This window comes from Myotis nattereri (genome assembly GCF_964212035.1).
Source record: "Myotis nattereri genome assembly, chromosome: 9".
NCBI classification, from domain to species: domain Eukaryota; kingdom Metazoa; phylum Chordata; class Mammalia; order Chiroptera; family Vespertilionidae; genus Myotis; species Myotis nattereri.
The window spans coordinates 73,768,303-74,056,660 of NC_138084.1; the positions used below are offsets into that span (position 1 = coordinate 73,768,303).

Genomic DNA, 288,358 nt, shown 5'->3' on the forward strand with positions numbered 1-288,358 from the left:
CAAAATATTCCTGAAACAATACTTAACAGTATTACCAGTGAACCCTGCTAAATAAATCTCTAAGCTATTGCTTCCATACTATTTATTTAAAGAATAATTCTGGAGCACAGAGGATTTTTAGAGCAGTGAAAACACTGTGTATAACATAATGATGAATATGTATGGCTATATATTTGTCCAAGCCCATGAAATGTAAAACACCAAGGGTGAACCAGTATGTAACCTTTATGTATACCATATGGAACCAAGAGTGTACCAGCAGGTAAATTTGGGAGTCTTTGTTTTGTAGGTTCATAAATTGTAACAAAAGTACCACTCTGGTGGTGATGTTGATTATGGGAGAGGCTACACAGAGGGTATATGGGAAATCTACATATTCCACTCAATTTTGCTGTGGACATAAAACTGCTCTGAAACCTAAAGTATTAACAAAAAAAGAATAATAACGCTGGTCTTGAAATTGATTTCACAACCCACAAACCTGCAGTTTGTAAAACACTGTTTTAGACAAAAATGACAAGAGATGAACCACATTAATCTTTGCGTTTGTGGAAGGAACATGTGTGTCCTATTAAGCATCAGATAGTGTAATTGCCAGGTCCATCTTTTCCTGAACTTTCCACCCTTCCCAGCCACTTCCAGCTCTCTATGTGGATATCACTGACCTTTCACACCCCTGACTTTCAGAAGCCAGGAGGCCTGAAAGAAAATGAAAAGTATCCCTTCTAGGTCTCATGGTGAGCAGCTGAGAAATTATGTAAATATGGACTTGGATTCAGCTACAAACAAAGTAATATACAAAAATTATTTCATATAATTCTCACCACAATCATACAAACCAAGAATTGCTACTCTCCTTTTATAAGTTAAAAAAATTGAGGCCCAAGAGGTCAGATGACTCAAGGAGACCAAGTGAGTGAGCAGCAGGGTCTAGATCTACTCCTGTTGCCAATAGAGTCTCCCTATGGGAGAGACAGATGCCTGGTGAGGAAGTTCCTGGAATCCAGAGGCAGTTCTCCTGGAGTTCAGAGCACCCAGATACTCAGAGTAGGAAGGCCCAGAGGCCTGCATGTTCCGGGCCTCTTCCTATGGACCATGAAGATAAAGAATACCATGTTCTCTCAAACTTCACCTTGCCAGTCTGTACCCTCCTCAACCCCACCCTGATCGCTAGCCCCTTGCACTGTGCATCTAAAAGCACCCTTGGTAATTCGTTACACACTTCAACACATGGACTTGGCCCATGACTACGAGAGCCCTGTGAGCTAGGGAGAAAGGACTGCTGTCCCCCTGAGAAATTAACCTTGACTTAGCTAAGGTCATATCCACTGAAGCTCAAAGGAAAGCACAGAATTGGGCTCCTCTGCAATTGCATGTTTCCATTTTTCTCCCAGAGGCAAATCTTCACTAAGTAGAACTAGTCAAGATTTATTGCAAACTAAACACTTCCAACTCCAGTCCCTTTCCCCACCCGACTATCACCAAGGCACCCGCTCTGCCTTGCAGGGGAATGAGCCAGTCACCTTTGGAGAAGTACCTGGGTTCTACCTTCCCCCACTTCCTCCTGGCCACCTTGTTTGTTCTCTGCTCCCTTCCTGGTCTAATGTCGAGGGTTAAACGCAGGGGGGTGGCAAGAGTCCTGGCCCTCGGTCAAGCCGGGCATGGGCATGCTCAGTGGGGGAGCGGGTGCTGGCCAGGCCCGGGGAGCTGGGCTGCTCCTGCCGCCGCCGGAGCCTGAGTGCGCGCAGCTCCGGGGCCGCAGCCTCCGGGCAGAGGCCACGCCGCGCCGCTCGCCGCCCCGGAACGCGCGGCGCCCGCCCCCTGCAGCCTGTGCTGCAGCTGCCGGCCGCCGGAGGGGGCGACCAAACATCAACCTGTTGTTCGTCCCGTCACCATTTATCAGCTCTCAGCACCACAAGGAAGTGCGGCACCCACACGCGCTCGGAAAGTTCAGCATGCAGGAAGTTTGGGGAGAGCTTGGCGACTAGCGCGGCGGCCGGCCATCGCGGGGGAGCGCGGGCGGCAGTAGCGCGGTGCGGCGGCGGCCGTCCCGGGAGATCGCCCGGGTTTTTCTGAGAGCAAGGCTGTCCCCTCCGTCTCCGGTCCCAATGCCCCGGCTCATCCTTGTCTACACTCTAATCTGCGCAAACTTTTGCAGCTACCGGGACACTTCTGCAGCCCCGCAGAGCGCATCCATCAAAGCTTTGCGCAACGCCAACCTCAGGCGAGATGGTAAGAGGCTCGGATTTTATTTACTTATTTTATTAAAAACAATCACTTTTTCTTGTCCTCTCTTTGTCTCTCCCCAATGCGAACCCTGGTGAATGCATTGTGGTGTGGGGGGTTTCGTGTCCGTCCCCAGATCCCCAGTCCTGAGAGAGCCCCCTTTTTTTCTGGAATAGGATGGACATGTGTGGGATGCGTGCAGGAGGGAATGGGATGGGTGAGGTGGCTCTCTCCCCACACCCTGGAGACATCGATTTGATGCCCAAGGGGTACTGATTCCAGATCCCCGGAGTTGCAGAAAGTTGCAGGCTGCGCCGCCCATTGGTGAAGCTCTTAACCTTTTGAACTTGAAACTCAGATAGCTGAGACACTTAAAGTAGAAGGAGGCACTCAAGAGTGACTTTCTCGGGTGACTTCTTTTAATTTTTATTGTTTTAGTGGAGAAAGAGGAAACGAGGCATTTCAGTATCTCAGTCACACCTGGGACAGACTGACAGCTTTTCTATAAATTGCTTAGTTTTAGGAGGTGGATGTGTGCCCATTCTGTCCCCAGAGTGACTTTCCCACTGGGGTTCAGAGTGGCTCAGAAGTTCAGAGTCTTGGAGAAGAGGGATTTTGGGGTTCCATCTGTACCATAGGGGGACCGGTTTCTGCTATTAATTTCCTGGCACAGAAGGCTTTTCAACTGTTTGCAAAAAAAGTAAAGCTCTTTAAACAGCTATCCTAAGCAAGCTTGTTTGTTTTCCTTTATTCCAGAGGACACCTGGGTCATTGGGTCCCAGAGACTTTTAATTCAGTTTATTTATGTTCTGGGCCTCCACCAAGTTCTGAAGTTGATTTATTTCTCAATTCTCAACTACAGCTGATGTTGCCAGTGTTTTGCAGCTGTTTCTGCCATCTACCTGAAGTGACTCATAGGTTTTCCTTCATCAATGACATCTTCCTCTGCTTCTGTACAGTTCTAACACATCCCCTCAGATCACCAAGTTAAATTTGTTGGCTTCACTGTTTGAGCTGGCAACATTTGACTGTTCTCTGGTAAATTCATATTAGCCACCTTGTTCTCTCATTGTATGTCCTTAACTTGGACTTTGCTAAAAAGCTTCTGAACTTTGAAACAAAGAAACTTCATTATATTTTCTGATGATAAGTAAACTGCAGATTTCAGTACATTCAAATCATCTGAAGTGTGTGTGTGTGTGTGTGTGTGTGTGTGTGTGTGTGGAAGGTACAGGGAACTATGGAGTCAACTCCTGGCCAGAGATGCCCCTATATGTATAGAATTACTTCATTATAATGTTTTATGTAAAATGCGCCATTATTACCTTTCTGATAACTTTACAACTTAATTACAGCATAACATTTTCTTACTAAACTTAAAAAGTTTAGGCTTAAGATCAATCTTTTATAGTTTTGTTTTACTCATTAATATTTCCATCAAGAAGTCTTCTTCTAGTTGAGTTTTTGGATTTGTTAATGCTTGCACTTTATATGCCCTTTCAGCTGCAGAGAGTAAAATGCCATTTCTAATTTGCATGACTTCATACCCATAATTGTGTAATCCTTGGCCTCCCAGTATCAGTAACAAGAAGTCAAGGACAGAATCTGAAAGTCTGTAAGCATTGCCCATTAGCCCACGATTCTGACTAAAACCAAGTCATGCAGCTCATAATATTTTTTTGAAAATAATAATCTCATTTTATTTTTCTGTGTGAAAACTCTATACATCTGTCAAGTCTATATAACAAATGATATACTTTATCAGCATTTCAAAAACTTCCCTGGATTTAGTTCTCCATATTTTAGCTAAAGCTGTTTTGCAATTATTCTAATAGTAGACACACAAATACACACACATGCATTTTGATTGGTTTATATTGTCCAATACTTTTCTCAATGTCAGTAAATAAGACTAGGACAGGGGAAAGGAGATTTAGGATAAAAGAAAATTGTCACATACAGAGTAAATAAATTAACTCATAATGTTTGGTTAGTTTGGAGAATTTTCAAAACATAGCTTTTCTTATAGAGCATGCATTCTCAAAAAGAAAAAAACATATTGCTCCAAAAGGTCAAAATTGGATATTAGGAGGTGAAAAATCTTTGGTATTACAATAGTGTGTGGTCCTTGAAAGGACCAGTGCATATAAACAGATTAACAATCTATCTCTAGTGTTAATATTTCATAGGGAGGGGATGTGATTAGGAAAAAAAAAAAGTCTAAAAGGGGAACCTTAAGTGGGGATTGAAAATAATTTAAAAAAGGTTGAGAAACATTGCCAGAGAGTTTTGGAGAGACAGTAGAATAAAGAATCTTTGAAGAAGTCTAGACGTTGTCTGAAAAATCTTAATGGCAACAGTTGAGCTGACAAGAGAAACTAATAATTTACTAAATTAAACCCTTGTTCTGATTCCAGACATTTTCCACTTGCTGTCCCAATGTTTCCTAATGCTTCCTTGAAGAAGACAGTAGTATTCTTGATCTTTTGACTATCAGATTAAGACAGGGAATAAGCTTGGGAAGGGGATGGACCTGGAATATAAGGGGGAATACAGAAGATAAAAGCTCCCAACCATTAATTTAGAGTCTCTGGAAGATCTGGCGCTCAGATTACAAATGGTAAGAAATCACAACAAAGAAATTAGCCATGACCCTTGAATAGGGTTTTGGAAACTATTATCTCATGATGAAACTGTCATTACGCTGAGTGCCATCGATTTCTCCCTGCTGACCCTGTTAGCTGCTACCTAATTTTGGGTTTAAGAAAGGAATAAAGAAGGCAGGCATCCTGTGCTGGACATGAGGTGTGTTGGAGACTGTCCAGCCTGATTAACACTAGATTGCCCAAGGAAGTCATTTTGACTGCTTTTTTATTTCAATTAGAAAAACAATTATGTATATAAGGACATAATGTCTTAGAATTTTGTGACTTTTTGTACAACATATAAATGCATTTATTAATAATTGTAGTTACCTCCCCCCTCCTTCATTTCTGGTATATATATATGTGTTATACCTATATTGCCCAAAAGCAGTCATTTTGACTGCTTGGGAAATTTTAAATAATCAAATGACTCTTATTATTGAATTGAGTAAATTTCTTATATGACCAGCTCGGCTCTGTATTGAAATAACAGTTTTCATTTTTTTCAATTACCGTCACATGATAACATACAAGTACATGATACATTGTTGATACTTGATAAGTTGCAGTTGCTCAATAAGCTAAACTAGTACTTGTTATTCGAATCTTTATGCAGTGATACTTGTTCTAATAAGTTGTTTATTTTATTTCTTTTGCGCCCTAAATTCATGAAAGAAATGTTGAATAGAAGTGAGTCATTGGAAAAGCTAAGGAACATAAGTGCAGAGTGCTCCGATATTATTCTTTCACAATGCAGTCAGTTTGACTGCTTTTGGGCAATATAGGTATATACTAAATTTCAGTCTTTCTAGTGTTAAAAAAAAACAAAAACCAACAACTTGTTTTTTATCAACCTGTACTTAATAGCTCCAGATAACCAGAGTAGTTAAGAAATGATACAGAAGTGAAGTGTAAGGGTTGATTAATAATATAGTTTTCTGCTATCCAGTATAGCAGACTGGTCTGCTGCTGTCTACTGGCTTTCCAGAACTCGTCATTATATTATACAGTTGACTCTTGGGGGTTAGGGTTGTCACCCCTTTGTCAGTCAAATATCCAAATATAACTTTTGACTCCCCAAAACCTTAACTACTAACAGCCTACTGTTGACTGGAAGCCTTACCAATAACATAAACAATCAATTAACACATATTTTGTATTAGATGTGTTATACACTGTATTCTTACAATAAAGTAAGCTACAAAAAATAAAATTTTATTGATAATTTCAAGGAAAAGAAAATATTTATAGTATTTATTGAAAAAAAAAATTATGTATAAGTGGACCTATGCAGTTCAAAGCTGTGTTGTTCAAGGGTCAACTATATTATTGTCCTAAAAGGACTATCTGTAGAGCCTTTCCCAGCACCTGCAGGATGGCTGAAGGTGACGGAATGGAGGACAGTGGTTGGATTTGGTCTCTGTATCCAAGAAGAAAAAGGTTCTACATCTAAGAAGGAGTAAAATTAGATTGCAGTACTTAATTGAATATTTATACTTCCTTATATTTATTACTTTTTCTCAAACTGATTCACCTCTTGGGGCAGAAAAAACTCATTTGGCAATAGCATCCACGTATTCTTATTTTAGTGCCTATGTACTTGTTGATTTTTAATAATAACTGGCCACAACTGGTATTGCTTAGAGTGTGGATCAAGAAGGGTAAAGATAGCAATTAACTGGCAGCATTATGTACTCATTTTCCCATCAAACTAGATAGAACTTCCTGCTGAGGGGATTAAGAGTACAGAGTCCCTCTTCACTTTGTTGACTTATTGTTGCATTCAGAAACTACAGGTGTTTGTGGTAAGTGGTTTGAATTTGGTCTTGTTGTGTTATTTAGTATTCTTGTTCTTGAATCATCTATTACATTATCATAATCTAGAGATAGGCCTGCAATTTTAGTAATTGTGGTCTTAGGTTTTTAAGTACTCAAGCTGGATGTTTAAATAACATGGGTTCCTATTATCCCAGCGGAAGACAGTACATTGACTTTGGTGCAGAGATCAAAGCTTAAAGGGAAGGCAATACAATAGAGGACAATATAAACAAAGTGTCTGAATGCTAAGAGTCAGATTTGTGTCTAATTCATACATTCTTCAGTGTTTATATTTCTGTTCAACTCTAGAGATATTAAAACCTCATAATATTATAGAGCATGGTTGTGAGTTTTAAATTTATCCTTGTTGTTGAAAGTATTACAGATATCTCCTTCCTCCCCCCCATTGATCTCCCCCACCCCAGTCCCACCCCCTTCTCATGCCTTCACTGAACTATTGTCTGTGTCCATGGGTTTTGCATATAAGTTCTATGGTTAATTTCTTCCCACTTTCCCCTTCCCTCTGAAATATGCCAGTCTGTTGCATGCTTCAATGTCTCTGGTTCTATTTTGTTCATCAGTTTGTTCATTAGATTGCACATTTAAATAGATCATGTGATACTTGTCTTACTCTGTCTCGCTTATTTCACTTAGCATAATGCTCTCCAGGTCCCTCCATGCTGTCTCCAAGGGTAAGAAATCCTTTTTCTTTTCTTTCTTTTTTACAGCTCATAGAATTCCATTGTTCTTTTTAAAAGGCTGGTTCAGCCATGTGTTTATATACTTTGTAACAGAAGAGACCACTAGGTTGTGAGTTACAGGAATGACCATATTGTGTTTATTAAATGACAGTGATTTTTGTCTACAAGATTTCCCCTTTAAGTGAGTGAAAGCAAAATATTGTTTCAGAACCACAAGTTCAAATAATGTCCCCAAGAGTCACTGACAAGCCATATGCGTGGTGTCACACAGGACTCTCCAGCACAAGTGGCTCAGATAATCCCATCATTCTAAAAGTCTGGAAGGATGTGCATCGTTATGTAACTGTCCTGGAGAGTTGAGTCATAATGCAAATCATTTTTCTTCTAGAACTTACTCTTGAACTTTCTTTGCTGAAATGATCTGATTAGCATAAAAACGCACTTCCTGAAGACCTTAATAAAATTCTTTCTCATAGTAAAATAGGAACAGCTTTTAAGCAAATCAGGTGTAGGATGTTTCTAACTCTTCTGTGCCATGCCATTTCTGTAATGCATTGGCTTTTATAAAAGATCAAGATGACTTTAGAGAAGAATGGGTTACTCTTTGCACTATCTGATCTCCTTTACGGTTATCTCTTCTCAGGTCATACTTTACTTGATCTGGACTGTCAAGAGAAGAAGGAACAAATCATTGTTAACTCTGAGCTCTGCTGCTCACCCTAATAGAACTATTATTCATTTATTCAAAAATCATTTATTGTATCTCTAATAACTTCCAGTTTCTGTGCCAGATGCTCAGTTATCAGACACATTTTGAATGAAACAAATACGGTTCCTGCCTTCTTGGAGCCTATGGTCTCGTGGGCAATATAGAAAAATAAGTGCTTAGTTCCAGTGTGTTGTCGTTGTGTTTGGATGCACCCTGGAGAGTCCCTCGATTCTCAAGAAGTACCTTAGAGGCCAGCACAGAATGCCTCAGAGGCTGAACATGTATAGCTTCAGATTCTCCACTCCTGTTTCAATAGAACAATTCCATGTATCTCCGCATTTCTGTTTCACATATTTGAATTCTTTCTAAGATTTTTATTTGGAAAAAATGTGTTTTCCAGTTTAAAAACCATGAAGCCACTATGTTGTGCGATAGGTGCTTTAATCGAGGGGATGCGCAGGAGTATGGCAATTCACAAGGAGGACCTAATATAGATTAGGGGTTGGAGAAGCTTCCTGGGGGAAGGGATGTCTACACTGGGGAATGAAGAATGCATAGGAGGAGTTAAGAAGTTGGCAGCAGTGAGGAAGGAGGGTGGGTTTTCCAGTGCAGAGAATAGCACTTGCCAAGATTTAGAGATGAGAACATTGGTAAGCAAGTGTCCACTAGTGAAAGGTCTGGGAAGTAATGTTAGGGAGTTGGGCAGTCCTGCTGAGGGCAATGGGAAGCCAGTGAAAGATTTAATTTAGGGAAAGATATGCCCTGTTCTGTGTTTCAATGCCGAGTCCTGTAGTGTTTCTGAGAAGTCAGCCAGACCAGTGCTGTGATCAAGACCAGCCTTTTGCCTGGCTGCTGTGACTCAGTGGTTCAGTGGTTCATTGACCTATGAATCAGGAAGTCACAGTTCGATTCCTGGTCAGGGCACATGCCTGGGTTGCAGGCTCTATCCCCAGTAGGGGGCATGCAGGAGGCAGCCGATCAATGATTCTCTCTCATCATTGATGTTTCTATCTCTCCTCCCTTCCTCTCTCTGAAATCAATAATAATAAAAAAGGCCAGTCTTTCTATACCTCCCTGCCTGTGGGACAGAGACACAGAATATCTTCTCAATATGCTAGAGGAGGCCATGCCTGAGTTTTCTCGGGACAGCACTGAGGTCCCCTCACCCTGGATACCCCTCTGCAGCTCAGAACCCCAGATATTAGAAACTGTTGACTCTATCTGAAGTCTCATAGGGTAATATAAATCATGAAAGTGACCTGTCTAGTGGTTTAAGTTATTCCACTTGTATATTTCAGAATTAATGCAATTTAAATGGGAGCACTTTTACATTAACTCTTATGAGGACAATTTTGGCAAAAAATTGCAAGGGGATCTATATATATAAAAGGCTAAGTTGACTCACGCATGCACAATACATAGAAAGCTCTCGCTGGCTCCATTCGCACTTGTGTGTTTCAATCTGTCACTGTCGATCGATCGTGAATTTCTCTATTAGAGAAAGGGTGAAGAGCGATATTACAATATTTCTTCTAATTAATTTCCTTTCAATGTGCACGAATCTGTGCACTGGGTCACTAGTAATATAAAGAGCTAAAAAGAAAGAACCCAAGACAAATACTGCAGCAGAAATGTACTGTCTCCCCACACAGTATTTCAGGACCCTCTGTAAGTCATAAATAAAGGAATAAGCCCACGAGACACTAACATGTATAGTGCACAGACAGGAGGAAATATTATCTTCCGAGAATGTTTCTCAGAACAGGAATGAAGCAAAACTTGTTTCTTACAAGAGTTGATGATGCTTTAATACTATATCTTTGCTCTCACCTTGACATGCAGACATTAGTATATTAACTTTAATACTGGTAGATTAATACTGTGTTTTCTTATGTTTTGTGCCGTGTGCAAATTAGTGGTTTTTGTATAATTGGGAGACAGAGAGATCGGTGACAGGACCATAGGCATGCGAGCTGTCTTTCATAAAGAAGAGTGATCTTTTCTCAGATATTAGGTTTTTCACTTGAGCACCTTTTTGTGCAGTGTTTATAAAGACATAATTGTGGATGCAGTACTTTATCTATAAAAGCGAGCCAAACATTATGGAAAGCCTGTGTGATAGGATTCTTGATTTCTGAAATTTGAAATCCAGCATGCCTTCTTTGGTCTGAGGGAGTGTAGTGACAATTGCTGGGGTGAGTTATGAGCATGGGTTGAATATTCTGTGTTAATTTTTAACAAGTCATTTCAGACCCAATGGTGAGAAGCTGCTGACAAGTTTCCTATTTTACTGAAACGCTTAATAAGCAATATAGCAATAGGCTAATTTTCTAGAATTTAGCTATTCAGCAACCTCAACTATGTAAAACACAACCAAATGAACTAATAAATATGCAACAAATTCGCTTAAAAGCCAAAATTAGTGTCACAAAGTGTATGAATGAGTTCATAGCGTTCATGTGGTAGACATTAAAGGACCATTTGCCTTTACTCTCCATGCAATTCCATCCCACTTGCTTGTGTGGTCCCCAGACCCACAGCAGACTGGGAGCGTGCTGTGACGTCAGTGAACCAGACTGGTTCCAGTTATCGCACTGTTAGCGTTGAGAAGTGACAGCTAGTAGTTTTCCTGCCTCCTCTTATATTTTCAAGCTTTGAAAATCATTTTTAAGACCAAAGAAAGCACAGCCGGCTTAGGCTCCTTATTGAATACAGTGAAAAATGCAACTGAATGTTTGTGCTGCCCTCTAAATTCATACCCTGAAATTTGTAACTCCCAATGTGATGATAATAGAAAGTGGAATTTGGGGGAACTGATTAGATTATGAGGACAGAGTCCTCATGAATGGAATTAGTACTCTTGTGAAAGAGACACCTGAGAGTGCATCCCTCCGTCTGCCATGTGAGTGAGGATACAGCGAAAAGACATTGAACCTACGGGCACCGCAATCTTGGGCTCTAGAACAGTAAGAAATACTTTTCTGCTGTTTCTAAGCCACAGTCTATGGTATTTGGTTTTAGCGGCCCAAATGGACTGTTACAACTATTTCCCAATGCACCAGGGAATCATGATATTGCAGCCTAGTAAACTTGCTGATGTTTTTATTGATGCTTTTGAGTCAAAAAGGAAAGTTTAGATTACACATTTGATAGGTTTACCAGTATCATCAGTTGGAAATGGTAGCAACTTAAGCATATATGGATTTCACCACAAGATTTACAATGCTCACTTTTACAGCTTTGTGGAAACAAGCGATTGTAGCCGGGATGGTAATAAGCTGTTGTTATCATTCTTTTAGTGGTAACTGGCAGATCTGTGTTAGTTAGTCAAGAAGGAGGTGAGCAGGGATTTCTATCAGTATTTTGGATTAGATCCTATTGGGATTAGAGTCCTAAATAATTTGAATGAAGACATGGAAAATGTATCTTCCAAACTTGCATATTTTAGCTGGAAAGAATAGTTGTTAGGTTGGATTACATGCCAAGGTTGGCTGACTTTTTCTGTATAGGGCCAAATAGCAAATATTTTAGGCTTTTTAGGCCATCAGTTCTCTGTTTCATGTTACATGAAAGCAGCCACAGAAATTACATAAATGAATGGGTGTGGCTGTGTTCCAATAAAGTGTTATTTACAAAATAGGTAGTGTGCCTGTAACTATAGTTTAGTGATTGTTGAATTATAAAATCCACATGTTCTTAGGTTGAAATGATGGGCTTATCCTATTAAAACGAAATTCAACAGAGATAAATGAAAAATCTAGCTCTTTGGCTAGAAAATAAGAGCAACTCTATAATTATAAAATAAAATAACTTGAATTAGCACCAGTTTATGTAATGGTAGATTAGAGAGATAGATGATAGATAGACAGATAGATATAGTCTATACCTATATCACTCTTTATCTTCTAACTGGTTTAGTTGAACACAGTTTATGTTTCAACAAATGATGTAGTTGCTAACCAACAATAACATCAAGTATAAACCCAATATTCGCATTAATAAGTTATCTCAGGATCAGAGTCAGCAATGCTCTTCTAAGTCAGTCCTGTATGTGAGTATTGTGCTTTTATATCCCCTCCTATGCATGATTCTACCTCCTTTTTTGTTGTTTGTTAATCTCTAGGATGTTTTTCCACTGATTTTTAGAGAGAGTGAAAGAGAGGGGGAGAGACAGAGAGAGAAACATCAATGTGAGAAAGACATGTGGTCCCAGTGGGCCAGCAGGGAATCAAACCTGCCACTGAGATATGTGCCCTTGACTGGAATCGAACCTGTGACTCTTTAGTCCATGGGCCAATGCTCAATCTGTTGAGCCAAACTGGCTAGGGCCGATTCTCCCTCTTTCTGATTGATTCTGAGGGATTGAATCCCTCAATCCCAAGACCTAAACCCACAGAGTTTACTTCTGCTCCTCTATTTAAACTTTCTCTTCTTATTGGCTCCATCCTCTCACCAACTCCCATCTACAAGTTTCTTTGCACCCTCCCATAACATATACAAGGTGTTTTACTGATTCTCTTCATTTTATCGCCGTATTAACTTCTTCTGTCTCACTGTAGCTCACTGTCTCCATTCCTCTCTACTTTACCCTTTGCAATTTCATCATCTTTGCTGCTCCACTGAACTGTGCTGGGTGAGGTCACTATAATTTGTAGCCGCCTTGTGATTGGCAGGTCTTTTCTTGAAATGTTCTCTTCCCTTGGCTTGACACTGCCCCTTCTTTGCCTTAACTGCTTCTAAATGATATGTTTTAAATGGTGATATAAACAAAGGCAGAACCAACTGAATACTTATTTTAGGTTATTTGGAGTAGCAGAGTATATTTTATGTTTTGTTCTGTGCCCGCAACCATTATGAATAGTGACAGATCTTATGTATGCAGCATTTTGTTATATAAAAAGAAAGAGCATTCAAAGGTAACAAATAATGCCATATTTTAACCTATCAGGTTCTACAACTGCAACATTTTGGGATAGATACGTATAAATTCATATATAAACTTACACTATTTAAAATAATAGAAGGATATTTATAACAATGGAAAATTTATAACAATTGAACACACATAGATTTTCTTATATCATTCACCCTTTTGCTTATTTATTATTTTTCTCTCCTTGGCTGGGTTTTCTCTTCCTGCCTGTGCTATAATTATCGGTATGTTTTTCTTTTGTGTGTGTTTTTTTTAAAATATATTTTATTGATTTTTCACAGAGAGGAAGGGAGAGTGATAGAAAGTTAGAAACATCGATGAGAGAGAAACATCGATCAGCTGCCTCCTGCACATCTCCCACTGGGGATGTGCCCGCAACCCAGGTACATGCCCTTGACTGAAATCGAACCTGGGACCTTTCAGTCCGCAGGCCGACGCTCTATCCACTGAGCCAAACCGGTTTCGGCATATCGGTATGTTTTTTAAGGCTCTAACTTTAGCCTTATCTTTCCATTTTATCCCTGGGAGTCTCTGGAAGATCTTAGTTTTGTCCAAAGGGTCAACTGCTATTTATGTGCCAATGTCCTGTAAACCTACATTTACAGCTTCTACTTCCTTACTGTGCTCTCCACCTCTTTTTACTTCACTAATTGAGTTCTACAAGGGTGATCTCACTGGGATTTAAAGTAAACACTTCGATTCAGTAGGCCTCAGAGTAAAATAATTAGTTTTATATTGTTTTTAACTTTTTAATTTTTAAATATTAGAATATTCATCCAGTGGTGCATTCCTAAACTGTATTAATATTTTTGTTGTCATTGTTCTTCCAGACACATCATAATTGTTTTTTAATGGACTGTTGAGTACATGTACTGAGCAGGTGTGACATTTTAGGGTCTAAAATTTAGACAGAGGAATTGCACCACTTTACGTGGCCTTTCCTGACGCCCAACCCTCCCAATCAACTACTCCTTTATTTTTCCCACATTCCCATCATAAAGCCTATACTGATATTTATCTACCTGGCTTCTGTTGGAGTAAGCAGTCTCTGTACTTAATAAAGTTAAGCATCCTCATTGTCCATGTCATTGCCTGGCAGGTAGGAGTAGCTCGATAAGATTTGAAGAACCAGGAAATCAGCCAATCACTGTCTTTTTTCTTACGGCTGATCATTTGGGCCACATGAGCCCTCCCATGACCATAATGAATGGGAGAAAGGATGTTTAACTCCTAACCTGGGGTGACTCTAAGGTTTCTGAGAATTGTCTGATGTCTATTAATATCAGTGAATAGGATAGGGACTAGAAGAGGAAGAGCAGATAAGGGAAGGTGATAGAAATATAAAAGTAACTTGTGGACACTTCCAGCTCAGGAACTTGTGCAGTATTGGTGTAGATGAACTCGAGGCAGGGGGCAAAGGGAAGCACTTATTTGCATAAATTATATGTAAAGTAAAATAGAGTAATTAACGATCATGTCTTTACAGTAAGTGGTGTTTCTGATTGTGGGTGTACATGCTAATACCTGATATTTCTTGCGTACTTATAACATGCAAAAGTGCTTTCTTAGCTGTTATAAACATTAGCTTGGTGGAGAGAGTTGGTTATGTTTCCGAATGACTTTCTGGGAGTGCCAACATCACACATACTTTTAGATGCTGCCTAGGCATAAGCATGCCATTTTGTGGTTAATTTTGGACTTATATCAATGAAATGTGGAGAGTTTTTAACTGTTTTTTCCCACCTCATCCTAAAATAATCCCACACATGCTCTGACTAGAATGAATTCTTCTTGGTATACCTTTCCCTTCCAGTGTTAGTATTTGAGAACTTTCATGTGAAGCTTCCACTACTTAATAATAGAAGTTCAAAGAAAGAAGTAAATAAAGTAAGGGTCAGTAAACAATTTGTTAGGTTGAATCTCAGTGGTTAAGTATAGAAAGCTAAGGTAAGATGAATTCATCTCCATTCCATTTAAAGATTTATTCATATAAAGTGAACACGTTCACACTTTAAGTTATTATACTGAGGATTAAAGAAGAGAATCGCTACTGAGTGGGACAAAAAGTATACATTTGCTATAAAACAAGAAGCTCACTGATGGAGTTGCTAAACATGGAAATAAATAATTTTAGACAGTAGTTAATTAAAAAAAAAAGAATAGAGTGAGAGCTATTTGGAATTTAGTTTAATTAAGTATGGGGTAAGGGGAGATTATTTAAATAACTCTGGGAGAGCCCCTCTGGCTTGCACTACTTTGATTTGGTTCTTTAGTTCACTGAAGGTTAGTTTACTAAAGTATTTTTCACCAAACCCAACTGCAAAAAGCATAAACAAACACATTTGTTCAATAAATATTGATTGAGTACTGACTACATGCAGAGCACTGGATGAAGCACTAAGGCAAACAGTTAAGCATAAGGCACAGCCTCAACTCCATTATAACTTACACTAAAGGGATAAAATATGTATATAAATAATTATAGGGCAGCTTATGTTACCTAGTTTTGTTTTTTTATTTTAAAAAATTTTGTTTATTCAATTCCACATACTATGTGATTCTTGTCTTTCTCTGACTGGCTCATTTCACTTGGCCAAGTCCATCCATGCTGTCAGAAATGGTAAGATTTCCTTCTTTTATATGGTCCAGCAGTATTCCATTATGCAAATATGCCACAGCTCTTTTTTATCCACTCATCAACTGATGGACACTTAAGCTGCTCCCAAATTTTGGCTGTTGTAGGTAATACTGCAATGAACATAGGGGTGCATATATTCTTTACAATTAGTTTTTTGGGTTTCTTCAAACATATTCCCTGAAGTGGAGCTCCTGGGTCAAAAAGAAGTCCCATTTTTAATTTTTTGAGCTAACTTCGTTCTGCTTTTTACAGTGGTTTCACCAATCTGAATTCCCACCAACAGTGCCAGGGTTCCCTTTTCTCTACATCCTCACCAACCCTTGTTGTTTGTTTATTTATTGATTAGAGGCCCCATGCACGAATTTGTGAATGGGTGGGGCCTGGCTGGTCCACCCAGATGGGGGTCGGCCAGGAGGAGGGGCAGCAGGAGGGCTCCAGGGCCTGTCCAGCCCGTCTTGCTCAGTCCCGATCGGCCGGACCCCAGCATCAAGCTAAACTACTGGTCAGAGTGTTTGCCCCCGGGTGGTCAGTGCACCTCATAGGGAGCGGTTGAGTGGACTTAGCATATCATTAGCATATTCACTTTGATTGGTTGAACGGATGACTGGACAACCAGACACTTAGCATATTAGGTTTTTATTATATTGGATGATAGCCATTCTGAGAGATGTGAGGTGATACCTCATTGTGGTTTTAATTTGGATTTCTCTGATGATTAGTGATGTTGACCATCTTTTCATATATCTTTGGACATCTGTATGTCTTCTTCAAAGAAGTGTCTATTCAGGCCCTTTGCCCATTTTTAAATTGGATTATCTGGTTATTGCTATTGAGTGTGTATATTCTTTATAGATTCTGGATATTAAACCCTTATGAGATGTATCATTGATGAATATGCTCTCCAATTCAGGGGGCTGTATTTTTATTTTGTTGATCCTTTGCTGTGCAGAAACTTTTTAGTTTGCTGTAGTCCCATTTGTTCATTTTTTCTTTTGTTTCTCTTGCCTGAGGCAATATGTCAGAAAAAAATGTCCATGATTTTACTGCTTATGTGTTCATTTAGGATTTTTATAGTTTCTAGTTTCACATTTAAGTATTTAATCCATTTTTAGTATATGGTATAAAAACTGGCCTTAGTTTCATTTTTTTTCACATATGTATCCAATTTTCTCAACAGCAGTTATTGAATAGACTATCTTTATTGCATTATATGTTTTTGCCTCTTTTGTTAAATATTAATTGACCATAAAGTTGTAGGTATATTTCTGGGTCCTCTATTTTGTACCATTGAACTATATGTCTGTTTTTATGTCAGTACCATGCTCTTTTGATAACTATGGCATTATAGTGTAGTTTGCTATCAGGTAGCATAATTCCTCTGACTTTGTTCTCCTTTCTTAAGATTGCTGTGGCTATCTGAGGCCTCCTGTGGTTCCATATAAATTTTTGGAATATTTGATCAAGTTCTGTGAATGTGTTGAATCTGTGGATCACTTTGAGTAGTATGGACATTTTAAGATGTTAATTATTTTGATCCATGAACATGGTATATGCTTTCATTTATTTGTATCTTCTTCATTTTCTTCATTGTCTTATAATTTTCCACAGGCCTTTTATATACTTGATTAAATTTAATATTTTTAACTGATTTTAGAGAGAGGAACAGAAAGGGAGAGAGAGATAGAAACATCAGTGATGAGAGAAAATCATTGATCAGCTGCCTCCTGCACACATACACTCCCACATTGGGGATCAATCCTGCAGCCCAGGCACGTGCCCTGACTGGGAATCAAACCTATGACCTCTTGGTTCATGGATTGATGCTCAACCCCTGAGTCACACTCACTGGGCAAAATATATTTCTAGGCATTTTATTTTTTGATGCAATTGTAAATGGCATTGTTTTCTTAGTTTTCCTTTCTGATAGTTCATTATTGGCATATAAAATGCTACTGATTTCTGGTTATTTCTTTTGTATCCTGCTACTTTACTAAATATATTTACTAGTAGTAGTTTTTTTTTTTTTTTCATGGAATCTTTAGGTTTCTTTACACACAGGATCATTTCATCTACAAATAATGACAGTTTTACTTACTTCTTCCATTCCAATTTGATGCATTTTATTGTCTTTCTTCTACTCACTTTGGAACTTGTTTGTTTTACTTTGTCTAGTTCCTTTAAGTATAAACTTAGATTGTTAGGTAGGCCTATAATGCTAATGAAATTTCCTCTCAGGACTACTTTCGCTGTGTCCCATAAATTTGAGGTTGTATTCTCATTTTCATTTGTTTTAAGGTATCTTTTTCTTCCTTGATCTTATTGTTAACCCAGTTATTGTTTAGTAACATGTTATTTAGCCTCCATGTTTTTGTGTGTTTTTTACTTGTGATTGATTTCCAGTTTCATACAATTATGGTTAGAGAAGATACTTGAAATGATTTAAATTTTCCTAAATTAATTGGGACTTGACTTGTGGTCTAAAATGTGGTCTAACCAAGATAATGTCTCATGTGCACTTGAAAAGAATGGATATTTTGCTGCTTTGGAGTGAAATGCTCTGAAGATATTAATTAAATCTATCTGATCTAGTGTGTTACTTAAGACTGCCGTTTCCTTGTTGATTTTTGGCCTAGAAGATCTATTCATTGATATCAATAGGGTGTTAAAATACCCTATTTTGACTGCATTTCTGTCCATCTCTCCCTTCATGCCCATCAAGGTTTGCTTTACGTAATTAGGTGCTCTTATGTTGGGCGCATACATTTTGGCAAGGGTTACATCCTCTTATTGGATTGTTCCTTTCATCATTAAGTAGTATCCTTCTATGTCTCTTACTATAGCCTTGGTTTTAAAGTCTATTTTGTCAGATATAAGTATTGTTACTCCAGCTTTTTTTTTCCTTTCCATTTTCATGAAATATCTTTTTCTATCCCTTTACTTTTATTCTGTGTGTATCATTTATTCTGAGGTGTGTCTTTTGTAGACAACATTTATATGTGTCTTGTTTCCTTATCTATTCAGTAACCTATGTCTTTCGATTGGATCATTTAAGCTTTTTACAGTTAAAGTGATTATTGATAGGTGCATATTTATTGTCATTTTATTCTTTTAATGCTGTTCCTTTGTTGTTGTTGTTCTCCTTCTTCTCCTTCTCCTTCTCCTCCTCCTCCTCCTCCTCCTCCTCCTCCTCCTCCTCCTCCTCTCCCCCTTCTTCATCCTCCCCTCTTCTCCTCCTCCTCCTTCTTCTCCTTCTTCTCCTCTTCCTCCTTTTTTCTTCTTCATCTCCTTCTCCTTCTTTTCCTCCTTCATCAGGAAGACCATTTAACATTTATTTTACTACTAGTTTGGTGGTAACAAATGCCTTTACCTTTTGCTTATCTGGAAAGCTCTTTATCTCTCTTTCAATTTTAAATGATAAGCTTGCTGGATAGAGTAATCTTGTTTTCAGGCCCATGTTTTTCATTACTTTGAATACTTCATGCCAGTCCCTTCAGGACTGAAATGCTTCTGTTGAGAAATCAGCTAACAATCTTCTGGGTGTTCCCTTGTAGCTAACTGCCTTTCTCTTGCTGCTTTTAAGATTTTATCTTTGTCTTTAACCTCTGTCATTTTAATTATGATGTATATTGGTGTGGGCCATCTTTTTGAGTACTCTCTGTGCTTTCTGGACCTATGTGTCTTTTTCCTTCACCTGCTTAGCGAAATTTTCAGTCATTATTTCTTCAAATACGTTCTTGATCCCCTGCTCTCTCTCTTCTCCATCTGGTTACCCCTGTAATGTTGATGTTGTTATACTTCATGTTGTCCCACAGGTCCCTTAAACTATCCTCATTTTTTTCAATTCCTTTTTTTTCCCCTGCTCTAATTGGGTATTTTTCTACCTTGTCTTCCAAATTGCTGATTTGATTCTATACAACCTACTGTTTAGTCCATCCAGTGTATTATTTTTAAAAAAATATCTTTATTGTTGAAAGTATTATATATGCACCCCATTTTTCCCCATTGACCCCTTCCAGTGTGCTTATCCAAAGTGATATACAAAAAGGACCAATTTTAGTGAGTGCTTTAGTGCAGATTGTAAATCTGTGTATTGGGGTATGTTCTAGGCTGAGTAATGGCCCTCAAAGATTTTATGTCCCACTTCTGGCACCTCTAAATGCTTTCTTATATAGTAAAGACTTTGCAGGTGTGATTTAACTAAGGATCCAGGGATGGAGGGATTATCTTGTATTACATGGGTATCCTTATAGGAGACAGACTAAGGGAGACTTGACACAGGCAGAAGAAGAGAAGGCATTGTGACCATAGAAACAGAGATTTAAGTGATGTGGCCACAAGCCAAGGAATGCCAGCAGCCACCAGAAACTAGAAGAAGCAGGGAACAGAGTCTCCCCTAGGGCACTCAGAGGGAGCATGACCCTGCCAACACTTTGATTTTTGCTCACTGAATTGATTTCAGACTTCTGGCCTCCGAATTATAAGAGTATAAATATGTGTTGTTTTAAGCCAATAAATGTGTGGTAATGTGTTATGTTACAGCACTGACATAAATATAAAAAAGCATTTGTTATGAAAGATGGAACTGCTTAGTTTGATGAACTCAATTTTCTAGCCACTTACAAAATTTCGCTGTCCAGTAATTCTATATTGATAGCTTAGTATTACATTTAGGCCTCTGCTTTTGAGAAATTTCTAGCCTTACTTTGGCCCTCATTCTATATCAGAATATTTAGAAAATTCAAGTCCTGACATGATGAAAAGGGCAATGATACTATTTCATTATATTTCATAGATTTTTAAAAAATTTCTCTTAACCAAAATATATCATTTATGCATTTCTTGGCTCATACATTCACTTATTTGTTTATTCACAAATTTTTGTTGTGATTCCACTATATGCCAGTTTCTATACTAGGTTCTGGAGCACAATGTCAAAAGTGATATGATAATAATTACTTTGTTAATTGAGCATGGGGTAATTATGTGATAATCACTAGCATCCAAAAGGTACTTATTAGTGTGGAGAGTATGCTGATGTAATATATATTGTCAGTGCAATGATGATTTATATATTAGGTGATGGAATAGAAGAGATATATTTAGAAAAAATATTTTCAAATATTAGGATTATTGGAAATTTGGAGTTTAGGGCAGTATCAGTGAATTCCAGTTGATTACTGTTTTTAAATCTTGGCAGTGAGCTACAGGTTTCATTTTCTTGTAGTTTTACATGCTCACCACTCTGCCCTATGTCTCCTAAAAATCACAAAAGCATCAACCTTCTCACTTCTGATATCATAATGATACTTTTTTTTCCAAAGAAGTAACTTATTTTTTATAATCTCATTCACCTGACAAGTAAGGAGTCTCCAGGGACTTTCTGCAGGTTTAGAGTGGCCAATTGGCTGGTCCTGGGTTCAGAGGAAATTTGCAACTAGTGGCTATGCATAAGGACCTGTTGTTCAGGAAATGATTTTCAACTAACCAATGTATCTAAATTGGATTTTCATAAATTTTACACATACACACAAACTGGATGTGTATAGGGTACAGAGCAATAAACAGTCATGTAAATTTTTCAACATATTTTAATTATATCTAAAATTTGTTGAAATCATATAGACAACAATAGTTGTATATTAATGGCAGATTACTGTTATTCTTAAATTTTTATTATATTTGGGATATACAACATTTCCTTAGTTTAATTTACATTCCCAACCAAGAGAGGGAATAAAATAATATGACACACAAAGCTGTCTTTTTTCTACTGCCATCCAGTGATCAAATAATCATATTGCATATCACAGAAAAGTTAAGTCATATTGGGTTGGTAAGTGAGCCTACATATTTATTTCTATGGTTCAGGAATAATTAGCCTAATATCTGAACTCACAAAAGAGAAAAATCAAGAAAATCAAAGCCCCATAATTAGAAAGTTACTTTTCTGCTAAAGTTTTAATTAATATTTTAATCGTAATAACTAATAAGAGATTTGTCTTTCAATCTTGAAATGATATTGTGCTCAACAACAGTCTAACCAATATCATTTTTTTGGGAGGAACTTGGAGAGTAGCAGAGATGGTGTAGATCTAATTAGAATGCAATAGCCCTACATTATAAAGTGATTGTGAAGATTAAATAGCTACTATATGTCAAGGTCTTAGCCCCTAATAAACCATAAGGCACTTAGATGTCTGTATTAAATTGTTTGTCAGGTTTGTTTTTAATGTCTCAACATTTTTTCCAAGTATGATAAAAATTGCACCTTACTGCAAGTAGTAGTAACGGCTGTGCCTACAGGATGTTTATGTGATGATTTTGTGGACGCATTACGTTTTATCACTGGAAAGCTTCTTTGAGGCCATCCTCTTGCTCTATGATTGATGACACCAAGACACAGAGAAGTGCAGTTACTTGCCTGAAGTCACACAGTGGATCATGACAAGGTCAAAATTCAAGTGCAGGTTTTTTTGACTACTCATCTGTTGCTCTTTCCACGGTATCACAGAGGCCTCCTGCCTATTGTTGGGAACAGCAATCACCAGTCTCAGTAAGGACAGTGATAAGAATGAGAGAAAGTGGCTTCTCCAATACTTTATTAGGTTGGGTCATCAATATGTCTACCTTTTCCCTCCAAAGCTGTGTTGATTTGGGGCTTTTTTATGGTAAATACACCAGCTATATATATATTTTTTAGCATTTTGAAGTAAAAAGTAGTGATAAAAATTGGGAATTTATGGTTCTCCCATTTTATGTTGTCTTTTTATATTTTATTTATAATCCTAACTTTCAGCGTTCAGCTTACTGGTGTATAGTCAAGCCGAAGTTGTAGATCAAGCCAGTTTGCAGCCTATTCGGGAGAGGCTGTTTTCTGTATATAAAATCTTGCATTTCACCACAAGCTTGGAAGTCAGGATGAAATCTGTTTCTGAGTTGCCACTCAGAGTTTTCTTCAAAGTCAAAAAGCAATGTATGTAAACACAAACTGGTTTTAAGAAAAAGGATAGAAACTTAAGCTGCTTTAAATAATCTTAACAGGATTTGAAAAGTAGACAAATCAGTTAATGTAACCAAAGGGGAAAAAAAATGCCAATCCTTTTCTGGTTTTAAAGCAGCACGTTGGGAGTGAGTTTTGCTTGATTCATCAGTCCTTTACTGAATACCTACTATGTGCCAGATACTTGAGCTGCAAGAGATATGGTGATGAGAGAGACATGATTCTCCATCTAGTGGGGAGACTCTTGAGGCCAGTAGGTTATATGCACCAGAGTAATGGCTGGGAGCTGGACATGCCCCAGAAGCACTGCGGAGGGTCCTCCATCCAGAACCACCACAGGGATGGTTCCCCAGCACCTCTTCCCCAAAGAGCTTTGAGTTGCTAACCAGTGTAAATAACATCTCCAAGGATAGGAATCGATAGGTTAAACCCGTGGTCAGCAAACTGCGGCTCGCGAGCCACATGCAGCTCTTTGGCCCCTTGAGTGTGGCTCTTCCTAAGCCTTAGGAGTACCCTAATGAAGTTAATAACAATGTACCTACCTATATAGTTCAAGTTTAAAAAATTTGGCTCTCAAAAGAAATTTCAATCGTTGTACTGTTGATATTTGGCTCTGTTGACTAATAAGTTTGCCGACCACTGGGTTAAACCAAACGTTTAAGTCCAATCAGCTGCCAGATTTTGTATTTTCACAGAGGCCCAAACCAAGTCATTCCAAGGACGGTTTCCGCTGTATTCTGCAAGCATTGACTGAAAACCTTTCTATTCACGTGTGCTCCCCTCCAGCATGATCAGAAATGTGTAGCCTAAACACAGGTACTGGTTTTAGTGGAAAGCTTGCTCTATAATGGGCTCTTTTCTAAAATAGCCCCAGCAAACAATTCCTGATCTGGAGGTGTTCCTTATACCAAACAGGAAGTTGCAGTTTCCTATATAAAAAAAAAGTCACATATAAAAATACAGCCTTTTAAAACAGCATGAGAATGCTATTTATTTTCCTTAGAAAATATTAATGATGACAAAACCTATTATTGAAGTAATCACTATAAGGAAAACTGTGGGAGCACACTGTGGTCTCGGCACCAGGCAGGAAGCTGAGGCGCATTGGTTACAATGAGCAACTCTTCCCTGGGCATCCCCGTGGCAACAAGGTTTTTCCGACTTCACTTAGGACGCCTGAGAGCAGGTTCTGAAACCCAGGTGGAGGTGCAGTACCAAGACCTCTGTTGATACTCCCTGATGCATCATAACGGTGAATCTCACAGACGGCATTGGCCATGCTGGGGTGACTTATGAGCAGTCTGCATTTTCTGGAGTAATTTGGAAGAATGGCCATCACTCTATGGAACCCTCTCCTTTATTCTAGTCACAAAGAATGTCTTAGGGCCTTAGCTTTTTCTAAAGTAAGATCAATCACATCTCAGATTCTCATTTAACTACACCAAGAATTTGGGGACGCGGTGATAAGAGAAATCACAGGAGACTTGAATACAATTTTATTTATTTGAAAAATCCTGAACATCTTTTGTTAGTAAGGCACTGTGATAGATTAATAGATAAGATGGAGATTTAACAAACCAATTAGATAATGTATGGATGGAAATATTATGCATATATTCACACATACACACATATTCCCTGAGGCATGATAATATTTTACACATATATGTATAGGCATGCTTATTTATATGTTCAGATGTATCATGTTACATATATTATAAATATATCCATGCAAGATATACATAGATGTGGTGACATTAATGTGGTAGTGTTAATTAATACAATAAATGTTAAAACATGATGACTGAATAGATCTAACTAGGGAGAGTCACCAAACCCAGAGAGTTAGGAATCCTTTTGGAACAGAAAGTGGCATTTGAACCAGACTACACAAATGTTGTATTAGCGTCCTTGGGCTGCTGTACCAAATTGCCACAACCTTCGTGGCTTAGAACAACAGAAATGTATTCTGTCACAGTTACGGAAGGCAGAAGTCCCAAGTCAAGGTGTCCTCAGGGCCACACACCCTGCAGAGGCCAGGGAGAGTCTGTGCCACACCTTCTGTTTGCCGTTGGATCTCCTTGGCTTTGGCTCCATCACTCCAATTCTGTCCCCACGGTCATGTTGCTTCCCCCTTTTCTGTGTGAACCACCCCTTGGCTTCCTTTGATAAGACACTTGACATTGTGTGGAGGACATGATGAGTAACCCAGGATTAGTTTCTTTTCTCAAGAGCCCGAACTTAATCACATTTTTGGCTATAGAAGGTAATATTCACACATCTCAGTGTGGACATAACTTTTGGGGGCCACCATTTAACCTACTATAAGTGAGAACCTTTTTAAAAGCTTAATTTGGGGAGAGCATTACAGGCTGAGAAACTGGATTAACACAGGTGCCGAGGCATCTCTTCTCTAGGAAACAGAAAGCGTGTGGGCACCAGGGAGGAGCATCAGGGAGCAGCATGTGCGGAGAAGGAGAGAGAGAAGCACAAGGGTCAGGTGGGCCAGGCCATGGAGGCAGCTCTTTTACAATGAATTGAGAGTGAGTGACATGGGAAGCTGTTAACACAGCCCAAGTGAGGCATCACTAAAGCCTATATACAACCATCAGCCATGAGAACAGGAAGAAAGGGAGAGCTTCCACTGAAGACATTTCTAACTCCCTGGATCACTGGGAAAGAGTCAGGGCATTACAACAATAGGGGAATTAGAAGGTATAAGTTATGATTGGATTTGGATATTCAGTGGCCAGTACGATGTGCAGCGGGGGTGCAGTTAGAAATGTAGAGTTGGTCTCCAGGAGAGTTTGGCATTAGAGGCATCTACATTGAGGGGTGAGGCTCCTCCGAAAGGAAGGAAGGGAAGGGGAGGAAGAGAATGTCCCCAAAATTACAATCTTAGAGGACTCCTTCCTTTAGGGGTTAAGGGAAAGAAAATCACTAATCTTTCTATGTATGTTTCTTCATGTTTCAAAATGTATACTTTTCGACACAGAATTATTTAATTTACGGGATTTTTTCACACAGTAACTGTACATAAGCTCAGTCTCTTTATGTCGTCTCTATTGGAATACCAGTATGTGAATCTTGAGCTGAATCTGCATTTTGTGCTCAAGTAATTTGCTCTAACGAAGACCTCATTAAAATAACATGGCTACACTTGCACTTTGCTTTATGGTAATACCTGATAAACAAAATGCTAACCAGTATTACAATTTTGTGCTATATTTGTTCTGATATTCAAATGGTTTAATTAGGATTTAATTTGCACACCAGGCAGAGTAATTGTCTGATATTTCTTCTTCTTTTTTTTATTGAGAGAAAGTTACCTATTAAAACATGGCAGCCCCAAGTTTTATCACTGTGTGCTGTTTACACTGGTTTTCAGGGAAGAGCGTTTTCTTTATTAACCAAGAAAATAGGCAGTTGATTGCAATTCTGTCATTTTACCTGTTGTTTCAGGTGAAAAATCACTAGATTGTCTTTGTCCAACTGAAAGAGTAACTTCTGCACATCACTTGGGTGTCAGTCTTTAGCCTTTGTGATTGGATCGCTGCCCCAGAGCTTTTTTCTAGTTCAGTTCAGATCCATCTAAACCTATTCTTTCTCCACTTACCAGACAGTAATTTCTGTGGGGGCACGTGGTGCTCACCTTTTCCTATTCATTACCTGTCACTTTTATTCATTTTACTTTTCAACTATTTCTGTTATAAATTATATCCCCTCTCCCCCACCATAGATTATACTCAGAGGATGCGGTGTAGCACATCAGCTTCCTGCATTCGGAATTAGCTGTCCTAGTCTTTGTTCCCAGCTCTCTCACCAACTATACAACCCCCCTGGGTCACATGCCAATTGGAAAGAAAACAATTCTGTTGTATCATTAGAGCAGATAGTGAAAGAGTGAATGGGGATCATGTGTATTGACAAGTACTCTGAAAAATTCAAAGTCCCATACAATGCACAGCATAACTGTATTTGCTGCATGTTTAATACTAGATATTGAGTTACTTTATTGTGAAGTGACACATTTTGACCACAAAGAAGGAAAGGCACATGGACTAAAATTGTGCACCCCAAAATTTATTATGCATGCAAACCACCTGGGGGTCATGTTGAAATGCAGGTTCTGCACATTCAGGAGGTCTGTGGTGGCTTGAGATGCCACATCTAACAGGGTTCTACGTGATGTCCATGCGGCTCATTTGCCAACCGCATATTAAGTGGCAAGAAACTAAAGAGCCCATGCTTTACAACTTCAGGTTTTTCTCTAATCACATAATTGATGCATTTGAAAGTACACATATGTGTAAGCTTACATCATCCATGGACGTAGACCTGTCTTTGAAAATGCACATGAAGCTGGGAGGAAACTTGTGAACTTATTTAACCCAAGAATCAGAGTATTTTAAAAACTGGGAGCAAAATTAATCTAAACAGAGAGTTTGCTGTTTAAAAGAGCTACTTAGTGATACGTTTTGTCACGCAGATTTCTGTCTGAAATAAGTGCTTTGTAAATGTGGATTTCCTCATTGGGTTTTCTTAAAGGTGTGTTTTTTAAATGAAAAGTTATGTGTAAATTAGAATCTATTGCCTATTTTTTTTCTCTATTCAATAAATATGATATCTTGGGAAGTCATAAACATTATTTCATTCTTTCCTTAACATAAAATTAGTACAGTACATTAGCTATTACAATGTGTGGATTGATATCACTTGCCCTTAATAAAATATTCAGAAAATATTTACCCCCAGAACATAAGTCCTGGGAGGCCTTACAGTCTAGCAAGTGTTTGTAAATGTGGAGGATAAAGCCGAGAGGGCTTGCTTTCTGCTTTCAGGAGCTCATTTTCTTCTGGGGAGACAGACTTGTGCATAAGCAGGGGCACACCCCTGGGGTTACTCTGCACAGGGGGGAGGGGAAAGGGGGCAGGAGTACTGTGCTCTGAACCAGGGTGATATCAGGGGCATGTGGAGGGCAGCAAAGGTGGCAGAAGGCAGCTTGAACTGGGTGTTCAGTGGGCCTGTTGGGAAAGGCAGGGATGACGGAGTTCCAGGCAGTGAATTCAGACATTAAATAAGGAAGAAGGGACAACAAGGACATGCACAGCACGTGCAGGGTGATGTTAGGTGCAATGGAAGACCACAGTCAGTCACAACAGAATTTGTTGTGGGTGACCTGGCAACGTCAATCAGTAATCCAGTCAACATGTCAAGATGGTCTATGGCAATAGAGTGAGATTTATCTAATTGCCTGTGGCTCATAGAATAGTTAAGGGGCTCCGTGCACTTGGGAGCACTGTCCCTTTTCTTGTATCAATGGCCAAATTGAACACGCTTTACTCTTTTATTCTAGAAACGACACTGCAAATTTTGTGTCTGTAGACATATTTGCAATTGTTCTAGTTCCCATGAAGTATTTTTAGTTCTAGTCATCCCACTTTACTACATTTTGTGTTTCATTCCCCCTTTCTCCTGTATGTTGACAAGCTATAGAAGGGCAAGGATTGAACCTCTCCTACAACTATATCATAAGGAGCATTTTATTTATTTAGGATGCAATTCTGTGATGGCCCAATGCTTAAAGATCCTAGTTTGTTACCAAAATTGTAAACAACAGACAAACTAAAAATGTACTTACCATCGACAATAGTGTTAATATTTTGTGCAGGAAGGGCATGGTATAATGAACCTAGTTTTCAGTGGATATGGGAACCCTAATCAGAGTACACCGGATGTTCAAGGCCAATTTGCCATACGCAGGTACAAAAGCAAGGACACAGCGGTTGTACTGTATGCAATGCGCAGGCATACTTTTCTATAACCCAAATACTGATGTCTTTGGCAAGAAGCCTCTTTTGTCTAAATTAGTATATTGTCTAATAAAGGTATGTTGTTAACCAGCCAGTGCGAGGCTGCTTTTATGTAGGGCTGGGCTGCTGTGTGTGCAATGGCTCCTATGTTTACTGTGGCTGCTTTGTGGGGTGACTTGGAAGAACTGCTTTGTCTGATGGCTCCTGGTTAACCATGGCTATTTGATCTTCAATAAAGTTTCTCCTATACACCTACGACTCCTTATGTCTTTTCTGTCTAATACCCAACATCCATGAAGGTCCAGTTCCTGGCAGAGGACCTGTGCACCCAACAGTTGGCGTAGTCGAACAGGATCAAGGAGTAAATAGTCCGACAGTGGGCCAGAGCTGGAGAAATGCAGGTTTAGTGGAACAAAGACTGGAAAGAAGCAACTACGATTGTTGTCAGAGCACAACCACTGCCGAGCTGTTTGGCCTCCAGCAAATTCTCTAGTCTGGTACTTATTTTTTTCCAAATGCAAAAGGAGGACACTGATCTAGATAGACCCTAAGTCTCTCTAGTTCTAACATTTCATGATGTATGTAAGGAAAATATCAAAATCTTTTAGGATGCTGACCCAAATGTTTGAGTGTTTTTTAAAAGTACTCAGTCTGGCAGGCAGGACAATTCTTTGTATTTCAACTGCAGTAAAGCATGAAATTGTCCACAGATTGGGACTGGGGCAGGGTGAACACACCCGACAGAGCAAGTGTTGACGTAGAGTTAGTGTAGCACCGCCATGCTTCCCATGCCATTTATTACTGAGGAATGTGCGTTTGTGAAAGGTCACGTGCAAGCTGAATTTCATTCTCACATGATTGATGTCATCATTCATAATTTTGTTTTATTTTCTCCAAATTAATGCAGGTATGTCCTTAAAAATCAAATGGAAGCCTCTCTGGGTTTATAAAAGTGAACCATGTTCCTAACCATCCCTTTTCGTACACAAAGCCCCAATTCTCAGATCACTCTGTTTTTTTTTCCCTTTAATTGGCAATTGTTTTATTATTTCTTCTTATCTACTGCTGTTTCCAGGTTTGTCAGTCTTGGACATCCCTTGTGGGCTTTGTATAGCGGGAGGTGAGGATCTGTGGCTTTTGCGAGGAAGGGAAGGGAAGCACGCTTGTTCTGTCTGTGGTGCTTTACTGGGAGTCTGCAAATGCCATTTCAGAAATGTTTTATTTTCGTTTCTGAGGAACCATTATAAGACAGGAACGAGATCATTAAGTCATATATAGCCTTGGCTCACTGGGCTGCCCAGCCTCCAAGGACAGAATCGTGGAGAAAATTGTAGGTCTCAAGTACAAGAGAATTGGGTGTCACCCATACCCTCAGACTCACAGAGTTGCCCTGCATTCTCACTTCGCCTCTTGGGGGCATACCCTGCCCTGCCTCCCCATCTCATTGCACCTTCTGCTTGGTGGTCCCTTTTCCTCCTTCCCACTCAGAGCCAATGCTGCCTTCTCTGAGGACCCTTCCCTGGCCTTCCCACCAGTTATGGCCTCACTTTTCCATCCCTGCAGCTTGTTGGTGCATATGTTTTATATACAGAAACAGGTATACAGTTATTCATATGGAAAATAATACAATAATTAATAAATAATATGATAAGAATAAACTCTGTGTTTCAAATACTCACAATTATAAACCCCCTGTGTTTTCTCATTAGCCCTCCACCCACTTCTTAGGCCTCTCTCTCTATTGAGGGCAGACCCCTACCTTCGATTCCCTTGTAGACCCCTCATGGCTGTCTTTCAGGCATCTCAGACTCATTACACACAGAACTAAACTCATCCCGGCCTTTTCAAAAGTGGCTTTCCCTTTGGTGACCTGCGTATCAGTGAGTGACACTCCTATGAACAGAGACTCCCCACCCCTCTCCCTGTTGTCATCTCATCTACAGCCCTCCACACTGCAGGGAGCAGGTGGAAATCAGATCAAGTTCTTCTCTAATTAAACCTTTTCAGAGTCACCGAGTTCTGACTTCTGAGTAAGGTCCCTGTTCTGACTTCGGTAGATTCTTAAGCCTCATCTTGCCCAGCCTTTGCACGACATCCACCTGGGTTTCTGGCATACTAAACCAATTGCAATTTCTGGAAGATAGCCTGTTTTCTCTCACCTCTGTGGTTTCATATATGCTGCATCATTTTGGAGTACTCCCTCTCTTCCATCTCGCACACAAACTCCCATCATTACCTGAAAAATTCCTCATCTCTCACCAGCTCATCTCGCAAGCCTTTCTGAATTCTCTCAAAATTGAGACTAGTACCCCTGCATTGGGCTGCCCCAGATCTGTGGGCTTACTTCTCCCATAACACCGAACACTGTGTGATGTAATAGACATTAAAAGGTATAGACAACATTGATTTAGAACTGATTTCATTCCAGAGATTGCACTATGTGTTTTATGGATGTTGTGCTGTCTGAATGTGGTTGGCTAATGTAACAGACACAGTGATCGGTTTCCCTGCTTTGCCCAGGGCCCTTCTCTGAGAGACTAACCACGGTCCCTGCAGAGAGAGCAGTGGACTGCCTGCGCTACCCCACTGGCCTCAGGACGTTGAACAAGTACAAGCACCTGACTCAGCCTAGGCCAACCAGAGTCCCGCTCATAGAACACTTGAATGGGGGCCCAGAAACGCTAATGAGATAAGGAGTTCACTGAAAGCTAAGCTGAGAGGAATAACTGCTGTCCATGCTGTGCACACAGAAGGAAAGAAAGCCAGCCAGAAAGAGGAAGGAGACGGGCAATACACAGTGCATGGGGACTGGGCAGGGGTGGGGGTGGGGGGTAGCAGAGGGGTGGCTTCTGTTGTTGACTTTTAGTTATTACTTTCAGCCCCTTAGGAAGCCTGAGTAAATATATTGCCTTGGGCTCCAGGTGACCTCTCTGTGTCAGCCCTTAAGCTTCCCTTTTTACTTAAGCGTAATGTGTGGGTCCTCCTTCCTGCTTTAAACTAAATGATCCTTAATTAAAATATTGGTTTTAACAAAGTACTGACTGTGAGCTTCTTAAGGACATGGAGTGTGGGTTCACATAGGTTAGCATATGGCCTGATACTTCGGAGGTGCTTAATAAATGGACGGATGAACGAATGACTCAGTCGATCCTTTGGACTGGATAGCTTCAGCTGGTCAGAGTCGGAGTGTGACTCTATATCCAGTGTTCCTGGATTGCACCACTTGAATTAATTGGGCTTGTTATGGGGCTTATGCTTATTATACCAGTTTGGAATTCCATTTGTATATGTAATAAAATTTCTAATCCAACACAATCATTTATTTTAATAGTATACTTAGGATGTTCTAACTATGATTAATGGAATGTATTTCCTTAGAGACATCTGAAAAAAATTAAGGGTAACATTTAATGTGTATAATCCAATGATTACAAAATCAATAAAATTAATTACTGATTTTGCAGCAGTTACCTGGTATGTAATACTCCAAAAATGGTATTGTATGTGTGAGTATATGTGTGTGTTTATGTGTGTGTAACCCCTAAACACCCATTCATTTATACACAGCTGGGTTTATACTTGCAAAGGACAGTGCAAACAGAACTCTTAACAATGTAATTGCTACTTTCATGCTTCTTGTATATTTCATTAGTGGGTGATATAAATGATTGATGTTACAGAAATGCATGTGGTTGTCGGAGATTCATTAGGAGTGTGACCCCCACAGCTGTCTATGCTGGCATGGGGTCACATTAATAGTTAGGAGTTATTCATCCTGATGGTTGCTGGGTGTCTTCAGTTTCACCAGATCATGTCTTTGGTAAATGATATGCACAGACCTTGGATGCAGGATACACCAGGGCTCAGGGAGCATATAGTAGGTTATGCAACCTCTTTGAGCCTCCTTTTTTTTTTTTTTAACTTTTTTTAAATCTATAGAATGGATTCCATAATACCGATCTTGCATTCATGCATTACATAACTAGCCCATATAATGAAGTCTAGTGTGTTATGTGACATAGTAGCATCTCAATAAATATTACGATTATTATTACTGTTTAACTCAAGGAAAAATTGGTTAATATTTATAAGTACTTCTACAGTATTTTTTCCTGTTAGTTGTAGTTCTCTAAAAAAGTAAAGCTGAAGAAGTTATATGTTTATTCAAGTAAGATGTATTGTTGATTTTAAGAAATTTTATCCATATGACTCAAATGTTTATTACTTATGGAAATAATACTAAAAATGACCAGGAATCAAAATCAATTCATAAAGCTGAACTGTTAAGTATAATAATATTGATATAATGAAATGATAATATTTATATATTATATTACTATACTAATGAATTAAATGGTAATATTTAAAATAATATTAATATAAATAAACATCATTGAATGTTACTGTAGGCTGTGCATTATTTATAAGTTATTGTTTATTTGTTTTATCCTCATAACTAATTTTAGCGAGTGGACAGTAGTTGAAGTGACATTTGTCAGTTCTGAGCTGAGTCAGTTAAGAGTCAATGCATCTCTTCCATAAGGTTCTTGTCCTAGTTCACTTACCTTGGAGTTCCAAATGGTGAAGTTGCAAGAGGGTCACCCAGACTGATTAGAAAAGCCGTGGGCAAACTACGGCCTGCGGGCCGGATCCAGCCAGTTTGAAATGAATAAAACTAAAAAAAAAAAAAGACCGTACCCTTTTATGTAATGATGTTTACTTTGAATTTATATTAGTTCACACAAACACTCCATCCATGCTTTTGTTCCGGCCCTCCGGTCCAGTTTAAGAACCCATTGTGGCCCTCGAGTCAAAAAGTTTGCCCACCCCTGGATTAGATCTTATGTGAGTGAGAAGCAAACTTTCAGTTAAGCTACTGAGATGTCAAGGTTAGTTTGTTGCTGTGACAAAATAAATAATACAAATAAATAATAATAAAAATATTTTGCTACTATTCTGGCTAATATAATGGCTGGGTAATATATTGTGCAATCACATTGCACATTTGTTATATTCTCAGAACATCATGGAAAAGTAGGTTTACTATTAAGGATATATTTTATTTTGACAAATCAGCTAATTGTACATAATACCCATGTAATATTAATCATTGTTTACACGAGGAAAAGGTAATGGTCTCAGTGAAAGCATAAGTATTCAGCATTTTACAGAGTATAAAGAGGAGAAGTAAGAAGATAATTCAGATAGGAGACACCAGGAAAAAAATCCCTATGAAAGAAGAGCCCCCAGGTAAAGAGACTGCACAAGAGGTTACAGGGAACCAGACTGAGTTCATTGAGCATTATCTGTCTGTCTGTTTGTAGGAGAGTAGGTAAGTATATTGTTGCAGCTCTGTACAAAGCGGGGAGTGGGGGAAGCTAGGGGAGAGGAAAGGGGTTTGAAGGGGGAAGAAAACAAGTTCTTAGAGTAATATCTTAAATTAATCTGAGTATGTATGTATATGTCAAGATTATGTTACTTGTACAGAAAATTTGAAAAAAGGATGTATGGTTTTTATTGACTTTTATCAAAACTCTTGTCTATCTACTCAGTATCCTGTATAATAAAAGCCTAATATGCTAAGTGTCTGGTCATCTGTTCAACCAATCAAAACGTAATATGCTAAGGATATGCTAAGGCCGCTCAACCGCTCACTATGACATGCACTGACCATCAGGGGGAAGATGCTCAATGCAGGAGCTGCCCCCTGGTGGTCAGTGTGCTCCCACAGGGGTAGCACTGCTCATCCAGAAGCCAGGCTCACAGCTGGTGAGCGCAGTGGCGGTAGCAGAGCCTCTCCGCCTCTGTGGCAGCACTAAGGATGTCTGACTCATGGCTGAGGCCTGCTCCATGGGCCTAAGCCTGTGGTCGGCAGACTGCGGCTTGCGAGCCACATGCAGCTCTTTGGCCCCTTGAGTGTGGCTCTTCCACAAAATACCACATGCAGGCGCGCATACAGTGCGATTGAAACTAAATGGCCCATGCGCAGAAGTCAGTTTCCGGCCTAGGCGAGTCTCTTTTGAAGAAGTACTGTTGATATTTGCTCTGTTGACTAATGAGTTTTCCGCCCACTGGCCTAAGCCATCAGTCGGACATCCCCTGAGGGCTCCCAGACTGCTCGAGGGTGCAGGCATGAATTCCATGCACCAGGCCTCTAGTACTAACTCTAATGCAGGAACTACAAAGAAAGAACTTCAAAGAAAACAATGACAAGTTGACCTAAGAATAAGTAATGTGAACTAAATCATCTAATTGGATAAAAGGAGAAGAGTTGTATTTAATACCACCTGCATTTCTGATACTTTCCTCTGTTGGCATGCTTGCCATTTAAGGGGGGGGGGGGTGTTTGGGAATGGGAGGTGTTTAAATCCCTAGATTCCTTGAACCTGAATGGAGCTCATATGTTTCTAATAGCTCCTCTGTGGTATGTACATCCAGAAATTCGTCCTGGTGCCACTTGTCAGTTTTATCTCCACTTTACCAGGCTGCTGCAAATGAGAATTTCAGCCTAGAGGTTATCTCATCAAGAGAGTAGATCACCAGGCGGCTCACTTTTTTTTTTCTTTTTTGCAATTCATTGCCTTCTAGGATACTTAAAGGAAAAAACTAGACAGTGTCTCTGTCTAAGATTAGATGGCATGTCTTCTCATTGGTGGCAGAAAACCTTTAAGGCACAATTACTAGACCAGAAATGCCAGTTGTTGTTATGTTGTATTTTTAGCTGTTACTCCAGCATCCATCTCTCTGAATGGTAAAGCATCAGCTTTAAGAGAAAACACACCTCATTCTTTGAATACATATGTTTTTAGTACCTACTATATTCTATAGAAATATATATAATCAGTTAGCTTATTTGCTGATTCTAAGATACAGATTTTAGCACATTTAAGTTAGATGCAGCTTACAGTTGTAGGTGTCTTTCCTTCCATTATTCAGGAAGCCATCTGATGTAGCTGTCATTTCCAAACTTTTTAAAAGATGGGCATTTGTTGGCTAATTTAGTTGTGATACATGTACACAAATTGAATTTAATTGCCATTAAAAATGTCTTTGAGAAAATTACTCTATCGTTTGATGTTAAAACAAAAGGTTATTATTGCAGCAGAAAGGTCAGAGAGGATTTAACTTTGATATTAATGAAGCTAATATTCATTTTTGAAAGATTGCATCTTAGCATTCTACTGCAAGACAATTAATGACATATCCCATTTATGTAAAGAGCAATATATGATAAATTCAGTGTCTAAATAAGAGACTCTTAAGTATACAATCAGAACTCAAAATGGTAAGAAAATATTCTCAGTTTAATTGGTAGCATTTTGCTTTGTTAGTAATATACAAAATAATAGTACTTAGAATTGATCACCTCTTAGATTCAATGAACTATTATTAATAAGCCAAAAAAAGTCAGGTGTTTATAAGGTCTATGAAAATAGTAAACCAGGATGAGGTTATAGAAAATAGCTGGAGGGGAGAGGAGGGGCTTTAGAGAGGTGGCTTGAGCAGTTTCACTGAGATGTTTAAGCCCAAGCTGGGAGGGACAGAACTTCGCCATGCTCCACGGGGAGCATTTCAGGGAGGGGGACAGCAGGGTCAGAGGCCCTGAGGGAGAGCGCACGTGGCTCATTCAACCAGAAGAGAAGGGTAGTACAGTTGAGTGTAGGGAAGGCTGATGCAAGGATTTTTGGTTGTCTTTTGCACATGTCAGCAGCCAAAGATAACGTATGCAACTCAGGTGTTGCTCTGCTTCTAATCTCAATCCACCTCCAGTCAGTGCTGCTGCTTTGTGGTGCTACTCCCAGAACTGCTGTGGCCATTGTTCATCCCTGTGGCAGGTCACCACCTAGAGACCCAAACAGCCACTGTCATCAACAGCTGCAAGATTCCTGTTCCTGCTATTTCTTAACAACACTTGTGCCTTGCTTCACAGGCTTGGCTCACATGGATGGAAGGTTGCATTAGAAACGAACATAGAATGTAGAGTATCTTCTTTCTGCCTCCTCGTCCACCCTTACTAAGCCTCCATCTACCTGAATTTCTGTGGACTGCACTTCCTGTTATACCATTCAGCTTTCACCTGTCTCTTCTCTCCCCCCTCTCTTTTCCATAGTGTTTCCTCTCCGACAGCCCCTCCTTTAATTTCCTGTGCTGAATGGTTTAGCGATTTCTCTTTTATTATCTCCTTTAAACTCTTGCCTTCATATTTCACTTCCCCCTCAGAGAAAATTATCAAGGAATTTAACTTGAAGTTTCTTCTTCGGGAGAAACTCAGTGCTAGCTATTAAGAGGACAAATTCTGCAGCCTGATGCTTCAGGAAGCATCTGATGTTGGTGCACCAGGCTTCCTGCCGTCTTCCTTCTCACCTATGTTATAAGTAAAAAATAAAAAGAACATGTTCCTAGGGACATGCCAGAAAAGGCATGTTCTTACGTTTATGTGTCTTCTCATGATTCCATATGATCACAGGAGAAAACATTGCAGGTTAAGGGGATAGTTGTCGAGGAATGCTATAAAAATCTTCATGGTGTGCTATTTTTCAGAAGATGGAAGGGGCTATGTCAGGGCTTCCTCATCATTAAACCACTCTTCATGGGGTCTGAACAGCTGCCACCCAATGCCACCTGGAAAGATAAAAACATTATTTTGAAGTTGCCAAAAGAAAAAAAAAAAGAAAGGGAAAACAAACAAAAGGATGACAGTGACAGGGTGAGGCCTTAATTATTGGGAAAATACAGAGCTCCTATTGGAGTTAGCTTTCTGCATGGGCCCTTCCAGACTCCTTGGAATTTTTTGTGTCTCTAATAGATTTATGCAGGTTTCCAGTGTATTCCAAACCTTTCAAGCTACACCTGAAAAATATTTGCCATACTAAATATAAAATTGGTGATCACAGTATTTATTTGGAAATGCTGCTTAATCACTGAATGTTTACTTTGCATTTTTAGGTCATCATAGGATAATTTAATTTCTGAATGCAGCATTGTAAGGAATTATAAAGTACGATAGGAGAAAATCAAGAATGATAATCAACACCATTTACTGAGCATTCTTTAATGTGGTATGACAATATCAAGAAATTCATGTGCATTATCTCATTTAATACTCACTGTGAATCTTCCAGGTATGGATGATTTTTGCCCTCTTTTTAGAATTCAATAATTTAAATTTCCCAAGAGAAGAGAGAATTCCAAAACAGATTTTTTCTCATCCCCAAACAATTCTACGTGGCCTCTTCTGACTCAGTATTTTTTAATGATAAATATCTCTTATCTGTTGTTTTTATGGCAGGCCTGTGAAAGACAGGAGGACTACATTCATAACCATGCTCATCTATTTATGCCAGCCTCTGAGTGTACCCAGAGGGCCTCATCTGAGGGTGACACTGCTAGATTTTCTGGAGAGGAAAACCGTTACTTCTGTAGAGCCTTTAAGAAAGGGAATGGTGTGAACTAAGCCAATACTGAGAAGATTCATTAGTTCATTAAAACAATTACAGTTGCCTGTCAAAACTTTGCTTCACTCTAAAATAGTAAAAAAAAAAAAAAAAAAAAAAACCTAAACTTTTTCTAGCCATTTTGATAATATAATGGATTTTATGATAAATGAGAACAAATGATCATGAACATAGCTGATTTAGTGAACATGAACATTTATAATAATTATGCGTAGTGAAGATGAGGACTTTAAAGACTATCTGTGAATTTTCTACTTATGAACATCTCTGTGGCCACTCTACTGGCTGCTGATACAGGACTTTAGTGAAGTGCACTCACCACTGTATCATGCAACCCTTTTTAGAGCTGTTGGCTTAATAGTCAGAAAGTTCTTTCAAGCCTTCAAGTAGAATTTACCTTCTGGAATTGCCTACAAATTGCTCCAACTTAACAGCTGGATGTGCAAGATGACTCTTTCCTCCCTCCTGAAAACTCTTAAAATATATTGGTATTTATTTTGTCCTTGGCCCTTTTTACTTCTTATATTTGTGCTGGAGGAGACTAGCACAGAGGTTCTCTCTTGCTGAGATGGAAATGGAGGAGGAAGGTAAGGACTTTAGTTGGCTTGAGCTGCAAACAAAACACCTAGGAAAACACCGCATTTGGGTCTGGTATGGCCCACCTGAAAGCACTATTAACATAATACAGTAGAGAAATGTGTGATACATGTAAGGTCACTGTTCTCCAGGGTTCTTTCAAGCCCTCTTCTTTTTCCACTCTGCACACTTTCTTTAGGGATAATCTTACTAATGCTCATCCCTGCATTACCATCTACTTACTATTGGTGCCTAGGTGGTCCTGTTCAGCGCAACTTTTATGTCTTACTGCTTACTGGACGTCTCTCTGTTGATTTCACCATTACCGCATAAATGTCAGCATGTCATGTATATTCAGCATGACAAAAAAAAAAATCTTTTTTTTCCTGCCAAATGTTTTTCTCTATGTTTGTATCTTACTGAGCAGCTCTACCCTTCGCCAACCACTCGGGTTTGATATTTCCGAGGCCTCCTCAATTCTTCCCTCTCCATATTTTATCCATCAATAAACTCTATTTCATCTTCCAACTAGCTCCCAAAGCTTTCCCTCTCCATTCCCAGTGAAGCCACAGTAGTTTAAGCTGCTAGTACCTCTAGCCTGCATCGCTGTGGGTTCCGCATTATCCAGCCCCATGTGTTCCCTCCACACGGGCTTCAGATGAGGCCTTTCAGTTCCTTTAATATTCCCTGTCCATTGCTAATGGAGAACCTTGTCTTGGCTGTCCTTAAGGACCTCGAACCCTTTTCCATCATTGCAGTTGCAGCTCACTGTCTGCTTTCTTAGTTATGAATTGTCAACTCTGTGAGGACCTCTTCACCACTGTTTCTCCAGCATCAGTGACTGTGAATAAATCAGTGATCAGTCTTTGAACCTAGCCTTGGTGAACTGGTTTGGCTTTTCCCAGGCAAAGAGGAGAGAAGACCACAGTCTAACACAGTGAATATCTGCACTAGTGGGCCTTGCCAATTAGAAGCAAATGTTTTATTACATTTCTTAATTTTTTTTTTGTAGTGAGCACCCAATGTCTACAGTAGGTATTAAAACAGATAAAAGGAAAGGAAAAAGTAGTGTTTTAGAGAAATAACAAATCCCAGAAGGAATATGACAGAGAAATACAGGTGTGTACAAAATAAAGGATGTTTGAAATACCTTTCAAAGTCTGCATTAAAATTGCAAGCTTTGCTAACAAGTTATTTATTTTAACTTTGAATTCATGAATTAAAAAATAAAGATAAATTCCACTTTAAACATATCTTATTAGTTGAATTCATGGCCTCAGGATATTATTGATTCATAGTTTACTCGCTTTAAAATTGATAGGACACTTATTAATAATAGATGTTTGCACTCATTATTTAATATACGCTAAGCAACCACAGTTTTTGTCTCTGTAGACAAATAAAGCATTGGTTTGAGGCAATTAACTAGACATTTCAAAAACTTTTTACTTAAATTGTCTAGATAAAATCCTTGGTGCCCTGTTTGATTTTTATCTGCAGACGAAGAGAATGTAAAATAATGTAAACTTTTCTTTCTTCTTTAAAGACCATTTTATTGGTGACAGACTCTTGTTGAAAAAACAGCACCTGGGCTAATAATTAGGACCTGAGCATTAGTTCCCAGGTATCAACTATCACTGTAAGGTCAGAAGTTTTCAAATGCTATGCTACTAGTCTTTTACTTGTTTCATGTTTGTAGTAATTGATTATGACTTTTATTAGACACAAGTGAATTATTTCTCTACTAGGATACCATAGTTAATAAATATGCACTAGCACGAACATTCCCAAGTAAACATTCTTTTTAAAAAGGAGATAAATAACAAAATTCCCCAAACTCCCCAATGGTTTAAATAGTTGGGATTAACATTAGTAGAAAAAAAACATAAACACAGCTGTGTGGAGTGTATAGGAGATGCAGGGTAAACAACTGCTGTCAGTTTGTGCCCCGGCTTGGATTTATAGTAATGTTTCCTTTTCTATTACTTTTTCTCCATCTTATGTTTGTTCCATGTTTCTCTTATATACAAAATCATAGTGAATAAGGTACAATTCCAAATTGTACAAATTCCAAGATTGGTAGTATACAAACTGAAATTAAGGGCAAGTTTTCTTTTTCATAAGCCTTTTGATTAGCTGGAAGAAAGAGCAAGTTTTATTTATTGAAGGCTGTCTTTTAAGTATCATGTAGGAGCAGAATAAAGATACTTGGATACCCCAGGTTTGCTGCTGTGTTATCAGACGTGTCACTTTATGGACATCAGTTTCTTCAATTGTAAAGTGAGGCCATTGTTTACCTAAAAAAAAAAAAAATTTAGAGGACTAAATAAAATAATCTATGTGATGAATGAGAGAGAGAGAGAGAGAGAGAGAGAGAGAGAGAGAGAGAGAGAGAGGGATCAGTTCCATTGCAAGTCTGGTTTAGTAACCAGTAAAGACCAATGAACTAATTCATCTATGATGAAATAAGTACAGAAATGTGTTATAAATTTTACAGAAATTTGTCTGTTGAATCTAATAATTAAAAATTAGAACATACATATTTAGCTTTTCATTATTGCATTTATTAGTAATCCATTTTACAGATTTTTGGTCAGTGGCATTATTGAAAAGTGAAACCTAGTCCTTCACCAGCGTTTGTTTGGGTAGCCCTGGACCAGATGATCTCTGAGGTATATTTTCCTAGTCCTAAGTTCTATAATTCTGGTTAAACTATACACGTTTATTCAGAGAAATGTACTCACAACAGATACAGATGGTTTAGTGAAAATGGCTCCTCTTATTTAAAATTCCAAAAATGGTTCCCTTAATATTTATTCACATAGTCACCTGCATTAAAAGGGATGTTAAGGTGCCTAAGGGGGAAAAAAATGAATGTGTCTGCATTGTCCACAACCAAATTAAACAATTTGTTCTTTAAAATCTGATCTACTTGGGCTGAAATGCTTTTTATTAATGGAAAGCAGCAGGAGATTACAAAACGATGGTGATGTACACTTGCCGGGGTCCTGCCCCAGCATGTCCAGGGGTCCCCAAAGGTGTAGACGGAGTCGGCGAAGAAGGAATGACACGGAGACAGCGTTCAGTTGATCAGCAGCCTAGGCAGGATCTCCAGCCAGGATCTCCAGCCAAGTTCTGGTCTGGTTCTCCAGAGAGGTTCTGCTCTGGATCTCCAGCGAAGTTCTGGTTAGGATCTCCAGCCAGGTTCTGTGGCCATGTTCCCTCGCTAGGTTCTCCAGCCAGGTTCAGTCACCAGGTTCTAGTCAGGTTCTCTTGCCAATTTCTGTAGTCAGGTTCAGTCCAGGATCTTTTGCCATGTTCTCTCGCTAGGTTCTGTCTCTAGGTTCTGTTGCCAGTTTCTGTCCAGGATCTTTTGCCATGTTCTCTCCAGCGAAGTTCTTCTGTCTCTAGAGAACGTTCTGTGTAGGTTCTGTGTCTAGGTTCTGTCTCTCTTCTGTCTCCGTTCTGTCTTCTTACATCTGTATTTATACCAGTTGATTCCAATCCTATCAATCTCTATTTCAAAGGTTAGGGCGTTTCTTATCTCCATTCCAGGGAGTAAAGATTATGTAGCTTAAGCATGATTGTTCGTAGTTAAAGTGATTAATTACCCACCTGGCACTTAGTTAAGAGGTTTTATTCCCTCCCTAACTTCAGGGGAAAATCCCTACCTGGGGAAACAACCTTTCTCAGATACCTTGGTTAAAACACATAGTGCCAAGAAGGTGAGCAAACATATTAAGAACAGTATGCCATATATCCCAGGTCCCTTGAAACAGCGAGCATGGACCAGCTCCCGGCATACACTGTCACTGTGTCATCGATTGCTTTTGATAGATTAAGAAGGAAGTCATTCCCTTTTCAAAAACACCACCTCCCATCATTTAAACACCCGGTTCTGGGTGGGTTAATGGTTTGGAGTTAGAGCTGCTCAGCAGCTGGCTTTGAGGTAGCAGTGACCTATCTGAGCAGCCCAGTGTAGGCAAGAGCGTCCTTGTAAGTGGAAGAAGGAGCCTGGAGATTGAGAACCAGAGAGCGGGCAGCATGAGAAGAGCAGGGCCGCACACCGCCGCCTTTGAGGTGAGGTGAAGAGGGTCTGGAGCCAGGGAAGGTGTGTTTGCATCAGCTGCCTCCTGCATGCTCCCCACTGGGGATGAGCCTGAAACCTGAGCATATGTCCTGACCAGGAGTTGAGCTAGTGACCTCTTGGTGCATGGGATGATGCTCAATCAACTGAGCCACACCAGCCAGGCTTTTCAGCAAGATTTGAAAACAGAAGGAATGGATCAGAGAGTTCATTTAGCCATGGATGGAAGGTTTCACTGAACTGATGACTCTCAGCTGTGTGGTACTTTACAGACTATCAGGAGTATTGGCTCCTACACTTCACTGCTAAGAACGATAAGGCCCAGAGAAAGGAAATGTTCCATTATTTCTGAATAAGTGTTTTCCCACTGGACTGATAGAGTTTTATTTGGTATTTTCAAATGTTCTTACATGTATGTGTTCATGGCATGTATAAGCAATTGACTGAGTTAACTTGGATTTTTAATTCTTACAGACAGAATTCCCTAAGTATGGTGAGAAACTTGGGAAAGGTTTTCGTTGGTGAAAGAGTGATGTGGGCGTGGAGAAATTGCAGGAACATAGAGCACGTTTTTGCCTGACATTGTAATGGGCACGAAGGATACAGTCATGTACAAGCCATAGCTCCCCAGGAAGCCATCCCTTCCATCGCATGACTTACAGGCCAGTTTTCAAAAACAGTGTATGGACCAAATGACTTCATGGGCCTTACATGGCCCTCAGGCCGGACATTCCCCACCCCTGTAAACAATGCTGTCAAACATCCAGCGCTGGGTGATCTCAGGGCACAACATGCTGGAAACCTCTAAGTGAGAGCAAGTTGTGGAGTCATCACTTAGAAATAACTCTTCTAGACTAAGTGTTGTAATTTAATGCAAAAACAGATTTTTTTTTTCATATCAAGTATGCACCTTCCCTCTCTTAGTTTGGAAATACACTTTGTGAGAAACCCATCTTAAATATGCATGTGATGCTACTTTGAAATGGGAACTTACTCTGTCTTGGTAAACTTCTGAGGATCATGGCGCATGTCTGGTTTAGAATTCTCTTCAATCTCAGATTACCCCGGGAAGCACTGAAGGATCTTCCAGCACATTCCCCTCCCCTCATGCCTAATACTTGTCAATCAGAGCTGACTACTTGCTCCTACCTGAAAGAGTCTGGCTCTTTCTTTTATCTGTCCTTTTAAACATCTGCTGTTTTGCCTGTTATTTCTGTCAAAGGAAAAAAAAATGGGCAGGGGGAGTAATGACATATCCTCTGTCATTCCCAAACTCTTCAATTCCACAGTCTATGTAATGTTACCTCCTTCTTAAAGTCATTCTTGATTTTCCTTGTTGGAATCAATCAATAGACGTCCTTTCCTCTTCCCTCTGTCTCAGCACACTTGCCAAGTGTCTTCCTTATTGTAGTCTGCCATGTTTTATTCACTGTTTTATTCACTTAGTTATGGATCTTATATTTTAAGATCCATACTAGATAGATATATTTGAAGAAGTCACCTATTTTTTATACTGCTCCCTATAACTCCTAGAATGGATATTTTATCTAAACTATAGAATGAGCATATGCCTAAACTTTTCCCTTTTCTCATCATCAGTGGTTTTTCATTATTTTTTTCCAGGCTGAGTTTATTTCAGCGGAAAATTGTTTAATTTGTCCAGAATCTGCAGTGGTGGAAATGAGATTTAATTGTTTATGGAAAAATGATAAATAACCAGATCTTAGCAGGATGGATTTGTTACTGATACTGTTCATGTGTAGAATTTTAGTTCCTTCCTCTTACATGGGAACTTCAAGAATTGGAGAAAAGTAGGAAATAAACATAGAGTCTACTAGGAATCATGCTGTTTGTGCGGTTATAGTCATTGTTATGTTAACAAATAGCTAGAATTCTTATACTTTTAAATAATAACCTCCACAGGGAAAGTTTCCTCCTGTAGGGTTTTAGTCAATAAAAAGAAAGAATATATTGCTTGAGTTGAAACTATTTTCACTAAGATAAAAAAGCATTTTTGGCAATGCATGTAATAGTTAAGGATTTTTTATTTTTATACCTTCTTTCATGATGGTTGCTGTAAAAAATGTTATCCTGAGATTCTAGTTATTCCTGGAATGTTTCCTAAGAATCTCATAATATTCTTACCATGGAGAAGGAGAACAAAAAAATGCAAAGAGACTAAAAATTATAGGTGCTGCCATCCCCAAGCCATGATCAGAGTTCTGCAACATCAGTTCAGTAAATTTTATTGTTTTATTTAGCATTATCCTTTATAATAAAAGCCTAATATGCTAAGTATCCAGTCAGCCATTCAACCAATCAAAGTGTAATATGATAATGATATGCTAAGGCCACTCAACTGCTCACTATGACGTGCACTGACCACCAGGGGACAGATGCTCCTACTGATAGGTTAGCTTGCTGCTGGGGTCCGGCTGACCGGAACTGAGTGAGACAGGCTGGACACACCCCGGAGCCCTTCCATGGTTCCTCCCCGGCTGGCCAACCTCCTGCATCCCTCCCTGTCCCTGATCATGCACTGGGGGGGGGGGGGGGGGTCCCTCGGCCTGGCCTGTGCCCTCTCACAATCTGGGCTGAGGGACCTCCCCCACCCCCAAGTGCACGAATTTCATGCACCGGGCCTCTAGTTGAGATATAATTGACATATAACATTATGTATGTGTAAAGTATACAGTGTGTTTATTTGATAAACATATATTGCAAAATGATTGCCACCATAACATTTGTTAACACCTCCATCGTATCACATAATTGTCATTTCTTTTTTGTGGTGAGAACATTTAAACTTTACTCTTTAAGTGTCTTTCAGGTATATAATGCATATTATGAACAATAATCGCCATGCATTATATAGCCCCCGACATTTATTCATTTTATAGCTAGAAGTTATACTCTTTGACCAACATCTCCCTATGTCTCTCACCCACCAACCCCTAGCAACCACCATTCTAGTCTGTTTCTATGAGTTCATTTTTTTCCAGATTAGCATATAAGTGATGTCATGCAGTATTTGTCTTTCTCTGTCTGATTTATTTCATTTAGCATAATGTCCTCAAGGACTATGTTTTCTCAAAGGGCATGCTTTTCTTCTTTCTTATGGTTGAATAATATTTCATAATCTATTTATATATGCATCTTTTTTATTCATTCATCTCTTGGTGGACACTTAGATTGTTTCCATGTCTTCATGGCTATGGTAAATAATGCTGCAGTGGACATGGGAGTGCAGATCTCTTCAATATCTTATTTTCATTTCCTTTGGATATATACTCAGAAGTGGGATTGTTGGATCATATGGTAGTTCTATTTTTAATTTTTTGAGGAACCAACCACCACACTTTTTCCCATAGTATTTAACCAATGTGCAGTCTCACCAACAGCGAACAAGGATTCTTTTTTCTCTACATGCTTGCCAACACTCATTACCGCTGGTCTTTTTTACTTGTACAAAGGAAGATCTGCTGGTATGGAGGTTTCCTTGTACATAAGTTGTTTGTCTCTTGCTGCTTTTAAGATTCTCTCCCTGTCTTGAACTTTTTACAATTTAATTATAATGTGTCTCTTTGGATTCATCTTATTTGAAACTCTCTGAGTGTCCTGGATTTAAATATCTGTTTTATATCCAAGTTAGGGAAGTTTTCAGCCATTATTTCTTTGAATAATCTCTCACCCATTCCCTCTTCTCCTTCCATGACCTTTATAATGTGTATATTGGTCCACTTTATTGTATCATATAATGCCCTTAAACCACCTTTACATTTTTTCAGTCTTTTTTCTTTTTGCTCCTCATTGGATGAATTCCACTGTCCTGTCTCTGAGTTCATGATCCTTTCTTCTACTTGATCTAGTCTGTTGTGGAACCCTTTTATTGGATTTTTTTTTTCTTTTTAGCTCAGTGATTGTATTTTTGGCTCTCTGTATTGTTTGGTAATTTTAAAATATTTTCTATCTCTTTGTTGAAACTCTCAGTTTGTTCATGCATTGTTCTCCTGACTTTGATGAGCAGCTTTATGAGTGTTATGTTGAACTTTCTATCAGATAAATCACTTACCTTGTTTTTAGGTCTGGGTCTGGAGTTTTATCCTGTTCTCTTGTTTGGCACATATTCCTTTGTCCTCATGTTCCTTAACTCTCTGTGTTAATTTCTGTGCAGTAGGTAAAATAATAATCTCACTCAGTCTTGACAGAGTTGCCTGGTGTAGAAGGTGGATCTTGTCAGTCAGCCCATGCAGTGCTCCTGGTTATCTCTCAAACCTCTGTGATTGTTCAAATTGTCTTCTTCGTTCATAGTAGCTCCAGCCATTGAGGGTGTGACAAGACCCATCACTGTCCCAACGAGGGGGATTGCAGTTAGCACACAGATGCAGCCTGGTTGAAAGCTGGACCCTTAGGCAGCAGCTGGAAAATATGTGGTTAGGCCTTCCAGGGAGATGGGCATTTCCCTCGGCTCATCTGTGCTGGAACCAGGTGGATGGCTGTGCAGTGTACCCTCGAGCCCATTAAGAACTTCTTTTTCATTTGTTACGGTGCTGCGGGACTCCTGAATGCAAGCACTGCTGGCAGAGCCAGGCAAGGAGAGGTTTCCATCCCTCAGGTGGCAGCTGCAAAGGCTGGGTCACCAGATGGGTTACAAGCTCCTTCCGGGACGATACTGGTGACTTGGAACAGGGTAGGGAGAGGGGCAGGGAGAGGCGCTCTATCTTCCCCGGTCTCTTGGGAGTATCACAGTCACCTCCTAGATGCATGATAAATTAGAAGCCCGTGAAGTGACTGCAGTGGGTTTTAGCAGCAGGAAAGGGCGTGGGGGAAAGACAGCATGGAGGGCCTGGTTCATGGTTTCTTATGTCCATCAAAACCACGAAACTGTTGTTTGATCCTTACAAATCTTTGAAGCTTTGCTAGGCTTTGTATCTCAATCCAGTACTAGTTACATTGTGACATGTAAATTTTATCTCAAGAGCTCTCAGTAGTACCTGCCCTGGGCATTGTAATGAAAAGGATTCTGAGGGGCTAAATATTTTGTTTTAATGAGTAAATGATTAAAAACTATTGCCGACTGCCAAAATCACAGTCATCTGTAATTGCCATGAATCCATTAAAAAATCCTGTCCTATTCATTCATTTATTTGTTTATATTTTTCAGCAAAGACTAGAGAGCTTATTCTGTGACAGGAGCTGGTCTGAGCACAGGAAATGTGTTTCCTTACTCATCCCCCACAGGCTACATATTATCTCCATTTGTTGGTAAAGAAATTCAGGTAAAAAGAGGTTACATGACTTGCCAACATTCACAGCTATTAAATGACCCCGGAGTGCTTTCCTCTCACAGCAGCGAATTTTGTGATTGGAGTGGCACAAGTCTTAATCTCTCTGAAATCCCCAGGCCTTCATCTTTTCTGGGGGCATTTTTAATTTACACTGACATGTATTCATTTACTATCTTTTGCAAAATAATCTCCAACTTAGCAGCTTACTCAACATGTATATATTATCTCACAGCACTGGTGGCGCAGGCTCTGTTCATGGTTTAGCTGGATCCTCTGCTCAAATGCAGATTGAGGTATGCCCCAGAGTACAGTCTCACCTGAGGCTTGGGTCCTCTTCCAGGCTCACTGGTTGCTGGCAGAACTTGGTTCTTTGTGGTTGTAGGATTAAGGTCTTGTCAACTGATAAGGGACCTTAATTATATCTGCAAACTTCTTTTACCTTTATTACATTTTGTAACCTAAGTGTGGGAGTGATATCCTCTCATCTTCATGGGCCCTGCCCACACTCAGGGAAGGGGTTTATGTGAAGAGAAAAGTCATGGGAGGCCACCTTGGAATTCTGGCTACCACAACTTATAATAAGGAAGACTTGCTTACACTGATGAAAGGCCTAGAAATAAGAGTCTTAGCTTTGCCCATACAACAAAATGCCTTCACAGAACAGGTGGTCAATATTACCTGAGTGATTGAATAAGTGTAATTTTTATCCCTTTTTGTCAATCCTTGTTTCTCACCCATCATCTATCTGTACTGGCATGTGATCTGTATGAATATAAATTATGCCTATTTCTAGAAACAGAAATAGGGTCTCTGCCATCACTAACTGGAAGTTATGCTAATGTAAAGAGACCCGAAAAAAAGCGGGGGGGCGGGAGGGGACAACAACTGGCATATGTTAAAAGCCTGGCTCTGTTTCTCAGTGGTATGCTGGCAATCTTCAGAGCTGAAAACCCTAAGCATATGCTATTAATTAATGGGCTCACGAGAAACTTTGCAAACGAGTAGTGCCAAATGTTGAAAATTGAAGTTACCTCATCTTGTTTACAGTTGGACTGCGTGGAAGTTTGAGATTACACAGCTTGCTTAGCCACATTGTCTGCATTCTTTTAGGTCATCTACCCAGGATTTGTTCTGGTCCCCAGCACAAAAATGTGTGCTTCTAATATGTGTATGATTTTAAAAACCCAGTGATGCCAAGTTTGATTTTTTAATGAGGATTTAACAAGACTTCTAAATTAATTTCTATAGACATTACCCCCCCCCTCTTTTTTTTTTCTTTTGCAATCATTGTATTAGGAATTTCTGACAACCATATATATCGTTCTGGCCTTCTTTGTAGTAAGGTATAAATTTAAATTCATTTATCCAATTCATGATATACAAACATCTTATTATGGTTAACACATTTTGAGGAACTTACTTTTTCTTTGAAGAATTTTGAATTCTCCCTCAAAACCCTACGAGAATTTCTAGGAATCCTTTATGTGATCATTGTGCACTTTACTCACTGTTATTTCCCTCTCCTTTATCTTCTTGTGCCATTATCTCTTCACTGTCATTTTGGAATTTGTGGGCTTACGCAGCTGAGTTAATGAGTCATCATCCCCTGCGCAGAATATCCCTGGATCCCATAGAGAAAGTGGCAGGTAAGGCAGAATAAGCCTTTAGAAAATATTTAAAACTTCCCCACAAGCCAGTTTGAATAATTGGAGATACAAACATCATTTTTCACAACAATAATTTGTGTGTCTCAGAGACATAACTGACCCAGGACTTCCCATTACTCACGTAGACATGGTTTATTTTGTTAATCCCCGCAGTTTGTTCTCAACTCTGGCCTCAGGCTCAGTGGGGTAACTTTACCCAGCAGGCACGGTATCAGGACAACACATAATGGAAGGAACAGGGACTTGTAATGAGAACTCAAATGCAGAGGTATATCTTCAGGGCTCCCCCCTTGCTGTGGCTGTGGATGGGGATGCACGGGCTCCAAATAGAGACCTAGGCTCACATGCCAGCAAGCTGTCAGCATCCTGTGCGATCTCAGACAAGTAGCCATATGGGTGATCTTATCTCCACTTCCTCAGCCTATAACATGGTCATCAGGCTTCCCCTTGGGAGGCTTATAAAGTGCTTAACACAGTGACTGGCACATAAGTTGTTTCACTTCACTGTTAACTGTTATTATCGTTATGTTTTATTTTGTATGATATTGATTTATGTGACATGTATGGCAAGCAGCAAGAAGGAAGTCGTTATTAGTGAAAAATAAGAGTTCTCCTGTGTGTTCCTGTATCAATGTAAATTTGCATATAGAGTCAGAGTTTGCGGTAACAAGCAGCTGTTTTACAAGATACTTTTGAATATTACCACCTGTTACCAGTGATGCGTAGCTCTTAGAGTCTTGGAGCAGTTCCTTGTAGAAGGGTCGAAGTAGATAGATGTGTGATACATCATTAATGGACTATTTTCAAAATATTGGGTAGATTTTTCATACACACATTTTTTTTTATTTTTATTGGTATATTTTGCTCATTGAGAAAGGAGAAAAAATCTGTTCAGGTAAAAAATACAGATACAGATGAATGCTTGCAAATAGGAATTTAACAGACCTATTTAGCAGACTGGGGAGAAAAAAGAGACTTGTTATATTTATAAAGAAAAAAAAGGTGATCCATGGTCTCACTCATTTATGGAATATAATGAACATAAACTGATGAACAAAAACAGATCCAGACACAGAGAAACATCGATCAGACCGTCAAACCTTAGAGAGAAGGTAAGGTAGGGTGGGGGTAAGGGTTAGGGTTAGGGTTAGATCAACCAAAGGACTTGTATGCATGCATATAAGCCTAACCAATGGACACAGACAACAGGGGGTGAGGGCATGAGTGGGGGAGATGGGGGGGTGAGGATATAATGACACATATGTAATACCTTAATCAGTAAAAAAATTTTTAAAAAGGTGATATTTATGTAGTCATTACAACATGCCAATATTCGTCTAAGCACTTCACATGTTAGTTCATTTAATCATTATAAAAACAACCCTGTGAGATGGACACTATTATTTATATTGCCATTTTACAAATGAGGAAACTGAGGCACAGAAAAGGTGAGTGACTCGTTTGTAGCCATCTAACAACTAACTATATGGGTAACATGACTATGAAACCTTATAGAGTAACTCCAGAGACTTTGCTATTAGTTAATATGTTAGTTTTTCAAAAAGCTCATTTCATATATTTCCAAATACTACCCACCCTTAGAACAAGTTTTAGTGGGCCCAGCCAGTCACACACACACACACATAGAAAAAAACATGTAAAACATCGCAAGAGTGCCTGGTCTGTGGTGGGGAGGTGTGGCCTGTAGGGCAGCCCTGTGCCTGACTGTCCTCTGGAGCTGTGCGGGCGGCCCCTGCAGAGGGACCCTGCCTCTGCACATTCAAGTGGAGGAAGTGCTGCAGCAAGGAAAAAGGCTAATTAGCCCGTCACACCCTTGTTCTCCGGTGGCATGCATGCAGTATATCATTGCACTGAAAAAAGGCTTATTCTCAGTTATGAGCATCCAGTTTCTTCTTTCTCTTCACGTTCCAATATGAGGTCTGAGAGCTATCAATGCAATGATCTAGTGTGGTATTCAGAACATGCTAATTAGCATTTTGCAAAATAAAACAATCCATGTTATTCCTAGAAATATACATACATATAAGCTTAGACATAATGGACTCGAGGCATGACACCGACATTGGGGACTAGATAGACATGAAGCACTAATTTGCAAATAGGTGGGTTTTTTTTTTAAGTTTTAGGGTTTTTTTTAAATTTCTTTTTCAATTGCTTGCATTCAACATTACTTTGTGTTAGTTTCAGGTACATAGCGTAGGGGTTAGACACGCATATACTTTACCAAGTGTCCCACCCAATATTCCCAGCACCCAACTGGCACCATATGCAGTTAGTACAGTATTGTTGACTATATTCCCTATGCTGCACTTTACATCCCTGCGATTATTTCCTAACTGCCAGTTTGTACTTCTCAATCCCTTCACCTTTTTTACCCAGCTCCTCAAACCCCCTCCCCTCTGACATCATCAGTCTGTTCTCTGTATCTGTATGTCTGTTTCTATTTTGCTTGTTTATATTGTTCTTTAGATTCCACATATAAGTGAAATTATATGGTATTTGTCTTTCTCTATCTGACTTATTTCACTTAGCATAATATCCGCTAGGTCTTATTCATACTGACAGACGGGTGTGTGTGTGTGTGTGTGTGTGTGTGTGTGTGTGTGTGTGTTCGTTTTTGCCTGGTGTGCAAATGGCTTTGTTCTGAAACCATCTGAGTTATCATCTAAGCACTGAATCAACAGTTCGATTGATCGTGCTGCTGTTGCTGAGTGTGGGGCAAGCCTCTTGACCTCGTTTACCCTCTCTTTCAAAAGTAGAGGACTGATGGTTTCCAGAAGCACCATAAGGCTTGACTTGTTGAAGATCAAACTATTTAGTATGAAAAGTTGTTAAGATAAAAGAAAATAAATAGTGCTCTCACTTAAGTCAACATGTGATTAAGTCCTAATCATATCATTCATCTTCTTTCAGCAGTCTGGTCACATTACTCCTTAGCACAACTCCTTGGAGAAGGGGTTTAAAATTGTACTACGGATATTTTCTTCCATAATTACATTCTATGCCAGGCCCATATACAAATGTATGCCTAGTTACGAATGATCACTTGAATCATCCAGCTTATTAGAGACTGATCAATCTTGAATGAGGCAACTTAATCAGTGATCCCAGAAACCTCTACAGAAAAGGACACGTGTAAGATATGCATTTTTAATGACTACATGAATGATATATATTGAATGAAGGGACATGTGAATCTCCTATGCATTCTCTCTCACTGCAAGATGAGTGCTTTGTGTTTAGTAGAGCCTAAATATATTTGCTGAATGAAGAAATGGAATTTGGGAAATTATTAGTAACTGCAATTTGTTCGTTACTTCTTTTTCCTCATTTTAGCATGAAATCAAGAGTTGAATAAATACACTATTCCCATTTCTTATTTTTCATTAACTTGCCTTTAAATCCCACAATAAACATAAAGCTTTCCATTCACATGTTTTCCATCATTATTGATATTTTGAGCAGTACCCATGTTATGGTAGCTTTAAATAACAGAGCTTCATTTGTTCATTCATTTGTTTGTTTTGGCAAGTGTGTAGCTTATTATTTTTTTTTTTTGCAAGAAAAATAATACAGTTACTGGACATTTGGATTTGGAAAAGGTCCTTAGAGAAAACTCAAATTGTGGGTCATTTCATAAATGGCAATTAGTAATTTTAGATAGAAATTATTATATTTTCAAGGAACACATTGCAGGAAACTTAACTGTAACAATAATAGAAGTTAATGCCAGATTCTCCAAGTGCTTAACAAATCCTCTTAGGGATGTATTTGGCACCTCTTTGGATTGTATTAGTTCTTTCATTCCACTGGGATAGAATTATTGTTTCAAAGTCTAGGCTGTGAAATAATCTCCAGAATTGATAGAGCTAACTTGTATTTTTTATCTCCTCATATACCAACCAGTAAGAGGGATTTTATTTCTAGTATGAAGTATCTAAAGAGATAACTATGATATTAGAGTTTGTAGGATGATTTCTTCTAAAGATTAGAGCTGTATATCTGGCCTTTCCAAACATTAACAGTAATGGAGATTGCCTATGCAAGTATCATTACAGAGATGATAGGCTTTTCGATGGAGCGTGTTTTAGATACTAAATCTTAAAAGGGGAAGACTAAGAATTTCTTACATATCAAATGTGCTTCCATTGCAGAAATTAATTATTTTTCTCCTTCTTCTTCCCCTCTTGCCTCTCCTTTGCCTCTCATTTTCTTTTGGTCTTTTTTTAATCTCTATGGCAGTCAGTGCCACTGTGATGAAAAATAGATTTTATAATGGGAGTTTTAGGCATGGATGAGTCTTATTATGAGTGAAGGCAGGAGTTTGTAAATCTCTCTCCAACCTTCTACTTACAGGATGGAGATAAGAGTTAAGTGGTTGATTCTCACGTCAATGGAAATATTAGTTTTCAATAGTCAAAGTCTTTTTTTATTTATTAATTTACACATAATTCTTGAGTACCTCCTGTATACACAGTGCTAGGTGCTGGGTATAAACTATTGAAATAAAGATCTAATTCTTGTGTGGAGATTATAATTTAGTGAGGTAACATAAAACAAATAAAAATAAATAAATACCTTGGAATAAGAGAATACTGGATTAATTTAGATTAGGTGGGTGGTTAGAAAAGGCATCTGAGGTCTGAAGAGTAAGGAGAGGTGAGTGAGGTTGAGTAGAGGGAAGACATTTCTAGAATCTACCAGAAAAAGAAACATTAGTCAGGAAAGATCCTGATGTGTTTGAATAACTGGCAGGAAACAAGTCTGGTTGGTGTGCTGTGGTCTGGGAGGAGGATTGCAACCCTAAGCAAAAATCAGGTCATGCAAAATTTTATGGGCATTCATAGTTCTAATTTTGTTTTCAAATTAGTAGAAAGTCATTAAAGGGCTTTAAAAAGAAGCTTGTCGTGACCCTATGTATAGTTTTAAGAATATCACTTGGCAATATGGATTGGAGGGAGAAAAGTGCATGAGAGATGCCAGGTAGGAGACTATTACATTTGTCCATGTAACACGTCATGGCAAAAGTTTGCCCAGTACTGTTGGAGAAAAAAAAAACACACTTACGTATAAGTGGATATAGTAATAGATAATAGATTGGACAGGACATGCCAATAATTAGATGAGGATAGTGATGGAGAGGGATATCTCAAGGTTGAACCTTGGATTTTTGACCTGAGCAACTGGTACTTAATGATGAACTGGAAGATAAGCTTTGAGGGAGAAGGTAAAGAATTTGATTTTTTAAAATTAGGTCCTGAATGCTTGTATCTCACATAGGTTTTGGATATATTATTCTGGCCATCACGTATAAAATTTGGCAATAGAAATTATATTGTATGAATGAAACAACCTAAGGAGACTGTATGTAGAGAGAAAAGAGTAGAGGGCTAAGATTGAATAGCAGGGAATTCTAACATTTAGAGTTGGCATAGAGGAGGAAGGACCAGCAGATGCTACTGAAAGATGGCAGGGGGAAGCCGGGAAAGACTAGAGGAAAATCAAGAAGTTATGCTGATTTGGTGACCCAGAAAGAGATGAAAGAGGCAGTAAATAAAGTGCCCAATGCTGCTGAGAAGCTGGTAACCTAAGGACCAAAGCACGTCCAATAAAATTGAACAGCATGAAGATCATTTGGCATGTAAGATAGGAAGAGTTGATGGAGTAGTTGACTGAAAGTGGTTGACTGGCCTGAAGTGAGGAATGAATCAAGGGCATGGAAGTGTTGACAGTAGACAACTGTTTACAGATTTTCTTTGAAACAAGTGGAGAAACTTAAAATCAGGCAATAGCTGGAGGAGATTGTGAGGTTAAGAGGAATTTGTTTTAAAATAGGAGAGATGTCTGAATGGAAAGAGAGGGCATAACCCAAAGGGCAAAGACCTTGCAAAGAGAATTGAACAATGGGTGACAGAGGCATGTGAGAAAGGAAATGGGTGAAGAACCATTATAGTTTGTAGTTTGGTGATATAATTAGATGAGGGAGGTGAACCCTCATGGATTCTACTTTCTCAGTTAAAAGGGAAGCAAAGTAGAGGGGTGAAAGGGTTTGGGAGGCTTGAGAGAAAAAAGAGTAAGCTTAGTACAAGAATATTATAGGATGTGTACCCACTGGAGAACCATTCCAATATTTGAAATATTGATATGATAAAAGAAGAGATGTTTTGTTTCAAGCAGAGAAGGGGGAACAGAGTGTTGTCCCTTCAGGTTTTTTACACATTATTGGGGCAGCCCCAGAAAAACTCCCAGGCTCTGACACAATCCATTTAAAACACCTGTCCTAGGGTAAATGCTCCTGGCTTCTCAACAGAGACTAAGCCATAATAAATTGCTATGATTCTATGTGTATGTGTATAATCATGCCAACCCCTCCCAGGGCCGACTTGTGTAACGTAACTGAAATCTCCCATCACCCCACATCACTTTTAACTAAAATTGTATTACTACTGTTTATCTTCTCATCTTGAAGACATATAGAATTCCCAGTGGAAAAATAAATCAGCTTCTAGAAGAGCTATTAACTTGTGAAACTTAGAAGCATTTAGGTTTTAGGTAACTTAAAGCAGGATGAATTCACACATGGGACCAAGGAGGTGGCAGTGCAGAAGAGAATCACTCAGAAAGCAAGTGGGAGAAGAACCATGACCAAGTCCATCTACTTTGAGCCTTTGTAGTAGATTGAACTTGCTTTTTCTAAGCTATGGTCTACAGTCACAGGCCATGGCATGTTCTCAACCTACCTGTGCAGTGGCTCCTTCTCTTCTTGGGTCAACCTTATACACATGAGTGGGAATGAGAGTGCAGGGCAAATTTTTAAAAAACAAAGATGATTGTGGGGATTGCATTAAATCTTTATATTGTTTTGGGTAAAAGTTTAACTATGTTGATTCTTCCAATCCAGGGATATTTTTCCATTTCATTGTGTCTTTTTCAATCTCTTTTAATAATGTTTTGTAATTTTCAGTATATAGGTCTTTCACATTCGTTGTTAAATTTATTCCTCAGTATTTTGTTCTTTTGGTTGTAATTGCAAAAGGAATTATTTTCTCCATTTCTTTTTCTGAAGTTTTGTTGTTGATATACAGGAAGGCAATAGATTTTTGCACATTGATTTTAAAGAAATAGAATGAGAAATCATCAGGTTTATATGGAACCACAAAAGACCCAGAATAGCCAAAGTAATCCTGAAAAAAAAAAAAAGAGCGATGCTCGAGGTATCATGCTACCTGACTTCAAAATATACCGTACTTCAGAGCTTCGATAATCAAAACAGCATGGTATTGGCAGAGAAACAGATACACAGATCAATGGAACAGAATAGAGAGCTCAGCTATAAAACCACACATATACGGACAGGTAATTTTCGACAAAGGAGCCAGAAATGTACATTGAGTAAAGATAGTCTCTTCAATAAATGGTGCTGGGAAAACTGGAAGGCCACATGCAAGTGAATGAAACTGGAGTGCAGTTTGTCACCATGTACAAAAATCAATTCAAAATGGATCAAAGACTTAAACATAAGACCTGGAACTATAAGTCACATAGAAAAATACATAGGTGCCAAACTTAGGGACCTGGGTGGTAGAGAACACTTTATGGACTTGACCCCAAAGTCAAGGAAGGTAATGGCAAAAATAAATGAATGGGACTATATCAAACTGAAGAGCTTCTGCACAGCAAAAGGAATGGACAACAAAACAAACAGGCAGCCAACTGGATGGGAGATGATATTTGCAAACAGTAGCTCTGACAAAGGTTTAATTTCCAAAATATATAAAGAATTTGTAAAACTCAACACCAAACAAACAAACAATCCAACCAAAAAGTGGGCAGAGGACCTGAAAATACACCTCTTCCAAGAAGACATACAAACAGCCAGCAGGTGTATGAAAAGATGTTCAACCTCACAGGCAATCAGGGAAATGCAAATCAAAACTACAATAAGATACCACCTTACACCAGCAAGTGTTGGAGAGATTGTGGAAAAACGGGAACCCTCATTCACTGCTGGTGGGAATGTAGGCTGGTACAATCACTATGGAAAGCAGTCTGGTGATTCCTCAAAAAATTAAAAATAGAGCTACCATATGACCCAATAACCCCACTCCAAAAAACACAAAATCATTTATTCATGGTGTTCATGGTAGCCAAGAGTTGGAAACAGCCAAAGTGTCCTACAATAGAGGAAGGGGTAAAGAAGATGTGGTATATATACACAATGGGTAATAAACAGCCATAAGAAAGGATGAAATAGCATCATTGACAACAATATGGATGGACCTTGAGAACATTATGCGAAGTGAAATAAGTCAGACAGAAAAAGCTAAGAACTATATGATTTCACTCATGTGGGATATAAAACTGAAACTTAGGTACACAAACAGCAGTGTGGTGGTTGCCAGAGGGAGGGGGCTGGGGGGAGAAAGGGGTCCTAATATGAGGTGACAGGAGAAGATTTGACTTTGAGTGGTGGGCACATGGTCCTATATACAGATTTTGTAAACTAGTAATCCACCCATGAAACCTATATGTCCATGATGACTAATGTCACCCCAATAAAATTTAATTTTAAAAAAGATGATTGTGTTCTGCTTTTCCCTCCATAATCACGATTGATTTTCCACTTTTAATATAACTCAGCACATTTACTTGTGTCAGAAAAAGCCTAGAACATGGTGTTCTCAAAATTTTGGAATTACGTTTCTCAAAATTTTTATGCTAATTACTTATGCATGTGCCTGTGACACAACTCTACATGCTATGTAATTGTTGCTTTCAACAAAATCAGAATTAATGTATTTTTTCTGGAGATATGTTTTAATTATAAAAACATGGCCTTTCACAGTGACATTTCCTAATCTGTGAGAAAACCTATTATTTCTCAGAATTCATTCTAAATGAATTTAACATGTTCAAGTAAAGGGTCAGATTTGCAGTCTCCGCTGTCTTTGTACATAGTGGCTCGAATAGTGTGGAGGCTAAGGGAATGGGCTCTGGGGAACTCCCATGGGTGTGCGCACAGGCATTTCACTCTTCTGAAAAATGTGAATAATAAAATCACCTCTCTCACCGGGCTGTTGTGAAGATTTAATGAGTTAATATACCCCAGAAGCCTCAGCTGTTGCCTGGTAAGCAGTAGTCATGAGCTAGTTTAAACATATGAAGAAAGTACAGACCCTACTAGGAGGCCACTGTTTCTGAGTCAGGCTTCCAGAGATTAAAATCTTGGTGCTGAAAAGTCTTCCCTGTAATTGGAGGAATGCCTTGCTCTCTGAGCCTTGGCTGACTTAATCTTATTGGCTCAGAGGCCCTACTTTTTCTCTAAGCTTTAGTTTCTTCCTCTTTGCAGTAGAAACAGTCATCCTTCCCTCACAGGTCTGATGTGACAAGTCCATGGGATAATGTATGGAAACTCTGCCAGGCATCATAGATAAGGCTTGTTTAACAGTTGCCTTGGGTGCTTATATAATGTGAGTCCCTCCTTATTGCCAGCCAGATTCGTTCCCATCCTGACAGAGATGACTATACTAGTAGTTATTTCTGACAGTTTGCTCAGTCCTCACGGTCTGGTGCTCATACAAGTCCCTGAATATTAGATCATTTTTGCAAAGAGGTGCAGATTTTGGAACAAGTGAAAAATCAAGATCATGAAGCCATTATTTATATTATGATAATTATTATCATTAATTATATCAACAGTGAGGCTCTGTTCTAAGTACATAAAATTTAACTCCTTAGGAGTAAGCCTTAGCTTATTCTTCGTTGGATGGCATAGTCGGGGAACCTGTTCAGCAAGCTGTGAAAACTTACTTATTAATGACAGCTTGTCAGCCTCTCTCCTGCAAGTGCATAGAGCCACATCTCAGAGTACTGGAGTGAATAAACGTGAATCGGGTTTATAACATACACAGAGGCACTTGGCTCACTCACACAGGGGTAGTGTTTCCTGGGACCAGCTTGGTCTGGGTCATGCAGAAGTAGAGGAGAGTTGAAATATAGGAATGTATTGAATGGAGGCATCTTCATTAAATACAAAATAAGGATCCAATAGTATCAACCCTTTAAAATAAAAGAAAGTGTTTCATAGTTGATTCTGCAGTATTAAGCATGCTTTTGTGACAAAGCAAAAATGAATTAACATGATTTTAATTTTTAAATATGTTCAATTGAAAACCCACTTATAAAACTCCAGCGTGCTGATACACCTATAAGTAAGCATGGTCTTGGCCAAAGACTGTCAGACTCTGTTTTAATGTACAATGAATGCTTCTTTCTCTCGCACCTACGGCACCAGCTGTGTGTCTGTATAAATCACTGTTGCTTTAACCAGTTAGGGGCCTAGGGAACATTTTAGAATTTCAGTATAAGCCCTGGTGGTTTGCCTAAGGGGCTTCTGAGAGATTAGTTGCAGTCCAAGTTAGTGCATCTGTTTTACGTCATAACATAAAGTGCATCCCAGGCTCAGTGGCAGCTGCAGCTTCTGAGGGGACTGCTCCCGGGAGAGACCCTGTGGATCTGTAACTGCACGTGCCAGCAGACTTAAGGGAAAGTGCTTTCTTACCTCCCTGGCCTGCCTGGGACATGGGACACTCCAATCAATCATCTAGAAATTATAGATTTGATTGATGGGGATACTAATAGTCCTTCATTGTTCGTCTTAATTAATTTGGGGATCCGAGGTTGTATGTTCTATTCTCTACTGTTCGGATCTAGGGCAGGTGAGCTGACTTTTACTTTTAAATCTCTGTATTTAGCATAAGTGGGCAACTCCAATAGACCCTATATAATTTGTGCTTTCTTTGCTGTATTCTGATAGGTGTATGTTACTGGTAAGCGGTATTTTGTTATAACAAATAGATTATACTTCACGTGTATCAGGGAGGCTTTTATTTAAATCATTCTTTGGTCAATTCTTAAAGTTAAAAGGATGCAACCTGTGAGAGAAAATGAATGCACTTAAAAGCCCGGGTACTCTCATTGGCTCACAAACCATAGATACATCTTACCTGGGCCAAGACTCATTTCCTCAGCTACAAAGTGGGGATGGTAATTTCCCATGAGGTTTGGTGAATATCAGTTGATGTGATTCTTGCAACAGCACTTGGTAAACTCTCAATTTTGAGCTTTATGATTAAAGTTCTGATTCAGATCTTACCATTGAATTTTTATTTTGTATAAACTTGATATTTCTAACATCAAACTTTATCAGCATTAAAACTCTTCTCTTTCTTAATTCCCGTGGTTCCAAATCCAGTGTAAATTAATCCCCTGAACCTTAATTGAACTCCCTTTTTATTGCCTATTCAGATTGCCCTATATTACAAGGTTCTCTTAAAAATCTAGTCTCTTCATGAAATTTTCTGGTGACTCCAAAGTACATTGTCTGCTGCATGTGTGAACAGTCTTTGTCTGAAAAGGCACCATTTGCCGCTATGGATTACTATGTGTATTCTGCTCCAATTATCTGATTTGTCTTTCCTCCCTAACTTTAGCTTTTCAAGTTCCTTAAAGATAGCAGTATTTTCTAATTATTTGGTTTAACTTAATGAATTTTTTCTGTAGTTCTTTATCCCTTTGATGCACATGTTTACTTAAAGGTGCTAATGAACTTTTCTGGATGTGGAGGGGAGAACTTTGGATCAATGAGTTCTCCAAGTGCTTACCCAGCTGAGTAATCATGCTGTTTGGACACCTCTTAGCCTCACTCATCCTCAAGGCTGGTGTGGCAGCCCTGGCTATTGGTCTGAGACTGTCCCACCTCTTCCCATCACTATTCCCTGTAAGTCCTTCCCAAAGCTGCCTTCTTTGTTGGAGTGGTTTGTCTGCCTTCCCTTCTCTCAGAGTAAAAGCAGCTGTTACTTAGGCATAGCTTCTCTCAAGTTGTAATATCTAGACAAGGAGTCCAAACTCAAGAATTTTAATTTTGGAATGCCATATTTAAAAAAGCATGCTATCCCTTATACTTCAGAAATCTCTCAGGTACTGCTTCTATGTATCTATGTTTTTTCCCTTTGTGGTAATAAAGATCCTCAGTATGAAGAGATGAATTGAGTCCTGAGAAATATATTGTTAAACACTCAAAAAATAAGTGACATATTGAACCTCAGGGGGTATGTCTAGACACTTAGTTTATATAACTATCAACTATGAAGAACTTTCAGTATAAGGCAGAATAAACAGACAAAATTGTAATTGTTCATTTAGCTGTAATATGAGTTTGTAAAATTTCATATATATGTGTATATATATATGTGTGTATATATGTGTATATGTGTGTGTGTGTATATATATATGTGTGTGTGTGTGTGTGTGTGTGTGTGTTAACTAAAAATGTACTGATCATCTGCCGTGCACAAGAGCTTGTATCAGCTGCAGATAACACAGAGATAAACCCAGACTCAGGCCCTGCCAAAGGCCCTCACTCTATTCTCTATACTCATTTGAGGATAGTTGAGGCAGTTATTAGCATAGAAACACAGTAAATTGATTAATTCTATGGAGGACAGAAATGTCTTTCCCCAAAATGTGAAGCTTTGGTTTCCTTTAGATGGAAAATTAAGATTTCACCAAGCAGGTGTAAGATGTGAAAGGCCGTAGTATATTCAGGGAATAAGTGATTCGGCATGCCTGGGACATCAAGTAGGGAAGAAACCACATCATGGGTCATTATCATAAGTTATTCTAGGACTCCCTGCCTATTATTCCAAATGCAAATATTTTAGTTGTTTTTTAAATACCTAATCAATACCTACATGTTGGGTACAGCATCAGGGCATGAACCAAGCCCCCAAATAGAAGCAAAGTTTCTTTGTGTTGGGGCTAAAATATTCGAAAAGTTCCCAGTGGGCATCTTGAATCTATACCTTACTGACTCATTTTTCAGGAGAAGATAAGGCAGTGGTAAGGAAACACTAATCTGCGAGCAAATGGCTGCTTTTTGGATTCTGTGTGATCACAATAAGATAATTTAGGAATAAATTTTGTTCTTTCATGCTATGTGTAGGTACACTGAAAAGATGAAGGAAAAAAGGATGCTTAATTACTGAGATACAAGAGAGGAACTGCTATTGCGCTTTCTTTCTCTCTCTAAATCAACTGCATGATGGATGCTGCATTATAAGCCAACCACCACTAATTCTAACTCTGTGTTTATAATTTGTCCTTGCAGGATTTAGACACGATTTCTCCCATGACTTGGAGTCTGTTATAAGACCATTACTTGGCACATTACAGGGGACATTCTAATGATCTGTTGCTGATACTGAGGCATCTCTGTTTACATGTGGATCCAAACATAGGCCTTACTTTCCACTTCAGCAAAGTATTTTGTTTATGTGATATCCTTTAAGCCTTCTGCGCATGGGCCACGAAGTTTCAATCACACTGTACGTGCGCGCCCGCACGTGGTATTTTGTGGAAGAGCCACACTCAAGGGGCCAAAGAGCCACATGTGGTTCGCGAGCCGCAGTTTGCCGACCACTGCTTTAAGGAATTGAGCAAGACCAGTATCTGAAAAAAGTTACTATTATTACAGTGTTTGGGTGATATGTTTACATACAGTTAATATTCTTTGGTCTGAATTCTACTATGTTTATTTCTAACTAAGGTTCCAGCAACATGGAGAGGAAAATGGAATCATTGAACATCTGTGCATTCCTAGTTATAAAACTTGTTATAAAACTGCCTTTCACATATATACTTAGTTCTAATCTATGTATAACAGTAGAATAGAGAAGAAGAATGGTCTCTTAAATATAAGCTGTCATTGATTTTAAGATGTACCATCAATTTAATAGCAGCTTTGAAAGAAACAAAAAAAATCCAAAACATCTATGCCCCATGACATGTACAACACTTTGCTCTTTTGCCAAATGCACCCTAAAACTTGATGCTCTTCCAGGCTTTATGCATACACAGGTGTAAATGTAAAGTATGCAAGTGATCACTGTTTCCTCTCTTTCCATCATGTCTGTCACCAAGACCTGTGGATTCTACTTACCAAAGATGCCCTACATCAGTGTTATCTTCACTACCACTTCTGTGTATGAACTACCACAGTATCTGGCAGGGAAAGCATCAGGAGCTCCTAGTCTATCCCTCACTGCCACTTGGACCCTCTTGCCACATCTGTCACCAACCATACCAGACATTCATTATACACATGGAAGCCAGAGGAGTGATCATTCAAAAAGTGACCTCTTATAAATCAAATCATGTCATTCGCAACTTAAAACTCTACAGTGAACTTTCTTTTCCATAAAATTCAACCTCTTTATCATCTAAGACACACTAACTCAGTGGTTCTCAGTGGCTCAGGAAATCCTGTGAGCCCTTGACATCTTTCCAGGGGGTCCACAGGTCCAAATGCTTTTCATCATCATACTAAGATACTGGTTACCTGTCCTCCCTCATTCTCTCAAAGTGTGTCCAGAGGAGGTTTCAGATGGCATGTGACCTGTGATATCCCAACACCTTGACTACAAAAGCAGATGTGAGAATCCAGCAGTCTCCCATTAAGCAGGACAACAAATAGATTTGCAAACATATAAAACATTGTTCCTCTTCTACAGGATTTTTGTTTTGTTTTGAAAAATAGAGTTATTTCTCATATAATAAGTTATTTCTACGAGCAGATATGGGTTTTTATTGCTATTTTAAGGGAATTAATAATAATTTTTTAAATGCAACCAATTATTAATTTCTCAAATAGTACATTCCCATAGATATAATACATATAAATAAAAGCTACATTGAGTCTTCAGTAAGAGTATAAAAGCAACACAAATATCCGTCAGTGAGTAAATGGGTAAACAAACAGGGGTACATCTATACATGAGCTTCTTTAGCAATTAAAAGGAATAGCTAATGACACATGCTGCAGCTTGGAGAGGTGTCAAGGACATTGTGCTGAGAGAAACAGAAAGGAAATTTATATGACACATTAACATTCTGAAGGTGAGAGAATTATAGGAAACATATCAGTGGTTGTTAGAGATCAAATTAAAGGGGGGAAGGAGCACATTTGGTGACGGAAGAGTTGTGTATGATAGTGACTGTGGTTACACAAATCTACACGTTATAAAACTTGATAGAAATATATAAAAAAGTTCAAACTTGCAAAACCTGAATAAGACCCGTATCTGAGTTAATAGTATTCTATTAACATTAATTTCCTTGTTTTAAAATGTACTATGGTTATATAAGGTATTATCATAGCAGAAAACTGGGGAAGGGTACTATATTTATATGCCATAGTGTGTGTGTGTGTATATATATGTGTATATATATATATATATATATATATATATATTATATATAATATGTAATATTGTTATGTAAATTCTATATTACTAATATGTATATATATACATATATATATATTAATTTTCTTTATAGGGTTCAAAGGAACTTGTAGAACAAAATGTTTTTGAGGCATTGTCATAAATAAATCTGCAACCTAGCTGGTTTGGCTCAGTGGATAGAGCGTTGGCCAGCAGACTGAAGGGTCCCAGGTTCGATTCCAGTCAAGGGCACGTGCCCAGGTTACAGGCTCAATCCCCAATAGGGGGCATGCAGGAGGCAGCCGATCAATGATTCTCTCTCATCATTGATGTTTCTACCTCTCCCTCCCTTTATTTTCCTCTCTGAAATCAATAAAAATATATTTTAAATAAATCTGCCACCTGCCTGCCTTGCAGAACTTTCCTCTCTCTGCATATTACACTGCAACTGTACTCCTCTTCTTTTCCTTCATTGTACTAGCTGAGGGCCTTTGTACCAGCCCTTAACTTTCCCCTGAAAATAAGTTCCCCAGATCTCTTCCAGGCTGACTTGGTCCCATTATTCAACCTCAGCTTAAGCATCATTTCCTTACAGCTTCCCTGACCATGCAATGGGAAGCAGTTTTTTGGCCATGCTCTATATTCTCTACTCTTTGATTCCACACCAACAATTCCCACCACCCAGCATTTCTTGTGTCTGTATCTGTTTGTTGTCCATGAGCTAGGCTGTGAGCTCTATGAGTACAGGCATCTTCTCTGAACATTCACTGATGTCCCCCAGTGCAGAGAAGAGTATGAAATATCATTGGAATTAAATACATTTTGGTTGAATGAATGCACTAATGCATACATATTCTTCACTTCACATCAAAGCTTGAGGCCCAACTTTCTTCACTTGCAGCATTTTCTATTGCTTTCAATGGACTCCTATTTCATTGCAGTGCTAGATTAGCGAGTGATTATTGTGTAATTAAAGATATTAATTTAAGTTATCTGACACTCCTAACAAGAAAATTTAACAGCTTCTATGCAACAATAAATTCACACAGCTAAGTTCACGCTTGCCTGGTTAGTCTTACCGTAGGTGAGTCACAACTCACACATCTGGTGTCAGGCAAGTTTCTCTTGATGTCGGCTATAAAGAACACAACCTTGGACACATTAAACTTTGAGACATAGTGCATCTCAAATTGATTCACTGTCGTCATTGTTAGTTGAGCTTCAGTGAATTAGAAGACACTGACCTGCTGTTTCTTATGATATTCCCTGACACATGCTCTTCTTTTATTTAACATTTTCACCCAGGGAAGGATTATGGAAGTTACCTTCTCCCACACCAGTTAATTTCCTGAGAACGCTTAGATTTGAGTAGCAGGAAGGCCTACCATTTCTAACTCTTATGACTACATTTTCTTTTACCTTCTATAATAAGTATACCTGAACTTGTAGCTTCCTATAATGAAGTCCCTACAGCAAAATATGTTGCCCAGTTGTAGATGGATATATGATTGGTTTCTGAGAAAGACAGAAAGAAAAATGATTTTAAGTTTATCATTAATAGAAGTATCAGTGTTATTAGTATTATTTCAAATCTTAACACTATTGAAGAGAATGCAAACCCAGAAGTAGGGTTATGAGATTAAGCCAATAAAAATCCAGGACACCCAGAATATGTTAGTCAGGGTTCTCCAGAAAAACAGAACCAATAGATTGTTTGTACAAATATCATGAGATTCATTATAAGGAATTGGCACACATGATTGTGAAAGCTGAGAAGCCCCAAGATCCGCAGTCAGCAAGCTGGAGACAGGAATGCCAATGGTGGAGTTCTTTATAATGAATCTAATTATATTTGTACTAGGGGCCCGGTGCACGAAATTCGTGCACTGGGTGTGTGTGTGTGGGGGGGGGGGGAGTGTCCCTCAGCCCAGCCTGCCCCCTCTCACATACTGGGAGCCCTCAGGCGTTGACCCCCATCACCCTCCGATCGCCTGATCGGCCCCTTGCCCAGGCCTGACGCCTCCGCCAGAGGTGTCAGGCTTGGACAGGGGACCCCCATCTCCCCCCAATCACTGGCTCTGGCCCCCGCCCAGGCCTGAGGCCTCTGGCCCAGGAATCATGCCTGGGCAGGGGACTCCCATCTCCCTCTGATCACTTGCTCCACCCCCCGCCCAAGCCTGACGCCTCTGACCCAGGCTTCAAGCCTGGGCAAGGGGACCATCATATCCCCCCAATCCCCGGCTCCGCCCCCCGCCCAGGCCTGATGCCTCGGCCAGAGGAGTTGACCCTCATCACCCTCCGATCACCAATCACCGGATCGGCCCCTTGACCAGGCCTGAGGCCTCCGGCAGAGGTGTCAGGCCTGGGCAGGGGACCCCCAGCTCCCCGCGGTTGCAGGCTTCGCCCCTGCCCAGGCCTAACACCTCTGGCCTAGGCGTCCGGCCCAGGCAGTGGGGACCTGCAGTGGCAGCGGGGGGCGCCACGATCGTGGGTTTCGCTTTAGGCCCAGGCAAGGGACCCCTAGCTCCTGGGACTGCCAGCTTCGACCGTGCCCAGCTCCCATCGCTGGCTCCACCCCTACTTCCTGCTATCACTGGCCAGGGCAGCAAAGGCACCTGATTCTCCGATCATGGCTGGGGGGCAGGGCAAAGGAGGCCCCCCCAGCTCTTAGCTCCCCCCTGGGTTTCCAATCACTGTCAGTGGCAGGGGGCTTCTTCCTGCTTTCCCTTTCGCCTCCCTGCATTGTGCCTACATATGCAAATTAGCCGCCATCTTGTTGGCAGTTAACTGACAATCTTAGTTGGCAGTTAATTTGCATATAGCCTTGATTAGCCAATGAAAACGGTATCGCCGTACGCCAATTACCATTTTTCTCTTTTATTAGTGTAGATATGCAATCTATTGTTTCTGTAGGAATGCCAATGGTGGAGTTCCAGGCTGAGTCCAAAGGCCTGACATCCAAGAAGGACCTACTTTTCAGTTGGAGTCTGAAGGCAGGAAAATACCCGTGCTTTCAGCTGGAAGACAAGTGAAGACCAAATGCCTTCAGCTCAAAATCAATCAAGCAAGAGGAACTCCTGCTTAGAATGTCAGCCTTTTTGTCCTATTCAGGCCTTCAACTGACTGGCTGAGGGCTACCCACATGAGGGAGGACATTCTGCTTTGCTTAGTCTACAGACTCAATTGTAATCTCTTCTAAAAACAGCTTCACAGATATACCCACCATAATATTTGACCAAATAAGTGGGTACCCCAGAGCCTAGTGAAGTTGATACATGAAATGAGCAATCACACAGACTAATTTAAATTTCAGATAAACAACGAGTACTTGTTAGTATAACTATGTCACATGTAATATTTGGGACATACTTGAAGTAAATAATTACTTATTGCTTACCTGAAATTCAAATTTAACTGTCTTGTGTTTTATATAGCAATATTGCCCAGAGGATACAGATTACCTGATGCTCATTCTCAAAGTGAGGTGGACTGACTTATCTGACTAGCAGCATCTCAGGAAATAAATGAAGCTCGGAACAATGTGATGGAACCGCTTCACAGTCAATGTTTTGCTAGAAGTGTGAGGATATGTTTTAAGATTTTAAATTCTTCCAAGATTTTGACATATACATGCTCTAATTAAATCAACATGATCCAGTTTTTCTGTCCTGGGACAATGACATATTTTGTTTGGTTTCCAGGTTGTTTGAAAGCATAGAGGACAAATTGTCTGTGCAATTAGCAATTGGATAATTTGATACTTTTGTGATATCAGGAAATATAGTGGTATTAAAGTGAGCTGTGGAGTAGAAGTAAGTGATCAGGGATCAGGAGAATGAAAGATAATGGCACTTCTGCCTATTGTGGAATGTGTCATTTCTTAGAGTCTCCCCAAAAATCTTCACAGCCCTGGCTGGTGTGCAGTGTGGCTCAGTGGGTTGCACATAGTCCTGTGCACTGGAAAGTTTCAATTTCCCGTCTGAGTAGGGCACATGGCTGGGTTTCAGGCTCCATCCTGGGTACAGGGCGAGCAGGAGGCAGCCAATCAATGTTTCACCCTCACATCAAGGTTTCTTTCACTCCCTTTCTCTCCCACCCCCTTGTCTCTCTAAAAATCACGAAGAAGAAGATGATGATGGTTAAAACTTACTCAGCTTCTTAGCAGAGTTTCTCCTCTCTAAATAGAAGGGAAAAAAAGAACCTTCACAGACAATTTTTGAATAATGCTTTTGTCTCTGATAAACCAGATACTTTAAACTGTATTTAAAATGCTGCTCCTCCACATTATTGTAGCTTTTCAACACTTTGGCTGAGGTCAAATATTTTGTCTTCAAACCACTATCTATTGTTTGTTCCACTTCTCCTTGCAGTTCATTAAAAAATGACCAAGAAGCTGAAATCCTTTTTGAAAACTTTATATCATTCTTTATTATTAAACTTTTAAAATTTTCATGGATTTTATTTTCTATTAGCAATATAAATATAAAGTACTATAAAACCAATACTTTATGTGGACAAGTTATAGCAACCTGAAATACACAGGATGATGACTAACAAAAAGAAAATGTTTACAGTCAACCACAACTAGTATATTTGTATTAAAATACATTGGTAGGATGTTTTTAAAACCCTTTTGTGTTTTAATTAGCCACAATGGTACAAATAAGCTTAAAACTTAGTGTTTTGAACTGATCTTTAAAATAGATGAACCAAAATTCAACCATGCAAATTCTGAACAAAAGTCACTGGTATTTTGGTAACTAAAAGTAGAAAGAAAGAAAGGGAGGAAGGAAGGAAGGAAGGAAGGAAGGAAGGAAGGAAGGAAGGAAGGAAGGAAGGAAGGAAGGAAGGAAGGAAAATCATGACTATAACCTAGAATCTGGATGGTAAAAAATACAACCAAATTCAGAAACTAATAAACTACTTTTATTGGAACTTCCTTCAAGGCCAATTTCAGAATGACCTTTGAAAGTAAAATTCACATAATGGGAGATTTTTGAAAGCTTGGAAAAGGTTGAAACTCTTCCAGGTCAAAAGAGGTAGTCACTCAGAAAACCACCCTTATCTAACTTCATCAGAGAATGTGCCTAAAAATTAGTTGAGAGTTTGAGGTTTTTGCCCTTGTAAATATATGATTTTAGAGCAGTGAAAGTTAACCCTTTAATGGACTTTGCAAATGTTCCATTTAAATTTTATATTGCCCTATAGACAAGCACACGGGAAAAAGTTTAGCAATAATTGACATCTCCGTAAAAAGCAAAACTTTATGAATTCAATAGACTGCATCAAGGTCATTGCTGTCTCTATTAAGAATTAACTACCATAGCCCTGGCCTGTGTGACTCAGTTGGTTAGAGCATTATACTGTACACAGGCAGGTTGCAGGTTCAATTCCCCATTGGGGCACACACCCAGGTTGTGGGTTCCATCCCCAGTCGGGACAGATATTGGAGGGACACATATTGGAGGCAATCAATCGATGTTTCTTTCTTTCTTTCTTTCTTTCTTTCTTTCTTTCTTTCTTTCTTTCTTTCTTTCTTTCTTTCTTTCTCTCTCTCTCTCTCTCTCTCTCTCTCTCTCTCTCTCTCTCTCTCTCTTCTCTCTCTTCTCTCTCCTCTCTCCTCTCTCCTCTCTCCTCTCTCCTTCCTTTCTATAAAAATCAGTAAACATATCCTCCAGTGAGGATTTTTTTTAAAAAAAGAAGAAAGAATTAACAGCCTTAAAAACTGTGGCCCATGGTTCTCTCATTGTTTGCAATGGGATGGTTTAAAAAAAAGTATTTTTACAAAATCAAATGCTTTAGATACCTATTATTTTAGACAAATTTGTGATGAATTGCAAGATAAATTCAAAAGCATATTCTATGAATATATATATATATATATATATATATATATATATATATGAGGAAGGTAGCTAAAATTCTCAAATTGGGTTTGAATTGTGGCTTTTTTATAGCAATATTCGTATCAACAGTTGTAGTTCCAAAACCAAACTGGTTTGTTTTGTTTTGTACTGTTTCTATCAACATTACTGTAATAAAAATAAAATTCTGTTTGGGTGAAAAGACTTTTCATATGGACCATGTATTCTTTGTGACTCTCAATATGTTTGGATCTAACAGAGATTATACGTTTCCTGGTGAAAGCAAAATAGCTTTTGATGACTGTTTTTCCAAGACATTAAAAAGCAAGCTGAATAGTGATTCATCCGTCACATAAAACAAGAAGAATGAATTTTCTCTTAATAGTAGCTTGAAAATATAACTCCACCAGCTTATTATTAGGACTGCACGGGGTGGGGAAAAGTAGGTTTACAGTTATTTGTGTAGAAAGTAATACAATAATTAATAAATAATAATACAAGAGTAGCATCTGTGTTTCACATACTCACAACTGTAAACCTACTTTTGCCCTTCCCGTATATACCTCTTTTCAGGTATTACTTTGACCTACTTCATGAAGAAGTAAAAAATATTTTCCATCTGTATCCACTTGTATATTATTAATATATTGTACATATCAAAACAATTCAAAATTTAGTGGTTTGAATATACGGAAATTGATATCTATTTTTGTAGTTCGGGGTGGTTTAGCTGGACAATTTTTACTCTAATTCCTTTATGAAAGTGCAGTTAGGATACGAGCTAGGGCTACAGTGACCTGCAGCTACCTGAGGCTGGGATCTGTTTCCACACTGACTCACTCTCATTGCTGGCACGTTGGTGCAGCCATTGACTGGAAGCCTCAGCGTTCCCCATATGGGCTTCTGCACAGGCTTGCTGACCTGTCCCCGCGACATGGCAGCTGGTTTCCCCTACAGTGAGCCATCCAAGAGGCCGGCATGGATGCTGCAATGCCATTAATGGCACATTTTCGGAAGTCACTCACCATCACGTCCTCAATATCTGTTTGTCATACAGATCACCTTTATTTGATGGGTGAGGGTGCTACACAGAGGAGTAAACAGGATCATGGTGGAGGGGCATTGTGGAGACTGACTGCTCCAACACGTCAGAGTGTATTCATGAAATTAGTCTGATACCAACATGGAGACAAGACATTTCTAGGCGCTAGAACTGATATGCAGCCAATGTCAAATCTTTTCTATTCAGCTCAATTTCCAGACATTTTAGACTTAGTGCAAGTATATCTTCTTGCACAGTAACCAATATGATGCCATAATTTCCATTTGTTTTCCAGAAGGTATTTAACCCATCATTTTAATATTAAGACATAATTGATCTATTATGGAGTCAAATTCAAATGTTAAATGAGATTTCAATGAGACTTCAAAAAGAGATCAGATTTAGGTCATGCTGCCCTAGACATTTACTGTCCTAACACTTTAAAAATTGCTTGGTATGGAAGTTTGAAAGGCACTTTCTGCTAGGAAAGTATTTCTTTCAGCCAACTTGGCTGCATAACTAATTCTAAATATCTGAGATTAAAAGGAACAGTGTCAGCCCAACCTGTGCGACTCAGTTAGTTGATTATCCTCCCATGGACCAGGAGGTCACGGTTTGATTCCTGGTCAGGGCATATGCCCAGGGCTGAATCCCAGTCAGTGGTGGTGGTGGTGTGTGTGTGGGGGGGGGGGAGGGGGGGATGCAGGAAATGGCCAACCCATGTTTCTCTCTCAGTACTGATGTTTCGTCTCTCTCTTCATCTCCCCTTCTCTCTCTGAAATCAATAAAACATATTTTTAAAAAGTGCAATATCACACTAAAGTATCCTTTATTAGTGTTTAAGTCTTGAATATGTTCCTTATAAATCTTGTCTTTTTTAATCTGTTATTCTATATCAAGTAGCTTAAGGTTTTCTTATTCACCTCCCATCTACATATGTCTAAATTTTTTCCATATTTTAAAACCAAGATTATTTATCTTCAACAGTCTTTCATACTACCTTCATAGCCTCTCTTGCCTACCAGTTCCTGGCCAGCCTGGTGGGGTGAGCACCATGGAATGGATGGGTAGTGGAGAGAGAGAGAGGTTAGTGCTAAGTTAAAAGTAGCAACAGTCTTGTCTGAAATCTCTCCATAGAGGTTATTCTACTACTTTCCTGTCAGTTACTGACATCCATCAAATGCCATGGTCACACATGAAAGAATCTGTCATGATTTGTTGAATGAATGTGAATGAAATAAATGTGTGCTCAATCAGTAACTTACTCGTAATTGTTATCTTACTGTGTAAGCCGTCATGATAGGAAGGCCAGGCATTTCGTGCCCATGCTTTTCTGAGGAAGAGAAAACTCACAAATTAAGAAACTCAACTCTGCAGTTTGTCATTCATGGATCTTAGTTTAGCATGTAATTGGTTTTAATACATTGAAGATTTGCTACTTTGGTTGTTTATTTTCATATAACCTTCAACATCATTGCTTTATTGACTGAAATATTAGCCATATCATTATATTTTTGAAGATCACTCACAGTTATTTTTTATAGAACTTGTTGCTTGTACCACCCATTTATCTGTTACATTGAATACTTCCTTGAATAACTTTTTGTTTCACAATTAAACCGTAAGATTTTATAAGACAATGCTATTCCTCAGACTCCCTGCAGCACCAAATTCAGTATGTTTGTATTGATTAAATTGTGCATTTTATGAACTACCAAACTAGTTTATTTTGTAGACTCACTAGTCTATAAGCTTCTTTGGGGCTCAACATTATATTCTTGGCTTCTAATACAGTGCCTGAATAGAGAAGATATTTATAAATATGTATTAAATTAACAAATGAATTCAATGGATCATACATAATAACTGAAGTACTGAATGAATGCCATCTATGCTTTTAAAGTAACAATGTATGGACTGCAAATCTGTAAGGCATCTTTTTTTGGCTTATTTATTGTTGATAAGCACATACATCATAACTTACTATCTTCTTGGTAACATCAAACGACTGGAGTGGTAAAAGGCCAAGGAGATAATGGACTGCATTCTTTGGAAATTCTGCCTTCAGGTCAGAGCAGTGCTAAAATGGACTTTAATGATTTTGATTTTAGAAGTCCCCTGCGTGCCCATCATAGAGCACACAATGCCAATCCTCCTTTCATTTCATTGAATTCGTTACTAGAATGAGCAACTCATCGGGCTTTCTACCCACTTTGTATGCATAGGCAGTAATACTGCCAGCATCATTATCTTTTAATTCAAAGACTAGGACATGTACTTCAGAGCATGTAGGAAATGTACACATTTATAGAGGCTTATCATTCTGCTCAGAAATGAAAGCTTATAATATGCATTTATGCCATAAATCATGTTTTCAGCCCTCTTTTTTATATCCTTGCCATTAGTAATTCATTAAGGAATGTGGTAATGTGTATTTGGGCAAAGATTAATTTTTCAGATTTCAACTACCTTATTGCTATTCATTTGCTGGGAAAACTAGAAAGAGAATTCAGGAAAGAAATTGTAGATAGAAATTGAAAGTTCCCCTTAGTCTGTAATGAGCATATCGGTTGAAGAATTCAGGATAATTTTAGAGGGAGAGTGAGGTGCCAAATAGGCTTATTACGTTCCATAGATCCTTCTTGAGTAAATGCTGTCACTTACACATTTTACAAAGGTTGCTAAAGATAGGAAGATACTAAGACATTCTACTTATTTTACTTGTTGAGTAGTGGAGCATGCTTTATTCAGCTATGCAGTGGTTTGAATTCACTGAGTTTTTGTTTTAGATTTTCAGATCTGTGTTTAACATTGTCAGAAGTGAGAAAAATTAAATTATGCTATCTACTAATATGAAAATGCAACTTAACCAATTATTTTTAAGCAATATTCAAAGTAGACCTTGAAAAGCATCAAATGAAAAAAATATTTCATTTGCCAAATTGCTAACTAAAAGCTTTCTTAAGCTACAAGTAAACCTAGATAATGTTAAATCTTACATTTACTTGGGAAACATATATAAAGTATACAAAATGAATAAATAATATGACTTTTCATAATATTTCTGCCCTCATTGGTAAGCAGTTGACTGCCTAAACAATAAATACTAATACTAGGGAAATAATCATTTATATTTAAGGCCATTTTTATCAAAATACAATCAACTTGTTAAAATGAAATAATATTTTATTGGACCACTTCCAAAATAAACATGAATACATATTGATAAGTCCCTATCCACATACTCAGAAACATTTTGGATGAAATCTTACTAGAGTTTCAGGTTGAGGAGCTAAACCACACATAATACAGAAAAAAAAAAGAAATTCAAGTTAAATCCACAATGAGATATCACCTGACACCTGTTAGAATATCATCAATAAATCAATAAACAAGTGTTGGCGAGGAGAAAAGGGAATCCTCATGCACTGTTGGTGGGAATACAGATTGGTTCAGCCACTGTGAAGAACAGTATGGAGGCTCTTCAAAAAATTAAAAATAGAACTACCTTATGACCCAGAAATACTACTTCTGGGTATTTATCAAAAGAAAATCCAAAACACTAATTCAGAAAGCTATATGCACCCCCATAGTCATTGTAGCCAAAATATGAAAGCAACCTAAGTGCCCATCAATAGATAAAGGGATAAAGATTTGATACATATATTGGTTAAAGATTTGGTACCTATACACAATGGAATAATACTCAGCCATAAGAAAGAATGAAATCTTACCATTTGTAACACCATGGATGAACCTAGAGGTCATTATGCTTAGGTCAATAAGTCAGACAGGGAAAAACAAATACCATATGATTCCATTTATATGTGGAATTTAAAGAGCAAAATAAATGAACATAAAAAATGGAAACAGACTGATAGATACAGAAAACAAACTGATGTTTGCCAAAGGGGGTTGGGGAACAGAGTAAAAAGGGGGAAAGGATTGAGAAGTACAAATTGGTAGTTACAACATAGTCACAAGGATATAAGTCCAGCATAGAGAATACAGTCCATAATATTGTAATAACTATGTTTAATGCCTGGAGGATGCTAGAATTATTCGGGGGAGGGGGGGGGCTTTGTAAATTATATAAATGTCTAACCACTCTGCCATTAAAATATCAAATAATATTGAGTGTCAACTGAAATTTAAGTAAATAAATCTGCAAACAAGCAAAAAGGAAACACACACACACTCTTTATTAAAATAGATGGTAATATTCCAAAGAGAGAGCAGACGTTCACTAAAATGCTAGGGCCATGAAGGCATAGTACATCTTTACTTTGTATGCTCAACAAGTGGTCATATAAGAGGGATGGTGGCGAGTGCTGTAATAAAGTCCTTTGGAAGTTGTGATGGTTCTATCTGTGTGTGGTTAGGTGGTAGAACCAATCATATCCTACCTCAGTGGTCCGCCAAACGGCATGAGGCTGTGGAAATAAATCACCTTGAAAATCTACTATGCCTACTCTATCTGTAAAATGATTAAAATACCTTTAAAGTTCTTGTGAGGATGGTAAGGATATATTCACACTTTGAAATACCTCCCAGGCTATCTCTCTTAATGGGTAGGTTTGGATTTCACTCCTATATCTTTGAAATCATATGACCCCAGAGAGAGAGGAGGGAAAACACTCCTTTGGGAAGGAGGCATACAGGAGAGAGCTCCTGTAAGACATTGTATGACTCAGGGAGAGTGGGAGAAAGTGATGGGGTAAGGGAGTGAGAAAGAAAGAGAAGCTTGGCTGGGTGGCTTACTGGTTGACTATTGGTTGACCTATGAAACAGGAGGTCATGGTTTGATTCCCAGTCATGGCACATACCTGGGTTGTGGCTTGATCCCTAGTAAGTGGTGTTCAGGAGGCAGCCGAATAATGATTCTCTCCATCATTAATGTTTCTATCTCTCTCTCTCTCCCTCTCTCTTCCTCTATGAAATCAATAAAAATATATTTACAAAAAAAAAAAAAAACAGAAAGAAAGAGGAGGTGGGAAACCATCAGATTAGAGACAGCCTTCAAAGAAAAGGAGAAAGCTGAGAACTTGGTACTAGTGGCTTGTTTCCCAGGTCACAATGTTCATAGATATGCTACCCTTTTAGAGAGATGCTGTCCAGCAGGTCTCAAAACAATAGTGAAGCACTAATGGAATAATGTCCATTTTTAGCCTGAGTCTATGCTTTTGGTTAGGTGATTCACATGTTTTGTGCCCTTGATGGAAAAGTTTCCCATTACACAGCCACAAGTCGTTCCTTTGGCCACGGATAGAAGGTCCTGTGTAGTGTATTGGCCAACTAGTGCAAACCTGTGGTCAGAGGAGGAGGTCACCCAGACTTAGAGACTAGAAGACAATGCCAGTTTCCAAAGTCCCCAGCAGCACACGCAAACCTGTGTGAAATAGGCCACAGAGAACCAATGGCATCACCAGCATGTGCCCCGTGACCAAGGCTCAAAGACAAGAGGGGCCAGGCGGCATGTCTATAGAGACCATGGGACAGCACGGAGCTTCCCCCAACTTGCCCTTGAAGGAGAGGGCGTGGAGAGGACACCAAAACATTGTTAGGCATCTAACCTTTGAATTAATTGAACATTTACCTATGATAGGTTGATTAGAACAAAATGATGCTCTTACAAACACTGAAATACGTTTATCTAACAGAAGTATTTCCCCCTGCTATCCTTGGGATGGGGAATCATAAGAAAATCTGGAACAGTTACAGAGAAGGAGAGAAACTACATTAGTTTGCAAAGTCACGCACACTGGAAGTAAGTTTTATTTCTCTGTACATTTCAGTGCTAATCTCTGGACTTCCGCACTTGGGCATCCCCCAGGCATGTCAAAAACCCTACATTTAGCAGTGAACTCATTAGTTCTCACTTACCTCTCCAATCCCCACTTACTCTGCTGTGTTCTTTTGGGGAAAATGATACCTAGTTACCCAAACCAGAGTTTTTATAAAACTATTTTTTTTAATTCCTTCCCATCTCCCTTTCTTAATTTATTCCCTGCCCTCACTTACACAGCCTTATATCCGGCCCACGTCATCTCTTACCCGGTTGTCCTCAGGACCCTCTTCTTGGCTCGTCGCCTCCCTGAGATCCATCACCCACAGAGCTGTAGAGTGTTACAAATAGCTTTTCAAGTGTAGATCTATTTTGTTTGCTCCTTCTTTAAAAATCTCTCTACAACAGCCCTAGAGAATCGCTGTATTCCTAAGTGGTGCTACATTGGGCCTTTGAGAGCAAATACATCAGAGTACCGAGGAGTGCACCGCCTTGGATTGATAGTTTTTAAAGCCTCCTTGAAGATTTCAGTGTGATGCCACCTTAAGAAAAATGAACTAGGTCATCCAAAATAAGTTTGTATTTTTCAAAGATGAACCTGACATGAAAAACACAACATTTAAAAATTCTTATAGGAAACTGCAGAGCCCTGGGACTTGTTTTTGCAAGAAGCTGGAGAAACAATTGCATCCTCTGATGGGAAATAACACACAGCATCCTAAGTAGCAGCAGCATAAATAAAAATAGTCCAGGAATATTTTACTGGTGGGTGCAGAGAGCACAGAGCTATTAGGGGAAGTCCTGTGAAGAGGCCTTTGCAATAATCTAGGTGTTCAGTGCTACTGGGTCAGCTAGAGGAGGCACAGAGAAACCATCCTGGAGCTAGTCTAGAAGAGAAAGCATCACAGCACCTGTCAGTCAGTGTGGCAGAGGCACCTACAGATATAAAGGCTGCACAACAGAGAGGGGCAGGTGGTAGGCAACTTGACTTGGGGCCATATACCACGGTGTTTAAAGTATTGAAATTATTGTACCACATAAGTACAGTCTCATATTATGGTAACCACTGGAAGAAAATGAAGGAGTATTCCTCAGACTTAGTATGATTTTTTTTTAAAAAAGTGAACATTTTAATGGTTAATTCTAATAGTATATTTGCCAAAGTATATTCTGCTTATAAAGCCAACTACAGCTAGTGGTTCATTAGAGTGATGAAGTTTTGCAAATTCATCAGTAGCATAGTTCACTTAATTATGTGTGTGTGAGAAGAAATGGCCGAGGTGTGAGGATTATTTAAGAGCAAATTATAGGAGCCTCTGTGACCAGGGACATTTTATCTCAGCCATATTTGCAAGCTGCATTTTCATTTTACCACATCACAAATCATCGCCCTGGGCCATGAAGAGAAAGTTAGATGGTGATTAATATATATTACACTAGAGGCCCAGTGCATGAACTCATGCACAGGTGGGTCCCATGGCCTCACTGGTGATTGGGGGAGGGGCAGCCAACTTGGGTGAGGGGCCTCAGGAGGTTGGCCAGGGAGGGACTGTGGTAGGTTGGCCAGCTAGGGGAAGAGACAGCAGCAGGCTGGCCACCCATGGGAGGTTGGCTGTGGGAGCGCACTGACCACCAGGGGGCAGCTCCAGCTTTGAGCTTCTGCCCCCTGGAGGTCAGTGTGTGTCATAGCAACTGGTCATTTGGTCACTTAGGCTTTCATATATATAGATATTGTAGTCCATATATAGACTGTTTTTACTTTAAAATCATTTATTTTTTTAAATAATGGAATAGGAACTTATGAATCCATCACACAAAACAAGAGGTAGAAGTTTTATAATGACCTACACTGAATTATACAATTTCCTCATCCACCTACTTATTCCAACCCAAGATAAACAGCATTTTCAACCTCCTGCTCATTATTGCCTTGCTTTCCTTTTTTATATAATTTTGGTTCAAGTTTCTAATTATATAATACAGATATGGCACTGTGTATAATCTTTTTCACCATATTGTTGCCTGCTCCTTTAGAAATTTATTCTACTCTTCTGGATTGGTTGCATGCCACAGGTGTATCACACTTCTTCATAATCAGCCTTGATACCTGCTTTGCTTCACAAGTATATTTATGGTTCCTTACTTGATATGTAAATTTATAATCACTTTATCAAGGTCCATGTAAAGAGCTCTGTTGGACATAGCAGAGCATTTCAAGATCTTGACACCAAGAAACATTTTAAAATATGTCCTTAAAGGAAATTATAGGTACTTTGTATCAATTGTCTATTGCTATAATAAAATAAATTACCTTAAAATTTAAATTCTCACAAGATCACAGGTCGCCTGGATGCTTCCTCTTATTAGAGCTGAATTGACTGTTTTCAGCTGGGCTCAGGCTGGTATCTGTGGCCAGATGATGGGTTGCCTGGAACTGGTTGGTCTAGGTCTAGGACAGGGGTGGGCAAACTTTTTTACTTGAGGGCCACAATGGGTTCTTAAACTGGACCGGAGGGCCGGAACAAAAGCATGGATGGAGTGTTTGTGTGAACTAATATAAATTCCAAGTAAACATCATTAGATAAAAGGGTACAGTCTTTTTTTTCAATAGCTTTATTCATTTCAAACGGGCCGGATCCGGCCCGCGGGCCGTAGTTTGCCCAGGGCTGGTCTAGGACCAACTTAGCTGGGCCCACAGAACTCATCATTATGCAAAATACCCCAGGCTCGTCAGGGTAGTAATAGAAGTCCAAAAGAGGAAATTGAAATGTGCAATTATTTTTCATGCCTTTGCTATGTCAAGTTTGGTATTGGCCCCTTGGCCAAAACAAGAGCCACTGGGAGTGGGGTGCACTAAGGAAAAGTGTGGATAAGATTAATGCAGTCTGCCACAGGTGTTTTTTCTTAATCAAATGTTAAGTCTAAAACTACTTTCTATTCATGCTATGATTGAGCAAATAAGGAAGTATCATGGCTATGGGAGCCAGGTTTCTCACTTGTGAAGAAAGAAGTTACCAACATAGAAAAAAGAAAGGACAGAAAAAATCCCATGGTTTTGTATCTGTGTTTGAGGAATCAGTGTGAACTAATGGCTTGTAATATAGATAGCTGGATACATATTTTTCCTTGCTCTTCTTTCTGAAAAAGCCTAGAATTCATGACACTGTAATAGGCATAAACATATGTCTACATATCATTCTCTGCTAAAAGGACCAGGTCTCCTTGGAGAAATGGCTGATTCCAGAGCTGGGGCAGAGAAGTCTAAAATAAGCCTGGAAAACCTTATATGTCAAAAGGTAAGGAAGTGTTCAGAGAATGATGGGTACATGTCAAAAGGACACAGGGGTTCCCACTGCCCAAATCTGGGATTATATCAATGTCAAAATTATGATATTGGAGGAATTACTATTAAATGAAATTATAATTTGTGAGCCTATTTGAAAAAGCTCCCATTTCAGTAGAAAGCCATCTGATAAGTGTTGAAGGAATGATGGAGTTAGAAAACCACCATTTGTCAGCCCTTATCATAATAACTGATTCAGACAAAAAAATAAAAATAAGCGGATGCTGAAAGAAATGAGTGAATGTTTAACAATACTTAGTTTTAAAATATATTTTAATGAGCTATATACTAATTGTCAAAGGTAAAGTGATCATTTTAAAGTGGAAAAACAAGGCAGACATCACTTAAACCAAATACTAAAAAGTAAGGTTGTCAGTTGTGGGTCTAATTGACAGTGTAGGCTTCCTGATAATGATGCATCCGAAAGGACACAGCACTTCTTCAGATTCCTGCCAAAGTTCACGGACTGAAACTAATCATGGGAAACATCAGACAAACCCAAACTGATGCTTCTTCTGAAAATTAATTGGCCTGTGCTCTTCAAAGATGTGTCAGTGTCATGAAAGAAAGGGCTTGGAAACTATTTCAGATTTAAAGGAGCTAAACAGACATGACAACTAAATGCAATGCACAGTTTTGGATTTTCATTTGCTCTTAGGGACATCACTGGGACATCTTAGGAACTGAATAAAGTTTGTAACATTTGTAGATTAGGTAGCTCTATGATATCAATGTCCATTTCCTGATTTTAACAATTGTACTATCTATCATAATAAAAGCATAATATGCTAATTAGATTGGATGTCCTTCCTTCTGGACAAAGCCTCAGCGGGCGGGGCCGAGTCAGGGTGACAGAGCCCCCCCCCCCCCCCTGCTGTGGCTGTGGCGGGTGGGGGTCGCGGCCAAGTCCCTTGCACGAATTTCGTGCTTCGGACTTCTAGTGATTATATAAGATAATTCCTTGCTTTTAGAAAATACACAGTGAAATAGAAGTAAAAGCACATTGCATCTGCAATGTATTCTGAAAGAGTTTAGGGAAAAAATATATAAATACGCATAAAGAAAAAAAAGGAAAAGAGAAGGATAAAGCAAATATCATAAAATGTCAAAATATCTGTGAAGGGTATTCATAAATTCTTTGTACTATTTCTGTAATTTTCAAATTATATCCAAACATCTGAAAAAGCTATAGATCCACAGATATATAAATACTAGAGCCCGATGCATGAAATTCATGCAAGGGGCTGAGCCCTTGCAGCCCTGGCTGCCTCGTGCCTCCCCAGCCCTGCCCCCTGCCCACTGGTCATTCCAGAAGGTTGTTCTGCCATCCTGTCTCATTAGCGTATTAGCTCTTTATTATATAGGATGTATTTTTTTATTGCTCATCAATATACGTAGTGAACTAATCAATATTGGTGAAACCCAATTTAACACCAATTTGAAATGAGGAAAGTATATAATAGCTTCGATATTTATTTACTGACTAGAGGCCTGGTGCATGAAATTCATGCATGGGTACAGTCCCTAGGCCTGGCCGGTGATCAGGGCTGATCAGGTTCCCCGCCTCTCCACCTCCTCCTTCCCTCACTCCCTTGGCACCCTACCACTGTTACTGGTCGCTCGCCATGTTCCATGCTGACCCCTGATGGTCAGCACATGTCATAGCAAGCAATCTAACTCCCATTGACCTGGTCGAACTCCCGAGGGGACACTTTGCATACTAGAGCCACCAATACTAAACTGAAGAGTGGGGTTTGGGTTGGGCCCAATTTAGGTAGCACCCCAGATCTTGGCCTTTGTCTACTTTCGGAGTGAAGGGACTTTGTATAAGTGTGTAGCTTTGGTCATTCCCCAGAAACCCTTCCTGATACAGCCCCCCCCTTTTTTTTTTTTTTTTTGCCAGAGGTATCCACTGGTCCTTAGCTGCTGTCTGCCTCTAGTCATTGCTAGAATTGCAGAGAAACACAGGTTTTTGAAGGTCAAACACTTTAGTAAATTATAATCTGGGTATGCCTTCTCTATTAATAAGCCCAGGCATCTGTTATTGTTGTGTTGGAAACTTAAGAGAGATATTTAAATTGTGCTCAGGACTCAGCTCCACTTTGGAAACAAAGTATGGCTATACACAATAAAATCTTGAGACTTTTTAAAATCCCCAAATTACAAAAGCTTCATGAGGAGAGGTAGTCACAGGGAAAGAAGAAAAAAAAATTGGCTTTTGATTATACAGTAATGAAAAGGTATCTCTTACTTGGGGTAAAGCATGTGTCCACTGCCTGCAGAGAGTAATCAGAAACAAAGCCATTTGGTGGTTTATTACAAACGCTCTGGAATCAGACAGATTTGGGTTCCAACATTGATTCTGTGCATAATCTCTGAAATGGAGACTTTGAAATCTAGGGCATGGTGGTGTGGTTCAGCCAGATAACCCAGAGAATCAGTGTTACCTTTACTGTTGTTGCTTCAGTTTTCTAAACAGAGAAGAGATGCAGTCAAACCAGATGCTTTCTGATCTCAGATGTTAAAAACAATTCATGCAAAAGGAACATACTCTTTAGCATATGAACATTTGTGTATGAAAACACACGATTCTCTTTCACTTAACTAAATTTTCGTGGCAGTTTCAAACACATAATTCTCTCTCCTCTGCTATCTTATTAGCATTATTCTCGTGAAGCAACCAAAGAACTAAAGCAAAAGCATTTTAATTAACTCAGGTTTAATACATTTTCCTTATCTGCCATTGCTGCAGATACCGGATGATCAGACTGCACTTTTGGTTGATCAAAGAAAGGAGACTGCAGGAAATTCAAGGCTCAAGATTCATTTTATTCTGCTGAAGCTACAGGAATGAGCAGAGGCCATTTTTCTTTCAAATACCTTAAAATTTCTGTTTTCTCCCTAAATCTAATATTGCCCTGGTTTGCTAACGGAGCTAGTGCACCTGGCTGACCTCCTTGTTCCCCAGCCTTATATCTCACTAATGGGAAATCAAGAGGTTTCTTATGATGCATTTGGTAATATTTTGAATAGAATTTGAAGGTGTGTGTGTTTGTCTCTGTGTGTGTTTAAGTCTGTGTTTATTGAATCCCAATAAAAATATTTTTAATATTTAACTTTGCTTACTTAGTATATATGAAACAAGACAAATTGCTTAATATACTTTTCACCTGGCTATTTTATATTGTCAGAACAATTATTTAATTCATTAAGAAATATTTAGAGGTATCTTTTACCAAAAAATAAATGGTTTTCAAAGTGTAATTACAAACATGCCCACATACAGAAACATCTTCTTTAGTTTAAGATATTCTCTGTTTGAATGTGTGTATATAATCATGCAGCTACATTGCACTGATGCATTTAAATCCTCTTACAATACCTGTATTAACTCAGCATGTACTCTGTAGAGAAGACGTAATAAATGATAGGATCTTTGCATTCAAAGTCTTGGAATGAGACCATTTTTTATTCCATTCACCCTTGCCTGCCAGCACCTAGCATGATGCCTGGTCCTTACTTTGTCCTCAATAGCTGTGGGATGAATTAGAATAAACATCTTAGGGTGGAAGAATACATATTTGGAGGTGCACAAACCAGGTTCTCCTTTAAGAAAGGGGAATATTGCAGATAACGTTACAGGACAGAGTTCATCCACCCAGCACTAGCAGAGCCAAACACTGAAGACCAAGAATTACAGTGGAGAAAGAATGACAATTTTATTATGAACTAAATGCCCAGTGCACGAAATCTGTGCACAGCTAGGGTCCCTAGCTCTGGTGAGCGATCAGGGGTGACCAGGCCTCCCTTCTCCAGTCGCCGGCTGGGGCCTTCCTTCATTCTGTGCTACGCCTTGGTGGTCAGCACAGGCCATAGCAAGCGATAGAACTCCTGTGGGAACACTTTGCATATTAACCTTTTATATATAGAGATGGTGCCACCCAGGAAAACAGGAAGCTAATGCTAGAAAATTCAAACTCCGAGATCCAGGGTTTGGTGAAGAAGTAAAACTGCCATTATTCGCAGATGACATGATATTGTACATAGAAAACACGAAAGACTCAGTCAAAAAAATAAATACTAGACTTAATAAATTAATTCAGCAATGTAGCAGGATACAAAATTAACACCCAGAAATCTATGGCTGTTTTATACACCAATAATAAAATCACAGAAAAAGAACCAAAAAAACAACAATAAAAAACAACAACAACACAATCCCTTTTACCATTGCACCAAAAAAATTAAGATACTTAGGAATAAACTTAACTAAGGAGTAAAAGACCTGTACTTGGAAAACTACAAGACATTGAAAAAAGAGATAGAGGAAGACATAAGCAAATAGAAGAATATACCATGTCCATGGATTGGTAGAATCAACATCATTAAAATGTCCATACTACCCAAAGCAATCTATAGATTTAATGCAATCCCCATTAAAATACCAAAGGCATATTTTACAGACCTAGAAAAAACTCTCTAAAAATTCATATGCAACAAAAAAAGACCCTGAATAGCTGCAGCAATCCTGAGAAAGAAGAACAAAGTTGGAGGGATCACAATATCAGATATCAAGCTATATTACAGAGCCACTGTTCTCAGAACTGCCTGGTACTGGCACAAGAACAGACATATAGACCAATGAAACAGAACAGAGATCCCAGAAATTGACCCAAGCCTTTATGCTCAATTAATATTTGACAAAGGAGGCAAGAGCATACAATGGAGTCAAAACAGAGCAGGGTCAATCAGGGGGTTGGGGAGCTCCCCCCTGTCATGCACAGAGCAGGGCCCATCAGGGGGTTGAGGGGCTCCCACCTGTCACTCACAGAGTAGGGCTGATAGGGGAATTGGGGCACCGGCCCCTGTCACACTCAGGGCAGGGCAGATCAGGGGGTTGGGGCACCGCCCTCTATCACCCACAGAGCAGGGCTGAACAGGTGGTTGGGGCGCCGCCACTCTCACACTCAGGGCAGGGCTGATGAGGAGGTTATGGCTCTACCCCGTCACACACAGGGCAGGGCCCGTGGGGGGCAGGAGGGTTGGGGCGCCGCACCCTGTCACACACAGAGCTGCAGGGCAATCAGGGGGTTGGGGAGCTCCCCCCTATCAGGCACAGAGCAGGGCTGATCAGGGGGTTGGGGTGCCTTCCCCTATCACGAACAGAGCAGGGCGGATAGGGAGGTTGTGGCCCCGGCCCCTGTCACACACAGAGCTGGAGGGCGTTCAGGGGGTTTGGGCGCTGCCCCTTGTCACGCTGATCCCGGTGCCTGGAGGCCTCTCGGCTCCGCTGATCTCGGTGCTGGGAGGCATATTACCCTTTTACTATATAGGATAGAGGCCTGGTGCATGGGTGGGGCTGGCTGGTTTGCCCTGAAGGGTGTTCTGGATCAGGGTGGGGGTCCCCACTGGGGTGCCTGGCCAGCCTGGGTGAGGGGATGATGGCTGTTTGCAGCTGGTCACACACCCTTCAGGGTGGGGTTCCCCACTGGGGTGCCTGGCCAGTCTGGGTGAGGGGCTGAGGGGTGTTTTCAGGCTGACTGAAGCTCCCAACTGCTCCTTTTTTTCTTTTTTCTTTTTTATTCTGGGCCAGCTTTAGCTCTGGCTCCAGCTCTGACACCTCTGCTGCTGAAAGAAGGTATCTAGTTTGTTTTGGTTCTATAATCGAAACAATGTATAACTCCAGTTCTGATATCCCGGGCTCGCTGAAAGCAGGTTTCTGGGGTTTTGTTTAGCTTCTATATTTGTTACAATGTTTCTTAAACTGCAAGCTCAGAAGTCGGCAAGGCAGGCGGGGAACGTTGGAGTCCTCCATCTATGAAGCAAGCAAGCCTCATGTTAGTTTCAAGCTACCTGGCTGCCGGCCGCCATCTTGGCTGGCAGTTAATTTGCATATCTCACTGATTAGTCAGTGGGAAGGGTAGCGGTCGTACGCCAATTACCATGTTTCTCTTTTATTAGATAGGATAACTAATGGACACAGACTGTACGGGGGGGGATGAGAGCATGTGCAGGGGGACAGGGGGTGGCCAGGGAGAGGTCAATGGGGGGAAAAGGAGACATATGTAATACTATATGTAATACTTTAAACAATAAAGAATTTTTTTTAAAAAAAGAAGAATTATATGGGAATAGGAATGCTGACAGTTATTATTTAGTCTACTTTTTAGTAAAAGATACATCGATTCTATTTGTTTAGGGACGTTGAGGATTTGTATTTGCTCGGGAATGTCAGACATTTTCAAGAATACACCTGGGTTATTAAAACTTCAGAAGGACAAATACTATTTTACAGCTACTCTAAAATCACTAGCTCAAATCCTTTTTGCCATTGAAATGTTTTTAGGCATACTTATCAATGTATAATTTACACATAGCAAAATATACTACTTTTAGGTGTACAGGTTAAGTTTTCACAAAGGTAAAGTAAGTGGTTATATAGCCATCACCACAATCAAGATGGAACATTTTTGTTGCCTGAAAATTTTGTGGGGAGGTTCTCTGTAGTCAATCCGATCCCCAGCCCCATATGCTGACAATTATCATGTTTTCTCTTTATAGTTTTGCCTTTTTACGAATGTCATATAAATGAAATGATTCAGTGTACAACATATACTAAAGAATCCTTGTCAGAATTCTTTCATTTAGTATATGCTTTGCAGATTCATCCATGTTGCTGTACATACCTGTGGTTCATTCATTTTTATTGCTGAGTGGTTTTTCATTATACAGAGATTCTATATTTGTTCATCCATGCAAATGCCCATGTGCATTTGGGTGTTTCCAGCTTTTGGCTACTATGGATAAAACTTCTATGAACTGGGAACCTTTGTGTATAGGTCTGTGATGTCATTTCTTGGGCATAAATCCCTACTAGTGTGGTAGGTATAAGTTTAACTTCATATGAAACAACCACACTGTTTTCTGAAGTGTCTGCTCCTTTGTACATGCCCACATCTTTGCCAGCACTCAGTGTTGTCAGTTTTTGTTGTATAATTTTAGCCTCTCTAGTAGGTATGCCCTGATATATCACTGTGGTTTTATTGCATTTCCCTACGGACTAATGATGTTGAGGATCTTTTTATGTGCATATATACCATTCATATCTCTTCTTTGGTGAACTGTCTCTTCCAATATTTTGGCTTTCTAGCAATGAGTTGTTTTTCTTGCCATTAAATTATTAAAATTTTTTTAAAATACATATATTTTGATATTTACCAAATGCATTTTTCCATTTTACCTTTTTATGTCATTTTAATTGGATTTATTGAGGTGACATTGGTTAAAATTATATAGGTTTCAAGTATACAATTCATCATCTGTATATGGTATTGTGTGTTTAACACCCCAAATCAAGTCTCCATCCATCACCATTTATGCCCTCTTTACCCTCCTCTACCTCCCCCTAATCACTATACTATTGTCTGTGTTCATGGATTTTTTTTCAATCTTTGCTTAATCCCTGGAATAATTGTTTTAAATTTTTTATTAAAATATAAATATGGAAAGAAATGATTGTTTTAAAATGAAATTTTTGATGTTTTCTTAGAAGCAACTAGCATGCTGTTGAGGAAGAGTGTGTTTATTAAAGCATGTAACAGTCATAATACCACTCAAGCAAAAATATTTCTCACTTTAATCCAACTAGTGTTCTGTTGGAACCTAAGAATGGTGATACTATTATAGAAAGCCTCTTCTCTGATTCTGAAATGTCTCCTCTATAAAATCAGGCAATTTCCCCTTGTGGTTTTGTGAGATTAAATAAAGTGAAATGCAAAGCACGTAGTGTGTTTTTGATGTGTAGTCAGTACTCAACAAAGGTCACTCCTTCACTCCCCCATCCATCAGTTCCCTAGTTCTGCTGGGCCAACTTACCACAAACTTGTTGACTTAAAACAACAGAAATCTATCCCCTCCCAGTTCTGGAGGCCAGAGGCCCCAAAGTCAAAGTGTCCAATGGTTGGGTGCTATCAGAGGCTCCAAGGAAGACTTACATCCCATGCCCCCTTCCCAGCCTCTGGCAGCTTCCACACCCTTGGCGTTCCGAAGCTTGTAGTTATGTTGCTCTGATATATGCTTCTGTCTTCCAATGGCCTTTCTCTCTGGGTCCCAAATTGTCCTCTCCTTTCCCTTCTAAGGACACCAGTCATTGGATTTAGGGCCCACCCTAAATCGTTAAGTATATCTGCACAGGGCCTATTTCCAAATAAGGCCACATTTGTAGCTCCCCGGGCTTAGGACTTACACCCATCTCCTGAACACTGTTCAACCTACTACAAATGTCCAAAGATATGCTTGAATAGAGGCATGTCATGTACACACATGTAAAGAATATAGAAAAGACACAACTTGGACACGTAGTGGATTTATATTTGTAGAGCATCTTACATGCATGTGGATTACTCTGTCCCACTTTTCCATTCTACATTTATAAAATCTTTTTTGTTTAAAAAATGATATCTAGGTAAACTTAATTTTGGAGTAATTGGATTTTTGCTAATTTTGTGTCCATAGTTATATTAATCTTTTAACTTTGAGGTGGGGGTGTATATTCTGACTCTGCTTGTTGATTCTTCCTTTTTTTTAGGATATATATATATAATTTAAATGAGAAATAGAAATTACCCTGAAGTGTTTGTATTTTTGTACTTGGTCTTCTTTACTCTCATATTGAAACCAGAAAAATTGGCATTCATGCCGCCTGTCACTACCAGAACCAATAAGTAGAGACAAGGATTGCATCTTTATGGGCGCTTTATTCAGATGGCCAGTGATCTGCGAAGAGAAGACTGCGGGTTATGTACCCTAAAAGAACATCTTACTAGGACATCTCATCTCAAGCTGACCGTTTTTATAAGGAGAATAAAGGTGTAGATAAAGGGTTTGGAATTTAGGGGAAAAGTTAATCATTTAAAAGCTGCAGTACAGTGACTTTCCCAGCATCCCCTCATCTGCTGGCCGGTGATTCTTTATCTGCATCCTGCGGGGTGGACATTCTCTCCCTGGAGCACAATGGCTCAGACACCACCTGGGTGGCTTACAGTCCTCCTGGGGCATAAATTCTAATTGATTGCTGGTCTCCTGGAGTCAGGGTGGGTCCAGTCATACATCTCAGTCCCTGGAACAATAGCCTTCTATATGCATCAGTGACCAAGTCTAGTAACTATACAACTAAAGCTAAACATTTTTATTTTTTAAAATATATTTTGTTGATTTCAGAGAGGAAGGGAGAGGGAGAAAGAGACAGAAGCATCGATGATGAGAGAATCATTGATCGTCTGCCTCATGCAGGATCCCCACTGGGGATCAAGCCCACAACCCCAGGTTTGTGCCCTGACCTGGAATCAAACCATGACCTCCTGGTTCATAAGTCAAAGTTTAACCATTGATCCATGCCAGCTGGGCTAAAGCTAAACATTTTTAACTTCTTTTTTAAGAAAATATATTTTATTGTTTTTTTACAGAGAGGAAGAGAGAGGGATAGAAAGTTAGAAACATGGATCAGCTGCCTCCTGCACACCTCCCACTGGGGATGTGCCCGCAACCACGGTATGTGCCCTTGACCAAACTTGAACCTGGGACCTTTCAGTCCGCAGGCCGATGCTCTGTCCACCGAGCCAAACCGGTCAAGGCCATTTTTAACTTCTTGAGCTCCCCATCAATCTAAAGGAAGTACATCCAAATGAAGAGAGCAAAACGGAGAAATACTATTTCTATGGCAACAGTTCTATTATACCTGTGTTTCAGCAGTAATTTCTATAGCCCATTGGATCCCTGTAGCAGGCACCTCCAAGGGGCTCAAATTGGGCAATAACACATCAATATCTATTTTGTCACTTTCTCTAAAATTCTAGAAATCTTTCTCCGAGTAAAAATTATTTTAAACTCATCACATTAAAATACACGTTAATAGTGTATTACAAGTATATTTCAAATATTAAAAATAATAAAGTGCCACTTTATTTAACCTATCTCTTAATTCTTTGAATAATTGTTTTTTACTATCACTACTAACAACTGATATTTAGCACATAACTTCAACCAAGCACCAGACGCTGTATTACAATTTTAATGTTATTTCTGTTTCTCATAATACACTTGAATTAGATGTATCATTAAGTTTCATTTACAGGTAAGGAAGCTAAAGCTCAAGAACTCAAGGAAAATTATTCCTACAACAAATATTTATTAAGCCAGCCACTGTGCTGAATGTCAAACATACAGCAATGAATTAGAATGAGCTAAAAACTGATGTGCAGGATGCATACCAATGTCTGTGTAACTTTAAGATCCACATTCCTCCTGAAAAATACCTGCTGCTGAATCTCTGGTGTGTGTAGTATATACAAGTGTGTTATTTCTATATTAAATAGCATGTAGTTTATATGTTATATATGTTCATGTTATGTTAATTTCTTATGATAATTCTTTTAAACGAATTGTTATTTTGTGTTGCAATGGCGTAGCACTTCCTTTTTCCTGCTTTTCGGGAAATTTTAAGAATTTGCTTTTCAACATATATGACATTTGCATAAAAGCCACTGGGAGTAAGAGTTTGTATTAAGAATTTTAAATTAAAATAAACATTGATATGCCCGATGCTATTTGCATCGTGTTTTCTAAGTGATAGGTATCATTGTTCTTGGTTTAAAGGTGAGCAGTTTGGCTTAGCAACCTTAAGGTACTTGGCGCATCTGAGGTTTGGCACCTTCTCTTGCCTAAGACACATCCCCTGCCTGCGCCTTCTGTGTCATGTGCTCCCCGGGATGCTTGCCTGGTACCATTCCTTCTTCCTACCTCTAAACTTCACTAGGGGCTTCTGTTTTGCATTTCAACTTACTCAAGTATCTTCCATTGGTCCTTCTCTCCTCTGTTCCCCTTGCTCTGAAACTAAACGCTGAAAACATCCTCTGCATTTGCTGTGATTTGTTTCTCCTCTCCGAGTTCCGCACCATCTTGATGTTGTTTTCCCTTTTTACTCTAATGGCTTGCCCGGAAAGACTGTGCCAATCTGATGTTACCAATGAAACCTCATTGCCCCTGCGTTCATTTTATTTCTAACATAATTAAACAACAACAGTTCAAGTTTCTTACCCATTTCCCATATATGTATTTGTGTTGTCTACTCAAGACTTTTGCCTGTTTCCTTATTATGATTGTACCATTTCCTTTAAATTATCATGTGTAAGGAGGAACATAGATTATTTCATCACTCTTTGACCAACACTCTCCCCGGTAAAGGCCAAGTGTGTGTGTGTGGGTGGGTGGAAAAATTGAACAACCGAACTGTGAACGACACTGTGCAACTATGCAGCTCTCATTTTACCAGAGCTTTCCTTTCCAGAAGCATAAAGCTTTCCTCCTCCTTTTCAGAAATCATCTCCCAACGGTCAAAATCTGATCTGTGCATGGCAGTTTGCTGCTACAGCACTCGATGCAGAGACCACTGCCTGTCTCCTGGTGTGGTCTTGGGAGGATGGATGTCGTGGGCTTCCAGCCAGTTGATCTTGTGAAAAGCCTCCTGCCTCCTTTCTTGCTGGCCTCTTTGGCTTCTGTCATTCACAAATCTTCTAGCTTCATAGACGCCTCTGTTCTACACTGTAAATCTCTTTTGTCTCTGTTAGGTGACACAGCACTATCAGAGCCAAGGCAGCCCTGGAATTTGGAAGCCTCAGGGGGTTGGGACGTTGTTCCATCCAGTTTTATAAATTCATCTAATTTTACACTGAGCATGGATTGTTTTGTGTCTCAGCATCATATGTGGGTTGATTTCTCTGAATTACACAAGTATTTATAAGGTCCTGTTCTGTTGAATATATGTGCTTTTTGTTCTGTGCCTGGTATCACAGAGTATGTTCTAAATAACTGATTTGGCCCCCAGAAGTTTATTTTTATGTGGATGTAAATTGTTGTTCATAGATGACCGCAATTACATTAAAGAATATAAATAATTTATCTTTAACTTATAGCCATTTCAGCTACTTAACACATTTTCATAGGGATAATATATACAGATCTGGATCATTTTTGTAATAAGCTAATTATTTCCTAGAAGCTCTTTGGGCAGATATTAATTTCTGCAGGAATGAATTGCCATCTCACTTAAAGTGAGTATATAAAATGATCACAGCCCAGCCGGGTGTAGCTCAGCAGTTGAGCGTTGACCCAGGGACCAAGAGGTCACTGGTTCGATTCTCGGTCAGGGCATATGCCCAGGTTGTGGGCTCAATCCCCAGTGGGGGGCGTGCAGGAGGCAGCCAATCAATGATTCTCTCTCATCATTGATGTGTCTATCTCTCTCTCCCTCTCCCTTCCTCTCTGAAACCAATAAAAATATATTTAAAAAATAAATAAAATGAGCGAAATTTTTAATATACACATTTATAACAAAAACAGGCACAAGCAAAGAGTTAAATTTCAGTTAATTTGCATAGTTGTTTTTGTGTCTGTTTGTTTTTTGTCCAACTATCGATAATGCATGAAAGAACAAACAATGTGTCCTTGGAGAAAAATTTATACATTGTAAATGGTCTCTTGGCTTCTTAGTATTCTTTCCGAAAATTCCTGCACTATATGAAGAGCCTATTCTTTTCCTCAAAGGTATCATTACAAAATCAAGTTAGATTGCTATTCTGCTTCAGTTCAATGGACTGGGGTTTTAAAAGGAGTTCATCATTTCAGTTTCATAATAAGGAAGTATTTGTTCAATTAAATCATAAGAATATAAACCAAATAATAGGAAAAGCGTGACTTAAAATCATAGCATGACAGATCATAATGAAGACCAATATTCTATCTTATAAATTATTTCATTGTGTCTCTGAGAGTAAATAAAAACATAAAAATTCCGTTCAAGATGTAATTAGAATAAAGATCCCGGAGGATGGGGAGGTAGATTAAAGAGCTTCACTGACTTTTCCTACAGCCTACTCGGGATATCTCGTAGAAAACCAGCCTATCCCACCAGCCCCAGTGTGATCTGGCCACCGGTTTAGAAGCAGGTTCATGATAACTTTGAGAATCAATGTAATTTACACTGGAAACAGAAACAGCTCCCGCTGCTCTTGTCAAGCATATTGCATTAGCAGCCTAGTTGGACAGAAAAGGATAAATAAACAAACTGAAAAAAAACAAAAAACACACATATTTTTTATTCCTATTGCAGCTCACTCAAATAGGCATTTTCTGAGCACTGTCTACATCGTAGGTAAGGAGTTCCAAAGCTTCCAGCTCATCAATAATTAATGCCTGTTTATTATATCACATTGGTAAAGATCTAAATGTCTTAAGAAGTAAAGAAAGGACTTTTTAACAGTAACATTTTCCATTTTGTGAATGATTCCTGCTGCTAAAGTGAATTAGAATAAACCATTTTTTTTTTTTTACTTTTCTTAAGAGTTGTATTAATCAGGATAGGCTAGGTCAGGGGTGGGCAACCTTTTTGTGAGTGCGTGCCAAAACCAGCAAAATCTCTGACTCAAAATTCTTCTGCGTGCCAACCCTAATTTTTTCAGAACATGTTACGCCTGCTTGATATCTCTTAAGGTGTATGTGTGTGAAGAACCTTGAAGAAATAATAAAATTCATTCGAGCGACAAAAACACAGTATATGATGATGAAAAATACATTTAGGAAGGCAGGGAGAGTTAAGGCAGAGGCATAGAAATTGGTCTTCCCCTCTCTCGTCAATCCATGTCTATGGTCTTTAAGATAACTTGTTATGTAAAATTATTTATTTATCTAAGATGCACCTACACTGAATTTATCTGAAAAATAAAAAAGTTGATATTAAGAAAAAAAATTGTAAATGGAAGATTATAAGAGAGGGTTTTGCGTGCCAGCAAAAGTTACTGGCGTGCCATGTTTGGCACACGTGCCAGGGGTTGCCCACCCCTGGGCTAGGTTTTGCTGAATTTCTACTGGGTTATCCTACTATTGTCATTCAGAACTGGGAGGTAGGTGCATGCCATGCTTTGGAATTAACATTGTGATTCAAAAGCACATAGGCTTCAGCTATCAGCTTTTTATTCAGAAATAAAAAGGAAGGAGGCACTGATATATGGTTCAAGGGGATGAGCCTGGGCCTCAGAAACATGAGGCTAACTGGATGAAACCAGACACAAAAGGTCACATATTACAGAAGTGTATTTAAATTAAATATCCAGACACAAAACAGTCCATGGAGACAAAAACAGATTGACGGTTGCCAGAGGCTAGGAGGAATGGGAAGGCTAAGCAGCTGCTTGCTGGGTCCAGGCTCCCTCTGGGAGTGATGAAAATATTTGAAACTAGATAGATCAGGTGGTTGCATCAGGTTGTGACGGTATTAATTCCAGTGAATTTTTCCACTAAACATTGAATAAGTTGAGTTTCAACTAAAAAAAACGACCAAAATGTTTAATTTTTTTGAAATGTAAAAGAAAAAGTACATTGGTTATTTGTGTTTTTATCATATTTAATTATATTCTCTAGATGAAACTGTACTATATAGTAATATCTGTGGGCATTTTTATTTAATAAATGCCCGTAATGAAACTACTTGAGAATGGTGTAATTACTGATTTTTTTTTAAGGAGTCATCATTCTACTACTTAGGATTTTTACCTACAAATGTTCCCATCTGTCTGTGTAATTCCCTGCCTTGAATTTTAAATCTTCCCAGGAACTCTGTATTTTTTTTCTACTTAAGTTATTACTGTGATGTTGGGAGTTTGCACATGGAATGCCTCCCACAGTAGAATCATTTTTGAAAATCCATTCACATGGGGTTTTCCTCTTACACGCCATTAATGAAGGTGTCAAGTAGAAAGGTCGTTAAGAGCAATGCCAGCAGTGCCCCGCTGATTATTCGAGTAGAATTTGATATACTGCCTTTAATAACTGCCCTGTCTTTGTCAAGTAATTCTCAGTTCATGTTGGGGTCCTCATGGTCAATACAATTAAAATTAATTTTGTCATTGTATGGTAGTGCGATGTTTTCCAGTGCTCTCCTGGCAATGCCCGAGTACCAAACTTTCTTTGCTACGATCAGGCGCTATTGGGGCAGCATTCCTATTTAATTATTATGAGAGTTAATAACAACGGCTTCCATAATAATGGAGGGCTGATTTTTCATTTCTGGCTCTTTCTTTTCCTGGCTGTAATCTGTGGACTGTTTCACTCTACCTGTGTTCATTTTGCCTGGCTAGCCGCCTATTTCCAGTCTAGGGATGAGGGTAAGGATTGATAGCTCTGGGATTAAATGAAGGTGCACTTAATCCCTCAGTATAAGCTAGCTTCCCCAGACGGCAACACTAAAGGGCCAATTAGAGTCCTGACTATGAGGGCGCCTGTTGTGATCCTCTGTCCAGTGTTTCCCCCCAGGGGTGGGCACTGCTGGAGGGATTATTCCATACACCGAAGGGTGCAGAGCACCCCACACCTGTAGTTCTAAATGCCAGTGGTCTCCAGGAGAACCCAAAGCACCCCGCACATTTGTGGGTGCCTCCACGCAGTGCAGATCCACACCTTCTCACTTTACGTGATGAGCAAGCTGAGGCCCAGGGAGGTGTGCCTGAAGGCACCAGTTCAGCAAGTGGCAAGATTGGTTCTAGAATCAAAATGTCCACTTCCCTTGTCTACTTTCTACCATAGCTAGTTTCATGTAAAACATTTAAACTTGAATCTTAGTGGACTCTCAATACTGGTCTGAAATAATTCAATTAATTTTTCTACATTATTTACTCTCTTATGGTCTACGGTGCCAGTTTCATACCTTCTCCTTACTCCTCAATCCTTCAACACTCCCTGTCCTCATCTCACTCAAAGCTGGTGTTTTTGCATCTTATTTCACTGTGAAAACAGAAGATGGAGGAAAACTAACACACCTTCCCACCATCAGCTATGCCAGCCTGCCTGTGTTTACACCCATATGCTCTGCCTACCTTCCTGCTGCAAGCAATGAACTCCTCCTGCTCCTAAGGCCCCTACCTCCCTCGTCTGCAAATCTGTGCTACTTCAGTTCTCTCTGTTCTCTCTTGTTCTCACCCTGGTTCGTCCTCATCTGCCTTCAGAGTAAAAGAAATGCTCTCATGGCCCCTTCCTTCATCTACTAAGGTGTTTTTCCACTTTCCTGAAAGCATTATTTCCTGAGAGAGCTGTTAGTACCTGCTTTCTCCACCTCTTTCACTCTAATCAACTCCTCAACCTCCTCAGACAAAGCTCATATTCCCCACCCCACCCACAAGGCCACTCTTACCAACGACCTCCACCTTGCAAATCCAGCCCTGGCTTCTCGGCTTCCTTCCTAGCCCTCCCAGTAGTACTGGACACTGACCACACTGTTCTCCAGGAAACATTTTCTTCATTTGGCTTCTTGGAAATGTTTTTGTTTTTCTTTCTATTTCCATCCTCTCTCTCTCTCTGGCTTTTCTTTCTAGGGCTCCTTTGCTGGCTCCCTCTGCCCTGTTCAACCTGTAAATACTACACCTAGTAAGGTCCCAGCCCTCAGCTCTTCTATTTTTAACAAAGCAACCAGAGAAAACTTTAAAAAATAAATCTAACATCTCTCCCTTCTTTAAAACCCTTCAAATGATTTCTCATAACTCTTAGAATAAAATATAAACCCTCTCTTTAGAACTACAAGGCCTTGCATAATCTAACTCCTTCTATATTACTCCTTCTTCCCACCCTAACCACTGGCCTTCTTCCTGTTCCTCGACACTTTTAGTTTGTTTCTCCTCAGGGTTTGCATAGGGTGTGCCTTCTGAAATGCTCTTTCCCCACATCTTCTCAAGGATTTCTCTCACTCACCATCCAGGTTTCTCCTCAAATATCACCTCCTCTGAGAGACCTTCCCTGAGTATTTAAAGAAGTACCCTCTCTTCCTCCATCATTTTCTATTCCCTTACAGCCTTTATTCATAGATGTGTCGCTATTTGATATATGGGTATTCATTTGCTGTTATTGAGAGGTAATGTGGTAAAATGATTAAACACATAAAGTCTGGATCCCAAATTGCTGGATGCAAGCACTTACTAGCTCAGATTTACCACCTTGAACTACTCACTTAATCTCTCTGTTCCTGTGTCCTAACCTTTAAAATGGGGGAATTTTTTAATCCTGATGGATTGTTACAGAGATAAAATGAGTTAAAATGTATAATAGGCTTAGAATAAATGACTCTCTTAGTAAGTGCTATGTAAGTGATTAGGTGTTTTACCAGTGTTTGAAACTTCCACTCTAAAATATACTTCAAGAGAACAACTGCCTTGACGTTATTGTGTACCACTATTTTTCTAACTACTAAAGCCATAACAGTGCCTGGTGCATCCCTGGCTCTCAATAGGTAGTTACTGAATGAATAATTTGCTACTAATTGGACTGATGTCTCAGCAGACTCTCAAATTATATATTTGTGGCTTGAAAACATTAGCTTTGAAAATGACTTTTATCAGTATAAAAGTTTGACTTAGAATACCTGTAAAATAAGACACTCATATCTGCCTACCCATCAGTAGGATTTTGCTAAGACCCTTCGACTTATGGGATCCATGAAGAGCACAAAAAGGTATAAAATATTTAGGGTGAACTAGGAGACAGAGCAGCGGTAAGTTAAAGATATGCCTTTGTTCATTCAATGAAAAAATATAGCATAAAAATGAAAGAATGACAATTAGAATTGAGGTTCTAATGTTTAGCTTTACCCCTAAAGTTTTTTAATGTTTCTGAGAAATGTGTCCCTTAACATTTTCTGTTTAGAGTTGTATATTTATTTCTGCTCAATTGGCCACTTTCCTCTGGGTCAGTATGTTACCCTCAAGCTGAGGACACTTTCCCTTAGAAATAGAGCTTGTGAATGCCTGTATTTTTTTCGGGTATCAAGTTATTAAAATATAGCCAAACATGATACAGAAAATGTTCCTATGAAAGAAATATAGACTTTTATTAATGAGATATTACATATGGTATCCAGAAATCTCTAGGTTTGTTTTTTTTGTTGTTAATATTTTGTATTTATTTGTATCTGGGTAGACTGAGATAAGTCAGCTTCTTAGTATAAAATGTATGGCAGATTTACCTTAGCAATGTGCTAGATCATTTTGGGCAACTATAAATGAACATAATTCATTTAATCTGATCAGTCAGCTTCACCATTCTTTATAGCATCTCAAGTGAAAAATCCTGAATCGCTAACCCATTCTCTGAACTTTCTGTAGGACATAAACTCACCCCTTTAGTTGGCTGCCAAGTTTTTAGTCCTTCACAAAAGTATAGAAAGTTACAGTGCAAATGCAAATTTACAACTTCCACATGTGCTTCTATAACTCTTAGCTACAACCTGAAATATGTTTGGAATGTTTTTTTAATTCTTTATTGTTTAAAGTATTGCATAAGTCTCCTTCCCCCCCCCCAGCCCCCACACTGACCTCTCCCCAGCAGCTCCCACCCCCCAGCATATGCCCTCATTTAAAAGTATAGTCTCATTGTTCTTTGAATTTTTGCTAAATTACTTGAAGTAAAAGGCAATTTAACCTGAATCACTGAGAACAGTTGGATAGCATGGAAAGGTTTTTGCATTTTTCATAAAACTTGCACCAATTCCTTAATTATTGAACACTTAATTAGAGCAAGCACACTTTCCATTTCTCGTATTAATGAAGACACTTTCAGACCAGACTTAAGAGTCATTATATAATGAAGCTCTAACAGTGGCAACCTTGCCATATGGGACATGAACTCCTATTCCTTACAGCATATCAATGAGATTGTTTCCTGTCAGTTCCTGTTTTGGAGACCAAGTGATGACAGTTGGAAGTGTTTGAACAGAGAATATCTTTGTTTCTGTTTTACTTGAACTGCCCATCTGTTGCTTTAACTTTATGCAGTTATTTCTGATAGAATGAAACTTACACCATTGGCTCCAGTATATTTATGTAGAAGTTTTATTAATATCATTTAATTATACATTCTTAATGAGATAGGCTACAAGTGAAGTTATTAAACAGTGAATCGACAAATTGGCTTAACTGGTAACCAAAGTTGCCTTGCATATGTTTCTGATAGTCCACTGATTTCACAAACTTCTCTGTCCTACCCTTCCTCAAGTCTATGAACGTTAACTCCTTGTCCCAGGTTTTACTGTCCTTCTAGTGGCAAAGGCAAAGGTCTCACCTTGCCATTTTGCTTTCCATCAAAATATTTGGCACACTGGACATTAGTGACTGGCCCACTTCCCCTTAGAACCTTCTCGGGCCTCTGCTTCCATCATAGTCTGGCTATAGACCCCTCTTTTATCTCCCAGCCCCCTGACGCTATAAGGCTTTCTACCGGATTCCTGGGCTCTCCATGTTTCCCCCACCGCTCTCCCCCCCCCCCCCCAGCTATCTCTTCATCAGAGCTGCTTCTTCAGGGCATCATTTGCAGCCCATCACCACAACTATCCAAAAACGCGCCCCTTGCTTGGTCCTGCCTCACATTCATTTCATTGCATCTTGACCTTCTGATTGCTCCAAGGCAACATGAAATAAATGTGAAAGTAGCATCATTATTTACATGTGTTTCTTTCTGAAATTTCTGCTTTGTTTTGTTCCAATATTCCCTTAAAAACTCAAAACCTGACATTTACTTGGAGCTGTAAATTAAGTCTATCACTATAAGTGTAAAAACTGGTATAAATTTGTTTTATTCGTGCTTTTTCAGGATAATCCAAGCTCATAGATAATAGAAATAATTCTTTTTAGTACCCTGTGGCCCCATTTTCTACTGTCAATTTCTATGCCATCTTTTAATTGCATAGAGATATATATACCACTTCCAAGGAGTCTTGAAAATTAAAGTTTCATCAAATTCAGTTATCCTGAAATTATACTGTTCTTTCATTAAATTATTTTAGCATTTCTTTTATGTGGGTACTCACAGCATATCTGTGTGCTTTACATTAAAAATCCACTTTGAACATTTATGGCGTGGCTTTCTTATAATTTTTTAAATGATTAACTTTCCAGCCCAGAAACATTTGATGAATGAGTTTAGATGAGGCTTTTTCTCCTACACAAAACAGATTAGGACATTCTACCTTTAACATTGGACATATACAGATAACATGGATCATTGATCATGTAGGCCTAGTTACAGCTTGCTTGGAGGTGCCCACAGCACACCCAGGGGCCTTCAATTAAAAACCCACTTCTAACACTTACAGGGCGGCCAGATGTTCTGGGTTTCCTGGAACTGATGGAGAAGCTGCCAGGACACTGGGACATCAGTTTTGAAACCAGGTCAGTCCCAGACAAACTGGGATAATTCGGCCACTGCTAGGACCATTTAAACGGCCCTAACAGTGGGAGAGTGAACAACTTAAAAGTACAGGAAGAGTTTATTTCTTGGATCACTTACATTTAAATCTATACATGTAAATATCAGTCATGTTGTTAATCCGAAACATATTTATCCTAATTAGACAAAGGTAATCTTACCTCACATATTTTTACATAAAAATAAGTTAAATAAAAAGTCACACTTTCATTGCATCAACTTGTTAATGTGGAACTTTGTCCATTATTCATTCACATAATCTTATTTATTAAGCAGGTTCTGTTGGCCTCCAATAAAATAGTAAGAAAGAAAGAAAGATATTATGAACAAGATTATGATCTTTCCAGAAAATCTCATCACTTATTATATTTTTGTTAGTAATTTTGGGCCCCTTTCTAGGTTTTCCAGATGCCCAAACATTTTCATCATTGCTATCTGATTGGTATTTCATTGTTCAAGAGAACCCTCGTTCTTTTATCTCCTGCAGTTCAAGTATATGACGAAGGTCCCATCAAATTGATTCATCACCTGTAGTTAATTCATTCTGCCCTGTATTTCTGGTTGTTTATCCATAGTACAGGCCTCAAATCCTTTCCATTAACTTTGTGGGGGAAGTATTTTTCTACAACTGCTGAGTCATGCTCCAAGGTTAAGCCCATGATAGAAACAAGGTGAGCACAGTGCCACTGTGGGTCAAGGCAGAAACAGACCACAACTTTACCCTGAAGTTTAGCTTGAGAATATGCCATACGCTAATTCTTATTTGGTTAGCTAAGTCATCTCAAAGTGACCTCATCTTTGAGAAGGTGACAGAGTCTCCTGTACCTGGCTGCAGCTCAAAGTGCCAGTTGAGCACCAAAAAAGATGTTGCTGCATTGAAGAAATTCAGCCCCTGGAACAGTGCCTGACATACTGTAGGTGCTCAATGAAATTTTGTCCATGTATCCTGCAGTGTAGTACTGTAGTGTAGTACATCTCAAATGGGAAGCAGTTCATTCAAACCCTGAACTCATATTCTGTAGTATTTCATGAAGTAAATATTATTTCTGAATTATTTATTTTGTAATTTTTTCTAACTTGACTTTTGCATTTTTTAAAGGCAAACACTATAACTTATATTCCCTCATCTCTCTGGATGGCATAGTGCAATTACAAGGCTCTAGGAAAAATATATTGAATGTTATTGAGATGGATGAATGCAAAACACAGGTTTGGGTGTGTGTGTGTGTGTGTGTGTGTGTGTGTGTGTGTGTTTGTTAACAGATAGAGGAATTGAATCCCTAGATATGACATGAATTTGAAAGGGAGCATATATTAATTAATATAATTTTAAATTAATTTTTCTTTTCATCTCAAGGGGTCCTTTTAGTAAAGTGCTGATAGGGTAAGATTTATAGAATGGTGATTGATGCCATAGGGTGAAAATTTGATAGAGGTGATGGTATCTTCTTATGATGTTAATCATCTATTTTATTTTCAACAACGTCAATATTTAAATTAACAGAAGGAAAATGTACACTTCATCATCACCTGGAACAGGCCCATGTTGCCTCCTCTGAACTTTACCACAGGAGAAAATTATCTTGTTATCCTTCAAATGATGTTCTTAAAGTAAGCCTTACTGCTTAGAAATATAGAAATCCTGACTTTTACATTTCTCAAAGAGAGAGAGATATATAATCATCAGAACATATATAGTGTAGTAATAGGACACAAAGCTGCCCCAAGGTGTGCCCATCTCCACGCAGAATTCACAGCGGGACTGCAAACCTCAAATTTCTAACAAGTGACCCTTAGAAATTCTGAGATTCTAGCAGGTGAACCCAAAAAAACAAAAGTTCAAAAGCAAGTTTGACTTAGGCTCTAATGTGAAAATATTTTTATTTTTTGATAACTTGCCATGATGAAAAAATATTGTGGAATGGTAGTTAATCCTTAATCTCAGCCCAGTCCCCACCCGCTTTATAAAACAGCACCTAAACCAAGAGATGATTAGTTAAAAAACCAGATTTCTGGGCTTCCCCCCCCCCCTCCCCGCTTTCTCCTCTATTTCTCTTTACCATTGTTGTTCCTCTTTGGTTTTCCTCAAAGAATGTCAGCATCAATTAATGTCCTCACCAGTGGTTTCCTGGTGTGAATCCCAGAGTACTCCCTAGCTATTCACTCAGGTATTCTCTGTGGAATGTTGGCTGTCAGTGAATGGCCCTCTGAGGGAAGTGCAGTGTTCTCTTTCAGAGGCAACATGATGTACCTGCAGTGAAGATGACTTCTTGCAGACATTCGTTGGTCTTTTTCTTTTGGGGAATGTGGATTTATCCCATAGAAACAAGATAAACTGTATGACCCAGATTTTAAGAAAGGTGTTCAGATCAGATGCTCTACTAATCAAACGATATCAGTCACATTTAACTGTAGAAGAAGGCATTACTGTAGTTTTGAAATCCATGCTATCAACAATAGTGACTTTTAGGTAAGGTGGGTACTAGGTTGAATCAAGTGTTTAATGGATCTTTTAAATGGCTAATGATTTTAAACAGATTAGGCCTATTTCATCATGTGGTTTGCTTTATCCTGATTTCTAATGGGAAGAAAGGGAATGAAGGCTTGTTCATTATTTTCTAGGTAGTTAATTTCCAAAAGTGGATACTTAGAGATTATATTTCAGCGACCTGAACTGTAAGAGGAGAGTATGTTTCTTTGTTTTTTCCAGCATCATTTGCACATATTACTAATTTCATGTTCACTCTTTTTGTTCTTAATTGTTTACAAATTTTCTCCCTACTCCTACCAGGTTGCAATCACCTTGAGGTGTAGAATTGGAACTTACTCATTTCTATGTGTATAAAAACTTGGCTCAATGCTTCTGGGTGTTCAGTAAGTAATTGTTGAGTGTATTCTGATTACTGCTACTCATTGTCGCTTTTACTGGTAGTGTCTTGGTAGTTTCCATAAAATAAAATTTTGTAACAATTTTGCACCAATCTCCGGATTCCAAACGTGTCTGCTAAAGAAGGTTACAGAGTGAAAAGATCTTGGCATTTGAAATCAGAAAGACTTCAACTGAGCAACCTGGTAGGTGAGTTGGTTTTTTTCAACTGAGGGTCAGGATACCTTGGTGGGATACAAGTGGGACATGTCTAACATATTTTAGACAGGTAGTAAAGTATAATAAAGTATTCAAAGAAATATACCAGAAAAGGATAAAAAATTACATATTATTTCATCTTATTTCTGTTTCAGAAATAGACCGATGTGTGTGTGCATTTGTATATGTGTGTATGTATGTATGCGTGTGTATGTATGTATGTGTGTGTATGTGTTGTGGAACTGGGTCACAATCTAAAATGTGGATTGTTGTTGGAAAAAGTAAAAAAAAATAAAAACACTATGCTAGTGGATATTTCAGTATTTCATAATAATTCTGAGCCTTGAATATCCTCTGTAAAATGAGGCTAATAATAACTATTTTGAACATATATTCTGAGGATTAATAAGTACTAACATATGTGAAGTACATTACAGCATGCTGAGTCCAGTAGGATATGAAAGGGGTTTGCATATTTGTATTTGTAAAGGAATCCATACATTTATCAAATCAGTTCCAGTTATATTTCACAAGCATTTAATTGTTTATTCCTGACCACACTCTGAATTTCTTTCTTCATTTTAATTATACTTGTCCTGAGTACTTAATTAGAAACAAAAGTAGAACAAAGTCTCTGTTGGTCATTTTCAGTAGTTCTTTTGGGTGTGAGCCTTGATGCAAATGTAGACAGGGTTGGAGATATAAGCATAGGGAAAGCTCTAAGGAAGAAGAAACCTGGGAGACGAACTGACAGTAGCCTCATGGGAAAAAGTGACTCTTCCAGAAGAAGGTGATTAATCTCATCAAGAAGCAGATCAAGAAAAGGATATGAAGGAATATGAGGATTATAGGGGAAGTTGTTTTGTTTCCTGTAGCCTTTGAGAATATTTTGAGTGGTTGTCAATCTTTTTGAGACAATAGAAAGTTTAAAAGGTACCGTGGTTGGTAATATAACTAGAGGCCCAGTTGTGCACTGGGGCCGGGGGGGGGGGCGGGGTGGTCCCTCAGTCCGGCCTGCGCCCTCTCACAGTCCGGGAGCCCTTGGGGGATGCCCAACTGCCTTGGAGGCAGGAGAGGCTTCTGCCACCACTGCTGCGCTTACAAGCCATGAGCCTGGCTCAGGGCTTCTGGCTGAGCCGTGCTCCCGCTGTGGGAGCACACTGACCACCAGGGGGCAGCTCCTGTGTTGAGAGTCTGCCCCCTAGTGGTCAGTGTGCATCATAGCAATCGATCACTCTGCCATAGGGTCTATTTGCATATTAGCCTTTTATTATATAGGATCTTTGTGCTTGAAAATGGCTCTCCCCTCAAACAGTTTATAGATGAGAAATCTGAGTTATATAACATGTGATCTGATTTGCCTAAATAGCTGGAATCATAACATCTTTCTTGACTTTGAATCTGCTACTCTTTCTAATACCAGTCTTGATGGAGTCTTATCCTGAAACATTGTCTCTGAGTCTGATGGTCTCAGGCAGCTGAGCTGTTTCTCTCACACCTATTAGCCACGGGTTGTATTCAAATCTAGGATCTTCCCTTTCTCACTATCGTTGGACGGCAGCTTTGTCAGATGGGTCATAGACCTGAATGAAGCCTTAAAGACTTCTCATTGAGAACTTTTCACATGTTATTTTAACAGAGAAAACATTTTTGCAGACAAGACTTAAGGTGGCAGCTTAATATATAAAGCATATTTTTTAAACGTTCTAGTCAAAATTAGTTTTAAGGGATCTGGAGCACTGCCTGCCCCTGTCTCTCACCCCCACCACAAGGAAACCACTAGCCTTGAAGAAGCACCACAATTTTTTAAAAAATCTCATTGATTGCCTGTGTTTTATAACCAGGATTTCTTTGACTTCAGGGGAAAGAGAAAAGTATTTTAGGCTATTCTAGGAGAAAAATCTACTCTCTCAAATATGGCAGAAATAGCTTTGAGGGGTGAATTGCAGGGAGCATGACTGCAGAGGAAGCCAGGGGAAGAGGCAGTATGTGAGGAAACGGGTCCGTATGCTGTTCAGAGCAGGCATTTGTAAGTATTCATCAACTGGAGTAGAGCTGACCCACTTTTCTAAGAACTTCCCCAAAGAAAACAGAATCTGTGAAAATAGACATTTTTCTCTGACTATAAATAATGTTAGTGCTGCTTTGAACTACTTTTGTGCAGATGCCTTGTTGGGGGGTCTGCAGCGGTGGCTTCTTTCAGCAGATTCTGCAAAATAGCCACTGGTTTGGACAAGCTGCCCTTACCCTGATAGGACAGTGTCTCTAAAAGAAGGGGCTGCCTTTCCTTAATCGATTATTTGCAAACCAGCTAGAGCCCCCTGAGCCTCCCCAGGATGAGGTTCAATGAACTGTGATAAGGGAAGTGCAAGCGGGGCCCAAACCAGGCCATCCCACTTCACATGTCTAAGAACTTGACCCAAGGCCAGGGTTAGTCGTTTCTGATGTTTTTAATGATCACATTGTCGAGGAGCCCATGTCTCATAATTCCCGGGAACCTGAGATTCCCTCCCGTTGCTGGCTGATTTCTGAACTGTGTCAATGCTTTTTTCGTCCGGGTCCCTTGACCGAATGTTTAATCGCATTCGCTACTTCCTTGTCTGTAGACTCGTCTTGCCCATGACCACTCACCAGCTTGGCACACGGGGGTAACTCTCCCTCAGGGAGAAAGGGGGTCTGGGTGCCCGTGGTGCCGATCACCAGCACGTTTCTCTTCAGATCGATGGAGCACTGATGTCTCCTGAGCATATCCAGGCCCAGGAGCATGTCCATGGGCTGCTCCTCGAGGATAGCGAAAGAGCATTGCAAGAAGTCCCCCTCGATTTGGATCTGGGCGAGGTGGACGCGGCCGATGATCCTCTGCGTGCCCACCCCCTTGGCGATGCCCGCCCACCGCCGGTCCACCAACCGGATGATGTTGCACCGCTCGGCGCAGGCTTGGCTCATGATGGTCATCTGCGCGCCCGAGTCCACGAACGCCTTCATGGGGTGGCCGTTCACCCTGCAGTTGATGTAGAGCATGGCCACCTGCCCGAAGCTCTCGGGCGCCTCTTCCATGGCGATGTTCATGTTCTCCTCGATGTTCCGCTGCCGGATTTCTTCTTCGATTCGGACCTGAGCTTCCAGATCAAACGGGTCAGCGGAGTAGAGGCGAAGCTTCTCCTGCTCCCGCCGGGCCCTCTCCTGGCGCTGCTCCGTCAGGACCTGAGCAAAGGTCTCCAGGTCTCCGCTGAGCAGGGCCTCCGCCAGCGGGGGGTTGCGCTCCTTCAGCAGCGACAGGTCGTGGGGGTTGGAGAGCAGCAGGCTGCGGATCAGGGCGGGGCTCTCCACGCCGTGGGTGGATGGCATCTCCCCAGAGGCCAGGCCTCGGAGCTGCTGCTGCTGCCGGGCGCTGGATGTCCCGGGCATGGCTGTCCCAGCGGAATCCACCCCGGGCCAGCTTGATGTCCGTCTCCCAGTCCGGGGCCCCACGCTGTCCTTCTGGAGTAAAACCACCATGTCGCCGTCTCGGAGGCCGTAGGAGCCCAGGGAGCAGTGGTCGTCGGCGAGGAGCCGCTCCATGTAGATGATCTGCGTCTCCTCGGCGGGGATGCCGGACTCCAGCGCGCAGAGGGCACGGAAATTGTGGAGGTCAAAGTCAGGGCTGACCTGGAGGGAGAAGGTCACCTCGGAGAGGTCCCTGCGCACACAGTACACGGTGACCAGCATGGCATGCGCCCAGGAAGGCCATGTGGGCAGGGGGCATCGGTTCGCTGGCGGGCTGGCGGCAGCTGGTCTCCTTGCTGGCTCAGCTGCTCCTGGGACCCGGTGCCTTCGTGGAGGGCCAGCCACTCACCAGCCGGGGGCTGCCTGCCAGCCTCAGTGCCGGCTGCCTGGCCCCATGGAACCCGGAGGTGGGCGCTGTGTTCCAACCTTCATTTGAACCTGTGCTGTTTGGAACTAAGAACGTCTGTTCACATGGAAACCAAGTTACTCAGGCCAACTAGGTTCCAAGGCTCGCCCTTCAAAGCCTGTTTAACCCAAGACTTTTTCAACTTTGCCTGAACAACATACTAAGAATCACTGTGTTCATCTGATAATTGTATTCCTCATACTTTTATGTAGCCCCCGAACAGTGAGTCCTAGTTTCCTAATGGCAAGACTCATGCTGTGTGCTTGGTAGAAGAGCTGGGTCAGGCTCCGTGTCTGCCCTGGAGAGTCTCACATTCTAGGTAGGGACTGACGGTAAATGGAGAACCGTAATGGGGGGAGTACCCTTACAAAGACACATGCAGCTTACTCATGAGCAGAATAGAGATGTGTCTCCAAAGAGGAGATAGATGTTCAAGGCTATTGAAGGATGAACATTTGCCATGTGAAAAATGGTGAGAGTCGCTCCAGACAAAAAGAATTGCATGAACAAAAGTAAAAATTCATGACAAGGCCTATTCTTGTGAAAAGTAGAATATTTAACTAAGAAGCGAATGGATGACCCTTTAACCCCAAATATATATATATATATATGATTTTGAATGGCAGACTATATGAAGCTGGAAAAAAATTATTCAAACCGATTCATGGTCACATATGAATCCAAGGAATTTAAATATTATCAATAAGCAAGATTCTCCCCTTAAAAATATAAAAAAGGAGGGAATAAAAAGAAAATAAAGAGACAGGAAATAGAAATGGAAAAGATTAGAAGCAGGTATTTGTGACTTTTTATTTAATTGATTTAAGGACCAGTATTTTTGCAACGTATAGAGGACATGGTGGCAGCGGGGACAACTAGAGGCCCAAAGAGGGAGCTCTTACTAGAACATGAAAATATAAGGAAGACGAACACCGACACTCTGAGGAATAAACGTGTTTCCTGAGTAGGATGAGCCGGGTGTGTTTGCCCACTGGATGTGGGGAGTGTGAAAGGAGAGTGTGTGTGGATAACGGAGAGGGTCTCCAGAGTGGGAGACTGGCTGGAAATAGGCCATTCATTTCCTGGGATGGATGAGTGAGATGAAACTTTGAGGAGCCCAATTTGACATCAGTTCTGTGTAAAGTGCATCAGAATGCCATACTGGAGGCCAGAGATGCCTAGCTCCTGATGCTAGGGCCCGGCGCCCCCAACGCCTACGCACCCCAGAGTACAGGCTGGCAGAGTAAGGGTACAGATGTCCTCGGGGACAAATGGTGGCTGGGTAAAAATCCTTGTGTGTCATTTTTTGTTGTTGTTTTTATTGTTTTTGTTTGTTTTTTCCTCTATATTTCACAAAGCATTTTGCCATAAAGAGCTCAGGCTTCCTGGGCTTAGTCTTCCCAGGTATATCTATTTCAGAACCAAAAGATGGTATCTTCTGCCTGGTCTCCCAACCCCCTGATTTCAAGTTTTGTCAGAAGTCCTGCACCCTGGCTTAGAGGAGGATTTTGCATCCGCTTAAGTAATTTTATTTTTGTGGAACCTGTTTGTCATGTGTTTGTCTTCTCATGAAAACTATATCTCACTCATTGCTCTAACAATCATACTATTTTCATATTCTTATTCATTTATTTTGGGAATGTTGACTGAATACCCACTGTATATGAAGCATGTGCTAAGTTTTAGGAATGCACACTTGAGTAATGTTAATTTTAGGCTATTTTTCTTCTATAATAATCACAGAATTGTATCGTCTTTATATCCCTTAATATCATCTCATCCAGCATCTATGAGATGAACCTAGTTACATAAATCCCCCAGGTAGTGATTAGCAGACTGGTGATTAGAACTAAGTTGTAATGATGACAGTAAAGCAATCCATCATGAATTAGGCTGTTCTTAACGGGATTCACAGTCTGAAAGGATACGTGCACGAGCACACATACAAATTGGGGGGGTGGTAAAAAACACTACCGCAGAAGCTGGCACACCGTGGAGAAAACAATTATAGCTGGAGAAGAAATGAAGAAGGTGGGGAGGATTCTTGGTCAGGGAAGGCTTCCTTCGAGACTCAGGCTTGCGGGGGTGACAGGAAGTTCCCAGGTGGGAGTGGGCCAGGGTGAAGAGACAAAAGCTGAGGGGGGGAGGCCTGAGAGTCTCTAACTGGAAGGGCAGCCCTTCATGAGATGGAGCACTTGACAAAGTTTTAGGGAGGAAATCTAGGATTGCAATTTCTCTATAGAAAGTTATGAATTATTTAGATCCATTTTCCATTATCTATGGAAATGGATGGCCCTTTAACCCCCAAAATATTAAGTGAATAAATTTCTCCTTGTAGTTCTTACCATCCTAATTAGTTCATCAGAGGTCAACCATGGTTTCTGCTGAGTTTGGAAAAACCTATATGTGGGACAGGCCACGTGCAAATTACTCTGCTGCAGAACAGATGAGACGCCAGGGAGGCTTACATTCCGCGGGCCTTTTTTCCCCAACAACCAGCATTGGACAGTTTGTTTGTTTTTAAATCTTAATAAATTAGGCAGATAATGCTAGGTGGGTTTTTTTAAGTGGATGAAATCATTATTTTTATGTTTTAAAAATGTTTTCAATTACAGTTTACATTTAATATTGTTTTGTATTAGATTCAGATGTATAGCATCATGATTACACAATCATATACTTTACAAAGTGTTTCTCACAATATTTCCAGTTCCCAACTGGCATCATATTATATAGTCATTACAGTATTGTTACCTATATTCCCATGCTGTACTCTACATCCCCATGACTAGTTTATACATACTAGTCTGTAGTTCTCAAACATTTTACCTTTTTCACCTAGTCCCCTAACCCCCTCTACTCTGGCAACCATCAGTCTGTTCTCTGCATCTACGAATCTGTTTCTATTTTGTTCATTCATTTATATTGTCCTTTACATTCCATAAAAAGGTGAAATCATATGGTATTTGATTTTCCCTGACTGACTTATTTCACTTAGCATAAACCATGCTATCATAAATAGTACATTTTGTTCTTTTTTATAGCCAAGCAATATTCCATTGCATATATGTACCACCACTTTTTCATCCACTTGTCTATTGGTGGACATTTGGGTTGCTTCCATAGCTTGGCTACTATAAATAATGCTGCAATGAGCATACGGGTTCATCTATTCTTTCGTGTTAGTGTTTTGGGTTTCTTTGGATATATACACAGAAATAAAATCACTGGGTCATAAGGCTGTTCCATTTTAAATACCATGCTGTTTTCCACAGTGGTTGCACCAATCTGAATTCCCACCAACAGTACATGAGGGTTCCCTTTGGATGAAATTATTTTTAAAGAATTTTTTTTTTGGCTAAGTAAAAGCAAAAATGCAGGGTTCACATCCAAAGAAGCTAAGATATCTATATATCTATATCTATATCTAATCTATATCTATAGGTAGATATATATATATATATATATATATATATATATATATACACACACATATATATGTGTCTGTGTGTGTATATCTTGTTGTAATTATTTAATTTTGTTGGCATTTTATACTTGTGTTTTTTTACCAATTTACCCTTTATTGAGAACACACCAAAGAAATCCAAGTGCCTCAAGGTTTGGCCCATTAACTGTCATCACTCTATAGACCACACAATGTCAGGATTGGCAAAGATCCTTTGGATGCTCTAGCTCAGCCACCCATCCAGGCTTTTAATCTCTATTGCAAAACAGCCTGGAATCTGAAAAGGTAAACACAGCCTCCTGGGATGTTTAATACTTCTATTTATATATTGTTTGAATCTTTCATTTCACTCAGCACTATTGGTGATTCTACTACTATATACAGGGTTCGGCAAAAGTAGGTTTATAGTTGATTGCATGGAAAATAATACAATAGTTAATAAATAATAATACAAGAATAAATTCTGTTTCATGTATTCACAACTAGAAATCTGCTTTTGCCCTACCCTGTATATAATTCTCCTTCAACAAAATTTTAATTAAAAACCTGTTCTGATTATGTAACAATTGGAGGGTCATTGGGAATATACTGGTATATAGATACTGCTAAAAGTAAAATGTTCTTATACTATAAATCCATATTGCATGGGCCACTGAGAAATGGGCAGTCAGAATTATCTAGATTTGTTAATCTAGGTAACTGAAAGTTATTGCAACTTTTCTTGAGGAGCCTTTTGTGAAATATGTTCCCTGACTTTCTTCCTTGATAACTACAATATAACAACATAATTGAATCTTTCTTTGATAAGTGAAACTCCTGCAAGTTCTCGGGGCTATCACTTAGAAAATCAATTCTCATTGTATAGCCTAAATACACAGAAAATAGAAGAGATGACACTGATTTCATACTGGCCAAGTAAATAACTCCAAAGTTATTTTTGGAATAAATCCACAATAATACCTTTTATAATTTTTCTCTTTATAAAAACTTAATACAGCAAAAAATCCAGATAATTGATGGTTCTACTGACATTTAAAGTACCATCACTTGATGTTTAAAGCACCATTGCTTGCTTTACAGAGCAAAATAAATGCCTTTCTTAAAAAAAATAGAGTAGCTGCATAAATGTCTTTATGCAGCATATACAATAATTAAAACCTGTTAAGCAAGTATATTAGCTCTCTGTGTTTGGATTTCTGTCTTAAGCGACAGGTATTATTTTTAAAATAAAGTATAATCAAGACTTATTAAGACAGTTAAATCGTCACTTGAGATTTTCAATGCAGCTTAGGAAAGCTGCCAACATTTTAAAGCAGCATACTTCAGTAATCTCCAAGAACAATCCTGTGCATTAGGACTAAAAATATAAAACTAGAGCTTTGAAAGTCAGCACCTTTATTGCATCTTTTTATACTTTTATTTTACAGATTATATCTTCACTTCATTAAAAGTATTTGCAGGAGATGTTTGCAACATTGGTTATTTTTAATGTTAAATACCTTATCTTATCCAACCTTGAAACTCCGAAGTTCCTAACAGAGGGAATTCATCATGATGTATAACCAGAAATGCTTGAATGATTAGCAAATTAACAGTAGTCCTACCCAGTGAGTAAGAGTGGCAATGAAAACGCGGCAATCAGATCCTAGGTTTTCATGAGTCCTTTCTCTCTGCTGCCAGGAGGATGCTGCTAAGGTCTGAAACCAGTTTGTATTTATTTTCTATTTAGGTCTACTTTTGTGTGTGGTTTCCATGCTTTGATGCTGTTTGTCCTTCCAGTATAGCCATTCCTGGTGGGAATTCAGTGGAGGGCAACACCATTCTCTGGAAGTGTCTTGCTTTGGTTTTATTAATGGCCCAGAAGTCCTAGTATATATATTTGGAAAGTTACAGAATTATATACATTGTTACTTTTCTGCTCTTTGGCTATGAGCTCAGAAACATGTTAATAATTCCTCACAGTAAATATTTCATGACCACTTTCTACGAGCAAGTCACTGGACTAGGAGCTTTAAGGGCAGAAGGATGAATAGGAGTCACTTTCCTCCTTCAAAGGACAAGCTATCTACTAGGAGAGATCAGGCTCATGCCTTTTGGATTATTTTACATAATAGAAATTAATATGAAATTGATTTACACGGTAGATATGTGAATAAAATACTGTGCTTATGTAGAAGAGAAAGTGGTTGTTTGTTTGGGTGGGGGAGTGCAGGGAGTGGGTAGGACTATGTACAATGCTCATTGAGTTGTGCCTGGAAGAATGATTTGATCAAACCATAGTAAAATTTTACTTACCTGGGTTTGGAGAAATAATCCTTTCCTTGAGCTATCATACCACTCCCTCACCTCCCTTCTCCTCACACAAACATGCATTTTACTGTTTATTTCTGTCTTGTAGGTGCTATGACCAAATGGATGCTGTAGGGTGGTAGGATTGGTGTAGGGAAGGAATAGTAGAGTAGCCTTCGTAAAAAGTAATCTTTGCAACCCCAACATTCACACAGGCACCCACACAGATGCCAGCAGAATGGATGCTCATGTTTCTTTCTGGCACAGAGCCTGACTAGTTGAGTTGAGAGTCAGTCTCCTGGATTGAACTCTGTGTGGGCCTTTTTCTCAGTACACCTGCATCTGCCTTAGACTTACTGAAGATTCCTCAAGACTTGGGCCTACACTGCCCGTTCGTCTTAGCCTATGGTACCCTCCAACCTGTGGAGATAGAAAGCAAGAGGGGCTGCATCAGGAATGTCAGAAACTCCTTGTGGAGCTGTTCATATAAATGTGTAAAATTTGTGGATCTCATTTTAATTTTGAAGAAGGTGCTGATGGAGCTGCACACATATCTATGGTATAAAGCAGAACATTAGGAAGGTGACTAGTTTTCATATTACCCACACATTCACCTCTGACACATGAGACTGCTAACTGTAGGGTACAGAGTGGTAGTATGCAGTCTACCCAAACAGGAAGGGGCCGATGCCTCCAGCCACTGGCCCTGCCACCCCCAAAGCGAGGTACATGGCAAGTCACTTTCCTTATGGTGACACTTGGGGTTAACTGTCTTTGCAACAGGCATGCATTTCAGTTTCCTGACAGGGCAAAGATATAGTAAAACAATCTCATTTTTTTTACAAAAAGCCCATTTTATCACAACAATGTGGTCAATTGGATATTTCCTGAATTATATGCATGATAGGTGATGTTTCTACAACTGTCCTATAAAAGATAAATTTTCCAGAATGTTGTTTATATAGCTTTCCCCATTCTAAACAGCAGCTGAGTTAATTGATCATGATGGTAATTAGCATGGCTAAAACCCATCTGTCTATAAAATGTAATTGTGTTCCAGCCATGAAAATGAAAAACAAAGCCTGATAAACAAAAGCTTCATTTAAAAAAAGAAAGAGAGAAATCAATTCATCTTTTACTTTCTTTTTTCAGAAACATTAAATTTAGCAGCCTAGATGCAATGAGAATTTTTTATAGACCATCAAATTGACGTTAGGCCCAGAGCATTTTCCTTTGTATCATTGGAATGGTTTGGGAGCGTTATTGTCTCAGTGGGCTGTCTCTCTGTTCTGAGAGACATGAGTGTTATTGTCTCCTGTGCCTGTCACTGTTCCATTATTATTTCCATTACACTGTATCTATTCTATTTTACTCATCTCATAAAATGTGCTTAACTGCTCCTCTGTCCCTACGCACTCACATATTGGTCAATTATTTCAGTGCGCTTATTCACAGAACATAAGTAGTCCCTCTTTGGAGGCCTCCAGAGGACAAGAACTATTCAGGGTAAACATACACTATGCCTCTCAAAATCAGAGACCCACCTTCTGATGTATCATTTATCCTTTTTCTTTACAAACTGTAATGAAATGGAACAGAAATACTTGGGCAATGCTAACAAAACTGTTTTTGAGTCTTTTTGTATTTCCTTATTTTTCTTTAAAACAAACAACTTAAAACACTTAATTTTAAACCAAGGCTTGGTTTTATTTTGTTTTGTGTTCTTACTAGAACATAGAGTTGAGGTGGGCTCTTTGTGCCTGTGACTAAGAGGCATTAGACCAAATGTTCTAAGGGTAACTTGTAAATTACTGCTTATGCAACATGAAAATCTACTGGCATTGGATTGACATGAAGAAGGGGAGCCCCACTCCAGTCATGGTTTCTGATATTAAAACTGAGCTCTCAGACTATTTCTTTATAGAAAAGTTTAAAGCAAACAGGATCATCAGCTCTGGAATTTGCAGCAAGCCAACTTGGGAAAAAATGTAAACAAACAGTAACAACTTCAAGTAGGAGATGTAATTTTTGTTTCCTGGGATGAATATTTAGCAACTTTATCTAGTGGTTAGTCTCAGGTGTCCAACTTCCCTTTTATAGCCATAAGTAAGATCAATCCTTTATGGTATTGAATTTTTCATCTAAAATACTTAGGAACATCCTAGATAGAAATATACCTCAATTTGAGAAAAAAAAAATTATGCTGTGCTTTTAATAAAACAGACTCTAAATGAATGACATCACTTCTTACAAAGAAGACTGTGTGTTCTGTTCCTTGAAACTATTCATTCAAGCTGCCTCTGTGGCTGAAAAAAAGAATGTCAACAAATACAGACATCTTCAAAAACTAATATCAAACATTTAATCAAGATATGTTATTCTATCCTTATGTAAAACAACAATATTCTATATCTTCAGTTCTGGATAAAGTCACACATACACACACACACACACACACACAAGAACTGGATACTATATAAAGATCAGTAAAATAGAAAGCCTGCTGTATCTCTGAAGTCATGAAAGTAGGGTTTTACTTCCATGAATTTGTTATTTATTATCTAAATGTCCTTGGACAAAGCATTAGTTTTGTTTAGTCACATTATCTTTTACTTAAAATGGGGTTGACAGCAATCTCTTTTCCATAGGGTTTTAGTGGTGATGGATAATTTAATTTTTTCTTATGAATGGAAAAGCACTGTATAGAAGTAAATTATTTTTTTCCTCATATAAATGCAAAAAATAATTAACAACCTGGGGAAGTAAGAAGAAAGGAAATAAATTATAAATTCTGAAGGAAATATGTAGATTAATTTTAATCCCTTATTAATTTTAATTGGGTGCTGTTGTACTTTTGAACTGTTCCTACTGCCTTCAAGCTTGTATTCTGGGTTGCCAAGAACTATAGCAAAACTTGATCATCAAATCTGTTTCAAAATCAGGAAGTATCCTTCAAAACTGGAATCCCTTAATAGTGCATTATGTCAACAATTTATTCATGTCATGTTTTAAATGTATTGATTTTAGAGAGAGACAGAGAGAGAAACATCAATTTGTTGTTCCATTTATTTATGAGTTCATTGGTTGCTTCTTGTTGATCTTACTTAGGGCTATAAAAGGGAAGGTGGACACCTGAGGCTAGCCACCAGATAAAGTTGCTAAATATTCATCCCAGCAAACACAAATTACATCTCCTAATTGAAGTTGTTATTGCTTGTATGTTCCTTGACCGGGGATCAAACCCACAACCTTGAGACGATGCTCTAGCCAATTGAGTTACCTGGCCAGGGCTCATGTCATTTTTAACTGTAAGAGTCTGCAAGGTGTTTTTGTTGATTAAAGAAAGTAGACAACAAGGTCCCTGCTCAGTAGGTAGTTATGGAATTGTTGAGCAAAGAGAACATAGTGAAAAGTAAACCTATTCACCATAATTAAAACTGAAAAAGTGTTGCATAGTAAATCAAAATAGTATTGCTGCCCTAACTGGTTTGGCTCAATGGATAGAGTGTCAGCCTGTGGACTGAAGGGTCCCAGGTTCAATTCTGGTCAAGGGCATGTACCTCGGTTGCAGGCTTGAGTGTGGGAGGCAACCAATTGATATGAGAGACACATTGATGTTTCTCTTTCTCTATCTCTTGCCCCTTCCTTTTACTCTCTCTAGAAATATCCTGAAATGAGGATTAACAAAAAAAAAATAGTATTGCTTATATTGTGTTCAACCATACTGTTGAGTTTGACACCAATGATATAAATATCATCTTTCCCATAAATTATTATTTAGAATCACCCCTGTAGACAATTATGTCTTAGATGGAACAATGAGAGTGCTTCATTTTACGGGACTCTTTCTTCAAAGGTCTTTTTGTTTATTAACCAAACCCTGAAAGCAAACTACAGGGCTGAGGAAATGAAACACTCAGAGTAGATGCCCAGAGTCATTTGGACTGGACAGTGTAACCATGAGGCCCTGAGGTTCGCCAATGGAGGGGACTTCTTAGCACATCCAATAGTGGCCATCTAAAAGTCCCTTTGAACATCTGCTATTTTGCCAGAGGTCATTGATCCACGTGGCCAGGGGACAATAGATGCAATCTTTTAGAGAAGGACTTTAAGAGATCTTGATGGTGCACCTTATTAGTTTAAAAAAAAAAAGCCAACTTTGATCTCACTCTTAATATGTGTGTATTTTACAAACTATACATAGTACTGTATAACATTATAAAATATGAAAAGGATAGATGTTTTAAACTCATCAGTTAAAATAAATACAAATAGAATTTCTACTATTTTATCCCTGCCCTCACCAATGGATCTTGAGGTGCCAGAACGTCACTTTTGAGACTATTAGAAAATCTCTGATGCTTTGAATGCATGGCCACAAGGCCGGCTTCCTTTCAATGATTGGGATTAAAATAGGGCAAGAGTCTAAACACAGCATGGCCCTCAGACACATTGCAGAAAACCGCACGTGTAATGGCACATGCTTGGCTGACGCCAGCCTCTCCTCACACAGTGTCAGCTGGGTGGAGGTCAGGAGAAGATAGTGTGATAACCACAACCAGAGTGTCTGCACAAAAGCAGTAAAAGCAGGAGCAGCAGGAACACAGCTCCCCCTGCCCTAGGCTCCCACGTAGTGTACTGACCTATGGGGCAGAAATGCACAGGACATCTTCAGCCTCTGTAGGGAGTCCATGTGGGACCTGACAGGCAGATGAAGAGGGCGGGTCCAAGAGAAAAGGGGAAATAAGAAAGCAGGTTCAGATACTCTCTACCTTCGCTTTCCAGTGGCCGGGATACTCTATCAGTTCTTTAGAAAGAGCCTACTGCGGAATCCAGAAAGCTGAGGTTTTGTGATGCTGGTAGTTTTGAAGCAGATACTGTTGATGCCCTGACTCATTCCCCTTGAGCCCAGGTTTGTGTTCCTGGAAATGCTGACAGCTGCCCATCTCAGTGCCGATGTGTTTTGGTTTCTCTACCTCCTGGAAGCCTGCTCAGACCTCCTCCGCTTGGGAGTGCTGGGGCTGTGATGTCCCCAGGAACAACTCTCAACAGTGACACGGGGAACTCAGGGGATAAATACCACCAACTTCTCTGTCTTTCTGGGGGGGGAAGTTCTTAAGTATGTTTCATGTGATTCCTCAGAGGGGTTGAACTGAAGTTGCTCATTGCAATAATGTGTTCCTTAGAGTTTCTTCCTGTCCTGTTTCAGTTTATCCACCTTCTCACTTGTGCTTCCAGGAGTAGCCTCCCAAAGAAAGGCTACCTGCACATACATCCTTGTCTCAGTGTTAGCGTCTGAGCAGAAACAAATCATACATAAATTGTGGGGGTTATATATTTATCTATTGTGGTGTGTGCCTGTGTATGTTTCCAAAATATTGCTTCTAGAGTCCCAAACTATTTATGTAGATTTTACAAAAATATAAATACAATGGATTTACACCTCAAACCATCTGGCCAAAATCTTGGTGCCTGGGTCAGGGATCAAAGTGACTTTTATTAATTCTACATGTCCTGTAACAGTGTGCTCAATTGTTGCTCTGCATTAGCTGACTCACATTCAGAAGTGCTCTGTCAGTAAATCTCCTGCTTTTCTATAATTGGTATTTGCAATCTATAATAAAATGTATCAGGCGGACAGGTTGACATGAATATTAAGGGCATGGACTTAGGGTATATTGACATTCAGTTCCCTGTTTTGACACTTTGAGTTCTGCGCATAAATTTCTTTACATTTCAAAGACTCTCATGTTGACATCCTGTGGACTCCTGAGAAATCCACCTGACATTGATTCAGGGCTTATTTTCAAATGTTGATCATGTTGTGATACTTGGTTAAGGCTGTATTCTATATTCTGCCCGTGACTTCCTGGGATCACTTCTTCAGTAGAGCTTATACAGCCTTGACACTTATGTGTGCAAATAGGTCATTTGTATGCACACTTTTGACAGCAGCCTTATGAGTCTCTGTCATTGTTTTCACATTATTAGCAAACATTACAGAGACAGTGACTTAGGTCTCAGTTATTTGTATGCAGTTCAGTCAATTTATGGTGATTCTTTTCAGAAAAGTCATATTCTCTGACCAATTTGTTTTACATGTGAAATGTGGGCAGACTAGCAGCATGATAAATAATGAGTAAGTGTTGCTTAATTTCTTTTTTTTTCCCACCATATCATCATGTTCAAATGTATTCTTAAGCTTATACTTGGAGAGTGTAATCCTTTTGATTTACCTATTTTTTTTATCAACACTTTTAGTCCAAGATGAAACCACATTGACACTAAATGTCAACGGATGTATCTTTTGAGACATTTTTGTTCCTGGGGGTCCCAACAGAAAGCACCCCTTCACGCCTGTGGTTTTTCTCTCAGTGTCTTAGTTAATGCTGTACTATGACACCTATGGTTACGTTTATAAGAGGCTGTCGAAAGCAACGGTGTTGTAATAGCGCTTGACATCATATTAACACGAGTCAAAGTGTCCCAAGTTTATACACCTTTTTTCTTAGGTTAGCAATTGAGATATATATAAAAGGCTAATATGCTAAGTGTCCCTCCCACCATCTGACAAGTTGCTATGATGCGTACTGACCACCAGGGGGCAGATGCTCAATGCTGGAGCTGCCAAGCTGTAGTGACTTGGCAGCTGTGGTTCTCAAGTGATGTACCCTGAAACCAGAGAGGAGGGAGCCCAGTCCTCATGGGGCCGAACAATTCCACCTTCGGCCATGGGTTATATTATTGCTGGGGCACTATGGGCCCCGAATCTGATTTGCATTCTACATCCTGTACAACAGCAACATTGCAGAGTGCCCTCTAGCACTCTGGGACCCTTCGGGGGGTGCTGGAGAGCCAGTTTTGGCCTGATCCCCACAGGCCAGGCTGAGAGACCCACCTGCCGAAGGGACCCTGCCCACTCTGCAGAGGCCAGGGAGGGACTGCAGAAGATTGGCTCTCACCCAGTCCTGCCCTGCTGGCCACCTTCTAATTAATTTCCATCAATATACACGAATTTGTGCACTGGAACACCAGTGTTCATATATTAAAACATGGCTAATGTTAGAGACACAGATTGTGGTTATTTCACCCTAAATTTGACTTTTAGGTGTAAGAGGTAAATCATTTCTAGGAAAATGTCTGCAGTAAATATGTAGATTGTAATAGGCATTTTGCCAATCTATGAACGTCCATTTGAAAGTTTATAGCAGCTATAATATTAGTTAATTGTTGGAAGAGAAATGCTGAGCACCTCTGTTTGCTTAATGTTTATTGAGATTGTATTTACTTAATCTCTATTCTCTGGCTACTTAATATTTTTCATAAGATATGTGACATTTCTTAACAGTGGATTGTCTTTACATGATATTAAGATTAGACATTAGGAGAAATTATGAAATTTACTAAGAAATTTCTATTTTGAACATTATCCTGATGGTGTCCATTAAGTTAGAACTTGACAGGAAAATACAAAATTATGAAATTTACAATAGCATGTCTTTATATGAAAAACGTTTTTTATCTGAACTATTGATAACATAATAGTCAATGCCATATTTTATTCCTTGTACTCAAAATCAACACTTCTTAAATGCTGCCAAATAGTTAGGTGCATTTCTAGAATGATTATATAAGTATGCTTTCGGTGAATTGTGTGAGATGAAAGTAGCTTTGCCTTATTAATTTCAAAAGAATGATTGAATCATTTGAGATCAAAAGCTCCCTGAAAAGCCAGGATGGCTGACACTCTATTTGAAATGCATTGGAGCAAAGAAGTTTATAGTTTAGAAAGATATAAATACACCACCACTTAGAAGACATTTTTTGTTGCTTATCTTGCAGCTGTTATTGACTAGAGATTCTGGTTATTTAATTATAACTTATTCCAGAATATATTCAAGGTCATAGTTGAGATAGATTTTTAATTACATACAAAGCTATACAAAGTGGAACATTTTACCCTGGGGAGCCCCCCAGTATGCCTGTAGCTTCTTTATTAAGTGAGCTGCTGCCTGTTTTATATGGTTAATAAATCAAAGGTTTATGTATCTGTTTTGTTCCTTTGGGCAATCATTGTTCCATAGTTTTCATTTTCTACTAACTGGAAGTACAAACCAATAAACCTTTGAGCAAATAAAAATAGTTTTGCATTTTATATAGTTATTATTATTATTCAAATCTAGGAAACTTTTACATCTATAAAAATGGCCTGTAAGTTTAGTGTGTGTGAACATACCTTAACTAAATATTTGTTAAGGTTCAGATATATACACTACATTTTGGCCATTTTAAAACCATAAACCAAGATAAAATATTGTCTCACTTTTATTTCTGTGAAGTTTGAGGTCGGATTTTTTCTTCCTCATAGTGTGTTTGGCACCAATTATTTTGGAAATTGGCCTAAGAAATTGGAGGAGTAAAAGCTGTTCTTTATTAGTGCTACTCAAAGTGCATATTGCTGTACCATCACACTCTGAATAATAATCAGGCAAACATCCTATCAAATAAAAGACAAAAAGGGCAATTGACCGTACCTTCGCTACACTTCCCATTGGCTAATCAGGGCGATATGCAAATTAACAGCCAACAAAGATGGCGGTTAATTTGCATACTAGGCTCCAAGTGGCGGAGCGAAGCCAAACCTACCCAAAGCCAGCCGAGCAACGAGGCCTCATGGCCCCGGGATCAGCAGAGCCGGGAGGCCTCACACCCCTGGGGTCAGCAGAGCCGGGAGGCCTCACGGCCCCGGTGCCAAGTGGAGCTGTGAGGCCTCACGGCCCCGGGATCAGCGGAGCAGGGAAGCCTGATGGCTGGGGGTGTGTGGGGGGAGCTCTGGCCAGACCCGAGCCAGAGCGAAGGTCTGGGTCCCGGGTGCCAGAGGAAAACCGGTGCCGGCAGGCAAGGGAAGGGAAGGCCTATTGCGTGAATCTCTTCGTGCAACAGGCCTCTAGTTACTCTATAAGCAGTCCTATTGGTCCAGTCTACTCACCAAAGCTGCATAAATTAATGCAGCTCTTGCTCTATGCTCGTAAGTCCAAATATCAATCTTGAACATATTATCCTGATGGTATCCATTAAGTTAGAACCTGAAAGGAAAATACAAGAGTAGTATGAAATCAGTTGAGTCCACACTGTAGATCAAGAACTCAGTTTTTACTTTAGCATAATTATTTTAAGACAGCAAACTGAAGAGTGTAGCTTTGTGTATGTCAGCATGCGTGTATTCTAATATTAGCTTAAAATGCCTCCTCTGTAGGAAATGGTTAAAGTCTCTCATATCCCACTTTAAAACATTCTTCTTTCATTGACAAATTTATGGTATTTGTGCATCACATTCTGTTTTTGTTCTTTGTTATACTAAATGGAAAATTTCTCTCCCAGAAATTATATTAAAATATAATGAATTTGATACCTTGATTAAATTAGCATTAGTGTTCCCATCCATTTGAAATGATTCCATTAGTATTACAGACTCATGCAGGGAATCTATGCTAATAAAAGGGTAATATGCTAATTAGACCAGATAGACTGGACGCCTTCCAGGCATCCTTCTGGACAAAGCCGCAGCGGACCGAGGGCAGGGCAGCTGCGAGGGCCGAGGGCAGGCAGCAGCAGCGGCCGGCTGTGGCAGCAGCAGTGGGGCGATGGTGGTGGCACCTTCCCCTGATTGGCCCAGTTGCCTCCCTAAGCCATCAGTAGGAAATCCCCTGAGGGCTCCCAGACTGTGAGAGGGGGCAAGCCAGGCTGAGGGAACCCCCCCCCCCACCAGTGCACAAATTTTTGTGCACCAGACCTCTAGTAATATAATATTAGAACATATATGAAACTTGGCATTTATGTTTGGGCATGCGAAAAATGGACTACGAAGTATGACTGTATTCTAAGCCCAATACTCTTAAAATATAGCCATTTCCCTAGACCTAAATAGAAAAATATGTTTTCCATTGCCTTTTTCAACATATTCTAGAAACTTTTATTGTGTCCCTAATGTATACAAGGTACCTATCAAAACATAGCTGTGATCTAATAAAATAATTATTGCATTTATTAATACTTATCCACCTTGTCTAACATACTTTCTTATCTTGTTAGATTGAAACATTTTTTCATTTTTATTTTCATTTAGTAGCTATCAATAAATTATTTGTAATATCTTTGGGAGATTAAATCAATAAAGTCAGATCAGATATTATGGGTTTACTAGTGGCCTGGTGCATGGATTCATGCATATTGAAAAGAATTAATTAGAAGAAATATTTTAATATTGCTATTTGCCCTTTCCCTATAATAGAAGTGTCAGAGATGAAAGAAAATTAGTAAAATGTATATGAACATAATATATAAATTGATTAATAAATAATAACATGATATAACAACAACAAAGACATAATATAAAAACAACAAAAACATGATATAAAAACAACAAAAACTGATATAAAAACAACATTGATAAAAACAATGACTGCCCTAGCTGGTTTGGCTCAGTGGATAGAGCATCATCCTGTGGACTGAAGGGTGCCAGGTTTGATTCCAGTCAAGGGCACATGCCAGGTTGTGGGTTTGATCCCCAGTGGGGAGCATGCAGGAGGCAGCCAATCAACGATTCTCTCTCATCATTGATGTTTCTCTCTCTCTTTCCCTGTCCCTTCCTCTCTGAAATAAATAAATATATATTAAAAACAACAACAACAACAATGACTTATAAATTGATTAAACTTATTCTAATATCTCCCTGTATACCAGGTTAAGAGTAGCACAGACACCAGGGGGGTGAGGGCATGAGTCGGGGAGGGGGAGGAGGAGGAGGAGTGGTAGGACAATGGGGAGATAAGGACACATATGTAATACCTTAATCAATAAAGAAAAAAATTATAAAAATAGGCCGAAACCGGTTTGGCTCAGTGGATAGAGCGTCGGCCTGCGGACTGAAAGTTCCCAGGTTCGATTCCGGTCAAGGGCATGTACCTGGGTTGCGGGCATATCCCCAGTGGGAGATGTGCAGGAGGCAGCTGATCGATGTTTCTCTCTCATCGATGTTTCTGACTCTCTATCTCTCTCCCTTCCTCTCTGTAAAAAATCAATAAAATATATTTAAAAATATATATATATAAAAATAGGAAAAAAAAAAGCAAAAATACTTTCAGAGTGCTTGACTAATTTCCCTTGTGATGAAGTATTTACAACTTTAACTTTAATGTCACACACTCTTTGAACTGGAGAGAAAGCAACATGTAACTGACCATGTCCAAAAATGGGTTCAGGTAGGAATATTCCTACTCTGTCTAGAGTTTGTCCTTGAGATTTATTAATAGTCATTGCAAATGCTGGCATCACGGGAAACTGTCTTCGAATTAATTTAAATGGGGGGCCAGTGTCAGACGGGACAAATATCACATATGTGTGAGTCAATGTTTATTTTTAAATTGCCAGTGCACATCATATATACCAGCTGGCCAGTCGGTCAGACTGTCGGACAGACAGACGGTCGGTTACTTAGCCTTTTAAATCTATGCTAGTGGCCTAGTGCACAAAATTCATGCTCATTAAAAAGGAATTAATTAGAGGAAATATTTTATTATTGCTATTTGCCCTTTCTCTATAATAGAAGTGTCAGAGATGAAAGAAAATTAGTAAAATGTATATGAAAATCTTCCTCCTGTCAGAGTCTGGGGCATACCACAGGACCCAGAGTCAAGTCCCCGCCCATCCTTGTGCACCTCAAAATCACATGAGACCCAGACCCTGCTGGCCCCACCATTACTGGGCGAGATCCAGTCCTGTCCGGCCCCACCCCCATCAAGCCCCGCAAGGTGGGGTCGCAGCCTCAAGTCCCCTGGCCTGGCACTGGGCAGGGGGCGCAGCCTCAGGTCCCGCGTCAAGCCCTGCTGGGTTGGGGGTGTAGCCTCAGGTCCCCTGGCGCATGCTGGGTGGTGGGGGGGCAGCCTCAGGTCCCCAGCACATGTAGGGTGGGGGGCACAGCCTCAGGTCCCCCGTAGCACCCTCAGATCCCCACAGCCCAGCACTGGAGCATGGGGCACAGCTTGAGGTCCCCCAGCCTGGGGCAAAGGACATGGCCTGAGGTCCCCCCTGAGGCTACACCCCCAACCCAGCAGGGCTTGACGCGGGACCTGGGGCAAGGGTCACACCTTATGGTCCCCCATCAAGCTCCACTGGGCAGGGGACGTGGCCTGAGGTCCCCTAACCCAGCACCAGGGTGGGGGGCGCAGCCTGACATCCCCCGTCAAGCACCGCTAGGTGGGGGCGCAGTCTAAGGTCCCCTGGCCCGAGCCAGGGTCGGGGGCTCACCTTGATATGTAAAACCCTAATATGCAAATAGACCGAACAGCAGAACAACCGAACAACTGGTCGCTATGACGTGTGCTGACCACCAGGGGGTGTACCCATAACATGGCAGGCATTGGCCGTGGTGGGATGGTGGAGCAGGTGTGCAGGGTCACCAGACCAAGGCGGGGCTCCAGTTGCTGCCATTGGGGCAAGCCTCTGTTGGTTAATGAAAATTCTTTGCTCCTATGTGCCACAGTCCCGCCCAGTGCTCGCACCTGCTGCTGGCACCCGGTGCTGGCCCCGATTGCTTGGAGCCATCAGTGGGTGTGAGCTGCACGGAGCAATTGGGGTTGGTGCCAGCAGCAGGTGAGAGTGGGGCCAGTGTCATCAGTGCATGGGAGAGATGGCGGGATGGGGGCTGCCGGCAGTCAGGGGACCGGGGGTCACGGCAGGCAGGGGCACGAAGAATGGGCCGGGACCCTCCCCTGTGCCCACCGCAGCCTCTTGGCCCACAGTTTCTTTCAAGGTGCACAAATTCTTGCACTGGGCCCCTAGTATATAGATAATTTCAGTTTATTATGTCGACAGTCCCAGTCACCTCAAACTTATTAGAAAAAAATTAATGAAATAGCTCCAGAATATAACATTTCTAGAAATAGTGTCAAGGAAAGCCAAATTTAAAATATTAAGTATATGTCTCCATCTCTACCTTTTTTATTACACGTTACTTCTACTTTCTGAAATGATAAATTGTGCTAAGAAACTACCTCGCCACCCCCCTGAACTCTTAAAACATTTGCTGCCTAGAATTCATTTCTTGTTTACTTCTTTGTATTATTTTTCTGGGTGTCTGCTTAACTAAATGACATTTCTCTCATTTCCGCTTTAGATTTTGTAAAGAATTTTCACATTTTCTTTGTCCTCATATCAGTTCCACAGAGAAGTTAATGTTATCACAATTTAGCAGAGGAACAAACTGCCACCAAGAGTGGGAGGTATTGTTTCCCAAAGAAACAAAGCTAGAAAGTAGTACAGAACACTCCATTTAAACATAGCTTTTTTTAAGGAAAAAAAGTTATTCATAGTAATCCTTTTATAATAGGAGTGGCAAATATAACATGTGTGCATGACCACTTACCCACCTTTCATTCTCGAGGTAAATATTAATAATTATACATGATATTCTTTCCCCTCAGAGCATATCTGCAATCTTAGACACATATAATAGTGTCAGAGAGGAAGGGGTTTGGGAGCTGGGTGAAAAAAGGTGAAGAGATTAAGAATAGGTAGATGAAATATGATTAGACAGATAGATAGATGATAGATAGATAGATAGATAGATAGACAGACAGAAAGACAGAAAGACAGACATGGACAACAGTATGGTGATAGCCAGAGGGAAAAGGAGGTAGGGGGATGTAGAAGTGGGCAAAGGGGGAATAAATGGGGACAGAAAGAGTCTTGACTTTGGGTGATGAACATACAATGCGGTACGCAGATGATGTTTTATAGAGTTGTACACTTGAAAGCTGTGTGGTTTTATTATCCATTGTCACCCCAATAAATTTAACTTCTAAAAATAAATCTCAATGCATTACTCTGGAAACGTCAATTTTTTTTTAGAGTTGGGACTCAGGATTAAATGCGTGTGATTTTCCCTCTCTGTATAATATTTTTTAGGATTATGTTTTTTGTATTTGTGCCCTGTAACATCTACCATTGTGCCTTGTATGAACTAATAAATACTGAATACATGTATTAATAGTTACGGTTAACTGGGTCCAATCCATAATGTGGTAGAATTTTACTATAAGAAAGAGGCTTTTAAATGTTATCAGCCTCAGATAATTTATTTCTCAGATATTCCTGGGCCACATCTTGTGCCAGGCGCTGTGTCATGCCTTTGAGACTCAAGGATGAATTCATTCATTGAGGCATGAAAGGCAAACAGAAAAGGGCATACATGGCAGACAAAATGTGCAAGGGCCAGGGCCCCAATGATGAGGCAGAAACATTAGTGGCTGTGGTTCATCCCTGAGGAATGGTGTCACCTGAGAACAATACCTTGGATTACTATTCACAGAGAAGAGGCTATCACATGAGTTGGACAGAATTCCCAAAAGACATCTTAGCGTACAGAAGCAGTCTACAGGGTTTGTGAATTTTGGCTTCAAAACTGCCAGTGAACCTGCATATTCAACAAATGGGCTGATTGATTAATTCCTCCTGTATAAATGCACATAAGTATCTTGCTCACAGAATATTCTGAATTTCATTCACTCAACAATTAGTTATTGAATGCCTCATATTGTCTCCCATTAGGTCATATACAAGAGTGAATGATGGTCTTGTTTTTCAGAAGCTTCCAGACTGGGAAGTGGAAGACAGTAAAAGAATGAGTGACTCAGGCAAAGTCAATAACATAGCACATGTTTTCTGTTACAATGCTGACCCCAGGAATGTTATTTCTCTTCCCCACAGCCCACTTACTCTATCATAATAAGGTACACTGTTAATTATTTTAATATAGATTACCTCTGTCCCATAATTGCTTACCAATGAGAACAGCAAGTCATTCTACTAGTTTTCAAATCTCTCTAGAGGTATAAATGCAATGACACATTTACAAAAGTTAGCATCATGATATAAGTAAGAGGATAAAGAGGTACAGTGCCAGCTGAGTAAGTCTTTGTAAGACCTCTATCAGACACCCACAAAGACTCTCCCAGATGAGGGAAAAGTTCAAGACTTCCACATTTCAGTTACCGTTTACCGATTACTTTCATGTTCTAGCACTTGGGGTTTATGAAGATCACTCATCGGATGGACTATTGTTTTTGTAACAGAGGTGGGTGAGGGTGGACAGGATAGTGGTGAAGACTATGTTGAGTGCCAGACTGGACGCTTGAACTGGAGGAAGAAGGAGATGAGGAGTGAAGCTTGACTAAGGCGGGTGACACTCAGCCTCCAACGGATCGACGTCCAGTCTTCCTATCTGATAACTGTGGTACTCACGTCTATGTCCTGGTTAATAAAATAGACATGAAAAACGCCCACAGAATACTAACAAATAGTGCTGAGGAGAGAGAGATTTCTGAAGGTTGAAAATGTCAGAGATTTCTTCACAAAATTCACTTTACTACGACCAATATTTCTCAAGTGGTGCTACATGCCAAGTGTGGAAGGGCAGATTTTCTGCCAACCTCCCTTCACACCAAACATATTATCATAAACACTCCTTTCAGAGCAAGAGCTAGGTCATATTCATTTTTTCATTTCCAAGGTCGGTAACGGTGCTGCTCTGTCCCTACTGAAGTAGCGTGCATACAGGAAATATTGGTTTAATATATAGTTCGTGTAGACTTTTAAAACGTGATAAAAACACAGTCTGTGCCATCGGTGGCCACGCCGGCTGCTTTCCTCCTCTTTTTCATGCACAGAGCCCTGATGGGTAGACATGGGCCTCAGAGGAGGCTCAGGCAGTCTTCACGCCCTTCACCCAGGAAAAGCACTGTGTGAGCCAGTCATGGCCGTTCTGTTCCCCTCTGGAGACTGGCACATGCCTGAGAGTGTTTCCAGATTCCGTCCAGTGAGATGGAGGGAAACCCCTCTTGGGGAGGGCATGGGGGTTCCAGGAAGGCTTCTGATTTCCTAAAAAGAGATGCATGTGGGGAAAGGCCCTTTCTTGGCCTCTGAACCCAACCCTGTGCGGGCGAACCAGCTGGAGCTGCTGGAGCCATCTGTCCCATCGTGAACAGAACTGCCCACACACCCAGGACAGCCGAATAGAAAGCTGGAAGCCAAGGCTACATCGCAAAGCCTTGAGTTTATCACCCCTGAGTAAGTTCTACCTGCGGACTTCCTATGTGAGGTGACACGTGTTCCTTAAGTCATTTTTAGTTTGATCATCTGTTACCTGCAGCCTGAATCAGCCTATGAGCTCAGTGGATGATTGAACATAAGGTGCTATGCAAATAAAGTAAAAGGCCTCTCCTTTGCAGAATTTCAGGCGGATTCATTCAGCAACTAATTCTTGAGCACTTACTATGCTCCCAAAATTGATAAATAAAGAGAGAATGCATTGACATTGAAGTTTCAGACTCTGTAGCATAGATATGAAATAGACAGTAAAAACCTGCTGGTGTTCCATCCAGTTTCCCTGTGAGCTCTTTACATGCATAACAGGAGTGGGTCTTTAGCCAGAGTGAAAATAGAAATGGAAAATGTGTGAATAGCTAAATGGGACAGCCATGCAAAACCCTCACACAGAATCATAATTTGGTGAAACATGCCATTCTGAGGAGTATAATGCATACTAGTCCGCTGGTGCTTTGTAATTTATGCAGTTTTCACACTTCCCAAAGCCCTATTTTATTCTGTTTATATCTCTAGTCTAATGTAAGCACATACACTAGTTAGAAAATCATGCTTTTATATGTACTATTTTCTTCAAGGAAAATGTTAAACAGGTATTTTCGATGTGCACAGGTGCTTTTAAATGCTTTTTTCTATTCCATATGCTAAGTCAAAGATGTCTGTACTTTTTTATTTTGAAGTACGAAAAGTTTTTCATGACTTGTAGTTCTTTGTGCTTCTGCAGTGGGAGCTTTTCTAAGATTAACTTGAAAATGTAGCTTTGTTCTCACCTGAGATCCCTTGAGAATAAAGTAAATCGGCATTTCTTTGTTAAGCAGTAGGCTGTTAATCTAAGAAGAAAATAGAGCCCTGTTTCAGTCCCAGGCTTCCGGTAGCATAGCATCTGGAAGAGTCTCACAGAAGATTAGGACCTCTAGCTCAATTTAAAAGTTAGAATTTTGTTGAGGGTGTTCCAGGGAAAAAAAAAATCAGTCAGGTTTAAAAACAATTACTCAGAGTTTATGAATAAGATAAAAATATCAGAAAATAACAGTTCAGAGCAACAGATCCCCTGGAAATATTCTAGAAGCCTTAAGATGATGGAAATAGAAAGTTACATTTTTCCTTTGCAAGAACAAGAATAACAGAAGAACCCAAAACTTGCCCGGTCGATCTGCCTGGTGACATCATGCTAAGGATGAAACATGAACCTATTCTCTCCAAATTTAGTTCCTGATTCCCATCAGGCCTCTGTACCTCTCAGTAAATGCTTAGAGGGATGGGTCACTCTGGGGCCTGTCCCAGAAAATAGCTTCACATTTCTTTTCTGCTAGTCATGTTAGAGATTATCTGTTTATTATTAATACAGAGGTGGGCAAAAGTAGGTTTACAGTAGTGAGTACTCAAAACAGAGTTTATTCTGGTATTATTTATTTGTATTTTAGCTGTAAACTGACTTTTGCCACCTCTGTATATGGGTTCCCAGGGAGCCAGACAGATGCTGGTATATCATTAGTCATTTTTTCCATGTAGCCTTCCCATTTGGTAGCAAAAACCATAGTAGCCTCTGAATTTTCCTATGGGTACAAATAGATTCCTTTTAGCAATTTTTGTACACACAATTATGTCATTCTCGTTATTTATTAAATGATAATATGAATGATCCTTCATTAAAGACCAGATCTTTTTTCTATTGAATCTTAAATAAAATGATTTTAGATTACAGTGATTCAACAAGGTATTAAGCTTGACTTATATTGACATGTATTTCAAGGGTATATTGCAAGCATTTTTAAATCTCTAAAGGATAATATGTATTAGAAGTTCCTAATTTGACAGTCTGACTCTATCATGTACATATATTTCAAACATATGACCATGTGTTAGTCATTTAACTTAATTTTCCCTATCACAGATAATATTATTTGCTGTTAAATTTTTGCTTTAAACTTATGGTTATAGAGGGTAAGCAGGCTAATCTTGAGATGGAAAACAATTTCATCTGCAGTTATCATGTATCAACTCCTATAGTTCCTTTATTTGTTCACTTATTTACTCCTGCAGTAAACACTTAAATTCGCATCTGCTAGATGCGAGGGAATGTGCACAATGCCAGGACCATAGACAAGCTTGTCTGTGTGTGGTGACCAGCACCAAAAGTATTGAGATGAGGAGAACAATAGAATCCAGTGAATATTAACCTCATTTGTTCAGTTCTTCCCTCTTGATCTGCTTGTCTGATTGTCTACACTTGAAGTTAGAGTTGGTGATGTGATTAAGATAAGTCATGATGTCAATAAATAAAGACCAAAATAAAATTTGTCTCTGTTACACACAAGCAAGTGACTCCCTGCTTCTGAATAAGTGCACTAATGAGGACTAACGTGTAATTTTCCTTTGCACTTCAAATAGGCTAATAAACATTCAGCACTGATTGTAAAACCTGAACATATTTAGTAAATATTAGCTTTTGTGAAAATCATTCTTTTAACTTAACATTTGCATGTATTCTGAAGAATATGCAAAGGATGTTCTACATACATTTAATTTACCCAGAGATTCCTTTGCTGCTAGACATGTAAACCACCCACTTTTTCTTTGTTATTTCCAAGCAAATATTCATTCAGCAAGTATTTATTAGGTACCCCTGTGAACAAGAATGCTATCTAGACATGCATAATCTTGTAACAGGCAAGAGGAAAGTTAAGTGTAGAGCAACAAGGAGAGGCAGAATATGATTCGGTATTTAAATGAGGGATATACACAAGGAATGGCAAAAACATACTTCTGTCTCTGCTGCTGGGCCTATGCCAGACATTGTTAATCATTTCCATTTTTCCCACTTAACGTAGGCCTGGGCTCAGAATCCCTTTCACGCAGTGCTGCGGGCAGCCTTTGCCATTTGCGTGTACCTACCCGGTAAACTATTTGCCATCTCCAGCAAGACAGCAAGTTCTAAAAAACGATCAAGATTACTTCCTCAATATATTTTTCTGGCACCTTAGCACTGCTTTTCTTCCTCCATAGTCATCAAGTTTTCATTCATGAATCCTCTGCCCTTATCCATTTCTCTCCTGACCATCTCTCCCAGCACCATTGCCATGATTTATAGTAAAATAATGAGATGTTATTTGGGGTCTGCATAGATCATGCTGCCAATTAGAAAACAAAAGAACAAGTCTTCAGCGTGTGGGAAGCAGGTGAGGATGCAGCAGTTGCAAGAACTGTTCATCAGTTTCCAGTTCTCCTTTCCTTCCAGGCACCCATCTTGCTAATAGTTGGGTCTGGCCATGTGATTAGCTTTGGCTGGTGAAATGTAAACATAAGTACTTAAAACGCCAATAAGCAATTATTAACCTCCTGGTTTCCCCCGGCCTTGACTCTTAATATTACCAGGATAATGCCTCCTTAGTTTAGGTCCCAGAGTGAGAAAACATGAAGCAGAGCCTCACCAATCCAACATGAACATGTGGCATTAAAACCACTGAAATTTGGGCTAGCATAATCTAACCTCTCCTGACTAATACCACTCCATGCCTATTCTTAGTACAAGGGAAGAATCCATAGAGGATGCTAATGATAAATAGTATAAATGATAATAGTATAAATTTATCCAAAAAAGTATAATAATTCTTATTTCATTGCTCCAGTGAAAGTCCAAGTTCATATATTCATAGACTTCATAAAGGAAGGGAGAGGGAGAAAGAGATAGAAACACCAATGATGAGAGAGAATCATTGATTGGCTGCCTCTTGCATGCCCCACAAGAGTGATGGAGCCCGCAACCCAGGCGTATGTCCTGACCAGGAATCAAACCATGACCTCCTGGTTCATAGGTCGCTGCTCAGCCACTGAGCCATGCCGGATGTGGTCAAGACTTTTTTAATTGACATTAAAAAGTCTTCAAAATTACTTCTTCCTCCAGTATTGGTGCACAACTTCAAAGTAATATGACCTTTTTTGTGACAAGTGAGTGTGTGATCTTGATTTGCTTAGTTTAGTACTTTTAAGGGCTCGGAATTTTAAAGAATACTGAAGAATACTAGGAATTCATCTGCATTTTCTATAATTATCATGTCCTTTTTAGCTTACATGAGTTACATATTATTAGAGTTAAACAATTCTCTTGAAAATTACCAACTTTTGATAGGTCAATATTTAGCACCATCTCAATGCACGGATTATTTGCATTCATATCTTACAGTGTTGACGTTTATTTGACCTATTCTGAGATATATGGTAATTCCCGCTGCTTTTAATTTTATTGTCTTAGATGGGAAAAAAATGTATTTTGAACCTCAAAGACAAATAAAAATTCAGCTTTATTTACTTGTATTCATTACCTCAGCTTTGGTGCTATAAAGCACTTGGTTATTTCTTTACAAGAGAATATACATGAGATAGCTTTTATCTACTTTTTATTATGTTTGCATTATCAATCTATTTTTTCATACTTTTTTATTTTAGTGCAACCTTTATAAAGGCATTTTAAGTGACACTTCCATATCCAAATATGTTAAAATTCATCCATATCTGATGCTATCAATGCAAATACCTGAGGTTGAAATTAGATTCATAGTCATCTCCTAAGCATGACTAGATTTACACACACAAAAGTTAAGACAACTATGTCCCAACTTGCTCCACTTCCTAACAACTGGAGAGTTGCCTTTAACAATAATCATAGTTCCCTAAAAAATGTTCTGAAACTTGGTAGAAAAATGGCTGAATCTGTAAATAGCACTAAAGACATATAGTGAAATAAACATTTAAATATAATATATTTAAGTATTCATCGATATTATATGAGATATAACTAATATACATAATTATGTATATATACATGTAGGTATATACAAACCATAAATAATGAGCCATGTGATTCTTATATTAACTCTTAGTTTTCTCTTAGGAACTGGTGGGCCTTTAGTCAGATATGGACTAAGAAATGCTTTTGTCTTGCCACGTGAATCAATTCCTTAATTTTTAAAAAGATTTTTTTATTGATTTTCAGAGAAAGAGGAAGGGAGATGGAGAGAGAGAAAGAGAAACAGCGATATGAGAGCAAAACATCCATCGGCTGCCTCCTGCACATCCCCTCCCTGGGATGGAGCCCACAACCAGGGCATGTGCCCTCGGTGCCCAGGGTGGCACCCAACCAACAGAGCCACACCAACCAGGACCGAATCAAGTTTTTAATCATTAGGATATTTTAAGATCATCTTCTCTGTTCCACACTGTTCAATCTCATGTCAGCCTTTTTGGATTTATTACTGCCTCCTAAAACTTAACCTATTAAATAATTTCAGAAAACTCTCACCCTCTGTCACACTTCAGTCTTCCAAGATGATGTTTGTAAGAATACGAGGGGCCCAGTGCATGAATTGGTGCACCTTGAAAGGCTCTGTGGCCTGCGAGGCTGCAGTAGGCACAGGGGTGGGTCTCAGCACATCCTTTACACCCCTGCCCGGCCCCTCCCACTGTGGCCCCCTGGTCTCCTGTCTGCCAGCAACCCCACTCCCACTGCTGCCACTCCCATGTGCTGAAGGTGCCAGCTCCACTCATACCCACTGATGGCACAGAGCGATTAGGGCCGGCACCAGTAGCGGTTATGAGTGGGGCTGGCACCGTCAGCGGGTGTGAGCAGAGGCTGCTGCCCTGATTGCCCCTCAGGAGCTGGGGGAGGTGGAAAAGCCCTCAGGGGCGATCAGGGCTGGCAGCTGCTGCTCTCACCTGCTGATGGCGCCTAGCAATCAGGACTGGCACCGGCACCAGCAGCGGTTGTTAGCAGCAGCTCTGGTGCCAGCTGCAGGTGCAAGCAGGGCCAGTGCCGGCAATAGGTGAGAGCAGTGGCTCTGGTGCCAGCAGTGGTTGCAAAAAGTGGCTACCAGCCCCTATCCCTCCTGAGGAGTAGAAGGGGGGTGGAGAAGCATCCGAGGGACGATTGGGACCAACAGCTGCCACTCACACCCGCTGATGATGCTGAGCGACTGGGGCTGGCACTGGGCATTGGCAGTGGTTACGAGTGCCAGGAGGAACCATGGTGCGCAGGAGCAAAGAGTTTTCAGTAACCACCAGAGGCTCGCCCCGATGACGGTGAACAGCCCCACCTTGGTCTGGCGCCCCCGCTCACCTGCTCCACATCCTGCTGCGGCAGACGCCCGCCATATTCCGCACTCTGCTACCTGCTGCCAATGCCCACCATGTGTTGCGTGCGCCCCTGGTGGTCAGCACACATCATAGCAACCGATTGTGCAGTTGTTCAGTTGTTCCAGCATTCAGTCTATTTGCATATTAGCCTTTTATTATATAGGACTGGTTTTTCTATAATAAATGTTTTCTGCTAACTGTAGTACTTCCTGGCTATTACTTTTCTTTTTATTTTACTGGTTATCATTCTATATCTCTGAGCTAAGTTGGGAGTGGTCGAAGCAGATATTTTTGTCATTATGGTTGTTCTGTTTCGTGGATGTTAAGTTCATATTGAAAAGATCCCTCTCTTCAGCAGCCTTTGATTTTGTAATACTTTCAGTCATGCCATTCAACATCACCTACCTCCATTTGCAACATTTTAGAATGCCATTGTTTCATTTTTTCACATCCTTTACAGGTAAACATCACAGCACAAAATCTACAATATAAGGAAAGATATTTAGCAGAGAGTTAACTAATATAAATTATAGTGTGACTATTTTAGGGCAATCTTTATTTTCACTGATTTTAATTTTCAAAAATGAAACCAAAAATCATTTCCATTTTAATATAATTTTATATCACTTCTGTAATCTATATATAAAATAAAAGCTGTTTCGAAGGAAAGACTATGATTTCTCAGTGTTGTGCAATATGAAACAAACTCTTGCACATTAAAAGTTATAGTGAAGCCTGGAATAATACCTATGGATGTGGTACTTTGGACAATTACTACACTCCTGATGAGTATTTCTTAGCAAATCGTCAAAAAGACTTTATAGTTCTTCCCCCTCCCCTCTTTTGATGGACTCAGAATATTAAAGAAAAATAATTTGAGCTCAGGGAATTATCAAGTGATTACTCTTTAAAACATTGTCTCCAAATTGTTATTATGAGAAAGGTTGCTTGTGAAACATTAACACATCGGTTTGTACCAAAAGAAGCTGTAGGTTTTTTTTTAAAAAAAGATATATAACTGCCAACCAATTCCCTCTTCTCAAATTTTCATAAACAGAAAGGCTTTCTCTACTGCTGAGTTCTGAGAAAAGTCTGATGGAGAATTTTAAATAAAAATCAGCTTTGCTCTCGAGTTGCTTAAAAGCCAGCCGAGGGAGCATAGCTGGCTGTGTAGAAGCTGACACGGGCTTTTGGAAGACCAGTTCCCGCTGGGAACACGTGCCAGGTGCCAGCCCTAAATTCTTGATGATGATTGTCCCATCAGCAGTCCGGGAGGAGGAGTGCATGGATGTCAGCCGAAATGCCTTAGGAAACACTGAGAGAAAAGATGTCAAAAATACCTTCAGGCTGATTTTCAAACGAACTGTGTTCACAGAGTCTAATTTTTACCTTTAGCAGCTCACCCGTGGAGACTCCAACCCTGTGCCTTTCAAGTTAGGAGATAATTTGTGGAAAGTTACCTAATTACATTTACTTTAATCCCGATTCTTATTTTAGGGTCTCTTCTACAAAATGACCTCTTCATTTTAAACTTAGGGACACCCTGCCCTTCTCTCCTTCATATTCTCTCTCTCTCCCTTTGTTTCTTTTTCCCTCTTCAATAATACACCATACTACTTCTCACCAGTAAAGGTGCTGTATTGTAACCAAGGACATGTTTCTATACCATGTTGTTATTGGTTGAGGCAGGGTGCAAAGTTTGCCCAAGGTAGTTTAGTAGTTAGTAGGAGGAGGAGGAGGAGGAGGAGCAGTAATACATTATGCAAGGCACAGACCTGACTCTTGATATTCTTGCTGAGCTTGCTATATTCCAAATTAGATAATTGGATACGATGAGAAGCTGTGAGATCTAGTCAGTCACCTGGTTTCATACATTGCTCAACAGATATGAGACTAGTTCCTATGCAGGTATAGGAAAACAGATAGTATGTATAGGCTTTAGTACTATCTGGTTTCAGGCATCCACTGTGGGTCTGGAACTGGTAAGTGGGACTGCTGGGTACTTTGAGTGTCTCCATATGCCCAGACTGGCAAGGCACTGGGGTCAGGTTAGGGAGCAAGACTGGTTCTTTCCCTCAAGGAATTTAATATTCTGCATGTAATTTTCTTTCTTTTCTTTTTTTTTTCTTTCCTATTAAACTTTCAAAAAAATTTTAAAGCACGTTGAAAATCATCAGTTTTTCTCTCTTGTACCTAACCAGCCTCTCAGAAAGAAACCTCTACTTAGATTTAAAAAGAGCAAATGATAGAATATACTGTTTCTACACCAAAGGATTGATTTGAATTGCTCTGTAATGTGCTCAAATTGATGTGCCATTATGTGCCCAGGACACTTTTCTGGTTGACAAGTAATAGTTTATTAAATAGTATGTGTTGAACATTTGTTAAAGTCTTATTTTAGCACTCTTATTTTAGGTAATAGCATACAACCATATATAATATCAGTGTTAGATAGCTCATTGAAGACTGTGGATTTCAGATCCCACGTCCTATCGTTGCCTCACTGGTGTCTGTTAGTCACCGTCCAGCCATGGCGATTGTATCCCCTGAAAAGAAAATTGTGGAGGTGTTATGTCATTTGAACCTGAAAAGAGCATAAATGCCACATTACCCGAAGCAGAAGCCGGAAAGCTGACATGGTGTGTCTAAGGCTGCTGTCTCCTTTAGTGAGAAAATCACCTGGGACTAGAACAGGACGGAGCTGAGTTCAAGATTCCACTCCGACAGTACCAGCCTTTCTTTCTCTTGACCTAAAATAAGCACTTTAACTTCTCTGTGTTGATTTCATTACCTGTTAAAGTAACAAAACAAGGTTTAACTTAAAAGAAAAGACAGAATGAAAGCAATGATATTTACTGCCTACTTTTTTTGTCAACTTATATTTCTGATAGACTTACAAAAATGGATGCTTCTGAAATATACTGCACCCTAAAAAAGTAAGTGGTCGCATTGTGGTTGCTGTTTTGCTGCTGAAGTGAGAAGGGTTTATATATCATTCAACTACCTTCTGGGTAAACATTGTTTCTATTGTCAATGTCAGAAAGGTCAAAATCTCTAGACAATTTCTATGAGAGTTTATTTGATCCAAACTGACAACAAATGCCAGGGTGCACGGTCTCAAATGCTCCGCAGAATAACAGTTTTGCAGATTCTTTTATGCAGTAAAGAAGGGATGTAAGGAAAAAAATGCAGAAAGGTAGGCAGAGACTGGATTACAAGGTAGTTAACAGGATCAGGTGCTCTCTTGAGGGCTAACACCCAGTTGGAGGGGAATTACTTCTGGAATTTCAAAGGCGTCTTAACTTAGATGCACAAGAACAAAGGACAGGGTTGACTTAAAACCTTTCACTAAACCTTTCACTAAAGAAGTTATAGGCCTGCCCTGGCCGGTATCGCTCAGTTGGTTGGGTGTGGTCCGATAAACCAAATGTTTGCAGGTTCAATTCCCAGTGAGGGAAAAATGCCCTGGTTGCTGGCTGGATCCCAGGGAGGGGGCATGCAGGAAGCAGCCCATTCATATTCCACTCTCACATCAATGTTTCTCTCTCTCTTTCCTTCCTCTCCCTCTAAAAATTAATTAGAATATATGATCAGATCACCCTGTGAAGTTCATTTCCATCCACACTGTGATATATTGCATGATCAGAGAACAGCCATCTTACAAGTGAAATTTTGTCATAAATCCCTTTGCAAGTTGGGAATTTCCTGACTCAATGACCATTCTTTGCTTTGGGTCTGTAGCTACAGAACATAGGGCTTGTGACTAAGTTGGCCCCTGGATGTCACATGGGGACAGTGGTGCAGAAGAGTACGTCTTCACTGTTCCACTGAATTGGTGTGAGATGGCACAGATGCAACTATATCATTGCTTATTCCTATAGAGTCTTGGATGAAATAGTTTAATCTTTATGTCAGCAACTCAGTATCTGCCCTTTGCATCTTATGTTGTCATAGATGATATAACTTGAGAAGAAATAAAAATATCACCTGTCTGTGTAATTTCATTTCTCCTTAAATATACTTTCTATGACTTTTCCGTGAAATGGGGAAAGCTACCTAAGGGGTGAGAGCCAAGTGTCCAGTGTCAAAGGCGCCGAGGTTGCTGGCCTCTGACCCTAGGTCATTGTTTGCCAGAATTGAAGTCCTGGAAGAGGGTCTAAGGTCAAAGAAAGGAGAGCGAGCCCATGACAAGCCATCAGTTAAGAGTTAAGGTTGAAAATCACACATGAGTTACAGGTTCAAAGCATAGGGGTGGAGGAACTGGGGAAGTCTAGAATAAGAAGCAAAATAGCAGAAAGTATGACATGGTCAGTGAGTCACAAACTTTAGGGAGCGTCGCAAGCACCTGGCAGGCTAATAAAACAAGTAGCTCTGGACTCCACCTGTAGCATCCTTGCTTCTATAGGTCTTGGTAGAGCCTGAAAATTTGCATTTCTAACGAGCTCCCAGGTGATGCTAAGGATGCTGGCCTGGGGACCACATTTTGAGAAGGGTGGTTCTAGATGAATCCCGGAGACAAGTGACAGTGCTGGCGGTGGCTCTTCACGAGCTCCTGGAATACTCTGCTGGGTGAGCTTAGTTTGCTTAAATGTTGGAGACAGGACAGATAGATATAGCATCTTGACTTTTTTTTTCATTTTAATTGCTTTTTTTAAATTAAAAACAAATCAAATGAACAACTCAGTTTTTGAGGATACAAACCTCCTTCTGTATTAAAATGCAAAATAACTTACATTTTTGCCATGTAAACATAGAAACTCTATGAAAAATGATATATATCGTGTTTTTGTAGTTATACAGACAGTACAGTGCTCTGTTTAGAAGTGTACGTTCTGGCCCTAGCCAGCTTGGCTCAGTGGACAGAGCGTCAGTCTGCAGACCAAAGGGTCCTGGTTTGATTCCAGTGAAGGGCACATACCTCAATTGCAGGCTCCTCCCTGGCCCGGGCCCTGGTCAGAGTGCTTGCAGGAGGCAACCAATTGATGTGTTTCTCTCACATGGATATTTCTCTCTGTCTTTCCCTCACTCTTCCACTCTCTCTAAAAAACCAATGGAAAAATATTCTTGGGTAAGGATTAAAAAAAGTGTGTGTTCTGAAGATAAACTTCCTAGGGTCAAATCTTTTTTTTTTCTCCCTGCTTTAATTTAAAATATTATCCCTGATATATTTATTAATTTTTATAAAAATCTTTATTGTTGAAAGTATTATATATGTCCCCCTTTTTCCCCTTTTGACCTCTTCTAGCCTGCCCCACCCCCTGCCACAGGCCTTCACCACCCTATTGTGGGTGTCCTTGGGTTATGCATATATGCATACAAGTTCTTTGATTGACCCCTTCCCCTCCATCCCCCCCACCCTCTTTCTCCCCGCCTTCCCTCTGAGGTTCCTCAGTCTGTTCCATGCTTCTATGTCTCTGGATCTGTTTGATTCTACTACTAGCTTTGTGCCCTAAGGTCACAAGTTTCTTAAACTGCTGGAGATTCCTTTGTAAAATTCGGATATTATGGATCACATGGGTTGTTGTGAGGATTAAATAAAGTAAGGTATTTAAACATTTTATGGTGTGCCTGGCACGTAATAATTGCTCCATAAATGTTTGCTATTATTGGAACACCAGAGTAAATACCTTCATTCAGAAATGAAACTTTGTGTATAATACTTGGTAGTGATCTCAGGTTTAATTTGTAGGTTTCTCTGTGTTTCTATATTTCGTTATAACCCTCAGCTAAGAATAGCACTAAGTTGACATGAAGTTATCAATTATATTTAAACAATGTGACTCAAAAGTCGAAGTGGATTACAGAGAGCAAAGAATCTAAAAGTCTCTAGCAAATTTCAGACTAAGAAGGAAGGACACCTTCTATATATAGTAGTTCAGAGCATCAGCTCTGGGACCAATTGCCCGGATTTGTATTCTGACTCCACACTTCACTGACTCTATGACCGTGAGTAAACTACTTGACATCTCTCTGCCTCAGGCTCTTCATCTGTCAAATGGTGATAATAAACTCAGCAAGTTCATTTATTTTATTGTTGACAGTATTACAGGTGTCTCCTATCTTTCCCCGCTTGGTCCCCCTCCACCCAGCCCTGCCCTACCATAGCCCTTCACCACACTATTCTCTGTGTCCGTGGGCTACCCATAGATATATGTAACTTCTTTAATTAATCTCTCCCAGTCCCTCTCATGCCCCTCCCCTCTAGATCTGAAGTATATATGGTCTCTCTCTCTCTTTCTCTCTCTCTCTCTCTCTCTCTCTCTCTCTCTCTCTCTCTCTCTCTCTCTTTCTCACACACACACACATACACACACACACACACACACACACACAAGGTCATGTTTAATAGAGTTTAGATGCTGTAACTGAAATATGCAAAGTGCTTAGAAAAATGCCTTTCACAAAATAAGCAATATAAAAGTGTTTACTGTTGATCCCTAGCTTGTATATATGTAGATTTTGGGATTGTTTTGTTTTGAAGGGAAAATAAATCAGAAATTAGATTTTTTAATTTTTTTGACCTCAAGTTCAATATACTGCAATATAGGTCTATGGTAACTTCAAGTTTTTCTTAATAAAACTACAGCTTTCTTGAAAATATAATTGGTGTTTCATTTAAAAGCAGAGTTAGTACTCTTACGATAGTCTATTCTTTCATAATGTTCTAGAAAAAAAGAAGTCCCTTTTCTACTGGCAGAAATCTCTATGCCAGCACATATGAAGGATACTCACTGTGTCATTGACAAGCTCTGTGGTCTTCTGTGTGTTGATACCATTGACCTCTCTGTCCTTGAAATGGCCTCTTTCTGGGCAACTTGACATAGACATGGCACTGCTGTGGGTCCCCTGCCTGCCTCCCAGACATTGCTTCTCTGATTTTCCAGGCAATTCTTTTGTTGTCTGACCCCCCCCCCCCCGACCTCGACATGTGTGCCAGCACCCACGCCTTAGCCTCCTTTCTGCAGACACTTCCTCGGGACCCCCCGCCCCAAAGGCTTCCCCTTTCCTCTCTAAGCAGAGACCTCATCTGTTCTATTCTCCCACATTAAGTCCAGCGTTATAGTCCCAGAAGCCTGCTAAAGCTTCCACTTGAATTTCTCACTGCCACACTGAAACCAGACTTCCATTTCTTCAAAAATGTTTACCCTACCCATTCTGCTGTGTGTTAGGGTTACCATGCTGGGTGTAGGCCTTTGCATTAGCATGTTGCTCCTGTCTCTTGACTTTTTTTTTTTTTTCTGATTTGGACTTACTGCTACCTGCCATTCTAGGTCAGAACCTTGTTCTTCAGCAACTACACAGTTTCCCCCATCCAAGATTTCACTTTCTACAGCTTCAGTTAACCAAGGTCAACTAGGGTCCCAAAATATTAATTCCAGAAATATACAATTCATGTTTTACATTGCACACCATCCTGAGGAGTGTGATGAAGTTTCAAGATTCCCACATCATCCCACCCAGGATGTGACTCATCCCTTTGTCAAGTTCTCTGCACAATAGATCCTCCCCACCCATAGTCAGGGAGCAGCCTTCTTGGTTATTAGATCAACTGTAAGTATCACAGTGCTGTTGCTCAAGTCACCCTTATTTTACTTAATGATGACCCCAAAGTGCAAGAGTGGTGATGCTGGCAATTCAGATATGCCAAAGAGAAGACACAAGGTTCTTTCTTTAAGTGAGTTAATAAGGAAAGAAGTTGTATCCTGAGGTTGCTAAGGTCTACAGTAAGAACCAATCTTATCTGTGAAACTATAAGAAGGAAAAATAAATTTGTGCTAATTTTGCTAGTGTATCCTAAACTGTAAAAGTTATGGCCACAGTATGTGACAAGTACTTAAGATAGAGAAGGCATTAAATTTATGGGTGGAAGATATGTTCTGATTGATGGCAATGTGGTGCACCAGAAAGCAATGAGTCTACCAGAAGACTTTAGCAAGGGATCCTCTGAAACCAGTGACCACATTCATATAACTTTATTTTAATATATTTGAATTGATTTGAGAGAGAGAGAGAGAGAGAGAGAGAGAGAGAGAGAGAGAGAGAATCATTGATCGGCTGCCTCCTGCACACCCTGAAACCCGGGCATGTGCCCTGATGGGGAATTGAATACTGGTTCATAAGCCGATGCTCAACTACTGAGCCACACTGACCAGGCCACATAACTTTTATTAGGGTGTATTGTTACAATTATTTTGTTTTATTAGTAGTTATTGTTCATCTCTTACTGTGCCTATTTATAAATTAAACATTACCATAGGTTTGTGTGTATAGGAAAACACAGAGTATATACAGAGTTGTGGACTATCCTCTGTTTCAGGCATCTGCTGCGGGTGCTGTGTCCCCTGCAGATCAGGGGGACTGCTGTGCCTCCTAGGAGATGGTCCCATGGCAGGTGCTTGCCTTCAGGTGCTCTACTTCCAGGTGCTCTCCTGCAGGTCATTCTCCACAGCACCGACAGGCTGATAACCTTCCCTTCCACTAGCCTTTTACCCTTTCCAGAACTTTCCTGTTCCCACCTCTATAAAGTGCAAGTACATTTGTCTTTCAAATCTTTCTGGAGTTTGCCTTTAAAGTATGTTTCCACCCCAACCCCCCAATATGAACCTTTGGAATGTGCCGCGCACACACCTTGTACTCACCATGCTAGCCCTGTAGCTCCCCCTGCTCTGATAAGTATGCATCAACTTTGCTTTTCAGGTCTTCAAAGACAACTGCTCTCTAAACATTCTTAAATTATATTTGAATCTAACATAGTCTCTGGAACAGTAAAAATATAGAATTACATAAATGTAAAAAAACAACAAAGAAACAAACAAACAAACAAACACTATTACCCCTGAATGAGACCAAAGAGAAAATATGCTACTCAATCTTCTTATTTTATAAATGAGGAATCTGAACACCTGAGATGGGTTATTTAAAAATTTAATAGTTATATACTCAGATTTGTGGTTACCTTCTATTCATGGCACATGGTATCCATTGCTTTTTACATTGTTGTTATAAAGTTTTATCTAGAATAGATTTGCTTTTGATTAGAAATATTAATTTAGAGAAATTATAACAGATAATAGTACTGAGGATAAGAAAATACGGCAAAAGTGTGAAAGTAATAAGAGATAGAAGGATTGAAAATATCGCAATGCATTGATTAGAGTTTGTGCTTAAGAAATGATTGTTGACTGGCTCGTTGAAAGCTCACACCTGTCTCCCTACTCCCTAGCAAACAGTCTTCACCCACTTACCACAGACAAGTACTTTTCATAGCTACATTTTCAGCATAAGGTCAAAGGAAGAGAAGAGTAACAGGTCAGCTGGCAAAACTGTTTCTGGCCCTGCAGGCTTCCTTTAACTTTAACTGAGCTCCCTGGAGGTGGTGCCTGCGGAGCCAGTGCCCTAGTCTGCAGACAGGAGTGTGGACTTCCTTTAGCCACCTCGCTCTTCCTAGAACTCTCTTTCCCACACAAAGTTTAACTGGGCAAGTGCAACACTACAAACAGCATGAGTAAAGAAAGTGAAGTGGAAATTCCCATATGCACAGGAATATTTGTAAAACGAGAGAAGACTACATTCCGCATGCTGACTCATTGTTCACATGCCTTCTCTTATTTTGGAAACTTTAAGAGCTGCCCTCAGCAGCCCCACCTCTGCGTGGTTTCCGCCAGCACTTTAGACCTTCCTGACCGGGCTCACTGAATTACAGGCCCCCAAGTGAACTCTCTGCGGAGAAACAGAAATAGGCTGTGGCTGGAGTCTGCTTATAGAGGGGCCTAAAAAGCCGAAATCTAAAGCGCAAAGAACTCTGGATACTGGGAGAAATGAAAAATGGATCCACTGTGCAATGTAATTCTGATACAAGCTACCTAGAGTGAGGTTGGGTTTCACAGGTTCAGGGCACAGTCCCTGCAAGACTGCACTCAGACACCAGCTGCAGGTTTGGTGGTCCCCAGGCTACCCACACTTCCGACCAGCTGGCTACAAATTCAGCCTTTCCCACAGCCCCTCAGGTTTGAGAATTTGCTAGTGGTGATGTAAGAAGTCCAAACCTGTAGATAACTTCTTAAAAATGTTTTGATTGATAATAGAGAAATAGGAAGGGAGAGGGAGAGAGAAACATCTATCTCTGTGGGCTGCCTCCTACACACCCCCTACTGGGAATCAATCCCACAACCCCGGCATGTGCCCTGACAGGGAATCTTAACCTGTGACCTCTCTGAGCCACACCTGCTAGAGCCTGTGGGTAATTTTTATAAGAGTTTATTTGAGCCAAACTGAAGACACATGCTGGGGAGAAAGCTCTCAAATGCTCCAGAGAATAAGAGTTTTGCAGCTTCTTTTGTGCATTTGAAATTAAGGGAGGAATTTAAGGAAGACTCTATGGAGTGGGGTGAAAGCAAGAAGGGGTGGTGAGTTACAGGTTATAGAATAGTTAACAGGATTATGTGCTTTTTGCAGCTGGTTATGGTTTATTTCAAAAGTATGTTAACCTAGATACGCAGAAACAATGGACAGGCCTTGCTTAAGGCAAATATAAACTTCTGACTAAAAAGTTATATGCCTGGGGCCTTACTACCCACCATGGCCTGCCCAGTTAAGAATCTATTATCATGTCACCCTGTGAGGTCAACTTCCATAGAACCCCATCTTTTTTTTTTCATTCACACTAGAACAACTCTTTGAATTTAAGAAAGTACCTTGGTTAAAATTACAATTTTACTACAAAATGTACAAATCAGAACCAGCCAAGTAAAGAGGCACATATGGCAAGCAAGTCTAGGAGGGTCCCAAGCATGAGGCTTTTGTTCCTCAGGACAGATCGCCTTCCCAGCACATCAATGTGCATCACCAACCAAGATGCTTACCCAAGCCCCAGGGGCCAGAATCTTTCTGGGGCTTCATTCTGTAGGCAGGATTGATTGAATCACAAGCAATGTGATTAAACTCACTCCCCAATGCTCCTTCACTTCAGGCTGATATCCAGGCTCAGAGCTCATGTTGGTCTTTCTGTTGAGGCCAGCACCCCACCCATCCTGAAACTACTTAGGGGTTCCAAGTATATCAACTCATTAGCATAATGTGGTCCCAGGGGAGTACCATGAAAAAGAACACTTCTATTACTTGCAAAATTCTAAGGGTTTAGAAGTCCCTTTTCAGGAACTCAGGACAAAGACCAAACAAAAATGCTATTAAACAAACAACACACAGAAAATAGAAGATGAATTGGATCTATTTAAGCCATGAAAAACTAACACAAAAAAATATATGATTTTTATGATGGAGAAACCACAGAAAAATGTCACTTGAATGTAAAATGAGGGTCATTAAATATCATTAGATCTTTAAAATGTGTTTTTCACTCACGGGTTCATTTATACAGCATTATTTATTGAGTGTCTACCTCCTATGCTAGTCAATGAAGGTATACCAGTACACTGCCCCTGTTTAAAAAATAATAATTTTATTTGTATTACATTAAAAAGAGGAAGGATGGTGCTGAGGGGTGGGAGTGGCTGGGGAGAGGTCAATAGGGGGGGAGGGAAGGAGACATATGTAATATTAAACAATAAAGAATTTAAATTAAAAACATAAAAAAGAGGGAGAATGAAGAAGTTGAAATTATTTGCTTGTTTTAACTACAATCAAAATGAACCAGAGTTCTGGGATAATCATTAATTTTTCCTTGTCAAATATGATGTTAAGAGAGCCCCTCAAATACAAAGCATTTGTCGTCAAGTCTATATCGGAGAGGAATTTTGGGAAGTGGGGGGTTATAGGAGAAATGTATATGTTGTTTGTTTCACCAGAAGGCTACCATTTGGTCTTATGTTTTTAAACAAAATCAAGAAGTGCTTTGAAATGCGATGTTTTTTAAACTGTTCTTTTTTTGCTTTCCTGTAATTGGAGCAACATACTAATTTCTACAAGTTGTGACTACTAACAGAGAGCAATCACCTCACAGACTTGTACCGGAGAGACGAAACCATCCAGGTGACAGGCAATGGCCACGTGCAGAGTCCCCGCTTCCCAAACAGCTACCCCAGGAACCTGCTTCTGACATGGCGGCTCCATTCCCAGGAGAAAACAAGGATACAGCTAGCCTTTGACAATCAGTTTGGATTAGAGGAAGCAGAAAATGATATCTGTAGGTAAGTGGAGAAAAATATCCAGTTTACAGAACTCTTTCAAGGTGAAAAATAAAAGATGAATTGAAAAGCATCACATCAAACTCCCCTTTTGGGCTCTTTGGACCTGCTCAAGATGCACCACTTCTTTCTCAAAAAGCCTTATGTCAAACTACAGCGGGAAGGCCGGGGAGGGGAGGGGTGGGGGGTAAGAGATTAACCAAAGGACTTGTATGCATGCATATAAGCATAACCAATGGGCACAAGACACTGGGGGGTATGGGAGGCTAGGGGAAGGTCAAGGGGAGAAAAAAAAAGGAGACATATATAATACTCTTTGTAATACTTTAAGCAATAAAATAATTTTTAAATAAAAGCCTATGTCAGTCTTAACGGACAAAATAAACTGGGGCATGGACGGTGCTGTGGAGGGGTCTAGTAGCCTCACTTTCACACCTGTCAGAGCCAGGCTGCATTGCCCCCAGCCCCCAGAGAAGGCAGGAGTCTGCTACTACAACAGCCTCTGTGAGTAGATGGATGCATCCCATAACCCTACATCACCTGCAGCCAAGGCTTGTGGCTCTGGCCCAAGTCAGCCTTGGGCTCAAGGAGTGTGTACCCTACTTGACTCCAGGAACTAATCAGACTATGTAACCTCTGCACAGTAACAGTTCCCGCAGCACTGGGAGAGGGTGACGGCGAGGACCTACGGTGTCAGGCCCTTACCCTGACATCATAGTTTTAAGGTCTCAGGTGGGTGTAAGAAGGAAGAGGTGGCAACCCCAGGGACTGTGCGCTCCTCATGGTCTGTTTCTTGTAGTTTCTGAGTCAGCATTAGAAGATAAAACCATGGCTGATAATCTCCCTGTTTTGGAATATTTATCAGACAAAGCCCTGGCTATTGTTTTTTTTTTGAATTGTCTGCTCCACAGCATTTTATTCACTTAATTAGCATATATAAGACTCCGGGAGGATTTTTCTCTTTTCTGTACTTAACTGTGCACACTTATTCTGCATTGCCAATGAACTACTGAGCTGCTAAATCCTTCCAGCAGGTTTATTTTTCTTTGAATAATAAAAAGAGGGAGCCTCAAATTTGGCTGTCCTTTGTTGCATGTATATTATGCTGACAGTTTTTTATTATGTTGCTATGTTTTTCAAGAATAATAGCAGTGACTGTGACTTTTTAGGACCATAGAGGGTACTGTATGTCCGAAAACAGATTCAAATACCTGCCAGAAGGGCCAGTCAGTAGTTACAAGGAGGATAAACTAGAGCAGATCTTGTTTCTTTTCAACCTTGAAATAAAGAACTAATTTTCTGCACTGGAAAAGCAAAAACAGTTTATGAGAAACACACACACACACACACACACACACGCCACTATTGAAAGATTATTAAAGGTGATGACACGGAAGGAGAAAGCCAGGTTTCTATTACTGAACAGGGATTTTGATTCTGGTAGTGAGAGAGCTCTTTTGGCATCCTGGCCTCTAAAACAGAAGAAGAGAAAGCTAGAATGGTTAGCTTTGTGGCCCTCCATCAAATCTAGTTGCTCCTCAAAATGTATGGAGAAGTAGAGGAATAAGAGGTGGACAGGGGCGAGAAGAAGGGAAAGACACAGTTCAGAGACTCTCCTCAGTGCTCCCTAAGAAACATGGTGGTGCTCTCTTGACATTAGATCCGGAGCAGATGTTACACTGCTGATGTGTCCTCAAAAAACAAGAACGACCTATTGCCATCTTAACAAAGTTTCCAGTAAACGCCTGCTTTGAGCAGTAAATATGATTTACACATATTGTATATAAAATGAAATGCAATTGGTTTTCTACCCTCTAGTCCCAAGCCTCCTTGACGTTTATACTGTATTATTTTATTGCTTGAAATAATTCGTTGCTAGTTCTTTTCACTTTCCAAGCACCGTATAAAATTTAAGTAACTAGTTTACACAGTGCCCAAGAGTTAACCAGCTGGGAAAATCATATAAACCTTCTTATTCTGCTCATAACGTAACTGAGGCAAAGGACATAGGCTCTCATAAATCACTGCCAACAAAATTAAGTCAGCATGCTGTTGTATTTGCCTCCTCCTTAGGCTATTCTGCCCAACCAATAAGAGCTCTGAGGTGCATGGGTATGGCCGTAAAGCCATATTAAATTTCCTTTATATTTAGATGTGGTGTTTCTCATGCTGATTCCTTTTGGCAATTGTGACAAATATATATATAAATGTTTAACAGGTTTATGCTGTCACAGGAAAGGGACCAGGACTGATGGGGGTCTGCCCTGGCATAGTATGGAATGTGTAGGTTCTTAACTCCATGCAGGAAAGATTTCATGATATGAGTCCAGGTGATTTTGAGAGTAAGTTTATTAAACTGGGGACAGTGAAACAAAGGAAGGGCTTAAGATACAAGAGGCAAGATCAGAGCAACAGGAGTGAGCCGAGGTGGAGCTGCCTTGACCCTTTGGGAACGTGAGGAGGAGTTGAGCCTAGGCATGGCTGCCTTGGCCTTTTAGAAGGAAAGTCAGAGAGGTAGAAGAAGTGAGCCAGCTGGGCTGCATGGGCTCAGGAAACAAGTTACCCAGGCAAAAGGAGAGCCTTTGGAGACAGGTTCAGGCGTTAGTCAGGGACAAGCTGCCACTTTCTTGTTGCTCCTCTTGTGGCAAGTCTCCTGGGAGCCTTTAGAGTTTAGAAAAAGAAAGCGAAGATACATGCCTGAGGAAAGAATGGGGGTGGGGGCCGGGTGTGCTCCAGGGAGAGCGCTCATTGTGTCCTTTGTCTTAGGGTTTTTATTTGTTTCAAAAGGCAGGAATTTTAGGGGAGGTCTCAGGGGAGGATCTCAATAGAATATTCAGCTGCCTCCTTAGGTGTGTCCTTTGATATGCTGATGCATCAAAATGAGCTCATAGAGGGATTAGGGCAGTGATTCCCAAAGTGGGCGCTACCGCCCCCTGGTGGGCGCTGCAGCGATCCAGGGGGGGCCGTGATGGCCACAGGTGCATTTGTTTTAACTTTTTATGTATTACCTTTCTGTTCTGAGTTCAATAAATAGTTTCATAATTTCAAACTTCAATGTTTCTAATTTACACCTTTCTTTACTATATTTTACGAAAGAGGTAGAAACATTAATACATATATCTTTCTGTTTAATTGCTATTAAAATTTTAAAAAATTAATTTCCAGGGGGCGCTGAGTAATATTTTTTCTGGAAAGGGGGCGGTAGGCCAAATAAGTTTGGGAACCACTGGATTAGGGTCATTATTTGGTCAGTTTCGCCTTCAAAGAATGTCACCCAAGGGGGACCAGGACTGAGGTGAGCCTGCCCCCTGCATGGTCTGGAATGTGGAAGCCATTTACTCCTAAGTGTTTTTGGTTAGGGAAGATAATACCTCTTGATTTATTATCTGGCTGTAAATTGCCAGCCATTTAACTATCTGCCTCAGTTTCCCCAGTCCATTTGCCCAGGAATTTTCCTAGGTCTTACTCACCGGCTTCAATGTCACTGTTCACTGTGAATGTAAATCATTTGCATTGAGAAGTCATTTGGGGAGAGGTGGAGGGGAGGAGTGAGACACTGATGCCCAGAACCAAAAGGCAAACAGCTCATCAAGTACAATGCTCCAAGATGTTGAGTGTCTGGAAATAGTATAAATGGTCCTTAGAAGATGTCAAGTCTGTCACTGAAGATGTCCTATTATGTGAGGGAAAGGTGGGATGGAATGGAGGGACCTCGAGAATCAAATGGTTGTATGGAATGTCTAAAGAGGTTCAATCCTGGCACCCCATGTTTCTCTGACCAACGCCAAAAAGGAACCTATGGTCTTAGGCTCATTCACCTCCTGGTTTGACCAGCCCAGATATTTACAGTATTGATTAGCACACATCCTTACCCAAGTCAAATGATTTTCATTATGATAAAAGTCATATTTTATTATATTAGCCTTTCAAAAGACAGTGTCCCAAAAGAAAAATGTGATTTCTATTGTGCAATGAAGTGCTGGTTCTGTATGCTGTACAGCTACAGATTAGTTCCTTTTTAAAGAAAGTACTGCGTGTGGTTAATTAATTCAAAGTGGGATTTGTCTGAAAATCTTTATATAGCAAATATTTGACCATATAATTAGGGCAACATCTTCCCAAATATGATGATAGATTATAGTTATTAGTTTTTCCAGGAAAACCTTATAAGCCAGATGCTCAGAATATAGCCCGTTTTGATTATTAATGATTTGAGAACAGTCATGGCTAAATGTGTATAAAGGTTCTCTCAGAACAGATTGTGGAAGTTTGTATTTATAAAACTTAATCCAAAAACTAGCTTTGATTTTAACATATCTGTAGGTTATAATTTTTATTCCATCTAGTAGGTAATAAATCTCAGATGTTTCAAAGTCTACTTTAATAAAAATTTGTTTCTTTTTGTGAAATTGATACTAGATATGATTTTGTGGAAGTGGAAGATGTATCTGAAACCAGTACCATTATTAGAGGACGATGGTGTGGACACAAGGAAGTTCCTCCAAGGATAACATCAAGAACAAACCAAATTAAAATAACATTTAAGTCAGATGACTACTTTGTGGCTAAACCTGGATTCAAGATTTATTATTCTGTTGTGGTAAGTAGCTTAGCCATGCTGTGATTAAAAGAAGACACTGATTTCATGAAGTATAGGGGTCATTTTCTATGATTAAACACAGTGCTATGAGGGTGAAGGAATTTCATCAATTCCCTTTGGTGTACTTTGTTCCTACCGATAGCCAAAATGGTAAAGCCATTTTTAGTAAAGAATACCATTTTGGATCTATTAAGTCAACTCTTGGGCCCAAACATTTTAAACACACACACACACACACACACACACACACAACATAGAGAATAGAAAAAGTAAAATGGTTTCTAGTAAAGCAGATACTATATTACCTTTGATTCAATTGATGCAAGATAAATGTATAGCCAGATAGAAGGTGAGAGTTGAGCCTTTTTGATTTGAAAGTTGTCTATGTATTCTGATCACATAAAAGGGCCCTAATGACTTTAGTGTAAATTATCACTCAAATTTGAAAAGGGTCTGTGTTATAATCATACAGCCTCAGAGGTAGCAAGCATCCTAAAGATCATGAGGTGTATTCAGGACCTACGAGTTGGATTCTTGTCTACTACACCCATGCTTATTTGTGGTATCTCCTCTACTCAAACACCTCAGTAGTCACTTCCAGCTTTAAGTGGTTCTGTTAGAAAATGTTTAACGTTTTATCAAACCAAAATTGACATTGTAGTTAGTTCTACTTGTTGGGCCACACAGTCACAGCCACTTCTTCAGTTAATCAGTCATTCATAAAACAATATAAAGTTCCTGCTTGTTGTTAGACACTCTCATAGGTATAGTAGATACAAAGGTAAGCAGGACAGACAGGTTATTGACCTCTTGGAACTTATAGTTTGATAAATATAACAATTAACAGCCCTGGTCAGTATGGCTCAGTTGGTTGGAGTGTCATCCCTTACATGGAAGGGTTGCAGGTTCGATCCCCAGTCGGGGCACATGTTTCTCTTTCATGTCAATGTTTCTCTCTGTCTCCCTTTATCTCCCTCTAAAATCAATAAGCATATCCTTGGGTGAAGTTTTTTTTTTTTTTAAAGGGGGTAACAACTGAGAACGATGCATATTAAGACAGAAGTACTGGGTGTGATAGGTCAAGCCCAGGAGGCAGCAGAATAATTTTGCCTATATATTATCTTAAATATTCCTGAGTCCTTTAACTGTGCATAATATATTGTTTTTTGTTCTCTCAGCAACATTTTTCACTCTCATTCAGTTTGTTTCCATCCCCTTTCAAAATGCAGATGGCAAAATAGACCACAGTACTATATATTGAATGAATTTGTAGGGGTTGTCCTCATATGAGTTAAATTTAGAATAGAAACAAATCTTGCTTTTTGTAAACTAAAGGGTTTTTTGTTTGTTTTGCATTATTGGGAATCATTGAATACTAAATGAATTCTACATCAGAACATTGTAAATGAAGGAAATAGCATGTGGTAACACTGTTCCAGTTTTAATTTGAAAATAATCCATCAAGCATGATTTACATTATTGCAAACTCAGGCAGTGCTGCTCAGCATTAAAATTGAAGGGTGAGCCTTTGGTCTCTACATCTCTTTGCCTTTTAAGGTGTTCATTGACGCATGTGTTCTCAATTGTTCATGGAAAAAACTGGCTTGGCGTGTGATGGATAGGCTTAATGAAGGGCCTCCCCAACCCCCTTATTTTCAAGCACTATTAGTGTGAGTATACTTTTTTATGAAGCTTTGGTTGTGACTAAGTTGAATGGTCCATAAATCAGTTAGAAACACCCCACCACTAATACAATGTCTTTAAGGAGAAGTAGTATCTTTTTATAGAAAAGGAAGTACAAGCATGACTTTAGGGAAGGGTGAGTACGCCTGTTTGAGGAGTTTTGCAGTGTGGTGGAGGCTCATCGCTCATCTCCTAGCCAGTGTGCAGTGGAATTTTGTGCAGTCTCTGTGGTTTGAATGAAAACTATTCGGCGTCACTCCACTCACTCGCTCATTCACCTCCACCAGTAGCTACATTCAATTATGTTTTTTAGATATGTTGATAGTATAAAATTTTTGTGCATTTCTCTACTGGACACTTGGTCTGCACTGATTGAGAATAATGTCAGGCTCTCTTTCCACTCCTGATAGGCTTCTGGCACAAAACATGATCAGTTAGAGTCCACGCGTGTTAGTGGCTGAATTCCAAGAGGTAGAATGAGCTTAATCTTCAGGTGTGTATAGACTCCAGATCTATGTGATTTTTTTTTTTTTTATTAAACTCATTTGAGTCTTGCTCTGCAAGGACAGAAGGTCAATTATGGCTTGGCCAATGTATTGGGAAGATCATTTTGTTCCTGTTTAAATTTTCTTGAAGAGACAATAAAGCAGAGCTTATTAACTCAAATGTATAGAGTCTGGGCTTAAAACACAAAATGGGCCAAGTGTAAATTGACAGTACAGAGTGGGATTAAAAATGGCAGGTCTTCTTTAAGTCTGTAAATAATGACTTTTAGAATGTATTGAAGGTCCATAAAACCTCTAGAAGTCTAGGGGTCAGAGGCAGCTGCTATGCAACTGCAGGCTTAAGGAGTGGTAGGTGCTAGGGAAATTGAACCTTAGAATGGCTTTTCAGAAGTCAAGTGCTCTTGAAAAATGGCAAGTGGCTATTTGGATCAGGCAAGATCAGCTCCATTGGAAACTCTTGCCTCTTCCTTGCCTCAGTGACTCTCCGTGGGCAAGGCCTTCTGACACTGCAGGTTATAGGCGTGTAGGGACACAAGGGCCTCTTACACAAAAGTCACATCTACATGGTCCATGCTTATCATGTTTTTGGAATATCAAGTCCAGTTTTTAGCCAATTTTTCATCAACTTTTCAGTCTAGGAAGACATAAATAATATCAAAATCACTTATTTTTGGTTGAGAATGATTCTTGTATTACAACTAGAGACCTGGTACACGGATCCGTGTACTAGTGGGGTCCCTCAGCCTGGCCTGCACCCTGTTGCAATCCAGGACCCCTCGGGGGATGTCAGACTGCCGGTTTCTGCTGAGGGATGTAGTAGTGTGCAAAGTGGCCGGCAGCCTGGGAGCAGCCAGGGCTTGGGCACTGCACTGCTCCTGCTCATCCCAGCCCTGCTGCTCCTACTGCCGCAGCCCCACCGCTCAGTAGCACGGCCGGCTGCAAGGTGGGAGAGGCTCCGGACTCCGCAGCTGCGCTCACCAGCTAGGAGCCCGGCTTCTGGCTGAGCAGCACTCCCACTGTGGGAGCACACTGACCACCAGGGGGCAGCTCCTGCGTTGAGCGTCTGCCCCCTCGTGGTCAGTGTGCATCATAGTGACCGGTCGACCAGTTGCTTAGGCTTTTACATATATATATAGATTTTGTTTCATGTACTTAAATTCAGTCTCTACCATTTTTACAGCACCTATCACAGTCTCTCCTGGGGCAAGGGAGGTACCACAGCCACATAGGACCAGAGCTGTGCTGTAAAGCTCATTTTGGACTGAATAGGGTTTCCCTTTGCTTTTATATCTATAAAATGGGGATAATAATTGGAGTTGGTGTGAGGTTTTAAAATGATCACAAATATTTAGCACAGCACCTAGGATATAATAAATTTGCTCAATAAATAATAGTGATAATGATCCTATCTCTACCATCACAAATGGTGTATATATCTTTCTTCCAGGTAATTGATAATGAATTATTTGAGGGTAGGACAAGTATCTTATCCCTGTGGGTGTTTTACAGATTGCTTTGTTTATCTATGGCTAGATAGTGCATTTGTTGAATTGACTCTTTTCCGAGAATATATGATTTATAATAAGGATTGCCTAATTTCATTTTCTTGTTTACCTATTCAGCCTTCTTTTGTGATTTTGCTCCATTGAAGAGAATACACATTTTCAGAGGCCATAATTAAGCTAATGTTATCAAACACTTGTTAGCAAGATGTGATTATCTAAGTAAATTAGGCTCTCCCACCTCAAATCTGTTGTTTTGTGTTATGAATGGATGGATATTTTTATGGAGGCCATTAAGTAGATTATTGGGAAGATGTCCAATTACAAGGCTCCAAAGGATGTTGTGCAAGAAATGAGCAACATAAGTATGAATTTCAGTTCTGTTGCTCTCCGGCTAAGGGCTCAATTTTTCATCTGTAAAATGGTGATAATATTACCTAAGATTAAGTAGATGTGATGATTAAATTACATGACTTTTAAGGCACTATGCCTAGATAAGTTATTAATTACTCAAATACCTGCTGCTCTTATTGTTATCATTATCACTGCTATTGTCATGAATGTATCAGGCAACCAGTGAACTTGCTGGACCTATACACAAAGCCCAGTGGTTAGTGTGTACTTGTGCACATGTACAGACACCTCTGACCATGATTCACTCCCTCCATCCAACTTAGAAACATTTTATTGTACATTGTAGCAAACACAAAAAGTTGTATATGTTTAATAGAAGGTACATTTTCAAAATTCAAAAGTAAAAAATCAAGGTATTTGAAAGTTATTCAGAAACTTTCTTTCTGTAATAACAAGCTAGTTTATTTTTTACGAAAACACGGTTTTATCAGGCCGGTTACTTAACTATGTATCTACGCAGTTTGAATTAACTTCAAGTGGTGCAGTTAGATTTCCACTGAGATTAAAATTCTGTAGGAATCATGGTTTTGCATTATAAATGATCATGTAAAATAGAAGAAGATGGAGAAGAAAAAGGGGGACTAGAACCAAGGAGTTGAATAAGATCATATATCAATTATAACAACTTTTACAGATTCTTTTTTATTATTATTACTGATTTGAAAGCGAGAGAGGGGAGCATCAATTTGTTGTTCCACTTATTTATGCATTCATTGGTTGCTTCTTGTATGTGCCCTGACCAGAGGTCAAACCCATAACCTTGGCATATTGGGATGGCGCTCTAACCAATTGAGCTACCCGCCATGTCCTTTGAAGATTCTGTGTTTCCCTAAAACTTAGCAGTTGATGAAACAAAATCATGGTGGGCAAGTCATCCTCATTTGTCTACCTTGAGTTTTGAAAGACAGCTAGAGAATGTAGGAGGACCCCATCCACTTTTCTCTATAAAATGGGTGAGGATTCCATCTTTAATTGCATAGTCAGGAAAACTTAGGTGAGTGTACGGAGCACCCACTGTTGTTGCAGCCACTTCAGCCAGGACTGTAATAGAGCTAGGGACAGTCAAATTGGGGATCCTCACAGCAGAATCTGTTTACCTCAGTTTATTCCTTTCACAATTATTGGGAGATTGGGAGCTTTAAGGGCTGCGATATTGTTATTTAAGTGCCTACTGTGAGGCAGACCAGCCACAACCCTGGAGATAGAGAGTTTCTGACCTCAGGATCTTGCATGTGGGAGGAAAAAGACAACAGACATGTAAGTAAATGCAGGGTGTCCCCCAAAAATGTATGCACACTTTAACAGCTGATTCTATTGCATTTTGAATGTGAAATGTATTTTAATAAGCACTTCTATAATTATTCAAAGTGTGTATACATTTTTTTGGGACACCCTCTAGGGTAGTAAGTGTTTATATACAAACAAATTATTTGAAGTTCAATAAAGGCCAGAAATAAGGTAAAAGAGAGCAGTGTGATGGAGAATGACTGGGAAGGGGCTCAGTCCAGCTAGAGAGTCAAGGAAGACCTGCGCATGTAGCCTTTGAGTTGAGACCTGAATTAGGAGGAGGCACCCATGAGAAGCTATGCGAGAAGAGTGCTTTAAGCAAAAGCACAGCAAATGCTAAGACCCTGGGATAGAAAATAAATCTCTTTCCTTTGAAAGTAATAAGTATTTTGATTTCTTAGGGCTTAGGCTGCTGGAAGAAGGCAAATATAAGAGAGGGAAGTAGAGCAGTCCCTAACCACTGCCTCAGTCAACAGTGAGAAAGGAGATTTCTTATGCTTCTCTCAGCCCATCCCTATTTTGAGTGTCTCTCAAGTCTTTCTGTGTTGAGACCTGACAAACTTTTTTAGGTAGCGAAAACCAGAGGGTCAGCTAAGGCCAGATACTAAAAGAGTATTAGTAAGATATCAAATGAAATCTAAGGCAGAAAGAAAACCAGGGTCAGACAGGAGGAGAGCAGAGCAAGAGAGGCAAATGCATGCTCAAACATTCCTAACTCAATGTTGTTGCACTAGGCCGCCAAGCTTAAGGGTGTTGGTTGAAGCAGGCAATGTCTCATTGTTGCTGCATTTTATAGGCAAGGGTAGATAAGTGGTCTTCTTTAAAATTTTATAAGTGTTCTAAAATTTCATCAATGACAGAGATCGTTTTAATGGATTAGGGGGTCTCATTGGGTAAGTTTAATGTATCAGTTATTTAATCAGATTGCTTTCCTAAAACCTGAATACATAATGAGAATTTTAAGAGAGTTCATGAGATAGGCATAGGAAAATTTAATATAGTCCTGGAGCAAAGGATAATTTAACAAAGTGTATATATAGGTATGTGTAGAAGAAAATAGTAATGGGTAGGCAGGATGAAGAGGAAGTGGGCTCTTGCAATAGGAAGCAGAAGGATTAAGGGAGAAGGAGGAGACAAGAAAGTGAGGTGAAATGAAATCCTATGATAATATTATTTGGCCCAGTCCCATTCAGGGCATTGCTACTAGTTATGCATTTGTTTCAGTGCATTAGTCAACAGACATTTTATTGAGCATCTATTATGTTCCATGCACTATGATACATATCAGATATAGAGTAGGGAACAAAACAGCCAAGGTTCCTGCCATTATAGAACTTATAACTTGGCAGGCATAGTCCTAATGATGGCGGTGATGATGATAATGATAAATATATTATAAAATAAAAATAACAAAAAACATAGCATCTAACCCTTTGGGTTTTGTGAAGATTAAATACATGAGGCAAAGTATGTGAAGTGTTTAATGCAGTGCCTAGCATATCATAAATAATCTGCTGCTACTGAATTGTGCATTGTAAGTAGACTGATTTTAAAAATATATAGAATTTAGAGCTTCAGCATCTTAGAGATCTAGTGTCTAGGCCAGTGATGACGAACCTATGACACGCGTGTCAGAGGTGACATGCGAACTCATTTTTTTTGGTTGATTTTTCTATGTTAAATGGCATTTAGATATATAAAAATAAATATCAAAAATATAAGTCTTTGTCTTACTATGGTTGCGAATATCAAAAAATTTCTCTATGTGACACGGCACCAGAGTTAAGTTAGGGTTTTTCAAAATGCTGACACGCCGAGCTCAAAAGGTTCGCCATCACTGGTCTAGGCCAACGCTCTTATTTTACAAGTGAGGCAATGAACACAGATTAGGTGACTTTACAAATTAAACAGTGAACCCAGAGAGGTTATAAGTTTGTCTGTGGTCACAGAGCTCGCAAATACATGTTACCCATGAGATATAAAGCTGTGGATCAGCTTCAAAGAAAAATAAGATATCTGAAATTTTGCATACAATTTCAGGGAGCCCCCTGAATCTCATTTATCATGTCCTATGAGTCCTCTCAGATGTGGGTAAGAGCCCCACACATATTGCCGCTGCGTGCCATCTGACATTTGGAATGTTTTCTGCCATGTTGACCAGTCCTTCCCAACACAAACATGTGTTTGAAAAAATACTTTACTACTGTAATTAATTTTCCTCGTAAACCCCATGTGCTGATCACATGAGCAGATGACTCCCCATGTGTGAATCAACATGTGCTACTTTGCGAGGGAGGCTGTGTGACGACACCTGGACAGTGCAGTGTCCTTGTTTATCTGGAATTTAATTACACAGGCATGCTACAAGTACACCTTTATTCTTGAAAACCAGAAATATGTAGTGATTTTAAATGACTGTGCCTCTTCCTATACATATAACTTTCCATTACTGTGCTCTTTGATGTACTAATATTTTGGTAGGTCAAGAAAATGAGAAAGAAAGAAAAAGAAGACGGAAGAAAGCTATTCGACCATATTAGAAAATGGCTTGCGTGTTAAAGATATGCCTGAAAGAGCGGTATTTCTTTCTTTAAAAGCTATGAAGTGAACCTCAGTAAAACAGACTAACAAACAAAACAAAAAAAATACCTCCACCTAATGTTCACTTACAAATTCAACAGGCATTTCAGAGAATGTACTGTGGGTAATAATAAGAAGAATGTAATAGTCCTGTGAAGGAGAAACAATTATAAAATGCTGTGAATGGCAGGGATAAAGTGTGAATGTAATATTCTGGGCACACAAGGAAGAGATTTACTTAACCTCACAAAGGTGGAGATTGCTGGTGTAAGGGAAGCAAAAAAACTTTTTTCCTCTACCCTCTTAGGTTCTCTCTGTCTGGGACCCTGCAAATTAGACCGACCAAAGACAGGTTAACAAGAGAAAACAGAAGTTTCTTTTAAAAAATTGATTTTTAGAGAGAGAGGAAGGAAGAGAGAAAAATCAATGTGAGAGCTGAACATTGATGGGTTGCCTCCTGCAAGCTCCCTACAAGGAATGAGCAAGCATCCCAGGCATGTGCCCTGACTGAGAATCAAACCAGCAACCTCCCTGTGCAAGGGATGATGCCCGACCATTTGAGCAACACTGGCCAGGGCCAAACAGAAGTTTCTTAATAGATGTCATCACACACGGGAGCACTCAGTGCTGAGTAACTCAAAACGGTGGTTAGAAGTGAGGCTTATATAACATCTAACAGAGAATAAAAATTTTTAGAGAAATGAGAAGACAAGGGAAAAGGACTTTGAGTTTCTAGGCTAGCAAATTGTGGAAAATATGTAGATTAGATGAATATATGAAGAAACAAACAAAAGCCAAAGGTTAGTTAGTGAGGTTTGTTATACGTATTCCTATGGCCTCTCCAGGCTGAGAAGGGTCTGGAGTTGTCTGGCGATTAGCTTCTGTCCTTCCTGGTAGAGAAGGAAGGGAGGAAACCTTTACAAAGGTATGTTCTCCTGGGTAGTTAGTGGGAGGGCAGAGAGCTTTTTCCATGTCTGCTTCTTAACTGCCTTCTGCTTAAAATAACCCCATTCCAAAGTGGCCTAGTCGGGGTGACATATTTGACCACCCTTTATTGGACTGAGTCAGAGAGGAAAGAGCACCCTGGGAAGAGGGTGTTGCCTAAATGAAGGCACAAAGTCAAAACAAGCAAGGCATTTCATATCCCAATGACTTAATTCAAAGTGTTGCTGGGTAAGGGGTACTAACAACCTCTTTATTTTTGCCATTAGAAAAGAGATACAAAAAGCCAGAATATCATCAGAATAGCAGCTTTATTAATGGTGGTTGGAGAAATGCCAAAGCTCAGGACTGTCTTGTAAATCTAGAGTCATCAGATTTTGGCTGGGATCCAGAACCGAGTGGGGTGTATTATTATGGTGATGCAGTTTCAGACCAAAGGAGGGGTCTGGAGCCTATAAAACAGACTTGGGATGCACTTACACACCCCTCTCACTGCATGAAAGATCACAGTCTGAGGGCAGCCAACTCCCAACCTGGCTAATCTTAACAGATGGGCCAGGGAATTGGAGGAGAGTGGACGCCCTTCCCAATGGCTGGAGGCAGAAGCAGGCAGCTCAAGAGAGAAATGCAGGAATGGGGTGGGGATAGAGGAAGGGAGGGAGGATGGAAGAAATGATGAAGGGCAGAAATCCATAATGAAAGAGACCAAAGATGTTGATGTCTCCATATCTGTGGGCTGAAGTAGAAATATGGAAGGAAGGGTTTCCTCTTCTAACTAAGCAAAAAATGGTTCCTGTGCCCATGACATCCAAGCCCATAGTGCTGGTTATGCCTTTAATTTTCAATCAGTCATCTTTGGTAAAGGTTTTGAGAACTTAATCCCACCTACTTATGGTTCTAAGAAGAGCTAATTGACCTGCTCCCTCTCTCTAAGAATCAGCTATTCTGAGTGGCAAGTTGAAGATCCCTGGAACTTTGAGGAAATGCCAGTCTTTTCTCTAAGGCGACAAAAGGAATTAGAAATCAATCATACCTTGGCAGGTTTTACTCAGTGGTTAGAGCATCGGCCTGTGGACCGAGGGGCTGTGGGTTTGATTCCAGGTCAAGGGCATGTACCTCGGCTGCAGGTTCAATCCAGGCCCGGGCAGGGTGTGTGTAGAAGGCAATCAGTTGATGTCTCTCGCTCTCTCTCCTCCTGCTCCCTCCCTTCCTTTCACTCTTTCTAAAATTCAATGGAAAAGGTATCCTCCAGTGAGGATTAAAAAAAAAAATCAAACAATCAATCATAAAGACAGGACTCATCTAGCCTTGAAAATAACTGTCCTTAATGTTCCCTTTATCAGTGGGAATGTAACAGATTAAGGCTGACCCCTGTTCAACATCGCTTCTTTCTTACCTGTGAGAAAATTGAGCTATAAAGTGACTGGTCTCTTTTTTGCAATTGAAAATCAAAACTGGACAGGCAAAAATAAATTTTAGAAAAGAGAGAGATTGAAAACGCATGGAGCCACCTCTGAAAAATAGAGATACATGAATAGATAATCAAGTAATCATTGCTTTTTGGCTGGGCCCTGCTCATCACTTCCTGATTGGTCTCCCTACCTCCTGTCTCCACTACCTTCAATCTGTTCCGCACATGGTTGCCAGCTAAAGTAAAGCTGTGATAAATCATTTTCCAGCTGAAAATTCGTGAATGACTTCCAATTTTTTATGGAATTATGTCCAAACACCTCACTCTGATACTGAGAGCCTTCCATGTTCTGATCCTAACCTAACAGTCTAGCTTCAATCTCCCTTCTCCCAGGACATCTTCTTCAGTCCAGAGAAACAGCATTATTCCCTGGTAGCCCAATTGACTCATGATTATCCATCTTTAATCCCCGGCACTTAATCTATATAATAAAAGCCTAGTGGTCGTAACGCTGTAACAGCCAAACAACCGGTCACCAGGAGGTGCATGGAGCACCTCTCGGTCCCTCCCCCGCCAGTCCCCAAGCCACTCACCATGGGGGAGAGGAGGGTGGCAGCAGGGTGGGACTGGGGACTGTTGAGCAGCAGCGAATGTTTTGAGGAGCAGTTGCAGGGCGGTGGGAGCCTCGCGGAACAGTGGTGGGGCAGGGGGAGCCTCACAGAGCAGTCGAAGGGCAGCAGCCAGGAGCATCACAGAGCATCCCAGGGCGATGCACTTCATATAGTGTCTCGGGGCGACAGAGGCCATGCCACGGAGGCCAGGCTAGGCCTAGGGACCCTACTTGCACACGATTTCATGCACTGGGCCTCTAGTTGACATAAAGAGAATCAAGAATAGAAGCACTTCTTTACTTGTCAAAGACATATTCATGTCAAAGATCCTTCTTGTCTTTAGCTCCTCAATCACATATATTCTTTCTCTTCATCAGGCACTCAGATTGCTGTTTTTTTTGGTGTGTGTTTTTTATCATCAATATCATGGTTTTCAAAGGAAAAAATTTACACATATACCATATAATTTTGAAAATATATATAAAAGTTAAAAGGGGAAAAAAACCCACCCATAGTTTCCATCACTCAAAATACCACCACTATGAACACTTTGGCACCTTTCTTTTTAAGTCTTTTTTAATCCACAAAAACCTATGTACATGTCTCACTGTCTCTATTAGAGGGAATGCTCCTTGAAGGTAGGGAGTGACCTTATTCCTGCAGGGTCTATCACAGGGCATTGCATCAAGTAGGTGTCAAAATGTTTGAGCTGTACCAACAAATATTAATTGAGTACCTATGATGCATCTGATAGTTGGGAATAAAAGCAATAAAAGTAATGCCCAATGATGCCTAAAGAGAAGATATACTAACAGACCACTGACTACTAGTATGTTTTTCAGACTTAAGACTTGAAGGACTTATTCCCTCTCACTTTAATGTTGCAGCCATACCAACCTACCAATGGATCTTAGCTGCTTTGATTCTGGACTCACTGGGCATTGGGGGAGCCGGGGGGCGGGGGGCGGGGGGGGGGGGGTAGAGTTTGCTTAGGGGTGAGGATGGAGGTGTGAGAGCCATTGTTCAGTTCAAGTGCCAGTGGTTTGTGGAATGGAATCAGAAATGCTGATTCTAAATTCTGCCTCTACTATGTTTTAACCTCAAGGAGCATATGATGGCATCAGTAACAGCCTAACCTCAGTAGTTCCTACATCAGAATGTAATTCACTTCATGGAGGACGTTGTGTGGGTCCACTGCTGGTGCAGCTGCTTAGCTGTCCTTCCTCATGAAGAATATTAGCAGCCTTGGAAGACTCGTGGCTTTTTAATAATTATAAAATTATTTTTGGGATTCTGACAGTATATCATTCATTGTTGAGGCCTCAAGAGCTTTCCAGGTTTTTAAGATTCTCCACAGCCACTTTTTTTTTTTGAGATTTTTTTTTTTTTTTTTTTACTGAATAATGCATGTAGGGCCAGAATCACTTAAGTTCAAATCTGTGTTATCTATGAGACCGAGGCTACATCATTTAAATTGTGCAAGTTACTGTTGCTTCATTTGTAAAATGGGAAGGACCCACCTGCAGCGTAAGGCTGTTTAAGGATTACCTTTAAAATAGATGGGCTTGCTATGCATTGGGCACAACAGATGGAACTACTATTACTACTGTTCTCATTAAGATGTCTTTGGAAGATTAGCATCAAATTAGGTATGCCCGAGGTCCTTTAAGAGGTCTGGTGTCTTAGTCCATCGGGGCTGCTTTCACAGAATACCACAGCCTGGATGACTTATAAACAATGGACATTTATTTCTCACGGTTTTGAGGGCTGGAAATTCAACTTCAAGGCACTGGCAGATTTGGTGTCTGATGAGAGCCAGCTTCCAGGTTCCTATTTTTGCTATAACCTCAGATTTCAGAAGGGGAGAGGGAGCTCTCCGGGGCTTTTTTATAAGGGCACTAATCCCATTTATAAGACCTCCACCCTCATGACCTAATCACCTCCCAAAGGCGCCACCTTCTAAATTTTCACACTGGGGATTAGGCTGCCACATATTAAATTCCAGGGAACACAAACAGTTAATCTACAGCCTCTTGGACCAAGATGCACTCTTAGACCCTTGGACTAAGAGTAAGGTCAGAGCACTTGTGTAGTGTGATTCCAGTTCCCAGCTGGAAACCCACAACCTGAGGCAGGTTTCATAGGCCAGGAAGCCAAACATTCTCACGCTATTCAGCTCTGCTATATTAGATGTACCCGCCCTTCATTTCTTTTGAACTGTTCATGAAAATATCTTGAGATATACCTTTATTATGAAGACTCTAATTTTAGTAGTATGTTGGGATTTGAAAAGTTCCTTGATGTCCTTGCTATAGAAAGACATCCATTCCTCATCTGATTCTACAAAACACTGTGCAAGCAGCCCTTAAAATATTCCTTTGGCTCAAAAACAAGCCAGGTCTCTGGAAGAGCATAGCTGTTCAAGGCCACAAGTTCTCAGTGTGATACGCTGGCATTTTTTTCCCTCTGAAATGCCAAAATCAGCTATTTTTACAAGGAGAAAAAGACACTAAAACGCCATAGTATTTTAATCTGTACATTAAATATCTCTATAACATAAAAGAAGGAAATACGAATCAGTAATAGAAATGTATTTCATTTAGCCATGAAGGATAACCTAGATAGGGAAGGTTTATTATTATTATTATTATTAAAATATATATAAATATGATTACAAAGTCTTAACCAGGAAATAATTCCTGAAGGAAAATCACAGTTATGAAGGAAGAGCTGTAAATTATAATTTTAAACCATTATCTAATTTTAATTAATGATACAATTAGTTAGAATAAACAACTATAAATGATTCTATTTTCTTCTGTGCTTTTTGTCAGAGTTTCTCTTATGTAACAAAAATATATAATAACCGAACCGGTTTGACTCAGTGGATAGAGCGTCGGCCTGCGGACTGAAGGGTCCCAGGTTCGATTCCGGTCAAGGGCATGTATCTTGGTTGCGGGGACATCCGCACTGGGGGTGTGCAGGAAGCAGCTGATCGATCTCTCTCATTAATGTTTCTAACTCTCTATCCCTCTCCCTTCTTCTCTGTAAAAAATCAATAAAATATATTTAAAAATATATATATATATAATATGTATCAATATGAAAATAAAATAGTGATTGCTAAGGTCAGTTGTAGGCAGGAGGGCAAAGCAAACCTAAATTTTTCCACCCCCTCATCCTTGGAATCATCTACAGCCGTGACCCACCCAGCTCGACCCTGCCTCCACTCACATGTCCTTTCCTCATGAATCAAAAATGGTGATTGTAGCTTTCATGTAAGCCTGGCTGTAAACTGCTTCTCTAATTAATTTGGTTACTTAATCATTCCACATAGATTTTTGTGGATCTCCATCTCTATGTCAGGTTCCAAGCAAAAAACAGGAAACCTGCCCTTAAAACAGTAAAGTTAGGCGGACATGATGTGATAAGCGGTAACTGAAATACAAGCTGAGAGGTTGTGGGAGGGGAGGAGAGAGAAAGTAATTGTGTCTGAGGAAAAGAGAAGATGGTGAGGAAATGATTCACAGAGGAAACAGTAGCTGATGGAATAGAGGCATCATGTAATCCAAGCAGAGGGAACAAAACCAGTTACTGGCTGATAAAAGTTTAAAGCCTTATCCATCCCAAGTTATTTGCATTTAAAAGTAATAAATCCTATAGCTAAAGGGAAGAAAAACAGCCAAAGGCATTTCAGACTTAAATCGTAGAATATAATTTAGATAGCGGGAAGCATCACAGTTCTAAGAAAATGATTCTTAATCAAGTTTTTGCATTAAAGCCGTGTGTGTTTGTAAATAAGGAACCCAGAATTTATCCCAGACTTAGTGAATTAGAATCTCAGGGAAAGGCCTGCAAAACTCTATTTTACAGAGCTCCTGGGCTGATTGTGATATGCTGGCCTATTGAGGACTACTTCCTTTGAAAGCATGAAACAGACTGTGGAATCTCAAAGGGAAGGCAGGGTTGGTGGGTGGATGGGAAGAGATTAACCAAAGAATTTGTATGCATAGATGCATAACCCAGGAACACAGACAATAGAGTAGAGAAGGCCTGGGGCAGGGAGGAGGCCGTGGTGGACTGGAAGGGGTCAATGGGGGAAAAGGAAGACCTGTTATATAGGTCCTATATAATACTTTCAACAATAAAAATTTTAAAAAAGAATTATTTCCTTTGAGAATAATTCTTAATCTATAACGCAGAACCACAGAGTTTATACTGTTCTCTGACCATAACCGTCCCCTACCACTCAGCTCACTGCTTCCATAGCACTGAGTTCACTGTAGCTACTTAAAGCATTTATGTTATGTGTTGACATTTCTTGTTAATGATACGGGAACGTGAGGTGTTCCCCTGGACAAGATGGCTTTTCCCAGGCTCTCTGTACAAGAGCGAAACCACGAGGGAAGGTGGTATAGTAAAGGTGGAAATTTATTGAAGAACAAGTACAGACTCCCACGTGGGGCGGGGAAAGATTCCCACTGAGCCCCTTTCTTCATGGTTAATAAAGCCTGCAGTTTTTTGTGCCTCAATATCCCCTCTGATAAGTCACTATTCCCCTTTGATTTGGTCACTATAGCACTCCTGAGCTTAAGCCTCATGTGAAGTTCCCGCTTTCTTCTCCATTATTGTTCTCCTATTCCCTTTGGGCTTTCTTCTTCCTTCTTTATTTTGTAAATATAGACCTTTTGCTACTCATCTCCCTTGTCTTATGGAAATGTACCCTTTTGCAGCGAGATAGCCCTGTGCTTTTATCCATGGACCCTTTAACTTTTAAAAATTCCCTAAACCTGCCTATTTCACCCCTAAAAAATCCTTTCATTAAGGTGTCACTTCAAAGACAGAGAGAGAGAGAGAGAGAGAGAGAGAGAGAGAGAGAGAGAACTCATGGACACAGATAACAGTGTGGGGATTGCAAGGGGAATGGGGGGGGTGGAGATGGGAGGTGGAAGAGGGTATTGGGGGGATAAATGGTGATGGAGAAAAATGGAACTGGAGAAAAATGGAACTGGAGAAAAATTGTGTCTGTTGCCAGACCCCATCACTCAGTACAGTGGCATGTGATAGCCACTCAATTAATGTTCCTGAATGAATCAATCAGTGTTTTTGCTCAGGAAACTTCTGTGAAGATCACCGAAAACATCTAGTAAGATGAAACGAGATAAGATATGACAAAACACTTTGTAAAATATACATGCCCCATACAGTTTTGAGATATTATAAGAAACCTTTGAGTGTGTTTATTAACTCCATTATCACCAGATTCACATTTTTACATCTAGGCAAATATATGTAAGCCCCCTAAAAGGTAATGTATTAATAATAAGTTCTCTTAACTTCACACTCCCTTCAACTCAAACAACGTTCTAGTTCACATCTTCCATTTGCTAATTTTCTGGTTAGAAGCATTCGGAGAGGCTGTATGCGCACAGAGCAGCCACTTTGAAACAGAATATTCATGTTCTGATATGATATGTGCCTGAAAAAATAAAACAAAGTACCCTTACCTTACAAATACCATCCCCACACATCACCCCCTTTTTTTTTTTCCTCTCTGTAAACCAGATTTCTTTTTTTTTTTTTTAATCCTCACCTGAGGATATTTTTTCCCCATTGATTTTTAGAGAAAGTTGAAGGGAAGGGTAGAGACAGAGAGAGAGAAACATTGATGTGAGACACACCCATTGGTTGCCTACTGGGATGGGGATCAAGCCTGCAGTGGAGACACTTGCCTTGACCTGAATCAAAACCATTGAAACCAGGACCCTTCAGTCAGTGGGCTGACGCTCTAAACTTTGAGAAACCCAGCTAGGGCCAGATTTCATTTTGAAGACACACTGTTTTAACCTTCCATTAAGATATCGTTTATTTTGCTATTTTTTTAAAATATATTTCTTTATTGATTTCAGAGAGAAAGGGAGAAGAAGAGAGAGATAGAAACATCAATGATGAGAGAGAATCATTGATCAGCTGCCTCCTGTACAACCCCCACTGGGGATCAAGCCCGCAACCCAGGCATGTGCCCTTGGCCGGAATCGAACCTGGGACCCTTCAGTCCACAGGCTGACGCTTTATCCCCTGAGCCAAGCCGACTAGGGCTTATTTTGCTATTTTAAAAAAATTGCTTAGAGAAAACATACTTAATAGTGTCCATTTGCTCAGCTGTTAGCAACAAGAAGGACACCTGTTAAGATGATGGTAGCAGATGGAATCTGCACCAATCCCATCTTCCCATCCTCTCCTCTGCGGTGGAGTATGTGAGGTTGTTTTCAGCTCACTTACTATATTGTGTCAGCCTTCTTTTCTCCTGTTCTAATAATTCTATAGCCTCTGCTTTAATTTTTATAATCTATAGTTTTCAACACATTTCAGTTTAAATGACTACTGCCTTAACTTATTATTTGGACTGGTGGTCTCAGCAACCATATTTTTAAAGAGAAGCTTAATCTTTATACATAATACTAGAGGTCCGGTGCACAAAATTTGTGCACGGTGGGGGGGTGGGGGGTGGGAGGGAGGTGTCCCTCAGCCCGACCTGCACCCTCTCCAATCCGGGAGCCCTCGGGGGATAGGACTACCCCGGCAGTCATACATCCCTCTTGCAATCCAGGACCACTGGCTCCTAACCACTGACCTGCCTGCCTGCCTAATGTCCCCAACTGCCCTCCCCTGTCGGCCTGGTTACCCCCAACTGCCCTCCCCTGCTGGCCTGGTTGCCCCCAACTGCCCTCCCCTGCTGACCTGGTGCCCCCCAACTGCCCTCCCCTGCAGGCCAGTTCACCCCCCAACTGTCCTTCCCTGCTGGCCTAGTTGCCCCTAACCCCCTGCCAGCCTGATCTCACCCCTAACTGCTCTCCCCTGCTGGCCTGATTGCCCCTAACTGCCTTTGCCTCAGCCCCCACCACCATGGCTTTGTCCGGAAGGAAGTCGGACGTCTGGAAGATGGCCAGTCGACCCGGTCTAATTAGCATATTACCCTTTTATTAGTATAGATATCCCATTATCCTCAACCACATAACAGGTCATTGTCCTTTATACTCTTTATAGGTGAAAAAGGATTGCCATTAAGGTTTATTTCTAGACATATTTGGTATATTTGAATCAAAAAAGAACAAGGTAATACATATAATATTTGCTTCATCTAAGTATGCTCATACTATAATTGCCGAGAAAGATTTGAAGTGACTGATTCAACAAGCAATTATGGAGAACTTACTGTCTGCATGGTTGTGGGGGATTCAAGAGACCTAGGCCAGCTTTTGAAGAACAAGTAAAATAATACCTAACAACACAGTAAGTCCTCACTTATGTAGTTGATACAAGTCTGTGACTTTAAATGAAACGAAGTATAATAAAACCAATTTTACCTTAGGCTAATTGATATAATAAACAAGAGTTACATTACTAAGGCATCTCATCAAGAAACAATGTTGAACAAAATGTTGTTGGAGGACCTGCTTTGTTATCAGTTAGAATGGGACAAAGAAAGGAGTTCAGAAAGTGCTGCGGTCACGCTGAGGGGTGGACAGGTTTTGCTTCCTTGTCGGAGATGGCAGTACATCCCGAGAGACATGCCCCACTTCACAGAACCCTGGTGTCCAGCATGTTCAGTGCCTGGTCCGTCCTGGTGCAGTTCAGGCAGCAGAAGGAAACACTGAGAATGAGAGCATAGGTATTGTGTCTAGGCATTGTCTTTTTCCTTTTCGTTTGTATAACTGCAGTGATTTTTCCTTATTACTGAGCAACTCCCCACAGCAGCCTAAGAGATCTTTCTAAGGCACAAATCTGAACAAATATGATATTCCTTTTCCTAAAATCCTTCAGCGGCTACCCATTACTTGTGATAAAATCCAAACTAGCATGGCCACAGAGCATTTTTAATGGTTTGTCTCTGCCTGCTCCTTGATCTTTCTCCTTTATCCTGGCCGATCTCTCACCCTATTTCCAGCCACATAGGCTCTGCAAGTTCGTTTCTGCTCTCTTTGCCCGGAAGAGGCTCTGTAAAGGGTCTGGAATTCAAATCCTGACTCTGCTACATACTTAGTGTAGGACCTCAGTGAGGCCTTTCACCTCTCCAAGGCTGAGTTTTCTCATAAAGTGCAATTAGTGAGTTGCAGATTCCATAAGAAGACCAGAGATGGTGTGTCCCGGTACAGAGGCTGGCACATTGTAGGTGTGCAGGATGGTCACCTACTTCTAATTTTCAAACTCCTTGCCAAGTATCACCTCTTAAGTTGGGGCTGCTTCTTGCCCCATTAGAAGTGACCCTTTCCTCCTGCATATATCACACTGGCACTCTACTACTACTATGCATCTACAACAATATTGTACACTCATTTGTTTACACGTTAGTGTAACTCTGAAATTTCAGGAACACAATCTTATTGGTATCTGCATGCCTAAAGACAGACGAAGCTCCTTGCACATAGTTGACACTCACTATATGTATATTGGTCAAATGAATGGCTATTGCCAAACTTTTATGAAGCTTCTTTTGATATTGGCCAGTTCATTAAAGCTAGGCAGACAAAAACTAGAAGGTACCTTTAGAATTCTCCATCCGACATTCTTAAGTTGCGGTTGAGAATGCTGTAATCCATGAAATGGAAATGTACCCAACTGATCCTGCTAGATAGTGGACTTCTAAGTAAATGTTTTTTTTTCGCTATAGAATGTGTGTATCAACATGTATTAATATTTGCACCACCTCACTGCACATCTCATCACTGGCTTGTAAAATCAGATCACTAGCACATTGTCAGTAAGGGTGTAGGGTGTAGGGTGCGTCCTCTCAGGAGGCAGTGTATCAGCCTATCTAGATCTCTTGACATGTTTTCTCAAAACTGAGCTTCAAAATCTCATTCCCTGATACTGTGTGACCAAGATATTGACGGCTAATGTTTTGGGCAACCGAACCCAGCTCAGCTTTCCTGCAACTGTGTTCTCCATAGAACCTCAGAGATGTGAAAGGGAAGAATAAAAATGAGTGCGTCACATGGTTCCCCCTGCCCTTGGCCACCTTGCTCTGGCAGTGGTGAATTTGCCCTCTCCTTCTTCCCATCTGAGACAGCGGACGCTACCTGAAAACCTTTTGGGTTGTCATAACTGGAAGGGGGTGCGATAAGCATACTGGTGGTAGAGCTCAGTAGTACTGGTCCGTGTTCTACAATGGCTAGGCCAACCCCTCTCTGGGCCCAGGAGAGAACGATGCAGCCCAGGGTGTCAAGGGTGCTGAGTTTGAGGAACCTACTTCAAGCCATTTGTACACATTTTACTTCCCAAAGCTCCTGGGGCGTTTTAGAGAAGGATGCTTGAGGACAAATGAACAAGAGCAGAGGACCAGGTAGGATTTAAGAAAATGGGAAGGGAAAAGATTGTGTAATGTAAGAGAAAGCTGAGGGAAATTTGCACAAGCTACAACTGCTCAGTCTTCACTGTAAGCATGCTTTTTTCAAGCTATCTATTCCTCCCATGAGAATTCCCAATGTGGGTGATCTGAAACTGACGTAATTAACGAAATAGCTGAAGGTTTGGTAAATATTACAACTAAAGTGTTCTTTTGCTGTTATAACAATTATGAAGTAAGAACCAGCTGTATAGTGATGAAATCCTATCTAATGAAGAGGTAGTATGCAAATTGACCATCACTCCAACACACAAGATGGCTGCCCCCATGTGGACACAAGATGGCCAGTAGGGGAGGGCAGTTACGGGTGACCGGGCCAGTAGAGGAGGGCAGTTGGGGGGGACCAGCCCTGCAGGGGAGGGCAGTTGGGGGTGACCAGGCCAGCAGGGGAAGGCAGTTAGGGATAATCAGGCTGGCAGGGGAGCAGTTATGCATCGATCAGGATGGCAGGGGAGTGGTTAGGGGGTGATCAGGCTGGCAAGCAGAAGTGGTGAGGGGCAATCAGGCAAGCAGACAGGTGAGTGGTTGGGAGCCAGCTGTCATGGATTGTGAGAGGGATGCAGTCTGGGCTGAGGGACACACCTCCCTCTGTGCACAAATTTCGTGCACCGGGCCTCTAGTTTCTTAATAAGTTAAAATGGATCTTAAACATGAGATGGAATTTCAATACATACACAAAGATAATGTCCTATGTTTTTATTTTATTTTATGGGATGTAAATATATGTATACTGCATAACCAAGATTGGCATAAATCATTAAGCAACTATTTTGAATGTACAAAAAGTATCAAATATTTCTTCTTTTTATATCCATTTTTCATAAATTTTCATATAAAAGGAGTTGGTATTCATAAATCCCCAAAAGCAAAAGAATTGTGGTTCAGCAAAATGTGGAAAAAGTTACATATTTATAAATGCTTAAAAGAGAAGATTTCTAATATGGGATTTATGACAATAAAATACACAATTTTTTTTCTTACTCATTAGCTTTCAAAGGCAATAAATTTAGGAATGTATGTATACATTTCAAGATGCATTGTAGAGTGGATTAACTTTCTAACTGCTTTTATTGCTTTTTCCTCAGAGTCGTTTTCTTATAGAGAGCTCAGGATATTAACTGCAAATGGGATTTTCATAAAATATAGTCCAGGCAAACCAAAGGATTTACAAACTAGAGGCCCTATAAAAAATAAAATAAAAAAGGGATTGAAGTAATAAACATAAAACTAAAGCTATGATATGAATATATTCACAGCAGAAGAGAGTTGCTCATTGCAAAACACGTAACACTCCTAAAAGCAGAGCAGAAAGTGCTAGCGGGTCATTCATTATGCTATACAGCACAGCGGTGGGGCTGATTTCTTTTCAAAGGTGTATCTTTGAATATTTTGTCCACTCTGGTGTGAAATGACTTACAGGATGGCTTTTCACTCCTTCCATTGTGAGGCCGTTGCACAATTTAATAGATGCCACTGTTGGGAAACCTTAATAGATACAGAGCCTACATTTTCTGTTATTCGATTTCATTACCTGACTTCTATTGTTGCCCCCCAGGGAGCGTCATAAACAATTCGTTCTCTTTGTGATGATGCATTCTGAATTCTTGGAAATTTGTATGCTATTCCCCTAAGTCACTCTCTGAAATATTTTACATGCAGTGTACAGCAAGTACTCAATTCCTTTGTTGATGAACAATACCCTGAGTTTTTATAATCTTGTCTATAAGTCATTTTCTTCATCGTGTTAGTTCTCTAGATTCCCACAAGTTTGTCAACATCTAATATTAAAGTTCTGACAAAATGATGGGTGATCTGAGTACTATCTTTTTGTTGCACTGCACAGAGCAACCATGGATTCCTAGTCTAAGATGCAACGCTTTTGTGCTTTGGCACCTTGGAGATATCTTAACAGTTCTTGCTATAGGTTGTCATCAACTGCTCTATTTCATAACAGGGCGTTCTACTTTACAATATAGGGTAAAGTAGCTACATTTCTAGATTCAGTGATACCAAAGAAGTTATAACAACTTTCTATTAAAAATCATTTACTCTCTACTACATAGAATATAGTATAATAGTCACTTTGCATTGATCATTAATATTTAAAGAAATAATTTCACTGATTTCTATATTGTTTCAATTCTGAGACGGTTTGTATCTAATGTATATGGACATTTACATATAAATAATGACTAAAATAAGCTGCTAAATCTGCCCCCACAATGACCCCATGCATGTACATTATGTGCAACTTATTGAACCTCCCTTTGTCAGATAAGTAACATAACCCCTTGGAAATAATGTGTATAATAAGCACAGCCATCTTTTCCTGTTTCTATAAAACCAGGCATGATTATATGCATCAGGGACACTCTCTTTTAAATTTCTATGACTCTAATTTTTTAATATAAAAGTTTTCTGTTTTACAGGAGGATGATTCCTTTTCAAAACATTCAAAATTTAGAGTTCTTCAGCTCCAGAATTAATAGTATTATAAAAACCACTATTGTTGTTTCATCTGAATATTTTACTGCTACCAGAATCTATACTTTTCATCTTAAAATAAGCCAAATGTGGGTCATGAATACATTTCAAAAGACTTTGACCTTGTTATCAGAGTTGAACCTGTGAGAATCGTTGCAATATCTTGAATTTCAATACTTAAAGCCACTGAAGGATTAGGTCTAATATCAAAGGACTGAAATAGAGTGAATGTACTATTTCACATGACCTTAAAACAATTGAATTAGTCACCTGCTACCCCACCCTCATAGTATTCATTTTAAGGGCAATACCTCAATAGTTTACCAAGAAGAAAAACACTTTTGGAGATAAAACTAAATGTCAACTGATGTCTTGCTTCCAAGAAAGTGGTTTTTAGAATCTTTAGTTGTCACACATTTAGGAATGTTCAAAAATAGAAATAATCATTAACCCATTAGGCAATCTTTAACTTTAAGCCACATTTATAAATAAAGATAGCTTAAAGATTAGTTGGCCCACATGAAAATGTGGTCTTTAAACTTACTGATTAAATTCCAAGCTGAAAGATAATGGATCATCATTAAGAATCCGAGAAAGACAAACATGGCCTGGGAGCCAGTAATTCTTCAAGTATTCAGTGAGAATATAATACATCCAGGCACTATATGGACTGCTATAGAAGCTTGAGAGTTAACAAAAGAGTATCCGTCAAAAGTCTCTGTATACTCAGGAGGCACAGAGGCAGAAGCAGCTACATGAGAACTAATGATGCTTCTCAAAGGAATTGATCCATTTGTGTTCTAAATAACGAGTTAGCTAAATGGGAATGTGTTTGGGAGAACTTTGCAGGCAAAGGAAACAGCTTCTAGAAAATTGAAGAGTGCTGATGAACCATGCAATTATTTTGAAAGCCTGGGGAAATATGAGTGAGTGGCTGGAAAGAAGGTTGGAGAGGAAGGCAAGAGCCAGATCATGAATGTTTGAATATACCCATAAAAGGACTGAAATCTACTTAGACGCTTTGAGGGATCTGAGGCTTGGAAGTTGCATGGGTAGTATAGCACTTTTTATTTTGATTTTACTTTTGAAGAACAATATGGCAGGCCAATGGAGGACAGATTGCAGTTGGGCAACACTTGAGAAGGACTAGTTTGGCTATCATGCTAATCCAGAAGAAATACCATAAACTCCTGAATTAATGCATAGGTGAGAAGCCATGATTGTGAAGGACTGTGAAATTATGACCTGAAGGCCGAAACCGGTTTGGCTCAGTGGATAGAGCGTCGGCCTGCGGACTGAAGGGTCCCAGGTTCGATTCTGGTCAAGGGCATGTACCTGGGTTGCAGGCACATCCCCAGTGGGAGATGTGCAGGAGGCAGCTGATCGATGTTTCTCTCTCATCGATGTTTCTAGCTTTCTATCTCTCTCCCTTCCTCTCTGTGAAAAATCAATAAAATATATTTTAAAAAAAATTATGACCTGAAGGACTTAGTGTCTGATTGAGGAATATTTCAACATGACTCCTAGAAGTATAATATACACAATTAGGTGAAAATTGTTGTGTGTTTTTTTTTTTTTTTAAGAAAGGAAACACAGGAAGATGAACAGGTTTGGAGGGGAAACTGATGAGTACCATTTTGGGGCATATTAAGTTTAAGGAGGTCATGGAACATCCAATGGGAGGTGGCCAGAGGGAATTAGGAAAAATGAACTGGATTCTCAGCAACGATTTCTTGGCCTGGGGTATGGAGTCAGCGGTGTGTAAATTATCGCTGAAGCCAAGAAATTTGATGAGTTTACTCAGGTGCCAGGCATCACGTATGACTCCTGGGGAACACTGACATTTAGGAAGTCAGTAAAGGAAGAGAATCCAGAGAAGAAACAGGTAAAGAGGCAAAACGAGAACACCAATGTCACAAAAGCCACAGGAAGAGAGACTTATGGAGGGAGTCATCAACAATGTTGAATGTGAGAAAGAGGCCACTTGAAACAAAGATTAGAAAGTGTGCACTGGGTTTGGTAATTCAGAAGCTACTAAAATTATTAATAAGAGTCTCTTCATCAGAGTGGTGGAGCTAGAGCTAGGTTGCATGGGGCAAAGTGAAAATCAAGTTGTAGTAAATAGCAAGTGAAAACTACTACTTTAAGAAGCTTGAGTGTAAAGGACACAGATTTAAAGAAATGATACCCACAAGGGAGGTCATTTTTTAGAATTAAGGAAGTAATTTTTCATATGAATAAGAGAATCAAACTTCTTTTACAGGCTGCAAGTAGAGGGACAGACAAGTAGAGGGAAAGGGTAAAGATACAGGAGAAATAACACAACACAGCATGCTGGTATTCTCACTGTTCTCCAGCAGAGGTACAGATGAAAGAGTCCAGATGTTTGTGAACGATTGGATTGCTCTTGAGTTGGGCTTTTGCAGGGCGCATGCCACAGGACAGCTAGGTATAAGAGAGGATTGGTAAGAGAAGGCTTGAAGTGATGAATCGTGAGATCTTTAAGATCTACAGGAAGCTGATAGCTCAGGGAAGCATGGAGATGATGTAAGTGTGGAAGCCTCAGAGACGTTGGAGAGGGATAGCAGTAAGGCATTCAAGGGCATACAAGGGTATAGAGGACATGGTCACAGAGGGCACTGTGCATTGAAGATTTCAGGGTAAGAGGGAAGTGGGGTACCGAAGAAGGGCTGTTAGAGTGGAAAGAGTCAAAGGGCTATAAAAAAGATGTTCTCTCTACTTTCTGCATGTACACTGACGTCACCCAGGATGATGGTAATAGGAGTTGGAGACAAATACAGGAACCCAGATGCCGTGGTTCCCAGTGAGTATGGGATCACAGCAGAAGCAGCGATGTAGAGTGGAAGCAGAGGATAATAACCCAGCGGGGTGAGTTTCGGGAGGTCACTGATTATGCTGCATGGGCAAAAGGAGGTTTACAGTTGTTCGCATGGAAAAAATGCAGCAATTAATAAATAATAATACAAGCACAAACTCTGTGTTTCACGATGTGTACCTACGTTTGTCCCGCCCTGTATATATTTGTATATTTAAAAGAATATATATGGAATTGATAATGTTGATTGTAACTTTTAGATTTTGGACCATGTGGATGCATTATGTTAAAATGATCCGTGGTTGGAAAGTGCCCGAGTGGAGCCAGGGGAGAGGTACCCCTCCCACATCTCCCAGCCTGGCAGGTTTTCGGGGGGGCAGTTCTCATTCGTATGCCTGGAGGGAAGGGCTGTCTGCAGAGGAGACTAGGAGAGAGTGATCAGTGAAGGCGTCAAGGCTCTTTGTCCACCATGGGGCAGAGGTCCAAAGCACATCGCAAAACAAATCTCTCGGCACTGACATTGTACTTACGTTGTCCCGTTTTAAAATCAATCTGCTGAATAGTTTTTAGACTGAACACACTCAACCAGTTCAGAAATCCAATTTAAAGTTTCCTTTTATTTTTGAAGAGAATATGGAGTCCAGGCTAAAACAGCTCCCAAAAGCAATATTCTCTACTGTGTACAATAAATCACCAGCTCTCTACCCCATCAGTAAGCGAAGAAGCTGGCAGAATAGCACAGTGTTCTCTTGAGAGCAAAGATTCTTGTTAACTTATATTCTTATCGTCTCTAAAAGTTTATGGCTATTTTGTTGTTGTCGGTGCTCTTAAAAGGATAGTATCTTCCACTTAAACAGGGGAGTTGGGGATGTTTTTTGTTTATTTATCCTGATGAAATCTAATGGATGCATTGGCTGAACAGTGGCTGTAAAGTTTGACGAGCCCGACAGAGGATGAGCAAATATAAAGGGAGCCACAGAAAGCAGTAAAGCAGATATCTAGCTTTCTTTGCCCAGAATTATTTGACACTGGTTAAATACGATGCTATTTTGCTTTGAGCAATCTTTCTCCTTCCTCTCTTATCCTCATTTTGTCCCCCATAACTCAATAGGAAGCTATATGAAGCTTCCCAGACATAGCTGAGAATAAAACAATTCTAATGAGATGGTGTTCGCCTGATCCAAATAGTTTTTGTCTGTTATGTATGAAATGTTATTGCACAGTTCTCTCCCCACATCATGAGAAAATAAGAGAGAGGCCCCTCCCTTTCCTTGTTCTCTATGCAGATGGCTAAGTGCTAAAGGCGGAACACTCAGTACTGCCAGCGTGCTGAATCAGGTTCACTGAGAGAACCTGAGACCGGCCAGGAGTGCTGCCGCTGTTTCCTGTCCAATCTGCTGGGGGCAGCGTGGGGGAGGCTTTTCTCCCCCCCACCTCCCCGCCCCGTCCCCCACGTGGACATCAAGGAGCTGCTGAAGTGTCAAGGTTTCCCATTTTGCTCAGAGCCTGTGTCCTATTACTGAGGAGGCCTCCTCTAAACCTGCCAGTCGGAATGACAGTTCCCCTAGACCTCTCAAGGGCGATGAATTTCACACTAAGGTAGAGACTAAGGTAGAGACTGCTGAACACATTAGCTGGTGAGCTTGGTCATTAACTCTACCAATCCCCAGCCCCTCTGCCAGCACTCCCATAGGCTCCAGGTTGTCTTCTGCATGTGGGCAAGAACTCTGCATTTTAATTCTATCATTTCCGCCCAAATTATCCCATTAACATAACGGTATACACAATATTGTACAAAACTTTGGGGAATTGTACAACTGTTGGCTTTATACTAAAATAGAGCTTCCACAGCTGGAAATAAAGACCCCTGGCCAAACACTTACTATTTTTTTATATATAGTTTATTCATTTGGAGAGAGAGAGAGAGAGAGAGAGAGAGAGAGAGAGAGAGAGAGAGAGAGAAAGGGAGAAGGAGAGAGAAACATCAAGTGAAAGCAGAACATCTATCCACTGCCTCCTGCACAACCCCTACTAGGGATGGAGCCCACAATCTGGGCAGGGGCCCTGAATCAAACCGGCGACAGGATGATGCCCAACCAACTGAGCCACAAAAGCCAGCCTGGCTGACCAGTTTTGATAATAATGAACAATTGTTGCACTTTGTAGGACTATGAGCTAAATGATCCCAAATGCCCTCCCTAACTTAATGTGCTATGTTAAAGGAAGATAGTAGAGTTATATAGTGTGTGTTTACTGTATCTATAAAAGATTATTTTAAAAGAGAGTTGTTGAAGAGTATCCTAAATGGTAACAGCCTCCCCTGGCTTCTCACATGTCAGACACAGAGAGAGCAGTGTGAACGAAGTTCAGTGTCTCTGTGTAAAGGCTTGTGTATCATTTCATATCAAAGAAAGTTTTCCTTTATAGAGGTGTTTTGTTTTTGTTTTTAAATGCCAGTGGTTTTTCCTTGAGGGAACGTACACTTTTCTTGTTGATCTAATACCAGAAGGAGAATTAGTGTTTTCCAAATACATCTAGAATGGAATGACCTCCTTTCCATTCTACCACACTTTGCACTACTTCTACATTTTAAAAATATAAATGTAAATATTACCTAAGATAATATCAGCTGGAAGATTAGGAGAAGTGTACACTGTTCTGAAGCCATGTTCTGGAAGAGCACACAGTCAGGGATCCGTTTTGAAGTAGCACTTGGGTGAAGGTGAATGCATGTTTCACTTGCACCCTGGACCAAGAGTTCCACTGCCTCTGACTATCTTCCATGTGGACCTCGCCTGCTCCCTCTGCCCCGGACAGAGGACATCCACTGACCCTCCCAATATTGTCAAATGCCTCTGAAACCAGCATGTGTTTCTTTCTCTTCCTCAACACTGACCGATTTGGGGCAGAGTTGGGTAGGGATTGGGACAGTGCTACAGAGTAGGGCAGTTTTGAAGGCCTGCCAGCAGTGGATTTGGGGAAGAAGAAAACGTGTGGCTAGAAATCACTCTAGAGATCTAAAGATCGATGTAAAGGACTCTCTTTTCTTCCTTCCTACCTTCCTTCCTCCCTTCCTTCCTTCCTTCCTTCCTTCCTTCCTTCCTTCCTTCCTTCCTTCCTTTCTCTCTCTCTCTATTTCTCTCTCTCTCTCTCTCTTTTTCTTTCTTTTTAAATATATGTTTTTATTGTTTTTAGAGAGAGAGGAAGGAAGAGGGAGAGAGAAATAGAAACATCCATGAGAGAGAAACATCAACATGGATCAGCTGTCTCCTGTGTACCCCCTGCTGAGGATAGAGCCCACAACCTGGGCATGTGCCCTGCCTGACTGGGAATCAAATCAGCAACCTCCTGGTGCCTGGGTCAGTGCTCAACCACTGAGCAACACTGGCCAGGCGGGACTGTCGTTTCTTAAAACACTTGCTAGAGCAGGAAACTTCTGGAGTAGGAGTCTGAAGACATGGAATATAGTTCTAGCTTTCTCATGAGTTAAATGTGTTTCCATTAGAAAGTAATGACTCTGGATACAGGTTCTTGAAATAGGCATGAGTTGCTTAGTTATGTTTCAGTAACAAATGACCCTGAAACTTCAGTGGTCTACTTCTTACTTATATATCAGCTGCTAATCACCTGTAGCTGTGCTCTGTCACGAAAGCCACATTTTAAAAATGCTTTAAGGGGCTAATTATCAAATGTTTCTACCAAACAAAATAACTGCAAGGTGAATAGCAAAGTAGTGTCTTAATTCCTGCTCTTCATTTAAAGGCCTGGAGTTAGCTTTTGTTTGTACTCAGAGATTCTCTGATGAAAGCTGTCCAGACCCATTTGTATTCTAGCATTTTTATGACCCCTGCTGGGTTTAGAGGTAGCTTTTAGTAATCCCACGAAAGCAATCCCTGCTGACCAACCTCAGGGGTTAAAGCAATCCCCGCTGACCAACCTCAGGGGTTATCATAAAGTACTTAAGGGAGTCTTATCTATTGAATCCTCTCATCAGGCAAACATTCTAGCTCTTCTTTGAAGAAGAAAGGTAATCTTGTACCCTGCTGAGGGATAAGATAAAGCTAAATTGTATTTGAGTGAAGAAATGACGAATGCTATTATCATTTTAGAGGGCTGATTACCAAAATGAGGAATAACTTTTAATTCTAACGTTGCCGTAGAAGATTATGGACACTCCAAAATGTTTTAGTAAATCAACAGAAGAATTTCTTGTCTTCAAATTGTCCCCACTATTCTCATCTCTCAGAATAACTATTTGTTGTTCGCTATTTGTTTTCTAGGAACTCCATTATGTTGTAAGATCACTAAAGTCCAGATGACAAAAACAGTTTTCTTTTTCCTTTTTTCATACACACAGAAAGGGAGGCTTGTAGACCGGGGTGAGTGATGTGTGGCTCTCTCTGCAAGGTAGTGCCATGCGGTACAGTATGTCTAGAGACGTAGGCCCCAGGCACCAGACCTGCCAATGATACTGATGCTTAGCCTTTTGGGAACTTGGTTTTCTTGTTCTGTAGGCAAAGGATGGTCAGGATGAGAGCTCACTGAGAGCAGTGACCTTGATGTTCTGTTCATTTCTGTATCTTCAGCACCTTGACCTATGTAGTCAGCAAAGGTGGTTGAAGGATGATTAGATACCCTACTTAAAAATATGCTACACCTGCATTGAAAACCCTCTGATTTTCCCTGCTTCTTCCTCTTCAGACTCATTTCCTACCTAGTACTTCGGGCACATAGCACACGGCACACTCATAGGTTCAAGATCTTGCCTTTGTGCCTGCTCTTCTTTCCACGTTAGTCCGTTGGCTATCAAGAGCTCTAATTACCATTCAAGGCTCAACTTCAAGACTGCTTCTTCTGAGGCCTTTCCCCAGACCTCCTAGATGGACTTAAATCATTCCTTTCGTTGTAGATGCACAGGACTTTTTTTATAGCCCTAATAGAGCATGTATTTCTATAGGCCTTATTAATTTATTTATCCCATAGATATTTATTAACACACAAATATGTGCAAGGCAAAGCTAGGGCTTTACACAAATCATCTCATTTGCTCATCACAGCAATCTAGTGACTATTCTTTCATTTATCCAGCACTTATTGAATGCATGTTAGTTAACAGATAGTTGTAGGTGCTAGGGTTTGAGCAGTGGAAACGTTAGAAAACATGCTACCCTCCAGGGGCTGACATTCTAATGACACAGACTCAGAAATAAGTACAAACATAAAACGAGCAAGATACTGTAATTTCACATAATGGTAGCACATTAAGAAAATAAATGTTGCTGAAATTAAAGGAATGATGGGGTGGGGAATTAGAATGAATCTAGGTGACAATTCCTCAAGAGCAATTGTGCAAGTTATGCACCTGTGCACTACCCATTGCATAGCACAGTGAGGTCCATATTTTGCTCATTTAAAAATCTTAGTCAAGCCCTAACCGGTTTGGCTCAGTGGCTAGAGTGTCAGCCTGCGGACTGAAGGGTCCCAGGTTCGATTCTGGTCAAGGGCATGTACCTTGGTTGTGGGCACATCCCCAGTAGGGGGTGTGCAGGAGGCAGCTGATCAATGTTTCTTTCCCATCAATGTTTCTAACTCTCTCTCCCTTCCTCTCTGTAATAAATCAATAAAATATACTTTAAAAAAATCTTAGTCAAATAGTGAATAGAACTCTGAACTTTGAGATCTTTAATCTACTGCCCATCTCCAAAACTGTGCTGCTGAGATTAAAGAAATAAGTATAGGGTATAAATATAAGATATGAAGTATTGCATGTCTTAAAAAATCCATATGCAGGGAATATCAGAGCTAAATTTTGTGCCAAGGCCAAAAGCATCGTCAGCTCTGGCTTTTCTAATCCAGTAGAGGAAAAGTAATACCCAGTCTCTAGAGTATTTTCTCTCTGACTTTGGAATGCATCGCCCTATTTATTTATTTATTTATTTATTTATTTATTTATTTAATTTATTGGCAGCATACATTACTTTGTAAATATATTTTGGCTTAGATGAATAGGGCCTGAATTAGCATTTACTAAGTACACAGCATGTGATACTACAAGAAATGTATAGCAGGAAACAAAAGGGAGCCAATCTCCCTTTTGTTAAAATTTGCTGTGCAAAGCCTAATGCTTCCATTCACCGAAACTGCTGATGAATATCGCTAATATAATAACAGGCGAAAGTAAAAGATGCTGCTGCTATTAGCTGATAATCAAACGTAAAAAGGAATTGTAGAAGCTCATAGACAGGAACAATAAGATTCAAATTGCAGGATCTCTCATTTACACACCATTTATCGTTCTTAGAAATGATTTTCCCCGCCAGCAGGAGAAGACGGTTGTTTAGTCAGGAATGAAGATGAGGTTACATGGACTGAGTTGCACATCTGTTCCCAAGAGGTCTCCTTCCCTGGCTTTAACCACAGTCTGGCCACAGTATTGAGTTTTTCTCTGTGCAAAGCTTTACCAACTCATATCAGAATGAAACCCAGGACCTGCGTGCTTGGCAGTTAGCTCCAACCAGCTCAGCTAATGGGCCCAGACAGCAAGCCTGCTTTTGAGATTTGAAACCCCCAAACTGCTTTGATTAGTTGCTATTTGAGTGGGAAGTGGAAAGAGGAACTGCAAAATCAAGAATGTGCTAATCTCACCTTCTGTCAGGAGGGATTTGCAGGGTGTGAGTACTGCACTTCTGCTTCAAACTTTACATTAACCCACCCTCTGGTTTAACCACATAAATGAGTCTGGAAATCCCCCTACAGTCAGGTGAAGAATAAGGCTGTCCTTTGAATTAATTGTGACTTCATTTACATAGTTCTACAATGTTAACACAGTTATTAAATATTTTACATCCGGGGTAGCCTGTAGAGCCAAGTGATAGTTATGATGGGTGGCAGCTCTGATGAATGCATACTGGTTGAGTGTAAGGATAAGGATGAATGTGTACAGGGGGATGGTGTTACCAACAACGCAAAGTCATGTCCCTAGGCAATATTCATATTTAAAATGAAGGAACAGCTTTTGAATGATTTATGACTGACTTCCCTCAATTCTTTTTATAAGATGTTCTCCTTTACTTCATAACCTATAACTTGCTGAATAACGTTTCATGAGTGCCTTTTTCCCTGGTAGTGTGACTATTGCTTTGTCTATTGGACTTCAAATGGTATTTTCTCCTTAATATCAGATGTAGGAAATTGGCGATGGAATCATTTGTATTCACAGAGGAAATTATTTTAGCTAAGGGATTTAGGTGAGCTGGTCTTAATCTTCATAGTGTTTATAATTTCCATTTTTCTCTAGTATTTGTTTTAATAATATGCTAGCTTTGGGCTACGATGAAGATAATCCAATTATATGATGCCATTCAAGTACAGAGAAACTTAGAAGTACTGAAGAGTGTGAATTTCGCCCTAACCGGTTTGGCTCAGTGGATAGAGCATCGGCCTGCAGACTCAAGGGTCCCGGGTTCGATTCCAGTCAAGGGCATGTACCTTGGTTGCGGGCGCATCTCCAGTGGGGAGTGTGCAGGAGGCAGCTGATTGATGTTTCTCTCTCATCGATGTTTCTGGCTCTCTATCCCTCTCCCTTCCTCTCTGTAAAAAATCAATTTAAAAAAAAGAGTGAATTTCTGTACAGAGTTATCCAATGAAAATGAAATGGTTTGCTGAATTTAGAGTACAAAACAGTATTTCCTCCTTCAACAACAACAACAACAAAACAAAACACAGAGATCTCACTAGGTACCAAGCATTGTGCTAAATTCAGGGGATGAAAATATGAATGATTCAATTCAATATTTCTTCCTTTTATTTTAAACTTGCAACTTTCCTTAGGTAACAAAATAATTTCCTCAGCTATCCATTTTAGCTTGGGAGTGTAAACAGTTTTTAAGATTAGTTTAGCAATATCAAAAGTACAATCTTCAATAATTTTCAGGCTACTGGTGAACCGAACCAAATGTTCTTTTGAAATGCATTTAAGGAATGTATGAAAACTATACTTAGCACAAATCACGGACATTTGTTTATCTTATAAAAGGAATCTTTATAAATAAGAGGAGGAGGAATGCAGCAGAGATGAAAAGAGCATAGAGAGTCAGCCTCAGGCTCAGATATGTGTGGAGCCTCTTACTACTAACCAGGCTTGCTTCCACAGGCAAGTTGCTTAAGCATCCCGACTCTCTGCCCTACCATATCTTAAAGCTGCAGAAATGATGATGAGATAATGTACCAAAAGGGTTTCAAATAGAGCCTGGCACATTATCTATGCTCCATAAAAGACAGCTGTCACTACAAAATAATCATGGCATTTTCTTAATACTAAACTTCAATGTGTTTACACAAGCTGTTCGCAGGTTTTAAATCTACACTTATCTTCTCAACAACACATCATTGAGAGACCTCTGGCCATATTTCTGGAGATGTAAATTAAATATTCATTCATCATTTGGTCTGCATCAAACACAATGAAAGCTATTAGGAAAGTTATATTTTGCAATGTGCAGTTTTCTGTGCATCTTGTTTGGTAAACATGGGTTTTAATCAACCTTCTTGACCATCCATCTCTCCTCGCATTGTTTTCCTCAAGTCTTAGTACACAAGCAATAATTGCAGGTTGCTCATCCTTTTCCAAATTGAATAAAACCCCTCTCTATCTGCACACACACCTTTATTCTTCTCTAGCTCTCAGACATGGCTTACATGACATCTTCCTAGTTGATAAGCTCACCTCTGTTCCCTGGAGGGACTTTCTTCTTTTCCCAGTAGACTGAGGTTTGCTCTAATATTTGCTTATCCTATTGAGAACAACCTCCCAGACTAAGTTCTTTCTATCTGAGGAAATCTGAAACTCACACATATTAAAAGTTCCTTGTCTCATAATATAAGAAACAAAATGAACTTTTGAAAAATATTTTGACATTAGCATCAAAATTACATGGATTATTAGGTGGTGAATCCTAGAAGTTCTCAGTTAAAAAATTGTACTTTATTGTCCACAATGATAAATGAAAACATTGTAAAATTAACTCTTCAACCAGTGGAAATCTGAAGGCATGTCTTATCTATGAGGATACTTATTATAAAGATGTGGTTTATATTTTATTAAAAGTTTATTTCCATTAATAGATGACTCATGTACAGGGCTTCTTACAGCTCTAAGAATATCTGTTATTAAATTTCACAGGCAAATTCTCTAACTTGGAAAGATGCTCTTTGATTCTTGTTAATTACTGATTCTTGAACTCTTGATATCTTTGTATTAAATGTTGTTGCCAATAAAAGCTGGTCTCCAGGCCAGGTCTTTTCCATATTACAAGAAAAAGAGCTGGTTTGATGATGAGCATGTAATGAAATATACTTATAAAGGTTTGGTTGGATCACAGAGTTTGATTGATCCTAAGAGTTTTCAATATCTGCTTTATTCTGTTCCTATAAGCCAGAGGTTCTCAACCTGTGGGTCGCGACCCCTTTGGCTGTCGAACGACCCTTTCACAGGGTCACCTAAGGCCATCCTGCATATCAGATATTTACATTATGATTCATAACAGTAGCAACATTACAGTTATGAAGTAGCAATGAAAATAATTTTATGGTTGGGTCACAACATGAGGAACTGTATTTAAAGGGCCAGAAGGTTGAGAACCACTGCTATAAACATTAGGACATAAGTGTATTATTATTTTATGTACATTTCTTGGACAGCATTCCAGAAATTCATGTACTGAAGTATCAAATGTTTTCGTTCTAAACCAGTGGTTCTCAACCTTGGCTGCACATTAGAATCACCTGGGAATCTTGTTAAAATCCTGATTTTTTTGCCTCATCCTCCAGAAATTCTGTTTCTTTGTTACTAATGATAAGGCCCAGAAATCAGGATTTTAACAAGATTCCCAGGTGATTCCAATGTGCAGCCAAGGTTGAGAACCACTGCTCTTAAGGATTTCCCCTATAGAGTGATCTCAGGGCACAGGCCTATAGTTCAGCATTATTTGAGTTTCCTTCAGTGAGTCATGAACACCACAGAGTGTCATGCACACCTGAAGAATTCACTGAAAGAATAAATATTGATAGTGTATTTGCTTATTATTGTTTTATGAACTTTGAGAAATCCCTCTATGATTTTATGCATTTCAAAAAGCATTAACTCAGTCAAGAAGCACAGGTACAAGTAGGAGAGAATTTATTTTATTTTCTGAGAAATAAATATAAAACAGCAAACAGAATTTTTTTTTTTCAAAATTAGGGAAAATACTCTGACAAATGTCTTTTAAAGCTTTCCCCAAATAAGTCATCCTTAGTAAGTTAGATTGTTTTGGTTGAAAGCTTTTTAAAAACTCAAGTAACTGCCTAAGTTTTAAGAGATGTGGAATACAGCCCTGTGAGCAATGAACAGTTTATGGCTCATCTACTCATATACAGCATAATCACCTAGGATAAAGGTGAACAGCCATTCGCTGTGAGATCTGGGAACAGGTGGTACAATTAATCATCCCTAATGTTTGTAAAAACTGTCTCTAAAGACTCAAAAGACAAGTGTCCCCAGCTCCACTCTCAAATGACAGGAAAGGCTTTTGTTTGCGCATCCATTGCAGGAACCCAATGATTAAATGTCTGCAAGGTACCCCTAGTGGAGGAATCAGTGGATTGTTCATTTATTAGCTTATAATATACCACTTCACTCTGGGATGGGTTCAAAGGGACTAATGGCAAAAAGGGTTATCTGGCTATATTCTTCCCGTAGTGTTATTTTATCCCTCACTACATTTGCTTTCAGCCTGTGAGTAAACTGTGTTGCATTATCCATGTTTCAGATGGAGCCAGATGTGATCATTCTAGAATCCTTTATATCATATCTTTAGATAATTTTCTATTCAGTAATTGGTGAAAAGCATTTCCACAAGAAGGCTTTTATTTTCCACCAGAGAACACATGGGTAACACCATTCAATATAATGATATAACATAAAAGGTTTTAGGGGTAAATGTTCACACACACACTTCAATCCATTTTTTCTGTTCCACTGTTGTTTTCAAAGTTTACCATTTCTTATTAAAACTAAATGTTTGTTAAGGAAATTGTAGGACATGTATATATAGTGTTGACCTTAAAAATAAAACATAGGCCCTAGCTGGATTGGCTCACTGGATAGAGCGTTGGCCTGGGACTGAAGGGTCCCAGGTTGGATTCTGGTCAAGGGCATGTACCTTGGTTGCAGGCACATCCCCAGTAGGGCGTGTGCAGGAGGCAGCTGATGGATGCTTCTCTCTCATCGATATTTCTAACTCTCTATCCCTCTCCCTTACTTTCTGTAAAAAATCAATAAAATTAAAAAAAAATTAAAACATAGTTATTTTCTCATAAAAAATGGATTTAGTCAGAAACAGCAGACAATTACAATTTGGAATATGCAAACTATGGCAAAGGCCATATGCAAGTCCAAAGAAAAAATGAGAGGAACCTTCTTTTATAGCAAAAAGCGGCATTTGGGAAGAGTTGTTATGAAGAAAGAGTCCAGAGGGGGGGGTAACTGGGAGTTTGAATTGTAATGGTTTTTCATTAGACAAACTGTGCCAGGCTGTTATTGGCTGGGCTGTTGCCATGGGAAGAAAAAATCTTCATTACTTATCCTGGGGTAGTATTGTAGAATAGAAAACATTTTCCTGTTGGAGTTGCACAGAACTTCTCTTCTTGTTCCGGGCAACCAGGAATGAGGGGCAGGGCATGATAGCTCCCTCCACAGGCCCTTCTTGGTTGAGGTTGCCTTTATTAATTTTCACAATAGAAAAAAAAAGAAAAGAAAAATAATAACTCATTGCCAACAATGTCAATATTTGTGTGAATGTTTTTGAAAATATATTTTTATTGAGGAAAGGAGAGGGAGAGAGAGAGAGAGAGAAACATCAACGATGAGAGAGAATCATTGATCTGGGCTGCCTCCTGCACTGACTCCTGCATGGCCCATACTGGTGATTGAGCCTGCAACCTGTGCCCTGACTGGAATTAAAGCATGACCTCCTGGTTCATAGGTGGACACTCAACCACTGAGCCATGCTAATTGGACTGTGTGAATGTTTTTAGTCCTGTTTCAATCAGATATCTGTACATTTTTCTAGCAAAATTGTATGATGTGGAACATACTCTATATGAACTTCCGATTTATGAGTTCATTTTATTTTAAAAATGCTAACTGTTAAATATGTTACAAGTGTGTTTGCTGGTGTCATTATGCTCAATTTTGTTTTTGATATTTTGGGATTTGTACAACATTTTGCACATATGAGGTGTATTGATTTTTATGTTTTTGACTTTTGCATTTATCCTTAGAAATATATCTTCCACACTTTGAGTACATTATAGAATGATATATATCACTAATTGGTGGGTTGGAAAGAACATTTGACTAATAGTTTATTGGGTCCTAGTCCTGACTCCAGTAATAATTAGTTTGGGGATGCTGGGCATTCCATGTGGCTCTTTGAGCTTCAGTTCGCTCATCTCTCAAGGGAGAGCATTAGACCCTAGAGAGGCTCAGCACCAAAGTGTAGAGATTCCCTGCATGGACTGTGGGAACAAAGTCAGCAGTGCATTAGCTTCTTTCTTTTAGGATGGAAGGTACTACAATCACAGTCCGTGAGCAAGTGGGGGGGGGGGAATGGGGGGATAAGGACACATATGTAACACCTTAATCAATAAAGAAAAGAATAGGTAGTCACAAATGGAACTATGTCCACCATAATGTCAGCACTCCCTGCCTTGAGTTACTAAATGCATATGTTTCACTGGCTTTTCAAGAGCCTCTTTTTACAACCCCAAACACTATGATTGATTCACCAGCCTTTCCACATTAAATTATTGGACATATCACTATAACTTATATATGATTTTTTTAAAAGCCAACTGCATAAAGAAAAAAGAGAGAGAGAGAGAGAGATAAGGACATCAAGGGCTGAATTTGTTCCGACTTCTTGGAACTAGTTATCTCTTAGAAATAGCTATCTTTCCACAGAAGAATGGGGGAGGGCTTTTAAAGAATTTATCTGAATTTACTGTAACAAAGAACAGACATGTATTTTTAAGTTAATTGTTTTTGATACATTTTAAATTATTATTCACTGTTCATTCTGCTAAGTAATGCTAAGGGCACTCTTCTACTAAGAGCTCTCACACAAAAAAGAGTTTGTGTTCCATTTGTGTATTGCTTGTAAAACCACACTGTCTACCCAGGATGATATTAAAAATACGTGACAAACAGTGTGACATATGCACTAACCTATCAGAATGGACTGCGACTATGCTTGCCTACAGTGAGGGGTAGGAGTTGAATGTCATCCCTGAATGTCCATGAGAAACCAGAGAAACGGGAGCATATAGGTTCCTCCGAAAAGTAAAAATAGAACTACCAAATGATCATCAATCCCACTCCTGGTTATATATCCAAAAGAAGTAAAATCATTACTTCTAAGGGGTATATGCACCCCCATGTTTATGTGAATGAAGAAAATGTGACATATATTACATATAATATGCACAATGGAATATCACTCAGCCACGTGAAAGAAGGAACTCCTGCCACGTGAAGTGGCAAGGACATGAATGGGCCTTGAGGGCATTGTGCTAAGTGAAATAAGTCAGACACTTACATGTGGAAATGTGGATTCTAAAAAAAAAAAAAAGGCCAAGCTCATGGTTGCCAGGAGCTAGAGAATATAGGAGATTGGAAGATGTTGGTTGGTTAAAGGGTATAAACGTTGAGTTATAAAATGGATATATTCTGGGAATCTAAGGTACAATGTGGTGACTATAGTTAACAATAGTGTATTATTTACTTGAAAGTTGCTAAGAGAGTAGATCTTAAATGTTCTTACCACACACACACACACACACACACACAATTATAGTTATGTGAAGTGATGTATGTATTAACTTCTTTTGGTAATTAATCATTAGCAGTACATACATATATCAAATTATCATGGTATACACCTTACACTAATTGACAATGTTATATGTCAATTATTTCTCAGTAAAGCAGGGGGAGGGAAAGATAATTCTAGCTGTCACATAGAATGTGGATTCTAGGGAAAGAGTAAAAACATGGAGAAAGTTAGCAGGCAATTGGGAGAATTGCTGGTATCTTGGACTTGGAAGGTTGTTGTGGAAGAGATGAGAAATGATATTAAGAATCGATTCAGAAGGTAAAGTTGCTATGTTCCTTCCTATGACAACAGGGCTCAAATTTGGAGGTTTGATAATTTATTCTTAAAAGAGATAGTGCTCGATTTTCTAAGTTCATTGTAAATGTCACTATAAATAATGACATTTTTAAATAACATAAAAAGCTTGGTTTCTTTCAAATGTTTACTATTCCTGTTGCCAAGAGAAGATATCTTAATGAAATTATCATTTTTTCCTATTAAAGTTTCTGATTGGAATCCTATAGTCGAGACAGTGAAGAAGCAGAAAATTCTTTGTGTAACATTTATCAAGGCACATGTGCAGGAAAGGCCCTTCATATTTAAAACTAGAGGCTCGTTGCAGGAAGATTCCTGAAAGAATAGGGCTTCCTGTGGCCCAAGCAAAGCAGAGAAGGGAGCGAAACACACTGAGGGGGCTTCGTTCCCACCTCCACTGCCCATCTTGCTTCCCTCCCACCTTCCCTGTCCCACTTGCTTTCCTCCCACCTCTCCCGCTCTGCTTGCTTCTCCGCAGCCTCGCTCCCTTCTGCAGCACTTGGCTTCCTTCTGCATCATCTTCAGTCTTCGCTCCGTGCCTGCATATGCAAATTAACCACCATATTTGTTGGGTTAATTTGCATACTCATCTGATTGGCTGGTGGGTATAGCGGAGTGACACCAATTTGCATGTTTCTCTTTTATTAGTGTAGATCTTTAACAGTATTTTTTTATGTGTTTATGCAAGAAAATGAAGTAAACCGAAGTAACAGAATTTAGTAAGTAAACACATAAAATCTAAATAACTAAGAATACTTTGAAGTATATCATCATAGAACCTCCCACCAGTACTCTGCTTTGTGTCATTCCTGCTTTTCTGTTAACTCCTCCTTTAGACACTGTTTCATCCAAGCCAGCTGTGATGATGTGAAACGTGACCACACAGTCGTGTACTGAGAAATGAGCTCTGATGGTCCTTGCTCCACAAGAGATGACTACGTGATTCAGAGCACACCATTTAGCTCTCTGAGAATTGGTTTTCTAATCATTAAAGTGAAGATACTGTACTAGAGAATTCTAAAATTCCTTCCAGTTGCAAGATTTTTAAGACTGTCCCTCTCTGATTTTTACACATGCTTTAACTGCCATTATTGTGGTTATAATTACTAAATCTGCATCTCAAGTGTAAGCCTATCATGAGGTCCATTCTCATATAGCAAATGGCCTCCTAAACATCTCTACCTGGATATTGCATAGGCGCCTAAAATACACTGTGCCCAACATGAGTCATTAACTTTCCTTAGTAACTTGCTTCTTTTTATGTATATTTTCTTCCTATTGTCTATAGATTGCTCTCTTTTATACTGAGTTTTGTACCGTACCTTTCTTGCAAGTAGCCATCTACTTATCTACTTACCTGAGCCTATAAAGCTCAGCTCAAAAGTCACCTTCTAAGCCTACTTCCTTTCCAGGTGGAATTTTCTAATATCTTCCATTGTTATTCTGATTAGTCTGGTTTCAGAGGACCCTTATTTCACCTGTTTATTTTTTTTCCCACCTGTGTATTTATGAGTTTGCATTTTTAACTCCTTGAAGATAGGGATAGTTTCTTGGTTCCTTGTGATTCTACCCTACCTTAGAATGCATCACATAGTAGGTGACTAACAAATATTGAATCAATGCATGAAAATGAAAATTCTATTATCTGAGGATTGCTCATGTCTGTCTTATCCAGCATATGTCCTCCTACCAACAGGCTCTTCACCTGCTCACCTGCTTGAGAAGACTAATAAATTCTGAACTTCATTTGTTTGCACACATTCTTCTACTGTGGGAATCGGTGTCCTTTTCATGTGCAATCTGTCTTTCAGAATGCAGAGACCACATTTTCTCTTTCTTTCTCATCTTCCATGCAATTGAGATTAGAATAATGACTGCTAGCCAGTTTTTAATAGATGTGCATTCCTTCAACCCCGTATTTGACTCAGTGCCCTCTTGGTAAACAACTAAAATTTTCTTCCTCACAGACATTTATATATAAACCAGTCTCATCATGAGCAATTAACAAATGTACTTCAGCTCCACAAAATGTTAATGAAGTTTAGAACTCCTGATACTTAGCTCTCATTCAGTAAGTATATTTGGGCAAATAAATTGACATATTTGAGTGGCTGAATTGTTCTCAGGAGAATCTTAAAATACCTCCTACTCTCTGGTCAGGCTGGAGAAAATGAACCAAGGTGACTTATGTTGGCAGGATCAAGAAATCATGTGTGACGTGTAAAAATGGTAGAATCAGCTTTCCTTCCCATTGTGTTTTTGTTCAACTTGCTGGTGCTAGAGTAATTAAAATGAAAGTCACAAAGTGGAGAGAAGTTTGCCTTAGAAGATAAGTTTCTTTCTCGTAGGTCCATTGCTATCACATATCCTTTATGGCTTCTTGAGGTAAATCATTTTCTCAAGTCTGCCCTTTACCTTCTTTCCTTGAGTGGTTACTACTTTGTCACTTCCACAGTTATTTTCTTCCCTCTCTATTCTTCCTGGAATTTCTTGATGGAGTCAGGAATTGATAGAAACAGTTAACTGATCTTTGAATAGATCACTGATATTATAGAGTAGCTCATCATTAGGATTGAATATGATAGAACCAAATAATTATTAATACTGATAATAATTAGTATTGCTCTTTGAGTGCTTTATTAAGTGTCAGTTATCTACACTAATAAAAGAGAAAAATGGTAATTGGCGTACGGCGATACCATTTTCATTGGCTAATCAGGGCTATATGCAAATTAACTGCCAACTAAGATTGGCAGTTAACTGCCAACAAGATGGCAGCTAATTTGCATATGTAGGCACAATGCAGGGAGGCGAAAGGGAAAGCAGGAAGAAGCCTCCTGCCACTGACAGTGATCAGAAACCCAGGGGGGAGCTAAGAGCTGGGGGGCAGGGCAAAGGCGGCCCTGGGCCGCCTTTGCCCTGCCCCCCAGCCATGATCAGAGAATCAGGCGCCTTTGCCGCCCTGGCCAGTGATAGCAGGAAGTAGGGGTGGAGCCAGCGATGGGAGCTGGGCACGGTCGAAGCTGGCAGTCCCAGGAGCTAGGGGTCCCTTGCCTGGGCCTAAAGCGAAGCCCACGATCGCGGTGCCCCCCGCTGCCACTGCAGGTCCCCGCTGCCTGGGCCAGACCCCTAGGCCAGAGGCGTTAGGCCTGGGCAGGGGCGGAGCCAGCAACCGCGGGGAGCTGGGGGTCCCCTGCCCAGGCCTGACACCTCTGCCGGAGGCCTCAGGCCTGGTCAAGGGGCCGATCTGGTGATTGGTGATTGGAGGGTGATGAGGGTCAACTTCTCTGGCTGAGGCATCAGGCCTGGGCGAGGGGCGGAGCCGGGGATTGGGGGGATATGATGGTCCCCTTGCCCAGGCCTGAAGCCTGGGTCAGAGGCGTCAGGCTTGGGCGGGGGGTGGAGCAAGCGATCAGAGGGAGATGGGGGTCCCCTGCCCAGGCATGATTCCTGGGCCAGAGGCCTCAGGCCTGGGCGGGGGCCAGAGCCAGTGATCGGGGGGAGATGGGGGTCCCCTCTCCAAGCCTGACACCTCTGGCGGAGGCATCAGGCCTGGGCAAGGGGCCGATCAGGCGATCGGAGGGTGATGGGGGTCAACGCCTGAGGGCTCCCAGTATGTGAGAGGGGGCAGGCTGGGCTGAGGGATACTCTCCACCCCCCCCCCCACACCCAGTGCACGAATTTTGTGCACCGGGCCCCTAGTAACTACATAATAATCAATAGAGTCAATTCTCATAACAACGTTGTAATTTAAGGACCACATACCAGCCTTTTACAGATGAGGAAGAGAAGGATTGGAGAGGTTAAGTAGATTATCTGGTGTCACAGGCAGTAGATGACTGAGTTAAAATCTGAACTCCTGTCAGCACATTTCCCATCTCACCAGTGCCTATAAGTAAATGTGACTGCAGTTGTTCATGCCTGGAGGAGAGGTGCTCGAGACAAATGGTGACCTGTTCAGTGGGGATGCAGCCCCTGTTCCTGTTGTCACTGAGTTGGGGGAAGATTCAGATGGCTGAGATGTTGAAACGGTGCATGTAATGAATTGAACGGAGGAGTGATTGACTCACACGGATGTTTCTTTGCCTTCTAGGAAGATTTCCAACCCGCAGAAGCCTCGGAGACCAACTGGGAGTCGGTCACAAGCTCTGTCTCAGTAAGTAATTTATTTTTCTGTTGCCAGTGATAAAAACTGATGGAGTAGCTAAGGTCAACCCGGAGCGACGTCAGCAGTCTTAAGGGCCTATGACTTGACCACAAGCCAGATCTCAAGCATGGTGTGCTCTTCTGTTTCATGTAGGTTACAGTGGCGCTGCCAGATGCCCTGCTCCCCTCTCTCAGACAGTTCTCAGGAAATGCCAGTGCTCATTATGTGAGCATGGAATAGACAATGGCTTAAGTATTTATCAGTTTCAAAGCAGAACATTCCAACCAAAGGACTGTGCAGATACATCAAACATATCGAACTGGTCCACGGCCCACGCTCCAGTGGGGAATTTTGAAATCGTTTTTTGACTATTCTGGGGAAGCTCTTAATCTTTGCATTGTCAAAGATCTTTTCAGACGTGAAAAAATTCCAATGTTTACAGTGAGATAACTTAAGTACAAACCAGGCATGTGTTCTATTTGACTTGGTAATAAAACATCACTCATACTAGAACCGTAAAATGGTTCATGCCCCAATTTTTTTCTCCAAATTTAGTCATTTCTCAGTATTCTGTCTTCTTATCTACTTTGCACAGAAAGAACAGACCTTGTTTTCACCAAGTCTATGGGTAGCCCTTATGTAGCAATAAAATACAAGATAACAAATGCAACTGCTCACTGAAAGGTCAGGAGATTGGAGACAGCTTGTTCATGGTTCTAAAGTGGGTCGGTGTGGCTGAGTCACTGGAGTTGATCCCCCCCTCCCCAAAGTGTTATGCTATCTATTGCTCTTTGGGAAAATTTTTAAAATTGCCTCAGATGGCAGGATTTCCTCAGCTCTGGATTCTGTGAGGATTTGATTCGCCTGCCATGGCTGCTGGACTGGAACAACCAAGCCGGAGATCAGTGAGGCCTCTGAGAGTGATATTAGAGTGTTTTATTTGTTTGGCTTTGATAGCCCAAAATGCATGCTCTGAACCCAGCTAAGTAAGCAATCATTGTCAGGCAGGTGAAGATGAAAATAAGGCAGGTAAGACTGCAGAGCTGGGGGCTAGACAGGAGGCTTGGACAGCTAGCAGCCTGAGACTGACAGTCCAGAGTAGATTCCAGAGGCGGACTTGCAACCAAGACCTAACATGCTGTTCTGTCAAGACATCCTCCAGCTTCTCATTAAAGGACCCAATACTAACTCGGGATAATCCCAGTCCTCTTAACGAGAGAGATCGTGCCGTCCCTTCGGAATATCTGTGGAACCTCAGCCCTGAGTCCACATCGACCACGAAGTCTTCAGGTTGGGTCCACATCCAGGTTCTGATTAGTCCTCTAGGAAGGCCAAATAGACGTGGCTTCTTCCACCAGCATTCTGGTTTTTAAGAACCTCTGGATTACAAGCGGGGCCTCTGAACCTACCAGTAACTTCTGTACAAGCCATACTTTGTTTTTGGTGAAAGTGGTTAACGAAAGTGATTAACAATTCTCAGAGCCTTTTTTATTTTATTTTTTTACAAATTATCATTTTAAAGTCATTCAGTTAAGGTTTAGAATTTGTTTTTGTAAACATATAACAAAAGCTGAATGAGATCAAAACGTGCAGTTGAAGGAGGCAATCCAAATAGTTATTTCTCTCAAAAATAGGTTTTAAATAATTACCTAACGAAAATGTTCTCATGGGTTTCTTAGGTCATGTAGTCATTCATAAACGTTTTCTTTACCATCATCCGTGTTTCTGTCCATTGTCCTGAGATAACACTTGAAAAAGGCACTAAAGCTCACACATAAGGGTGGTGTCACATTTTATCTGTGGGTTGGGTTTGCTCTTCAGACTAACGTTAAAATAAATTATTCATTCCCTTCTCCTCCTGGGACTGAGACCTCCCCTGCCCCTCCTCCCCCCACCCCCGCCCAACACACACACATGCACACACACACACACACACAGCTTTTTCTTGATGAGTTATCTGGGTACACTCCACTTCCCAGGCACAGTCAAGAGCAACCCCAGGAGCACCTTGCAGGAGTTCCCCAGAGCCATTGTAAGAAGCTTTTGTTTGGGTGCTAATAACTTGATGGATATCCCTGCTTTTATTTTAAAAGCCCAGGAAGCATTTTAATTTCAAAGCTTTTATATGCTGCCCATGCACCTAACACTGGCCAGCTTATTTGGTTTTCTGGATTTAGACCCACATTATTGTGATACAAGACTAATTGTAAATCATCCGGTGACTATGAGCCAGGTAGACAGTAGATTCTCCAGACAATACAATTTGAATGGGAATTTGGAATTTTGAGACTGAATCAAAGTATTATCCACCTCTAGTACTGATGCCAAGAGGAATGTGAAAGACAAAAATGAGATACTTCAGTCAGGGTTCAGTATAGACACACACACACACACACACACACACACACACACACACACCCTAGTGTATGGAGCTAGCCTGACACCTTCACTCATCTATCTCATGTTTCCCAGCCAAGAACACACACTCACTTTCCCCTACAGGATATATTTGAAAACTGCTCATATGCACCAGTGGTAGGTTAATGCTTTTACACACTTAGTTTCGTTTAAGAGCAACTATTCCTGTCATAGTATGTGATTACTGAATCGCTTACAGACCTTTGGCCCTTGATTGGTTAAAAAGAGACAACATTACCTGAGAGTGAGACTATAAATGTGGGCTTTACTGTCTCTGACTCTATGGTGCATATTAATTCTCAATAGGATACTGCAGTTAAGTTTCAGGAACACAAGTTTTCATTAATTTCCATTTTCTTGTAGTGATAGAAGATATTTGCCCTTGGGGGGATCTTATTTGTTTGGCAGTTTCTTTAAAGACATTTAGAAACCATTTGAGACCACATGCTCTCTATTTCCTTGTTAATGGGTCATGAATTTCTACAGAGATGTTTGAATCATGGCTCATTTACCTCTAGATTAGTGAAGGGTTAGTGAAGTAAGTGCTTGGAAACTTATGGGGAGATATGTTTCAGGGAAAAATACATAATCCCTTCCAGACTCTCAGTGATGTGTATTACCATTTAAAAAAGTATTCCTGACAATATTTTAATGGCACCTAGGATCACTAGCAAGCTGCAGCACTTAAAAAAATACATTTGCTTCCCACGTGAATCTTCCACTCTGAAGTCAAGAGAGCCAGTTTCCTGGTTAATTATCCTTGTTGACAGTAAATAAGCCGATTAAAGTGCCACATTTTGTCAAGATGTCTCCAGAGTAGATGCAAACTCTGCTCACACAACACCTGCAATGCTAGGTGACCTGTAAAGAGGGGACACAGAGGCTAAGCCTGGAGAATGGGACAGATATGCAAACCTTGCGTGGAAGGAATTCAAAATGTAATTGCTCACCATTAGTTGTTGATATGGCTATGGATGTGGGACACTGAACCAAGAAATTGGATGACTTAATTTTAATATTTCCATCTAGCCCATTCTTGTTTAATGATTAAAATTCAGATGAAGTGCAAGTTTTGTAACCTGCCTGGTTTGGATTTGCAAAAAAGCAAGTGAATGTTTATCATTTACCAATTATTTGTGCTTGTTTAAAAAATAGTACTGTAGCATGATATTTACACACATGATGTCTTATAAACCCAGACCTGTTTATCTTCCTTCCGTGGAGTTGTATGACTATTGTATTTCACAGCAATGGACTTTTTCTGAGTACACTGAGCTGTATGTCACTCTTAGGGGGTCTCCTATCACTCTCCATCAGTAACTGACACCACTCTCACTGCGGATGCTCTGGATAAAACAATTGCACAGTTTGATACGGTGGAAGATCTGCTCAAGCACTTCAGTCCTGAGTCCTGGCAAGAAGATCTTGAGAATCTGTATTTGGACACCCCTCATCATCGAGGCCGGTCATACCGCGACAGGAAGTCAAAAGGTAAGAAACAGAGTATTAGAAGTTCTTCATAAGTAGACAGGAGTATTAACTGTACTAATAACTAAGGATTAGCAATGCAACATATTTCATTCACTTAAATCAGGTGATTATTGTCAGTCCATTATCACATATCTTTTTCACAGCACCTTGATAGGAAGGTCTGTGTTTTTTCCAAACTGTGTTGCTTGTATGGGATTAAGAAAGGTATGATTTAGTCAAAGATCTGCCATAGTTTGAAGTTAGAAAAGACCCTATAAAATTATTCAGATGAGCTTTGTGATTCTAGGCAAGTAAGGCATTATTAGCCCCACTATAAACACTGAAGGTAACCAAAGACAGGAGAAGTAAATAATTCATCAGAGCCTGTGGCTAGTTAGCAATGGCGAGGAAGTGAGGATTGTGACCTCTTGCCTCCAGTGGCAGAGCCAGTGCCTCTCTGATGAATATTAATTTAGCCCAGGACTCAGGGTTGGCGGAGAGGCTCCTGGTAAAGCAATGGTCAAAACTCAATGAGTAGATTTCAATTCTACTCATTCAATGCCTATTTTACAAAATTTTTATGAGGACCTACCATGTACTTGGTGTCCTGGTTGGTTCGTAGGATGTAAACATCCCCAAGTAGAAGCAAAGAAGTCTGGGATAGTTTATTCAATGGGGAGATTCAGGAAAGTATAATGAGGGGAGAAGAGAGGAACATCCAGGCAGAGAAAACATGAGTTAAAACAATAATACTTAAGCTCTTCAAAAATAAATATCTTAGTCCTATATCTGAGGATTATGATTTTAGGATGAAAAAGTTCATTTGAATGTTTACCTCAAATTAATGGAGAAATAACTTGTGATTTCCTCTTTTTGAATAAAGTATAATTTATAATCTGTTATAACCTTGCTTTATTTGATAAGATTTGTTATCATTAAAGTTTTCTATAAAAGTTTTAGAAGATTCTCTTGCTTCATAGATGTGAAGGCATTTAGCTAAAATATACTAGTAGCTTGTTTTCTATACTTTGTAGTATCAGGGGTACTTTTAAGAACTGAACCTGGGATGCTTTAGAAGATAGTTTCTGTTGGTAAGTACAACCTAGTAGACCATTTGGACTGAAACAACTAATTCGTTAACTCCTGCCTGCGTCTGCTGCTTATGACTTAGGTGGTACTCTGACACCCTTACAATGAATACTTAAGGTAGCACAGGAGGGTCCCTGGTGGCCCTAACTGGTGGAGCTGTTCCATATGCACGTAACTGTAACTCTCACACTGAATCTCCCCAGGCCTCAGACTGGATTCAGCTCAAAGGAAAAGCTGCTTTTCTGTAAGGTGTCGCTGTCTTTCAATCTTTATTAGGTAAACTTAAAGGAATGTAAAATATTCATAATGTTTTGAAAACCTAAGAAAAACAATTTTAAATGGTATTGGACAAAGAAATGATAAAATATGACTCTATCGTTAAGTATCTTAATTACTATAGCTATTCAAGGGGCAGCCCCTCTGGCACCTATTTTTTTGGAAATATTAAAAGTCACTTAAACTCACTACTTTTCACCCAGAAATTATTTTAAGTTTGAGGCAGGGTGTCTGCCTTTACATCCTAACCCTGCCACTTTCAAGTTTTGTGATTTTTCAGCAAGTCATTGAACCTTCCTAAGCCTCCATTTTCTCGTTGGCAATATTTATATGATAACACCAATTCCAGGAATCCTTAGCGGTGCCAGTAAGAGGACCTGGCACCTAGTACTTGTTTAAGAAATGTGAGCTAGCAACAGGTGCTTGGAATTCTGAAATATGTTTGCATCACTTCCTTGGTAAGGCCTTTCTTGTCCTTGGTCCTCTCCCGGTGGGCCCCATCCACCCCCGCCAAAAAAAAAAGTTTAAAGTACTTGGGGAACCACAGCCCTTATATGTCCTACTGCTGCATTGTTATTGGACGTTAAAGGGACATGAAATCCTCTGACTTAAGGGCATCAACTCTAGCTTAACATTGAATCACCTGAGGATCTTTAAAAAAACGACAAATGCCTCGTCCCATCTCAGACGCACTCACTCAGAATCTCTGAAGGTGGCACGGGGTGGAGTGCTGATGTTATTTGGCGGCTGCTAGGAGTTGAGGTTGGTCATTAGAGGAAGCCATGGTGGAGAGCCACGGCTTTGGAAATTGTTCACCCCATGTCTCCAGCACTTGGCACAGGCTCTGATGCATTTCAGATGTTCAATTACTGTTTGTGATATTGATAATATTAATAATCCAGCATTAGTATATGTCTAACGTTTACAGAAACCTACCCCATATGCTAAGGATTACAGATTTATGAAGAATGCCTTTGCCACAGCCCGGTGGTTCAGTTGATTGGAGTGTCATCCCATACACCAAAAAGTTTGCCAGTTCGATTTTCGGTCAGGACATATATCTAGGTTGTGGGTTCCATCCCCAGTCAGGATGCATTCAAGAGGCAACTGATGGTTCTCTCTCTCTCTCTCTCTCTCTCTCTCTCTCTCTCTCTCTCTCTCCCTCTCCTTTCTTCCCTCTTTTTTTTCTCCCCCTCTCCCTTCCTATCTCTCTAAAATCAATAAACATATACTGGGGTGAGGATTTTTTTAAAAAATGCCTTTGGTTGCTGAAACAACTTCCTAAGAGCATTCAAGGTGACATTCTACTTTTTTTTTTTTTCTGACAGAGTAAACATTTCTCTCCCCAGTTGGCTTAGACTCCATTTCTTAATCACTTGTTTAAAACGGTCCTGAGACAGATCTGTACCGTTTCATTTAACATTGGCAAGTCACCACAGCCTCTGCACTTGTATAAATGTGCTGATTTAATTGTTTATCGTTCCACTGATGCTGAACCACCTGCATGTGTCACAGCAAAGGAAGTCAGGTTTAATATTTCAGCTGCTAGTTTCGGCTTCTGGAACTTAAAAATACAAATTTGTGATTTGTATCCTGATGTATAAGAAAGGGAGAAGTGAGTAAAGAGTGAAAACAGAAAAACTAGATACCTAGTGGTATCATTAGGTATCAAATACAATGTGAACTTATAGGATCCGTGAAAGGTTACCTATTATCAGAATGGTAACTGTTAATGAGGTTGTGCAGAAGCAAACATCATTTATGAATATCTATTAAATATCCGTTCTTCGGATTTGCCCAGACTGATCAAAAGTGGCATTTTTCTTGATACCAATGAGCAAGATTCTAAAATGACCCTTCATTGTCAAAGGGTCAAACACAGAGCTTTGTAAATTCTACAATAAAACACCAAAACTGGGTGAAGAACTTATGAATGAGGTAGAAAGAGTTAATGTTCAAAATTAAATGTTATGCTTTGCTTCTATCGCTTTTTTTGAAGGGAGGTTAGGTGACAGTGAATTTTTAGGTCTCTCTAAGTAGAGAGTTGAAAATGGGAAGAAAGAGAACAGTAAAAGTTTGGGGAGAAGAGGGAGAGAAAAGACACAGATAACTCTGTCAAGTATTGAAGCCAGAAATTCGTCGCATAAGATCTACTTTTTAAAAAATTCACAAGAAATCGATAAGCTCCAACTTGTCTATAAGAATTTCTGACTGAAGATAATATTACAAGTTAATATATTCAACTTTAAGTTGTCTAGGGTAATGGAGAAAAAGTACTATGGATAATTGAAATCTGTAGATAACTATAGTTTCAAAACCCAATTTTTTGCCAATAATTTCAACCACATGCCTTCAACCTCAAAACTGCTCAAAAGTTTTAAAAATTTTTGTCAAGTTCAAGTTTCATCTACTTATTCTGCCAATGCTGATATTACCACAGATTTGCATGTAATTAGTAAAAAAATCATATAGATATTCTAAAAGCTATGCAATTAACCTTTGAATCATTGTATGATCACTGAAGTTTAACTGAAATTATTCTGTGATGGGCTATAAAACATGTACCTTTAAATTTAAGGACAGTGTTTCTATACTTAAGATCATAGTGTGAAATTTGGCATTCTAAATTAAATGATTGGCCTTAAGCTCTACTAGACTGGGAATTTCTTGAGAAGCAATTTATAGAGATGAAGAATGTGAAATCTGTTCTTTTACTTATTCCAAGAGAACTTGATTTTCCAGAATGAATGTTTAGCATAGAAAAATCCAACAGGTATAATAGCAAGGGGGAAGAGTGTTTTCACAGTTTAAGTGTTGGATAAGAATATGGAGATAATTGTTGATGCAGTTCATATTAGTAGTTCTGAACTATAATTATGCTTAAAAATTAGTTTCTATTTTTTATGTGCCAAAATTGATGACCCCTTTTCTAAAAAATCAGTATTTTAATATCAAGTGGATCAAAATATATTGATAGTAATTGATTCCAAATGGTGGGGTTTGGAATATATAATTTTTACAGATTCTAAACAGATGTAACTCTAAGACAGTTATAAATCCGGATCTAATACCAATTATATTTCTTTCTAAAATCTAAAACACCCAACGCTTTAATTTGCAAACTATTTACTAATAAATAACTGGCATAAGAAACTGAGGATTAAATAAAATAAATGTGCTGTGTACCAAAATGTTTGAAATGGTTCTGAGTTCTCTTAGGTCAGAAAACCTTTTATTTTTAAATTAGTCTTTACAGCTATTTCTACTGTGTTATGCCCCTGTATGCTAACCAAGAAGATATGAGTTTTCAATAGTGATGTATTCGGTGGTATGTAATTTCAGAGTGCGTTAAGATGTGAACATAGTTTAGAAACAAGCCGAAGCCACCACAGTTGGAATGTCTGTAACTTTATCTGCCTGTTTGAGATCTGTATAAGAATTTTCAGAAAGCCCTTGGCTGACACTGTGATGAATCTGATAAGTCAGCCTTGAGATATCATTCTTCGGTAGCTGTCTATCTGTACATCAAACAAACAGAGGTACTGGGCACATTCAATCCAAGTGTGTTTATTTTTCTAAGTTCTCATGTTGAATGAGGGTTACCTGCATTGAATTTCCTGAACCATGTGGTATGCACCAAGGGAAAGCTTTCTTGATCAATATTAACGTTGTTTCCCACAAATGTGATAGAAATACAGGAAAGATTGCTATAGTGGGAAGAGCATGGAATTCCTTGTCATTTAAACTTGGCATAAAATTCTAACTCAAATCCTAAGACTAGTGGCCTTGACTCTGTTTTCTGCGATTTAAGTATCTCTAACTACATCCACTTCACAAAGTTGTGTTAGGATTGATCACAGCAGAATATGTAACACCTAGTGCACCCTCAGTAGATGATAGCTACTATTACTACTTTCGAATACAAGCGTAAATATTAAAAAAGCAAGATATTTCTGTGAACCCCTCCGCTCTCTTCCCTCCTGCAGAGTATACGAATATTGTATAAGTATCTAAGTATCCACATAACTAGTACACTCATTAAAAGTTTACAATATGATCACCAAGTACATATTAAACTTTTCTATGATATTATTTACCCAGTAACACTCTGGCACCATTTTGCTTGCTGGATGTTTCCTTTACAAATCTTTCCTTTTTATACGGTAGGCACTGTTTATGATCCATATGATTTGTAAGTATCTAGATTCCCCACTCATTCAGTTTTCCAGACATTACTAAAACCATATACTTGTGTATCATATTGCACGTGTCTAGGAGGACACGGGCATGAAATGTTTGAAGAAAATCTTAGCCCCTCCCATTACCAATACAGCATGGAATTCCTAGACAACACTGTCAGTCATCATGGGGATCCTAACCTCACTGTCATCATCACAATTATTCCTCCCGTCTAAGCTTATGATTCACGTGCAAATTGCTTAGAAAAAAATCCATTTGGTGGTGGAAAACCAACCGAAAGTGACCTTTAGTGTCTGGGTATGCAAATGTGCCTTTTCCACACAGTCACTCTTGTTAACAATGAATAGGTTTGCCTTGTGGGTCCTGTGCCCTTGTTTTCTGTGAAACATGGGGAACCCTCCCCCCATCATCTTTTTTTCTCAGCACCCAAATGGACTTGAGAAGAAAGCACACCCTTCCTAGAGCACCCGCTATGCTGACACTGCTGGTGTGAGGAGAGCTGGCTCATTAAGTGTCTTTACTTGTCGAGGACTGTGCTAAGGCCCATGAAATGAAGCTGAATACGCAATCATTGCTTTCCGGCATTTAGATCAAGATGGACATGACCTTCCTTTTCTTAGTGATCACCAGTTGCAGAATCTCAGCTGTTGAGGTGATGCCATTCTTACCCTTACCACATTGATCTGTTTTACTCATTTCAACAATAATGTGGGGTGTACCTACTGAGAGCTGGGCTTTGGACCTATGCTTCAAACACTCTTAACTCACTAAATTCCTTAGCAGGAGAGTATTCTTATTCCCATTTTACATGTAAAATAAACAAATTCCGAAACTTTCTGCGACAACTGCAAAGTGTAAAGAACCATGACATTAATCTAGGTTTCTTGGCTGCAAATTCCATGCTGTGGGAAACTCAATGGCTTTTAAAGTTCAGAGACTAGTCATCTTCTAGAAAGAAAGAGGGACATTTAAAATCTCCTCGATTCTTTTCATCTCCTAACTTGTTTTCTCACTTTTCCTTTCTTAGATGTACTTTATACATCTGCCCAGGTCATGAGTTCCTATAGTTCAGAGAGTTACCTTTGGATGGTGTGAGCTGCTTTCATGCCCAATTCAATGCCTTGCAGATATTCATGCACTCGTCCATTCATTTTCAGCACATACTTGTCAAATGCCTGAATCATATGTCCAGTGACTTTAGACAAGTCACTTAACTTCTGCATCTCAGTTTCCACTATCAAATGGGTTTAGTTATTGGAATTCGATGATACTGGGGTCTGTGAAAGCAGCCCGCACAGTGCCAGGCACATGGTAGGTACTCAATAAATCCCCATTCACTCATTGCTTAACAGTGTTTTTAAACCCTGAATATTAGGAATTGCCTAATTGGGAACTTTTTAATATGATTTAGGTTGATTTCTATAAATACAAGTGGTAAATGTTTCCATTTAGAAATTAAACCAGCAAATGAAGTCATGGAATTTAACATTTTAAGTTTAAAATATTTTGATATTCCCTCACTGAAAATTATAAAATAGTTGTTCATTCCAGATTTACTTGCACTTCTAAATTGGGGTTGAAATGTGAAAACAGTTTTCACAATTATGTGTAGATTTATAGAGAATTACAGTGAGGTTGTAATGTCCATAAAGATGATGGCTTCTCCTGGGGAATTTATGAACCTTGAAAAAGGCTGAGCTCCTCTAGTTGCTTGACATAAGAATCCTGCAATTATTTACACATTCCCTTTACCTCTCACCCCCACCCTCAGCACCATAAATGAAGTGTTGTAACATCAAAGTCAAAATGGGAGCTCTTTACATGACAGATTGTGATATCATTTTCCATTTGGCAAAGGACATATTCCTGAGCAGTTTGAGATATGTGTGAGGGAACAGCCTTCTTGATGCCATCCTTTACCCTGTATGGCACTGCTTCTAGATCCCATGGGTCTTGGGACAATCATCTTCATGCATCATAATTAGGGAACCCCAGTTTCTTGAGTCTAACCTAACACAATCATTAGTTTGATTTGTTCAGATAGTAGTCGTTAAGTACCTATTCCTTGCAAAGAAAATCTGGATTGTTTAGTGGGGCTATTATATGGCTAAGACTTTCTCAAGTCATTTATATATATACTAGAGGCCGGGTGCACAAAAATTTGTGCACTCGGGGGGGGAGGGAGTCCCTCAGCCCGGCCTATGCCCTCTTGCAGTCTGGGACCCCTCGGAGGATGTCCACCTGCTGGCCTAGGCCCACTCCCTGGGGGATCGGGCCCAAGCTGGCAGTCAGACATCCCTCTGGCAGCCCAGCAGTCCTCGGGGGATGTCCACTTACCAGCAGGGAGCAGACCTAAGCTGCAGTTGGACATCCTTAGTGCTGCTGAGGAGGCAGGAGAGGCTCCCACCACCACCGCTGTGCTGGCAGCCATCAGCCTGGCTTGTGGCTGAGCAGATCTCCCCCTGTGGGAGCGCACTGACCACCAGGGGACAGCTCTTCATTGAGCATCTGCCCCCTGGTGGTCAGTGTGTGTCATAGTGACCAGTCATTCCCAGTTGTTCTGCTGTTAGGGTCAATTTGCATATTACCCTTTTATTATATAGGATAGAGGCCTGGTGCACGGGTGGGGGCTGGTTGGTTTGCCCTGAAGGGTGTCCCGGATCAGGGTGGGGGTCCCGCTGGGGTGCCTGGCCAGCCTGGGTGAGGGGCTGATGGGTGTTTGAAGGCTGGTCACACCCCCTTCAGGGTGTGGGTCCCCACTGGGGTGCCTGGCCAGCCTGGGTGAGGGGCTGATGGCTGTATGCAGGCTGGTCAAGCCCTCCAGTGGGGACCCCCACCCCATGGAGGTTTGGCCAGCCTGGGTGAGGGACTGATGGCTATTTTCAGGCTGGCCACACCCCCTTTAGGGTGGGGGGTCCCCACTGGGGTGCCTGGCCAGTCTGGGTGAGGGGCTGAGAGCCTTTTTCAGGCTGGCCAAGCCCCCCGGCGACAGAAGCTCCCAGCCTCTCCTTTTTTTTTTTCTTTTTTTTTTCTGGGATTTATTTACCTTCTATAATTGAAACTTTGTAGCCTTGAGTGGAGCTCAGAGCCAGCCAGGGTGGGCAGGAAGCTTGGCTTCCTCCATCGCAGGGGCAACCCAAGCTTCCTGCTCACTCCAGCTCCGTGGCCACAGCCGGCTGAAAGCAGGTATCTGGGGTTTATTTATGTTCTATAATTGAAACTTTGTTGCCTTGAGTGGAGCTCAGAGCCGGCCGCGGCAGGTGGGAAGCTTGCCTTCCTCCATCACCGGAGCAACCAAGCCTCCTGCTTGCTCCAGCTCCGTGGCTGCCGGCGCCATCTTGGTTGGGTTAATTTGCATACAGTCACTCTGATTGGCTGGTGGGCATGGCTTAAGGCATAGCAAAGGTAAGGTCAATTTGCATGTTTTTCTTTTATTAGTGTAGATATATATTAATCCTCACCCAAGGATATGTATTTTTTATTATTGATTTTTAGACAGAGAGAGAAACATTGATATGAGAGAAGAACATCAACCAGTTGCCTCTATATGTGCCCCAACTGTGGACTGAACCCATGACCTAGGATGTGCCCTGACCAGGAATCAAACCGGCAACCTTTTGGTGTATGGGATGACACTCCAACTAACTCAGCCACCTGGCCAGGCCTTTCTAATATTGATTTTAAGTTTCTGGGTTTCCATTCCAAGTCACAAAAGATAGATATTTACAGAAAATCAGAAGCAATTGTCCAGGAGTGCTTAATGACTTCAGGTTATTTTTTATTGGTTTTAATTGATTATTTCAGATATCCTAAAATGACCCACATTCTTAGACTCAAAATTATGTGTTTCCTTCAACAGTACCCTGCTTCTAATTGTTGAAACCAAATGGTTTTAGAAGAGATGGACTTAAATGACCTACATTTGGTCCTTCCCCTGGGGGCAGAGCACTAGGACAGGTGGTATAAAAAGACAATTAACTCTCTGCTTCCTAAAGCCTTATGCTTTAGTGGAAGAGAAACATCTAAATAAAGAAAATGATAAAACAAAATGAAGATCATGAATAGACAAAAGTCCCCTCAATTCAGGTGAAAAAGATGAAATGAATTATATTGGTTGCTCAATATCAAAGTAAAAAAGAGGATCTCTTACATTTGCCTGGTTTATTAGCCAGAACATGGTGTACTCTTCCAGTGTAATCTGGTAGGTGGTGATGTGTGCACGGGAGCACCTGCTTGGGTATATGTAATTGACAACATCTTGAAAATGGCAGGTTAGTGCCTATCAGCACATCCAGAAAGCCAGGGCGTTTGCACACTGAGTGTCCTCTAGAAGGAAGGCTCCAGCATGGCTTATGGAAGCTGCTCTTAACATCCTCCTTGAAATCTTCAGACTGAGGCTCAGACGTGCAAGAGGCATGAAAAAACCTGGATTCAAACCCTGGCTCTACCACTGACTGTGTGGCTTTGGACAAGTTTTGTTCTTAACCTTCCAAAAGCTCGATTCCCTCAACTCTAAAAATAAGAGCAATAACAGTATGGAATTCATAGTGTATTTGCGGATTTCATGCAATCACCCATGTGCAGAACTTTCCATGTTACCTGGTACTTAGGCATATAGATGGTCAGAATCAAAAACAGCAGGCTGACTCTTCTTTCTTCCACACCTAAACCCTCATGGATTAGAGTCCCAGCCGTGGGCAAACTACGGCCCGCGGGCCGGATCCGGCCCGTTTGAAATGAATAAAACTATTGAGAAAAAAGACCGTACCCTTTTATGTAATGATGTTTACTTTGAATTTAAATTAGTTCACACAAACACTCCATCCATGCTTTTGTTCCGGCCCTCCAGTCCAGTTTAAGAACCCATTGTGGCCCTCGAGTCAAAAAGTTTGCCCACCTCTGGATTAGATACTGAACAAGGGTGTGCCTTCTCCTATATACCATTGTTTTATTCATTTCCTCCCCAATACTCGGAGCCCAGAGCTCTTATCACAGCCCAAGGAGCTTCTGTGACTGGGCTATGCTTTCAGGGCAGGGCATGGCTGCAGGTGGAAGGGTGCTCCTGCTGCGCTGTGCAGGGCCCCACATTGGATTCACGTGTCCAGAGGAAGCAGGGCCCCGCATTGGATTCACGTGTCCAGAGGAAGCAGGGCCCCGCATTGGATTCATGTGTCCAGAGGAAGCCCTTGAGGACAGTGAAACCTTTCAGCCCTTCCAACATATTGTCAGTGCACAGCCCCAAATAATTTTCTTTTTTACTGATTTCAGAGAAGAAGCGAGAAGGAGAGAGAAATAGAAACATCAATGATGAGAGAGAATCATTAATCAGTTGCCTTCTGCATGCCCCCAACTGGGGATCAAGCCCACAACCCCAGCATGTACCCTAATTAGGAATCGAACCTCCTGGTTCATAGGTCCACACTCAGACACTGAGCCATGCTGGCAGGGCACAGCCCCACGTCTTAACTGACATTGAAGAGCCAAGCAAAGGCAAGAAGACTCAAATTCAAAAGGACAGCAAAAGAGGAATTATAACATTATGTACACCTGGGTGAACTAAGGAAGTTGCATGAAAGTAATGTGCCTTTGAATTCTCATTGGAACACCCTTGCTGCCCTATACTGTCCCGCCATGGAGACTGAACAGGAAAGGAAAGGGCAGCCCTTTTCTCTGGATCTGTACCTCTCAGCCTTCCTCCCTCCCAGCAGGCTCACACCACAGCCCCTTTCCCACTGAAGTACCTTCCACCGGAAGTGTTAATTGCTCTCAGCCCCTGGTCTGGCTCTCTGCTCTGCTGCACTGCTGATCAGTCTCCCTTGACTGGAAACTCAATACCCACTGCAGAGTCTGCACTCTTGCTTTGAAGTTATTTGTATCGGTCAGAAGAACCTTTTAGTTCTAGTTCTAAATTGAGCGCCTTGGTGGTTTCCATCCCCCGATAAGCAGGGCAGCTGGACTCTACAGCAGTCACAGGGGGCCGCCTCGGTTCTTAGTCACCCTAGGGAGTGGATGCATAAAACTGACAGCACTGTAAGTCTCTTCATGGTGGATAAGAAATGGAAGTACCCAGGGCAGTCAGTAAACTTACACAATGAGCAGAGAGTTGTGTTTTAAGGCAAGTAAGACGTGCATACCCTATTCTGGTTTGTAGAGGGCACTTGGGGGTTCAGCTACATTTCTATAGGGAAAGCACTGTAATTTGTCTTGGAAACATTCTAGAGATAAGGAGGAAGCATTCAGCAGCCCAGCCCTAGTACAGCAGCCTACAGAAAAGCTGGGTACAGCGGGAGGTGGGGGTGTTCTTCCTTCAGCTATGAGGTACCTCTCATTCCCCCATGCTGCTTGTGTGACAGAGTATAGGGCAAACGGGAAAAGGGTTTCCATTCCACTTTTCCCACTTACTATTCACTTTGGGTAAGTAATACCCACCTCAAAAGCCTCGGGGGAGAAGGAAACAGAGGCATATGTGTAAGGTGCCTAACAGAGGGCTGAACTACAGAGAGACTCAGTACTGTTACTTCCCACCGCTCCCTCCCTGCCTTCCCGCACATCACAGCCTCTTATTGCTAATTGCACCTCTTTCCCCCGTGGTGTTAGACAAAATATTTCCGTTATCCCAAGCGGCAGAGTGGGCCCTCTGCGTCAGCCCTGTCCACAGGCGCAGTAATGCACAGGCCAGCATCAGCATTTCTATCAGGATGACACTTGTAATGGATGATTGCTGCACTTCTTAATCCATTTATGTAATCCTTCCTGCTTTGCTTGCAGTTATTTACAGGGCTTTAGCAGCAATAAAATTGTTCCTTTCCCAAGACAGAGTTCATTCAATTCAAATCTGGATTGATTATAGCTAAACTTCTGATGTCTTTACAAAAGAAGAAAAGAAAACCAGCAATAAGTTATGCCTAGTAATTATTTAGCATGTATTCAGCCCCCACATGGCCTGGGCTCAGCACATTAAAGTTGGGGAAGTACCTCTGTCCTTGAGAATCAAGCGTAGTTGCACATATGAAAGGCACTCAGGGCAGGGCACCGATTCAATTCCTATTGAGTTCTTTATTGCCGGGGTCATTTGGCCATCTGGCCAGTCTGTCAGCTGACTTCATGGGGTTAAGTGTCTTCACCCCCTAGTGCCTTCTTTTGTTTTCCTTCAGATGCAGTCTACTGACAGCATCCTTCGCCTTGAACCTCTGCCCCCAAAGAACTCTCTACTGCTCCTCAAGCAGTTTTGGTTTGCGACTAAGACTCCTTGGGGCCAGAGTCCAGGGTCAGCCTGATGATACCCAACTGGCATTGGAGGGACCCCTTCTGTGGTGGCCTCTGGTGACAAAGGACGTGTACTAGGCAATGGTGTGGAACTCGGGCAGACAAGGGACTTTCTCCTGAGGACATGGTCATGTATGTGCTCAACGGTCAAGGATTTGCATGTCAGGTGGATGGAGGACTGGATGGATTTTGAAACCACTAGTTAAAATGTAATTTATATAATATAATATAATATAATATAATATAATATAATATACAAATGTAATTCCTATACATCTTTGTGACTAAAATGTGAAAATATAGGATGATGCTCTTCATTCATAGAAGACCCCGTAACCATATCCCCTGACAATCATGTGTATAGAGTAACAGCCAAAAGAAAGAAATAGAGAATAAAGGCCTGATTTTTTAAAATTTTCATTTTTGACCATTTGCCTTTAAAAGAAAATATGCAGGAAAAGTCAAAATTAATCAAAATGCACAATAATAAGCAGTATTGCGTATCATGCACACTAGAGTCAATCTTTCAAATATTGCTGTGAAATAGGTAGTTATGCTATTTACATTTTATAGATGAGGCAGCGGAGATTCAGAGCAGTTAAGGAGGCAGAGCCATGATGTGAAGGCAGCTGAGCTTTCCTGCACAGCCCAAGACTTAACCACTAAGCTGTACTGCCATCTAGGACCCGATGCACAAATATGCATCAGATTCACAACCCCCAAATGCCATTTTCTTTGACCTTTGAGTTGAAATAAGCTAAAACTTTTTCCTTTCTCACATTGACTTGTAAGGTTTCACTGCTGCTTAAACATATTAGAGTGATTGTCCCTGATATAATTCAAATTATATTTAAGTAATAGCTTAGAGTCAGGATTTATTTAGAATAAAGAATAATTTTTTAGGATAAAGGGAATTAGCCCTAGCTGATTTGGCTTAATGGATAGAGCCTCAGCCTTCGGACTGAAGGGTTCCGGGTTCGATTCTGGCCAAGGGCACATGCCTGGGTTGCGGGCTGGATCCCCAGTAGGGGGCATGCAGGAGGCAGCCAATCAATGATTCTCTCTCATCATTGATGTTTCTATCACTCTCTCCTTCTCCCTTCCTCTCTAAAATCAATAAAGTATATATTTAAAAAAAAAATGTAAAGGCAATTATTTCAAATTGCTGGCCATTTACTTATTTTAACCTCAGAACAATTTGTGTTTTTTTTTTGCATTAGAAAACATACAAGGAAATTTGAACCAATATATAGATTTAGCCAAGTTTTTTAGGGCTTTTGGTTTTTCTTTGTTGTTGATAATTATTTTTTTGAAAGGCACGTAGGATCAAAAGAACAGTGAGACTTTTCACCGGTGATATTTGGAGTAGTAATTGAGATCCCAAAGACATATTCAGTCCCTTTCCCCGAAACACATGCTGCGTGTTTTTGCTTACAGCGTGCACTTGCTCACACCGTGCGTGTTTCTTACAGTGGACCTGGACAGGCTCAATGATGATGCCAAGCGTTACAGCTGCACGCCCAGGAACTACTCCGTGAACTTGCGAGAGGAGCTGAAGCTGACCAACGTGGTCTTCTTCCCGCGGTGCCTCCTCGTGCAGCGCTGCGGGGGAAACTGTGGCTGTGGCACTGTCAACCGCAAGTCCTGCAAGTGCACATCGGGGAAAACCGTGAAAAAGTATCATGAGGTGTGTCACGTTCCAATGTCTTTGTTGAAGTGCCGCATTTAGCAGTTTCGGCTGCGAGAGGCACGTCATTCACGGGGAGCTAGAAGACAGGACCATTGGGTACAGTTGGTCAGTTCTTTCCCTGCAAAAGGGCACTCGGCCAGGGGGATGACTGGGACCTAAAATTATACTCGGGCTAAATTTGTCAAGCTAAGTGCCCGGGGGAGGGTCTAAGTTCATCCTAAAAAAAAAGGGACTTCTTTTCTAATCCTCATCGTGTACCACCTGGGTTGACAGGATAAGTGTATAAGCAAATGGATGGTGAAGTAATTTCAGAACTTATTTGGCTTCCTTTGTAGAAATAGGATGTTATTTATTTAAAGGCTCTGACTGCAAAATGTAGGTTTTTTTAAGAAAATGCTAAGAGCCAAACTTTAATTCAAACAAGTGACTAAAAATGAAGCAATGCAAAGATAGCAAATGATTTGTCAGAAAATATACATCGTCGGAGACATTTTTTATTCTGTAAATATAAAAGTATTTCTCTTTTAGAAATAACATTTTTTTTCCCTAAATACTACTGAGTGCTACCTGGGGAATCAGCTCTGAAATTATCCTAAATAAATAAAATAAATAAGAAAAACAAAAATGTAAGGAGAGAGCAGTAACCTTTAATAATAATTATATAAGCAAACTCTCTTAAGTATTTAGACTCTGCCAGATATTATTATAAAGAATCATTAACTCACTCAGTGTTTTCTCAACACATCTGTAAAGGGGCGGGGAGGGAGGGGCTATAAACTGAGGCCTAAGAGGATCAGTAAGCTGACCAGTGTGACATGGTTGGTGAATCACAGAGCCAGGACCTGCACTCTGATCCCTGTTCCCAGAGTCTATGTTCTTGTTCCTAGTAACACCGTGCTGTCTCTTTTAGAAGAAATAGCATTTTATTGTGCATTAAAGAGTACATTTAGGGGAATCAGAGCTGCTCCGGACACTGACAGTAGCCTTACTACTTCCTGGCTGTGGGAGCACAGGTGCGTCACCACAGTTTAGAGACCCAGTTTTCACACATGTGAAATGGGACTAAGGAAGGATATCAGTTAAGCTCTTACAGAGCAGATCTGGGGATCAAATAATGTCTTGCATATGAAAGGAGTTTTTCAAGATGTGAAACATAAAACAGAAACATGTTTCAAAATATAAACTAAAATGTGGAGCAAACATTATTGTTAGGAATCATTGTTTGAGTTGCTTTTTATCAGTATCCGCCAAAACAAAACAAAAAACAAAAAAATAGACAGTGCTCCCTAAATGAAATCTCCAGCTTTGTAAAAGTGTTGTTTGTTACCCTGTTAACAATAAAACAATAATATTAAGTTAGGCGGTAACTCTGGAGCCAAATGAAAATGGATGTGTCATCAGCAGCATTTTCCACTTGGGAAGTGCAGGAAGCTGCGGGCCATTGGCCATGCTTACCTTACCCAGAGAAAACACACTCTTCAGACCTACATGGAACATACCCTCTTAGTCACAAGAATTTCTTACTCCACCCACACAGTTTTCAAAGGAACAAAACAAACGTCCTCGTAGCCAGAGAATGCTGTCGTCGGTGCGCATTGTGTTTTATTTTTGTGTGACCTGATGAACTCTAGATTGGACAGTGTTCTGGAGTTCAGGAGCCTGAAACTCACAATGTTGAGCTGGACCCTAAAGATGAATGCAGAATGCAATGACCAGGTCAGAGCTGAAATAATCCTCCAAGTGACAGGCTCTCCGCCTAGTCATAACCGTGAGGAAAAGCATGCGGGCCCAGTCTTTGATGTTTTGGGGAGTGCTTTATTTTCATCTCGACTCCCTGCTCAGTTACAAGGTACAGCTAGATTTTTAAAATCCTTCATCGCGTCAACGGCAGAGTTAAACACACACCTAAAAGGACTCTCGCCTCCCAGACAGGGTCCTGTTCTTAGTTCCTTTCTTGTCTCTGTACACAATCACTGCTACCTATAAACTCCTGTAGACAATTAATATCTGAAGGGTATAAGCAAACACCTGTCTCTTTGTTCAGTCACACAAACAGGTCGACACTGTTGCCATCTTTTGAAACTGCTGTCTAAAGCATCTCTTTGAAGCCTGTGTCACAGTATGTTCACTTATGGGAGCCTGCAGAGCTCTACACAAAATCAGTGGGCCACGTGCTGGACAAAGGGACCCGGCAGCAGCATCACGCAGTCAGTAACTGCACCCCTGGAACTAACAGGCCTGGCCTATCCACCCCCATCTCCTAAAATGCCCCTGAAACATGTCACAGCGATCACTCTGCCGGGTGACCCACGGAAGGGCAGCAGGCTCGTTCCACTTCCAGAGGCGGGGGTTGCTTGAGCTGGTAGTTCTGTGTCTGTTTTCTTAACTCAGAGACAGGAAAGCCCAGTTTCCTCAGCGCCTGGTTATAACTGATGAGATGTGAAATGAGTTTCCGTGAGAGATGAGCACCCCTACGGGTGACTGGAACTCATCACATAAGCAGGCCTGTGTGACTCTCCACAAACACTTCAATGCTCAGCGTTTAAGGAATGAAATGGACACATCTTAAAGCTCTCAGTGGAGCTAATATCATTGCTTTGTGGGAAGGTTGTGCTGTTTCTGCCGTAGGAGGGGGTAGCCTTCTTCACAGTGCTATAGGGTGTTAGCATCTTCTTATTTTCTGTTCTCAAAGGTTGTTAGGTATCCTGTTAAAGTATTTTTTTCTTTCTCCTGACAACTATTCTATGCCTCTTGGAATAAATAGGATATAAAGGATACCTGAGGTAGTGATTTTTAAATGGGGAAGGTTCCAGAAAACATAGTGTGTAGACAGAGGGTGCTATATATATAAATTCTCATCTTCCCTCGATAATGTGTAATGAAGGAGTAGGATGTTCCCTAGAAATTTGATGAGCTTTTTCATTAACATTTACTGTTTTTCATCATGTGGTCTCCTATGTACATTCAGTCAACAGCTAAAAAGGTAGGAAGCATCAGAGAGAGAAAGATAAAAATTAATTTTCTTTGTCCTTTCTCTCATGATTTTGTCACAAAGCTGATGTAACCCTATACTAGTAGAATTTCTAGTTTCATATTTAGAAATCCTACTGTTTCATATCTACACTGTCCAAAATAGTACTCACTGGCAACATGTGGTTACAAATCTATGTCACACACACAAGAAACTGAAATTTTCATGTTATTTACCTTAACGTTAATGTAAATAGCTGCACATGGCTAATAGCAACCATACTGAACACACAAGCCTGTTTCTGACACATTTACAACATCTAAAATCATTCTAGTCTCTGCACAGAATTAAAAATAACTTTCCAGGATTCTTTTAATTTTAATGTAGAATTTTATATTAAAAAATTGCTTCCTAATACAGTTTAAGAGTTAGAGATATAAGCAAATACCTATATATGAATCAGAGGATTAATTAGAGGTAATAAAATATTGCGCTAAAAGGATAGTACTTTCAGTTTTTACATGCTTTAAGGATTTGCTATTGAAAAACTTTTAGCTAAAATTATAAATTAAGACCAAGAAGACAGGAAAAACATTTTTTTCAGAGTTTCTACTCTATTTTTTTTTTCCTGGAACTATAATTTCTAAAGCTTATATAGGCTTCCCTTTATTCTTTCTTTCTTTTTTTTCCTTTCTCCCTCTTGATTGAAGCCATAAGACAGCTCTTTTCAGGCTGTGTCTGTTTTCCTCTGAGAGCCAGGGCAGATTTTGTGGATATGGTTCCAGGTCTACCTCATGGGGAGGCAACCTAGGACCAGCCAAGTAAAACCCCCCAGGGCCCGAGGTTTCCTCACTTATAACCTACAATGTTGAGTCCCAGACAGACCTGAAGTTACATGCTATCCGTTCACTGTTACCTTCTTTCCTAGCCCCAAAATCTCATCTTACTGAAATTGTGTATGGAATATAAACAAATTGGTGGTTGAAGTGCTAGGTAAATGCAAAAGAATAAAGATGTAATCTGGAACAGTTAATGTTTATAGAGAAGTTAATTCATCAGTAATAACACCTGTGCTACTTAGCTCCTGGGGCTATTGAGGGAATGAAAGCATCTCAAGACTATAAAGCACAAAACAGATGTGAGTAGAATTTCCTGAGCCTGTTCTGGCTTCCTCGGTTCTGACAGCCCTGATAACTCACCTAGTGAGTGAAGGGACTCCCCTGAAGGACGACAGAAGGCGCTCATTCTTTCCCTTGCAGATCTAGCTTCACATCACGCCTTCCTGCCAAAGATTAGCCAACCTGTCTGAGGGCAGGATGCTCCTCAGGTAGACAAGACCCATCTGTGTCAAGAATGATTCTCAGCGCTATTGCCATACTCTGAAATCTGGTGCCCAGCTAGGCTTTCATCATGTTTTCTGCAATGGCTCGGCTGAACATGTAGCCACTGATTCTCTAAAATCAAAATCATTTGACTAATATTTAAAAATATTTTTTATTGATTTTAGAGAGGAAAGGAGCGGGAGAGAGAGATAGAAACATCAAGGATGAGAGAGAATCATTGATCCGCTGCTTCCTGATGCCCTCTACTGGGGATCCAGCTCACAACGCAAGCATGTATCCAGATCAGAATCGAACCTTGACCTCCTGGTTCGTAGGTTGATGCTTAACCACTGAGCTCATTTGACTACTTACTTAGTTCTGTAAAGGAATGAACTGCACTTAAGTATACCCCATAGCAACCCCAGTGTGTTCACAGAAAACTTCTATTAGAAGTAAATGTCCACTGATATCGATTGCATTTTCAAAATTCGTGAGAGTTTTATAGGCTCCCAGCCTTTGGTTACCTTCAAACTTAATTTGTCAACAAAACGTTGCTGAACTTTTCATCATTCATGTCTTTTTTATTGAATACTCTGTCTTGTGACTTGGAATCACTTCTCCTATTGCAAGGCTGCCTCTGCTGCAACTATTGCTGCAAGCTGGGCACTCACCCAGGTAGAAAAGAACGCTATCCCTTCTCAAAGTAGTTTTGCTGTGGTCACTTCGATTTCAGAAAAATCAACTACCAGCCGTTAAAATCTTGACTCTATGCACATGTTTTCATATAGTCTTTAAGCATGAAAAAAGTCAAAATGGAAGCAAAAATAAGAACTGTTTTCTTTAAATCTTAAGATAAGAAACTATATGTGTACTGAGCAGTGCCTGCCTCAGAAGTTGGGGGAGAATCTTAAATAAACTCTTAATGATTCAGGTTTAGACATTGCATTTGTCCTGAAATATGTACTTGTGTTCCTATGTCAGCCATTAATTTGAGAACTGTTACAAGGCCTTAACAACCTTTTTAAAATATATATTCCCAATATACAAGAAGGCAACTCAGCCGATAGCTTTTCTGCATGGTATTGTTTTATTAGTGTAATAGCTTTATGGCAAGGATTCACTCGGTGGTTTATTGGCACTAAGTTAAATATCTTTTGTGATATGGTAATTTGCAAACTGAGCGTTTTTGGCTTTGTGTAGCGTTATGAAAGCTACCAACGTGTGCCATCATTCTCCATTTAGTAAAAGTCAACTTTCCCTGGCATCGCATGTGTTTGCAGGTGGTGAAGAGGAGTTGAGATTTCCACTTTCACCCACATTTCTTAATGGCTGACTGCACTTCACTGAATTTTTACTTCAGTGTGTGTGCTTGCAGCTGTGAATCACAGCTCGGAAAATAGGAAATCATTTTGTGATGATTCCTATTAGCAAGTGTCCAGCAGTGGCTGTAATTAATTCAATGGTTCCTTCCCTTTGACAGTGACCAGATAACCCATAACTAGCCAGTTTGCTATCTCAGATAAAAGCTCTTCATTTTTCTTTTAACTTTCCACCATCTCTCAGATCAGCTTTGCTCTCTTCCTCCTTGCAGTGCTGTGTACCTGAACTTAAGACTATTACATGGTCTGAAAGCTTTGAACATCGGTCCTGTGATCAGTCAGCAAAGCAGTCCAATTTCCACTTTGTTCAAACAGTGCTTTCCCGTCTTGTCTGGGAAAGTGTCTGCCAATTCATTTTTCTCTTCTTATCAGCAAAACACATATATGCTGTGCTCACATTGCTTAATATGAAACACAGGGAAAACCCCTAACTGTCAGGAGGCAAGTTAGGAACACTGCCCAGTCTCTGCTCTCATCTCAAATGAGAAAGCAAATGGAATGAGAAAGCAAATCAGCAGTGCTGATTTTATAGGTGCCACTCATTGCAACGTAAAAAGCTTCCATAATGGCCTTCTTTACACAGAGAATATTTAACGTATGCTCTTCTTCTTATAAATCATTTTCCTCCCCTGTATCTGTCAGCCCCTAAATCACATTTACATGCAGCCAGTCTTGGACAACAGCTAATTTGTATTGAGAAATTCTTGGCAAAGCTGTAGGACTCCATCCTCTTACCCCTTCTTAGGCACTCTGACCAAATCTGTACTGGGCAGGGCTGCTGAACACCCCAGAAGGTAATTAATACATTCTTCAACTATTTCTTCTTTTGCTTATTTTTTCACAGAGAAGCGGCATCTTTTGTGTTTTGTAGTTAGCCAACAGGAGAGAACATGGGAGCACTGGGCAAATGTCAGTGTCACTCTGCTCTTGGTATTTTACATTTCCTTTCAAACATGGGAAAGGATTAAAAGTGGTCTAAAGCATGGGCCACTCTCTTGGCCTCTTCTTTATTGCCTGGCTTGTTTTGTCCCCTGTGTTTGTTGGAGGTAGACAAGAAGAGATGTGGGAAGGAGGTAAAAAGGATGAGTCCTGAATTTTCACTCCCTCCTGCATTGCGGGCATCTCCCACCACCTTCACCCAGGAGGTTTCTTTAGCAGCTGCTATATTTCCAGCATGCTGCCGACGTATACAAACAAAGTTTTAATTTCAGGGGTAAGGTCATGAGTCAAACCCTGGTTCTACTAATGACTAGCTCTGTGATTTGGGGCAAGTAAATTAATCTCCCTCTATTCTTAGCTATGAACAAAGTGAGTAAAGTACTTAATAGTACGTAATGCAATAAAGTCCAAATCATTTATATTTACATGGCACAGGTGTGTCTGGTCTACCCAAGGAGGCACAAAAGGAAATCGTAGGCACATTGGAGAGGCACTGGGTCAGAGTGTTCTAGGAGCCCAGAGGAAGAAGCCCAGCTCCCAGGTCCGAGTCCCCAGAGGGCCCTTAGCTTTCTTTAAGGTTTCCATTCTGTAATGTATACAATGGAAATAAGGATACCTCCTCTAGTTTGTGATGTGGCTTGTCTGAGGGCAAAAGAAATAGTGCATCTGTGCAAATTCTTTGAAAAATGTAAAATGCCACATAATTGTATGGTACTATGACAGACTTCAGAGTCTAAAGGGAAGATAGAACAAAATCAAAAGTGAAGGCTAACCGCTAACCAGAACCTAAGAGCATAAACAAGAAAAGCAATTAAACTGACCATATAGTATATATAAGAACAAGCATATAATTTTCCAAGTATGTGTGATGGGATGACTGATATTTTACTTCCGTGAAGGCACAGCAGGAAAGAAGGGCTAGCTTCTATTTCAACTTACTAATTAAAAAAAAAACATTTTTAAACATATTCATTAAAAAATTGAGAATATACTTTATTAATTTAAGAAAGGTTATATTGATACACAAATATTAATGTACAAAAATTTTAGTGATTTGAATTATAAAAGGTATTACATATTAACATGTATGTAAGAACATAAACACATTTTCATTTCTTTATAGCTGGCCCTAATGATCTTCATTATGGCAAATTGTTTTACATCAATCAAAAATGTAACAATATCGGCATTTTATGTTCATGACTTTATTCATTGTGCTGTCTACAGAAATAATAATATGCTCAGTATTGTTATTTGTCCATAACATATGCTTTGGCAGAAGAATTGTCAGGACAATATTTGGGACAGCACCCGAGAAAAGCAGGCCCTTAGAAAGCTGCCAATAACTACATGCTAGGACCCCTGAGGTCATCTTGGTACTGCAGGTAGGTAATTCAGGAGGCACTGTGATCAGTTGAGCCCTTCACTTCCAGGAGTTGATAATTGTAAAAATAATTACATGTGTGAATTCTCAAAGGGTTAAAAACCAGCTGTCACAAAGAGAGTAAGTGACATCTATTGAGTTGTACTCTAAGGGCTTTCTAACAGGAAATATGCTTATCGTCCTAGGTATTAAAGTTTGATCCTGGCCATCTCAGGAGAAGGGGTAGATCGAAATCCATGGCTCTCGTTGACATCCAGTTGGATCACCATGAGCGGTGTGATTGTATCTGCAGCTCCAGACCACCTCGATAAGAGAATATGCATGTTCACTAAGTATGGAAGATCCTTTGTTCAGTGGTTGGCAAACTGCGGCTCTCGAGCCACATGCGGCTCTTTGGCCCCTTGAGTGTGGCTCTTCCACAAAATACCACATGCGGGTGCACATGTACAGTGCGATTGAAACTTTGTGGTCCATGCGCAGAAGTCGGTATTTTGTGGAAGAGCCACACTCAAGGGGCCAAAGAGCCCCTTTTGCCGACCACTGCTTTAGTTTAAGGAGGGTATCGTAAGTGACCCTTTTCCCACCAGCAGCTGAACGTACTGCTAGCCTGCAAAGCAATGAATACAAGTGGTTGTTGAGTTTCAGCTTAGCTTCCTTAGTGTCATGGCAAGCAGAAAGGTATATCATCAACCTCTATATCCAGAATAATAGAATTGTATTTAATAATAGTGTCTGAGGATATATCCATGTCTACATGTAAATGGTCAAATGGTTTATTCAGTATATATAACCAGGTACACCAGAGCTTACATAAGGTTGAGTCATTTAGTTCCTTAAAGTCTTTTGACAAAATAAGGGACATAATAAATACATGAAACATGTCTTTGAAATATTCGGAAGGTTAATTTATTTTTAAATTTTGAATCACAAAAAGAAATTTTAATCTTGCTCTTTTAAAGAAAGCACCTTATATATTAAAAACCAAAAGATGAGTTTTTCTTATATACATCTTAACTATAAAAAAAGGAAAATATGGTTCCTGGGGAAAAGGCACAAACCAACCCATGTTTTTTCACGAGGCACACTACATACTTGCTTATGTAGACAATAATTACCTGTCTCCAAGAGCATGCCATGATAAGACAGGCGCTTTGGAAATTAAGTCTCCTTTTGGTGCATCTTGCTGAGGCATGCAAATTTATGTAACACCAGCCTCAAAAAATTTTCTCAGAAGGTTTATTATTATAATCCTACAAGATGCAATTGATAAGCTGTAGTACAAATTTTAATTGTTTCTTTCCAGAAACCCATCTGCAGAAGTAATGTCTCTGGAGAATGGCCTGGGGACTCTGTATGAGCCTTTCAGAACAATGCTCATTGAAAGATTTGGGGAGTTGAAGGTCAAAAAATTAAGCACTGAGGTATTAACCTTACTGGAAATTTGATAGAATACTTGATAGGACCCATATTTAATAATGAATTCAAACTCTCCAAACTGTGCTAATTGATTTTATGTATATTGCTTCTGTGTTCCTGTCTCTTCCATATACAGACATGGATTTACAATGGCATTTTATATTTGGCAAGCCATCATGGATTACTTATAGCCTAAAAGCTTTTGTGTATTAAAACAACCTAAGCTTATTTATATAAATCCCTAATCATGTACACACTCCCCAACTCTGAAGTCCTGTTTCTGAACCAAGTGAAATCAGAGCTGGGGTCTCTAGTTCTTTGCCAAATCTATGGGGCTTATTCTAAGAAGCCACTCTGCAAATTGTGGGAGCAAGAGCTTGGCCCGGTTCCACCACTAGAAAGCTGTTTCTGCATCAGTGGTTATCATTGCTATGCAGAGTAATTTTTCCTCTCTGGCTCCTTACTGTCTATTTGAAGGGAGACTGACTCCAGGAGTAGGAAGTGATTCATCATTCTCCAAAGCAAGACTCTTAAGAAAGCAACCCTGAAATCAAGATAGCTCAGGGGCGTCTCAGAGAGAACTACGTTTTTCTTGCTGCCTTGAAAGATAAAAGGAGAGCCGATTTCTTTCCTGAGTCCAGGTCCCTACTGACTAGACCCAATTTGAGTGAGGGGTATATGACAGGTGCTTGTTAAGTCCCCGTGTCAGATGAGGGACCACAATCTATTTGGAATTTTACTAGTAAGCATGGTGCCCTCAGGACCAAATCCTCAGCTACCCCTAGCTCATTTCTTCTCAGCTCTTTGAAAAGAAAGGCCAATGCTTTTTGAAAACATGCCTTCAAAATGTGTCCAGGGGAGTGAGTGGTAAGATTAAACAGAGATTGTTCTGTTGTCCAAAGTCCCAGCGTGCAATCAGCAATAGTCGAGACAGGACATCGCTCTTCCCCTTCGTGACCATTTGCAAGTTTCCTATGAAAACATCGGATTCCTGTACCAAAACCAAAATGTGTGACATCACGTTAGCGTGTTCAGCTTACATCATGTCTGTAAGTAGGAAAAATGAGAGTGTTTTACCCAATTTTCAATAAACGTTCCAGGCTGGGAACCCGTGAAAGCCCTTGTCTGCACTTCTTATCTATTCGCTGAAATGTGAGCAGGCATATCCCCTCACTTTTCTTTTTTCTTTCCTCGGTGTTTTATTAAAATGTCTCCCTTGGTTATCTGTTACCTATTGTATTTCCAATAAATCTGTTTCATCGCCATCAAAGGAATAAAAAACTCACCGTACAAAGTGCATTTCAAAATAAACCCTAATAAATGCACCTGAAATAAATGCCTTTCATTCAATATGTTCTTAGAGGGCAAACCATTTTCAAAAGTAGAATTTTTGTTTTTGTCATATTGGTAACATGCAGCTTTTTCCCCTCATAGCAAATGTAATATCCCTCTTATCTTCCTGAAAAATAAATGTTGCTTTTGAACAAAAGTGCTCCATTATTTAGTACTCACTGCAGCTTTCGAAGCTGTACAATGTTACAAACTTGCTTTTACAAATGCATGCACCTGTTTGGAGTGACCATGTTGGGCACCTGATTTCTGAAGGATTGCTTTTACAATGTTGAAGGAGCATAAGCCTTGTTCCCTGACAGCAGGATTCTACTCTGTCCTTGTCCTGAAGCCAGGCCATGAGGTGGAACTCGGGCTTTGATGTTCTCTTACTGCTGTTATTGCTTCTTTGTATGAATGTGTGTTTCCCCTGCGGCCTTTTAATGAAATATATCCTCCTCTGACATTGCTCATTTAGGAGAGTTCACAGCCCATCTCTTCCTCCAGAACCTGAAATCAATCACATCACAGACCCATTTCCCACTGTCCGCCTGCACACCTTTCCCCATCTAGACGAACACCCTGGTGGATCAGTGGTGTCAGTTCAGGGAGACCAGTTTAGAGGCTACGCTTTTATAGACTTCGGTTTATAATTTGGGTTGGGGACCATATAAGGAGAGCTCTTCTCACTGCAAAACTTCTGCTTTTGCTTGTAGCTTAGTCTTTACCATCTGGCTATCAGAGATAGCCAACAGCTGCACAGTGTGGGGTGAAATTACCACTTTATATAGTTTAGGGTTTTAGGTTTGGGGAAAAGAAGTAGAAACATATGTATCATGTGGCAAGAACTAAGTTTATCATAGAAATACCCATGAATATGTGAGGGAGGGGCAGGGAAAGGATCAAATAATGCTGTGCATAGTAGTTAACTCAGATAACTTTTTAATGTAAAAAGTATCATACTAGCCATATATAAACAACATTTTAATGCAAATATACATTTTATTTCATTTCCTAAAATGTGCATGTGTCCAGTTTTACTCTAAGAATAACTCAACAGATGTCTAGGTTTTCATATATTCCTAGGGTCCTCTGCTCAAACACTAAATTAAAATGCATAGCCCAGTATTCGTGCCTCAAATCCTAGGAAATACGATTTTGTTTATTGACAGCTCTGGTCAAATATGCTGGGAGAGAGGATATTTATAATTCACTGCTTTTATTGACATTCACTTAAATTCTGTTGTTTTTAAAGATCAAGTTAAAGACTACACAGGCCTTCAAAACTCAACATAACATCCCCGGAAATCTCCCAAATATACTTAGACAGCAACAATGGATAAGCAACTAAGCACTTAATTTAAGACTTTATATTTGCTGTTTATGTTATAGTCCTGAATTTGCCAGTTAATTTGTATCTTTTGAAAAATGAATTTTATTTCTATAGCGATTGCTCAAAATTCATTAGCAGATCACATTAAAAGGGAGTGGAGCTGAGTCCATAATAAAGGTTAATGTACTCAGTGAACAAGTTATGGGCCAAAATATATTCATTTTCTAATAAACCATTCGACTTTCTAATTATTTTAAACTGTTGGATATTGTTGGCCAGTCTTAGGGCCAAGAACCAACTATTAAAATAATTCTTGGATTCAATTTTCAATAATACTTATGATGCAAATTTTCTTTCAAGAACTAAAGTCTGGGTCATATTATCTAACATATATCTTTGATTGAGGACATATTACAAATTCATTCTCTTCTAGTATCTTCTAGCCCAGCCGTGGGCAAACTATTGCCCACGGGCCGGATCGGGCCCATTCGGCTGTTCTATCCGGCCTGCGGAGCCGAAAGAGCGGAGGGTTCTCTTGCTCTCCCCTCCGCTCCTTCACCAGCAGCAGTGTTAACATGGCAACGTCGGGAAACGGCTGCAGCTCCTTCTTCTGAGTCCAGTTTAAGAACCTATTGTGGCCCTCGAGTCAAAAACTTTGCCCACCCTTTTCTAGCCTATCTTCTTCCCCCTTTTACTTCCACATTTCTCTTCTTCCTCACTGATCCCTAGCTACCATTGATCAGATCCATGTCTACTTTGAAAAGGCACTGGAGGTCATTTAAGATCAGGAGACCAAATATACTTTCTCAAGGGGGCAAGTAATAGGGCTAAAATTGCCAACTAGTAAGAAATCACTGCTTTTTGAGAGTTGAATGCATCAAGTGAATGTTTGCCAATATTTTCCATTTTAGTACAAACCTTGGAATACGGTGATGGGTATTTATTGACTTCTATTAAAGGAAATTTAGCCACATTCAATATGGGGAAAAGTGATTAAATATTTGGTTAGTCATTCAACAACAAAATGTATTAGAGAACACTTTAAGGCATGCTTTGGGGTTCAAACCCAAGGTCCATGACAGAGGATAAAACGGGAGAAAGATGTTGTAGGTGGAATAAACAAAAAGAACAAAGATCCTCCAGCAAATCTATGGATATGGTGAATATAAGGATTTCCAAGAATAGGGATATAGAAAACTTCTGATTACAGAGAATCTGGTGTGGATGGCTAGCAAAGAATTTTTGTCTTTCACATGTAGGAGAGGAAGCCATGAGGCTTTCTGAGCAAGTATAAGGAAGAAGGCCTTGGGTATAGTGACAAGTCTGCCACTTGCTGGACCTATTGTTTCTTCATTTACAAAATCAGAAGGGTAAGGTGTTCTATAGGTTCTTTTCAACAGAACACTTCTGCAATGTTGGGAAATGACAGAAGTCTACAGGAAATGATGGTGGTAGGGGTATGAATTAGGAAGCTCCTCAAAGTTCTAGGGAATGAGATAAGGACAGAAGTGAGACCTCAGAGACAGGAAGGATATAGGCCCCTAGTGTTTGGGCAGATGGTACATTGCTTATCTCTAGGAGGTGTTATTTAAATGGGCTGCGACTGCAAGAAAGGTTAACAGGAGGATTCAAAGGTCTCAATGACTGTATGGGAGATCAGTGCAGGCTTGTGAGCTGTCCTGAGGGAAAGGGTCATATAGTTGGAATTTTGAGAGAACATATGCTCCTCAGGAAACTAAGGGGGCAGGAAGGAGAGGCTAATTTTGAGAGGAGATCATGTCTCTCAGAAGAGCCAAGGCTTGTAATGGTGACTGGGACTCATCTTTTGAGAAGAGGAAAAACAAAACCTGAAGGACATTCATAACCACAACTTAAAGGACAAAAAGAAGAATTCACAAAGCTCACAAACAAAACAGTTATGTTTCCTGCCCTTATCAAACTAGAGAAAGAAGGTTAGACATTAAACAAATAGTTTATCATATTTGAGAAAAGCATAATGTGGGAATGACATTAAAAGGTAAACTTTAAGTCAGGGGCAGAGAGGGATTTCTTAAGAAGATGACATTAGAGCAGAAGCAGAAAGTTGAATAAATATTAGTCATGGGAAAAGTGGAAGGAGAATGTGACATTAAGATGGTGGCATTAGAAAAAAAATTTTTAAAAATATTTTTATTGATTTCAGAGAGGAAGAGAGAGGGAGAGAGAAAAATAGAAACATCAATGATGAAAGAGAATCATTGATAGGCTGCCTCCTGCACGCCCCTCACTGGGGATCAAGCCTGCAACCTGGGCATGTGCCCTGACGGAATCAAATCGTGACCTTCTGGTTCATAGGTTGATACTCAACTACTGAGCCACACTGGTCATGCTAGAAAATTTTTTTTTTTTAAAAGTGGCTAGATTAGAGAAATATTTTGAATGATTAATTGACCAAAGGGGTGCTGAGAGGGAGAAGGAAGATGTCAAGGCTTTTTCCAAGACCTCTGGCATAACACACTGGGCAGAAAGAGATTTCATTTATTGAGATGGGGGACATGGAAAGAGGAGGGGGTTTGGAGTAGATCAAGAATTCAATGTGATGTTAATGCCAAATGGGCTTTGACATATGTGATTGGAGGTATTGAATAGACAGGTCTGTGAGCCCGTAACTTAGAAGAGGGATCTGGGAATGAGATGTAAATTTGGGAGTCATTAGCCTGTAGCTATGAAAAGTCACAGGGACAGTTGAGCCACTTAAAAGAGAAGGGAGGGTGAGGGGGAAGGATTACCCAGCAAGAGAATAAAAATATTCTGAGTACCAGAGGAAGAAATTGCCCCATGGGGACTGCACCAGTTTTATCAAGTCTTGCAAAGAAAATATAGGAGACATCTACTGATTTCACTGCCCCAAACACTCCTCCCTATCCACACCTCCACTCCTTTTCTGAGGAAAACCATTTTATCTGTAGTGGCACTGTGCACTAGAACTTGGTGATGAGGAGCATGTACTATATCTGTATTGTCCCAGTACTGTAGCCACTAATTACATGTGGCCATTGAGAACTTGAAATGTGACTGGTAGAGCTGAAGACTTGAATTTTACTTATTTAAATTAATTTATATTTAAATGTGAATAACCACCTTGTGAGTAGCGGCTACTGCATCAGCCAATGTAGCTATAAACTATAGACATCACCCACAGAGTTGTAGCGATAACAACCAACACTTCATGTACCACACGTGCACCCTGCTCTCAACTGAGTGTCCAGGGTAGCGGCACCTGACCCAACCTGGGACTTAGGTCTTCCTTAGGATGTATAGAACCGAGAAGAGATTTTGACAGTCTCTCTTTGTTTATTTGGATGGCAGGATGTAAAAATCAATGTCTAATGACAACTGTTCTCCTTCTATGTAGATCAAAAAGTCCAGAGAAAATCACACTGCAAAGAGAGAGAGGGGAGAATGACATCAACATGCAGAAAGTAGCTGAGAGTCTTGAAGGAGCCCCTTGTTTGCATGGGTCTGGATGTCGCACCAAATTCCTCTCATGGAGTCTGAGAATGCCAAATGGTAGAGGTGTGAGCCAGGAGATAAAACAATGTGGAAGGACATGTGATGAAATGGAGGTTTTGAGTTACAACTACTTTCTGGAGAAGTTGATTAGTGACTGGAAGGAGAGAGATACAGTCAATTCTCATTATTTACAGTAATTATTGTATCCTCTAGGACAGGGGTGGGCAAACTTTTTGTGAGTGCGTGCCAAAACCAGCAAAATCTCTGACTCAAAATTCTTCTGCATGCCAACCCTAATTTTTTGAGAACATGTTACGCCTACTTGATATCTCTTAAGGATACATATGTGAAGAACCTTGAAGAAATAATAAAATTCATTCGAGCGACAAAAACAGTATATGATGATGAAAAATACACTTATTTTTTAATGTATACATGTACACTGATAGTCCGACAGAAAACTTTATGAATCCGTTTGATATTATCAGTGGGACTTTTGCTGCTGCATCACAGATGACAGAGATTTTTACATCAGGTTTATATTTTGTGACCTTTAGAGACATGCACGAGCTACTACTTTCATCCGTCAGGCTACTCCTATTACGAGACTTAACAAAATTCATCACTGAGGACAAAGATTCACAAGCGTATGTGGATGAAACCAAAACACTGGTCGGATCTAGGAAGGCAGGGAGAGTTAAGGCAGAGGCATAGAAATTGCTCTTCCCCTCTCTCGTCAATCCATGTCTATGGTCTTTAAGATAACTTGTTATGTAAAATTATTTATTTATCTAAGATGCACCTATACTGAATTTATCTGAAAAATAAAAAAGTCGATATTAAGAAAAAAATTGTAAATGGAAGATTATAAGAGAAGGTTTTACGTGCCAGCAAAAGTTACTGGCGTGCCTTGTTTGGCACACATGCCAGGGGTTGCCCACCCCTGCTCTATAACATGACTACAAACACTGGATTAGAGAATACTGAATCACAGCTCTCAGGAAAAGCACAGGTTTAGGTTACTGGGAACCTCTGGCTATAACATGTATCTCAGTCAATCAATATACAATGTTATTTTATGTGTGTTTCTACTTAAAGACACCTAGTCCTATATAATAAAAGGGTAATATGTAAATTGACCCTAATGGTGGAATGACTAGTCGCTATGACATGCACTGACTGCCACAGGGCAGACGCTCAATGCAGGAGCTGCCCCCTGCTGGTCAGTGCGCTCCCAAAGGGGAAGCTCCACTCAGCCACAAGCCGGGCTGACAGCTGCGAGTGCAACAACAGTGAAGTGAGCCTCTCCCGCCTCATCAGCCTCCTCAGCAATGCTAAGAATGTTTGACTGATGGCTTTAGAACCCACCCTCCTTCCCCCCATCCCCCACCTAGGGCCTAAGTCATCAGTCAGACATCCCCCGAGGACTCGGGCTGTGAGAGGGCACAGACCAGGCTGAGAGAACCTTCCAAGTGTGTGAATTTTCATGCACTGGGCCTCTAGTTTAGTATATATTGTTGAATCAGGAACATTGAACTCATAGCCAATAGCTTTATAACTCATGCCTGAGTGAAGCTTATCTAACACATGGATTTTCACCATAAATCACACCACACAGCCCTTCAACACTACATTTGAAGGCCATTTTAACTGATAAAATCACCAACAAAATGCACAAAAATGTGAAAAAAAACATGGCACAAAATAGAACATGAGAAAAACGCTTGTTTATGAGAGTTGAAACAAGGGGCAGAGTGTCACCTTGAATGACCTTAGCTGGGAACATGTGTATTGGACAACTCAAACTTTTTCCCAATCTGTGCATGTTCATAAATTACCATAAAAAACAAAATCAAAAACTCTGCATGTATTGATTTTGAAGTTACATATAAATCTTAGGGAGTAGGCAAATTTGCAAATACAGAAGCTGCAAATAATGGATATTGACTGTAATAATAAGGCCTTTCTACTGAGTATTTATAATGTGCAATGAATTTTTCTGCAGCTTCTATATATTCACTTAATTCTCATAACTCAATGATAAATGAGTTCTGTGAAATTAAAAAATATATATTTCAATTTTTTTAAGAGTAACAGTTATTTAAAATTTACACTTAATAAAAATATAAAGCTTTTTATTACAAAGCAACATTATTTTGTTTGTTATGTTTTATAAAAATGAAAAAGTGACCTGAAACCAGTATAATTTTATTAACCAAGGTCACCCCGATAAATTCAATTTAAAAATTTTTAAATAAAAGAAAAAGTGAACCACGGATAGTTCAAGTAAATTACCCAAGGTCAGAAAACAGTAAACTCCAGGCAGTTCCTCTACAACCTACATCCTTAATCACATTGTAACACCATCAGTCCAAGTCAGTGGATAGGAGACAGAACTAAAGAATTTACGTAGAAAGTTTTCTCCCCTACACTCTCAAGCATGGACCCTGAGGTCATCACTGAACATTTTGGTCAAGTTTCATTTCTTTAATAATGAACAAGTGTCTAATGTAAGGGAAGCACAATCTAGGCACCAAGGACAATAAACAGTGTTCTAGGGTTCTGGAATTTACTCCAGGGTAGAAACAGAACATAAATACATATAATTTTATATAGTGATGATTGCTATAAGAACGAAAAGCACATTAGAGAAGCTAAGGAAGGTATCTCTTCTAAGGAGGTGACATTTTTGCTCAGATCGAAAGGAAGAGAGGAAAAAGTGGGTGGAAATATTTGGGGGAAGAGCATTCTATACAAAGGGGTTGGCAAGTGCACATGGACCTGGGCAAAACAAACTAGGGATGGTCCAAGGAACAGCAAGAGGGGTAGGTGGAGTGGGTAAGAAAGCAGGTGAAAGAAGCAGGCAGGGCCAGTGTATGTGGGGTCAGACAGGTCATGGTAAGGAGTTTAGATTCCGAGTACATTGGCAAGTCCTTAGTTTTGAGCAGGGAAGTAAAATACTATGACAAGTTGTTAAAAAGTTCTCACTGTGTAGAGATTTGACTGTAGGAACACAAGAGTAGAAGAAGCTTAATGAAGCAAACGCAGGAGAGCGAGGAAGCTTTCTCTATGGAGCCCAAAGAAGTGTAAGTGAGAAGCAGCAGTTTCAGGATGCACTTGAAAAGCAAAGCTTTGAATTTAGTGTGTAAGAGAAAGAGGGAAGTCAGGAATGTCTCCAAGGATCCACGCCCAGCCCTCAGGTTAATGTTAGAATCTTATACCTCAAGGGGAAGACAATGATTGAAGAAAGGTTGAAGATGGGGGATCCAGCAGTGTCTTCTAACTTCCACAGCCTTTTGCTAAATCCTAGATCCTGAGATTTTTTTTTTGTTTATTTGTTTTTGTGTTGATTTCTGGGTCTTCTGGAAAAGTGTGCCCTCAATACTTAGGAGAAAAGCACCTTACTTATTCACCAGGACCCTCATTTTATTTAAGAAAAAACAACAACAACTATCTCTCTCCCCCCCTCAGTTAAACATTATCTGAACACCAATTACAATCATGGCTATTACTTAAATAAAAATTGAAGGTTTGTGTGATGAATTCCTTGCCCCTGTATACACATACTAACCTCCATGAAGACATGGAGTGTGATAAAGAGCTCTAACAAGAAATGGCAAACAGATGAACATATTAGCTTTGCTGAGCAATACAGCTTGTGCTCACTGGAAGCCTGCAATGGAGAAAAAATCCAGACTGAATCAGCAAGTGTATTGATTGGGGGGGAAAAGAAAATAGTTTGGTCAACTATTTACCCAAAAATGCTTTCAAGAACAAACTAAAAATAGTTCTCTGAGTTTCAATACCTCAAGCTCACCCCATTAAGTTTTACAGGAACTGAAATCATTTCCTGTTTTATCCATAGGGGGAAACATATTTCTCCAGCAGACGTTTTAATGAAATATATGAGCTTTTGCACAAGGGGGACTAATAGGACATTTCCTTTTTCTTCTCATAGAAATTGAAAATAGACTAAGAGCCACAGAGCTGTGAATAGTATAGGTCTCAATTTGATCTTAAAATAGAATAAAGGAAACCAGGCAGTGCTTAATCATCATCATGGTATTGTGTCTCAGATATATCTAGGGTTTTATGTCATCTTCTTCCATTAACTTGTTCAACAATTATTTTTTGAGAAACGACTATATTTTAGATGCAGTATGAGGTGCCAGTCGTAGGCCAATAATAGCATCTTAACTCTTGCTCGTGTGGTACTTGCAGTCTTACACTGATAGGTAGTACAACATTGATTATCTGAAGCAACTTTCAGAACCATTGAGGTCAGGGCCTCTCGCTCCCCTTAGCCAGCATCTCCGCTCAGATCTATTGACACTCAGAGCTAGATAATTCTTTGTTGTGTGTGTGTGTTTATGGGGTACGAGGGGGCTGTTTTGTGCATTGCAAGCTACTAAGTACTTCTTGGCCTCTACTGACTAGATGTCAGTAGCACCCTGACCCCATTAGTAGCAATCAAAAAAATGCTCCAGATATTGCCAAATGCCCCCAGGGGAAGAAATTCATCTCCATGTGATAATTTAGAGGATGATACAGCAATAAAATCCTGCCTTTTTCTGGGGTCTCCCATTTATTCTGTAAAGTTGCTTTTGCCAAATGATATTGCCTGCAGAAAAGATTGAGGATTAGGTTAATGTAGACAGGCCAGTCAGTCAAACTGGGCTGAACTGGTTTTAGTAGGCAACAGAATCCTTGTCAACTTCTGAAATACAAATGCAAACCCTGTCTCTGATGACAAAAAATATCAGATCCCAGGATATTCATTAATTTATTCCACAAAAAGTTATTAGATGCCTTCTCCCTTATAGGCCAGGCACAAATAGAGGGGCTTGAGACAGTGAACAAAACAGACAAAAATCTTTGTCCTGTGGAGCTTATAATGAGGGCAGGTAGATAAATAAGTAACATGTATATACTAATGTGAGAAGGAAAGAAGTGTTCTGGCTATCCTACTTCATAAAAGGGTAGTATGCAAATCTACTGAACAGTGGAACGACCAGTCGCTATGATGTGCACTGACCACCAGGGGGCAGATGCTCAATGCAGGAGCTGCCCGCTGGTGGTCAGTGTGTTCCCACGGGGGAGCGCCGCGCAGCCACAAGCTGATGACTGGTGAGCACAGCAGTGGTGGCAGGCAATATCATTAGGCAAAGGCCTCTCCACCTTTGCGGCAGCACGAAGGGTGTTTGACTGCGGCTTAGGCCTGCTCCCAGTAGGACATCCCCAAGGGCTCCTGGACTGCTAAAGGGCACAGGCCAGACTGAGCGGACTGCCCCCCAAGTGCACGAATGTCGCGCACCAAGCCTCTAGTAGATAATAAAAGCAGGGAAAGGAATTTAATAGTCCAGGGGAATTCAATTTTAGCTAAGGTTTTCAAAGGTCTAAAGAGCATAAAAGAGAAAACTATGTAAATACCTAATAAAAGAATATTCCTGGCAAAATAAATAGTGAGTGCAAAGCTCCGAGGTAGAAGTTTGCTTTATATGGGGCTGTAATAGTTGAGTGGCAGGAGGTGAAATTAGGAAGCTAGGAGAAACCAGATTTTATTGAATCTTTTAGGTTATTGTAAGGACTTTGGTTCATACCACTAAAGTCTTTTAGTGGTGTTCAACAAATATTTCCAATTGTCCTTCCAATCCCACAGGAGAATTACTAGCATATTTCCCTGCTCCATTAAAGTCAAGTGTGATAGATTGGATTATTTGCCCCAATTCTTCACCTTTTCGTTGCATCCACACCCATGACCAGAGCATGATTAATATTCCTTACAATTATAGTTGGTCCCCAATATTCTATTTCTGCCCCTATCACTATCAGGACATTAGAACAAAGGTAATAAGACTATGTATGGTAAATAGAAACATGGGCCCCTTCCCATGCTCCAACTCCCCCTCCCATCCTGTGGGAAATAGGGAAGGCTATCGGTAAGTGAACTGAGAGACCTTGGGAATGGCCAGCAATTTGGTCTAAGAAAGACCAAAGAGAAACTGCTTCTAGATGTGAGCCTGGATTGCAAACAGCTAGTGTTTTGATCTCATGCACTTTCCTCTACCCAGCATGCCCTGTTTCTTCTGTTTTCTTTGCTCTATAAAGCCTTGTGATGGGAAAGTCTAGGTGGCAGCAAAACAATAGCACTGGCCAGCCACCCTGGTGTGGTCTGTCCGCAGGCTTGATGGGACTTAGCAGGACAATTTCAGCAGTTGGCTGCCACCAGTGCGCACACATTAAGTCCTAATAAACCTATGTCTTTCACAGCCAGTTCTCTGGGTTATTTCTTTGGAATCCACAAGCAATACAGAGATTTTTATGGGACCTCAGCACTTTGCATCACAGATTGCTTTATTGAATTTATCAGAATCACATGCAAGGTTTGTTCAACTGAGTGCTAGAACTCAATCTCAGAGTTACTGATTCTTGAGTGGGACAAAGATTTACATTTTTTAAGTTCCCAGGAGTTGCTGATGTGACTGGTCTGGGAACCTCACTTTGAGAAAGGCTGGGTGAGGGTATATATTTCTTCCTGTGAGCTTGCTTCAACCTGGCCATGATCCTCAACAGAAGGTCACAGGTCTTCCCAAACTGGTCGGCATACATGATTATATTTCTTCTGGAGTTCTAATAACTTCTTCCTGTCCTCATCTTTTTTAAGGTGGCATCAGCACCATTTCTCATAGCCCCAAGTTCCTGTCCTATCACCTATCCTTCCCTTACACCCTTCTTATATGTTGGTAATTAGTCTCTTTATACGTACTCCCTCTTTGAATTATCCTAATTTGAGTGAGCGTCTGTGTCACTGATATAGGAGCCTCGGAAATAAATGAATAATTATTTTTGAAAGGTACGTTATGTCAAATACTGATGAAGGGACAAACAAGATAAGAATTTAGAAATGACCATAGAGTTCATTATAGAAAGTTAGAGACAAAAGCCAATTAGGGTACCTTTGAGACAGAATGGTAGGAGGTATATAATCTGGAAATTAGTTCAGTCCCTTTAAAGATCCTAAGTAATATTGAGGGCAACTGTATGAGGCTCTGAGTCACCAATGGTTCAATTTTCTAACCATGGAATCAGCTGCTCAGATACCCGTGAGGCATCCTGCACTCCTCTCTTCTTCTAACATCCACTCGATTAGCAAACCCTGCAAACCAAGCGGGAGCAGTGGTTCCCAAACTTTGGGATACAGCCGGAATCATGGGCCCTACCCGCTCCCGCCCCGAGTTCTGATGAAATAGGTCTGGGATAAAACCTGGTCATTTGGATTTTTAACAAGTCCCCATGTGATGCTAATGTTGCTGGTCATGGGACAAAACTTTGGAAATCATTGATGAAACTCACCAGTAATAAGAAGAACATAAATTGGAAAAATTAAGCCTTGGAATTCCAGTGGCTTATGTGCTAGAATTTTTAGTCTGTTTTTTTGTGGGTTTTTTTTTTTTTTTTAAGTGTGTGTGTTCTATCTCTGACTTCACAAGCCATGGTGAAGTCCATCATCTACCTGGGAAAGCTCTTAAGGTAAGTGGTGGAAGTCACTTTAGGAAATGGAAGGAAAGAGCTGAATGCTGAAGTTGTTTATTTGATAAAATGCGGTTTCAATCCTCTCTTGGGAACTACTAGGTTTAAGGAGTTTTGAAAATTATTTTTGATTCCTTTCATCATTTTTATTAGAGTTATGTGATTTATCATTGTTTCAAAGATACAACTTCTTCCAAACTTATCTTGTATAAAGAGTTGCATTTTTTCCTGTGTGATAGTAGTCACCATTTAATGGGAAACAAACTGGCAAACTTTCTATAAAGCACAAAGCAGGTTATCTTTGCAGATAGACTGTGTTTGTGGGATCATAGTGTGCTTCTGTGTTGCTGATGAAACGCAGTTGTGTGAAGCTGTCAGTATTTTCATAGCTGAGAAATCTTTCTTACATAAGCATGGCTTCAAATCCTCTGAAAGGATAAATATTCAATCTTCACAACATTATATATCAATTTAGAATCATCTCTAAAATGCCAAGACCAAGAATTTAATCTGTAGAGAAGCTAATGGTTGTGTTAAAATTTATCTGAAAAGAGCCAATGGCTAGGGACCAAATGTGTGGGGGAGTTGGCACGCTCTTAAGGAAAGCTGGGCTCTCAGGTTTTTTCAAATGTCCTATCCAGAGAAGAAAATTATTGTTGGTAAAAGGTGAATTTTTTAAAAAAATTTTTTTGTGCAGAAACCGGTTTGGCTCAGTGGATAGAGCGTCTGCCTGTGGATTGAAAGGTCCCAGGTTCGATTCCGGTCAAGGGCATGTACCTGGGTTGCGGGCACATCCCCAGTAGGAGATTGATATTTCTCTCTCATCGATGTTTCTAACTCTCTATCTCTCTCCCTTCTTCTCTGTAAAAAATCAATAAAATATATTTAAAAAAAATTTTTTTGCACACTTTTTGTTGTGGATGGGTTGATCAAAAATTTAAAAATTTATTAAAGAAAAACTAGCCTCATCTAATGTAAGTTATGAGACCGAAAGAAGATAGTTGTCTATATAATTTTTATAGATCGTGTTTTATGGCCAGGTGAACATTTGGGTGGGCCCTTCGGATGGTGAAGTTGAGGAGAGTGTGGGAGGGAGAAATGAAGGTGCTCTGAGGAAAGGGAATGAAATGAAATGGGGAGCTGAGTGAAGAGCTCAGGTCCAGATGCAAAGAGGCCTGTCCAGGTGGCCTGACCACAGTTAGGCTTTGGATGGCAGCTATGAGGACAGCTCTGCTCTGAAACCAAGGAGGAATCCAGGAGGCTGATAGACTGGCAGAAAGCATCTTACTTTTCATGGACAAGGACAGTAAGAGGTGGGGATAAGAATACCACAGCCCAGAACAGCCCAGCACTTATTTTGGAGAGGACGAGACGGACAGGAGGGTGGGGAGCCTCACCGCCTGAGGCTGAGCAGAACTGGCAGTGACCGCAGGAGACCTGTCATTTACCCAACTTCCCTCTGGTGGGTACTCGGAGCTGCCCACAAATCTTAGATATTTTTACACTGTAAATAGATATTGGTAAGAACAGGGAGCTAGAATAGAAATAGGGAAGGAGAAAAACATCCCTACCTCCTCCAGGCCCACCCCCAGGTGGTGGCAACACAGTTTCAAGCAGCAAGAAACGTTTTCCCCATTTCCCTCACAGAGTCTACTGACTGGCCCATGGTCTCTACAAGAGTGTCTTCTGTCCAAGGTCCTGGGAGAAGGGACCGTGTACCTACCCTCGGTGGACAGGAGCCAGGAGCATGTACTGCTAGTCCACCATGGCCCAAGCAGTAATTGCTAACATGCATTGAGTGTATGCCAGGAACCGTTCTAAGTACTTGCCATCACTCATTCCTTAACTGTTACAATTGTAAAGATGAGAAAACTAAGATGGAAAACGGAAAACTAAGCTAAAAGGGTTCAAAGCCAGAACTAAACCCAGGAGGTCTGGCTTCGGGGCCTGAGCTCTTGCCCACCGGGCTGTGCTCCCACGCGGACCTGTGGGAAGAGGCTCCTCCTCTGGGCTCTGCTCTTCGCCGGGGCAGCACAGCTGGATTTAGTGCAGAAGGCAGGCCCAGACTGAGGGCCACCAGCAAGCCTCACGCATCTGCGTTTGATCTTGTTGTTTCTTCCCCGTTGAAGTCCAGCTCACGCACATGACCCTTTGTCGCGTTGAGCCATTTCACATCTCCCAGAATCCACCTGAATCCACCACCTCCTGATGTCTTTGTCCTCCCTTCTCTTTCACTTCTGCAAACCTTTATTCCTACGGTATTCGTGACCTTTCATCCGAAGCATCCATTCATTCATGTAACTCTCCATTTGCCCTGCACCCGCTAGATCCTACCTTTATTTTCTTTGAATTTATAATGCCTAACGCAGTGTGTGACCAATAAAAAGTGTCCAATAAACTAAATTAATTAAACAATAAATTAAATGTCCTAAAAATCATTGTCTTTCTTGGCACTTGAGTCGCTAGGGTTATATTTCACTAACTAGACACTTCATCTAGATGACGGTAAGAACAATAAAGGCAGGAGTTTTCCCTCCCGGACTTGGAAGTCAGAGGTTAAAAATGGCTTATTGCAATATGATAACACTCTTCACATAGATCGTAACTACTAGTAACTTTTATCTGTATTTGCCTTGGGAAGGTAGGCCCTCTGAAGGCATCTCTCTCTCTCTCTCTCTCTCTCTCCCTCTCTCTCTCCTGTATCCCCAGCCCAGGGCAGTGACAGGCACAAAGCGGGGGCTCCTGGTCACTTTCTACAACCAGAGACGTGGGTTTCTATATAAACTCTCCTGCCAACTTCCCATAAAACCTTGGAGGAGCCTTGCCCATTCTGGCCTCAGTTTTTTTCCCTTTATAGTAACAATCAAGACCAAGAAAGTCTGTTTCACTTCTGTGGATGGAGAGACATTGCGATTTCATGTCTCTGAAGCTGCGCATTCACAAGGCAGTGGGTGGTAAGATGGTCAGAAGTACTTACCGGTCACTGAGCCAGTCAGTGTCAGTGAGCCATGCCCCCAGCTGACCACATTCTCACTCCAGTTGCCATTGGAGGCAGAGGTCAGCAAGGGCACCTACCCGACAGCAGAACTGGCAGCAGAGGCCAGTTGAGTGAACACACAGATGACGATGACCCATTTAACTGGGGATGCCCGAGGTCAGGAAATCATAAAGTTCTCAGCCTCTCCGAAACTGCGATGTATGCAGCTGAAAGGAGAAATAAAAACTGATGGGAAGTAACTAGAATCCATGCGCCCAAAGTTTGCTTGAGAACAGTGATGGGTGAACACAATACCTCTTCTACTTATCCCAAACTCTCACATCTCATTGGAAGTCACACTAAGCTTAGGGCAAAGGGAAACCGTCCTACTTCTCTTTGCATCTCAGAGGTATAATTTACACAAAACTGAAAAGGCATGGGGGTGCCTCACCCTTTTCTTTATTCTCCCTAAAACAGCAAGCTCAAAAGAGCTGAGGCTGGAAAAGCATTCTGGGACTGACATGCAAATGAGAGCACCAGGCTTCACACTTGGCAGCTTCAGATTCCTGTGAAGTGAAAATGTTTTGCTTTGAAAGCAGTGTTGAAAGATTGTAAGAGATATAAGTGTGATGTCAACGATTTGTATTCCACTCCTGTTTTCTCAAAAGACTCAAGACTTAAAGCCCCATGACATGTTGAATAACCGTAGTCAAATTTTCAGCAGCTTCCTTTCCAGCTGCTCACACAGCAGCTGATAAGCAGCCTCTGAATAGAGCAGCCGCCATAGTGTTACCTCTGCAAAGCTCTGGAGATGCAACAGCTGCAGTTCTTCCCCACATCTCACTCTCCCAGGAGGGCAAACGCCAACCAGAAGTGACAGACCAGTCTCAAGCTAGTGAACACGAACACGCAGCTGCAAATTCTGCAGCCTAAGCAGCATCTGGCACCCTCCGCATAAGGGGTGGCTGTTTTTATAAAGCAAATCCGGTTCCCCAGGGATCATTGATGGGACTTTAGGTAGGAAATTTGGTGATGACGTTTAATTTAACGCATGTTTCTCAAGTCTCCACACTTTGTAACTATAGTATGAAGTTTCAAATACACAACAGCCCCAGAAAAGAGGCCGGCATGTTAATAGAGAGCAATAGCTGTAACCAGGGGCATCATGGAGCATTAAGTTGCTTGTTGTTGTGGGGAATCCTGAGATGTCTCTTGGTGTTCCAGGCAGCTGATGTGTGAATGTTTCTTGGGACCGGTGAGGAGGAGGTGAAGGGAGCTGTGACATGCTGTATTGGACTGCAGGTGCTACAGGTGCGAAGGACTTTCTGCTACCACACAAAGGTGCAGCACTGAAGGGACAGCCCAGAGCAGGGGACTGTGTGGCACCACACAGGCTAGATTCCTTAGTAAAACCATAGAGGCTTAGGAGAGTTTCATGATTTTAAAGCTGTGCATCCCTGCAACTCTCCTGAAGAACTCCTAGCTTTTGACAGTAAGACTGCAGTCTAATTGTAGATGGGTCTAGTTGCTGAGGACAGACTTTCTAGGACCAAGTGGTAAAAGTGGATGTTGGGAACTATTTAGAACGACGCATGAGCTCAGGGCCTGTGATGGAGTAGCCAGTAGGGCAGGGTAGCAAGAGCCATCTAAAGAGACAAGTGGAAGACATGAAGGGGTGTCCAAGTAGAAAAGGCACACTTTAGGAACACCTAGACCTCCTCTGCTTAAGGAGTTTTCAGGGAGGGCCCCAGACATGGAGGACCCAATCTTAAGGGGAAAATGAAGATCAATTTTTCTTAATGGTGATCACCCTGGGAGAGGGTAGCAATCGTTCCACCAAGAAAAGGCAGGTGGTGGCCAGGGGGGTTGAGATCCAAGAACCTGAGGGAGTTGTAAAGCACGGAAGTGGAAACAGCCCTATACATTCCTAGAGAGAGAAGTGGGATGGAGTTTGTAAGTGTCAGCATGATTTTCAAGTAAGCTGACGATGACTTTTTGTGTTATTGAAGGTGATATTTCAAAAAAAAAACAAGGTTAGAGATCTTTGAATATTGTCAATGAAGCCAGCCTACACTAGGAAAACCCGATTCACTACCAGAAGTATGCATCAGTGATCAGCCCAAGTATTGTGACCTCTTACCATTTGCCAAATTCAGAATTTTAAAACATTTAATAAACAGGACTGCTCTCAACGCATTTATGATTTCATTCATCTAGATCGGTGATTCTCAGCCCTGGCTCTCCATGAGTATCATCTAAACAGCTTGGGAAAATACAGAAGCTGTGGTACATTTACACTGTCGAATACTATGTAGCTGTAAAAAAGAAGGCTCTCTTACCATTTGAGAAGCATAGGGGGACCTGGGGAGCATTATGTTAAGTGAAATCAGCCAGTCAGAGGAAGACAAGTGTCACATGATCTCACTCACAAAATAAACTGAGGAACAAAATAGATCCAGAGAAGCATGGAACAGACTCTGAAATCTCAGAGGGAAGGTAGGGGTTGGAGGGTGGGTGGGTGGGAAGAGATTAACCAAAGAACTTGCGTGCATATACGCACAACCCATGGGCATAGACAATAGTGTGGTAAAGGCCTAAGGCAGGTGGCAGGTGTGGGCTGGAAGGGGTCAATGGAAGAAAAGAGGTGACATATATAATACTTTCAACAATAAAGGGTTTTTTTTTAAAAAAGGAAAATACAGTACTTGCCCCAGAAGTTCTGATTGAATGGTCCGGTGAAGGGTGCATATATCTGTATTTTTAAAGTTCCTTAGGGAATTCTAGTGTGCAGCTAAGGTTGAAAACCATCGATATTTTGCTCATCTCTTAATTAGTCTCCCATGCTACAATTTTCCTGTGTACTTGGACATCAGAGGATCATATGATAGGGATAATGCCAAATAATCTGCACATTCTACTCATTTTTCTTTTCCTTGACAGACAGGAAAAATATATTCCCCAGCCTTTTTTATTGCTATATTGGGGTCATGCACTGGCGCCTAGCCAATAGAGTGTAAAAAAAAAAGCACTGAAAGCTGTTCCCAGTCATGGTCCTTGAGAATATCCCAATGAGCCTCCTATTTGCCCCCTTACTATAGCAACGTGAGAGCAACTGGAAATTTCTTAAGTTCAAAGACTATACCTTAGTCATCGTTGTGTTCCCAAGAACTAGTCAAGTGTCTAACACATATAGCAGGTGTTCAATAAACATTTACAAAGTGATGCCAAATATATAATAAAAGAAAAATAAGTGGAGTTAGACATTGGAAACAAAGCTAAAGCTAATTGCTGCTGGCAATGCAGGACACAGGCCAGTAAACAGGGAAAGCGTTCGACCAAGAAATAGAAAACTGTTTCCGAAAGGTCAGTGTGTCCTTTGGGAAAGTAACTGGCATTTGTCTTCAGAACAACTGGGATACGTTTATAATTATGGGGATGACCAACACTGTAATTTGTTGTGTTTGCTTAACATATCTTGTTTTCCAAAATATATTATTGCCTATTATTTAATTTGATCCAGGAAACAAGACAGAAATGGTTGGAACAAGTATTATTATTTTTATTTGAGATGAAATGGAAGTCCAATGCGATAAAGTACTTGCTCAATGTCACACCTTAAGTACCGGTAGAGTTAGAGTCCACTTTCCCATGGGCAGCAGGCTGCCTGATGCTCTGCACCACCTTATGCCTTAGATCTGTTACCTCTGTGTCTGCCACACGGGATTCTCAGTGATCAACCGTAAAAGTTTAAAAGAATAAAAGAGGCAAGTTCACCAGCATCTACTTCAGCTACACTGATTAGTCCGTTCCTTAGGCTCTAATTGTTGTTCTCGCAATGGCGAGGTCTCTGAGGTTTGTAGAAATTGCCAGATTGATGGAGAACTAAGAAAGCCAGACTTAGGATTCTGAGCAGCAGACATAGTGCAAGACAGGAACCATTGTAGCTTCTAGGACTCCCTGACATGGATAATCAGAAACCAAGGGTTTTATTGTAGTAAGCCTGTAAATCAAAGAGGCTAAGCTGAAAATTCCATGAGTCTAGATTTATCACGTAGAAGGCCAGCCTGGGCAGCATCTCTGACAGGTCAATGGAGGAGGTGAGATCATGTTGAGAACGAATAAGACAAGGTTATGTGTTCCGTATTTATGTCTCACAAACGATTTCCATGATAGGCTACCTCATGAAGACAGCGGGCTCTGGTCACCCCAGGCCCCGAATGGAGGAACAGTTCAGAGCCTGTGCCTTCTCTTTCATTTAAAAATCAGCAGAGCTGCATTCCAAGTGTCTCTCTTTTTTCCTCTCCAAGGCTGACTCTATATTGGTTTAGTACATAATACATTAAACTTAAAGAAATACTACAAAAGTGACACTGTCTGCCTGTGAAAATTGCCTAAGTTTTAAAATTTTTATACAATTTAGTAAGTAAAACATATATATATATATATATGCCCTATGCATGAAATTCATGCAAGGGTAAGCCTTCTTTTCCTTGGCTGTCAGAACCAGCTTCCCTCTGGCACCTGGGACCTGGGCTTCCCTCACAGCCCCAGCTTGGTCTGGAAAGACATCCGGTCTAATTAGCATATTACACCATATATATACTAGAGTCCCATTGCAGGAAGATTCCTGCACGAATAGGGCTTCCTGAGACCTCAGCGAAACAGAGACGGGAGTGAAGCCCGCTCCCCACTGAGGCGGCTTCGCTCCCTTCTCCACTGCCTCCCTCCCTCCCTCCCTTCTCTGCCACCTGGCTCTCTCCCTTCTCCTCCGCTTTGCTCCCTCGCCAGGTCATGGATCCAAGCCCGGATCCCCCGGGCAGCATCAGGTACTGCTGGCCCCGCCTCGCCGGGTCAGGGGTCCGGGGCCCAGGGCCCACGGGCAGCATCGTGTGCTGCCGGCCCCACCTGCAGTATGCAAATTAGCGGTCATCTTTGTTGACGGTTAATTTGCATATCACACTGATTAACCGGTGGGAGGTGTAGTGAATGTACGGTCAATTACCATGTTTGTCTATTATTAGATAGGATGCCTAATATGCAAATTGTTCCCATAGGAGTTTGACTGGGAGACCAATCGTTTGCTATGATGCCCCGTGGAACAAAGAAAGGCCCCCGCTGGGAGCTGGCAGCAGGGAAGGGTGTCCCCAGCCGGCAGCCGGAAGGAAGGCCCTGATCACCAGCCAGGCCTAGGGACCCTACCCATGCATGAATTTCATGTACCAGGCCTCTAATTATAATAATAATATTAGGTGTTATGTATTAAAGAACTAATATGTGCCAACTAAATTTTATTTATTACAATCTTATTTACTTATATCATGTGTTTAATAGGCCATCGTGGGCTGGCCTGGCACCTGAATATCAGCGGTTACATTGTTCCTATGGGGAAATGGTTCCAAATTCCAAAGAAGTAACTTACAAGTACATTCTGGGGACTCTTCCATTCATAAATTTAGGACACCCTGTATCGCTATGACAAGAGTATACATTTATTTTCAGCTTAATGAAAACTTAAGGGTATGATTACTATATGAATACTGCTCATAGTTAAGAAAATTAAAGATTCCATGGGCTTTTATCACTCACATGAGGGTAATGTGCTTTTTCTAAGACCTATAAAATTGAGATGTTATTAAAGAGCTTTATCACTGGCAGCACTCCCATAAACTACTCTCTCCTTAGCAAGCACTTTCCTATGGAATCTAACTGGGTGAGCCTTCAATTCTTGCTCCTGGCTTTGAAGGAAAAAAAAAATAATGCAAATGTCTCCAAGCTACACAGAACATACTCCTTCTGCCTGGCTTGGTCCTGAGTGTTTGCAATTCTCTTCACAAGGCCAAGGTACCAAAGTGGGACAATGGGGAAAGAAGAAGAGATCAGGGAGTGACCTGACTTCTCAAATGCACTAATGAATTGAGTCACGGGCACTTATTGAATCCCTGCTATATCCTCTACATGGTGCTTTGGAAAAAAGAGCCACCAAGTCTCTGTGCAATATGTTAAGTGGGCAGAGCTCTGCACGCCTGACAATGAATTGATGCTCTAAAATACATGTAAATCTGCTTTCCCTAAAGCCAGTATCACTTCCCATGTGCCTTTCACAATGTGAGTTTTTTGCTGAGCTGAATGATGCTAGTGATATAAAGTTACAATATTTTTCGATGATGTGTGCCCTAAACTCAAGCCAAACACTTCTCTAGTTTCCCATTTTGAAAAATGGCCACATCCAACTCACTGAGGGATTGTTTGTCAGCCCCACATTTTCTAAGACATGTCCTGCATAGTTTCCACCTGACATGCTGTCTCTTAACCCCTGTGTAAAATGTGACTCTGTTCTGCTTGGTTTGAGGATTGGATTCATGAGCCAAGTATCAATTCGAATATTTCCTAGTTGAGTTATTAGGAAATATACATAAGTAGAATTCTGTCACTTTTTGCTCTTGTGTGCTTTTATGTTGCATTGTCTTGTTTCACTATGGTTTATGATAATTTTTGTCTTTGAATTGCATGCAACAAAGCACACACAGCTGTGGGATATGCTGCCTGCAACATCAGTGTCTTAACCCACTTGGGCTACTATAACAAAAATACCATAAACTGGGTGGCTTACAAGCAACAACAATTTATTTCTCACCATTCTGTAGGCTGGGAAGTCCAAGATCATGGAGTGGCAGATTTTGGTGTCTGGTGAGGACCACTTTCTCATAAGTGGCCATCTTCTTGCTGTGTCTGCACATGGCAGAAAGGAACAAGGGATCTCACTGGGGTCTCTTTTATAAGGACACTAATCCCACTCATGAGGGTCTATGACCTAATCCCCCACCTCCTAATATCATCACATTGGGAATTAGATTTCAGCATGTGCATTTTGCGGGGAGACAAATATTCATTCCATTGCAATCAATTATCCAGGTGAGAGGAAAATGCAGGGTCTCTTAGGTAAGATACAGGGCTAAAGTATCTAAGAGTATACAGATTCACTTAACTGAAGCAGTGCGGTTATGGTAGGACCAAATGAGGAAGGAGTCTGCCACAGCATGACTGAGAAATATCAAGACAGGGAATTGATTTTAGATTTTTTTAAAAGTATTATGGCTTCTTCTTTTAATATATTTTATTGATTTTTTACAGAGAGGAAGGGAGAGTTAGAAACACCGATGAGAGAGAAACATCGATCAGCTGCCTCCTGCACACCTCCTACTGGGGATGTACCAGCAACCAAGGTATATGCCCTTGACCGGAATCAAACCTGGGACCTTTCAGTCTGCAGGCCGACGCTCTATCCACTGAACCAAACCGGTTAGGGCTGATTTTAGATTTTAACAATGAGCCTGAGGAAGTAGAACTGTGATACTAAAATGGGCAATGGGTTTACTATAAGACTTTAAGAATGGGACTGGAATGATGAGAGTGGTGTTCACTCAAGCAACAAGTTTTGCTGAAGGATGAACCATTTGGTAGAAAGGTAGCAAAAGGTCACATGTAACTTATAATTCAGTCTGATTAGATGAGACTTGCACACATGTTCAAACTGGTGAACCAGATCATCTGAAAAGACTAAATAGAATAAAACATCCTATATGTTGTAGAATTGTGCACCTGAAATGTGTATAGTTTTGTTAAGCAGTGTCACCCCAATAAATTCAATAAAAAGGAAAAAAAATCAGGAAGTGAGACTCTTCTGGCTGGTATATATTGAATAAATTAAATTAAAGCAGGAAAAGATTAGATGCCAGATGCTATGTGAAGTAAAAAGGACTTAAATTAAGATGGAGGCTTTGGAAAAAGATAAAGGATCAAGGAGACTAAAACATGAAGAAAAATGTTATGATGAATTGGAAGCGGGAACAAAGAGAAAGAGAATTCTAAGAGTTCCCAGAGATTTCATGTGAGTGAGCCTCATGGAAATCAGTGAAAGCCATACTGTGAGAAAAGGGGCAAAATGTAGAAATGCAGGAAGCAGGGTTTATGAAATAATTAGTCCATATTATGTCAAGTAGCATCAAGTTATTCCGACAGAGATGCCTTATGGGTAGCGAGTATTTGTTGACACGATGCAACCCAAGAGAGACCTACAGTGATACCAAGCCTGTGTGAAGAGAATCCAGCTGTCTGTACAAATAGTGTTTCTGGAGTTCAGGGTAAGGAAAAGTCATTAGAAATCAGAAAAATCATAAACTTTCTAGGAAGATGTGGTATGAAGTTTGACCTTCAAAGATGAATATGAATTGAACAGGTAGAAGGAGTTGGAAAAAATAGTAAAATTGCAGCTGCTGATAACTCTTCTCAGACACTAGAATGCAGAACAAAATATCATGAATGTTATGAACAGAGGCACTTAACCAATTAAAAATCTGAAAGAAGAAAAAAAATTCAAATTAAGGAGACTTTATAAGAACAATGATGCAGAAATGGTAAAACATATGAACTGTCAATGATTTGTAGACCAGTTTTTCAGGTGAAAAGGTTCTAAGCAAAGGAAAGGAATACAAAATTCCAGGGATACTTTGGCACCAAGTTGTATTAATGGCAGACAGCAATTTGGCAGTGGCTAAGGCTCTGGGGATTTTTGAAAGGGTTGTGAAACAGCAAGCACTTTGTTGGAGAAGGTCAATAGGAAAGTCACTTGGAAGGGACACAGTTGTGGTTGAATGGAAAAAAAGCAGACCTTGGCATCCTCAGATCTAGGTTCAAATTCTGACCTGCAAAGTATTTGATGTGTGACTTTGAGTGTTCTCCACATTAACCCTTCTCAGCCTCAATCTTTTTCTTAGCTAAAAGGTCATATCATATCTATGTACTTCTTGAGGAGTGGGGAGAAATTCCTGGCACGAAGCATGCATGTGATAGTGAATTAAAAGGATGGATTGGAGGTGAGAGCCTCGAAGCAGAGATCCCTTCTATAAGTTTTTTCAATAATCTATGTGTAATTCTAGGTTGTTATTTCGCCAGGAGGGAAAAATAGGGATAGATGGGAGAGGTGTTCTGAAGGGAAAAAAGTGACAGAAATTGGCAATCTATTGGATTGAGGAAAGGAAGTATGGACTTGAAGCCGTAGTTGGTTTTATGTGCCTGGCTGGACTGATATTGTCTCATGTCAGAAATCACAGTATCCAAGCAAGTTGAAATATAATGAATGTGGCTTTAGGCTGATATGTGAGACACTGGAAAGAGCATAATTTTCCATATTTCAAAGTTCAGTTTAACCTCCAGTATCATTTTCAAAAAATGACAGCCCTCTTGTTTGACTTTCCCATCAGTGATTTAGATGCCATCATCCCTTTTCCTAAATTGACCAGGAGAGGACCTAAAAGCAGAGTAGAGAAATAATGTTTAATATGTTCTTATTGCCTTCAGAGAAGAAGGGAGAGGTAGAGAGAGACAGAAACATCAATGATGAGAGGGAATCATTTGATTGGCTGCCTCCTGCACGCCCCACACTGGGGATCGGGCCCACAACCCGGCATGTGCCCTGACCTGGAATCGAACCCTGTGATGCTCAGCCACTGAAGCCACACTGGCTGGGCGAGAAATAAGTTTTTCCAAGGCTGGTAGAAGTCCTTTTACTCTTGCTGCTATAGAAAAGCAACTTCAATTGCTTTGTGACCTTTGGTAACAGTTGCTCTGCCTTCTGGGAATCAAGATTGATTTTCCACATCAGCGTAGATGGAAGCCAATTGCCCAAGATCTGAGATTGATGGTCTATCAAAATGCAGCAGCTTTTCTGCAGAAAGAGTCTGTGACAAAGCATCCCAGGTGCTAATAAAATGGTTGCTTATCCCCTGACCCTAAGATGAGAGTGCAAAGGGGTTCCCTTTGTGAACACTGGGAAGTAATGATGAAACTCGGTTTTATATGGCAGCCTCCTGTCAGAGAGTTCATAGCCTTTATTAGCAGTGTCTCCTTACTCCATACCCTCTCCGGGACTCCTTAGAAAGTGATTATCTCTCGACCAAAGACTGAGTTAGGGAGCACGGCCAAAATCTTGCGGAGCGACAGTGTCAAGGACAGACTGACCATTCTTGGTGCATTTATACTGAGTCTGAAACATTTGTGACATCACAGCTTGAAGAGCACTCTGAAGCTCACAGTTGCATTCACATACATGCTTTCAGAGTTCACAGTGGGGTTTGGTACCCAAATTCTACCATGGACCCCATCTCTGTCTGGGGTCCTAACCCCAAAGAGTTGTATGCACAAACAATTGCCAAACAGAAAGGAAACTACCATTTTATTAACAACCTCTGAGCTGGAGCACATGATCCAGACCAGCAAGTCTGGAGATTGCTCTTCCTCCTCCTGAATTCAAGATAGTTAGGTTTGCAGAGAATGTCTACTGTGAGGTACTTGCCCAGTTTCAAGCAGGAATAGAGGTAGCTCTGCTTGGGTCTTCCCAGAAAAACAATCTACAAGTTTGGATTTTTAAAGCATTTCATTAAGTTTAATATGGATTTGAATTTTAAGTATATGTAATCTGAAACTTTCATGTCTCTGAACTAGCACAGCATTTTTATTTACTTTTTTAATTTAAATTCTTTAATGTTTAAAGTATTACATATGTTTCCTTTTTCTCCCCTTGGCTTCTCCCCGCCCGCCCCCACCCCCAGCACATCCCCACAGCTCCCCCCACCCCCATTTGTGTCCATTGGTTATGTTCATATGTATGCATACAAGTCCTTTGGTTTATCTCTTATCCCCTCCCTCCCTCCAACCCCCCACACCTTCCCTCATAGGTTGGATATAATGAACAACATAAACTGATGAACAAAGATAGAACCAGAGTCATGGAAGCATTGAACAGCCTGTTGAACTAGCACAGCATTTTGATCATTCATATAATGACACATCTTATTTACACTTTGAAGTGAAAACTATTAACTCCTTCTCAGTGCTCTTGTAAGGGATGGACCTAGGAAAAAGCAGAGATCCTTTTGGGGGCTAATGTGACTATGAAGTGGGCTGACCAGAAATGCAAATTATAATGTCCTAAAGCACAAATAAACAAATGGCTTACCCTAAAACAACATCACCATTCAAGAGCTCTAATCCCTCTGGCCCCAGGCAGGTGTGGTACACAGGTACCTGCACATCACAGTATGGAAACTCTGACCAACCCATGGCTTGGAGCAGAGTTCAGCCTGTGGGGAAGGGAGCTGGAGAGTGCCAGGCTGTGAGTAAGTGGGTGTAGTTCAGGGCAGAGCTCCAATCTCAAGAATGAATTGGAGAGCCAGTCAGCAAACCAAGGCTTAAGCAACAATAGTTTGACCATGGTAGGGATGGGAGAGGAGGTTACAAATGGTCAGTAAAGGTGTTCTGAGGGCTCATCCTAGGGACACTGGCAGCAAGATTGACTTTGATGGTGGGTCTGAGCTTTCAGGTTCACACTTAGACCTGATTAGCTCTAAAAAGAAAAAGCCAGGGAAAAGCGAGGAGGACAACCCCATTAATCACATACTGTGCAGAATTACTGGTATTTATGTGGGTGGGAAGTTGCCACCAAAGCTGAAACCTAGTTCCCCACTGGAATTCAGGAACATCTGGTCATTTTGGAGAAACTAGTGGAAAAGAACTATTAGGAACTTATTTGTATCAGGAGCCAAGGAATGTGGGAGCAAACTCATCCTATAAACACCTTGGACAGAGTTAGATGGGGAATAGGGATTCTGCTTTCAGCATATTTTCTGTCATTTGGATTTGCCTCCCGTCCTTGTCCTTCTGAGGACTCTGTCTGAGAGGATAAGTCCACAGTGAAATGTCAGAGGATTGTTTTAGGGACCATTCTGTAAGAGGGAAGCCAATGAAACGCCACTTTATACCACTGACTGAGCACAGCCTGTGGCCCTGCTCCCCTCTGGCCTTTTCACATGCTGCTGCTAGAGTTCTCTTTCTAGAACAGTGATTCTCAGAGTGTGGTTTCCAAAATACCTCCATACAAATAACTAACTGGTTGCTTGTTAAAAATCCCTCCCATGGCCAGACCTCAGACAGGGCCTATCGCCCAGGAACATCATGAACACCCTGAGAATTGCCATTGATAACAACTGTTATGTGATTCGTGTGCACTAAGGTTTAGAACCATGATTGCGGTAACATGACACTTTCATGCGTAAAACTTTAAATGGTGTGCAGCTGCACAAAACACATTCTAACTGGTGGACATGGCTTTCCAAGCAGCTCACAATTGGATGTGTTCACAGGCCTCCTTGTCCTCAGCCTCGCAGCGGGCAGTGCTCAGCCACACTGAGACACTGCCTCTCTCTGGACACACTCTCTTTGTAATGCCTCTGTGGGTTGTGGTTCCTTCTGACCAGCAATTTTTTTTTCTTTTTGCTTTCTTACAGAACTTCTACTAATTTTTTTTAATATTTATCTTTTTAAATAGATTTTAGAGAGAGGAAGATTTATGGAAAGAGAGAAACATTGATGTAAGAGCGAAACACTGATCAGCTGCCTACAGGGCATGTGCCATGGCTGGGAATTGAACTGACAACCTTTTAGTGTACAGACCATGCTCAACTAACTGAGCCACACCAGCCAGGGTTCTCCTAATACTTCTTAAAGACAAATTCTCAGATTATCACCCTCTCTATGAGTTTTCTTAACCACCAGAAGGAAAATTAGTCCTCATTCTTCCCTGCAATAATGCTTCATTTTGTGTCCACTTGGCTAAGCTACGGTGCCCGGTTTTGTTCAAACTAGACTAGATATTTCTGTGAAGGTTTCTGTGGCTGTGATTAACATTTACAATCAGCTGACTTTAAATAAAACAGATTGCCCTCATCTAATCAGTTGAAGAACTTAAGAACAGACTGAGGTTTCTCAAAAAAGAAGGAATGCTGCCTCAAGACTGCAGCATAGAAACCCTGCCTTAATTTCCAGCCTTTAGGCTCACTTTACAGATTTCAGACTCAAGACTGCAAAGTCACCCTTACCCGAATTTCCAGCCTGCTTGTCTGTCCTATGGATTTCAAACTTGCCAAATCCCCATGATTGCATTAGCCAATTCCTTAAAACAAATCTCAATCTCTCTCGGTAGATAGATAGATAATGATAGATGATAGATAGATGATAGATAGATAGATAGATAGATAGATAGATAGATAGATAGATATCCTAGTGGATTATCTCTGGAGAACTCCAAATAATAAACCTGACTATGATAACACCACTGTTATTTATCTTAGAGGTAAGATGATGGACAACTTACTAGGGGCGGGGTTGGGGTGGGGGGGTTGAACGGGGAAGGGAAGGGCTCTAAGTTAGTCACAGCATCTGCCTTGTTTCTGGAGTGAAGATCAGCGAGGAAGGGAAATATAGGTGTGCAAGGGGTATGTCTTCTCTTCCCTAGCACCATTCCCAAACACCTCTAGGTTAAAAGAGAAAGATTGCTTTCTCTGCAAACACAAGCAATCCCTCTGGATTTCTCCAAGCATGATGCAACCCGCTTGTTGGTCCTGCATAACTATTGCTTAGCTCTCTTAACTGTCCTTCTAGTACATAAGCTTCAATGAACAGTCCCTGTATCTGATGTCTCTTTATATTGACCTCCCACAATCCCAGAGCCCGGCTCAGGGACCTGGTATTTTGTAGTACTTCATTACTCTTGAAATACAGACTGAAACACTGTTTTCCTTTCAGGAGGCTTCTCCCAGGCCCCATTCAGACCCTTGCATTGTCCCTGAATGACTTTGTGCCCCTTCTCACCTACAGGGAGAGTTCAGCTGTGTCAGAGGCTGTTGGTTTTCAGTGTTGCACAGAAGAATGTCTCTTGAGCAAGGTGAACTTAATTTCAGAGTATTGTCAGTGCTCCGTCTCTCCCTCATAAATACAAGCTGACAGATTGATCTTACCTTTGATTGTGAAGTCAGAGTGGAGACCTGTGTTTTAACCTTTTGTTTAGAATGTGGATCATTGCAGAATGAAAGGTCTATACTTCCCAAGTGGCATGTTAATCAGAAATGATGTGAAATGAATGTGAATTTCATTCTTCTGTTGAGAATCCTCTAACTAGCTGCTGTGCACAATAATATATTCTACCTCCTAGTACTTTATATTGTATGAAGCTCTTTCATATACAGTAATGAGTACTCAATAAACATTAGCTACTATTTTCTTTAATCCTGACAACAAACTTGGAAGGTGGTTATTAATATTAAATTGTCAAGTCAGCTCAGAGAGGTAAGGAGGTTGTTCAAGGTTACAAAGCTAGTAATTCAAGGATATATAGTAATTCAAGGACATCTATCTATTATATATATGCATATATATTTATATATATTACTGAGTGCTTATTATATGCTAAGCAATCACTAAGAGCTTTGCATGCATATTTTTTAATTCTTGCAATAACCTGTGAAGTAGGTACTATAATCATTGCCATTTTATATTCGCAGAAATTAATGAATAAAGAAGGTAAGAAACTTGCCAAAAGTTGCACAGCTAGTGAACAGTGGAGCCAGATTTCAACCCCAGGTCCATCAGAGCCCACAAGCTAAACTGCTACCCTGTACTTGCTTTGTACCTATATATAAGCACGCGTGCACGTTTGCATATGAATGCTTGTATGTGCACACTATACTTTACCATGCTTTGAAAAGCAGTAAAACAGCTCATGAAGAAAGTAGAGGTGCAGCCAGAAGCTGAGTAGGCCTGGAACTTTCCTGACACCATGGCTGCCTCCCTCAGGGTGTGTGGCTCTGCATCAACACCAGTTTCCAGTTAGCTCTGACGACTGGGGCCAGGGAGGACACAGGTCACTGAAATCCAAGAATAATGAGTAAAATACATTTTCTGTAATGTCCTGTGTTAAAATACCCTGCTGGAACTGTTCAAAGAAGTCCTGGAGATGTGTCTGAGTTCACTTCCTTTCCCTTGCTGTCCTTCCTGGAACAGAGGTTCTAACCAACTCCCAGTGACCAGGGCTGGAAAATGGAGAAGGCTGGGGGGAGGGTGCTAGGGGAGGCAGGACATGTAAGGGCGTCCACAGAGACGGAATAACTGGGGAACCTTTGTCTTCATTATATAAGTTGATAACAATCTAACAGAAAAATGAAAGGAATTGGGGTGGGGAGGGGCAAGGACAGGTGTGCTTGTCAATGGGCGCCAGTGAGGTTTAACTGATGGAGGATAGGAACCGGCACTTTATCCATGTTGACAGCAATTTTGTTGAAGAGATGACTGACCGAAACAATTAGGAATGGTTGTACCTCAGCTGACCTTTCGAATATACATCACACCTTGACTTCAATGAACGATTCCTGGAACCCGTATCTCCCAGTCACCTGAAAGTGGTTAGAAACAACAGGAACTGTTTGAAGGAACCTTGTCAACCTTTGACTGTCTAGCATGCAGTCCTCTATCCCTGTGCACCCGCATCTCTCTCAGGAATTCCACACTCTGGAGGCTTGGCGTGAACAAGTGCCCATCACGCCAAAGGGAGCCAGGGAGTCCCTTAGCTCTCTGAAGAGCCGCTGGGTCAGCAGCAGGCACATATCTTAAGTTCAGTCAGACTCACTCTCCTGTAACCGTGAGTCTGAAGTGAAGCACATGGGGCCTCACAGGAGACTGGAGGTCATCTTCTCAGCAGCAGCACATCAACTGTCTCCTCTCAATCTCGGGAGTAGCGTGGCGTCCACTCATGTTCTCACTCTGGGTTTCTAGCCTCTTCTTAGCTCTGTGAGTCCCAGTGACCCTTCCAACATAGTCCCTTTCTGGGTGAAAATTGCCAGATGTTTTCTGTAGATTGCAATTAAAAATTCCAACTGATAAAAAACAAAACAAAACTGTGCGAATCACTTAAAATGAAAGAGCAGTGAAAAAGAATGGCTATCCATTTTACCCTTACCAGTCCCACAGCCCGAAAAACCACAACACAGCCTAGAGCCCTGTATTATTTTTACCTGCTACCGCCATTCTGTCAGGCACCATCTACTGCAATTCCTCTACCATTTGCCTCACAGAGAAACAGCAGAGGCTCAGCTCGAGAGTCCGAGAGGATGGTTTCCATTGCTAGAAATCCATATTGCTTCCTGACTCAAAAATTGGAAAATGTTTATTTGCAGTTTCAATGACTACAGTTTAACAGAAAAGACTTGTCACAGAAATCTTCTGCAAGCTGGTCTCAATGATGACCTCCCACAAGCAATCCCTGTAAGGTTTAATGAGTGATTTGCATTAGGGCAAGCTGAAGTGCAGATTTTTTTCAGAGGCAAACGCTCCCACTAGTCCTCTGGGACCTACAGAAACAGACTGCAAGTATTAGAAGAATCACTCTTGTTAAATAGATAACACTTTCATAGGCCATCTGGGAACCAGGTAATTGTAACAATATTTCTGGGCTAAATTCCAATCATTGCTGCTGCAAATCAGAAGGAATGGAAAAGACATCTTCAGTTTTTTAGAACTGCATTATCTTTAATACAGTCCAGGAAGAGGAAAGAGATAGTTAAGATCACAGCTAAATTTTTACCACTGATTTCGTTTCAATTTCACTAAATGAAATTATGTGTTAAAAAATAATAAGCTAATGTCTTGGGCCTCTTCTTTCTCTCAACTGCCCCTTTCAGGTGACTGAATCACTGGACTCAGAAAACAAAGGCAGTGATTGTGTGTAGTTGGCCGGACCGAGGTCACAGTGGCATGGAGAAGGGGAGGAGGAAAGCAACAGGAAGTGTGAAAGGTCAAGCTCAGAGCAAGAAATGGGATTCAAAGACGGGATGGGCCAGCTATCAATTTATTGCCTCTCATCTCTAAACCTGCCATTTATCACCTGCTGGTGTAAATGAAAGCGACCCTTCATAATCATTTCCCTTTGCAGAGAGCATGAATTAGACATTGCAGATGGAGGGGGGGGGGTGGAAGGGTATTGCAGGAGGAACAGCTTCTCTTTCTGCTTCTGAAGGCTGCTGTTTGTTTTCTTGCTTGCTTCTATCACGTTTGTGTGAGGAAAAGCCGGCGGCACTCTTCCCCGGCCACTTTCCTGGAACTCTCACTCTCTGGCAAGTTTGCAGGCCCTGACCCTTCCCAGGGGATCATCTCTCTGTGGACCTCTCAATGTAGGCAACGTGCACCCCAGGCCTCATGGTGCCCTGATAGTGAGTGGGCTCCATCCTGGACTCCCTCTGTTTGCCCATCCCCAGCACCATCCAGCCACGCCCCAGAGAGTGTCTCCTGCTTGCCGGGTCCTGGAGCAACAGAGAGAACTTGTTCTCCATCCAGTAGAGGGAAACCAGGCCTTAACCTCCAATGAGGTCTACATCCCAGCCTTAGGCAAGGGGCCTCTCTTTCAAGTGTGTGCCTTCTGTAGGTATTCTTTCTCAGTCCTAGGAGATTCTTTAAAGTTTTCTTTACATATTTATAGTTACTCCCCTATAACAGTAAATAATGCTTTATTTTCAGCTTTCCCTATGTGGTTTCTGTCTCCAAACTGAAACCTGATTGATAAAGAATTGGTAGAGGGAATAGTCCCACAAAGATGGAATTTGATGATTGGTTTGGTCATATCCTTATGCTGGAGTGCAGTGCTGAACTCTTTGACAGTGGGGAATAGGATACAAGTTATCCGTAGCATATGGCAGCGATGCGAACCTCTGACACGCGTGACACTCGAACTCATGTTTTTGGTTGATTTTTCTTTGTTAAATGGCAATTAAATATATAAAATAAATATCAAAAATATAAGTCTTTGTTTTACTATTGTTTCAAATATCAAGAAATTTCTATATGTGACACGGCACCAGAGTTAAGTTAGAGTTTTTCAAAATGCTGACACGCCGAGCTCAAAAGGTTCACCATCACTGGCATATGGTGTCATTTTAATGAATTAAGCTATAACCCGTGTTTGATTTTGATAAAGTACCAACTGAAACAAGTGCCTTAGGAACCCAAATGGTTACAGCACTTGATTTTTATGGAAATAATGATGACTACTAGGACAGTGATCTGGGAATATTTTTTTTTTTTCTAATGCACTCGAGCATTTACAAAAAGAAAACAACATCTTAGTTCCTTTAACTTTTAGCTTAAGTTGCTAAGAGCTTCCATGACAGGCTTGAATGGATCCCCCTTTTTCTTCTAGTCATGGAGTTAATATTGTTTAAAATAAAATGCACCATTTAATTATGTGGAATGCAGAATTACAACAATAGTTAAATTCACAGTTTTATCATATTTCTCAAGTGGAATTTTAGATATTTATTGGGAAAGAACACAATTATGAAATTTGGAATGGGACAATTGGTTGGGCTCATATAAAGCTGACAATCTTGAATCTCCATGTCATTTTGAGCCTCCCTTACCAAGGAAATTAGTTTTCTCTCCAGTGTCTGAGAACAACAACGTACCTTTGCTTGGGAAATCCTATAACAACCTCATTTGGGGCAGAAGCCTTTAAAATGAATTATCATTCCCTTCAAGACAAACCACAAACATACTCTGTTGCCATTAGACCTATGGTCAAATTTCACCATGTACTAAGAGGCCAGAACACCCTATAACCCAGAAAAAAAAAATGGCTTGCATACCAAAATAATTGCAAAACTTTGCTATTATGTACGAGCAGAAACCCCAGGGAAGATATAGAGAAGTGAATTCTAAGGGTGCTAGACCAAGTGTAGCACTTAGATACAAAGCCAAGGTGTAAATATTTACCATAAAGGGTAACATAGATACTATCACCAGTAATCAAAATGTTTTGACCCACAAGGATATTGGGCAATGGGTTAATTGATCATGGTGTCCCTAGGAATTAAATAGATTGGTAAACTTCCAGAGTATTTGTTGACTGATATAATAGAAAAAAAACTCTGTATCTGGAGCCAAAAACCTGACTTGAGTTACCAAAGTGAAGAGTCATGGCCTCTCTGTGAGTTTTCAAACCTTAATCAATTCATAGGCCCAGAGCCCTTGAACTGAAAAAGAGGCCAAATTAATCTGAGGAAGGATCCTGTGCCACTATTACAAGTACCTACTGTAAACAGAACCCTGTAGGCATGTATTAGTGTGAGAGTGCACTGAAGAATGACCCTCTGGTCTTTGAGGGACTATTAGACAATAATTTTGAATTTATGTTAATTTCCAAGGACTCAAAATATCGTTATGGCCAAATAACCAAAGTGAGGGCTTATAATCAGCAAGTAATATATGAAGGCTTAGTTCAAATTTGACTTATAGTGGGTTCAATTGATCCTCAGCTTGGCTCTCTGACATAAGGAAAGGGCCATTATGGTAAGAATGACTAAGAGAAAGCCCTTAGAATATCCCCTCCCCATCATAATTGTAAACTAGAAGCAATACCTCATTCCTATAAAACTTCAGAAATTAATGTCACCTTCAAATATTTGAAAATATCAGAAGTGGTGATACCTAGCACATTCCCATTTGATTAACCAGTTAGGCCTATGATGATGTCAGATGGATATCACCAACAACTCAATTCCATGGTTCTTATGGCTATCATTTCCTTCAGAGTTTTCCAGCACCAGGAATATTACACCAGCCAATGCATTTTCTTTGACCAGATCTATCCTACATCACCACCAGTGACAGCTTTAATAACTGCCCTGCTTCAGGGGCTGTTTATTCTCCACCAACCACTCATGATGGGGTCCTCATTGCCAGCCATCCAGTCAATGATTGATCTCCAAAATGACATTCATAGTCTGCTTCTTAGAACCGCTTCTGATACTTAGATTGGGTTATCTGGCAACAGAAATTGAGATACTGGCTTGGTGGGGTAGCGTGGGGAGGGCCTTTCAGGAAAAATAACTTGAAGGAAGAAAGGAAGGAAGAATTTGGTAGAAGGAGAAGCTGATTCAGTTGAGTTTTGAAGCTGAGCTGTCTTTCAGGGTGCCCCAAATTGAGCTGGGCCTTTGTCTCCCTACTTCAGCATATTGTTGGCTGTGGAATGTCCTCTGGGAGTGGGGGTAACTTTGGACAAGGTGATTTTGGAGACTGAGAGCAAGTCCAGTAAGGGAAGCAGCTGCAAGCTATCAGGACTGATAGTGCCAGAAGTCAGGAACTGAGTGAATCAGATATAAAGCAGAGATCTGGGAGGGGCACCATTATGCTTTCTATTCCCATAGCTGCTAAGTCATGTTCTGCTGAATATGCTGCCAGCCTGGAACAAGTCAGTAGGTTCAATGTCCTTAGTGAGTGAGATGAGTTTAGCTTGGAAAGGAGGGACTGAGAGTTTGCATCTTTCCAGAATAAAAATTTAATGAGGAGGAGTAATTTAATTGATTTCTTCCTGCCCCTGAAGTTTTGAATGAAAGAGAATTAAAAAGCAGGAAGATGGGAAGGAAAGTGGTTGGTTTATTGAGTGCTGGAATAGCAGGCCTTATCTTTGGCTCTCTGCCTTTTTGTAGATAAAACAAAAGGTGGAGATGAGTTTCGGCCTGCAGCTTGGTACACATGACATTCACATTAAATCAAGTTAGTTCATCCTGATATCAAACTTATTACAAGTCCATAGTAGTCAAAACAGCACGATACCTGCATAAAAACAGGCATATAGGTCAATGGAACAGAATAGAGAGCCCAGAAATAAACCATCTCTTTATGGTCAATTAATATTTGACAAAGAAAACAAGAATATAATATATTCAATAAATGATGCTGGGGAAATTGGACAGATACATGCAAAAAAAATGAAACTAGTCCACCTTCTTGCAACACAAGAATAAACTCAAAATGGATTAAAGACTTAAGTGTAAGTCACGAAACAATAAAAAAATCCTAGAATAAAACATAGGCAGTAAAATCTCAGACCTTTCTTATAGCAATATCTTTTATGATATATCTCCTTGGGCAAGGGAAACATAAATAAATTAATAAATAAATAAATAAATAAATAAATAAATAAATAAATAAATAGATGGCACAGCAAAGGAAACCATCAACAAAATGAAAAGACAACCCACTGAATTGGAGAACATATTCGTTGATATGTCTGATAAGGAATTAATTGCCAAAGTTTATAAACAACTTATACAACTCAACAAAAAGAAAACAATCAAATTTAAAAATGGGCAAAGGATCTGAATAGACACTTCCCCCAAAAGAACATACTAGTACAGATGGCCGATAGACATATGAAAAGATGCTCAATGTCACTAATCATCAGAGAGATGCAAATTAAAACCACAATGAGCTATCACCGCACACCTGTCAGAAGGGCTAGCATCAATATATAAACAAACAACATGTGTTGACTAGGATGTGGAGAAAAGAGAATCCTCTTGCACTGCTGGTTGGAATGCAGACTGGTAGAGCCTCTATGGAAAACAGTATGGAGTTCCTAAAAAAATTAAAAGGTGTAACTGCCTTATGACCCAGCAATTCCACTTCTGGGAGTATATCTGAAGAAATCAAAAACACCAACTCCAAAGAAGATATGCAGCCCTGTGTTCATTGTAGTGCTGTATACAACAGCCAAGATTTGGAAGCAGCCTACCCATTGGTAGATGAGTGAGTAGAACACTGTGGTACACTGCCACAATGGAATACTGCTTGGCTATAAAAAAAAAAAGGTAAATATTATCTTTTGTGACAGCATGGTGAGTAGTCATGTCCTAGGCTGGTATTTTCACTGACAAGGTCAATTTTTACCTTAACTGAGCCTATTGTCTTTTTGCATCTAACATAACATCCCTATGAAATGTCAGAGTCACTTGTAACTTCCATTTTCCCCCAACCCCTAAGGCAAAACCAAATGTGCTGGGTACCAGGACTTAGACTATAAATTCCTCATTGTTATTGTTATCATGTTAATTATTGACTGTTAACTATCCTGTACTCACCTAAGTAATGTGTCTATCATTTTACTTTTTATCCAATCCCAGAGATTTCCCCACTTTGCTTTCTCCTGCCTCTCTAATCTATTACCAATGGATTTCATGCAACCCACTTAGGTCTCCTCCTTTGATGTAAGATATAAAACAAGGTGAAAAACCACTATTCTCTGGAGTATTATCTCACTCCGTTGAGATTCTGCTTCCAAGCAATCATTGACAGTTTGGCTCAAATAAACTCACAAAATTTTTTTTAAAAGAACCTTAATAGAGACAGCTATATAACTAATGGTCATTAGTGTCCATAGTAGGGGCTCATTTAAAGAAAAAAGATTTGGTGACCTGAGTGAGTGAAGGAAATGTCATATGTCAAGGTCAGCTAATAAGTATATTCTGAGGGGGATATTGAAGATTAATTTCTTACCCTTTGTCTTTTGAAGGAGTGCTTCATTATCCACCCTGGGTGAACTCAGTTATCTGTTGCCCTGCACAAGATGGCACATTTTAGACAGACATGAGGGACAGCGAGGCCCCGATCCCTGTTCCCAAGCTCTAGGGCAGGGCACAACAATGCCAGAGGTTGAATTCCAGTTTGGCTCCAGAAACCTCTATTTCTCAGAGCTCCCGCCACCTGTTCTGACATCCTTTATTCACGTGCTACCCAGGCTCTTCCTACAATGGTGTCACCCCGACCTGGCCTCCCTGATCACCCTCAGAGGTGGGGTGGGTAGAGATGGCGGAGCAGGAATGTGGGAAACAAGTTATGTCAAATCAGACAAAAGACACTTCAAAACCTAACCGTGGGGTCCTTCACTTAACACATTCGAAAGTTTATTGGAAAATGTGACTCGAAATGAAACAACAGGTAACAAAGCCAATTGTAACACAGGCTAATTGATATAAATACGGGTTAAGTTTCTACCACATGTTTCTGGTCACAAAATCATTGCCAAACTTCTAAATAAAGAGCCGAAGTACCTCTAATTTTAAACAGTGAAATGTGAGCTATCCCTGCACTTAAGAACAATGAATAAAAACAAGATAATTATTTTCCATCCCCTTTATTCCAGTTCAGGATCATGGGTAGCCATAACCCCTCCCAACATCTCAGGGTGCAAGATGGGACCAACCCTGGACCGGACACAGGAGCCCTTCCATCGCAGGGCCATTCACACCTCCCCACACTCGCTCAGATTGGGACAAGTTAGATTATGGGACAAGCTAGTTTCCCCGACTGGCTCTTCTTTGGGATGTGGGAAGAAACCAGAACACCTGGAGAAACACCTGGGAGAACGTCCAAACTCTACACAGACAGTGACCCCCAAAGGGAATCCATTTTTTTCTCATCAATGTTATAGTGAAACAAACTTAAATAACATACCATTATTTTAGGACTTTCTCTATTAAATTTGCAGGCTCTACTATGGTGTATTGCTGCCAATTGTAAGCCCATTGTTCAAGACTTTTTTGGTAGTAATTTCCAAGTTGCATCCAGCAGGAAACTCAGATATAGGTTATTTACTGAGTCAACTTTAAGTAATGTTCTTTTGATTTAGTCTGGGAGTCCATGATTTTAAGACATGCTTTGGCACAAAACTTAAAGGCTTGGTCCAATTAAGTACAATGCTCAAAGCATAAATTTAAAAAATGTGAAAAAATGTTAGCATTTATTGCTATTTTAAAATCCCCATTCTTTCTACTTTGTGATTACCTGCAAACCAATTAGTTTGTGGTTTGTGTTGTTACATTCTCTTTTACACTACTGCACAGAATGATATAATTCTGTGAGTCATCCTGGAAAGTAGGGGGTAAACAATATGCCATTAGCAAGAAATAAATTCAAAAGGAGCCAGCAGAAATACAGGTAAATGCTCAGATCTTTTTCTCCTTATCTCTTCTTTCACCTCATTTCAGTTGAATGAAGTTGGCGGCGAGGGGGGGGGGGGCGGGGGGAGCGGGGGGGCAGGAGGGGCGGGGGGCAGGGGGGCGGGGGGGGGATTCCTGAATTCTAAATCTTTCTTTCCAACAGGAAAGAAAACGGAATTGTCCAAGAGAGTAGTGAAATATCTGTGACCAGAGTTGTTTAAGCACAGACTGGAGTTATTGGTAAAGATGCTAATTTGACACAAATGTGGAGGTTCAGCTGAGGATTGGAACCAGTAATTGAAAAGTGATTGGAAATTCAGGAAGTATTCTTTTCTTCATATTGCATCTCTGTTTTCTGTTGCACATCTGCTTCATATTTCTGATTTTGCAGGTTGGCTCCCAGAACAGGGTAGATGAACCATCACTTCCAAGATTGTCAACTCTACTCAAGAAATCAGCCCAGACTGGGATTGCAATAACTTCATTCACATTCTTTGTTGTGGATGGGGGACTTTGATTGACCCAGCTGGTTGCCTAAGTCCAATCAGTATCAGTTTGGTGAGGAATCATGTTGTTCTCACCCAGCTACTTGGGGTCCTACTTAGGTTGGATAACAAATTATAGACAGAAGGAGAAATTTCATTGGGCTGGGAAGACAACCTCAAATCATCTACTATAAGGCTGGGTAAGCACTTGGTAAGAATATTTGTGAGAATCAAGCATCAGATGTGGTTTTCAACTAAATAATTTTTCAGGCATCCTCTGATGTGACCATTCTAAGAATATGATTGACAAGGAAATATGAAGGAAATGCAAGAGCAGGGACAGTACTTGGATTGTGCCTACCTTAGTGACATTTTGAAGATTAGATGTTTTAGTAAGAACTTTGAAGATGAAAGGGAATAAAAGTGGAATTAAGTCATTACTACAAATTTCTGGGAAAACAGGTTGAGAGATGCATTAGTCTCAGAACTCTAATGATGTAATGACACTCACTGATGAATTGCCTTAGCTGTGTTTTACCGGAGACATCTTGACCTCAGAGAAGACTTACTAGAAGGCCCAAGAAACAAGAGTTCTGAAAGGCAAGGAAACTAGGATTTTAGGATTACCAAAGAATCCTGAGATTAGTTCTCCATACTCATTCAACACATATATCAAGTGTCAGCCTTCAAAAATGGGGTGTCGGGGTTGGGACAGGACATGTGTATGATCTAGTCTCCCTTCCTCATTGTACAGATGAGAAACTTGAAGCCTCCAGCTAGGTAATGGAAGCCTCCAGCTAGGTAATGGCATAACTGGTGCTATCATTTGTTTTTCTAATCCCAATTTCAGTTTCATAGCATTTGAGAAATTCCTCTGCATGATGCAATATGTGATTTGGAAGATTTTGAGAAGCATTTTCTCAACAACTTGAAAATATTTTCTGCACTAGCCTATCATGCAAGGAGCCACACCAGTTCTTAACTTGTGTTAGTCACTACTTTCCTCTGCTGGATATCTTTTAAAATGGAAGTACAGCAGTTCTTCCAATAACGTTGTTTTGTTCAATGTTGTTTCATTATAATGTTAATGAAAAAAATCAATTTCCAGCTTGGGCTACTGTCTGTGTGGGGTTTGCATAGTCTCCCCATATCTACGTTTTTCCTTTAGGTCCTCCAGTTTTTCCTCCATATCCAAAAGATGTGCATGTGAGGTTACCTGGCATATAATGTTATCTCAGTCTGAGTGAGCATGGGTGAGGCTGTGAAGTGTATCTCTCCAGGGTGGGTTTCTGCCTTGCACCTCAGCAATTGGGACATGCTCCAGCCACCCACCCCCTGAACTGGGGGGTAGGGGGTCCCTCAGCCCAGCCTGCCCCTTCTCACAGTCTGTGAGCCCTCAGGGGATGTCCTACTGATGGCTTAGGTCCGCTCCCTCTAGGGAGCGGGCCTAAGCTGCAGTCTGGCCTCCCTCTGCAGGAGGCAACCAGCCAATCAGGGGAAGGCACCACTCCCATCATCCCCTTGCTGTTGCTGCCTCTGGCCTCCCTCTGCGGGAAGTGACTGGACAGATCAGGGGAAGGCAATGCCCCCATCATGCCTCTGCTGATGCCACTGCAGGCTGCTGCAGCTGCCGCAGCTGCCTGAGCCTTGGCCCTTGTAGCCACCGCAGCTTGCCTGAGCCTTGGGCCCTCTCGGTGGCAGAGGCCATCTACAACTTGACTGAGCCCCGGGCTGGCCCTGGCAGCAGCAGCTGCCATTCGCAGCTTGCCTGAGCCTCAGGCAGCCATTGCAGTTTTGTCTGTAAGGATGTCCAGAAGGCATCCACCCTAATTAGCATATTACCCTTTTATTAGTATAGATTTTAGTGGGCTCTTAATGCCTGTTGTTGAGCATATATGTTAATTTTTAAAATGGCTCCCACATATTTTGACATTTCTTTCGTTGAAAGATAGGTTTATGATCCCTTCTCTAGGCAGCCTTGTGATTATTTCAACCAACAGAATATGGTAGACGATGATGCTAGTGTTTCTGAGGCTAGTCAGAAGGGGTCACTAGCTTCTACCTGGACCTGTAGGGCACTCATTTTAGGGGAGGCCAAACATCATGTAAGATGTCCGGTTATCCTGGGAACACCAGGAGAGAGGCTGGAGAGGCTACATGTAGATGTGCTGGTTAACAGCCCCCTCTCAGCTCCCCGCTGACAGCCAGTAACCTCTGCCAGTCATGACTGGGCCATCTGGGAAGTCCAGATCAATGCAGCCTTCAAAGGCCTGAAGATTACTGACATCTGGCTGCTACCACCAGAGAGACTTGAGAACTGCCCCACCTACTTCTTTCCAAATGCCTGACCAACAAATCTTGAGAGAGAGAAACAGAAGTTGATTAAAACTCTTAAATGCGGGGCAAATTCTTACGCTGCAATAATAATCAGAACAACAAATAAGAACAAGAACTGAGATCTGGGAGACTATTTACAAACCTAGGTCACATTTCCCCTAATAGAAATTAATGGCATCTGAGATGCCCCCACAATGTGTTAGTACATCACTGTCTCTCAATAAGTATTTCTCCCCTCTACCATCCTTCCAATAATGAAAGTAATCTAAATGAAAAGAGATTTTATAGGGTGTAGATGTTTTACCAATATTAGCTACTTTTCCTTTTGGACTCACTGTCCAAAACATGTATTCCCAGAATACCCAGTAATCATAATCCTTTTTTTTTTTTTTTTAAATTCTCACCTGAGGATATTTTTCCATTGATTTTAGAGAAAGTGGAAGAGAGAGGCAAAGACAGAGAGAAACATTGATGTGAGAGAAACACATTAATTGGTTGCCTCCTGCAGGCGCCCTGACCAGAGCCCAGGATAGATAGGATCCTGCAACTGAGGTCCATGTCCTTGACTGGAACAGAACCCGGGACCCTTTGATCTGCAGGCTGATGCTCTATCCACTCAGCCAAACCAGCTAGAGCCATAATCCTTATTTTGTTGTTGGATTATTAACCAGAGACTTTTCTTTAGTGTTCACAAGTTTTTACTAACTGTCATGTTCACATTAATGTTCCATTTTCTTTAACTCTTTAATGAGTTACTTAAACACAGACAATATTTGTTAGAATCTTCTTTTAGCTCCATAAATAGATAAAAAAAACATAAATGCTTGTTGAAGTTCAATACCAGATATTTGAATTTTCAATGGTAGGAGAAAATCATGTTCTTCATGAGAATCAAAACACAGAGAAAGACAAATGCCTTATGATCTCATTTATATGTGGAGTACTAAACAAATAAACAAACAAATAACAAAAACCCAACCTCACAGAACAGGGAACAGATTGGTGGTCACCAAAGGCAGGGCATGACAGGTGGTCAAAATGTCTTGAAGTACAAACTTCCATTTATACAATAATTTCTGGAGATATAATGTACACATGATGACTTAATTAATAATATTGTATTGCATACTTGAAAGTTCCTAGATTTTTCAAAGTTCTTATCATCAGAAAAAAAGTGGTTTTTTTGTGTTGTTTTTTTTTTTTTTTACAGAAAACGTCTTTATATATAAGTAGAAAGAGTACACTCTAAAATGATAAAAAGTATAGTATAGTAAATACATAAACTAGTAAGATGGTTGTTTAATATAATTACCAAGTATTTTGTACTCTACATGATTTCATGTGCTATATTTTTATATGACTGGCATAGTTTGTTTACACCAGAATCACCCCAAACACATGAGTAATGCATTGCACTATGACATCACAATGGCTACTACATTATGAGGCAACAGGAATCTTTCAGCTCCATTATAATTGCAAAGCACCAATGTTGGTGGGTATATGGTCCCTTGTTGACTGAAATATTGTTACTCAGTGTAATACTCTGTGTGTGTGTGTGTGTGTGTGTGTATTTCAGTGACTAATGCTCACTAAGAGAATTGAAGCACCCAAGAAAACAGGGCATATAAGCAAGAATAGTAGAAACAGCCAAGAGTGGAAACAGTCCAACAAAAACCTTAGAAATGGGAATTCTTAGATATAGACTATAAAACAACTCTACTTACAGATTCAGAAACATAAATGCTGCACTTGTAAATTTTGACAGGGAACTGGAAACTATAGAAAATAACATAACTTTTTTTAAAAGATCCAAATAGAAATTCTCAAACTGGGAAATATAATCATTGAAGTTAAAGAACCTAATGACTGGGTTCACAGCAGATTATCACAGCTGATGTGCTCCAGTGAGAATTAGTGAACTGGAGGATTGTCAGAAAAAACTATTCAGAATTCAGCTTGAGAAGTGGGAAAATATGAAAAAGAGGATGCATTTAAAAGGTCTAATATACATTTAATTTGGCATCCAGAGTGGAACGAGATATTGGAACAAAGGAAATATTTGAAGAGATAATAGTCAAGAATTTTCTAGAACTGATGACTGATATCAACTCAGTTTCAAGATTCCAACAGATCCCAAGCAATATAACTTTTAAAAAAAATCCACACTTCCGTGCAACATAGAGAAACTGTAAGCAATGAAAATCAAAGTGAAATCGTGACCCTAGACCAGTGATGGAGAACCTTTTGAGCTCAGCATGTCAGCATTTTGAAAAACCCTAACTTAACTCTGGTGCCATGTCACATATAGAAATGTTTTGATATTTGCAACCATAGTAAAACAAAGACTTATATTTTTGATATTCATTTTATATATTTAAATGCCATTTAACAAAAAAACAACCAAAAAAATGAGTTCGCATGTCACCACTGACACGCGTGTCATAGGTTCGCCATCACTGCCCTAGAGCATCTGTGGCGGACTCTGGTGTTCTTCCCACTTTCTCAGAGCCTCAGCACGGGCCTTGCTGCTTTCCCACTTGCTCCACTCTCCCCCAGTGAGTGGCAACCTACATCAAGTTTTTGTTTGTTTGTTTAAAGTATTACATATAGTATTACATATGTCTCCTTTTCCTCCCATTGACCTCCCCCTGTCTACTCCCACCCCCCAGCACATGCCCTCACCCCCCTAATGTCTGTGTCTATTGGTTATGCTTATATATATGCATACAAAAAGTTTTTTTAAATATAAGGTTTGATTTAAAAATTAAAATTTAAAAAGTAAATTAAAAAATTTTTTTTAACTATGTATGGTGATGAACATTAACTAGACTTATTGTAGTGATCTTTTGCAGTATATTAAGTATTGAATGATTATGTTGTATACCTGAAATTATATTTTTATCAAAAAAAAATGTATCCAAGGGTTTCCATTCATTTTCCAAAACCTCAGAAAGAACACCTTATGTTCTTTGTCCTTGTCCGTCCCTCCCCCACAAAAACAAACAAACAAACAAACAAACAAACCATTGTTTTGTTCCTTATATACTGTGTCTTCCTGTTCTACTAGCTTATGACTTTTTCTTTTGTCTAAGTGATGTGAAAGGAAACTATCATGATTTCTCTTTGCTATCAAGTTAAAAAGTACTCAAGGCTTCTGATGAGAAAACCACATAATCCAGAGAACCTGATAATAATCATAACAAAAATGTCTTTCTCAAGAAAAAAATCCCTAGATATAAAAAAGTCCAAAAAAAAGAAAATGGATATATGTAATTAGACTAAGATAATGATATATCTCCTAGCTCTCTCTAGCATCTAGCTCTTGGACTCTTTAAGAAGTTAGAGATATTTCATGATGGGATTAGGATTCTATTTGTGGAATTTATTTTTCACGGTTCAGTGATGAAAATAATAAATTCCACACATAGATTTCAAATTGGTCAATCGTTTTGGCTCTGGAAAGCTAATCTCCTGAGCGATGAGCTCTGTACAGGCCTGGAAAGGTTCAAGACAACAATGACATGTGATAGCAAAGCATCCAAGTCCTGCGCAATTCTGATCCTCATATCACCAAATGGGATTTGGGAGAGGTGAGGGGAGAGCCAGAAGTTATTTTTGTTGTTATTCTATTACAGCTCTTTCTTCTTTCTGTTATTGCTGCCAAAAGCTATGCTGGCAGTACATGGGCTTTTCAGTGTTTACATCAACTGGTCTTCATCAAGGAATCCTGACTTAAACTTAGCCTTTCTCCCAGACACAGCTCAATGTTGTAATAGATCCTGGTGACAGCACTGATTCAATAGGCTGGTTGCCCCCTTAGGCACAGAGTCATAGAGCTATAAGGAATGAATACAAAATACTTACTCCTCCCTTCACTTTGGGTAGGACCAGACCCAAACCATCTACAATACAGGTAATTTGCCCTAGTTCAGAAAAGTTACAGACACAGAGGCTGAGCATCCCCTTTAGCAACTAAATTTATTTTTACAATCTTTATACTTAACCTTATCCTTCTCTCCAGAGAATCCCTTTACTGTGAGCTCTAGTTTCAAAGTTTTTCTCCTTTTCTGCCTACAGTGGATTTCACATATGGTTGTTAGGACATCGTTAAGCACTCCTCAGACATTAAGTTGAGAAGTCCTAATCCCCTTCATATTTCTAGGTGTCCTTACCTATGAAAATCTGTTATGTACATGTTTTACTTCTATGAAATACCTCACCATACAATATAGAACTCTTATTGACTAGAACAGTGGTCGGCAAACTGCAGCCCCTTGAGTGTGGCTCTTCCACAAAATACCACGTGTGGGCACACACGTACAGTGCTATTGAAACTTACTGGCCACACTCAAGGGGCTAAAGAGCCGCATGTGGCTCACAAGCCACAGTTTGCTGACCACTGGACTAGAACTATCGTCCCCACCTAGGGAATCTACTTCATTTATGCCTCAGTAACAAAAAAACAATAACAGCCATTTAATGGGCTCTGTTGTTGGCAGAACTCTAAGTCAGCTGCAGAGTCTCCCCTTGGTGCTCCTGGACACGTGTGGGTGGACCTGTGGATATGCCGGGATACCACTCCTAGCTGACTTGGAGCTAACCAACAGGGATATTATGGCTTCATGAACTGAAACAACCAAGACTGTTAAATACTTCAAATTTCACTCTCACTTTAAAGACATACCTCATTTTACGGGGCTTTGCTTTATTGAGGTTTGCTTTACTGAGCTTCACGGCTGTTTCGTTTTTTTTACAAATGGAAGGCAAGACCCTCTACCAGCAACAGGACTGTGACTCACTCTATTCGGACATTCACTTCATTATGGTGGTCTGGAACATAACTGACCTAGTCAGGTGAGCTCTTTCTGAAGTCACAGAGATTAAAAATATGAGAGAGACTCTATGCGAGGGGGATTCTCTGTTGTGGGCTTTGCATATGAGAGAGGCCAGACGATGAGCATGGCCTCTTGTGGCTGAGAAAAATCCCAGCTGAAGTGAGTAAGGACCTGAAACTCAAAAGAGTTTGGGAAGGAATTCTTCCCTAGTCAAGTGTCTAGGAAGAAATGCACTTGGCATCCCTTTATTTCAGAGATCATCAGCCATGTAGTGCCTGCCATCAGAATGACAAGAATGTGACATAATAAAAGTCTGTTCTTTTATGCCACTCAATTTATGATAATTTGTTGCACATCAATAGAAAACTAACATAGGTATGCATCTATGTGCTGCTAGACATTGCAGTGAAGACATTTCTTATATTATCTCATCTAATTCCCACAGCACCTCTTGAGGTGATCACTTTGCCCATTGTTAGAACAAGAAAACTGACACCTGGCCCTATTACAGCAAAGATTGGTTCGTTAAATACTCAAGTTCCATTCTCACTTTAAAAACATACCTTATTTTACTGTGCTTTGCTTTTTTGAGCTTCACAGGTGTCACATTTTTTTTTTAACAATGGGAGACAAGACCCTCCACCGGCAAAAAAGATTATGACTTGTTTTATTGAGGTAATAAATTTATTAGGGTGGTCTGGAACCTAACTCACAGTATCTCCAAGGTATGCCTGCACTCGAATTTATAAGACCTATCCCCAAGCAATGCTCTTTCCTCTAAATTGCTTTTCCTGTCCTTATAATTTTATCTGTACAGGTTGTAGTTGGTACCTTGATAAAAGTATTTTTATCTAAACAATTTGGCTTCTTTTTTTATTGTTAATGTTGCTTATATTGCACAAATAATATATAACCTTTGCAATTTGGCTTCTTATAGGAACAAGTCACTGAGGAGGCATTTTTCTATTTAATTATGCTTCAAAAAAATTCAATGTAGACTTGGTTATTAAAATGATTAAACTTAAACTCTTTCACAAAATATAAACTAAGATACTCCTGTCCTTCCTATTTAAAAAAACAAAGAGTATAATGAGGGAATGTACTAGCTCATTGCTCCCACCTTGTCCCTTCCAGCACCCACTACTCTCTCCAGTCCTAACAATCACACTTGGGATGCTTTATCGTCACCTGCATGTTTAGTTCTCACCTAAACTCCAGTCTTCCTCCAAGGGTAAGAAAACATAGAGACTGATTGATCGGTGTCATAATCCAGCCTTGCTGCTGGATTCATTCTGACCTAGTACCTGGACCAGGTGAGTGAGTCTTTGTTTTCCTCATGAAAACATCTGTAACTTGTATCTAAGTTTCATTTATGCGATTACAATCTGGCCCCATCATACATCTTTTAAGGAATTGGTCTATGTTCACCACTGCCAGAAAGCTTTTCCCACCAAATCACAGGACTTCTAAAAATATTAAAGAAATCTGCCCTTGCCACTGCATGAGGGAGCAAAGAAGTTACAGTGAACATTTACAGTGGGAAGAATTATTGAGTGGAAAGCAGGGTGCCAGGAGTGGGGAAAATTGGATTATGAGTATGAAGCAAAGTGGGAAATGAAATTGAATTAAAATGGAGAGAAAGAACAGAATAGAAAATAGAGAGAAGACAGAATCCAAAAATAGAACATTTTTTATAAATAAATAAAGGAGAATTCAGGGGAAACTGCAAGCCCATAAGACATAGCAGCAAGGCCAGGGCCACTTTATAGTGTTTGAAACATCTGCATTTCATTATTCTGCAATGGGAGGAAGGAGTGTCCTAAAGATGCTATGAATGAATCAGCAACATGACTCCCTTGAAGAGTATTGTCAGTTCAGGAGTCCAATCATTAGAGACTTTGAAAAAAATCAGATGGAGGTAATAAAAGTTATGATAATATAACATTAAATATTTTAACTCTATGGGTAAGCACTTTTCTAGGTATTTTGACTAATTTTTTTTAAGAAGAATCCTCTGAAGTTCTCACTATTTTTATGTCCATTTTATAGATGAGAAAACGGAGGCACTGAGAACTGAAGTAATTTAACCAAATGGAGGACAGGAACAAGGAACAGTGAAGAGCTCAGTGTGGCGGGAATGTAGGAAACAGGTGGGAGATGATGGAAGATTAATCTGAAGTAAAGAGAGAGAACATTGCCAAAGGTTTTCTAGGCCGTTGGAAGAAAGTTGGCTTTTATGCTGACAGAGATGGTAAACGATTGAAGGGTTTTGAACAGAAAAGTGATGTGATTTGATTTACATTTAAACGTCATTTTTCTGGCTGCTAGGTTGAGGAGAAATGATAAGCATAGCTGGGCTGGAGGCTGGAAGTGAGGGCACGTGTGTATACTAAGAGTGTAGCCAGGTTGGCCAGGGAGGAGGCCATTGCAATAATCCAAGTGAGGGGGTAGAGTGGGAGGCTTGGTCACTAAACTAATATCAGGTATAGATTGATTAATTGAACCCATCTATATTTCTATTGATTAAATAGAGACAGGAGAGAGATGGTAGATAACATTACTATACATTTATTGCATATATATATATATATATATATATATATATATCCCTTAATTATAATTTCCTACATATGGATAACTCTCAGTAATTCATGGCCAACCAATGCTAATGAACATGGCAATAGATGTTCTATAAAGAAACATCATGTGAATTATTTTTGAAACAACCCGATAAGGTATGTGTGTCAGTCACATATGACTCCTGTGATGTAACATAAAAGATTCAATGACTTTATAGCTTAATTTGTTCAGAATCATGTGATCATAAATCATAATCATAAATCATAATCATAAATCATAATCCTGTGCTTTCCCCACCTTCCTAAGTAAGCTTGTACCAAGCAACTTCTCAAAATGGATATGAAAAAGGATGAAGAAAACTGCCAGGATAAAGAAAAGCAAGCATACATACAGCACAGCTGACTGGCATTGGGTGGAATGTCCACCTCCTGTAACTACCACACTTGGTTCTCAGCATTTAAATTATGTGCATTGAAAGTTCAACATTGAGGCCGGCTGGTGTGATTCAGTGGTTGACCTTGACCTATGAACCAGGAGGTCACGGCTGGATTCCCAGTCTGGGCACTTACAGTCTCAATCCCCAGTGGGGGAGTGCAGAGGCAGCCGATCAATGATTCTCTCTCATCATTGATGTTTCTATCTCTCTCTCTCCCTCTCCCTTCCTGTCTCTGAAATCAGTAAAAACCTATCTTTAAAAAAAAAGTTCAACTTTGATAAAGTTGCAAATTATTATACAGAAAACCTATTAAGATGAACAAAACCCAAATAAACTAATCATATAAACTCAGATCTCAGCAAAGGCTTTCATTTCATAAGGTGATTTGAAGTAAAGACACAGAAGAGCTTGAAATATCTCCTCTACTCACTTAGCTTCAAGAACCAGCAAAACATCCACACCCTACTAGCTGTGAATTCCAGTTCCTGAAAGCCCAGCCTGTCATTTTTTTCTCTTTGCTCAATATGTGGTGACATAACTCAGTCTTTTCTTTATGTTCTGCTTTTCTTGGCTGTTAAGTAGATTATCTCCTCTCTAATGATAGGGCCGAACTAAGGTGAAGCACTAGTCTTGGGCACAAAATTTAGGGGACTTAGCATTTTAAAAAGCTAGATAAATATTTTAGTGTAATATTTTTAATTATCACAATTAATGCCCCAAAATCCACAGTGAAAAAAAATATCAAAATTTTAAATAAAGGATAGTGTCACTATTACTCCTTTTGCCTTAGGCTTCAATGTGGCTCAGCACAGCACTGGCAAATGATATTGCCTTCTGCTGTTTTATGCTTCAATATTTTTTCTGCATGTCTATGCAGTGTGAGCCAGAGATGGTTTCTCTATGTGAGGCTGAAATATAGAAAGAATAAAAACAGAGGCAAGGCAAGTATTATGTCTTGTAGAATATATTGAGCACACCACCATTTCCCTTTAATTTGTTACATTTCCATAAAGCATCACAAAATGAAACTTGTCATCATCTTAATCTCCATCACACAGAGTAATGCCACTGAGCATGGCCTCCTTGCACTGGCGGCTGAAATGCTGCAATGTGGCATCTTAAGCAAAGTCACTGGCCTGATGGCACTGCCTGGCTTGTGCTCTGAATGTCACAAGCAGAAGCTGCTCATCTGCACATGATAATAGCATGACTTTTGAATAATCGAAGCACAGACAGCAATCATACAGTTAACACAAAATAAGTACTGTTAAGCAATTGTTAAGCTTAGCACAATTTCTTGAGCCATTAATTAGAGTATAGCAGTTCCTCTTGAGATAATGCTGATAAAATGTACATATACTCTGCTGGAAATAACTTCATGTTTGATGTGAAAATAGTGAAGAGAGATTTCAAATAAATACCTTTGAAAGAAAAGAAAATTTTGTAAAGAGAAGAATACTTGTCTCCTTGCCCTGCTGGGAGCTGAATCTCCCAAGAGCCATTTTGTGGTTGGTTGAGAATGTTTTTCCAAAAGATAAAAGAGAGGAAGAATAAAGAAGTGATTCAGCTAAATTCTGAGTAGCTAACAAACATTTTCCTTTTTTTTTCAAGCGTCGATTTTTTTTTAATCTTTCATAATCACAGACACATAGTCCAAGGTCTTTTCATAAAACATGCATGTCGTTTCCCCTGTAAACAGGTATAAGGGCAGAGCTCACCAATTAGCAAAACCCACATACTCACTAGTTTAACTGACCCGGTGTGCATCCTGCATCTGGGGCTCCCTGCAGCCTGAGTGAGCTGGGCCTTTTCGGACTTTAAGTACTCATTAAACATAATGGCTATGCAGGTCTCTCCCGTGGGCCAGTGTAGGAGTTTGTTGAGCTGCTCTTAGAAGACATAAAACTCATGAAGTGAGGAAATAGCTAATGAGCTAAAATGTAGCTCACCTGCCTTCTGTTGTAGGGCCTTGCTCTTCAAAATGTGCCCTGCAGACCAGCAGCAGCATCACCTACCTAGGAGCTTATTTGAGTTATAGACTCACAGAATCCACCCTAGACCTACTTGGTCACAATGTGCATTTCAGCTGGATCCCCAAGCAATGCTTATACACAGCAGCGTTGGGGAAGTACGAGGATAAGAACAGACTGTGCCCACAAGTGTGGGCTTTCGAAGCCATCCTTGTGACTAGGAGGAAACAACCAAAGAGTGGCGTCTGATTACAGCTGGGAGTAAATACAAAGCAGATGTGAGCCATTAAAAATTTAGCAGCCCTTCTCAGCAAGAAGAAGTTTATAGGGTTATATAGCTTGATAGGTAGATATGCTTAGCAAAAGGAAGAATTTGTTGTAGCTAAAACCATTCTTAGATTTCTGGAAATTTTAAGGAAGAATATCTGTTTCATCTATGCTGTTGCAAATGGTAAAAGGAACTGGAGAGCATTATACTAAGCGCAATAAGCCAATCAGAGAAAGATAAGTATCACATGATCTCACTCATATGTGGGATATAATGATCAACATAATTTGATGAACAAGAATAGATCCAGAGACAAATGGTAGGGGAGGGTGAGTGGTTAGAGAGCAACCAAAGGACTTGTATGCATGCATATTAGCATAACCAATGGACACAGACACTGGGGTGGTGGGGGCTTGCCATGGGTGGGAATGGCTGGGGAGGGGGGTCAATTGGGGACAAAGGAGACATATGTAAAACTTTAGACAATAAAAAAAAAGAATATCAGTTTCACTGAGGTTCAGTAGAGGTGATGGCTAGAAGCCACTTAAGGACTGAGCAGATAAGAAAAAGAAATGAAAAGAAAACATCTGTTTTATGTGTGGCTGCACACCTGCCCATGCAAGACTTGACAAGTTCGTTGACTAGTCCCTGTTGCATCCAATTTTACCGAGCCCTTCTGGAGGCTCATAGCTGGTGTCTTACTAACAGTTTTCACACTTTTTCTTCTTGGATCCCTAAATCCTTTGGTTTATTTTGCCACATGTAAGTCAATATAGGTTTCATATAAAAACATCAATGGTAATAACAGTGGCTTCCATTTATGGCATATCTGCTTTATACCAGACAGTGTCCAAAATGACTTGAATTATCTCTTTAAACCTTCATGGCCCTGAGAGTAGGCATTTGGCCATTCTATAAATGAAGAAATTGAGACACAGGCACCACTACTTTAAATTTTGCCTCAAATCATTTCATTGTCTTTAATAATTTGCTTGAATAATTAAAGAATTGTTCTTGCTAGATCCTCTCATTAAGTCAGTCTTTTCCATCAGTTAATCTACAACTAGCATCTCGACTCATCTTTATCATCTATTTCCCAACCCTGTCCAGTGGCTGGCCACACCTTGTCATTCCCTGCCACATGATAACATAGAAATAAACTCCTTTCTTGCTTCCATACTGAGTCAGGAAGACTACCCATCTCTCCATACACAACATTTCATGGGATGTCTTGCTCCCCATCAAAGGCCCACTTTCTATTCAGGAAATGACTCATTTGCTAAGAAGAGCAGTTATATCTTCAACGAATAAAAATAGTCTTCCTTCTTTTTAAGCCCACTGTTCAGGTTAAAAAAAAACTTCTCTCACCCTGGCTAGTGTGGCTCAGTTGGTTGGAGCATCATCCCATACACTGAATGGTTGCAGATTCCATGTTCAGTCAGGGCACATACCTACGTTTTCTGTTCCATCCTTGGTCAGGGCATGTACAGGAGACAACCGGTTGATGTTTCTCTCTCTGTCCTTCCCTTCCTCTCTCTCTGAAATCAATGAGAACATATGCTTAGTTGAGGATTAAAGAAAAATATTATCTCCCTTTCTACTAATCAGCCCAGGTGTACAGAATTTTGAAAGTGAAATGGTTCCTAATGTAGGAAAATAAAAAGTTATTTTCCAGTAACAAGACAATACCCAATAAAGTCAACACTCTGAAGTGCACTGGCTTGTTTCTTTAGATACTAACACAGATTCATTGAAAATGTACTGTCTTCTAATCTTGGAATAATGTGGAGAAGTATGTTTCAAATTTATTTCATCAAAGCAGAGGAAAGTATCCGCATAACCACAGGAAATAGGTTGGAGGTTGGATAAAAATGTGAAATTTATTTGACACCTGAAGTTTTATCTTTTTTTTTCTGGGAATGTATACAGATCACTTGGATGGATGTGTAATGTATAATGCCTCATGGTACATTGCATGTTGATTGTTACATAGAAGAGCAATCTCTCATTTTGTATTTATTGAATTTAATTATTGAATATTAGCTTTAATCTCTTTGCTGTCACAGTCTTGTATGTTTTCCATCCTCTGCCATTACCCTACATGAGGGGCAAGCCCTAGTCTCTCTACTCCCATCCTAAAACATGACCAGTATGTCATTTTAAATACACGTAATACTAGTTTTCATTAATTAAGTAGTCATCATGTATGAATACTATACTTATAAAAGTCATCCATCGATCTGAAATAAAGCTGACATCAATATAACCAGCTAATACATAGCCAAGTACATGAAAATCCTTTGGGGGTGGTGACATTGGTTAATAAAACCATACAGGTTTCAGGTGTACAACTCAATAACACATCATCTGCATACTGCATCAGGTACTCACCACACAAAGTCAAGTCTCTTTTCACCAACTTTTATCCTCCCTTTGCTCACTTCCACCTCCCCACTCCTCCCCACTCCCTTCTCCCTCCGGCTATCACCATACTGTTGTGTGTGTGTGTTGGTTTTTTGCTTAACCCCTTCACCATTTTCCCCCCCTCCCCCCAAAAGCCCCATGACAGCTGTTAGTCCTTTCATGTACCTAAGGTCTGTTTCTATTTTGTTTGTTAAATTATTTTGTTCAAAATATAATAATCTTATCACTATATGTCTCTGGATCTATTTTGTTCATGAGTTTATTTTGCTCATTAGATTCCACATATAAATGAAATCATATAGCACTTGTCGTTCTCTGGCTCATTTTACCTCACCATGCTGTTGCAAAGGTAAGATCTTCTTCTTCTTCTTCTTCTTCTTCTTCTTCTTCTTCTTCTTCTTCTTCTTCTCCTTCTCCTTCTCCTTCTCCTTCTCTTTCTCCTTCTTCTTGTTCATTAACAGCTGAATAGCATACCATTGCATAAATGTACCACACCTTTTTTATCCACTCATCCACTGATGGACACTTGGGCTGCTTCCAAATCTTGGCTATTATAAATAACACTGCAATGATCATAGGGGTACATATATTCTTTCAAATCAGTGTTTCAGGTTTCTTCAGATATATTCCTAGAAGTGTAATTGATGGGTCAAAAGGTAGTTCCATTTTTAATATTTTGAGGAATCTTCATACTGCTTTCCACAGTGCCTGCACAAATCTGCATTTCTACCAACAGTGCCCAAGGGTTCTCTTTTCTCAACATCCTCACAACACCTGTTGTTTGTTGATTTATTGATGATCATCATTCTGACAGGTGTGAGGTGATATTTCATTGTGGTTTTAATTTGTACTTTGGAGTTATCATGCTACCTGATATCAAACTATACTATAAGGCCATAGTAATCAAGTAGCATAGTATTGGCATAAAAACAGACATATAGATCAATGGAACAGAATTGAGAGGCCAGAAATAAACCCAAACCTTTATAGTCAATTAATTAATATTTGACAAAGGAGGCAAGAACATACAATGGCGTAAAAAGTCTTTTCACGAAATAGTATTCTGAAAATTAAGCAGATACATGCAAAAAAATGAAACTGTGCCACCTCCTTACACTATACACAATAATAAACTCAAAATGGATTAAAAACTTAAATTAAACCATAAAAATCCTATAACGTAATAAAAATCCATTATGAATTTCTCTCATTCACAATGTAGTTCTTTGTTCTGCATTACTGTGAAAATTAGGTATATTTAATATTTTAGGGAGTAAAATCTCAGACATTCCTTATAGCAATATTTTTTTCTGAAGTATCCCCTTTGGAAAGGCAAATGAAAGAAAAAATAAACAAATAGGACTACATCAAACTAAGAAAGTTTTGTGCAGCAAAGGAAATCATCAACAAAATGAAAAGACAATCCACTGAATAGGAGAACATATTTGCCAATGATGCATCTGATTAAGGTTAATTTCCAAAATATATAAAGAAGGTATACAACTCAATACCAAGAAAAACAAAATAATCCAATTAAAATGGGCTAAGGACCTGAATAGACACTTCTAAAGTTTTATTTTTAAAAAAGCATGCAAATTGTGACTACTCTCCAAAAATATGTCTTTATTTGTCTTATTGGAAAAATGATTTAAATTTTATAACAGGCTAAATTACCCAAATTTTAACCTCTAATTTTTTTAGTGAAATTAAAACTCCTGGACGATGTACTATGTTTACTCTCTGGTTTTTAGTATCGCTGACACCTACCATGTCTGCCCATGAACTGCCGACCTTAGGATATCACAGTCTCCCGATTTTGCTAAGTAACTATTAGGGAGACCAAGACAGCCATTCAAAGGAGGACAAGTGTCTGAGTGCTGCATTTTCAGAAAACTTAAGAGTAGTGAACATATCTGCTGCTTGGCTCCTGCAATTTTAGCATCTGTTTCCAAGTAGAGAGCCAGCGAGTAAGTTGAATCATTGTCACCAAAGTAGGTGTTCTCGCTGAGCTGCATATCCTTCCAGTGATCACTCTTCCAGTGGTTCTCACCCTTCCTAATGCCGCGACCCTTTAAAATAGTTCCTCATGTTGTGGTGACCCCCAACCATAAAATTATTTTCGTTGCTACTTCATAACTGTAATTTTGCTACTGTTATGAATCGTAATGTAAATATCTGATATGCAGGATGTATTTTCATTGTTTGAGACCCACAGGTTGAGAACCACTGCTTTAGACAAAGCCTCTTATAATAGTTTTTGCAAACATCATACTGAGATCTTGTCATGAATATCACTTTTCAAAATCAGTTTCCTGCTTTATGTGGCAATGAGGGGAAGCCACAGAGTCAGCTACATATGTGTATGTGTTCTATTCAATACTAGTAATCTTAAAATGAAAAACAAACATGACTTCAGTATTTTACCACATATCTGCAATGCCAAAGGAGTAAATCCTGTCATGTAGGAGGGAGTTTGGAAATTGCGCTTATGGGCCACCCATTATCTCATTGGGAAATTCACTGTTACTTGGGAGGCCAGGCGATGACATTCAACAGATGTATTAGTTATGTCTTTGAGCCTTGGGACCCTTGTGATTCTTCTTGTGGATGAAGCTATCTTTAGTATGAAGGACTGCCAAATAATGCCTTAGACTTAAGGCACTTCAATAATTCTGGCTTCCACATCAGAGAAAAGATTATTTAAGATTTCCTAACAATAATTTGGAAGATAATCTGGGCATCTATGAGTAGTAATTTTTAAATTAAATTCATCTGAGGCCATAATTTTAAGTCTCAGAACATGAAAAGATTGGTGACTTTGATCCAAGTGTCCATCAGAGGATGAGTGGATAAAAAAAGCTGTGGTACATTTATGCAATGGTCTGCTGTTCAATTGTAAAAAAAAAAAAAAAAAAAAAAAGGAGGAGGAGGAGGAGGAAGAGGAGATTTGGGATCCAATCCCTTGGGTTGCAGCTGTAATAGTTGGGGTGCTTGATATGTAGACAAGCTCCTTCCATGAAGAATCTGGAGGTGTAGTTTTACTATTGGAGTGAGCCAGAGGAAGATGGGTACTTTTACCTACTCCCTCTGTGCTGAGCCTAAGTAGGATAGTCTGAGGGGGTGTTTGTGCATCTGTTTAACAATTGCTTCTTTGTGTGCCATAGTCCTGTGAGACACATGAGTGCAAGCCCTTTTGGATCACAGAAGTAGATGATTGATTTGAGGGTCCATCCAAAGCTGGCAGCCTGAAAAGCTGGGGTGCTCAATGTGTGGTCCAAACTTCTTATTCCTCAAGAAAAAGATGGGAGTTCCTTCTCGATTATAAAACTCTATGCCAGGAGTGGGGCTCATGAGCAGAGAGTACCTCAATCTTTTCTATCCATTTGGTATCTTAAATTCATACAAAAGACTTTTTGTCCACAACGCTATCATTTGCAGAATGGCCAGTGAAAAATCTAGTGGATGGATTCCGTTGGTCCCGAAGCATATTCCCTCAAAAGGAAACTATCTGGGAAGACCCACCAAAGGAACATGGAGCCCTGCCATTGGTCGGGTTATTCCTATATGATCTTCTACGCTGCCCAGAATGATTTTTCTCAAACCTTCCCTTGATCATCGATAGCACTTGAATATCAGTTTACAAACAAGTAGTGCTTTCTTGAGTTCCAACTATACCATTTAACCATGCAAATTTAGATTTGTTTGTCTAAACTTGTTGTACTAAAGAAGCCACCTCTAGCAGTAAGTAGGATGGTGGAGTTCATGGCCCATTCCAGCTCTTGGTCAGCAGAAGCTAAATGCATCAACAAACTGTATGTATAAACATTGATGGGCAACAGGAGAATTTAGTATTCCTAGAGAACAGTCACGTCCACTATCCAAATGGCTATTGTAGCCGAAACCGGTTTGGCTCAGCGGATAGAGCGTCGGCCTGCGGACTGAAGGGTCCCAGGTTCGATTCCGGTCAAGGGCATGTACCTGGGTTGCGGGCACATCCCCAGTGGGAGATGTGCAGGAGGCAGCTGATCGATGTTTCTCTCTCATCGATGTTTCTAACTCTCTATCTCTCTCCCTTCCTCTCTGTAAAAAATCAATAAAATATATTAAAAAAAACAAAAAAAACAAATGGCTATTGTATATTTTTCTAAGGCAAGGAATAGTCTTGCAGCTGACTTTATGATTGAAGAGAATAGGGCAAAGAGGGCCCTGGCTGGTTTTCTCAGTGGTTAGAGCATCAGCCCACAGACCAAAGGGTCCCGGTCAAGGGCACATACCTCGGTTGCTGGTTTAATACCCAGCCCTGCGGGAGGCAGCCAGTCAATGTGTCTCTATCATCGATGTTTCTTTCTCTCTCTCTCTATCCCCTCTCCCCCACCTCCCTCCATTCTAGTCTCTCTAAAAACATAAATAAATAAATGAAAAAATTATCCTCAGGTGAGGATTAACAACAACAGCAACAAAAGAACATGGAAAGGGAAGAAAGTCCAAGGAGAGAAGGACATAAGATACAGGTGATGTATGGCAGTGCTGAAAGAGATGTTTATGCATGGATTTATTGTGTCAGGTCAGTAAACTGCTGATGTGAACATCAAGGCTGATTCTATTAGCAGTTCCGGTGATAACTGAGTAGTTTCTGGTGATAATTGTGCAGTGTCTTGGTGATAGCTATGTGGTGCACTGAAGAAATCCATGGGCTTTAAAATCATGCGAGCTTCCGTTCAAATGCTGGTTCTACTTGTTGGCTTTGCAGCTGCTAGTGATTGCTCTCACCTCTTCTCGGTCTCAGTTTTCCAGTTCGTAAAAACGGACAAATATATATCCAATGGCAATGTTGTGAGGACTAGCTAGAATGAAAAGAAAGGGCTTTCAAATCCTATCCGATAGCAGCTCCTCAGTGAAAGCTAGCAGTTATGATTGTGTGACACTGCACTCACCACCTCATCTCTATCTCTCCATAGCTTTCCAAAATACGCAATAGAAACAATTTTTATCTCTCCATTTATCTTGCAAAAGGGGTGTAAATATACCAGTGAGCTGGAGCACATTCAGTGACATTTTGGACAATTAGCATCTAACAGAGTTCTTTAAGACTCCTGGCAAAAAAAAAAAAACAACAGAAAACAAACAAACAAAAAAAACAAAACTTAGATATGAATGGATAAGCTGGTTTTTATAAATAATAATTCATTTTACCCAAACTTTAAAATACTACCACACTTCGACTATTTTTGTTAAATTTCCCCATACTTTATGAATATAGTGTCCTAATTTCTTCATAGCATTTCCAGTCAAAACCAGAAACTGGCATAATGAAACATTTATGGGAAGTATTGTCTTCTGAACTAGTTGGCTTTTTTTAATGTCTTGAGATGTTGTATACATTTGAATGTACTAGTGAATTATCTGCGTCCATGATTTTCCTCATTGTCTTGCACAGCCATTCTCAACTACCCAGCCTGGGTCGACGGCTTTCCGTACCATTGCTGTCCCCTTCCCTCAGGTATGCACCCGACCATCTAAGGTTTTTCCATTGCATTTCATCTCAATGAGTGTTCTGGTTTTTCCCCTTTAGCTGCTATGGTCAAGCTTCTGAGCTACAATGAAAGGAACATTATACCAGATAAATATTATCCCAAGATGAGTTGCATCCAAATCCCTTTCTGCTCTTTACCCTGGTACACACACTGGAAAATACAGCAGCTTGTGATCCCTATCATCCTCTGCCCTTTATGCTGAGAAGGCAGCTAGCTCCAGGCAGCCGGCTTCCAGCCTCTGTTCCCCGGGACCTCTCCCTGGTCTGTCTTCCTTTGCCAGGAGCAAGGCTACCTCTTGCAAAAGGCACACCCAGCCCCAAAGCATTCAACCCCCTTTACTTACAAAAGAAAAGAGAAAAAGAACCAGGGTGTTTTTTTTTCTTTTTTTTTTAATCTTGTTCATTTTTGGAACAACCACTGGTATCTAAAACACAGCAGGCATTTAATAAATATTATAACATGAATAAATAAACAATGTAAGGTAGGGAACCCAGTAGGTTTTCTAAACCCCAACTTGTAGTGTGGTCTGTGCACTGGCTTGTTTGGCATTCACCCCCCCACCTCGTCTCACATGTCTTCACAAAATTTAGAAGCTGGAAAGCTAAAAGCTCCACTTCTCAATTTGCTTTCAGCTGGAGTTACAGTGTGATTTAGGTTCTTCCGACCTGGTGCACTTATCTGAGATTTGGATTTGAAACTGAGGTAAGTTGGGAGAGAGCCATGAGGCATTCATGTTGCTGATGCAAATTACTAGAAGCCATGTAAACTGGATAGCAGCTTCCTAATTTGATGGCTTGCTACGTATAGCTCAGGTAGCAGCTTCCCCATCACTGGGAGAGGCCCCTGGAAACCCAAGCGACAGCCTCTTCTATGCCTTTCCAGCAATTCTGCAAGCCTCTCAATACATCACAATAAATCTGTTTTTGCAAAAACTGCTGTCTGCAATCTAACTCTACTGCAGTACACCCACTGGAGCGTATGACTTTCCCATCTCCTTCTACCCGTCACACCAATTTGTAACTTTTTCTTTCATAATATCTGTGTTAATGGCTGGTCTGAAACATATTTTTATTATATTTTATCTTATGGTCTTAGATAAATAAACAATTGGGTCTTTCCATTGATTTTGTCAATTTTTACAATCAGTATCTCCCCAGAGCCCAATTGCTCTGACTAAGGGCACCTGGACATGAGTATGTACATTTCACTATTTCATTTCTCCATCCTGCTTAATGCAGGGTCTTCTGCCCACTGCTGCCCCATCAAAACTTCCTCTGTCTGTTTTTACTTCTCAGTCCAGTATGTTAACAAATTCCTGTAATCCTAATGTTCATTTTTGTATTTTTAAAAACTGAACACAATGAAATACTTTTTTGAATTCTTTTTCTTCTGGATTATAAAAATATAGAAGGGAAGTACTATGAAGGATTTAATGCAATAAACCACATATATGTACATGTAAAAAAAAAAGCCACAGATATTTAAATGTTTTCTAAAGGGTTTTTATACTAAAATCACAAAATAAAAAGGGATCAATCAATATATATCTATATAGCTCAGAAGTCCTTCCAAAATTCTCTGTACCTAAGAGCCATGTGGGCTGGCTGTCCCCTTTTTTCTCCTTTGCTCAGGCTGCGGCTCATGGAAGCATTATGAGAAATGACTAGTGCTCCAGTTCTTAAAATCAAATTGTTATCAAATCCAAGACCCTGCATCTTAGCATTTTGAATCCTCAGGCATTTCTTCTGCCTGATCATAAACAATCCTCCTGTTTGTTCCAATATGTCCTTTCTATTGGCATCTTGTCTTCCAGGCCACTTAAGGATGGCACTTTCCTACGCCCACTGCTTTCTGTATGAAAAAGTTTTGGTTTTGGCTAAGGCTAGGTTTCCATGTGCTTCCAAAATAGCCAAACACCCAAAATGACTGGGCAGTGCTGCATGATCCCTCTAGTTGTCACGCTGTCTGAGCAAGACTGCTCCCAGAATAAATGGAAGAATGTCTTCCTCCCTTTATCTGGGACATGATTTGTAACCAAAGCACATTGATGTAAGTCCCTGTCTCACCATAGCCTCCTAAAAACAGCTTCCTTTTCTGTATGAGGCTGAAATTTATGCATGGAGTTTGATGAGAAAATGTATACCAGCGTTTTCTCCCCCTCAGGCTGTGCCACAACCTTCTTCTGCAGCCAAAAATAAAGGCTCTATGACAAGATCCAATATCATCCCATCTCTCATTCATAAACTCCAGCAAAGGGTATGCCCTAAACACCAACCTAAATCATCACAACTGATTTATTTGAACATCTACTTTGTGCGAGACATCGATGATCCTATGATGAATTATACATGATCCTTACCCT

General features: G+C 40.1%; 2 protein-coding genes across 2 annotated transcripts; one reads left to right on the forward strand and one right to left on the reverse strand.

The window, feature by feature from the left end:
- Positions 1-1,911: 1,911 nt before the first annotated feature.
- On the forward strand, positions 1,912-223,760 carry PDGFD (platelet derived growth factor D). Its single transcript, XM_081098110.1, has 7 exons — positions 1,912-2,232; positions 148,151-148,355; positions 152,772-152,952; positions 196,936-196,998; positions 200,700-200,898; positions 215,181-215,395; positions 223,579-223,760. The coding sequence occupies exons 1-7, from the start codon at positions 2,109-2,111 to the stop codon at positions 223,702-223,704; spliced, it is 1,113 nt and encodes a 370-aa protein (XP_080954236.1). The 5' UTR covers positions 1,912-2,108; the 3' UTR covers positions 223,705-223,760.
- Positions 106,811-108,013, reverse strand: DDI1 (DNA damage inducible 1 homolog 1; the record flags this gene model as incomplete). Its single annotated transcript, XM_081098109.1, has 1 exon — positions 106,811-108,013. The coding sequence occupies exon 1, from the start codon at positions 107,978-107,980 to the stop codon at positions 106,811-106,813; it is 1,170 nt and encodes a 389-aa protein (XP_080954235.1). The 5' UTR covers positions 107,981-108,013.
- Positions 223,761-288,358: the final 64,598 nt, after the last annotated feature.

Coding starts and splice junctions, on each gene's coding strand:
- PDGFD (XM_081098110.1), top strand. CDS start 2,109: ATGCCCCGGCTCATCCTTGTCTACACTCTAATCTGCGCAAACTTTTGC. Junction 148,356..152,771: donor GCAGAAAATGATATCTGTAG/GTAAGTGGAGAA, acceptor AATTGATACTAG/ATATGATTTTGTGGAAGTGG. Junction 152,953..196,935: donor AGATTTATTATTCTGTTGTG/GTAAGTAGCTTA, acceptor TTTGCCTTCTAG/GAAGATTTCCAACCCGCAGA.